Source organism: Symsagittifera roscoffensis, chromosome 4, assembly GCF_963678635.1.
Source record: "Symsagittifera roscoffensis chromosome 4, txSymRosc1.1, whole genome shotgun sequence".
Lineage (NCBI taxonomy): Eukaryota > Metazoa > Xenacoelomorpha > Acoela > Convolutidae > Symsagittifera > Symsagittifera roscoffensis.
Window position 1 is genome coordinate 54,690,970 of NC_087065.1, and position 262,132 is coordinate 54,953,101.

At 35.9% G+C, this 262,132-nt stretch overlaps 4 protein-coding genes across 7 annotated transcripts; all 4 read left to right on the forward strand.

Moving 5' to 3' along the window:
* The first annotated feature begins 7,365 nt into the window (after positions 1–7,365).
* LOC134844949 (DDB1- and CUL4-associated factor 8-like) lies at positions 7,366–30,426 on the forward strand. Its single transcript, XM_063861775.1, has 11 exons — positions 7,366–7,999; positions 8,436–8,638; positions 9,013–9,426; positions 11,990–12,263; positions 12,818–12,995; positions 13,337–13,474; positions 16,686–17,250; positions 17,783–17,913; positions 21,275–21,397; positions 24,363–24,467; positions 29,600–30,426. The coding sequence occupies exons 1-11, from the start codon at positions 7,467–7,469 to the stop codon at positions 29,717–29,719; spliced, it is 2,784 nt and encodes a 927-aa protein (XP_063717845.1). The 5' UTR covers positions 7,366–7,466; the 3' UTR covers positions 29,720–30,426.
* A 7,040-nt stretch (positions 30,427–37,466) lies between these two features.
* LOC134843551 (neo-calmodulin-like) lies at positions 37,467–66,150 on the forward strand. The gene is made up of 4 exons (XM_063859667.1): positions 37,467–37,671; positions 61,251–61,474; positions 65,055–65,190; positions 65,755–66,150. The coding sequence occupies exons 1-4, from the start codon at positions 37,622–37,624 to the stop codon at positions 65,942–65,944; spliced, it is 600 nt and encodes a 199-aa protein (XP_063715737.1). The 5' UTR covers positions 37,467–37,621; the 3' UTR covers positions 65,945–66,150.
* A 36,393-nt stretch (positions 66,151–102,543) lies between these two features.
* Positions 102,544–202,282, forward strand: LOC134845101 (syntaxin-binding protein 5-like). 4 transcript variants are annotated; one of them, XM_063861952.1, is made up of 23 exons: positions 102,544–102,758; positions 102,835–103,014; positions 103,087–103,187; positions 103,264–103,670; positions 103,743–103,815; positions 104,450–104,604; positions 104,816–105,042; positions 105,237–105,345; positions 131,171–131,430; positions 131,668–131,894; positions 132,543–132,674; positions 139,338–139,608; positions 139,980–140,388; positions 147,011–147,151; positions 150,655–150,948; positions 170,599–170,717; positions 171,024–171,114; positions 173,523–173,631; positions 178,889–179,110; positions 180,349–180,444; positions 183,828–183,949; positions 184,832–184,959; positions 201,669–202,282. In XM_063861952.1, exons 1-23 carry the CDS (start codon positions 102,627–102,629, stop codon positions 201,804–201,806), a joined length of 4,143 nt encoding a protein of 1,380 aa, XP_063718022.1. In that variant the 5' UTR covers positions 102,544–102,626; the 3' UTR covers positions 201,807–202,282. The 4 variants fall into 4 exon arrangements, with proteins under 4 accessions (XP_063718022.1, XP_063718025.1, XP_063718026.1 ...); XM_063861955.1 differs by lacking the exon at positions 139,980–140,388 and adding an exon at positions 141,491–141,515; XM_063861956.1 differs by lacking the exon at positions 139,980–140,388 and adding an exon at positions 141,494–141,515.
* Positions 202,283–203,159: 877 nt separating this feature from the next.
* Positions 203,160–228,728, forward strand: LOC134844333 (uncharacterized). Its single transcript, XM_063860968.1, has 3 exons — positions 203,160–203,833; positions 204,127–204,308; positions 228,226–228,728. Exons 1-3 carry the CDS (start codon positions 203,605–203,607, stop codon positions 228,505–228,507), a joined length of 693 nt encoding a protein of 230 aa, XP_063717038.1. The 5' UTR covers positions 203,160–203,604; the 3' UTR covers positions 228,508–228,728.
* The last annotated feature ends 33,404 nt before the right edge of the window (positions 228,729–262,132 follow it).

Below are 262,132 nucleotides of genomic sequence, written 5' to 3' on the forward strand. Positions count from 1 at the left end.
TGAGATATTTTCTTTGTTTTTGAGATTTTTTCTCTTTATAGTGGTCGGAACATCGTGACTTTATAGTGGTCGGAACCTCAACAACCGGTTTTCCTTGTTTTTACCCTTGCGATAAGCAAGTCTATTGCAACCAGTTACTAGACTTTTTACCCCGTAAAAAACTCTGTCCACAGAATTCTCACGTGAGCTGAATTCGCACGTGTTTTACTGCAGAGGTAAATGCAGTATTTTCATGGTAGGTATACGCCTTATGTGCCTGTCATGGGTTCATTTAAAGTTTCTTTTGTGCTCAAAAGTTTCGGTGCTTTTTCGGCTCATTTTCCGAATGATTTTGTTTTCAATTACTTTTATTTGGTTATTATAAGAATGGTTGAAATCTTACAAAATGTTTCAGGCAATTCTAAATCACTTTCCTAGACCCTTCGTAGTAACAGTGAAAATTTCAAAAATGAAAAAAAAAAGTTTTTTATTTCATTTTGCACAATAATTTTGGTTTTAACTTTTTATGCTTTTGTTTATTCAATCAGCTTTTTTTTGAATTTTTGCTGTAGGTAATTGAGTGTATGTTTTTTCACAATTTTTTTGTTTATTTTGAATGAAAATACAATTGAAAATATGTTCTCATTGCTTTTTAGTCCATATTGTTTTGAAAAGTGCTGTTCTGATCCTTTTTCTGTTCAGAATTTTCAGACTATTTTCAAACGTACTGTTCAGAATATTGTTCAGATCACATTTGTTGTGTTTCTAGTCTGAATTGTCAGGCTTCTGAAAAATTGAATAATATTGTTCGGTATTTCTGTCTTTCATTTACTTATTTTAAAAAAATATCAGAGTTAATGGTCTTTGGTTCTTTCATCGATGCAGTTTACCAATGTTTTGATAGCGTGTCTTCGGACGACTTGGATGAATAGCAGGCAGGTTTTAAAAGTAAGTTGGAGGTAGGCCGATTTTGTTTTTTTTATAATGTTTTTCCAACAATTTTGTAATCCCCTTTTTTTTGTTACTTGCAATTTTTGCTTCGCAAGTGGTTCGAAGCTTTGCTTCGCCTCTGTGTAGAGTTTGCTACCAGTAACTAAATAGATTGAAACTTGTGCTTATCGAAAACAAATTTAATTCATCTCTTTTTAGGAACCCAAAAAAAAAGTTTTGAAAGTACTGTATGGACCTGAAATAACGACAGATACTTAGCTTAACTTTGATTGTGGTTTGTCGATTGTCACTGAATTTTGTTTTAGTTATTTCATCATATATTCGTGTTTTTTTCCGAACTGATCTAGTTTTTTCACTAAATTGTCAGCGATAATAGTTTCTCGAAACTGAATGAAATTTACAATGATGTAATTTATTCCACGAAAAGTGAAGAATGAAGGATAATTCCAATGCATTCAGTCAATTTATTGGTTTTCTGGAGTCCTTTAACGCCTTTCCAACAGCTCTTGACGTTCCTTTTTTTTTTCATTTTCGGAGTCAATAAAATTGGGTTAAGTAGATAATCAATCTGAGGGAAATGGCCAATATACGAGCTATTCGGCTCCTTAAGGAGAACAGCTATTATGCTTCTGGTTGAGACTTATTGGCAATTTTTGTTTTTGCTTTGAGTTTGTCTTTTTAAAAGGCTGTTACTGCTAAGAATGTTTTGTGAATGATGGAAATTTCTCTCGGTATTTCATTCATATTCTAAAAATTGCCGTTGGTTTAGTTTTCGTAAGCAGATAGCTTGCGAACTTTATTTAGTCTAAATTTTTGCTTTTTAAGACAACTCAGGTTTTTTACTGAGTTTTTGAGTTAAACAGAAATCTGGCGACCAAAAGCTATGAAATTTGGAGTCCACGCATTCTAACGGATCTTTTTCTATGAGCTTTTAAACATATTTTGAAGGTTATTGCAATCGGGCACTAGACTTTTTTCCCGTAAAGAATTTTGTTCAGAGAATAGACGAAATGATAATAAATTCAATAACACGATGTTTAGTGTAATGTGTAGTAGTTGCATATTAGCTATGGGCTTTGGGTCCCTGTTGAGAGTTTATTAAGAGTATTTTTTCGGTGCCGAAAATTTTCTGTAGAAGTTCGGCGCCGGAATAGGTCGGCTTAATTTCGTCGGCTTATTTTCCGAATGTTTTTTTTCGATTTGTTTTTTTTGGTGTTATGTGGAGGCGATTGATTTCTAATATGAAATTTTTGAAAATTCAAATCAACTTTCTAGGCCCTTCTTAAAAAAATAAAAAATTAAACATAAAAAATTCTTTAAAAAAAAAGAAAAAATTAAACATAAAAAAGTTCTTTTCAATATTGATACGTTTCTGGGCTCATTCATTTATGAAAATGTTTCAATGATACGCCATTTTCGACCGGAGTATCTGTCCATTGTATTTTTGACCATTGTATTTGTCTGACCGGAGTATCTTTTTGTAGGAATGAAAATCGGCGTTTGTTTTCGGCTTTTGGATTCCAAAATCATTTGTTTATTCATGGCAGTGTCTATTTCTTGTTTCTACATCTTTGTTTGATTCGAGTTTTTTCGGCAATTTGTTCGTTAAGCAAGAAAAATTTCTAGATTTTGATTTTTTTAAAATTGTTGTTTAAAGTTTGTCATTTACAATACTTAGTTGTTTCAAGAAACCTTTTAAGTATTTTCAAGTGAGGTGTGTTCTTTGTTTAATCGTTTTTGTTTTAGTTTTTTGCAAAATGATATACAGTTGTTCGGTAATTTTATATTGTCTTATGAAAAAAAAATTTTGTGCTTTTTATAAATAGTTTCAAATGGTAGCTTGTTCAGTTTTCAAACATTTTTCTAATCTGATTTTTTAATTTTTTTCTAGACATACATTTTTCCATCGCAAGTGCTGCGAAGCTCTGCTTCGCCTCTGTTAACATTGCGCTTTACAGCTCGACTTTTTAAAATTGAATAATAATTTTATTACAGTTCGGTGAAACCTTGCTATTACTTTGTCAACTCGTTCCTAGCTCAGAAAAAAGGGTAAATCTTGATTTTAACGGCTTCACTTTTTCATTTTTTAAGTTTCTTTCAATTTTATAGCTTTTAAATCACAAAAGAGCAAACGTTGCAAAATTGTGATTGATTTTTAGTTTCAAAAAGGGAATTAAGTTTCTTAATTCTCACTGGAGTAAAAAACATATGATCCAGTTTCCTGAAATGTCCTATTATTCTATCAAAAGTTGAATGATAGAAATATTAGTCATGGTTCTGGCTTCCTTGGATTGATCAACATTTTAATTGTTTGTTGGCGCTGTTAAACTTCTGAAGTTCAAAAAGCAAGTGAAATACCAATGAAATAATGCTAACAAAGCCAAGCTTATTTACACCGGTGTAGAATGGTAGCTGGGGCGAAACAACTAACATTTCTGTAGATTTTTGTACAAATTTAGTGATTTTGATAAATAAGTGTCAATCAGAAAAGATTCTTGGAAGTAAAGGAGCTTCTTGGTGATATATTTTCTCTGTAAAACTCCACTTAAATGAAAAGTGTTGAACCAAAAGATATATATATATATATATATTTTTGGTTTAATTGTCTATCGAGTTTTTAAAAAATGTTTTTTTGGAGATCCATGTTTAGATGTACCATCGTTACAGAGTTAGCAGCAATCTATGAACGCTTGTGACTAAGAAAACAGAAATTTTGCACAAAGTTCTCCATATGTTCTTTTCACCTTAAATCTGATTGTTCATAGAGTCTCCATTTCTATTATCTATTGTATTTTTACTGCAGTTTTATTGGGTGTAAATTATAGCGGTACTGTGTAAAAATATTTTTTAAGAATTACTATTTTTGTTTTCAGTTTTATGGATTTCGTCACAATTTCTCTGGTTTTACTTGCCTGGTGTTTTAATTCAGTAAATTTTTAAAGTTTTGTATACTATTTTGTTCAATTTGAGCAGCGTAGATATAGCTCATACATTATTGCTTTTTATTTCTTTTCACAGTTTTTTTGTTGATAAATACCAAAATTTTGAATTACATCTTCAGTTTTCATCGGCAGCATGATTTCTGATTTTTTTATCTAGTGTTTTTTTTACATAGTTTCAAGCAGCTTCGTGTCAACTAGGTTTGAGCAGTTTCTTTGTAAATTGATTCAGTAAATCGATTCATTTGCTTTCTTTTTCAATTTTATTTTTTCCTTTTATTTCAATTTTGAATTGACTGATTTTTGTCTCGCAATCTGAGTGTCAAATGGGATTCTAAAGAGAAGTTGTTACTGGCTGAAAGTTTCCCAAAATTATGATTTTTTGTTTACCCTTGTGATAACAAGTGTATTGCAATCGGGTACCAGGCTTTTTTTCCGCAAACAACTTTGTCCACAGATTTTACCATACAATACATGCAGTATACGATATGCATGCAGGATGTGCGTCGTATATTTGCGATCATTGGTCTATTACACTCACTGTGCATCGTTATTAGTGTTAATCCAATAAATTCGCAGTTCAAGTTTTTTTACATGATATTTCTTTGGTATTTTTTGAGTTTTCGACTTCGTCGTTTTCGGTTTACTTTTTGTCAGCTAAGTTTTCGCTTTGTTTTTATCATCCGACTAAATTGCTTGTTTTAGTTTTAGCTCATTTGACAATGTAATTGCGTTTAGTGTTCTAATTTACCTCTGCTGTTTCTCTGTAACTTTTTAAACCTGGACATCGTATACATTTCTTTTGTTTTTTTATTTGAAACTTTATTCTGCCCAAATGATTTCGGCCTATAATTTATCGGCTTAGTGATCTAATTTGGAGTTGTTTCAATAGAAACATATTTTATGCTCATCTGTGGGTTGAACAAAATGCTAAACATCTTTATAGAAATTAAAGTTCAATTTTTTCATGACAATCATTTTTTCATCCATTTTTTTTCCGGCTTGATAAGTTTCGGTCTATATTATATCGGCTATCTATCGGCCTCATATTGTGCTTTGACGAGCGAAAAAAGTGCGTGTGTGTGCGCGTCTGTGTTTTGAGGGCGAGGGAGGCTAAATAGCTTCTTATTAGTCTTAACTTTTTTCAGTTTTTTATTACCGTTTTTTGGGATTCTTAGGTTTCGGGCTATATTATATCGGCTTAGTTGTCTCATATCGTTTCATTTGAAGAACAAATAATGTTTTTCAAATTTTTGAGGGCGACGGGGACTTTTTATAGGTCTTAAATCTTGTTGATTTTTTTCGGCTCAAAGGGTTTGCCAAGGTATTTGCTACCGCTTGGTATTTATCTTCCGATGCTAATCTCTAATTTAATTGTTTCGGTATGGTTTTGTTTCAAACCTAGCCCTATTCATTGTGATAGTTCTAGTTTTTTCGACATTTTTCAATTTTTTTGTTGTATCGCAAGTGGTGCTTCGCCTCGTGTTTCATTTTACATAAATGGGCATCGTTTCTTTATTTTCACTTAGCTTTTTTTACTGCTGTTTTTATACCTAATTTTAAGTAAAAATGGTATGAGTGGTTAGATTATGTATTTTTCTGAGATTTTGTTTCGCAAATTAGTTTTTTGCGGCAAGTGTTTGAAAAGCTGTGATTCAACTAATTGCGCTTTCAATCTTTCTTTTTTTTCGGGTTAACAACTAATTTCACAAAATCAACTGATGGCATGTCTGTTATTGGTGGCATGTCTGATGTCAAATTGCAGTTTTTTTTTATTGGATCCACTCTAATTTCCTTTTTTTGCCAATTACTTTTTCTTTGTTCTAAGGTTTGTGTTCTCTTGTTTCAGTGGCTTTGGTTGTATTTTTTTATCCAGTTGCCATGTTTTTTATATGTGGTATCGAATTTTATGTGAATCTCAGCTCGCATCAGTGTTTAAATTTCATTTTTTTAAATTCTTTCATAATAATCACACTTGCAAAAACAGGTGTCTTGTAAAGGGGAACTAGACTTTTCCCCGTAAACAACTTTTCTTACAAATTTTCAGCTTGCTTTATTATTGAATCTCAAGAACTTTCGGGTTTCTTCGCTCTTGGTTTTTCTGGCTGTATTACCGTTGCCTTTGCATCCTAAGGTCTGGGGTTCGAATTCCTGCTGGAACTTGTTTTTTTTTCATAAAGTATAAAATTGAAAAAAAAAAATTCCGGTAAAAATTGATTTGTCGGACTTTCATTTATCTGCTCAAGTGTCGTCGGAGTAGTTGCCTCATCACGGATTTCTTTTGCACTGTAAACAAGCATAATGGTATCGCCTTTATTGTAGCTTGAGGACGACTTGAATCTTTTAAAAGTTTTAAATAAAAATCATCTTAAATTTTGTCCCGTTGCTAATTTAAAATTCAAACGTCTTATTGACCTGTTTATCTAGAATTCCTGTTTGAAGGAACTGGTTGCGAGAATTTTTCCTACAGAAGCGGCGACTCCTTAGTTTTTGTAAAAGAAATGTTATACCCTAGCAAAAATTCCTAAAATTTCTTAAAAAATCCTAAAATCACTCTAATCACTTATTTTACTAGTCAAACAACTAAAGTTTTGGGCGAATTCAATTTTTTGAAATTAATTATTTTGTCCCGCATCAGGAAAACATTCAAAAATTATCAAATTCATACGTCCAGCTTTAGCTGGGGACTTCGTTGTCTTTTATCGGGTTATAACCGAAATTTAGCTTCGTCTCTGTATATTTTTTTTACAACAATTGAGTGGTAAAGTCGTCTAGTGAACCTTAATTCTCCTGATGGCTTTGCAGCTAGTATGCAGTTTGTCTGGATTAAAAGAGTCTAAATTAATACAGTTCTCCAATAATTGAAATGAAAAATCGATTTTTCTGATTAACATTCCTGAAGAAATTCAATAAACTGCTCAAGTTGTTGTCTGCGCAAGTTTTCAGCTTACAAACCGCTCGGTAATAAAAATCTTGATTAATCCTGGTGGTTCTGTTTTTAGACTGTTTTCTGAAATCAATTTTTCTAATTTTGAAAAATTGTATTCATTTTTTTCGACGTGATTTCCGTATCATTTTTGATTCCCTAGCTTGCTTTTGAAACTGCTGCTCTGCAACAAAATCATTTTTACTGCCCAGAGAGCAAGGTGGTCTTAAAGTTTGCGACCGCATCAGTTTGATCAAATTTGTCTGTTTGTAGTTAGACTTTTTCTGTCACGTGTGATACCAGATTGCGTTTCGCCTCTTCAAACTGTAAAGATCAGTATGTAGATCTTAAACAGGGGCACAACATAGGTTCGCCGTGAATGGCTGAACAGCTTGTACGTTGGTCCTTCCCTTGTAGATAAACTGTCTTATATTATCCTTGTCTGTAAATTTATATCAATTTTTCCCAAAAATGTTTCGGTAAGTTTTGAGACGTACAATCTTCGAGCAAATAACTATGATATTTTTCTTCGACTGTATGCAATTTCAATTTCGTTGTTTTTTCTAGATTTGATGGTCAAAAATATCAATCAGAAATTAAGCTAGGTTCAAATGAAAGCGAAAGCTGATTCTTCGAGGTTTTAACTGATAAGTGTTAAGTAAATTATTATCATGGATGAAAATGAAAGCGAAGACACGAGGGATCAAAAAACCGATTCTTCGCAAATTGTAAAGGGAGAACAAAAAGTAGTGGAACAATCGACAATGGTGGCTTCAAGCTCAAACATATCAGAGAATGCGTCCAATTTATCTCGAAATTCCCACTGCGACCGCGTTGATGAATTGAGTCGTCATAAGATACAGAGGCTGGACTCGGAAGCTCTAAACAGTGAGAGTTCAGCCGAAAAAAGTGTTTCAACATCTACAGAATTTCATTCAGCTACTGATTCGCAACCAGAACTTAAACCTGAGATCAATGCAGAAGTGCTTACAGTTCTAATACCTGATTCAGAAAATAGTTCAGCAGACACTAGTGTGGAACAAAATCATACTTCAGTTGAATTAAATATTGATACGGGTCAAGGTGACGATGCTGATGGACGAAGTGAAGAAAATGGAACCTCTGCTACCAATGGGGCTGCTGATATCGTCAGTGAGAGACCTCGCGAGAGCCCAGAAAGCCCGACTCCGAGTTTTGACGAAAGGTGCGAAGGAGTCAATATCTTTCCGAATCAAATCGAAAAGCGTAATTTTGATCGGAAGTAGTGTAAATTAAAAAGTGTAATATCTTTCCGAATCAAATCGAAATTTTGATAGGCTGTAAAGTTATAAACAATAAAATAAAATTTACATCACGAAATTGCCTAGAATAGTCAATGTCAATGGAAAATTTTGGACTAATTGTAAGATCCTTTTCATGTATCGCAGCTTATATGCTTGTTTGTTCTTTTTCCGACCGCAACCAAGCATTCATTTTTTCGCATTGATCAAAGAAATCAATCAAGCTTTAAATTCGAAAGTATTTTGTTAATTTTATAGTTAAAAAATTGAAAAGAATAGCAATTGTATTGCTCGAATTGATCATAGTAGAGTTGAGATTTGAATTGAAGTGAAGACGGATCAAACTTGATTGTCGTTTAGGTCTGTGACCCCTGGCCCTACGTTGCAGGAAGTGACAGTTTGTACCGAGAGATGGCACACAACCATGTGTCGAGCTCCCTCCCCCAGGTACTACACGGGAACAGACGTGGAACCTAATTTAGTGGAGGAAACTGAGGAGTCCACAGGCGATGTTGAGTTTAGTGACAAAGTGCCTGACTTGGCCAGGGATGAAACGGACAGCAGTTAGTATTCAGCCATATTTACTTAATACCATATTAGTAATATTGAACGACATTTACAGCTGAATGACAGGACAGGTCAGATAGTTTTCTGCGTGCACCAACTCCCCCGGTTTCATTTTCAGAGTGGGGTTATTAGAGCATGCTCGAATTTCGGACCCTTTATGTGAACTTTGATGCTATTTTGAGACATCAGTTATTGGCCGATCCGTCATACAAGTAGCTTGTGTTAGTAGAATAATGGGGATAAAATAGGGTGTTGGGAAAGCGCAGAAAATTAAATTGGTAGCTAGGTTGAAATGTAGAAAATCAAACTGAAAGCTTGAAGTTAAATATACGATAATGGACAATTTTATCTCTTGTTTCTTCCTTTGTTGTATGTGTGATGAGTGACTTTGGGATAAACGACAGCAGCAGTAGCAGCAGCGATGGGTCAGACGGGTCGTCATCCCCCACCTCTATCTTGACTGGGACTCGGCCTTATGTGGACAGACTACCTACTGGATCCCGACGTCTTGGGTATTGGTCTTCTTCTGAAGAAGGGGAGACTTATGACGTCAGACAGGCAACTATTGATGCTGGAGTGAATGAGGAAGCTCCCCGCAGGAGCACCACAGAAACTAATGGGAGACAGGAGTCGACCAGCGATGCTACTGCTGTCTCGGTTTCTGCGACTGAGGAGACGTTGCCAGCGGAATCTAGCTATAACACTGGGACAGTGCCTTTGACAACGAATGTGCCAAGTAATACTATTAATAGTGCAACATCTACAGAAGGAAGTGGAAATGATGGTAAGGATACAGCTCCTGTTTCTATCAAGTTTCTATCTATTCGCTGAATTTTGTGATTTTTATTCTTACTACTACTACTACTAATGCATTTTTTGTCCGTTTCCCATTGTGGAGGGGTTGGAAATCCGGAAAGCGCGTAAGCAATGGTTCAGATGAGGGCGTTCTGAGTAGCATTCAAGCAATTAAATGGAGGATAACACGTTTTTCCATGCCATTCGATCAAGGCAGTCTGTGGATTGGAGGCCTAAAGTATTTCGATTCAGGGTTTTTTAGACCTTCCTGCTGGTTTTATACATGGGGCTGAAACATGGTCTGTTGATTTTTATTCTTATAAGAGTGGATTATCACTGACAGACAAAGCTCAGCCCAGAAAGTAACCAAGAAGTTTATATCTTTTTTAAGCAGGGGAGCTATAGTAGTACTCCGTAAAAGTTTAGTAGCTTATGTGTGAGCCCTCTCTAATTCTTGATTCAATTGTGTTTGGGCTAATGGTCAATGAAGTTGCAGATCTTTACTCATCAAAATTTGATAAAATTCCCGGTAATACTCCAATTTTTTTAATTGTGATCCTAATGCTTTTCGAGTTTCCTAGAAATTTTGTGGTTTGACTCGATTTCTTCTTAAATTCCATTCATTTCCTTTGTTTACACATACAATGCTTGTTATAGTATGAACTATCTTTTTTCCAACCTAATTCGCAAATATTGTTGCGATAAAATGTGTTCATTTTGAAAGTGTTCATTTTGATCAATAACCAGCTATTAAGTACAGCCATTGCTAAGGATTTTAAAACAGACTATTATTGTTCCGACTTTCATAGCGAAAGTAACGGAATATTTGTGCTCGGGTGGTTTTTTTCTTCAGGCAAATTTCGACTTTTTAACTAGCCATTTTTGACGGGACTTTTTTAGCATTCAAAAAGTATTGTTGTACTGAGCTTAAATTTGGAAAGATATTTCACCTGTGATCATTTTTTGTAAAGTTTTTGGGGTTTAAAAATTGCCATTTTGGCCAATTTGGGACAAGAAACGCGCGAGATATTTCGCGCTATTAACGCGTAAGCGGAGATTTAGTCCGTCATAGAAATCGGTTCAAATTGGTTGAGGGAAGCTTATTTGCCATAATTGATTTGTTACTAAGAGCGAAATTTATCACTTTGTATTTAATATGGCGTGATTTTCCCAAAAAATCTCAAATTAAAAAAAAATTCATTTCATTTTTATTACATTTAGTTTTTTCATATTATTACTGCTCCATAGACTGCTCTATAAAGGCATGTTATTTGGTTTTTTTTTTCAAAGTGACTGGTACTGGTAATGCGTCATAATTGGCGTGCATCAATTAAGAAATTTTGTAGACTCAAAGTTTTAATCATTCAGTTTTTCACAGTAGCGTTATCGGTCATATTTTTGCTTGTGTGTGCGAAAAGCAACTCCGACTCTGTGTTAAAAGGAAGGCAAACTCCCAAACTTCTCTATTGAGCAGAAAAAAAACGTAAAAATCACGAAAAACGTAATCGACTTCTAGTTTCGAAAGTGGATTTTGATTTTTAGATTTCCAAGTGGAATGAAAAATTACCTGTTGATCTAGTTTTCTCTCGAATTCGCTTAGTTTCATGAAAAAAGGGTTGATCCTGAGCAAGGTTATTGCAGTCGGGTACTAGTCTTTTTCCCGTAAATAACTTTGTTCACATGACTCATATACCGTGTTTATTATGAATTCAAGTTTCTTAGTGTTCCCGGCACACTTAGCCTGTAGTTAACGAATATTCCTGGGACGGCAAAGGTCCTGAGAACAAATCTGACCAGGACCTTTTTTTTAAAACGGAAAATACTTTGTTTCAAATTAAATTTTTGGCCTCATGGTTGTCTTATGTTTGTGTCGGATTAGTTGCCACATCTTAGAACCGTTTTTTTATGCGAGTTTTTATTTATTATGCTTGTTGTGTTTTGATTTTCTCCTGGATTTTTAAATTGAACTTTACCTTTTTTTCGTATTTCTTTATTATCGCCGAAGTGTCTTATTTTTGGGTCGTATCAAGGGAAACAGGGGCGGATATAAGATTTTAAGATTTTCTCGAGGGGGAAAAATTTAGGATTTTTTTAGATCGACCAAATTGAGTTTCCAAGTGCCCCCAGAAAACACTAGCAGACCGTAATTTGACAAATGGTTTTTGGACACTTTTTGGAAAATTTGGGCGCAATGCGCCTTTTGGAAAATTTGGGCGCAAGGCGCCTTTAGAAAAATTTTAGTGTCGGTCAGCCAAAAATAGATTTCTTAAAAAGTTTCAAAGAGAGACCCTTTGGGTCGACGACAGGGGGTCGAACCCCTGGGGGGGGGGGGAGGGGGGAGGGAGTTGTGTGGGGTTTTATTGCCGGAGGGTCTGTGTGGTGAAAAGTTGCATTTTGTTGTTGTTATATTGAAAGTGGATGACATTGGATATTGCACTAAAGATTTTTCAAATATTAGCATGGGATCGCCAACTTATAAAAATCTAGAAACTGACCTGACATTGTCTTTTCAGTGGAATAATAAAATTAAAGATTTGTTAATAATTTTTCAGCCGATGAAACACAAAGCACTCAACCACAAACTACAGAACAAGTGGATGGAAACCAAGAATCGGGAGACGAGGATCTGAGGTTCATCCGGGGTCGGTTGACGGGACGTCGGAAGCGCAAAATGTCCACGGTCAAGGAGCCCAACCCGTACATCACACAGCCCATTCCGGTCCTAAACTGGCGCTCCTTTAGTCACATGGAGCGATTAAGACATGGTGAAATGTCGACAGAGAAGTACCAAAGAGAGGTGCAACGTAGCCAGCATTTCATTCAGAGGTTACTCATGCTTTAGTTTTTTTGAATTTTCTAATGTTTGTTGTTTTGAATTTTTTAATTCTCCTTTGTATCGTTCCTTTTCCATTTTTTTTTGCAGCGAACATCTTGGACGCGATTCACCGTGATCTTGTGTCGTTTTTTTTTCTGTTTCACGCGGGTGTCTACAGAAGCAAGAATATAGTGTTACAATGGGTTTAATTTGTTTGCAACACAATTCTAAAAGTAGGAATTCTGGTGGAAAGTTATTGATCACCATACTTTTGCTATATCCGCTTTGTGCGTGAAAGTAGAGAACGTCATGATTAAGAAACGTTTCTTTTGCACGAGAGATCCGAATTTGAATCCCAGGTCGTTATTATTTGCTGGCTGAAGTCACTAAGTTTCAATAAGTCTGATTTTTTTTCAAATGGTTGAATCTTTTTGTGCTCTTTTAGTTTTTCGTTTTCCGTTTTTTGCTATTTTATTAGTGAAGTGCAGCTTCGCCTCTGTGTCAGTTATTTGTTAACAACTATTTGTTGTTTAGATTTTGACTAATATCTGATGATTTTGTGCAGATGGGATAAAGAGTGCTCGCTGCATGGTCACAGGGGCTGCGTAAATGCTTTGAATTTCAATGAATCTGGCACTGTGTTGGTGAGTGCGGGCGATGACCTCAACGTGATCTTGTGGGACTGGCTGACAAAAAAGGAGAAGACAAAGTACGAAAGCGGACACCACAGCAACGTCTTCCAGGTCTCTCTTGGAGTTTTTAGTTCAAACGGTAGAATTTTTTGGTCGTATTCATGTAATTTTGTTCATTCAAACGCGATAGCTTTTCTTCGAAGAAAAAACCCGCAAAATAGGATCAAAGAAGTTGTTGGCGTGCTAATCAATATCTTCTTGACTATCAACCATTTATGCAAACTGAATGAATTCGTAACTTGGTTGAATATTCGCATATGCTTAATTGTTGATTAAGTGTCAATGAACGCAGTGAAGGTACTTATATAGGTCGTGTTGATTTTTTTCCAGGAGAAAGTATCTTAATTTTTTATTAAATTTCTGTGAGCTACACTTGTGGTTGTGTTATGTAGGCGAAGTTTCTACCTCACTGCAATGACACTAGTGTGGTGTCATGTGCAAGAGATGGCCAGATCAGACACTGCAGTCTATCATCCACTGGCACTGCCTACACCACCAAACTAGCACAGCACAAAATGTCCGCACATAAGGTCAGCCATAGCTGCTACAAACAATGAGTTTCGAAAACAGCATCTAAAAGGTAGTGGCTGTTGAGAAAATCAGAAGAATTGAAAACCAGGAGAAACTTTGTCTTCGGGTGTGTTTTAGTTTTTTTACCACAAATAATCATCGGAATGGGTCGAGCAAGTTGTTATCATAAAACCCTTTCAGTCGTGATTTCCGAAAAATTCTCTAACGTCGAGGAAAACCGGTTCGACAATTTTGAGTTTCAGTCTAATTTCAAGCGATGGAGTAGGTCTTATGACAGAAAGGTTTTCTTTTTAGCAAGGAAAATTTAGTTTTGCTCCAGGAAACTTAGTTTTGGAAGTTTCATCTAGCTCTCTCTTGACAATACAAAGTTTTTATATAATTAAATATAATTATTCTGCAAAAAAAATGATTTTTTTTTCATCTTTTGTTTATTTCTTGAAGAGAACTCTTGTCAATTATGCTTAATTCACTAGTCTCCACGCGTTTAATTTGTTCTCTCATCTCAACATAGACACCACAAAATGACTTTAAATTTAAAAAATCTTTACATTTTTTTAAGAATGCTAATTGCACAGAAGCTGGCTATCCTTGCTAACGATTTTTAAGCAAAATATAACATGATATTACATTATGCATCAATATACCAGTGGAGTGTAGTTTATTATAACGGAACAACTTTTTTCTAACCCAAATCGAAAATTAAAGTGCTTCTTTGGTGTATTTCCAGCATTAACAATTCAAAAGCATCTGTAGCTGCATTATAGTGGCTGCTGTTAGTTGTTTTCCTGGCGACTTCTGCGAGGACGTGAGACTTCTAAGCTCTAGGCCGGATGTTTATTTTTGGCACATTGAAATAAGATTCTCTCCTTATTGACTGTACTTTTGCTGCAAATAGTTGGCAATTTAATAGCCACTGTAGCTGTTTTATTGGTAGCTAGTGGTAGTTATTTCTTTGAGCTATCGTGGCTCAGATTAGAGAACTTAAGCCTAATCTCCATGTCAGAGGTTCGACTGAGGCACAGCAAAAGTTTTATTTTCCAAGGCTTATTTTATATTTTTCTTTCTTTCCTTATTTCACTGTTTTTGCCTTGAGAGATATTGTTTTGCCGTTTTCTCGATTTTGTTTACGGAGTGCTACTTCGTCTCTATGTAAACAACAAGGGTTCATGCGGGTTACAAAATGCTGCAACTAGTCTGAATGAAATAAATGGAAATATTCAGATTGATTTTATGCCATTAGAGCTAATTTTTTTGAGCTTTTTGTATGTCGACCAGTTCTACTTTTTTAAATTATATATAAATTTTAAATTATATATAATAAAGACTGTCGTACTTCTGGGAAAATTTCAGTGCAGCATAGTGATACCCGTTCAATTGACTTATTTCACCTGTGAGCTTTAGGGAGCAAGTGTAATATCTCTTTTTTTTCAACCTAAGTCGCAAATCTTGGTGCCAATTTTTTATAGCATGTGCCTTGAAGTTCGATTACTAACAATTTTACACAGTTGATGCATTTCTCATTCGTTGAATGAACCGAAAAAAGCTTATTTTTCAAAGACACGTACAATAATATAAACTTGATTTCAGAAATTCTCGTGGCGCAGATGCGAGTACAGGGGATTCTGAATCTCTTGGTCGTAGAATCGAATCCGCCACAGCAAAAGTTATCTTTATCTTGGCGTTTTGTTACCTTGTTTCTTATTTCATTCCATTGAGATGCTTTTTTGTCGTTTTCGAAGCGCAGCTTCGCCTCTGTGTAACGCCTTTAAAATCATTCAGACTAAATTTTCCTTGAAGAATCTTTGATTGCCTTTAAATATTTATACCATACAAAAGAAAATATTGCAAACGAGGTTGGATGTTTTCCATACTCCGCTTTAGCGGGGGGAAGGTAGGTTAATTTAAGTTATACAGGCGACATTTCTTTGTAAGGGGTAGGTTTTTGCTGAAAACTTTCCTGAAAAATCCAAATCCAGGTGAGTTTCCATCAATGATTAACTCGAAATATCGAAATTTTTCTTCAAGCTTTTGGAGAATCACATTGATCCAGTGGTTGTTTTGATAGAGTCTTGACGAATTGAATCAACTTTTTGTCTGAATGAGCAATTTACTTCACAAAATTGCGGTGGTTTCAATTTCTTGAACTTTTGTTGATTTTGTGTGGCCAGCTTTAAGACATTTTCACACCGTAGTTTTCGTCGATATTCGCAGCATGTTTGTTTATGCAAAAAAATTTCTAAATGCGCTTTTTTACACAAGCGAAGCCTACTGTCATATAGCAATATTCAATTTTTTCCGAACCCAAGTCGAAAATAAAAGTGCTCATTTCTTTGGTGGCAATTTTGCTGCAGCAATTTTTATCTAGCTTACTTTAGTTTAGGCTCTAAATTTGTTCGGGCTCAAAATTACTTTCTTGTGGTTTGAGTTTTGATTTCTCATTAACTTCGTTAATGTTCGTTTCCTTTGTTACAAGAAAGGCAGACTCCACTTGATCGACTTGTAATTTAGAAAATGGTTTTTAATAATCAGATTTCCCAGCGAAATTAAAGTTTTACCTATTCATCCAGTTTTCTCAAGTTTGGTGAATTTTATCGAAAAAATGGCAATCATAAATTGTTCTTGAAACTCAAAGAGCTCTAAGGCCACATTTGTTTTCTTTTAAATGCGACAGTTGAAGTTTTTTTTTTCAAAAAAGTCCTTTGCGTGTTCTGTTTTCTTGCGTTCATTGACTCGTTTCCAACTGTCTGTTGGTTATGTTTATTGAGCACAAAAGACCATGCATTGGTGCTTGTGAGGTCTGTTGGTGGCTAGTGTTTAAATATTGTTAGGAGAGCATGGCACAGATGATTGGATGTGTCATTCTCAATATCTAGGTCAGGAGTTTGAATCCGGCTCATAGCAGATTTTATTAGTTTTTATTTTTTTTATATATTTTTTGACAGTTTAAGAGCCACTTTTTGTTGTTTTTTGCTTGTATTTGCGAAGTTGCAGCTTCGCCGTTGTGTAGAGGTTACAAGAATTGCATTTTTACGGCACATCTGCTCCCCCAAAATAAGTATAAGACGAGTTTTCCCAAAAATTTAGTGTTGTTCGATCGCAAAATAGTACAATCAGATATAGTACTTTTCAAGCCAAGAGGCTCAATTCCTGAAAGATGGCACGCGTTCAGCCCTTCCCCTATATCCGCCATTGCTCTATTCCCTGTTTTAGTTGAGTGTAATGCGTCAGCACCCTTGCCAGCTTCTAACTTGTGGCGAAGACGGCTACGTGTTCAGCCTGGACGTCCGAGTCACCTACTCCAAAAAGCCCCTCCCCGTTCTTACAGTAAATGACGAAAAAGACAGACCTATAGAACTGTACGCAATAGACTGCTGTCCTGCAGACGAAAACAAATTCCTAGTTTGCGGCCGGAGCCCCAACGTGCTAATATACGACAGAAGAAATCTACATGGGGGACCCTTGTGCAAATACAGGCCGAAGCATATTTCAGACGACGATTTCCGAATGAGCGCGACGTGTGCGGTGTATAGTAACAGCGGCACAGAAATTGTAGCCTCGTATAGCGATGAGGATATTTATGTGTTTGATGCTGATAAACATCAGATTGTGTGCTGTGATGAAAGCTTAGATGAATTAACGCCCAGAAGTTCGCAACTGACACAGGAGAAAAGCGAGGAGGGGCAAGGGAATGAAGATGGCGACAGGAAAAAAGGCAGATTGGAAACTACTGTTGACGAACCAAAAAAATTCTTCGGACATAGAAATAGTCAAACAGGTTCGCAATTTGCAGTTTGATATTCTTCTGAACGTATTCTTATACGCTTATTTAATGGTTAAAGCAAGAGATAATCTACAAAACCAAATGACGCAAAAAGTTCTTTCTTCTGATCGATTAAGATGATATAGGCCGTTGATATTTCGACTGAGGTGGTATTCGCTATGGGAATACACAATAAATGCTCCACAGTAAAATGTTTCCCTCATGTGTCACGATCAACTGTTGTGAGTTTTTTTTTGCTGGCGCTCATTTTGTACAAAATATATTTAAACATTTTAAACTGGCCATGAGACAGCCCCTCTCCCCTTGTATTTTTCTTAGACTTTTGGGGTCTGATACTAAATCATGCAGGATTAAACTCTCTCTCCGAATGCGAGTAGCGTGTCGGTTAGTAGAGGTGGGAGGAGCGCCTTTTTCTATTTTTACAATCCCCAATTCTCTAACCCAGCTCGCATATATTATATGTTCTGAGTAGCTCTGTAAGCACACAGTGGTTAACCTGGTTGGAGTTTTGCTTTGTTTGTTTCAGTGAAGGGCGTGAACTTCTATGGGCCTGATAGTGAGTACGTAGTGAGTGGGAGTGACGACGGACACGTTTATGTATGGGACAAACACACCACCAACATTGTACAGTGGATACAAGCAGACCAAGCTGGCGTGGTAAGTGTAATACAGGCTGAGATTCTCAAATTTTTTCTCTTTTTTTGTGATGAGCTTTTTGTTCTCCGACTATTTTCGAAGAAAAGGACGGAATATTTGTATTTGTGCTCGGCAGTGACGTCCATTAAAAAAAAACAATTTTAATCAATTTAAATTTTCATTTAAATTTCAATTTGTTTAAATGTGAATTTATGAGCCTACTCAATTATAATGAAAGATCGAGCAATTTGAATTGAAAAAAAATTAAATTGCTCCAGCGGTATTCGATCCGACGCCAAAGTAAAGAGGTTACTCATGATAAATAATTTCAGTTCCGCGGAAAAAGCAAATCTAAGTTTTCTCGTCAAATTTGATGAATTTTTGTAGTAAATAGATATGCCCAAAAAATTGCTTTGCAATTCTTTTCACTAAAATGCGAAAAGTCCCCAAAATTGGCTAAAAAAACAGGCTGAAGATAATTTTATTTTCCAACGAAAAATTTCAATAGTTTTGGAAAAATTTAAATTGATGCCAACAGTTTTTATAATTTTCTTGAGCAATTTTAATTTAAATTATTGTTATTTTTAAATGGACATCACTGGTGCTCGGGGTGGTAATTCTCCAGACAAAATTCAACTTTTTAACTAACAAATTTTGACGGAATTTTTTCTATATCATTCGAAAGGTATTGTTGCCCCGAGCTCAAATTTAAAAAGATAACTTACCTGTGATCTTTCTTACAAAGTTATGGGGGTTTAAAGATTGCCAATTTGGGACAATAAAAGCGCGATATGTTTGGTGGTTTTTAGCGGAGGTTTAATCCGTCTTAGAAATCGTTCTTAATTGGAAGGAGGCATACTTTTTGGTCTATTTAATACTTTGCTAAATGCAAAAGTATCCTTGTCCTTTACATAGTGGGGGGCGGGGTGGTTGGGGGTCCGTGATTTACATAGCAAGGAGATGGTTGCTTTGGCGGTTAAAACAATAGACCCAATCATACTGCACAATCAAAAGTTTGTGCAGTATGATTGGGTCCCTAAAATTGGCTAAAAAACATACTGAAGAAAAAAAATTTCTAAAAGAAATTTAAATAGTTTCGGAAAAATTTCATTTGATGCCAACAGTTTTTTATTATCTTCGTATGAAATTTTAATTTAAATTCTTATTTTTTTAAATGGACATCACTGGTGCTCGGGGTGGTTTTTTCTCGAGACAAATTTCGAGAAAACAGGATTTGGCATATTGACTTACTGCTACGATCAGCCGTTTATTCGAAGGAGGTGATCGTTATTCGCTCAATTAAGTACGAAAACGTTTTTCTCCATAGTTCATAGTTTCGAGAAAACAGGATTTGGCATATTGACTTACTGCTACGATCAGCCGTTTATTCGAAGGAGGTGATCGTTATTCGCTCAATTAAGTACGAAAACGTTTTTCTTCATAGTTTTGATAATCAATTAGTTCAATTTTTTTAGCCTTATTTCAAAATCGTTTGGGTACTTTCGAAAAAGGTGTGTTGGCTCTAAACTTGCCAAGAAATTTAAGGCTGTTCCGAAACTTAAATGTTCCGAGTGAATATTTTCTTCTGATTTTTATTTAATCAGATTAGAAGAAATTTCGACCACTGAATTCAAGTTAAGATTCGGAACACACTTTGTTAAATACTAATCTAAGGATTCTTGTGAGTCGGGTGTAAAAATGTGCGAGTATTGTGTAAATTGTGGTCTCTTAAAGCCTCGTAGTTTTCGAGAATCGCGCTTAGAATGTTCTGTGCTACTTTTCAAAGAAACCATCTTTTCTAGTCAAGCTTGAGAATTGCTTCATTTATTCATTAACGTGGCCCATTTTTTAATTAACCACAGCTATAGCAGCGTAGAGGTGCTTTGTCTAGCATTTCAGATGTTTTGGTTGATTGTCAGATCACAATACCAAATGACATATTTTGGAAGAATTTGAATGACATAATTTGATTTGAACATTATATGCAAACAGCGGAGCTCAAGAGAATGTATATTGAAACGAAAAGTATGCTGCTCGCTACCCAACATTGCTTTAAGAATTATTTGATCAATAATTCATGCTAAATTAGAAAATTGGAACAGCCGTTCGTGATTTTTCTTAAGTCGAGTTATACAATTGGAGTAATCCCAGAGGTGTAGATTAGTTCATGGTATGTACGACTTATTTCATAAACTATACCAATGTTTTTGATGATTTATGATCTCCGAAGTTGATGTGTGCCAACTAAAAACTGGATTATCTTGATGTTGAGATGCGATAGTATTACTACTAAGTGTGTTGAGATCGTTAATCTACTAGGCAAATGACCAATATGCGATCTGCTTGGCTCTCCACACTGAACAGCTTTTGTGCCCTTGTTGTTCCGACTTTCGATACGAAAGTAACGGAATATTTGTGCTCGGGGTGGGTTTTTTTTCTTCAGACAAATTTCGACTTTTTAACTAGCCATTTTTGACGGAATTTTTTATATCATTCAAAAGGTATTGTTGTCCTGAGCTCAAATTTGAAAAGATATTTCACCTGTGATTATTTTTCGTAAAGTTACGCGGGTTTAAAGATTGCCATTTTGGCCAATTTGGGACAATTAACGCGCGATATATTTCGGGCTATTAACGCGTAAGCGGAGAGTTAATCCGTCTTAGAAATCGTTCCAATTTGGATACGCGAAGTTGATTTGCCATAATTGATTTGTTACAAGTAGCGAAATCTATCCTTATGTACTTTATATGGCGTGTGGGGGGATGATTTTGATAAAAAATTTTAAATTTTAGAAAAAAAAACTATCATTTTGTTTTATTACTTTTAATTTTTTAATGTTATTACTGCTCCATAAACCTTAATAGGCAGTCGGAACATTCAGGGCTTCGCACTGATACGAGCAGTCTTGTTTTATATCTGCATACAATTGTTTTTTTTTGCTAAGCTTAGCTGGAAAATACTGCGCCATAAAGAGCTTGTGAAGCTTAGTTTGTCAATAATTTGTGCAGTATGATTGGGTTTGTTACGCTACAGGATTTTTCAGGAAAAGTATTTTAATTTGTTCAGGCTCAAATTTACGTTTTCGCGGCTCTTTTAGTTCAGTTCTTTTCCTTTGTTAAAAGGAAGGCAAACTCTGCTATTGAACAGCAAATGTTTTAAAGTCACTAATAACGTGATCGACTTCTAGTTTCCAAAATGGAGTTTAATTTTCATATTTCCAAGCTAAAAAAATTATAGTAATTTATGATCCAGTTTTCTCAAATTGGGTTTTACCAAAAAGGTGTCAATCATAAAATCAAAGAGCTTCAATTCCATCTAATTTTTTTCTGCAGTTCGAAAATTGAGATGTTCGAAAATTGTTGGCTATGCTGTTTGCTTTTAGGTGAATGTGCTTGAGCCTCACCCGACTCTTCCCCTGATGGCCACTTCAGGACTGGACCACTGTGTGAAAATATGGGCACCTAACAGACATAGACAGCAGTCCAGTCTAGTCGGACTAGCTAGTGTAAGACCAACAGCAGCCAACTCAAGTTCAACTTCATACCTACTTTTCTCATTCACATCATATCTTAGATTCATTTTTGTTAACTTGATTTTTTATGCAGTTGAAATAGCTTAAATGTTTTCAGAATTCTTTTTTCAGAACCCTGTGAAATTTCATTTCATTCTGTAGGATCGGTGATCCTTATGCACTTTTGACAAAATAAGAACTGAACGTAGAATGTATTACCTTGGGACTTTCATGCTGTATGATAAGGCTAATAGTAACCTGAGCGTAAGATTGATTATTCATTAAGTTAAGTAGTACAGCAAACAAAGGTTTGAGCTCAAAATAGTTGAAGTTTGGAAGAATTCGTCACTCCTAAGCCAGAAAATAGAAAAACAACAAAATGGTAACCAAGGAAGCTAGTGTTATGAAACTCAGAGGAGTACTAGAGATGATTTGACTCGGGCATACAAAAAACGGGACCCCTCAGACCCATTAGGGGCAAGTGATAACGGTCCCCGGAAGTGGAAATGGCCCTATCAGAAATCGGCATTTAGTGACAGTATTCGGCTCAAATTTTAGTATGCTATAGGGATAGTTGAGGGAAGCTTAAGTTTAGAACCCCAGAACACCCACTTCCCGTTTTATGCCCTAAGTAAACAGACCCACCCCTAACTTCCGGAAATCGTTTCTCCGCCCCCAATGAACACAGGGAGCTGAAACTTGGAGGGATGATAAGTAGTGACAAGATACATCTTGTGTTGTAATTTGAACCAACGGTTGGATTGGAAGTTATTACACCTTGAAAAAACTCTCCCTTAGACCGGAAAAAAGCAATTTACGCAAAATAATGAGCGTAATAATGAGCTGATTTTTAGCGGCAATAGATACTAGTCCCCACAGCCAAAAAAAAACCTTCTGAGTCAAACCCGGCTCATTTCGGTGTTAATAGCATTTTCCAGGAAAAGTGATATTGGACCTTAGAAATGACATAACTTGAGATAAATGAGAAAAATTGATTGGATATGTATGAAACTTGGTAGTTAGGACCCCCATGAGACCTTGAACCTGTCTAAGGAAGTTTGAGCCCGGGTGACCGCTGAATGACTTTATGTTGACCTTTGGGCGTTTTGTTCCCAAAGTTGCATAGAAAATCCCAGGATTAACACCGGAAAGTGGCGTATTCCCCAGACCTAACCCTTTGGAAATGAGAATTGTTCACCTTACTAATAAGTAGGACGAAACTTGTACTTTGGGACCTGAATCAGAGAGTAGTGCAACCTTGGAGTAGTAGAGTTAATCCTCAGTGGACTTGGTAGACATTGGGTTCAGCTTAGCTTGGCAAATGATCTATTAATAGCAATTCAACTAAACTAAAGAAAAGTAGTCCCAGAGGAAATTGATAGCAATAGGACCGCAGCATGAGAATTAAGTCTTTTAAATAGTATGAACGGACTGTGAATTTACTTAACCCTAATAGACGAACCAAATTCCCCTGATAGCTAGAAGGTCGGAGTTCGAATCGAGTACTGATAGAAATTTCTGATGCCTGGAATGAATTAGCTACCCATAAAATGGCATATCTCGCAGCGTTAACGGTATACTTCAGCAAAGACCTTGGGAGGGTCACTGAGTAAACTTAGTATGGTTTAGAAGTTGGGTTGAACTCAACGGCCGAAGTTAACGGAGGTCAAGAAATAGTTGATTAGGATCGTATGACTTTTGTTTGCTTGGTCGAGTTATGACACCTACCGCATACCGGTTATGTACTAAGCGTAATGAGATTGATAAAGAAACGAATTTTGACAAGTGGCAGAGTTGACAGGGGGGTGGACGTAGTCATAAAACATGTGCAGACGGATGATTGAAGCGGATACCAGGACTGATAGCGAATGGCGTGGTAAATCAAAACTAAGTGTAATTAAAGGTAAGGAATTGGAGGGTACCGAAGAGCGTTTAAGAGTTAGAACAATTGATACTGAGATAGAGCATAGTTGGTTCTCAGTAAATTAGAGAGAACAATTGTTGCCAGTGAGTCGAATAGTTAGTTTTCGGAGTAAAAGAACAATTTTTGCTAGTGAGTCGAATAGTTGGTTCTCGGAGTCAGAGAAAAATTAAAGCAGAGACAGAAGATAGTTTTTTCTCATCAAAGTGAGGACTTTGATTCTTGAAGCTAACGAGATCAGTTAAAGTACCTCAAAGGAATAGTGATCCGTATAGACACTAATAATTTTAGCAGGACAAAGTGAGTATTTGTGTGGAATTACTGTGTGTTGATTAGAAAGGATTCTCTACAGAGAAAGAATCGTTTAGTGATGTCACTTGGAATTCAAATTGTAATTAGACAATTGTGCTGATAAATCGCGGACCCTTTCCTTTTGAATTGATTATTAGATTATATCCTGGCCAGTCAAAGCCTTCTGTAATTAGACATATATTTATCTGAATGAAATTATCATTAGAAATTGTTGCGATTGTATCGAGCAGACGCGACAGCAGAAGGGGGCAAGAAACATAATACAATACAGAATAGTTGCCACTAACTTAAACCTTTCGAGATTGTAGATAGTAGTGAATCTCGGTCGCCCCGCTGATTTCACTAGACAAGAGATCACTTTGCGGTGTCGTTAAGAGAGAGTGAACGAACCTAGAGAAACAATCCCCTAAATCTAGCCAAAAATGGAAATCTTAATGAAGTACCAAAGGGAGAAACTTTGGGCAGTCAGGGGGTCGAATCCCTGAGGGGGGCATCTGCCTCCGCTCACCTAAATCCGCTACTGCATTTCAGTTTAAAGTGGATTGTGTCTACTAAACTCCCCATAAATTAAAGATATCCTGAAGATAATTGATATAAGGAGCATACTCTTAGCTAATTACACGTGATATCAATTGATCCGACCAAGCATAGTGTCCAAAGCTATGTCCCGTCGAGGCGATGATTTTTGCAGTGTGTAGTGATGTTGTGATGCAAGCATATGTTTAGACGATGGCACAGAACAAGAAGATGAGAGAGAGTGACCCAAATAGGGAGGGAGTGTTCGACGCCAGAATGCTAATGCTTCTCATGCAGTCACTATCGAGCTCAGAGGTCGGTCCTACTTTTTTTTGTACTAAAAACCCTCCCTCCCCACCGCAAGTGCACCTAACAACCCTTCGTCAGGAGAATGTGGCGTTGTCTTTGTATTGCCTGTAATAGAACACCACGTTGATGAACCATATTGAAAAGTCCTTTATTGGATCAGTTGTTATCCATTATTGTATGTTCGTATAATGTCAAGCAAAAAAAAAACGGATTCAAAAAAGTGACTGTTCTCAAAATTGAATACTAAGGTTAGTGTTTTCATTGAACCGGACGGATCTGAAAAACACACAATTTATACACTTTGAAAAATTTACGAGCTGATAAAAATCCTGGTTAAAGTTTTGAACAAACACTTTCCATGTGATTTTATAAACAAGTCAATAACCGCAATTGAGGTGGAAAAATTTTTGGAAGGATAAAAAAAATAAGCTGTCTGAAACTTCGAATTCACTTCTTACATACAGGGGCGGATCCAGAATTTTCGGTAAAGTCGAATTTTCGGTAAGTTGAATTTACATGTTATTAGCTCATGTAAATTCAATTATAACTACCATCATTTGTAATTAGCTGAAGTTCGTTTCGGGTACCAATTATTTTTTCAAAATAATTTTCATTTCCGGATTCGTGGTTTTCGTCCTAGTTTGTGTCGGTTTTTCCGTTTTCTAAGATTCATATGTTTTTCTTTTAAGTTTTCAGGTCGAATTTTCAAAAAAATCGAAATTTCTTTTTTTTTAGATAGACTAAATTGATTTTCTGAACTCTCCCCAATCACTACGAAAGCCCCTTTTTGGTCATATTTTTTTTTTGCACCGCAGGCAAATTTTAAAAAAAAACAGGCCGCAACACGTGTTTTTAGGCAGTCTTTTGGATTTTTTTTTCGAACAAAAATTTGCGTTTTTTTCGGGGTGAGTTCCCCCTTTAAAATTATATATTGGCGCTAAAAGTGCCTCTAGAAGTTTTTAGTGTCAGTCAGCCAATTTTCTATGAGTTTCTTTCAGGAGAGAGGGGGTGCCGGGCTGAGGTTCTCGACTCATGATTCGACCGAAATGGTCGAACGGTGTCCGTTTTCAATTTTTCAGTCGAACGATATCCGGTTTCAACTTCTTGAGTCGAACGACGTCCGTTTTCTACTTTTTTCAACCTCATCGGACATTGTTCTACTTTGTTCGACTATACCGGACATTGTTCGACTTTACCGGACACTGTTGGGCTTTACCGGACACTGTTCGACTTTTTCGGAAATTTTTCCTTTTTTACCTGGAATTAACCGAACTACAACGAAAGGGAATTAACCGAACTTGCCTTACCCCACTTTCTACAGTCTTCGAAAAAGTCTTAGGGGGGAATATATGACCGATTTTTTCATTTTATCGAAAACTATCCTACCAAATCTAAGATTTTGAGTTAAATCAATAGAATGGGCTGAGTTAAATCAATAGAATGGGTTAAATCAATCGAAAGGGAAGCTTCTCTATATCAGCGATTCGCCTATTTTTTCTTTTAACAAAAGGTTATGGCCCTCAGAGAACTCAAATTTTTGATTTTTTTTTCTGTTTGTTGAAAGTTTTCTCATAAACAACCCTCCAAAACCGGAATTTACTGGTTCAATGGAACGGAAGGGTTTTAGGAAGCTCCCTTGCATAAGTGGTTATGCTCAATATTTTTAAAAGAAAACTGAAGGCCATCAAAATTGCCACCCTCCTGACTTTCTCTAGAACCACCCTCCTGAATCTGGGATTTAAGATTTAAAAATGCCACGCTCCTTAGTTTCTCAAAAACTACCCTCCTGAACATGAGATTTAAGATTCAATCGAGAAAAAGGTTATGAGAATTCTCTTCATGCAAACGGATACGTCCTAATTTTTCTAGAGTGAAAAATTTGGACTCAAAAAGAGGAGTTTCTGACATTTTGACAAACTTCACTTTTTTGACATTTCAAAAAATGTCATTTTTTGGAAATGTTTTCAATGTCAGAATTGTCATAAAACAATTTTTGACATGTATGACATTTTGTTGAAGCTACAATTTTCTTAAGAACTACCGTTTTAATCTCAGGTTGAAGGTTCAATTGTGAAAACAAGCTGTGGGTTTCTTCCGGACAAAAGCGAATACGGCCCTTAACTTATATAGAAAACCAATTTGTACTTCGACAAATTCGGATATCCTTGTTTGCATTTGTATTCCTACTACTGAAGTTAACGATGTAATTTCGAAAAAAAAGTGAAAGCCCCTTCCTGTGTTCTGGTGCTTTTGGCGAATTTTTCGCTTTTGCCTCTAAAATTGATAAACTTAGTCTTGGTTGCTATTTTGAACAGATTTTTACCTCTTAACAGATTTACTTCTTTTAAGAATCGATGAAAGTAGTTCAGACCTTGTTATAGGTCGCGATGATTTCTCTTTTTTTTTCAGGAAAAGTCCTAAAATTTGGTCAGGCTCCAATTTACTTTTTAGCGGTTTGAATTTTGGTTTTTTTTTATTCTAGTGATTTGGGAGAGCTCAAAAAATTAATTTTTTCGACATAAAAAAGGTCGACAAAATTTTCGAATTTTTTTGAAAATCCTCCCGCCCCTCGAGAAGTACCTAGATCCGCCCCTGAGTGTATCTATTATGGCAAATTACTCAAAATTTAGTTTGGATTTATTTTTGCGCGCATTGTGGTCACCTGCGCGTTTGAGAGGAATAAACACAATTGTTTCTTGAAGCTAGTTTAACAAAAAAATTCCAGATAACTTTATTCAGCTCAATATCGATCCACGAAGCTTTTATTAGCTCATGTAAATTCAATTATAAATACCATCATTTGTAATAAGGTGAAGTTCGTTTCGGGTACCAATTGTTTTTGCAAAATAATTTCTATTTCCGGATTCGTGGTTTTCGTCCTAGTTTGTATCGGTTTTTCCGTTTTCTAAGATTCATGTTTTTCTTTAACGGATTTTAATGAATTTTAGATTTTAATGAACTTTAATGGATTTTAGATTTTGTTTTAATTCAAAACATTTTTCTTCTATAATTGAAAGTTTGGTTAATTTGTAAATTTAATAAGTCTGATTTGGAATTTTTTCCGCTTTTTTTCGATTACACAGTTTCGGTTTATGTTATATCGATTTAGTCAATTTATATTGCATCATTTTCAGGGCAAATAATTTCCCATGCGATTATGTGATGCACTGCGCATGGGTCCTAAAATCTTGTAGAACTTAATATCTCTATGACACCAGTTTCTCGCCTTTTATCGAATGGTTCTTTTGCTTGTTTGAATTTTTATCTGCGTATTAGACAAATTGCGATCTTCCACATTATAGCATCACATCAAGTTATTGCTCAAAAAAGCCGCTAAGGTGTGGTGGAGCTATAATTTTTATTACTAGACTGGGTAGGCTATAATGGGAAAGAGATTGATGTGCTAAATAATTTTTCTATTTAAAAAAATTCGTTGTTTCAATTTTGGATGCTCGTTTTTCTGTCTCAAGATATCTAATTTTTTGTTGATTTAAAACTCTGATGCTTTCAACAGCAAAATTGACTCTAGCCGGTTGAAAGAATTTAAACTGAGCCACAGTTTTTCGTCTTTTTGGTTATCTTCCGGTCGGTTTTTCTTGACATTGAAAATTTTGTGTGATCTCTTAAATTATAGTACCAGACATTAATCGTTACTTTTTGTGTACCAGAGAAGCTTCTTTATTTGTATTCTTCATATTTCTCTTCCTCTTTTGAAAATGATGCTGGCTTCTTAAAAGTAATGAACGTAGTGAAGACTCTTATATAGGTCTTGGTGATTGTTTTTTTCTTTCAGGAAAGCCTTTAAATGCTCTATGTAACATTCGCCCAAATATCACACAGCGACGGAGCGTAGAAAAAGTACCTATTAACGACTGGCAGGCGTCAGTTACCTTAATTCTACTCGTTTTTCACCGTCTCGACCTTGCCAGTTGATTTTCTGGTCTGTCTAGGGCAAAGTAAAAAGTTACCATTTTTAGGCCATCAGTCAAACGACTTTTGATCAGCTTTCGTTTGCATGCGAACACAACCACATAGCTGAGTCTCGGATCCTCAGACTACGTGATTGTCATTAAAAACACGGCTCGAACCACCTATTTCTATATGTTTTTGTGTGACAGTTTTATATTAAATCCATTGGAGATGGATTGATCCTTTCCTTTTTCTATCTACTCATGTCCTGAAATATCAAATAATATCGGTGTTTAATTAAGATCTAGGACATTACAGCAGCTGTTATAGTTAGTTTACCCAGTCCCTTCACATATAACAGTCTCTGGGGGACCAAGCCTCCGCTCCCGTGATTTTCTTGAGATAACACTCTTATCTCCTATATTTCGTGTCCCGGGAGGGTTCCGTGGTATTTCTCTTCCCCCCACTGAAGCCTCCGTCTCCACAAATTGTCGCTAAGGTCCTTATCGTGTGTTCTTGCCACGATAAGAGGCTCCGTGTTTTTCTGTCTCTGATACAACTGTTCTTCACAATCTCTATCGTGGTTCTGATTTTCGTCTTTTTTTATTCAAAATGGCCGTCTTTTTTCTATTTCTCAGAAATGTTCTTCTTCCAATCGAAATTTTAAAAATAAAAATTCTAGAACATTCTGACCCTCCGTCGCAACACTTTTTTGTTCATAAGGCCTTTAGTCACTTTTTTTTTCTGTCGCGGGAAGGTTATGCTGTGTCATCTGGCAGAATGGCACACTAGTAACTACAGATGTGCTTGCATACGTATTAATGCATCTATGAATGCAGTTAGGTTTAAATGCATTTTTCGAACTCAATTCAAAATCATTTACTGAAACTTACGTAAATAGCACTCTCCAAATACGAACGTGGAAATGGCGTAAAAAATTGTGAATAATTTCTATTTTTGAAAGGGGAGTTTAATTTTTAGATTTCCAGCGGAATAAAAACTAGATTTCAAGCGGAATATTGGTCCAGTTTTTTCAAGTTGGGTTAATGGTAACAAAAAAGCTCCAATCATAAATGTTCTAGAAATTCAAAGAGCTTAGCATCTATTTTTTTCTTTGAAGTTCGAAAGTTGAGATTTTTTCAACAAAGTCAATGTTTTTTTACTGTTTACTTGCGGTCAGTTTTTTTCCAACTATCAGTTGGCTATGTTTTTATCAAGTGTTGTTTTAGCGTCGTAGAATGCGACTAGATGATTCAGAGGACGAGGATGAAGATGAGGAAGACGAAGAAGAAGATCAGGGAACCGGCCAACGGGAGGGATCTGCTGCTGTCGGATGTCGCACCTCGTGACGCCTTTTCCAAATTAAATGATTTCCGAGCCCAATTTCCAATCACAAAAAGAACTATATGTTCTGATGCAATATTTTGGCTCAGATTTCGACCGCACATAAACTGCTTTCTTGTGGTTCTGATAGCGAAACCTCTTCTGAAAAATCAAATAAGTGAACATGCTACATAGTCGTTCCGATGTTATTTGGCAACACTGGTGAAACCTTCCGACTTCGAATGCTCAGAAAAATGTGAACTGAATGTGACTCATTGTTGAAAACTAATAAAAGGAGAGAAGCTTAAAAGATTTGTTTTGTTATATAGAAGCCTATTATTGGTATTAGATTACTGAAAACAATTACGTAACTATGAGATTAGAAATGTTCCAGTCTAATTTTCAATATATCATTAAAATTTGCAGACAAATTCTTTTCCTTTATCAATTCCGCGGATAGATTTAAGCGTGGGACTGTTCAGCATGTGCATGGTTAATTAGTGATGGTTGTAAATTTTGAAGGCGGAAAACAAACCTCCAAACTTGTGTTTTCGATGTTTTGAATATTTAATCAAACAGCTGTTAAAGACAAAAAGCGACAAGAGGCCGGAACTAGTGAAACTACATGGTATAAATGGCCTTAGAAGAAGATGAAGAAACAGGTCTTCCAATAGTTGCAGAAAGGTGTGTGAAGAAAGAAGTGAAATTCGAGGACCCCGTGAGAGTTTTTGTCAGGTAAGATTTTTGAGGCAAAATGAAACAAATTTGTCAACATGTCATAAACAGATCTGAATGATGCATGCAAATAACTAAAAATTGTTTTAATGAGTTTTCTTGTTAAGAATGCTCGTAACAAACTTGTCCCGGGTATTTTTGTAGCAATTTGTGTTACAAGTTGAGTCTTTCACGGAAAAATTTGATGTTGAGGGTATTATTTTAGACTATTGTGTTATTGCGACGATTTTCGAAAAACCGGCGGAATATTTGTTATCATGTCTGATTTTTTTCTACAGCTAATTTGGCGTTTGAATATAAAACTTCGTCATACGAAATATATATAGGCTTTGAGCTTAAAGTTGAAATTATCTCACCTGCAACCAGTTTTGATAAACTCATGCTGGTCTTGAAATTATCGTTTTAGGCCAATTAGTGATAATTTTTGTCAGTTTTTAAATATCATTCGAAAGGTGTCGTTGTGCTGAGCTTAAATTTACAAAGATCTTAGTAAATTTAAGCTCAGGACAACGACACTTTTGAATGATATTAAAAAACACAAAAATTGCTGGTGAAGTAGTCGAAATTTGTCTGAAGAAAAAACGACCCCGAGCACAAATGTTCCATTACTTTCGTTATGGAGGTCGGAACAATAACTCGTGTCATTTTTCGTAAAGTTTTGGGTGCTTACAGATTGTCATTTTGGCCAATTCGGGACAAATAACGTGCGATATATATAACGCTATTAACGCGCAAGATCGTTCCAAATTGGTTGAAGGAAATTGGTTGTAATTTAACCAGCTCGATTTGTTAAAACTTTTTTTTCCATTTTTTAGTAGTTTTTATCGGCTTAATAAACTGATTTTCATAACATTCATATTTGTATCGCAAGTGGTGCGAAGCTCAGCTTCGTCTCTGTGTCGATTTTTAAGATTGTGTTATTTTCCCAAAAGTTTGAAATAAGCAACTCAAAAGTGGGATGCTGACAGGGACTCCTCGGGGGTTGTCAATTCGGCCTCCAAACGTCATATATTCATACAACTTAGATTTGAAAAAATCCCAAATAACCCGAAAATCTCAACTTGTAGTTAGGTGCTGTCATGGTACTCTCAGGGGTTGCTAAACTTGCCTCAACATATGGCTTCTCAAATCCTTTTTTTTTTTCAAAAATATGACGTTTTTCAAAATTTTTCAAATTTTTTAAAAGAACAAAGAGATCGTTCCAGATTGGTTAAAGGAAATTGGTTGTAATTTAACCAGCTCGATTTGTTAAAACTTTTTTTTCCATTTTTTAGTCGTTTTTATCGGCTTAGTAAACTGATTTTCATAACATGCTTATTTGTATTGCTAAATTTAAAACAGCTGATTAGTTGAAACTTGACAAAAACTGGAACTCTTAAGGGTACTTTCAGGCATTGGAAATCTTGCCTCCAGTTATGTCGGCTCAAATCTTGTTAGCTTCCGAGATATGACGTTGTTTCATGAATTCTTGAAAAAATTTTTAGATTTGAAAAACATCACAAATTTTTATATTAGCAAAACTATGGTGGTTTGCTGTCGGATACTCTTGGGAGTTAGAAAATTTACCTCAAAAAATGACTGCTAAAATCTTTTTAGTTTCCATAATATGACGTTTTTTAAACATTTTTCTCTAACTTTCAAATATTTTGGATATAAAAACTTGAAAACAGTTGAAACGCTTAACTCTGTAGTATGAGAGATGCTTTCAGGGTACTTTCGGGCATTGCAAATCTTGCGAGCAACTATGACTGTTCAAATCCATTTAGTTACCAAGATACCACGTTTTTAAAAAAAAAAATTCCAAAAATTTTCACAGAATCCAGATATTAAAACTTGTCATAAGTTGAAATTCTCAAACCAGTAACTGGGTGCTGTCATGGTACTCTCAGTGGACGCAAATCTTGCCTCAAGTTTTTAAAAGTTTCAAAATTAAAGACTTTTAACTGTATAGCCTGAGGTGCTGTCCAAACGCGAATTCTCAAATCTTTTTTCTTTGCGAGATATGACGTTTTTAAATTTTTTTCAAAATTTTCAGCAAAATTTTCTGAGCATTGAGTTTTTATCTCACTCTGAACTTGAAGATGTACAAAAATATTATAATCATTTGGTTTTGTAAAATCATTGAGGTTAAAGTCGTTAAAAAATGCAGATATTTGTATTCAAAATTCTCAAACCGTTAGTCAGGTGCTGTCGAGGTTTTTTCATAGGTTGCAAACCTTGACTTTGGTGTCCGAGATTTTTCTTTTTTTTTAAAAAGTTTCAGAAAAATTGGATTTAAAACATATTAAAATTGGAAATTCCCAGCTCTATTATGGCGCTATTTCAGTTCTCTCAAAGGTTGCAATCCTTTACTTCAAGTTCATACCTTCCTCTAAGCTCAAACTATCTTTGTTCCGAAATAGGCTGTTTTTATGATTTGTCAAAAATTTGAAGCAAGGGTGGTGCGTTACACGCTTGTTGATATTTATTTCCAATTTGCATTACTATGATACCATTTCTTTAAAAATAGCTGAAAAAAACTTTCGAACTTATTTTTGATAATTGAGTTTTTATCTCACTCTGAACTTGAAGATATACAAAAAGATTATAATCATTTGATTTTGTAAATCATAGAGGTTAAAGAAGTTTAAAAATGCAGATGTTTGTATTTGAATGATTTCCTTAGACTAAAAAGAGCATTTACAATCTTTCATTGAGCATTCGATTCTGAGTAAACATACAAAACAAACTGAACCCATCACACGGAATGTTATACGGGAAACAATATATTTACACAAGCAAGGCTTGTGTTATAATATGAACTATCTTTTTTTCCAACATATTTTGCAATATGTTGCGACGCAAATATTGTTGTAATAAAATATGTTCAGTTTGAAAGTGTTCATTTTGATCAAAAACCAGCTACTAAGTTCAGCCAATGCTAAGGATTTTAACACAGACTATTATTGCTCCGACTTTCGTATTGAAAGTAACTGATTATTTGTGCCCGGGGTGGTTTTTTCTTCAGACAAATTTTGACTTTTTAACTAGCTTTTTTTGACGGGATTTTTTGTATCATTAAAAAAGTAAAAAAAGTATTGTTGTCCTGAACTTATATTTGAATAGATATTTAACCTGTGATCATTTTTTGTAAAATTATGGGAGTTTAAAAAGTGTCATTTTGGCCAATTTGGGACAATTAACGCGCGATATATTTCGCGCTATTAACGCGTAAGCCGAGATTAAATTGTTTCAATTTGGTTGAAGGAAGCTTATTTGCCATAATTGATATGTTACTAGCACCAAAATGTATCACTTTGTACGTTATTTGGCGTGTGGGGGGGATGATTCTCACAAAAAAATTTCAAATAGAAAGAAAATCATTTTTTTTTCATAACATTTAATTTTTTCATGTTATTACTGCTCCATGGACTGCTCTATAACTTGAGGCATGTTAGTTGGCAATTTTTTGACAGGTACTGCTAATGCGTCATAATTGGCGTGCGTCGTTTAGGAAATTTTGAAGACTCAAAGTTTTATTCATTCAGTCTTTGCCCAGTAACGTTATTGGTCATGTTTTTGCCTGTGTATGCGAAGTGCAACTTCGCCTCAGTGTAAAAATTTGAAAATGTAACACCAAATTGCTTTCACCAAATATCCCCGTAATGCGCGAGTAATTAATGTAAGTAGACGGTAACAGTGATGTTGATGGTGTTGGTGATGTCATTTATTCGAATTACTTCAAGAAAAATCTACACTTTGATCTACAATAATCTCGAAGAAATTCGAGAAGTTCAAAACTAAAACTAAGACTCGTTTGTTTCTCCTTTTCACAACTTTGCTAACATTTGAGTTTCTCTAACTTGAACATCTCAAATGAAGTTTTTACGCTTTAAAAATTATCTTGCAAACAAGGCTGCTTGTATTAGGGCGATTCCCCTTTAAGTCCTATAGAGTGGTGTTCGCTCTGAAAAAAATTGACAAAAATCATCATTGTTTTAAATTGTTTTTTTTTTGCAAAAACTATCCCTCAAACTATTTTGTCAAGTCAAAAGTGGTGAAATTAGTATATAGCAAAGTATTAAATAGATCAAATAGGATGCAAATGAAAATTGAAACTATTCAACTTGAAAATTCAATTTGAAAATATTTCTAAGGCTGATTAGATCTCCGCTTACGTGATAATACCACAAAATAAATTGCGCGTTAATGATACCAAATTGGCAACCTTTATGAAAAAAATCACAGGTAGATTATCTATTGATTATTGAGCTGAAGACATTAATACCTGTTAGCTGATGTAAAAAAAATTTCAGCAAAAAAAATCCACTTGAAAAAACAAAAACAAAGAAAAAGTTATTATATTGCAAAGTTTTATATAGATCAAATAGGAAGTCGCAATTCAATTTGGATCAATTTCTAAGGCGGTTTGGAACAATTTCTAAATCTCTGCTTATGTGATAACAGCACAAAACAAATCGCGCGATAATTATACCAAACTAGCAATGTTTATTAAAAATAGTCACAGATAAATTTCCTTTTGAATATTGAGCTCAGGACATCAATACTTTTTAGCTGCGGCTGCAATTAGTTAGTGTTATCAAATCATTTTATAGAGTTTTTTTCAAGGTGTTTTTGCTTAAAGTTTTCATGTTCTCTGACACACGTGGTGTAACGGTAACAACTACGCATAGGAGGGCAAAGGTCTTGGGCTCCAATCTGCCATTTGTTTCAAATAAGATTCGATGAAATTTTATTCAGACTCAAAGTTTACTTTTTTGCGGTTTGACTTTCGATTTCTTCTTAAAACTTTTGTTAAAAGGAAAGAAAACTCCAATATTGATCAGCAAAAATAAAAAAGTTTTGAAAAATGGGACCAATTCTTATTTTCGAAGGTGGAACAAAATTTTCAGGTTTTCCAGTGATAGAAATTTCTATTGTTGATCCAGTTTTCTCAAATTGGTTTTTTAAATCCAAAAAGTGCGAATCATTATATGATCTAGCTAATCAAAAAGTTTTCAGGGCTTCTATTTTCTTTTCAGAAATTTGAAAGCTCAGACTTTTGCAAAGAACAAGTCAATATTTTTCTTTTATGCACATGCGTTTTTGTTGACTGTGTTTTCAAAAAGGAATTATTTGGCTCAAAAAAAGTTTCGACACAATTTTTATCCGAATATTTATTGTTTTTTTTCTCCTCAATTTGTAAAGTTACTAAATCTGTTTTTATTTGCAATTGTTTTTTTTTTATTTTTTAAAATAAGCTCTATGTGGTCCAAATAGTTTCAATATATAACTTATTGGCTTAGTGACTCAAATTTGCGTTGTTTAAAGGCAAAAAAATTATTTCGTGTATTTCCAGAGCGAGTGATGAAGAGTTAATTTTTGAAATGTCAAAAGTTGTTAACAACAACAGTCTTGCTTTGGCTCTGCATGAGTTGTCGGCCTCATTGCTACTCGTTCAATGTTTTTGAATAGTAATTCTACACCGGCGATTGTTTAGCTAGACGTTTTTTTCTCAAATTGGACATCCTCTGAGACAAAATTTAGAAACTTTTTCAATTGTGGTTTTTCGACATTGGTGGTGACTTTTGTTTGTTTTTTGTTTGCCAGTTCGAAAATCGTTGATTATTTATTATTGCAAGTGATGCAAAAATTTTGTTCACCTCCGTCTTTGAAAACATATATTAATGAAAAGTATAGATTAGTTTTAAAATTGGCTTTTTCAAATTTGTGTCTGTTTTTTGTCCGTTATCGTGTCTCTTTTTTTCATTTTTCCATTATAATAAAAGAGAACACATTATATTTTAAATTTGTCTTATTTTTTCAATTTTTTCTGTTTTTTTTGTTCTCTTCAATTTTTTATGATTGAAACTTTGTTTTTATGTTTTATGGTTGATACTTAGAATTTTATTCATTTTTATTTGGTTGTTATTTTGATTTTTTTCTCTGTACATTTTTTCAAAGGAATGCTCTGAGAATTGTTGATTATTGGTTTCTCCAACAGATTCTTTAATGCTTGGAAACCCAACTCGAATATACAGGTGCTCATTTGGTGGCTTCGTAATGCTTGGATACGCAACTCGAAAATATAGTGCACAGTTGGTGGCTTCTTAGCTACATAGCATTGGCAATTAAACATTATCTGTTGTATTTACTTTATTAGTGGCTAGTGTTTGAGATTAACAACCATTCAGATGCGGAGGACGTGTAACTCTCAACCTCGAGGTCCGGGGTTCATTTCCAAAACATGTGTTTACATGAAATGACCAATAACTCACGATTATTAATCAAATGCGCCCAAAAGTTATCAATTGGCGTTTATTCCTCAGGATTTATTCCTCAATCATTTTTCTTCAAAGTTCGGAGCAGAAAAATTAGTTTTTTGAGAGAGCTCGTAAAGTCAACTGGTCGACCGTAAAACAAATCAACAAGGATTTTTTTGCGAAAAGCTGCTTCTGTCCCTTCTTCCCTGGCAAAATTCCGCTCTAGATTCCAGTTGATTAACAAATTTTATGGCAGTAAATCAAGTCTAAGATGAAATAAATTTTTTGGATGCCAAACTAATGTTTTTTTTCTTGTTCATCGAGTGTCACATTTTATTATTCAAATACCGTTTCTTGGAATGTCTTTATTTAGATTGTGGTTTTCGTGCTATTGAAGACCTTGTATGCGTCAATGTAAATGGATAGTAGAAAAATTGATAAATCAGAAGTATTAATTGATTGAATTTTTCGTTCTAGATTTCGAGCGGGTCATTTCTATCACGCAGGTTTTAGGAGGGCCGAGTTATGTATGAACCGTATGGATCGGTCAATCGGAAGTCCGCTTTTCGACTCAAGTTATAAAGGTCAACAAAAATTAATATAGATCGAGTGCACATAGATCTAGATCGTGAAAAATCCTCTCAAGCAAAAGAAGACACCTTTAAAACTGATTGAGCCTGATGATGAATTACCAATAAGCCACATTAAAGTTAAACGATATAATCTAATTCAAGTGATTGCCGGCGCTTTTTTTCTTTGTCGCTGTATATGTATTTGCGTTTTAAATTCAGCACTACACAAACCAAATGCAGTTGTACAGCACGCGTACGCGTTACTTTTTGTGTTGGTTTCAACGCTGAATAATTTTGATAAACTGTGTTTACGGAGAAGACAATCAGATTAAACTTCAGGTATTTGAAACGAAGATCTCAAAAACATATTCAATTTGAGATGCCTGCTAAAACCAGTGTCAGCCACCAGACCTCAATGCGAAACAAAGTGTAAGTCTTTTCAGAACAATGAAACTTTTCAGAACAATGAAAGAAGTAAGTATCTTTGGAATTAAATTGTTCTTTTTTTCAGGCATGATTCGAAATTTTTTATAATAAGCAATGGATGAAAGGAAAAGCAAAAATCAAAATTAGCTTAACGCAAAAATGTTATTTTTGGAAAAAATGCGAACTATACAAAACCATACAGTTCCATACGTCGGTGCAAAATTTGTAACTCAAATTTTAAAAAAAATGTAATGACCGAAAACTGTTACCTGTTTTTTGATAGATTCAAGCTAGTTTTTGCCGAAAAACTGAATCTTCAAATCAAATACAAATAAGTAATAAGTAAGTTTTGAGAACCAGAGTGTTTTTGCTCGTTTCGTTTCAGTTAATTCCATCATCTTAAGGCGTGTAGAAAAACAAGTTGTTGATTAATTAATTAAGCATTTTTTATCTGTATTCTACTGGATTCAAAAAATTGAAACAGCGAGATACTAGATCTCAAACAAGTTACAGAGGTTCAAAGATGAGAGGTAGATTAACTAGAAAACAAACTTAACCCTCGAACTAAAAATAAAAAATTCTAATTCGTTATTTGTTTATTTCCCGGTATTTGATCGATCAAAAATAGGGAAAAAAAGATGGCTGGCAGATAAAACCTCAATCCGGGCCTAAATTAACCTTTGAGCACTTGTTTTGGGCACTGCTATTCACCGCTTTAATTACCTTTTCATCACTGGCTTAAGTAACATTAACTATGTTTTGTAGTTAACTACCTAAGTTTAACCAATTGAAACCATATTGAAAACTGCAAGACTAGTTTTGTTTTCAAAGATTAAAGCTCGAGTTTCGCTGCAATTTTTTGTGATGGGTCCAAACGAACAATAACCAAAGGTTTCTCGTATGAAAGAAAACAGTTAGGTCAAGTGGCAAAAACTGAACTGGTGAATTGGAAACGAAGAATTGATAAGTGTTTTGATGAATTGAATTTCACCCAATAAACGGCTACAAAGTTTTTTTTTTACAAAAAAGCAGTGGTTGGAAATTGTTACCAATTTTTCATTGAGTCATGTTAATTTTAAAAAAAGGAAAGTGCAAACCAAGTATAAATTGAGCAAAATTTCCTAACCAGGTTTTTTGCTTATTTTCTTTTAGGCCAGGGCAGCATTCGTAATTTACTTTGTCTTCATGCGTGTAAAAGTGATGATAGTTTTTTAATTCTCGAAGTAATGACAAAAAAACTTGATGAATCGGATTTAGTTTTAAAAACAGATTGGTTGAAAAACCTTAAATCAGCTCCTAAAATTACTTTTGATAAGTGAATGTGCGTACTGCGCGCAGGTCTTTTACGTTTTAAACATCTCTACAGCAATAGCTTAAGTACTAATACTTTTTGATGTGGTTCATGACAACTCGATAAGTACTGAAACTTGATAGAAAATCCAAAAAATTCCATTCCTTCATGTGCTCGTAATTCATTTGAAAAAATTATAATTGTTGAAATATTTTACCAGTTTTTTTATAGATTCGAGCTAACTTTTGCCGAAAAAAAAACGATTCTGCTAATCAAACATTAACAAGCTTAAGAAGTTTTGGAAACCAGAACTTTTTGCTTTCCTCGTTTTAGCTCGCGACTGCATTTGTAAGTTCCATTGCCCTAATGCGTCTAGAACAATTTTTAAATGATGTTTTTCTGAATTTAAATTATTGAAACAGCAAAAGTGGGACATCGGAACATCTCACACAGCTTGCAAACAAAAAAAAAGCAAAAGCATTAGGTTGCTGGTCAAGAAGTTTCTAGCTTTTTTAAATCGGAATTAGGAAAAAGAAAATATTTGCCTGATAAATGCTTAAACATGTACATAATTTAATTTTTGAGCACTAATTTTGCGCTTTGGGTTTTTCAACTTAAATTGCCTCTTGAGCAGTAGCTTGAATAAAATTATCAGTTCTTATAATAAACTATTTATGTTTAACCAAAAGTGTCTGCCATTGCGTAGATCAAAAAACGAATTGTAAATTTTTTTAAAAAAAAAATGCGCGAATTATACAGAAATACAAAAAATTATATGATATTCAATACAACTTTATATGTGCAGAAACTTGTAATTCAATTTAAAAAAATCTTGTATCTTGTAGTTAAAGTTAGTTTTTTCCAAAAAAGCTAGTTTTTGCCGAAAAAATTAATCTGCAAACCAGATATAAATACTCATGTTTTGAGAACCAGAGTTTTTTGATTGTTTTAATTATATCCTACTACGGGATTGTTAACTATCATCGTCTTTATGCGTGTAGAAATTTTATTTATTTACTTTGGGAACGTTTTATCTGTCTTTGACTGATTTAAATAACTGAAACTGCGACATACTGGAAGATTTCAACAATTAAAAACTAGAAGTTGAAAGTTGAGAAGTAAATAATCAAGAAAACAAAGTTTAAATCTCATACTAGAAACAAAAAAGCGTTTATTTGCTAGTTCATTATTTCCCAGTATTTGATGGATAGTGGACTGGTGAACATGCAGTTTTGAGTTAGGACTGGAGTGTAACTCATAGAGTAATTTCGGATAGGGTACACCGTCTGCTCGTCACGCTATCTTATTTTCGGCCGGATAGATTCGTGCAACTTCTTAGTCTAATACCGATCCTAATCTTACTCTTATACTATCTAGTCTCAGGTTGTTTAACTAGTCTCTGCTAGGCTCAATAGATCTAGGGTATACTGGTTTATTGCGGCTGCTGAAGTGCTCGGGAGAGTCCAACTAATTTCTAAGTTAAATTCAAATCTCTCTGGTGCTGAAATTACAAGTAACTTCAGCACTTACAAATAAGTGGGTTGTTAGTTAGATGGATCATGATTGGTTAATATTAAATACTTTACATTGGTAAAACATTTAATTTATCCAATCATAAAATATAGTTTAGATCAGGTTCCACCCATCCGGGTTTTACAGAGTTTTTTAGAACAGTTCTTCTGTAATTCAAGGGTGGATGATGGACGTTGGTATTTGGCGAACATCATAATTTTCTTCCGCTTCTTCTTGTGACAACGACTGAGTCTCTGCAACAAAATCAATTCTGATTTCAGAATGGTTGGCTATGTCAGGTTTTTCTGTTCTTCGGGGAGAACTTCTTTTGTGTCTGATCTAGCTTGGGAATGGCGTGGAGATTGTGCGTGGAGGGGATGCCTGGTTACTCGGATCTGTACGTATACTTGAACATCGAGGTGGTCATTGGTCTAGTTCAATGAAGTCCTTTTCTGCGAAGTCAAGTCGTACTCTAAATCCTTTGAGTTGTGATTGTGAGCGGCATATCGATTGTAGTTGGTCATTCTCTCTCGAGTGTAGTGAGGTCGTCTTGTCTTTTGATGTTCGTCCTTGGTGTTGTATTCTGATCTATATATTGCATCATGTGATTTTACATTTTATAAAACTTTTATTAGTTTAATATTTTTTAATCATGATTTTAGTTAGTTGTTTTCACAAAAGCTTTTTGTTTTAGTTCGGTTATTTTGAAGAGTTACTCACCCTTGAGTAGCTCTTATTAAAAATAAAGGTGTGGTCACAAAGCGTGGATGTAGCGCGGTGGGTTAGGCCGGCTATAGAGCATGCTCAGGACGTCCTTTCCTGGTGGGTTAGGCCAGGAGTGGGAGTATGATTTCATGCGGTGTTTGTGAGGGGTCCTGTTATGTGACAACGTTTTATGTTGGGTTTGTTGTGGTTTTACTTATGTCTTGTTGGTTATGTACTTTTTCCAAAAAGCAAATTGTTTGTGGTATGGGTTTGTCTTTCGACTTTTTTGTGTTTTATTATTTCTTTCTAAGACTTTATAATAGTCTTCAAAAGAATAAATTATCCAGTTTTAAACTGGGTTAATCCGGTTTGGGTACCGTTGGTTTCCTTTTCTTAGTCATGCTGTTATTCTATGATTTGTGGTATTTAGTAAGCTGCGTTGGTTAGTTTTGTTTAGTATATGATTCCTTTCCAACCGGGTTAAAGGAAAGTTTGAAACTTGTTATCGTGTGTTAGAGTTATTGAGTGTGAAAACTTGAAACTGAAATTCATTATTTTAAACAATTCTTCGTGGGCGAGCTGTGCGAGTGTGGATAGAATTTCTGTGCAAATGAATAAAAATATCAAAAGGTTAGTACTGCAATTGCATTTTATTTAATTTACTGCATAGAATTTGGAAATTTACTGCTAGTTATGGGGGAATTTTAAGATACAAATTTTCATCGTAATTAGATTTACTGCTGTTGTGGGAAAATTTATGAATTAATTTACTGCATTGGCATTATATTTATTTAATTGTTGGTGCAAAAGTTTAATAGGGTCTTAAACAGTTTTGAAGAAGTTTGCTATTTTTTATTTTTCTTTTGTGAATTTTTCAGATGGTCTAGGATGAAGGCTAAAAATCTAAAGAAAACATGAATAAAGAATGGTGAGTTTTTAATATTTTAATTAGTTAGTGATATCATTTAATTCATACTTACCTGTTAGTCGTCGGGGAAAAAACCGTGGGGGAAGATGTCGTGAATTAGTTCTGAAGTTGTTAGTAGTTTAGCTAAGATGCGGATGATATTTTTAGTTTGAAGCAGTGGCCAAAGCAATTGAAGTGCCTTAATAGTGGTTAGTTCTTCAGTGCCTACTGCAAACTCATAAGGTGTGTTTTGGATTAAGTTATATAATTTGTGGTTAAATTTAGTGTTGTGGATGAATTCTAAAATGGGGATTTCTATAGGCTGTACAAACTCGTGCGGGATAAGGAGGGGTCGGGATTCTTCGGCGTTGAAGGTCTTGGTGATGGGACAGAAAATGTACATTTGGGTTATGGGGTCATAATTACGAAGAATACCATGGAGGTTAGTGTCTTTAATACAATATGTGAAATTTAGGAAATATGGTGAAGTGTATTTGGAATTAATGAATTGAAAACGATGGTGTGGTTGTCTAGAGGGTGTGTGTAGGTCAAAGTGATTTTGGATGAAACGATAGTAACTGTATGTATGTGTTTGTTTAGTGCGCAACATAATATCATGTGAGCAGTGCAAATCTCTTTCGTGTGGTGCAAGGAAATGAAAGGTTAGTGAAAAGATTTGGAAGCGTTCTTTAAAACTTTCGTATGCTTGTGTGTTTGTTAGTGCTTCTGAAATAATGTGATCAAACTTTCGGTCGAAGATGTTTAGTGTAAATACATATGGTGTCTTGATGAAAAATTTCTCGGTGATTTGTGGATTAGCGAAGCGATCGTCGTCTAAGAATTGATCTTGGTTAGCTCTGATGATGTTGTGATCGTAGTATTCTAGTGTATATTCATTAGCTCTAGGTGCAGTGTGTATTTTTAGTGATTTTTTATATCCAACGTAAGTAAACTGTCTAGCGGTTAGTGGTGTAGTTAGTCGATATAGCATGTCTTTGTTTCGTTCTATATCGATGGAAGTGTTGGATAAAGGTAAGCAAAGAGGGTTAGTGAAATGATAGTATGAGGTCCAAGAGAGAGTGGGCATTAAAACGTATTCATCTACAAAGTTGCGTGTTTCGTTAGTGTCGTGAGGGGTGTTTAAGGTGTATTGTGGAAACGAGGGTAAAGTGATAGCTAAAAATTCTTTAGTGTTAGTATGCTGGGGGTGGTTGATGTATTCACGGGCTGTTCCTGGTTTTGCTGGGAAAGGATGGTTGGGGAATTTTCTTTTAAAAGTGCGGTAAGCTCTATTAGTGTTGAGTGAAGATATAGTGGATGTGGATGATGGTGTTAATGATTCAGTATAATTTGAAGAGGGTGTAGGGGGATTGGATGAATTTGTAGTGGAGGAGATTTGGTTTATGGTCGGGGTGTTAAGGTGGTAGGGTTGTTGTTGGAGGGTAATAAAATTATCTAATTCTGAGGAGATTCGGGGGGTGTCTGGAGAATGAGATGATCGGTCAGAATGGTATGAGGAATAGGTTGGGGTAACTTGGGAAGCATAAGAGGGTGTGGGGGTGATTGGGTCAGGGTTACTGGATAATATGGGTTGAAAAGGGGGTTGAGAAAAATTAGAAGGGTTATGAAAATTATTGGATGGGGATGGTTCTGAGTCGGCAAATTCATCGGGGGTTTCAATATTCGGGTTATTTAGCTGTGAGATGGAGTATAAAACTGAAATATGTGAGTTAGTGTCGGAATTCATGCCTGATGTTACATTACTAGATGGAAAATCGGGTGGCGGGAAAGCAAAAAGTGGTATTATTGGGAATGTAGAGGTAAAATTGGTTGGGTGGGAATTTGATCGGTGTAGTGATCCAAGTTGGCGGCTCATCGTGGGCTAAAAAAATGATTATTTTGAGACTGAAAAGCGGTGGTATGGGGCTGTTCAATAATTTGTTCATAAGTATTATCATCTTGTGATTGATGTGTCATTATATGTTGAATGGGACTTTGTGATGTGGTGAGTCGAAAATTTGGGTTATGTGTGATGGCTAAATTTCGAAAATTTCGTGGGACTAGGGATAGTGGATGGTTATTTGGTAGGGGTGGTAATTGTGGTGCCGTTGGCGTTATGTCTACATTGTTATGTTCTTCGTCGTATGTATTTTGTCGTGTTGTTATTTTTGTGTTATATTCTTTTATTTGTGCGTCTAAAAGAATTTTGTTTATAGATGTGGAAAAAATTCCAAAAAATCCTGCAAAGAGTATGCGTGCTACGCTTGCTTGTCTGTTTACTTGTGTGTGTATAGCACATGTGTTGTAGATTCCTTTTAAGAGTGAGAAAAGAAATCCAATAAAGTTAAACATTGCGTATAAAATAGTCAATTTTTCTAAGATGTAGTAGGGCCATCCTAGAAAATCAAGAATTTCATTCTTGAGTGTAACAAAGCTAAAAATATTGATAGGTGATATATCTTGGGGACGGTATTTTTCGCCGTTTAGATATATATAATCTTTAATGTCTTTAAAATATCCGCTATAGTCTTGTGTGTAGATATCGGCAAATCCTGCGGTTTCTGCAAGTTTGCGTAAATTTTGGTCTATTGATTGTCTTTGTATAGTGTCCATTTGTGTTAATAATTCTTGGAATTGTTGTGTTCTAATGTGATGTTGAATATCTGATTTTGAATAGATTCCTATTGATTGTAAGTCTATATTTGGGTTTCGAGTGATAGCGCGAATGCTTTCTGGTGAAAATTTTTTGAGTGATTGCATTAATGTGGGATATGGTGTGAGAAGATAATATTTATTTTCATCAGGGTTTAGTTGTACTACATTGTGGCTGTTTTCTGATCCACATGGGACTGCGGTATCCCAGAAATAGGTTCTTCGTGAAAGTGTATCCACGAAATGTACTTTATTCTTATAAAAGATAGGGATTCTTTTATAACATCGTTTATCTTCAAAAACGTATAGTGGTGATACTTTTTTAGTACAAGTATAAAACCATAAGATGTTTCCTTCGTAGTCTAAAAAATTTGATCTATTTCCTGATAATAAGTATCCTGCGTAGGGTATTTTTAATACTGCTAGTGCAAGTGATTGTAATATTTGTGTTCGTTCTAATTCGCATAGTTGGTGTAGTGTTTCTAATTCGGAGAGTGACATTTCTTGAAAAATTCGGCTAATTGTATAATCTAGTTTCATATCTAAATGAATATCATAGTGGATATTACCGAAATATGTAGTGTTCATTAGTGATAATTCTTGTAAGCGTGTGCTTCTGGTGTCCTGAGGTTTTAGATGTCCACCAGGTTGTCCGTTGCTTTTTTCAAAATTAACTGGTATATAGGATGTTCCTTCGTTTAGAGGATGACCTGTGGCATATGGGTCGATTTTTACTTTTCCAGTGGTCATGTCGAATCCTTTTTCGTATTCAACTAATATTTCAGAGTATTGTGTTCTGTGAAGTGGATTCCTGTATTTACATGCAAGTTCTGTTTCTTGATATATTTGAAATCGTGTCAATTTATTTTCTATATTGTCTATGTTTCTAAAATCGGAACTTAGTTTGCGTGATGGATGGACTTGTTCATAAGGAATTGATTGTATGAAATTTTTTTCGTGAAATTTTATCATACGAGCGTGTATTTTTGCTACTTGAAATGTTGTACATGTATCTTCGGGGAACCAAACAATTGTTGCTTGTGTTCTTGTTGTAGGGTCGCAATATCCTTGATCATTTTTACAAGGTAGTCGGATTCCTTGATAGATCATTGTATTATCAGATAAATCTCGTGTGAGTTGTATTTTTTCGAGTTGTATTTTCCTATCGAAAAACATTATTTCTTGATATCCTTTATTTTTCGTGTCTGCTTTGCAGTTTGATGGGTTATTTATACCAATGTGTGGTATCCAATGTTTATCATGTAGGTCATAGGTTAATCGTCCGTGTGCGCCGTTATACGGGTATTTTTCGTCTAATTTTATATGTCCTTGGTGTCTTTCAAGTTGTGATTGATGTACAGAGTCTGAAAAAACTTGAAAATTAACTAATTTTCTTTGGGAATTTTTATTTTGTGTGATGTTTAGTCTAAGTAATTCATTTTTACAATCGTCGGGATTGAGATGTAAAAGACGTTCTATATTACTTTGATAGAATGATTCATGGTCAAGTCGGTTTTTGTTTCCGTTCGAGACTTGTGAACAATGTACTTTCTTTTCGGAAAATGTCGCTGTGAATTTATAACCTGTAACTGTTGTTGCTCGGGCTTTTGAATAGAGTGTTGCTATTATATCTGTGGTTTCTATAGCTTGTGGTTCTGTTTCACATTGTGATACTTGATTTATTGCATATTTGTGTAATGTTTTTTGTTCATTTTCTTCGCAATCGTAATGTGTTACTAATAAATCTTGTGGTCCTGTACGAGGGGAAGGGTTTATGTTTTGATTTGAGGTTACTAGAAAAGGGAGTTGAAGAAAAATTAATAATTTTAGAATATACATGTGTATGATAATCCTGAGTATGGGTTATAAAATGTAATGTAACCAATTGTGTTTTTGGTGTATCTGTCGTATTTATATATTACTTCAGTAGTTATAAACGGTGGTGGTAGTGATTGAGCTGTTATGTTAGGTGGATTTAATGGGTAGGGATGTTGTGTAATATTGTTTAATTTGACTGTGATTTCAAATTTTAATTGTAAACTGTTTTGTTGGAGTATTTGAATATTGTGATCACGGATATCGTTGTGAATATCTTGGCGATATTGTAATCTACTAAGTGCCCAGTTATGAAGGCGGTTACTTTCTTGATGTTGTCCAAATAATGGTGGAGGTGCTGTGAATGTATTCCAATCTAATCTTAAAGGAATATTTATTGATGATTGTTCTCGATATCTGGCGTCGAGATTATTTGGAAAATTTAAGTTAAAGGGTAGTGGTGAAAATTGGCTTATTGATGGTGTTGATGGTAGTGATAATGTTTCTGGTAGTGATGAGGATGTTGTTGTATCCGTAGAAATATCTATGGGGTCATTGACTAAATTTGGTTCACCTTGTGTAAATGAATGTGTAGTCCAATATGGCAGTCGTGATGTTAGGTTTGGGGGGTTAAAAGGATTTTCACGTATTTGTTCAGATGTTGGTGTTGAACCTAAGTAATCTGATGGTAAGCTTGAGGTGCTACGTTGTGAAAAAAGTGTAGGAGTTTCTGGTGTGATACCAGTGGTGTTTTCTGGAGTGGTTTGTGATGGGGATTGAGGTATATCAAAATGAACTCGGGGAGTTTGAAAATTTCTGTTTCGTCGAGGATGTATAATTTGTCTATTTATTTCTGTTGTGTTTTGGTTTTGACTAAGGTTTCGTATTCTACTTAGTTCTTGTGGTAGTGTTGGGTAAAGATTATATGTTGGTTCACTTAGAGATGCTTGTCGTTGAACTGGTTCTAGTGGTTCAGATAAACGAGTGTGCCGTTCTTCAAAAGTGTATGGATTGTCTTGAAAAGAAATTCGTGTAGATGTTTGAGGATTTTGAGTAGTTGAAGGTGGTGTTGGATTATCTTGGGATGATGTCGGTGAAGACTGATTTTGTGACTGTTTGGTAGCAATTTTTGATGGATTTTTGAATTGTTACTTTAGTGAGAAATTTTGTGTTTTTTATAATATTCTTCCAAAAAAAGAATTAGAAGGACTGTTGCTAGGGCAAATGTGAGGATTGCTTTCTTTATACATTTACAGATGGTCAAAATGAGGGATGATAAGAATGCTATGAAAATTACAAATAATAAAAAAATATCGGTTCTACTGAAAATTGTTCGTATCATTTAGACAAGTTGTTAAAATCGTACCTGTGGATATATTCAAGGGTTTTGGAAAGTTGGAGGAATAGTTCGAGTATTGTGTAAAAAATTAAAAAAATGTTACAAAAAATGATTAAGATTATTAGAAAAGATTCAAGTATATCAAAAAGAAATATTATAAAAGCTTCAAGTATTGAAAAAAAATGTTTAAAATTTATAAGTATTTGAGCGACTGTTTGAGAGAAAAGCATTTAAGAAATGATCTCTTGGTCGAATATTTTTTGCTGTTTGAGGCGATTTTCTAGTGTGGTCGAATTATTTATTAGTTTTTTGACAAGTGGGTTGAGTTTTGTAAAAAATTGTTGGGGGCAGTTTTCATGGGAGGTCGTCTTTTTCTTTATTTTTGTTTGTCAAATGATCCGGGGTATGGTGAGATTTTTGTACTTTAGGCTAATTAAAATCTTCATTTTGTTACTTTAGGCTAAGTTATCAAATTTGTTTTGGGGGTATTCGTGGTCTGAGTTGAGGAAATATTGTTGATCTTTGGGTTATTAGATAAGGGAGGGATACGGTATTATGGTGATATTTATTTTAGCTGTCAAGTTGGGGTGGTTTGCTTATTTTTGACCTGGAGGTTGTAAAGTTATAGTTAGAGATCTGCCTGGAGTTCTAGATTATTCGTCTAATTGATCTTAGTTTGAGTTAGAGAAAGTGGCGGATTGGATGAATCCTATTGGTCTATTTTGAACTAGAATTATTGCGTACTTGTGAGCATGTTATTTTGAAAAATTGAAATGAAAAATGTTACGGAGGTTTCAGATTGTGAAGTATAAAATCTTAAAATTACTTTTTAAATTCTACTTTCTTTAATATTTTAGATTGGGGGATGAACATTTTGTAGTTTTTACGTGGTTGATTTCGGAGTCTTGTTGTTTTTCTATGTTCAGATTTGTCTATTTCTTCTTGGGGTATTATTTGTTCGGTCATTTTTCTATTTTTTCTTTGTTTTGGAGATTCTTTATGGTTTTGTGTATTGTTTTTGGTGGCGGTTGGTTTTGTGTTTTGATTTTCGGTGGGGTTATCATTTTGTTCTGTGTTTTTCAGATGTGGTTCATTTTGAATGATTTTTAATCCTGTGAAAGAATATAATTGAGTTAATTCGCGGAGTGCGTATTCTTTTGGGTAATAAGGTATTAGGTTGTTTCGATGTTGAACGATTTCTTTTTTGTTTGAGTCGGTAATTTTATATGTGACATCAGTGGGTTTTGCAATTATTTGGTAGGGTCCTTTTCGGAGGGGTTGTAATTTTTTAGAAATTCCTTTTTGAGTATTAAAATTAGGTATTAAAACAAATGTTCCAATTTTTAAATCGGAGGCTGGTGTAAAACGTGAATTGATTTGTTCATTTATGTTTTGTCTTTGTAATAACTTTTTCGTTATTTTTTGGTAAATTTCATTGTGTTTCTTATCTCTATTTAAAATCCATTCGGTGTGTGTACCGGAGGCTAGTTTAAGAATTTGTGGGTGATGAAAATGATCTTCATCGTGTGTATGTAAAGGTAGGTTATAACAAATTGAGTCTTTATTTGGTTGACAATAACCTTGTGCGTTTTTATGAGAATTTGCTGTAAACATTATTGGTTTGCGTGGCTTTTGGTTAAAAACCATTTCGTATGGTGACATTCCTAAAGTTGTCGTTATTTGTGAATTATACGCTAAGGGAAATAATTTTACATCTGCTGACCATTCGGTATATTTTGTATCATTTCCGTTGATGATACATCTAAGATATTCTTGTAGTGAACGGTTCATACCTTCGACTAAGCCGTTTGTCCAAGATGCATGAGATGTACGTGGTTTGTGTTTAATGTTGTATAAATGACATAGTGTTATTATTTCATTATTTATGAATTCTGTACCATTGTCTGTGACTAAAATTTCTGGTAGTCCAAATTTTGCTATCCAGTGTTCATAAAGTGTTGTATATGCGTAATAAGCATTACAATGTGGTACTGGGTTAAGTGCTACATAGTGTATGAATGCGTCAACAATTACCATAATGTAGGAGTTTCCTTCTGATGAGGGTGAAATTGGTCCCTTAGTATCAAATGAGATACGATGATTAAAGTACAAACTTTGTCCTTTAAAATCTTGTTTTTGTGCTATTTGTTTTTGATTTGGGTAAGGTTTATTTAGTTGACATACTATACAGTCATTGCATAGTACTTTTATCCAAATTGGTGCATTTGGGAAATAAAAGTTTTGTATAAAATTTGAATATGTTTTCTCTGATCCAGAGTGTCCTTTAATATTTTGTGTATGTGAAATATTAAAAGCTATAAGAATCATACTTAAAGGGAGACATGGAACTGTAGATTCATTTAATTTGTATTCTAGAAGGTCTGTGTTTTCGTTAATTGTTGTATTATTGAATTTTCGAAAATATCGGAGGAGTGTTTTATTTCCTAAAATGGTTGAATCTGCTTTGATAGGTTTAGTTTTATATTTGTGCCATGATTTTAGTTGTCTAATTATCGGGTCAAGGTTTTGATATTGTTTCAGTGTTGAAATTGTAATTGTTTCTGTTGGGGGGAGAAAAATGTTTTCGATTTCTAATGTAGATAAGGGTATTGTATCAAGTGGGTCGTGAAGGTCAAAAACTTGATTTATTGTGTATTTTGAATCATTTGTTTGTGGTCCTGATAAATTTATTTTATCAGTTAAATCTTCTTTTTCAATTAGTGGAAAATGGTCTTTTTAGGCAGGTGTTGTTTTGTTCGTTTTTGTTGAGTGTTATTTTTTATCCATTGAGAATATGGGATTGGTTTGAAAGTTGATGTTCCAAGTAAATCAACTTCATAATGATTATTTTGACAATCTAAATAAAGTGGGAAATGTTGTAAATTATTTATTTGTGATTGTTCAATATCAGTTTTAACTGCATATTTGCATTCTAATCGGGGTGATGTTTCGTTTTCTGCAAGGTAGAATTTTATGTTTTTGGGTATTTCAACTGTTGTTTTTCGTGTAAGTAATTCAGGTGGTGTATTTCGACTTAAGGTGTCTGGTAATGCAAGATTTTTTCCTGCAGTCCAAACTATATGTAAGTTTGGAAATTTCATTAGAATTAGTTGAAATCTGTAAACTCGGTGGTTTGGGTTAGATTTTTGTGTAAAGAGAAAGATGATTGGTTTATGGTCTGTGAATAGAACTGTTGGATGTTTTGATCCAAGGATCAGAAATTCATATTCTGTCAGTGTATATATTATGGCTGTACATTCTCTCATTAGAGTTGAGAGTCGTAGCTCTGCTTGAGTGAATAATCGAGAATTTGCTGATATGAGGTTCATTTTATTTGTACCATTATGTGATTGTAATAGTGCTGCGCCGATGCCAAAGTTCGAAGCATCGCACATTGCATAAAATGGTTGATTAGGGTCTGGAATTGTGTTTGAAATTTGTTCAGTTAAAAGTTTCTTTATTTCATCGAATCGTGTTTGATGTTCTGTATTCCATTCGAAATTATTTTGTTGTCTAAGGATGTTGTAAAATGGTCGTAGATATAATTGCATTTTATAAACATATTTACTTAAAAAGTTTAACATTCCAAGGAATTCTTGGATTTTCTTTTTATTTGTTGGTGGTTGAAGTTTTTGAATAGCGTCAATGCGTGATTTCAATGGAGTGATTGTTTTTCTTTCTATGTTATGTCCTAAGAATTTAACTCTTGTCAAAAAGAAGTGTGATTTATCGGGGGCGGCCTTCAGATTTTCGTTCTGAAGTATTTGGTGATATTTTTCTAAAACTTTGAACATTTCGTCTTTTGTTTGTGATTGCATAAAAACATCGTCTAAATAGGTGATTGCGTTTTTCTTGAGTATCAGTGGTCTAAAAATTTTGCTCATAAAAGCTGAAAATGCTGCTGGTCCTATGGATATTCCATAGAATAAGCGGTTGAATTCATATTGTTGGTTTCCGATAACAAATTGTGTTAAACGTCGTGATTGTTCATCTAGTGGCATTTGATTGTATGCACTATTCATATCGGCGGTTGTAAAGTATTTGCCGTTTATTTTTGTTAAAATAACTTGTATTGGTTCAATGGGCCAATTACATTTTGATTCATCTATGAGTGAATTGAGGTATCTAGCGTCGAGAACGATTTTTAATGATTCTCCTTTAGCTAGAATGATAACAGGGTTGATGAATGTGTTGCCTTTTGGTTGTTCTTCTTTATTAACTGGTGATATAATATTGTACTGTTCTAAAATATCGAGTAATCTGTTTACTTTATCATGTAAGTGAATTGGTACTTTACTTGCTCTCTGTTTTTTGAAAACTGCGTCTGGTTTTAATGGGAGATGTAGTGATGAACTGATTTTGCCAACATCGAATTTTGATGTTGCATAGACTGATGAATATTTTATTAGCTGTTTGGCTAATTTTTCAAATTCGTCTTGTGTTATTTGTGAATGTTGGAAATTAAACATTGTTAAAAATTTCTGTTGGTCCTCTGTGTAGTTACTTATATTGAATGTAGGTTTGAAATATGGAGTTTTTGTGAAATAATCCGTATTTCTGTTTTCGTTACTTATTATATTATTTATAGATAATTCTTCATTAAGAATTGTAGATTGGCAAATATCTAGTAATTGGAGTATATTATTTACGCGATAGGCTTTTTCGTGTATTGGTGATATTGTAGCGTTGGTTTCACAATATCCTAAAAGTCCTAAAGGTAATGTTACTTGGTAAGGTGTGTTGTTATAAACATGTAAGGAAATAATATCTGAATTCGAATTTTTCAAATATTTTATGGATGAGATTGTGATTTTAAAAAATTTATGAATAGGTTTGAATTCAAAATCTGACATATAAAATTTTTGTTTGTTTTGTTCTTTATCATATTGGTGAACTTGTTTGATTGAAAAATTATAGATGTTTCCTGATAGTGGTTTCAGGTGTTTTCTTTGTTGGTTAAATATCGGATAGAATTTTGAAAAGAATGGTGGTTGTTTATTTAATCTTTGAAAAAATGTTAGGGATGTTTCTTTTGTTTTTGTATATTTATCTTTGATTAATATTTTACTATTTAGGATGTTAATTGTTGGTATATACTTCGAAATAAATGGTATTCCAATGATATTATATTTAATATCAGTGATATGGAATATTTGTTTAAATGGCTTATTTAAAATTTTGCTTTGCTCCATTGTTCTGGTAGGGAGGAGAAATAATTGGATTTTTCCGTAGTTTATCAATGTTGATCCTTGTGCTGTTGCTAGCTTACTGGAGGTTTCAAGAGGTGTTAGCTTTGGATGTAAAGTTTTTATTTCATTCCATGTGGGAATGTTTATTATGTTTGATTCTGCTCCTGAATCAATTAAAAAATCTATTTCAAGGTCTGGTGGTTGAAATTCTTTATTTCTTGGGCTTTCTAAGAGAAATGGTATTGTCCAAATTTTTTCTTTGGGTTGTTCTTTTTGTATATTTTGGTAGATGTGGTTTGTATTCAAGCATTTTGTTTTGACATTTTGATTGGGTTGTTCTGTAGTATTTTTTGCATTTGTTTCTTGCGTTGTTGGTGTGGAATTTATGGGTGTAGTGTAATAATTTTGAAGAAATTCTGATTGATTTTCATATATGTGTGATGAAAAGGGTTGTTCATATATGACAGATTCATAGTCATTTTCGACTTTTATCATATTGATAGCAAGAGTGTTTTCAGTATCACTTTCTGAATCTGATGATGTACAATTTATTTGATTGAGTTGTAACGTATCAGTAACTGTGTCATCAATACCTGGGGGGTCTGATGTTGTTTCTGGGTTAGATTGTACTTGATTGATTTGCCTTTGATGTTTAGGTGTATTACTTCTATGACGATTATTAGAATTATTATAGTTATTATTATTCCTATGTGGTGATTGGGAATAATTTCTGTAACGATTATTATAACTTGGGTGTCGATTTTGTGAATTATTTCGCGATCTGTTTTGGTAGTTATTGTTTGGTCTGTTATAGTTCGATCTATTATATGAGTTATTCCTTGATCGATTGTTCGGATAATTCTGGTTTCGGTTGTTTGAATAACTTCTATTTCGATTATAGGAGTAGTTTCTATTCCTATTGTATGATGAATTTCGTGATTGGTTGTTTGGATAGTAGTTATTTCTTGATTGGGAATTAGATCTAGAAACAAATCGTTGTGTATTTGAATTTGATCTGGAGTAGTTATTTCTACTATTTGGTCTATTGTAGTGATTTTGTGATGAATTTTGTGTATTTCTTCGTTCTGGTGATCTTCCTCTATAACTTGAGTTATATGGAGATTGATTTCTTGTATAACTTGTATTGTTCGGAAGTGGCTTTCCTGAACTGTTGTTGCTGTATACATTTTTGTTTGGTAGATTTTGATCTTTTTTCATGTATTGATAGAATGATTTATTTGGTTCTTTGTATTTTTGAGGTTTATTTTGATTGTCTTGCTGTTTTTGTCTACATTCGGAAATACTATGTCCGTATCGTCGGCAATAATTACACCATTTTTTGAAAGATGGTTTGCCTTTGAAGTTTGGGTTCTTTTCATAAATATTGAGTATTTCAGTGATTTTTTCAACGAGGTCTGTCTCTGATTCCTGTATATTATTAATATTAGTGGGAGTCGTTTCAATTTTGTTAACGTATTGTAATTTCAGATTTTCCGTTTCTTCTAGTTTCATCGTGATTTCTGCTTGTTCTAATTTGTCTACTAGTTTTCGAAAATCTAAATCGGGTTCTCGAATTGAAGAAGGATGGGATGCTCTCTTTTTTATTGCTATTTTCCTTAATTGTGGTGTTAAGGTCATCATTAAGATTTCTGTCATCTTTGTGTTTTTATAGTCATGTGTATTTAATGAATATGCTTTTCGAACTAGTGTTTCGATTCGTACTGCTATTTGCTTGATGGTTTCGTTTGGTAATCTGCGAATTTCATTACATAAAACTCTTTGTTGTTGTTTGTTTCTTTCGGAGTCAAACATTTTTGAAAATTCTTGTGTAAATCTTTTCCAGTTTGATTTTATTTCTAGAGGTAGTACTGAAAACCATTTTTGGGCTGCGCCATCTAAGGTTGTTTGTATTAACGCTGTGCGTCGATGTATCCAGTTTTGATGTAGTGGCGTATTAATTGGTTCAGGTCCAATGTTTAAAATCAGGTTTGCTGTTACTGCATTTAAATAATCTTCTACAGAGTATTCAGGGTCTGTTCCTGTGAAAACCATTAAAGGTTTGTTTGATGTTATTGATGATCCACCCATAAGGTATGGATTCATTGTCATTTGTAATGATTCTGCTGCATTTGGCATTTGAGAAAAATTTGAAAGTTGGTTTCTTGTTATTTCATGTTGTTGAAGATAATATGGGAGTGGTATTTCATTTTGCATTTGTGATGGTTGATACGAGTGTGCAGTCATTGGATTTTGTTGTTGAATTGGTTGAAAAGATTGTGTATTAATTGGATTTTGTTGTTGAATTGGTTGTTGATATTGTGCATCTATCGGTTGTGGAGATAAATTCCTATGATTTGTACGTGTTTTCTGTATTCCTTGTCTACGATATTCTTGAGTATTTTGTGCAAATATATCTGGTTGTAAGAAATCATCATCTGAGGATAAATAATCCATTTGATAAGATGTCTGTTTTTTATTTTTATTTTGTTGAAAAAATGGGTAATTTTCACTATGATCCCGTGGAGGATTTGTTTGGAAATTTGTTGAATTAGGTTGGGTCATTGGGTTATCCCAATTTCGAGATCTTGTATATTGGTTAAAATTTCTTTGTGGTTGATTATATGTTTTTGATGGATGTGTATAATTATAATTATGGTCTGCAAAGTTGTTTCTAGTGAATGTTTTGCGTGTTTTTGATGGTATTGTCATGGGTCTGTATGTTTGGTAATTCATATGTGAATATTTAGGGGCAACCGAAGGTTTAACGGTTGATTGTAAGGTTACCTGTGTTTGTGAAGGATTTGTATTTCTTGGTGTTGTTAAATTTGGGCGTATTGGTGAAATACTTTGTTGTGTAGTTGTTGTGTGTACAATTTCTTCATTTATGAAGTGTGATGGTGTCTGGATATCTTGTTGAGTAAGATTCCTAGTTCCATTGAGGTTTTCGTTGTGTATGACTGTAGAGTTTAAACTATTATTTTGTGTATCGGGTAAAAATGTATTATAGTTTAATGGTGTTGCATCAATGGTTAATGGTATTACTTTTACATAATCTCTTATGTAAGATATCGTACTTATTGCTTGACTTGAGATTGATTGTGGGAAGCTTATAAATGCGGGATGAGACCATTCGGGGTCCCAAACATAATCTGATTGTTCTGTGATAGCGGTATCATCGTTCGAGTTTTGGGGTCTAAAATTTTTTCTTGCTTGTGCAATTAAATCAATATTATGTGTGAAATAATCTATTATGAACCATGCCAAGATTTTTTGTAAATCGTGTTTGGTATGTTGTGAAACGTCGTCTTTCGTGAAATTTTCTTTAATGATGTTTAAATAACTAGAGAGTAGTGTGATTTCATGTCGTACTCTTAAATGTTTAGATGTTTCTGTCGGTGAGACATTTGTTAATGGTAGTTCATTTTCTAATATCGAAATATAACTATATATTATTGCGAAAACTTCATTGGTGAAAATGGAGTTTGCTCTTTGTGAGTTATGGTATTGGATGCTTTTTATATATTCTGAAAAAACTTTTGAAAATTCTAAATCAAGATCGTCTGTTTGAATAGTATATGTTCTATTATTATGGTTTGGGGAAGTGAATTCTATAGAGTAGATTCCATACTGTTGTGTTATGTTGCATATATCTTTTAGATAGTGATCTATGATTTGTCTTTTGATTTTTACATCGGGGAACTCTGTTTTACATGGACTAATTCCGGGTTCAAATAAATTTACGAGTAAATTTTGACAAAATATGTGTTGTCCTCTATCGGTATCTGCATCTACTATAAAAGGAAAGATTTCATCATCATCTGGAGTTTCTTCACCTGGAGTGTGCGTTGAGCTCATTTTTTCTTTCGATGACTGTTAATATGTAATTATTAATGTGTCGAATTGGTTGATTCCAATTGTATAGATGTACTGGTTTGTGTTTGTACTGTTTTTTTATTCTTCTTTTTCCTCTTTGTGATGAATTTGAAGTTGTTTCTGAGTCAGAAAAATATAATTGATCGTGAAGTGGGTAATTTTTATCTATTGATTCTTTTAGTTTGTAAAGTTCGTCTAAACTGTTGGTTTCTGATTCTGAAAATGCGTTTCGATTTTTTGAAAATCTTTTTCGTGTTATTTGTCTTTGTTTTGTTATTATTTTCCTCTTTAGTGTTTGTCGTTTTGTTCGAATGTATCCAACTGTTTGTGTATGAGGTGTGATTACAAGGTCGTATTTTTTGTTATCTATTTCACAATTGTGTAAAATGATTGTTTGTTTATTTCCTAGGTTTTTAAATGACATAAGGTTTAGAATGACGGATGCAAAGGTTGTTAAATGATTTCTATTTTCCTAAACTGTTAGTTCTTACGATTTTTTGGTTAGCTTAGCCTGGGTCTATTTGTTCAGGGTTGGAGAGAAAAGTATATCGATTCCGAAGAATGATTTTTACTTTCTCGTGACTAGTATAAGCTAAGGTGTTAACTTACTTAATCTTACTTAGGGGTAGTGATTGTGTTCAAGGGTTGGAGAATAGTAAATCGATCCACAAGGTTCAGGTATAATTAGAACGCGAGTAGTTCGTTAGATACTATTTTAAACTTACTAAGTCTAAGATTTATCCTGGGTCTGGTAAGAGGGGGGGTCAAGTGAAGGATGAATAACCGAAGTTCTTCACTATTTATCCTAATTTGAATGATTAGTTTTGTTTAAAAATTTCTATTAGTCTTAGGTCTTTAGAAAGGGTTGGGTAGTGAATCGACGTTTGAGGTCGTTAGACACTAATTAAGTGGGTGGGGGAGAACAAAGTTGTTCTGTTTGATCCAAGGATAAGCCTTGATGATCAAATTTGAAATTTAATTAAGTAGAAAATGATTTAAGATCCAAGGATAAGCCTTGATGATCTGGTTTTAAAATTAAGTGACTTTAAGTTTTAATAAAGTTTTAAATTTGTGTAAAGGAAAGATTTAGTGTTTTATGATGTTAGTGAGTTGATGATTGCTGTTATGTTTTAGGTGATGAAGCTGGAACAACAGGATGATTTATGATTACTAACCATTTATTGTCATGCTACTAATTTTTATTTTTATTTTCCAATAAATATTTTTCAAACATGTTTTGTATATTACTGCAGAGTTTTAGGAAAACGATCTTAGATCTTTTTATCAATCGTTATTGTATAATATTAATTTTGTTTAGCGCCTGAAATGATTTTGAAGAGTAACTTCAAGGTTTTATGTTTGCAAATGGAAATCTAAATTCATTGCAAGTAGTATTCGAAATATAAAAGTTTGTTCTGGCTTTTGCCGAACTATCATATAACTATACGGCAAGTTTCTACTTTGTCGTATGTCGTCTTTGGTTCGAGGTCTTCTTCCAATTCCGGGTAGTTCTGTTATGGTTCGGAATATTGGCTCTGATCTATTGAGTCGGAGAGACATTTCAATTAAATTATTGTCGTATAACATTTTGTAAATGTTTTTGTCTAATTTCTAATCTATTTTTGGTTAATTCTAATCTAGTAAGGTCTTGTTCGAGACTTATGGTCGCACCAGATGAGTTAGGACTGGAGTGTAACTCATAGAGTAATTTCGGATAGGGTACACCGTCTGCTCGTCACGCTATCTTATTTTCGGCCGGATAGATTCGTGCAACTTCTTAGTCTAATACCGATCCTAATCTTACTCTTATACTATCTAGTCTCAGGTTGTTTAACTAGTCTCTGCTAGGCTCAATAGATCTAGGGTATACTGGTTTATTGCGGCTGCTGAAGTGCTCGGGAGAGTCCAACTAATTTCTAAGTTAAATTCAAATCTCTCTGGTGCTGAAATTACAAGTAACTTCAGCACTTACAAATAAGTGGGTTGTTAGTTAGATGGATCATGATTGGTTAATATTAAATACTTTACATTGGTAAAACATTTAATTTATCCAATCATAAAATATAGTTTAGATCAGGTTCCAGTTTTCAGAAATTGTTGACAATTTTTTGATTGAGTCAAGTGAGTTTGGAAAAACGCGAACAATCCATTTGCATATCATTCCATACTCACCGAAAGTTGTATGACAATTCTCCGAATAGCTTTTTCTGCTTATAAAAATTATATGATAAGAAGTTTTCTACATATGATACCTGTATAACCCTTTTCAGTAAAATAGAAAAAGGGGGCTCGCTTCAAAGTTTTATGTTGCGTCCAAAAATGCAACAACTTGGAGTTTTTGTATAAAAGAAAGCCGGCAAGAATCAAGTATTTGAAGTGCATTCGAAGAGTCGTCAAGTAACTTGATGATTTCAGTTTTATACTCAGTAAACAGCTACAGTAAACAGCTTAAGTTTGCAAAAATTACTGCACTTGAAAACTGTTACCTTTGTGCCACTGGGTTTTCAGGGCTTGGTTTTGCTATTTCCCACGAAACTATTCATAAAATCCATCATCCTAATACGTCTAGGAAACTCAATTTTTTGTGTGTTAGAACAAATTTTTTTTCTGTCCGGGCATTTTTCATCTTTCATCTGTAAGATACTGACCTGAACTGACATTTATTAGTTTCAATCTAAGGAGTAAATGCTTGTCATTAAATTCCATTAATGGAAAAATGCATGTCATACTATTCCATTAATGGAAAAAAGGCTGGTCGTCCTAACTTCAGACATTTTTGCTTCTATGGAAAAGTACGAATTTGTATACAAATCTTTTATTCCATTAATGAAAATTGTATGACCAGCATTTGGTCAACCCGGGTTGCGCTTCCCTGAATGTTTTTTTTTTCAATCTAAATAAAACCATCTCTGCTTCCGTGTTGAACCCCTTTATCTAAAAAGGTGTAGCTTACAAATACTTACATGAAATCCATTTAAGCAATGTTCCTATTACCTGTAATTTTTATTAAAAATGTGTATGACTAGCGATTTTTAGTTCTTTGAAACTGATAAATCTCATTATCAAGAACTTAAAAACCATAGAATAAAAAAATCATACTTTGTGAATAATGGATAATAGTTTTTAAAGAAACAGTTGTATTATTTTTGAATTTTTGTAAAGATAAAAATTGGTTGATAAGCATACGAATCAAATTGAAACTTCAAAATTAGAGGGGAAAATTTTTGTTCCGACCATTGAAAGTGAGTAGGAACTTTGTATTCGGCTGGGTTTCAGTTTTTTCTTTTTGTTTTCCTTGCAAAATCAGGTACCACAAATAATCTGCGGACTGGGTTGAGTGAGATATCATATAAAAACCTTTTCAGTCGCAATTCGAAATCGAACCACAGTAAGAACTTTCCGAAAAGATTTTCTAGTGTCGAGAAAGACCGGTTTGAAATTATTAATTTCTGGTCTTAATTTGAACGATTAAAGCAAGCGAGCAGGTTTTTTTTGTTTACCACGCCAATATCAACTACCAGAAATAATCATCGGACTAGGTTGAGTGATATATCAAATCAATTTTTTTTTCAGTCGTGATTCGAACGACATCGAAAAATTGAAAAATTTTTCCCGGTGTTGAGAAAAATCGGCTTGAAATTTTTAACTTTCCGTCTAATTTCGAGCGGGTGATCAGGCTTACATTAGCTTATTTATGCTTAAATTGAACCTTGAAAAATTAGTTTTTTCTAATGAATTTAGTTTCTGGAGTTTTAAACTTCATCTTAGGAATCGAAAATTTATAGCATTTGGGAAAAAAGTTTTGAAAAATTATTAAAACATGAATGTTTTTTTTTGTTTTTTTTTTAAATTTTTCTTGTTATTTGTCTTCAAAAACTGTTTTCCAATCTGCATAACTTGCACTGACTGACTAAAATGCACAAGTTTTACTTTTTTGATCAGATTCTTTTATCACACCAAGCCGAAAAATTAAGACTAATGATTGGACTAATTTTTATGACTGGTCGGAACATTCTGTGCTGTTTGCACAGTAACCGACTTTCCTTGTTTTTTTATTTATTTTTTGTAGTTCAAAAATGCATCTATGCCTAAGTAAACATTTTCCAGAAAAAACTTTTGCATCCACAGAAATGGCACAGAAAACTCTTCTGAGGATAAATATGAAAATATGGAGAGCATTGTGCGTAAGTCGAGGGATTTTCGACCGAATGTTTTTTGAGTCGAAGCGTTTTTCGCCATGCTTTTATGATGCCTGATGCATGTATATCTGCTGCGTCTAATCAAATCAAATTTCCACAGGGAAATAACTAACCAAAGAGATCAGGAGATGAAACAGAGAAAAAAGTCAAGGCCAGGTCCACAAGGCGGAGGGGATGACTACCTGATGGAGGTGTTTGAGATGTTCGACGTCAACAGAGACGGCAGCATCAGTTTGAAGGAGCTGAGGAAAGCCATGCAGATGCAGGGACTGAACCCGAAAATGAGTGAAATGAAGCAGATTTTTGAGCAGTACGACGGAAATAGTTAGTACAAACAAAAACTTTGAGCTAATAATAACTATGAATATGACAATTTTTTCAGGGTGAATTTTGTTTTTGGTATTCGAAATGTATAGCTCGCACAGATATTTCATGTCGCGTTCCAAACATCAAGGCCGCTCCATTTGTTTTGGCTTGCAAAAAGTAACCTCGGAAAACTTTACACTAAGGTTATTTGACATCCAGCTCACAATAAAATCATCACTAAAAAATAGAAGACCAATAACATTTTATACTAATAGAAAGTTTTAACAAGTTCTGTCAATTTGACAAAAAATTACTTGTAAAAGTTTTCAAAATTAATGAATCGAAATTAGCGGGTTATTTGCATTTACTAAGAGATCTTGATCTATGCAACGATGAAGAACTGATTAGTGTTTTTTGGCAAGGACGCTTGTATTTTTTTTTATCCGTGGCTTGAAAATAAAGTTAGTATGGTTAAAAACATAAATAGCTTTTCCTAAGCTTTCCAATATACAATAGTTTCCAAAAGTTTTGATAACTAATATGAGAATCAAATGAACAGATGAAACTTTTGTGGCCGAATAACTAAGCTTCAAAAGCATAGAAGAAAGCTTGATAAAAAAGATAACAGATTTTCAGGAAACTCTTATATTTTTGAAGTTAATCAATTAATTCAAATTTATGGCGCATATAAAAAACCTAGTATCTTAATTAGAATTTCAGCTCATCTAATTAAAACCTAATTTTATCTGAAACTAATTATTGTTCCGACTTTCGTAACGAAAGTAACTGAATATTTGTGCTCGGGGTGGGTTTTTTTCTTCAGATAAATTTCGACTTTTTAACTAGCCATTTTTGACGGAATTTCTTTATATCATTCAAAAGCTATTGTTGCACTGAGCTTAAGTTCTAAAAGATATTTTACCTGTGATCATTTTTTGTAAAGTTATGGGGGTTTAAAGATTGCCGTTTTGGCCAATTTTGGACAATTAACACGCGATATATTTCAAGCTATTAACGCGTAAGAGGAGATTTAATCCGCCTTAGAAATCGTTCCAAGTTGGTTCAAGGAAGCTTATTTTCCATGATTGATATGTTCCTAGGAACGAAATCAATCACTTTGTACTTTATATGGCGTGTTGGGGATGATTTTCAAAAAAAAAACTAATTTTTTTTTTAAATTTTTTTTCTATTTCATTTAATTTTTCCATGTTATATTTTGCTCCATAGACCTTAAAAGGCAGTCAAAACATTCAGGGCTTCGCCATGATACGAGCAGTCTTGTTCAATTTTATAACTAATTGTTTAAGTCAAGGAACGACGCCTTACAAGAACATTCATCTTCAATTTTTTTCTGAAACTGGTTGACATAAATTAGCAAAAACACGGAACAAGACTGCTCGTATATCAGAACAGATGCTTGAATTCAAAATACTTGGATTCAAGTCAAATTCACAATTTTGAGATGATAAAATCAAAAATTAACTTCTAAGGTTTGAGTCGTTTTCGGAGATATTACGACCAATTAGGTTGCCTCAATTCAATTTTGAACGATTTTGTAATGCGGTGTTTTTTACGCATAAACAATTCGCGTGACAATTTTAGCATCGAATAATTTATGTATACTACTTGTTGCAATGCGACTATAGTGTCAAGTAAGCAAAGCGGTCAAGACCCACCCCCTTTGGGACAATGAAAACCGTGAAAGCATTCCCCACAAACAAATGCTCTTTTGAAATTGGTATGAACCAAAACAAGCACATATACTCCTCAAACGTTTTGAAAGTCAGAACAACAAAATTGATCGTATATCAGAGCGAGGAGGTTCCGGTTGCCTCTTAAAACCAAAGAAAGGGTTTTTGCTTCCAAAAATCTCACAAAATCAAAAGGATGGAAAAAATGGACAAAACTGTTTAGAAAAATTGACATCCTGAAACTCCTCATTCTGTATAAAACACAAAGTGTTCGGTTTTAGCGTCTTATTTTATTTTTTAACACCAAGTTACTTCAAATTAACTTAGGTTTATTTAACTCGCCGCTTCTACGTGTTATAAAACGCAACATTTTGAGCATTACAACGTATAAATGCATTTCTTAATATAAATGCATTTCTTGGCTGCGTTCTGCCGGTGTTTTTACGGCACAGCCCACCCACTGTTCCAATTTTAACACCGGCAGATAGCACCTTCGGGCGAAAAGTGAGTCAGCGCCAACTTACATGACCAAAATTTTTGTGGGTTTCAAATAACAATAACGAGTTTTGTTTAACTCATTCGATTTCTTAATTATGTTTGTGCTCTGCCGACTTTGTAGCACATTGATAATTTTCCATAATTCATTTCATCGATTCTGATTTTTGCAAATGTTCTTTTACCGTTTGCTTATTTTGGTTTCAAACCCACTCTGGACAGCGTGAACATATATATAAATACAAAAATTCGCTTCAAAAATGGCTAGTTACAAAAATGAAATTGTCGTGGAGACAAAATAATGTCCAGTACCAATTGTGTCAAATGGTTTTTTGAAATCACTCATAGCTGCAAGAAAAGATAACTACAGAAACACAAACTATGAAAACGAGGAACAAACTAACCAATTGAATAAATTAACTTAGCTTCATTTCGAAAGATTAAGCAAGATTTCTTGTATCAGGGCGAAAAACTGAATGTTAAGACTACTTTTAACGTCTATGCAGTGGTGTTCAGTTTGAAAATTTTGATCAAATTTTTCTGAATTTATTTTTGAAACTATCCCCCCTCACGCTTAAGTAAAGTAAAGCCATAAGTGATATATGTAGCAAAGTAGTAAGTAGTAAATAGATCAAATAGCATGCGTCATTTCAATTTGGAAAGATTTGGAATAGCATGCCTCATTTCAAACTCCGCTTACGCGTCAATAGCAGAAGATATATATCACAAATTGGTCAAATTAGCAATCTTTAAACCCCCATAAATATGCAAAAGGACGACATTACCTGTCGGATGATATCAACAAGCTCGAAATGGTCCGGAGAAAAAAACACCACCCCCGCGAACAAATAATTCCGCCACTTTCTTCGAAAGTCGGAAAAAAGCAAGCCAACTCCATATCATGAATTGTCATCATCAGTATCCAGTGAACCTTTAATATTTTGAATGCGTTGATACTAGGGATTCAAAATGATAAAATGTGAAGTGCATGTGTTTTCCTAAAAAGTGACCAAATTGACAAAACTTGCACCAAGTACAAGAACTGGAATACGGGCAAGCGGGTTTACGGACAAGCGAAAGTAAGCTTACGTTTGATAAGATGCCACGAATAGCAAAAGAGTCCAGTCAGGAGAAGTCCAGGATATTCGATTCATTTCCTAAAATTGCGATCATTCATAAAATATTTTTGTGGTCTAAAGTAGTATCATGCAATATAATTGATTCCAATAACGCCCTCAAACAACAAAAACGTGCAAACGATTTTTTTTGCATTGTAGTATCCATGAAACTCCAATGCGGGGCACAACAAATAATGCAACTAAAAATTGAACATAACAGAGAATTCGGAGAAAATTACTTTCTACAAGCAGAGATATCAGTTATTAATTATATTATCAAAAGTACTGTTTCAGATGACCAGAAGCTTTCATTCGATGAGTTTTCAAGGCTGTGCAACCGCATCCCTCCTGACACTCCTGAATCCCTTGTTGCCGCCTTTAAGACCCTGGACAAAGAGGGCAAAAGTTACCTCAATTTATACGACCTCAAGTGAGTGTCACGAGTAATTGAGACGCTATTTTTCATAATAAAATAAGCGGCAGTTTTTTGTGAGTATCATTTACCGTTGTGAATAACACGCTGATTGTACTAGAGAAATAGACTTCCCGTTTCTAGCTGGTATCTCCTGTTACCCAAAAACTCCCGCGCTGAGCAACTTCTCATGTAAAACTTTATTTCTTCATTCGCGTCAGCAAATGTAGCAGTGTCACATGTGTTTCACATTCTTGTAGATTTCATATGTATACTTTGAGAAGTTAATAACGTTTGTGTAGTTGTTCGCTGAATACTGCGCTACCTTTGATTAGAAATTACTTGCGTTTTTTTAATTACTTTATAAGTAATGGGCGATTATTCATCACCAACTTCTTGAATGCGTTTTATGATGGCAGTAAGGCTGAATGAGCGAAAATATGTGAAGCAAATTAGATTGAAAATCAGTGAGTTCGAAAATGTTTAACAGTCATTGCGTGATTAGAAAATTTTCTAGCAATCGGAATTTCTGCCATGATAATAACCCCGTTGATTACGAGACGTGAAATGGTATCTTTTCAGGTCAATTTTGAAGACATTTGGGGAGAAAATGACAGACGAAGAGATTGAGTTCATGATGGACATGGCAGACGTCAACAGGGACGGCAAAGTGGACTTCGCAGAGTTCGCGGAACTTCTCCTCGGGCACAGTAGCAATGCGTCATCAAACACGGGAAGATTACAGACCACATTTGCCACCAACATCAAGTGAAAGAGAGGAAAATTAACATCAACAACATCACAAAATGATAAAAGAAATTAACATTATCAATTCGAAAACTAATAGGGTAAAAACCAAAAACTGATATAAAATAGAGTCAAAAACATTGAAGCAAGTTTCAGCAGTTTAAAAAGGATATTTGTTAGTTTTTTGTTTCAGTTGAGTCATTTGGAACTAGAATTAAATATAGTTTTTAATTGACAGTATTCAGGTTAAAAACTTTTGCAGTCATATAAAAATCAGCTACAGAAACTTACCTGGGAAGTCATATACTTGTTTATAGCTTATTCCTTCCGAAATCTACTCAGAAAAAAATAAAATAAGCTGTTTCTCAAATATTATTTTTCTAGAGCACAGGGATTTTGTCATGGCGTTTGAGCTATTTAATGTGGTGATAGTTTGAAGCGACTAGCATATGAATGGCAATTGCAAATGATTTAGGTTGGTTTGTGGCTTGAGTTCATTTTTCGAAACTTTTATAATTAAAAAAACCTAATAAGTCTTTTTATGAAGAGTTTCCGAATACAAAGTGTTAGAAACACGAAAAAAAAATTTAAAAAAAGTCTCGAAATAATCTTCAAGTTTTTTCAGTTTTTTTTGAATTTATGAAAACTTTGTTTCGCAAAAGGCGATAAAATACTGAAAGTAAGCAAACTCTACTCAAATAAAACTAAACTTTACAATTTAAATTCAGCTATTATAAGAGTTTAAGACTGCTCGCATGCCTTATTCGCTCGAATTGAGAAGAAAGCTCGAAAATTTCGAACCGGTTTTTCTCGACACTGGGAAAACTTTTTGAAATTTCTTGATGTGGCTCGAATCACGAATGTAAAGGCTTTAATCTCATATATATCACTCATTCCAGTCCACTTAATTATTTGTGGTACCTGACTTTGAGTGAAAAAAAAAGAATAAAAAACTAAAACAATGGTCGGAACAAAAAAGTTTCACGTTGATTGATTCAATTTTCTTGCTGAAAACGTTTCAAGTTGGAACGGACAACTTATTTTTTCTCCGTTTTTTCGAGAAAGAGTTGACTCCCACCCAGTTTTGGTGCAGAATAGAAAATTTAGCTTTGATCATTTGCTCTCCGTCTATATAAAAAGTTTGCTGAAATTCGACGTGAAACTTGAGCGAAATGGATATTGAAAACAAGCAGTTTACAGAGTAAAAACCTGAATTTTTGCAGAAATTTGTCCACTTGCGTATGATTGAAGATTCAACTTTCTCTTTTCAGTCTTTTGATATGTTAAAACAAAAAAAAAACAAATGTAAAGTGATTTTCAAAAGAATTAGTGAAAACTTTTTTACAAGCACCAATAAAAAATCTGTTACTCTTTACCGGCAACAGTTAAAAGATATCTGGTTGTTTTTCTGAAAAGCATTATAATGAAATATGATGAGTACCCATATCTTTTCATGTTTTTATGGTTAACGCTTGGTTTTATTCAGAACGAAGTAACCTGTTGCTAATCTGAGACGCTGGAGAGGTGCTCTCTGTTGATTTTTTAGCCTATAATTAGTATTGTGTTGAAGTCATGATAGCAGTTAGATGGCTGTTTTGCCACTAGGAAAAAACTTTAGAATTTGAATTGCCTTAAAGACCCTGATTTTTTGAAACCCTATGAATAAGTTTGGGCAGTTTGATTTAATTAGAAATAAGATATGAACAGGACGGGGCGAACCTGACAATCTGGAAGTTTTTAAGGTTGACATCATTTTCGGTAGTTGATCAGACTAACACGAATCTACGTAGATCTCAGCAGTTCTCACAGATAAAACTTTTAACTCGATTAACAACTTAACTCTTTGGAACAGTAAAATAGTTTCCATCAAAAAAGACTCGTAGGATAATAAATGGCGCAGCCAGCAGAATTCTCAGCTCAAGACAATCATACTGATTTGGTAATACCAGTGTTCTGGGCTTCAGTGAATCTAAACCCACCGTGGCAATTTAAAATTTGGTTAGTGCAAATTCTAATGGCAGTCAAGGAGAATGTCAATCCAGAAATAATGCTTGAAATACTGGAAGAATAACCTCAAGACAAAAAACACCAAGTGAGGGGGAAGACGCAACTGCAAGAGCAGCAAGAGATCTCAGAGTCAAATTAGCGAAAGACATAGTGACACTCGAGAACGAAGAGAGAAAAGCACGAGGACCAAGGGTTGATCAGAAGTTTTATGATAACGAATTGGGAAAGAAGCTCGTATCCAGACTATTCCTCTCTCTGGGAATGGAAGGGAAGAAGAGGCTTTTTTTGAAAAAAAAACGCGGAAATAACCAAAAAATTTTGCAATGAAATCAATGAACTGGCATCGGGTTCGATCCAAAAAGTGAATTGCGTAACTGAAAATTACAAACTCTTCACGAGAACGCAGATACAAGGAGAGAGCTTAAAGTTATTTCACGCGGCATTGACTGCACAAGCAGCAAGATCTGAATTGTGAACTCTTATATCGCAATTTTTTTATATCAAAGATGAAAAACATGATTCTACAAGATACTCTGATTTTCGAAACACTCGCACCAGAGAAAGTACTTAAAAGAGCTATAAAACTTGAACATAGAAAGCTGACTACAAATGGTGTTTCAAAAACGAATGCAGCAGCAGCTGCGGGTTCAAATACAATTTACAATTGGGGAATTAATGTCAAACAAGAGCCAGTGATGGCAGTACAAACTTCCAATGGAGTTACTAGGAAACTACTTTTCAAGCGGGAAAAGAACAAAAAAATAGCAGTAGATCCAAAACCTCTGATGAACAAACAAAACCCTGTAATAGAAGTGTACGCGCATTTGAGACGGGACACCTGAAACCTTGTCCGGTTATGGGGAAAACATGCAAGAACTACAGTAAACCCAATCACTTCGTAAAAGTTTGTAGATCTCAACAAGTTAGCGAAACTACGGATGATTCTGAAACGTCTGAAGAGGAATGCAATCTAATAATGTAAGATTCCGGGTCGTGTATTGAATTTGAGATCATTTGAGAAATATTGTCACCAGAGGGGGAAATAATTTCAAGATACGTCAAGGAGAGAAGAAAAGAAACAAACCAAAGAACGAAGTGGCAGAAAGTGAGAATAGAGAAAATCAATCTCCTCAGAGACCCAACATCAAACAAAGTAAGGACACTGAAGGCTATTGTACGAATAGAGAATCAGATAATAGAATTACCCATGGATACGGGAAGTCCAGTGTTTTTCCTAAATTAAAGAACAAACAGAAATCATAGAAAAATCAAAGAAAGCTTATACCGGCAAATGAATTAGATCTGGCGGCACAGTTTGTAGACTACAAGAAACACTCGATTAATTTTCTGGGAGCACTAAAGACAAATTTTCAGTCCGCAGGCCGGGAGGTGAAAGGGTCCACCTTCCTAGTAACGGAACGCAGAACTAGATGTAAAATGGGTCTGGACCTCCAAGGACATGTGGAAATATCAACCACATAGAAACCAGGTCCAAGGGAACTGTCAAGGTTTGACGTGCTACTGTGCGAGCAGTCCAAAGATTGAAAAAAAGGCAGGGATTTTCTAAAAACCATATTGTGAGTTCAAAATTCTGTTAAACCCTTTGCCTGATTCAAGAGAAAGGCAGGAGAATACCAATTCATATAAAAGAAAAAGTAGAAGCGGAAAATAAGAAAATATTGATGGAAGGCCATATCACAAAACTAGACAAGTGTAGTAGTCATTGTTTCATTGCCCCAATTTCAATAACATTTAAAAAGAGCTGTTCAATAAAACTGGCACTAGATGCAAAACTGATCATCAGGCAACTTTTCAAAAACAAGTATCAGATACCAAATGTTGATGAACTTATGATTGAAGTGAGCCAATTTTTTACTGAAAACAAAGAGGGCACACTCTACTTCATGAAGCTAGACCTAGAATATGCGTATAGTCAATTAAAACTGGCTGCAGATACAGCCCGCCAGTGCAATTTTATTATTGTCGGGGTAATGCAACGGGAACCTATAGGTTCCTAACAGGGTTTTTGGATTGACAAAAAATGCCCACGAGTTCCAAAAAGCCATGGACGGAACGATAAACCATGCAAAAAACACTTTTTGTTTTTTGGACGATATCCTCATTGTGCAGAAGGACGAAAAATCAGAACATGCAAAATTAATGGAAAAATTTCTAAAAAACCGGGACAATGAGTACTTGGCACTGAAAATTTGAAGTGTGAATGCTCAAAAAATGAGGTAGATTAATTAGACCATCACCTATCGGAATTGGGGTTAGCACCAAAACTTACCAGAACAGAAGCCATTCAAAATCTCACCCCACCTAAATCAATTAAAAAAGTCCTGCAGATAAGATTTGACCACTATTAAAAAAACCGAAAAAAAATAAAACTGCCAGTGAAAAATTCGAGTGGAGGGAAGGACATACAGCCGTGTTTGAAAGTATCCAAAACGCAGTTGCCAAAATCTCGAAGGTACATTAAAACGATGCTAATAGAAAAACAAGGGTTAAATGCGACGCCAGCCACAATGGACTGCGGGCCACCCTGGAGCAGCTAACAGATGAGCGGGAAAGGGGTCCAATCTCTTTCGCAACCAGATACCTAAATTTACAAGAAAAATACTCTACAAATGAATTAGAGTTACTCGCGGTTAATTTAGTAGTTGAGAGATACAAACCGTATCTGCTAGGGAAAAGATTCGTCAATGCCACTGACCAAAAAGCCTTGGGGAAAAGCCAAAATGGGAATAAATCAAATGAAACGAAACAATTCAGGTTGACCCGGTGGGTAGATTGCCTTATTGCCTTATCAATTCAAAAAAATTCATATTCCCGGGATGGTCATGGGGTTGTCGACTGTTTATATCGAGATCCGCATAATGATCCATTGCCTGAGTCTGAATTTGACAAAAAATTCGTAATAGTAACATTTAACTCCTCTCACAAAACTTTAGACTGCATGAACATTAGGCTAGGATGAACAATTGTAGCTCAACCGGAACGAAAAGATTCTTGAACATTCTCGAGGAGGAAGAAGTCAAAGAGATGTTACAGAGAACGCGAAAAATCATTAGAGGGAGCCAAAGAAATAGAGACCGCTCGGAGAGTGAGACGCGCCAAAAGTCACGAGTAATATGGCAATTGTCGGAGGAGCCATAAAAGGAAGCTGACATCATACATCTCTCCTTTGGGCAGCTACTTGGAGGAGAGTCAATTACAGCGCCGAGTAGCACACGTGAATTAGAAGCGGCAATGAAAACGAAATCCCCAGTTCCAATCATCATATCACCCGCACAGCCTAAAGAAACTTTGCAGAATGACGTAATGGTGATGGAAATCGACGTCACCACCACGACCACAGAAGATAACGAACATGAACAGAAAATTTGCACAATCGAACCACCTCGACGAAGTAGACACAGCCCAACAAAAGATGACGAGCTAACAAAGCAGTCAGGGGAGGATACACTGGAGAAACTTTCGAAACTATTGGACAAGATTCTCCTCGCAGAGCTAACATCGGAAGATACTGTTTGGATCGGCTCACAAGGGTTATTGCAAGAGGAGAAAAACAAGGTTTCGAACTGATCGAACCCGATACCACTTCTTTGTGGAACCAGATGGCGGCGCAAGACGTTTGCATGTTGGTGGATAATCGACAAGCCGTACCCGTACAATTGCACCAGGTAGTACTAAAACGAATCCACAGAGGACACCCAGGACAGGAAGCGATACTGGTTGTTTCAAAAAACTTGTGGTGGTCTCATATGCACAAAGGCATGGTGAATCTCGAGGAAGATTACCTTAGTTGTACCAGATATGGTAAGAATGCAAAATATCTAATTCCTAAAAACGCATCGAAGCCATTAGCACTGCTTACGCAGCCGGCTCAGGAATTACAATTAGATTACGCGTGTCCCATAGAATATCATAAATAAGAAAAATCTACAAGCTCGTAGCTATTGACAGGCTCTCAAAACTTCCCTAAGTAAGAGTAACAAACTCGATAAATGGAAAGACTACGATGGAATTTTTGCGAACTTACATTGATGTACATTGCATCCCAGAATCGATTTTTTCAGATCAATTTTCTGGATTCAGGGGGGAGACACTTAAGAAATTTTGTACCGAAAAAATAACGAGCAAAAATTGTGCCCGATAGGTGACCATCAGGGTTGCGGACTAGTAGAACGAAAAATACAAACAGAACAGCGGAGACTGAGTTTAATGTTGCTAGAAGGATATAAATGCTCGATCAAACTCTGCCTCAGCACAATAATGCGTGATTTGCGAGGAAATAAACAAAAAACCATGCAAGTGTCTCCGTTTCAGGCACACGTCGGAAGACTTCCGAAAAACGAATTTAAAATAAAACGCGATAATTTACAACGAATTCTGATTATATAGACAAACGAAATCTGGAAAAATCTGCGTTGACAGCGTCGCAACTCAAAGAACGGATCGATCAGTCCAGGGAAAACTTATAAATCGTGAATAAGTGGCCCGCAGCAGATACACAAATTCGATGTAATAACAAAAACTGATCAAACAAAAAAAGATCGACAACAAGCATAAGAACTTAAGGACTTTTTGAAAGCAAACGGCAGATGGAATGAAGAACGCAGAGACACGGCAAAGAACGACCTACGACGAATTTTGGATGCAGCCGGTCAGTCCAATCCTGAACTAAGGAAAGAACTTATCTATTCCTGGGAGAGAAAACTCATAGAAGGCAAGGAGGAGGAGAACCCGCCTTGACCAAAGAAAACAAATCTTTGGAAAGATGACCTGAGAAAAAGTGGCGAGGCAATCACGAAGCCGTAAAAAGGAAAAACAACGTCAAAAACAGGGTCGACAGTGAATTCATCCGGAGGTCCAATCTACCAAAAATCAGATATTGCAGAAGCGAATATCAGTCTGCAACCAGAACTTACACAAGGCTCGAATAAGAGCCCATCTGAGGAGCCACGGAAAAAACTCCGGAAGATTAGTTAGCCGGAGAGGTTGGAGGAGTGCGACTCAGATGAGGAACTGTAATGGCAGGCACAGCAGGCCGATTGGTCGTTCCCCATAAAAAGATTCCAACAGAGTCACACAAACGCCATCTCGAAAGTTACAGAAGCTGGGGGGACTAAACCTTTCAATCACGAGGGCTAAACCGAACAAAGGAGGACCGGGACTATCTTGCGAACCAAAAACCCAAGAAAAGGTCGTTTTGAAAAAAAACCGAGAACAAAAAGAAAACGATGAAAGACGCAGGAAAAGAAAAAACTTCGACGGCAGCCAGTCAACTCGACGTAGAAAAAGGGGAAACTAGCAAAAAAGCGCAATCCAATTCAACACGCCGGAAACAGCAGAAGGGAAAACTGAAGAAAATTGATATGTCTACTAAACCCAAAGGCATCTTGGACACTTTCCAAAATCGGAGTTTGGCGCCGGCTGAATGGGAAACCCTGGCGGACCAAGTACTAAGCAGGGTAGTACAAAAGTTGCCGACGAACTGAGAGGAAAAAACCAATCCATGGCCGAAAGAGATGAAATATATGATCAACCAACAAGCGCATCAGACGACTCCAGCATGAAAGACGCCGGGGTTAGGAAAAACTCATGAACAAACGAAGAGATACGAACGAGGGAGAAATCTCACCCACCTAAATCATTTAAAAAATTAAGATCCTTCCTTAATAGCATAATTTAACTCCTTTCACAAAGCCTTAGACTGCATGAACATTAGGCTAGGATGAACAATTGTGCGCTCAACCGGAACGAAAAGATTCTAAAACATTCTAGAGGAGGAAGAAGTCAAAGAGATGTTACAGAGAACCCGAAAAATTATTAGAGAGAGCCAAAGAAATAGAGAGCGCTCGGAGAGTGAGACGCGCCAGCAGTCACGAGTAAAATGGCAATTGTCGGAGGAGCCATAAAAGGAAGCTGACATCATACAACTCTCCTTTTGGCAGCTACTTAGGGGATAGTCAAGTACAGCGCCGAGTAGCACGTGAATTAGAAACGAAATCCCCAGTTCCAATCATCATATCACCCGCACAGTCTAAAGAAATTTTGCAAAATGACGTAATGGTGATGGAAATTGATCTCACCACCACGACCACAGAAGATAACGAACATGAACAGAAAGTTTGCACAATCGAACCACCTCGACGAAGTAGACACAGCCCAACAAAATATGACGAGCTAACAAAGCAGTCAGGTGAGTATACACTGGAGAAATTTTCGAAACTATTGGACTAGATTCTCCTCGCAGAGCTAGCATTGGAAGATACCTGTTTGATCAGCTCACAAGGGTTAATGCAAGAGGAGAAAAACTAGGTTTCGAACTAATCGAACCCGATACCACTCCTTTGGGGAACCAGATGGCGGTGCAAGACGTTTGCATGCTGGTGGATAATCGACAAGCCGTACCCGTAAAATTGCACCAGGTAGTACTAAAACGAATCCACAGAGGACACCCAGGACAGGAGGCCATGCTGGTCGTTTCAAAAAACTTGTGGTGGTCTCATATGCACAAAGGCATGGTGAATCTCGAGGAAGATTACCTTAGTTGTACCAGATATGGTAAGAATGCAAAATATCTAATTCCTAAAAACGCATCGAAGCCATTAGCACTGCTTACGCAGCCGGCTCAGGAATTACAATTAGATTACGCGTGTCCCATAGAATATCATAAATAAGAAAAATCTACAAGCTCGTAGCTATTGACAGGCTCGCAAAACTTCCCTAAGTAAGAGTAACAAACTCGATAAATGGAAAGACTACGATGGAATTTTTGCGAACTTACATTGATGTACATTGCATCCCAGAATCGATTTTTTCAGATCAATTTTCTGGATTCAGGGGGGAGACACTTAAGAAATTTTGTACCGAAAAAATAACGAGCAAAAATTGTGCCCGATAGGTGACCATCAGGGTTGCGGACTAGTAGAACGAAAAATACAAACAGAACAGCGGAGACTGAGTTTAATGTTGCTAGAAGGATATAAATGCTCGATCAAACTTTGCCTCAGAACAATAATGCGTGATTTGTGAGGAAATAAACAAAAAACCATGCAAGTGTCTCCGTTTCAGTCACACGTCGGAAGACTTCCAAAAAACGAATTGAAAATAAATAGGTGATAATTTATAACGAATTCTGATTATATAGACAAACGAAATCTGAACAAATCTGCGTTGACAGCGTCGCAACTCAAAAAACGGATGATCAGTCCAGGGAAAACTTATAAATCGTGAAAAAGTGGCCAGCAGCAGATACACAAGTTCGATGTACAAACAGAAAAGCGATCAAACAAAAAAAAGATCGTCAACAAGCATAAGAACTTACGGAATTTTTGAAAGCAAACGCCAGATGGAATGAAGAACGCAGAGACACGGCAAAAAACGACCTACGACGAATCGTGGATGCAGCCAATCAGTCCAATCCTGAACTAAGGAAAGAACTTACCTATTCCTGAGAGCGAAATTTCATTGAAGACAAGGAGGAGGAGAACCCGCCTTAACCAAAGAAAACAAATCTTTGGAAAGATGACCTCATAAAAAGTGGCGAGGCAATCACGAAACCGTTAGAAGGAAAAACAACGTCAAAAACAGGGTCGACAGTGAATTCATCCGGAGGTCCAACCTACCAGAAACAAGATATTGCAGAAGCGAAAATCATCCTACAACCAGAATTTACACAAGGCTCGAATAAGAGCCCATCTGCGGAGCCACGGAAAAAACTTCGGAAGATCAGTGGGCCGGAGAGGTTGGAGGAGAGCGACTCAGATGAGGAACTGCAATGGCAGGCACAGCAGGCCGATTGATTTGTCGTTCCCCATAGAAAGATTCCAACAAAGTCACACAAACGCCATCTCGAAGGTTTTAGAAGCTGGGGTGAATAAACCTTTCAATCACCTGGGCTAAACCGAACAAAGGAGGAACGGGATCGTCTTGCGGACCAAAAACCCAATAAAAGGTCGTTTTTGAAAAAAAACCGAGAACAAAAAGAAAACTATGAAAGACGCAAGAAAAGTAAAAACTGCGACGGCAGCCAGTCAACTCGACGTAGAAAAAGGGGAAACTAATAAAAAAGCGCAAACCAGTTCAACACTCCGGAAACAGCAGAAGGAAAAACTGAAGAAAATGGGTATGTCCACTAAACCCAAAGTCATCTTGGACACTTTTTGTAATCCGAATTTGGCGCCGGCTGAATGGGAAACCCTGACGGACCAATCACTAAGCAGGGTAGTACATAAAGTGGCCGACGAATCGAGAGGAAGAAACCAATCCATGGGCGAAAGAGATGAAATATTTGATCAACCAACAGGTGCATCAGACGACTCCAGCATGAAAGACACTGGGGTTAAGAGAAACTCACGAACAAACAAAGATACACAGACAAACGAAGAGTAAAGAACCACAATGTTTTGGCGACCCAGTCAAGCATTCCATCAAAGAAATCTCGGAGGAAGAAATTTCAGGGGTAGCGCTCTAAAAGGCGAACCTGCAAAACTTATAAATCGTGAATAAGTGGCCCACAGCAGAGACACAAGTTCGAAGTACAAACAAAAAATTAGCACAGCACGAGATCGTCAACAAGCATAAGGACTTAAGGACCTTTTGAAAGCAAACGCCAGATGGAATGAAGAACGCAGAGACACGGCAAAACACGACCTACGACGAAATGTGGATGCAGCCGGTCAGTCCAATCCTGAACTAAGGAAAGATCTTATCTATTCCTGGGACGAAAATCATTGAAGACAAGGAGGAGTAGAACCCGCCTTCAACAAAGAAAACAATTCTTTAAAAAGATGACCTCAGAAAAAGTGGCCAGGCAATCACGAAACCGTTAAAAGGAAAAACAACGTCAAAAACAGGGTCGACAGTGAATTAATCCGGAGGTTCAACCTACAAGAAATCAGATATTGCAGAAGCGAAAATCAGTCTGCAACCAGAATTTACACAAGGCTCGAATAAAAGCCCATCTCCGGAGCCACGGAAAAAAAATCCGGAAGATCAGTTCCCCGGAGAGGTTGGAAGAGAGCGACTCAGATGAGGAACTGCAATGGCAGGCACAGCAGGCCGATTTGTCGTTCCCCATAGATTGATTCCAAACAGAGTCACACAAACGCCATCTTGAAGGTTACAGAAGCTGGGGGGACTGAACCTTTCAATCACGAGGGCTAAAACGAACAAAGGAGGACCGGGATCGTCTTGCGGACCAAAAATCCAAAAAATATCGTTTTGAAAAAAAACAGAGAACAAAAAGAAAACGATGAAGGACGCAGGAAAAGAAAAAACTGCGATGGCAGCCAGTCAACTCGATGTAGAAAAAGGGGAAACTAGCAAAAAAGCGCAATCCAGTTCAGCACCCCGGAAACAGCAGAAGGGAAAACTGAAGAAATTGGGTATGTCCACTAAACCCAAAGACATCTTGGACACTTTTCAAAATTGGAACTTGGCGCCGGCTGAATGGGGAAACACTGGCGGACCAAGTACTAAGCAGGGTAGCACAAAAAGTGGCCGACAAACTGAGAGGAAAAAACCAATCCATGGGCGAAAGAGATTAAATATTTGATCAACCAACCGGCGCATCAGACTACTCCAGCATGAAAGACACCGGGGTTAGGAGAAACTCACGAACAAACGAAGAGACACAAGCAAATGAAGAGTAAAGAACCACAATGTTTTGGCGACCCAGTCAAGCCTTCCATCAAAGAAATCTCGGAAGAAGAACTTTCAGGTGCAGCGCTTCTAAAGGTGGCCCTGCAAAACTTATAAATCGTGAATGAGTGGGCCACAGCAAGAAATGCTTGCCATCCCTCAAAACTTCCTTTGCTTGTGAACTGAGATCTAAAGTGGTGTATAATCTCACATGTAGTGGAAGTAACTCCACCTATGTCGGCCAGACTGTCCGACATTTAGTCACGAGGGTCGATGAACACCGCAAAGGGGACTCCCCGTAGGGCAACACTTGTTAAATTGTTATAAAGAGGTAGGCGGTACTGCTTAGCTGAAGTCGGAAATTTACTGGAAAAGGTTATTAATGAAAACGCGCAAAATGTGCAAAAATGCTTGAATTAACGTTTTAAAATTCTTTTATCTATCATTTTTGATCTCAAATGTGACGTAACCTAACGACTGTTACACTCTTAAGGCCAAATACGAACTGGAATTGGACTCAAGACTGAGTCTTCAAACCTGTTACCCGCAATTGTTTAATCGGTTGTTCTGATTTTGATTTATGATTATGAGCTACTGTGGGAATGTTTTGCTTGACAGAGCCAATTTTAAATTTTGAAAAAAAAACATATCTAGATGAAAACATTCGTTTTTATAAGCGACTGGCACAATACAGTTAAAAGTGGAGAAAAGTCGTCTGAAGACTTCGGTGATATTGATTTATGCGTCAGTCCAATTTTAGAATTAAATCTGCTTGCTTTCAGTGTGGTACAATTTCGACAACTTTCACGGCCGATTCTAAAAATTTCTTAACAACAGCATGATTTGCTCTGCAAATTCTTTTGGAGTAAAAAATTATGAAACGCCGACAAAGAGGCAAAGGCGAACTTCAAAAGAAATCTTCGAATATGATTTTGCATGCAGGTCAGAGTTTTAAGACGTACAATAAATTTGCGTAAATCAGTATAATTCAGCTGGACCAACATAAGTCTCACCTTGTCGCGACCCGTATCGAGTTTAATCATTATCAGCTCAACTCTAATCATCTTCTTTTGGTCATCATCATATCCAAATCTAGAAAGTTTTGAGGTTTTGACTGGAAAATGCGATGAAGGGACTATTGCTTCTGACCTTGGTTACTATGATATTTTTGAACAAATAGTTATTGAAAAAAAGAAGAATAAAAAAATCATTATATGTAAATACTGATCTATAAAAAATTTTTTTGAATTGTGTAACATTCGCCCGGAAGTACATATCGACTGAAAACACAGCTAGGTTCTAAAACGACTGGCTATCGTTTAAACACATCTTTACATGCTTTGCACCATCTCTGCCAAAGCCAGTTCTTTTGGTGGTCTTTCTAACATCGGGTCGACAAAAAACGTTACTGTTTCCGGCTTCGATCAGAACGCTCTAATTAACTTAATTATATGCAAGAATAGTGAGCTCATGGCTGGGTCTCAGTAACCCCAGACCACGAGTTCACTCCTAGAAACAGGGCTACTACTTATTTATTTTTTTACTATTATTTTTATTCAGTAGATAAAAATCATCATCTCCATCGAAGATGAATCAACCCTTTCTCACAACTCCTAGCTTCTCATGATCTGAAAACGATTTTGGTATCAATTAAATTCAACTCAAGACATTCCGGGAAGCTAAAAGTTGTTAAAATAACGAGTTACAGTTCTCTCCCGAGACCCTTCCGGATTCTGGAATCTGGAGAAATAACGCTCTTATTTTCTACTCGGAAGGCTGGACACGTCGTCCCCACACCCTTCCTAGTTCTCCTGAACTGCTCAGTAACGATTGTACCGGCACAATCGTTACAACTCGGAGTGGTTTCTGACAATTTCTAATCACAATCTCAATCTTCTGTCGTTTCTCCGTTGTTGTTGTCACTGAGAATTCTCTCCTGATTCCGCAGTTTCAGTGTGTGCGAAATAATAAAAGGGTAAGTGTGTCGTTCACGTCCAAATCGAAATTTTAAAAAATAGCTTTTCAGTCAAAACTAACCCTTCCCGATTTGTCTGATTGTTCAATTAACGTCACTAATTCATAAAAACCATCAATCTTCTCGGTTAGATGTTCCAATAAAAATTTCGAATGCGAAATTGCATTTTGACCTTTCTCGTCGACTGTCACATTGTTAATTTCTTGAAGGACGAGTGGTGTAACCTCGGTCACCATGATACTTTTGATCTGATTACCCATTGAGAGTTCCTTTCTCAACTTGAATGCACTTTGCCTCTGTATTATCATGTGACTATTAAAATTGAATTTGGTAAATTTATAATTGTTGGTATGTAGAGGAAATATCGGGAAACTTTGTTGTGCTTTTTCACTCCATCTCTTTTTTCCTCTCTCTATGTTGTGCGTTTGTGCGTGCCTGTACTATTTTTTGCTGGTCATAGATGCTTAAAAGAAGTGTTTTCAAATTCTGTTGATATATTGAGTGTTTTTAGAGCGTTCTGACATCAAGGTTGAAAGCCTTCCACTTTTTTTCACTAATCTGCACTTTCGAGGATATAAATTAAAATAAAACATTTTTTCTGACTTCCAAGGTCTACGTCCCGATTTAAAATGTTTTCTCCTAGGTTCAAAAAGTGTTGGGACGCAGGACGGTCCTGCCAACCAACAAACTAAAGTTATCATGCTATGCCTCTTCCCTTCGGAAATATAGTTGTTATTGGTTCTGAATATTAAAATTAAGCAACTCGGTGGTTGGAAGGAACAATGAAATAATCTTCCTCGTCAAGAGATTACGCAAGCCTTTCATGTCACCACAAAGTGATCTGTCGTCTTGGTTGATTAAAAACAATCGTGCAGGCTGGAATCTTTTAAAATACTCTCCACTCAAGCCTTTCTAAATAAATACTAAGTGTATCTAAAGCCACTAACTAAAATCATAATGCAAATTTATAAATGCAACAAATTCTTTAATCTTCAAAACTCAACTAAACGTTTTCTCTTCAGTTTCAATTGCAAACTTAGTTGCTTTGTTTCTCATTTGAGTTTTTCTCACGCACAAAACAATTTGGAGTTTTAACATCTTCTCTTTCGTTGCCTCTTTGTTTCTTTTTTTTTGTTCTCGTCGTTTAAAAGTTCTAAAACTTCTAATTTTTTCTAATTTTCTTTCTTTTTGCATCTTGTTTTTCGGCCGTTTCTCAATGTTCCATCTCCTCCGCCTGCGAAATTGACTCCGCACTTTCAGTCTCTGTGTCTTGCAACACGTCGGTAGCTATTCTGACGCTGTTGAAGGCAGTCCTCTAACCCTTTTGCTCTTCTAATCTTTGTTTACAACAAGGCAGAGGATCAACGTTAGTTTCTCTGTTTCGGCAGAAGCTGTTGTGGAGGCACAATGTCGCGCTTCTCTCCAAGCCTTCCTTCAACATCTCTTCTTTTTCCCTTCCGTCACATTAATTTGTCCTAGACGTTCTCTTCACTGCGGTGGTTACTGCATTCCGATGAGTTATAAAAGCTCGCTTGAAAGCTCCTACTCCAATTTCCAGCTGAAACGGATTGTACACTCTGCTGTGCTTCGACATATGCTTATTGGCATACTCTCTCAACCATGCAGTCATGTTGGCGCTGAACCATGGCATCGGTCGCCTTCTGACCCATATCTTTTTCACTTCCATCGGAGTGTTCAAGATTTTGCACGTTGTCTCAAAAAGATCCAAATCTTTTAGAAAATCCAATTCCTGCAATTGTTTTTTCGTCGTTTTTTCTTGTCTATTGTTCTCTCTTACATGAGCTTCCAGCCATCGTATCGCCATCATAACTCCCAATATCACTTTCGTTATGGTCTGTGATGAATCTGGTAAACCCATGGAGAGAAGCTCTCCACAGTCCCCGATCAACGCTAGATTAGTACGCCCGGGGTACTACCATGTTTTTAGCAAGCAATGGCAGTTGAAATCATCATGAGTCGACATGATGCTCCACCAATTACGCTTTCCCGACGCGTCCAGTAGTGGCTCCACTTCCATAATCACGCGGTGGACTTCATCATTTTCGTCTGCTGCATTGTAATCCGTGAATGTTGACCCTTTCTGCTTTTGTCTTTCAATGTCACTGAAGTTCCCACTGGCGTATCCCATGAACTTCTATCCCAGTATCGATTCTAATTCCTCTTTGGTTCTCTCGGGAACTGCTGAGAACATTTTGCACAGTAAACTGTAAGCTTTGCTGACATTCTCGCTAGTCTTACGCATTTTGGCACTGAGAAGGCTTGATCCACGATCGTTCTCGTACTTTTCACATCAACCGCTAAAAAATGCACTGGGTATCTGCTCTTGCACATTGGATCCCACTAAATATCGCGCTCCCGTCGGTCTACGATAGGTTTCACTATGCCGGATGTTCATTTCTACCTCGATCGCTTCTCTCCACTTTCCAATATGTTTCTGCTCGGTTTGCAAAACTCCCGCAAACACTTCTACACTGATGGTCGTAACGATCTCATGCTTTTGTTCTAGATTCAATAGTGACTCTAAAGAACCAAACATGCTGTAGAATCCTAGTGCAGTCACTAGATTCGCCTCGGTTTCTCCATGGCAGTCTGCAATCAATTCCGTTTCCGTTTTTGCCTTCATCACAATGTTCCCAAACAATATCGTCAATTGCTTGTGTTGTTTCTCCAGGGTCTTTACGCAATCCAGACCTCCAAAGATGTGACCATCCAGTCCACAGACTTCTGTCAGACAGATACCAGGTTTGACCCAATCCTCTGGTCCCCAGCCATGCAACTCTACTTTGTCTGCTCCGTTGCTCTTAGAGGCTGTCGTCATCAAATTATAGATGATGTTCAGGTCACACAAGTTACAGTCTGAGTTCAGTTCCCTCTGCACGTCTTGTGTCGCACGCAATATCGAATCGGCGTTAGGACTCGAACACCATGATGGTTTCATCAGTACCCATACCACCATCAAACTCGTTCCTGGCAATTCGTCCGAGAATCCCAATTCAAACTCCACTCGGTTGTCAGATTTTGGCACTGAAAGTGCAGTTACTTTGTCTCCAAGACTAGTCCCAGCTTGGTCTGATAATTAGCAGCGGTTCCTATTGTTGCGATTGTTGACATCCAGAATCTTAGCAACAGTGCTTGCTCGTAGTCAAAGAAGCAATCGCGTATGTCTTCATTTACGAAAGGGGTTTTACGCCATCCCTAGGATTCCGGATGCGTAACTGTACGACTTCCTCCTGATCGGTCCACAGTACTCACTGGAGTTCGGCAGTGCTCCCATAGATTCTTATGTGAGCTTCATCTCCTTGTTAGAGAATCTCCTTATTTCGTCAATCTTTTTCATCGGTTCCAGCTCCACAGGCTTCTTCATGTTCACTCGCTTCGGCTTAGTTTGATGGATGTCCAAAAGCGTTAGTAAGAGCAAGGGTTTGGCTCGTTCATCACCTTCTCTTAGCCTCTTGACATTTTGCGCACGCTACTGCTGCTCCTTCTTGGGTTATCGGATCTCTCATAATCGTCATTAAGAATACCTTTTCTCCCTTCGATCTTTTTCTTTCTTCTGAATCATTTTCTCCGCGTGTTAGTCCAGTCATGCACCAAGCGAACCTCAGTTGTAACTCTGTTCTCACATAGGGTATTGCTATCAGAGCGTGTATCTTCGGCGTGGTTCTCATTTCTTCTTCGAAGTATCGTAACACTACTGCTCTCCATGGTAGGCTCACCAAATGCTCTATCGTTTCCTCGTGCATTTCAGACGATACCAGAATTTCGTATGCCTTCTGTTTCAGGGTGGTGCCTTGCATCATAGTCTCCAAATAACCTTCCATAGCACTTTCGTCTTCCAGAGCAATGAAGTGTCCTCTGGCTGAATTTCTGAATTCCAACATCTCCATGTATCCACCAGCGGGCTCATCGATTAATACAGTTTCCGACATTGTCAGTCGGTCATATTCCACTGGGAACAGCTGTCCTACGACGCTTCCATTTCCGTGATACATGAGAGACGGTTTGAAATCCTTAAGGGTACTCTCTCCACATTGGTTGAGTATCTCCATTTCTAACGTCGCTCCAGTCAGAGTGCTGTCACTCCTCTTGGTTTTGTAACTGGCTGGTTTTAATCCTGCCATGAGAATGGGTGACATCATCGCTACATCAGTCAACATCCTGTCTGTTTCAGGCAATCGATCATCGTCCCATGTCCATGGCTTCCTCAACGCGTTTTTTTTGGCTGAGTTGACAGCTTTTATCGAGATTTCGGCATCCACTTCTGTTTTTCCAGCTTTCTCCAATGTCACTTTGCTGCCAAGCTTCATCTTCATTTCATTAATCCTGTCAATCGCCATCTTTGATTGCATTGTTCCCTTTCGGTTTATTGACGGATATATACCTCTTCCTTATCTTCTTGCGGTGTCGTCTTTATAGGAGAGTTTGCCTCACTTTCGTCAGTGGCCGAGTCAATCAGTAACTGGCTCAATCTCCCTTCACACTCATCGAGTTTGTCAAGGACCTCCCGCATCAGTGCTCGGTTGAGACATAATTTCAAAATGGACTGGGTACCGTAGCTCTGAACTACCGTCCAGACTTCTTCCATGAAGGCCACTCTGTCCAATCTACATTCCGTCCTATTTTCATGGTCTCTATGATGAACTTTCAACTCTTCTTCAGGCAACGTTCCAAAGAAAGGTACTCTGGCAGTGCCTTCTATGCTACTTCTCCTTGGTGATTCCATCAAGAGTTTCTTTATCTCGGTGTTTTTAGAATCGCTCGGAGAGTTGCTCTCCGGCAAGTTCCGGTTCGTTTCCATGAAGGCCGACGGGGTTCCAGCGTGGAAGTTCCTTCGTCTGCCGGCTCAGTCGTCGCTTCCAACGTGTCCGTGCCGTTTTCAAAGTCGCTGAGGAAGTTGAAGTCCAGGCTGGTCATCCTTCCTGTCGAAGCCTTATCGTCCTCTTTCTCGGCCTGATCGGGATCCTGTTGCATAGGCTTTTCCGATTGGCGTCTTCTTTTCTGCTCATCGTCTCTTCTCGCCCACCGTATATCACTGTCACGAACTCCGTGGCTCCTCTGATCAATGCTAAGGGATTGGTCCTCATAGCTAAGATCAGGTCAGTTAGCAAGGGCATGCCCCCAGCATGACGTCGCACGTCTTCCTCCCTCTGAACCGTTTCATCCTCTCCTTTCCAAAGCGATTCTGCTGCAGGAGGTATTAGATAAGAGTATGTCGCAAATCTCGTTTCTTAGTCTAGGAATCCGTGGGTCGCTTCACGTCGAATCTCCTCACGTTCTCCCTCATCTGCTCCGGGTAGCGTGTCAGATTCATCAATCCTCCCAAGTTACCGTGGGTTATCGCAATTAATGTTAAAAGTCCATCTAATCGCAAATTCTGCACTCCTTCGGTGAGCAGTATCACTAGTCCTCTCACGATATTCTCTGCTCCAAATGCACGAACAGGGCTAGTAATCCATCGTATCGTTTTGGATCTTTTCCTGAACTTGAGGGCCCTTGCTCTTCATCCCTTGCTCCATCTGGAAATTTCGGTACAACTAGCCTGCCAGCTGACTGATCTTCCTCCTCTCCGTGAACAACCTTGACTTCTTCACAGCCGAAGTGTGCTAGCATGGTTCTAGTCTGTAGTGTTCCGCCCACGTTTACCCTGCTTTAACGCTCGTTAAGATTAGGGAGGCTTCTGGTAAGTCAGCCTTGCCTCTCATGAACATAGGCGCTAGATCCAGTTTCGCCCATTCCTCGTCAAATTGTCCAGGCTTCGGAGTCGCTATCTTGTTCATTCATCTCCTCGTTGTTTCATCCGAGTAGGCAAACTAGGTATACTGCAGCACTGCGGCGTTTCTGCCAACAAAGCACGGATCCGTCATCTCGGAGAATTTTGCTACCCTCCTTTCATTAGTTTCAAAGGCTCTCAACCTTGGGGTTCGTACTATGGAGTAAGCTCAGAGCAAAATAGGGAACTCAGGATCTCTTCTGACAATTTCTTGTAGTCACCCCAGCCTTTCGTTTCTTCTCTCAACTTATGATAGGCTGCAGTCAGTCGACGATTTCTTGTGACTTCACCGTTCGTCTTATTGTAGGGCCTTAGATTCCAGAGGTTCGGGAATACCTCGATGTGCCCTCTATCAACTTCTCCCATCCTATCTCGGAAGTGATCGTCAAAACTTATGACGTCATCTCCGGCTCTGATAACTTCGCGAATAGCAAGTCCTCACTCATCAATTCTCGTAGTACGTGTTGCTCACACCAGTTAAGTTCACTTCTTTCCACTGCTGATATGAGGTTCAGGTGCGACACGGACCTCCTGTAAGCCTCCACCATAACCTCAGGGAACGCAAACGTAACTGCTGGACCGTATATAACTGTCACGAATTCCGTGGATCCTCTGATCAATGCTAAGGGATCGGTCCTCATAGCTAAGCTCAGGTCAGTTAGCAAGGACATGCCCCCAGCATGACGTCGCACGTCTTCCTCCCTCTGAACCGTTTCATCCTCTCCTTTCCAAAGCGATTCTGCTGCAGGAGGTATTAGAAAAGAGTATGTCGCAAACCTCTTTTCTTAGTCCAGGAATCCGTGGGTCGCTTCACGTCGAATCTCCTCACGTTCTCCCTCATCTGCTCCGGGTAGCGCGTCAGATTCATCAATCCTCCCAAATTTCCGTGGGTTATCGCAATTAACGTTAGAAGTCCATCTAATCGCAAATTCTGGACTCCTTCGGTGAGCAGTATCGCTAGTCCTCTCACGAAATTCTCTGCTCCAAACGTCACGAACAGGGCTAGTAATTCTACGACTGCTTGGAGGAATTCTTCTATCAGGTATCGAGAAAGCGATGGGTAAACTTTCGCCGAGAAGGACGCGGTCCATCCAGCTCCTAACCCTTCCAGCATGCTGTCAGTCCGGTCAAAGCCTTCTTCTCCCTATACATTCTGTGTCCAGAAAGCTTCCAGGTAAACTCTGTTTCCGAACTCTCTTCTCTTCAGCATTTTCGGCCAGGCTTACCTCTTTCACCAGGTAGGCATGGATTATCCTGATCATCACTGGGCCTCGCTCGAAAGCGTCTGCGCCCATTGCGGCTATTCGAGGGGTCAAGTGCAGCCAGTTATTAGCATCTGGTTTTGTTCTCAGGACCATCGCTTCCAAGTGAGCTCTCGTCTCCTTGGAATTTTTCCTTCTTTCTCCTTCCATTCCTCGGAACCATAAGTCTTTTGACATCGCTACGATTACTCGATGGGCATCGTCAATTCCTGGCTTCAGTTTAAGTTGTCCGCTGAAGTTGGATAGTTCCTACCCCAGTACTTCGTCTAACACTAACATGTGTAGTGAATGATTCTTAAATCGTCGCGTCGCATTCGAGATGTCAGACCACACCGCAGGTAATTCCGCCCTAAGTGGTCTTAGATTCTCCATCTCTAATCCGCGATTTGGGGCAGATATGATCATATCAATTTCCCTTCCGAGAGCAACGCCAACATCGCGTATATAAACTTCAGTCCATCACGGCTCTCGGTGTTATTTTGGGGAAGGCACCATCTTTCAGGGTGTCCACTACTTCACCCATTGATTCGAGGATATCCTTTATAGCTGTGTAGATGGTCTTTCATGCCGGCAAATACGATTTTGATTGGGTTCATTTCTGTCTGTCGTTGTACCCCGATTGTTATTGACCCCGACTGCATTAGGTCCAGGTCGACCGCTGCCAACATTATAACGTCAGGCCAAAACAGAGACTTGGAGGTATATGCGAATATGCAAAGTCTGAGTTCGCGACTATCATAATGTTTGCTTTCCTCATTTCTGATTTGTCATACGCTGCAAAGATGGTCTCGTCTTTCCTAATCGTCTTCAATCCACCATATCTCTGAGCATCGCCTTCTTGAGTCACTTGTTTCGGGTACGCTCTATCTTTTACGTGACCTGGAGGTGCTCGTATCTGCTTGAATATTTTCACGTGTTTACTTTTTGGTGCCCTCGTTGTCAAGAATCTTCCGGGTCTTTCTTCTCGAATTCCTTCATCTTGATTCAGTTTTGCATCTTGCAAAGGTCTTGCATTTACTGGACCCATTGTATTGTTTGAGGGCAGTCCCTCTAAATCAGCAAATCTAAAGGCGGTCGTAGAGCTGAAGTTTAAGCCAGCTCCTATCAACCAGTCCACGCCTGCGATCGAGTACAGTCCGTTGATGGATAGTATCGCTCCATTTAACATCTTCATGGCATCTGCTGCAAACCTTACCGTCTGAAGGTTCAATTTCATCAGGTTCTAATTGTAGATATGCCAGGGAGAAAGTATGGGCCTCGACCACATCAAAGAGCTCCTGTCTGGTCGTCGCTCCTCTCGGCTGGTACTCTTTCTCTCTGATTTTGTCTCTGATCTCGAATTGCTTGTCGTCTCCGCGGTCGGATTGACAGGTCCTAATCTTCATCTTGGATGAATGGTTCTTCTTATTGGCGCTTCTTCCAATCAATCCTGTACATCTGTCTTTTGCCATGGCTCGCTAGAGCTTTGCGCCTATAGGTCACAGCTGGGACGGTTCCCAGACGTGTTTCTAGGTTAGGGGGCACAAAGGTTGAAATTGCCGGCTCGTTCGTTGTTTCTTTCTTATTTAGCACTCCCGTGTCAAAGAGCTCGACTTCCATTTCAACCAGTCGCTCCTTGAAGACTCGGTTCATCCAGGCTTGTCCTTCGATACTATCAAAGTGGATCCCATCGGTGGTTAGTCTTGCCTGATCCTTAGCTCTCAGCTCGTATTCAATGTCCATAAGGATCATCCGTCTAGCGTTCCGACTCGCTAGATTTCTCAGTATGTTGTTCCACCTGTTGACTTCTTCATTATGTCTTCTTCTGTCGGTGTCAACGTTTTCGTGCTCATTGGTACGGTGTAGACGGTCAGTACCGCGCACTTGAATTTCTGCCAGAGAGTAGTGAATAGGCACACCATCATCGACTCTCATTGTGCCTCTTCCTCATCTGACCCTCCAGATACATTGTTCGTTCCTATTAGGATCATTATGTTAGGGATCATCCATGGGCTATCGTTGCACCTTCAAAAGCCATCACCGTAGTGATCCAGGTTCTGGAGTTTTCTCACCAAGCTGTCACCCAGTATCAGAGGTGATGTCCCAAGTGGCGGTTGCTGCAGGTTTACTGCTGGGCTCCAAGTCGATCGATTGAAGCAGGCTCGCGGTTTTGTGTCCGGAACTCCTGTCAAGTTATTCTTCACCTGGTTGTTCTTCTGCACGTCAATCGCTCGGGACACTTTCGTCATCCTCATTTCTCGTAGCTTCCTGTCTGGGACCTTAGAGCACTTTGTTGGTAACGTTGTATCTCTAACTCCCGTCTCGCCATCGTCTCTTGGGAGAGTTGTACTCTGCCCGTATCATTTGTTGTTCCATAGGGCGCAGTCACCCCGAAACCTGGCGCATTCCTATTAGCGACCAATCGTCCAGCTGTTTGTCATCAATTTTCTCACTGTTTGCTCCACGACTGGGGTACTTAGGGTGTCACTCGTGTCGGGAATTGTTACTCTCCCTGTCGTAGTTGGGGATCGCATTTCCGTTGTCTGACTTAGTTCGCGAGGCGTCAGGAGCTCCATCGGGGACTGCCCACGAGGAACATTCCTTGCAGGTATCGCTCTTTCCACTGCCGTCGTCAACGCCAGCCGTTCCGATCGCTCTTTATACTCTCGCCTCAAGCGCTCTATTTCTTCACCATCTTTCTTGTTGCATTCTTCCACATAGCTCTATCTTCTTCCATTCTGAGCATCGTTTTGGTCATTTCATCCAACTCCCTTCTGATCTTCTCCAGTTCTTCTATCGTTCCGTTGAGTTCTTGCATGGTCTCGTTCGTCTGAACTTCTTCTTCTACTCTCGCCCTCTTTGGTGGTACAGCTGCTTTCAGTTGTGAACTAGACGAGGCAGTCTCGCTGTTCATCTCCTGATGCATTCTTCTCAGACCAGGCCTAGGCTTGGTTGGCAGAGGCATCTCACCTGGTTGTTAGGCCCTGGAACTTCCCAATCTAGGCTCGTTCGCCAAGTCACTTCCTGAGAGAGCCCCGTTTCTCCACCTCATTACCCTCATGTTTGGGCGGTCTAGTAATCCTCTTTCTCCGTATGCGGCCATCAATAAGACTTCAGTGGGGCGGTCCCCATGGTTATCATGCCCGAAAATGTTTATTAAGGCGGCCAGCAAAATGACTACCTCTGGGTCCTCAAGAGCGAAGTCTCGATCCATCACCCGACGATAGATCGCATCTATCATCAGTTCTACGTATGCCTCCGCTAGGTCCATTAATTCGTTCCAATCGAAGGTGTCCATTTCGTTAAAATCGGTTTGATTATCAGTTTGAGTCAATTGAAATCTGATGAACGATTAAATGATCAATCAGAATCTAGAAAAGAGGTTACGAATTTCATATTTATCAGCATTACTCTAATTTTGTATTAAAATTTATTTAAAGCAGTCAGATAAGAAGATTTTGATCTTAAAATATATTAAAGTCAGTTTGTTACTAAATTTTTGGAATTCGACCTAACAATGGACAGTACAAACTTTGGATCTATTCCTAAGATCGTCATTCGGTTATTCATGGTCACTAATCCCTCCTTACCCAGGGTCTTAATAATATAACACACAACACACTTAGTATGACTTAATAGCCTCAGCCTATACTCGAACAAAATTTCTTATGTAGGTATATTTGTAAATTAGCATCAGAAAAGATTACGTGTGTCAGTATATACAACTCTCGTGGATGCAGTCGTCCTCGGTCCGGGTCGTGTACTGGAAGCGAGAGTTCCTTCTTCTCCCTCTTCACAAGGAAGTCTCTCAGTCTCGTCAAGGACAAGACTAGATTTTGCGGGTCACCAAGCTGCTTCTCCGTCGGCCTCGTCACCAAGAAGCATAAGTACTTTCCCGGTATCTGTGACGCCGCCGGAGGCAAGGCTGCTACGCCTCCTATTCCTGGTCTTTGCTTCCAAAGGAATTCTAAGTTTTTATATTCTCTTTTCAAATCCGCTGCTAACGCTGTCCTGAAACTCATGTCCGCTGTGATCGCTATCGCACATGTTTTATTTGTGAGCATAAAATCGCTATCTGTCAATATTATGCTACTTGAGTACTCATTTGGCAAGTTAAAATATGACTCAACTACTCTCCCTATGTCCGGTTTCTCAGGGTCCTCGCTTATCTCTGCTTCTAGATCACCTGTTTCTCTGCCATTCCGCTATTCCTAATTTTTTTATTAATAATTTTTCAGTGTGGGTAAGTCCTACCCCACTCCCCGGACAAAAATGTCCATCGACGTCTCCGTCCATCGCATACCGGATATTAAATCGAGGTTTGATGCAGGAATGAGTAATTGCTTTTCCTGGGCAGCCCAGGAAGGATGATCACTTTCGGTTTTTACGTATTTCATGCTCTCACGGTCTACATCTTGAATCGTGACACTGGTCTCCTTTGAGTCCGACGTCATTTCTTTCAGCCGTTCCAAGACACGCAGATTCGTCATGTCTTGTTCATAGGATTGCTGTTGCTCGTCGTCGAATTCTACCTCGGGCTTGGACCGGTCATCGATCCACTCCTCGTCGCGGTCGTCGACCATGTCGATGTCTTGCGACTAGGTTAATTCTTCTAGACCCACCAATTCTTCCACTATCTTCTTCAGTTCCATTCTGTCTAATACGAAGTCATCTCCGTAAGGATTGTATTTCTCCGTGAGTTTTGTCTTGTGACTCTGTCAAGTCTGTATCGTAAACGGAAGATCTGGTTCCAAATTCTTGGGGACCTCCCTCTGTTCGGGTCTTGCCAGTCCTCTTCTGCGTAGGATAAGGTTTCTTCATCTGCTTCAATCACCTCATTGGGATCCAGGTCCAGTGGTGGACTTGATCCTTCCACTATGACCTCATTCCCATCATTCGTCCCCCTGGTGCCCTTCTCATTGGCCTCGCAGGCATGGTCCATCATCAGATAATCCCCCTCTTCCATGTCTGCAGGTATACAACAGTAATCGGTAGATGGGTTGTGTGGCTTAATATTTTTGTAGTGAGCGGCTCGGTCGGTACTCCGTCTGTAAAAACGTCCCTCCTGGTCATGAATGGTCCCCTCAACTTCTTTAGGAGCTTTTTCGTTCCTTTGGTGGTATAACGATTTGAAATACCCATACGTAGTCTCCTACCGACTAAGTTTTTGCACCAGCTACTTTTTTATCGAAACTTTTCCTCTGCCTTGCTTCTGCTTGCTGACTGTTCCGTCTACACAAGTCGTTTAGTTCTTGTTGACGTCTAATCGCATCCCTTACGTTGTCACTCATACATATTTTCTCGTGGTCAATCTGCACCACCTCGTTGATTTCAGATGAATCGATCGACTGCAAGGGAAATCGCAATTTCCTTGGATCCTTGACCTGTTGACCTGACAGACATGCTATTACCCTCTTATCTCATGCCTTTTTCATTCCAGGCCACTCAAAGCACTTCAGGATCCTCTGGTATACTTTGTCGCTTCCCTGATGCTCCATCTGATCATGCGACCTGAATAAAAGTTCTGTCTGATAGAGTTGCGGCAACACTATCGCGTCATATTTGTACAGGTCTTTGTCTTCTTCTCTTCTCTTACAAGCCACGATCCCGTCCATGTTCAGATATAACCTTCCCTCTTTCTGCATAAAGTAGAAGCTGTCTCAGAATACGGTAACTGTCTTCCTCCAGGTCACCTTTGTCTGGTGTTCCATTTTCGATCCAACTTTTCAAGTTGCTACTCATGCGGTCATTTCTCTGTGCTCTTAGTAGGTCTGAGACTCTGTATCTTGCCTTCAAGTACGTCTTCATTATCCTCAAATGACTATTCGTTTCATCTGGCTGATGCGTGTAATCTTCCATCTTCACGCACCAAATTTTCACCAATGGCTCTGTCTCTTGTCTTAAGGGTTGAAGATCAATCCTGACCACTTCTTTCTGAGGCAACAAACTCATCGATCGTTTCGATACCGCTATTGTTTCTAGATCTTCTGCTGCGCTTTCAAAGACTGTTTTTCGCTACGTAGCAGGTAACGATCACTATCAGGGTCTTGATGTAACTCTCTGTGCTCGAGTTCCTGTCTGAGTAAGTGCCAATTCCTGAATTCCTCGAGTTGTCCTCAACGGAAGAATCTGTCGCTGAGCATGTTTCTCCTTCGGGATCAGATTTATGCGCTCTGCTCATCCATCTGATTTCCCCGGACAAAATTTTATCCTCCATGTCTTGTTCCTCACCTTGAACATTTTCCTCTTCACCTGACTTCCCGGACAAACTTTCCTGTCCCGGATCTTGTTGATAAACTTGCATGTTCCGATCAACGACCTTCTCCCAGGACAAACTTTCTCTTTTTGACCAACCTCTTCGCCTTTCTGATCCTGATCCTGTAAAATGACGAGTTTCCTTTGTGTCCCTTCCACCTGTTCTTTTCGTTTGTATGATGTACTTGTCAAGACGTTCCGGGGTATCGAGGACACTAGTTGCTGAACTATTGTCCGACAATCCCTCTCGTTTTCTTTGTGTTGACGTCTTGATGACATAATCTTTATTTTCACACTGACTGTTAGAAACGGGGTCATCTCTAGTCACTTCTCTCTCCAACAATACACCCAGCATCCGCATCACTTGCGGAGTGACCTGCACCGTTTTATCCAGCAACGAGAGGCTGTTTATGTTCATACGAGAGAGTTCCTGTTGGATCAGGTTCAAATATTGCAACAGGTTCAAAGGCACCGGGTCCTTCTTTGATAAGATCTTCATTTCCGCTGCCTTCTCCACCGGTAACTCGGGGTGTCCCGTAATCGGATGTCCAGATTTGTCCAACCATCTCGTCAAGAGTAGCGCTTCATACGTCTCTTTATTCAGAAACGAGAACCCTTCCCTGATTTCCGCCTGATTGGCTTGCTTCTGTTCAAGTCTTTCATAAAACTCAGTCTTCTTGCTGAGGCTGTCAGCATTTTGGTGTTTGTCACGCATCCTGTGCTCGGTTTTCATATATAAGCCGTCTAATCTGACTATCCACCGACCAATATAGCTCTGGTCCATCGAGTACGTCTTCAATCAGGATAACGCTCTATTGTCCACGCGTAACTTAAAGTGAGCGCTCCCTAAGTATGCGCGGTACTTCTCCACGAATGTGACCACAGCAAAGATTTCTGCCTTAGGTGCACCATACTTCTTTTCAGTGTTACTCGGTACTTTCTTGCCATATGCAATGGGGCGGAGAACTGTTCTCCCATTCCATTCCTGCTCCTGCTGCAGTAATCCGGAGATGGCCACTACTGATGCATCTGTATCAAGAACATACATGCCCTTCTCTGTAGGCATGCCTAGCACTGGCGCTTCGCACAGTTCCCGATTTATGTTCTCGAGGGCAGCTTGAGCTTCTTCGTTCCATTCGAACTTCTTTCCTTTATTGCGCATCAGTTTCTGCATGGGATACACCTTGTCTGCATATCCTTTTATGAACTCACGGTAATAATTGGCAAACCCTAGGAAGCTCATGAGTTGTGTGTCCGTTTTGGGAGCCTTCCATGTCAACACAGCCTCCACTGCTTCCGTGTCCGGCCTCTTGCCATGCCTGTCCACCATTCTTTCTAGATACTTGATTGAATCCCTGAGGATTTCACATTTCGATGGTTTGCTTTTCAAGCCTGCTCTTTTCATGCAGCCAAACACCTCATCAAGCCAATCAATGAGCTCTTCCAAGGTGGGTGTTGCTATGGCCACGTCGTTCACGTAACACATCACAAGGTTCTCGTACTTCTTCGTCACTTTGGTCAAAGCAAAGCCTGAGCCATCAGACTTTGAAAAGTGGCCGTAGCGTTGCTTAAGCCGAAGGGCATTCTTTTCTACTGGTACAACCCCAATTCACACGTTAATCCGGTCTTTTCTCTGCCCCTCTTCCGCAGAGGGATCTGCCAGAAGGCAGAACCCAAGTCCAGTGTGGTGAAGAACTTGGCGTCACCAAGTTTCGAGAGGCTCTCGTCTATTCGCGGTATCGGGTACGCATCTTTTATTGTCACTGCGTTCAAGTAACGAAAGTCGAAACAGAATCTAAGCTGCTCCCTTCTTCCTGGTCATGACTACCCCGCAAGCGCAAGGCCATTTTGAGGGTTCTATCATGTCGTATTCGAGCAACATTTCTATTTCCGCTCGGCACGCTTCCAATTTATGAGGCGTCATTCGCCTTGCGCCTTCCTTATTAGGGATGGCGCCTTCCTCTAATTCTATTTCGACAAATTTGCAGCAACCGATGTCCGCCTTATGTTTTGAAAATACGTCCGCATTCCGATTTAAAACCCCCCTTATTGATTCAAAATATCCCTCACCTATTTTTCCTCTCAAGTTTTCTATCTCCGGCAAAACTGGTTTGTCGGATTCTAGTTCGTAGGACGAGGGGCGTTCCGGAAAGTTCGAGCAGCTCGACAAACCGTCATCCGTTTCGTATTTCATTGAAAACAGTTTTTTACAATATTTAAATTCATCAATTCTCTTTAAAATTTCATCTTTGTCAGCATGATTCGCGCAGTCTTTCGCACAATATCTCTTAAAGTTTTGTGTCTCCTCATAGTCGGTTTTCATTGGCAAAGCATAACCAAGTTTCTTTCCACGCTGGAGCGTAACTGTAGATTCCAGTGTGTTCAACAACACTTTGGCACACTGCCCGTTTCGTGTTATGGAAAAGCTACTGTCCCGGCTGTAGTTTTACCTCTCTATTTTAAAAAATTGGTACCTTGTTTTCATCTGTTATTATTCTTTTAGTTGGTTTCTTAACATACTTCCGCTCCGGGTTTTGTAATCCTTATTAGACCGTTGTTCGAGTCAATCATCACATCGAAGTTCCTGGCAAAATCGCTGCCCAGGATGAATTGGTCTGAGCAATCTAAATATTCAACCACCAGAATAATCATCCAAAGATCGCGTCCTCCCATGTGAAGGACCAATATTGGTGTCCATCCGGGCACGTAGATTGCTTCACGGTTGGTGGCCGCCAATCTGAGGTTCGTTGGAATTAGATCTTCCCTCGTGAAGGCTATTCTTTCCCATGTTTTTATTGGCATCACGCTAACCACTGCTCCTGTATCCAGTAGTCCTGTTACTCCAATTTTCTTCCCATTGGTATCTAGCAGATGGGCAGTCACACCTGCTTCATACCCTATGTGTACTGCATCTTGCTCCGTCATGGCGTCATGGCCAATTCTGCGGACCTTAAGTTCTTCCTGTCCCAAATAGATCTGCCCCATTTGGTCGCTATCTGTAGATACTTATCCCGTCAATGTTCAACATCACTTGATAAGCTCCATAGACTTCCACGTAGCGCCCGTTGAGTTTCTTCGATCGAGGGCCACCCGTTGTCAACAACGCTCGTACAGCCCTCGACTCAGTGCGTGGCTCTAACTGCCTCAGATAATCTGCATATGTGTCTAAGTGCATCATAGTGAATTCTGAGGGTTCACTTAGGTTCCTGATCACCTGATGTCCCGCCACTGGAATTATTGACTGTATTCTGCTTCCTTGTGGCACCATTCCGAACGTCTCCCCAGAAATCACATTTAGTTTCATGCTCAAACTACTTAGTGCTTTCGTTTCTTTGACTTCTGATGCCTCGAAGGCGCTCAACCTCTCCTGAATTTTCTCATTCTCTAGTTCGAGCATCACCATTTGTTCGATCTCCTTCGTCACCAACTCCTGGACTCTATTTAGAGCATCCCTCGCGGCTGCCCTGCAATCGATCTTGAAGTCATCTGCCGCAGTTAACTGTTTCGGTGCACGTATTTCTTCAGTTACTGCTTGCATCTTGTTTGTAGCCAGCTCTTGTGGTTTTTCCTTTCTGCGTGCCTCCGCTTCACTCAACAGTCAAGGCTTGCCGGTTTTCACACCCAGTAAAGCTTCTTCATGCCTTGGATGCTTGATGTCTGCCACAGCAACCCAAAATTGTGGACAATCCGGTTTAAAATGACCTTCCAAGTTAAAGATGAAACACCATGGGCCAAATTTTGCAATTATTCCTCTCATGAAATCTTCATGATCGACCTCTGACGCATCTTCATCCTCGAGGCTAAAGCCTATTGATTTCAAGCCCTGTTTATAGGTTGGGCGTGCTGACACATGATGGTCCGTCGAACTGCAATTTGCACAAGGGCGTCTCTTGTCCATATCGTCCCTTGGTTTGTATCAGTTGTTACCTTGGTTTGCTGGCCCGTTGTTAAAGTTGCCATAATTTTTTTGTTGAATCCAGATCTCGATGGAGGCCAGTAAAGATATTCTTTTGACTTGAGTCTCAACTCCTTTGGTGATGGCGCATTGGTTGAAAGCGGTGTGTAATGTGTCGCTAACATGGTTCGAAGCTCATCATTCTTCACACCATCGACAAATTTTGAGGCTACTGCCAGGCTCGTCCTTCTGTTTGACTCATCTGGTTGGCTACGTGTTCTCAGCACCTCCAAATTGTCTAGAAACTTGTCGATCGTCTCGTCTTTACGTTGCCTCCGTTTCTCGAAGCGCATCATTGCTTGGTGTCCTTGCACCCCTGAGCCAAAAACGATTTAACAAGATTTCAAAGATTTTCTCAGCAGTATCCCGCTGGTATTGCTTTTTGGCCACTACACAATTTGGGGATGTCCCTTCCAGGTTAGCGCACTGCATTCTTGTCTTTCTGACAAGTACTTATCTTCAAAATGCAGTTTCATTACCTCTATCCAGGTATCAATACAGCCATCATATTAATGTTTATAGCATCTTGGTTTCTTAAAAAACCCTTCTGGACCTTTCACTGCGCTCATTGGTTCTGGATAACCTCGTTAGGAATCTTTCCAGGTATCTGTTCAGAGGTTCAAAGGCTGTGGCCATCGATGTAGCGTCCCTCGAATGCCCCGCTTGAGCATCATTGCCCCCTGATAGAGGCTCTGGAATTTCCCTCTTGTCTGAATCGCTGGGATGACTTCTTCCTTGATTGGCATGACTCCAGTTCCTATAGTCACATCTCCCAGTCGCATGTGTATCTTGGGTCGGTCATTTGTTTGAGGGCAGTCTGTTGCCAGTTGAACTTCCTCTGATGATTGGGCCCCGTGGCCTATTGTCCACTGTGGCATAGCTGGATGAACTGCCTCTTCCTCTAGTGGATCCATGCGTCCTTCTCCTATTCGGTTGTTCATTGAAGTTCACTCTCGGCTCCCTAATGAGTTCTCCCGAATTCGGTCCCCCAATCTTCGATCCACTCCTGCTGCCTAGTAGCCCATCCAATCTATCCAAGATAGCCTGAGTTCGCCTCTCCATCATCGCGTCTATCTTCGTGCCAAGAGTCCCAAGAGTCTGCTGTTGTTAAATTCTCAACTTCTCCATGTCATCTCTCAATCGTAACTCTCTCTGCTCAGCTTCCCTCGTCATTCGCGACAAGTTTTCAGCTAAGTGTTCATCCGTTCTCTCCTTCAAGCGCTTTTCGCTTCTGCTAACTTGTTGTCTGTTGCGGTTGATCTCTTTCCGCAGGTTTTCTCCCTCGACGTGGACTGCCCATTCTAGTTCACTCATTCTTAAGGACATCTGTTCATTCTGTTCTCCTATGCTGCCCACTATGTTAATCAAGGCTTCTTCGATTTATGCTCCGTTATCCACTAATGGCGTCACAAGTGACGGCGTCAACCTGTCGGTTCCAGGTAGCCAGGTGTTGGTCGAGACTCGGATCTTAATTCTCTGCCTCAACGTCTCTTCATGATCCATTCCTGTATCCGCACGTGGGTTGCATAGCCCTGTGTTTTGATCTTCCCAGTTCGCATCTCCGAATTCGTCATGATCACAAAGTCTCCTGACTGGCCTGATCCTTTTGTGGTCTTGCTCATTGCCCTCACCACACCAAATTGGTCCATGAGGCCAGTCCCTCTATCGGCGTATGCGTATTTCTCCTGAGTCGAACTATTGAACATGACTTAAGATCCGAAGTCATCTTGCTCGTCATTGTCCTCCTCTTCTTCCTGGGTTTCTGTTTCATCGCCTGTACACGTTCCCATGGTAAATGGAAAGAAGTTTCCCAATGTGTTCTTCACTTTTTCGAGGAGGACGTTGCCGGATTCTCCGTCATGCCATGCATCATAGTGTTGTCTGTGGGTGATCTTGTAGTCGCCACATTTTCAGTAGAGATGTCGGACAGTTCCTACATCTCTTCTCGGTCTAGAGTCCCGATGGAAGTTGCGAAAACTTGGCCTATTTCTACCGGAGAAGATTTACCCGCCAATCTTCTGTTTCCTCTCCCTCCAGGTCCATGTCCGTCCCGATTCCCATCCATGCCAGGTTCCGGATGGACCTCTACTTCCAACATTGCCTTTTGTCCTTCTTAGGACTTTTGACTCTTGGCTTCTACCATTCTGCCTGAAACTTTCTTCCTTTGTCGGTCCGGGTTCGTGTGATCCTTTCCACAAAAGGGTCTTTCATTGCTGTTCTTTGTTTCTCTGGTATGAATTTCCTGGAGCTATCACTTAGTCTAGGTATCCTTGACTTGTCTAGACTCATTTTCAATTTATCACTTCTAACTGCCTTTACACTCAATTTGATTGCTAGTGTCCTTGTTGTTTGACTACTGATAATAATAATAACACAACACAATAAATTCTAACAGTTTCACTTAAATAGTGACCACAAATCCTTGTACGTTATCACAGTATACAATCTCTTCACAATGATCGATTATTTGTTGTAAGATATGAAGCTAGCGCGGTCTGATTATACCAATATATTTAAAAGACAGTGTACTCACTACCCAATCAAGAACAGATATTATTGCTTTAAAACCAAAAATGATGAAAAATAAAAATGTTTTCAATGAAAAACGTATTTGTTTTGCAAATAAGTCAGTCGCAATGTAAAAGTCGAACTTGTTTCTATAGAAAGAGCTTTTCCTTTTCGGTGCTGCACAAAACAGACAAAACTGAGGGCAGTAATTCTCTCAAGTGGGCGTCTTTTGCACCCACCGAGTCCTGTGTTACCTATCTGCCTTCGGATTGCCCGAGCTAGACCTACTGAAATCCTCAGGGCAATCACTTTTCCCAAAACGATTTTGATTTCAATCGACTCAAATCAGTTACAAACTATTGTTAAATTTAGACTTAGTGTCGCGAATATCCGGGCTTAGACATGTTTTGTTTTAGTCTGGTCTTTTATAAAAGGCAAGTTACCAGTGCAGTCACTGGTTCCTAGCCTGTCTCCTGATAACCGAATACCTTTTACTATTTACTTTCTTATGTCCACTTAATTTTTAACAAAATAGTACCCCTCCCTCCGGATTGCAAAAATAGGACCCCTCCGGATTGGCAAAAACAGGAACCCTCCGGATTGGCAAAAATAGCTTTTCCGGGACTTTACAAGTTTTCACCCCTTCCGGATACATTCTGCGATGCTATTATGCTGTAGGAACTAAGTAGGAAGGGTGTATTTTCTGTCCCAAGACCCTCCCGGATTGAAGCTAAGCCTCTTATTTGACAATTCACCTTCACTGAGAAGGGTCTTATAACTAGCCTAATTTTGATTCGATTATGGTTTTCTGGTTTCCTTAGCCTTCCCGTTTTGTCTAAAACAGCGTAAAATTGCCTTACTCGACCGTTAATACCCTTTGGTAGAGATATAAGGGCTTTCCAAAAAAAATTATAAAACGTGAAGGTTCTACCTTCCCGAATAGTGAGTTCGCTAAAAAAAATCTTAAAAAATTTTCACGCTTATTTTTTCAAATAATTGGGGTAAGCTCACCAAATTTCTAATCTAATGGTACCAAGATCAACTGGATCTGTCCAGTTGTTCCAAAATTGATAACCAAAACGTCTTTTTTCGAAAATCAAAACTTTTCTAGTTCAATGCAAAAGACCCGATCTAAAACGCTTAAGCTGAAAAAAAAATTTACCAAAAACAATGCTACTTGGACCCTTCGGGATTGATGAATCCACTTAATCAAACATGTTATGTTCGATTTCACTGTAACCCGGTAGGTTATCGGCAAACAGGTTTTGAAATCTGTCGATTCAATAGCTAACGTTGTCCGAACAACAATTTTTACTGTCCTAACTCAAAAATTGAAAAAATTTTTTCCTAATTCGTAGCGTTTCGTTTTTTCAAAAATCAAGCAAATTCGGTTTTTGGTACCCAATTAACTCCAACATTTTCTGATCTAAACTCAACCAGTTCTACCTGTTAAACTAGTCCAGCTACGATGTAACCCACTAATTTTGCACTTTTTCTTGTTCCAAAAAATATCGACATCTCAAAAATCGCGATTTGTGGGGGGATCAAAACATCGCTATTTTGACCCTAAAAACCGGTCTGTGCCCTGTTTTTCTCACTGATTTCCACTGATTTTATACTTTTTCACTGTTTTTGGTTTTTTTTCGGTTATTTATTTGTTTTTTGTTTTTTCATAGGTACTACGCTACTTTATGGTTGGTTTCCTGTATATCGTAAAGTGGTTTTGGTCACGTACCACTCAGGAATTGACGGGACCGCGAAACCTCCCACCCTTCCTAATTCTTGAGTTTTCGGTCTTAACTAGGTTAAAAAACTATTCACGGGAATCCGGAAGGCTTCCGCGTTCCAAACTACCCTTCGGCCCCGGCGGTTTAGGCCTATTAAGGGCGTTAATGTGAGCATCCGCTCGGCGCGGAGTGCTCATTAATGGTTCTGCCGGTCATGATATGAAAAGGAATAACACCCAGGAGCGCCATAAAAACATCTATGTTACATTCGCACGGAAGTACATTTCGACGGAAATTAAAGCTGCGTTCTAAAACTACTGGCTAGCGTCTAAAAACATCTCTACAAGTTTTTCACCGTCTCTGCCAAAGCCAGTTTTTTGGGTGGTCTTTCTAACATCGGGTCGACAAAAAACGTTACTGTTTCCGGTTTCGATCAGAACGCTCCAGTTAACTAATTTTTATGCAAAATAGTGAGCTCATGGCTGGGTCTCAGTATCCCTAGACCACGAGGTCACTACTAAAAACAGGGTTACCACTTATTTATTATATTACTATTGTATTACTTATTTATTATGTTTTGTTCAGTAGATAAAAATCATCTCCATCGAAGATGGGTCAACCCTTTCCCTTAACTCCTAGCTTCTCATGATCTGAAAACAAATTTGGTATTAATTAAATTCAACTCAAGACATTCCGGGAAGGTAAAAGTTGTTAAAATAACGAGTTACAGTTCTCTCCCGAGACCCTTCCGGATTCTGGAATCTGGAGAAATAACACTCTTATTTTCTACTCGGAAGGCTGGACACGTCGTCCCCACACCCTTCCTAGTTCTCCTGAACTGCTCAGTAACGATTGTACCGGCACAATCGTTACAACTCGGAGTGGTTTCTGACAATTTCTAACCACAATCTCAATCTTCTGTCGTTTCTCCGTTGTTGTTGTCACTGAGAATTCTCTCCTGATTCCGCAGTTTCAGTGTGTGCGAAATAATAAAAGGGTACGTGTGTCGTTCACGTCCAAATCGAAATTTTAAAAAATAGCTTTTCAGTCAAAACTAACCCTTCCCGATTTGTCTGATTGTTCAATTAACGTCACTAATTCATAAAAACCATCAATCTTCTCGGTTAGATGTTCCAATAAAAGTTCGAATGCGAAATTGCATTTTGACCTTTCTCGTCGAATGTCACATTGTTAATTTCTTGAAGGACGAGTGGTGTAACCTCGGTCACCATGATAACTTTTGATCTGATTACCCATTGAGAGTTCCTTTCTCAACTTGAATGCACTTTGCCTCTGTATTATCATGTGACTATTAAAATTGAGTTTGGTAAAGTTATAATTGTTGGTCTGTAGAGGCAATATCGGGAAACTTTGTTTTGCTTTTTCACTCTATCTCTTTTTTCCTCTCTCTATGTTGTGCGTTTGTGCGTGCCTGTACTATTTTTTGCTGGTCATAGATGCTTAAAAGAAGTGTTTTCAAATTTTGTTGATATATTGAGTGTTTTTAGAGCGTTCTGACATCAAGGTTGAAAGCCGATTTCCAGCAAAAAAAGATATAAAATGTTTAATTCTGAAAGATAGCATCGATCAAGTAATGAAGAAATTCAAGCAAAAGGTTTTTGACGGCTTCTCAACCTCCCAAGCATCCAGTGGTGGCTCTTCGGTTAATAAAAATGAAATTGAAATTCCCGAGGTTCTTGGATCAGCAAATTTTGAACTCAAAAAGGTAAAACACTTCAGATCAAACTTCAAGACAATGATCGAATTTGTGATATTGGATATAAATCCAAGCTTTAATTTAGACTGTTCGTCATGGTTTTCCGCACTTGCCTTCTTGTCTTGCCTTTGACCCTGTCCAAAGTATCTTGGCGATTGGGACTAAAACAGGAAGCATAAAGTTGTATGGAAAACCCGGAGTGGATGGATACGTTTCTCATGATTCAGAAGTGGCCGTGACCAAGTTGCAGTTTGTTGTTAACCAGGTTTGTGTTTGGTATAACAAACCGATGTCTTTTTATGCGCTCTCTAATTTAATTGTCTTTTGGCACGTCTAGGGAGGCCTTATCAGCGTCCTGGAAGATAGTAGTGTCCATTTGTGGAACCTGAAGTTGAAGTCACCGGCAATTATTCATTCCCTCAAATTCAACAGAGAAAGGTTATTACTTCCTCAATTTTCCTGTAAAAAAATCGTTGAACGACCGGTATGATTTAAAAAAAGATTTTAAATTTAGGATCACGTCCATCAAATTGCCTCTGCGAAGCAAGTATCTCTACGTTGGAACCGAACGTGCAAATATTTTGGTGGTTAATGTAGATTCTTTTACCATCTCTGGATATCAAATACAATGGAATCGTGCAATTGGAGCTCAAAGAAATACGCATCCAGGGCCAGTTATAGAAATGAACGAGTGTCCGGATGATGAAAACAAACTTCTAATAGGCTATGAAAGTGGTCTCGCAACTCTCTGGGATTTAAAAGCCAAAGAAGCCGATCAGCGATTTTTCTGTGAATCGAATCTGAAGTCATGTAGTTGGCACCCAGATGGTAAAAGTTTTACATGTGCGTTACAAGATGGGTCTTTGGCAACATGGAACATCAAAAATTCATCAAAGCCGTCACAAATTTTTGCTCCACACGGTGAGAAATTGTTGGTTAGAACGATTGTTTGAAATTTATTTTTTGGAAATTTTTATTTTCTATGATGTTTAGCTTTACCTTCGCAAGGATCTTCGAATATGTGTCTACCAATTTGCAAAGTCGACTGTCGATGCTCCAAATCTAGGTAAGATATATTTCAATTTTTTATTCTTCTCAAGATTAGAATAAAACCAAAGCCTGGGGTGGTTTCTTTTCCCACGAGATTTTAATAGTTATCTCTACGAAACTTCACAGGTGATCGAGTAATACTAGCAGGTTTTAAACTTCTATTTTTTCAATCATGATTTTCTGCTGGGGGAGTGGAATAAAATAGCCAAGTCTCCTTGTCTGGTTAAACATTGGTTGTAACCTAAATAAGTCTATCAATACTTGTCTTAAAACTTCATTTTTTAAAATTCCGCAAGAAAACTACCAAAAAACAACGGGAAATTTTTTGAACATATTTTTTATGGCTTTTAATTTTTTCGCAAAGTTTTTCTAAGTTGGAACCTTTTGTGTGGCTGGCACTTTGAGCGGCAAATCTTGCGTTTTCTGAAAAAATGTGTGTCTGCGTCTCATAGAAGTTCAATATTTAGATTTGGCAGACTTAAAAAGTAACGTTCGTTTCATGTGCAAATTGAAAAAAAAACGAGTTCTGAATAAAAGTCGAATGAGATCAGTTCATCATCGAGACTTGAGTTCATGTATCATAAAATTGCATTAACATGATGATTTTGTTTGAAATCGTGTGTGGGCTACATTTCGTTGTGTTTCTATAGCGAGGCGATGTTCCTGTTCACGGGCGGACTTCCATTCAACGCCTCCAAACACACACCCAGTCTCACAGTTATGAAGGGCAAGAGTGTCACAGTGCTTGAGATGGATCACTACATCCTAGACTTTGTCACGATATGTGACTCTCCATATCTTTCAGGTACTTTTTCAAAGAAACAAACGAACTTGAAGTTTTTAGCCCTTATTCTGTTTAATAATTCTAGGGTCTCCTTTCTAAGTTTCCACGCCTATTCTTGCCCATGATGAAATTCCAATTACTTAGGAAAATACGTTACTAGGGCCCATAGAGGGAGGGAACTGTTAGTTTCAGCCTTTGAATGATAAACCTTAAGTAATGATTTGTTATTCAGAATCCCAGGAACCACAAGCTGTCATGTGTCTACTAAAGAACGACCTGATCATCCTTGACTTGGTATCAGAGGGATACCCACCGTTCGAGAACCCCTACCCCATGGACATTCACGAGTCGCCCGTCACCTGTCTGAAATACTTGGCCGATTGTCCCTCTGATCTGGTACCCGCGCTATACCAAGTGTCCTTCAAACAGAAGCAGAGATCTGTCACATGCAGCAAACTAGTGAGTCTGAATATATTGTTGACCCGAATTGCTGAATCAATCCTAATAACATATTAATACTAATTACACAAGCAAATGGCTACGTTATAATGCGAGTTCATTTTTTCCAACCGAATTCATTTTATGACTTGTCAGCAGATAATACTGGAAGGGATAGTGCGTATATGTGTTAAGATAGTGTATATGTGTTGTAGCCATGGCCTGTTTCGGGCGGGGACTGGAAGCCTCTGCATAGTGCATACCCGGAAGTGGTCATCACCGGACACCTCGACGGATCAGTCAAGTTCTGGGATGCCACAGCAAGTACGTGATTTCGAAATACTTCGAAAGAAATTATGTATGATAAGATATGCAAAGAGTGTCAAATTTGTGCTAAATTAAGGTAATTTATATCCATCATTATACGTACAAATGACGAAGAAGGACCCAGCAGTTGGTTGCCATAAATAAGAGAATAACGTAATAGTTTGCCAAAAAGTGAAACAATTTTACATGTATTCTTAAAACTTTATATATTTTGACGTCCATTATTGTATCACCCCTGTCTGTCGGCTATGTTTTTTAAGTTCAGTTCATTTCCTTTTTAAACAGCCAAATTCGATAGGTCACGAACAGCCAAAGTGCAAAGGTCACGACAAAGGTGATCGACCTTTAGTTGCCAAAATGGATTTTGATTTTTAGATTTCCCAGTGGAATTGAAATTATTGACATTATTTTCTCAATTTGAGTTAATTTATGAAAAAAATGTCAACCATTAATTTTTCTTGAAAGTCAAATAGTTCCATTGCCATATATTTTTTTCTTCGAAATTCGGATACGGAATGATCAATGATCTATCGACCCTATTTTTGCCTTTGCGATCAGCAAGAATGTTGGTACTAGATTTTTTCCCGTAATGACTTTGTTCACAGAGTGATCAGTTCAGTAAGATTGTTGAATTTTAAGCTCAAAAGCGGATATGTTCACAATCTTGAAAATTTAAAAAATACTAGCTTTTAGGTAGAAAATAGGTGCAGGTAAATCAGGCAGCAATTTATTTTAAAAATAGATTTCTTGAAGCTTGTTGAATTGGTTTTGGGTAATTTTTGATCTAGTTTTTGGCGGTTCATTTTCCGTTGATGCCATTTTTAAGAGTGTACAAACGTATTTTTTTTTCGTTTCTTAGGAAAAGTCATCAAAATTCTGTAATAATTACAGATAGTGCATTCATACGTATTAATGCATTTATGAATGACCCTAGGTATATGTTCATTTTTTGAACTCCATTCAACTTCATAAAAGGCTGGCAAAGTTTTCTCTACTATTAAGAAAGATGAATAGCGCGAAAAAACGTGATCGATTTCTAGTTTCTCGAATTGAGTTATTTTCATCAAAAAGGGCCGATCATAAATTGTTCTTGAATATTAAAGAGCTTTAAGGTTATTTTTTTTGAAAAAAACTTGTCAGTATGTTATGGTTCATTGCGTTCATTGAAACTTTTCCAAGTTTCTGTTGGCAATAGTTCAATAGTTTTTCTTAAAACTTTTAAAAATAATTTCTGCACTGCAAAGAGAGTTTCTTCGAAATGTTTTTATGACCATCAAAAGTATCTGTTAGAAGCAACAAAGACTTTGAAATATATGACTGGTTTTTCCACTGCATGTTTTCTGGTAATTTTTTGTCTTAGTTTTTATGAATTATAGATAACAAAAATTGTGAAGAAGGATATTGCTCATGGTAGACCATTTATCTCTTGGTTGAATGCACTTAGGTAATATATGCTCTTATTGAGTTCAACTCAAGCTCTTCTGTTGAATTATAGGCAAAGTGCGCTCTCCAATTACGAAAGCGGTAAAGCCCCTAGAAACGTGATCGACTCATAATAATGTCGAAAATCGATTTTGATTTTCAGATTTTCCATCGGAGTAAAAAAAAACTATAGATCCATGTCTATCAAATTGGGTTAGTTTTTATCAAAAAAGATTCAATCATAAATTTTTCTTGAAATTGAAAGAGTTTCAGGCCGTACATTTTTTGCTATGAATTTCGGTAGTTGAAGTTTAATAAAACGTCTACTAGTCTGTGTGCTTGAATAGTTTCCTAGTCTCTTTATACCTTACTCCACCTTCTGCGACCTTCGAAACTTTTAATGGGGGAGGATTTGATTCATTTTAATGGATTTCCCCTAATTAACGTGCCACAACTGAGATAAAGGGCTCCTTTTTAGTAGAGTGAAATTTTCGAACTTTTTGAAATTTAAGCTTTCCAGCACAAGATATTCTGTAAAAACTCATGAAATTTTTTTATCAACGTTTTTTATGTCAACAGTTTTGTTTTCGGCTCAATAAGGTGTGGATCTATATATTTTTTTGCTTAAGTTGCCTCTCTATTCACTGTCTTGAAACGGTTAATGTTTGTTGTATCGCAATTGTTGTATCGCTACGCTTCTGTGTCTCAGATTGGTTTAAGGAGCTTTCTTCAAATGTTTGTTTTCTTTGCACATCGAAAATAATTTTTTTGGCGGTAATTTGTTCGACAAGCTCATTTTAAAAAAGCTTTAGTGCTGTTTTTTACAGCTACTCTGCATCTTTCAATTGAAAAAAGTTTAGTTTCTTACAGTACCGTGCAAAAAAAATACAATAAATGTATCCAGCGCGACCAATTTGTTTTTTTTTGCATAAAATCCTTTAATTGTCCGAATGGTTTTCACTCGAGTCTACTCTCTGACCTTCTTTTTTCTAGGTTTAGCCTTTTGCTTCTACAAATAACTCTGAAGTTTTGTAGTTTTCCCACAATTGTAGCCTCGTATTGTAATTCTACATATGGCGAGGCAATATATTATAACAAATTGTTTTCTGAGTTTAAATACGTTCAGTAAATTTGATGGCGTCAAATTGCTTTTATTAATATGAAAGTTAATGTGTAAGTTCGGATGTTTGATCTACCTAGCAGCGCTTGTTGCTTAGCAACAAAATATTTTTTCTTGGCATAAATTACTTAATTTGCTCTGCAGTTGATTTTCCTGGCCTTTTTACGATAATATTTCCAGTTGTTTTTGACTGAAATTAGTTTACGCTTGCAATTAGAAAGTGATATGATTCGAAACATAATTTTTTTTTACAAAAAAGAAGTGAACTTGTTTAACAAAATCACTGAATCATTTGTGTCAACAGTTGACATATCTAAGCAGCATTTTTATGTTTTTTTTGCATGGGCGCATCCTGTTCTATTCGAAATGTTTTTTTTTGGTTGTTAACCAAGTCTTGGTTTAATTTGTTATCTCTTTTTTCGATTAAAGTGTTCGATGTTACGGTTAAGTAGTGGAAAAGAGTCAAACTTTTGAAAGCATTGACAAAATATAAGGCTTACCATTTTTATGAATTCTTTTGTGCAGGTAGAGAATCTGCTATGAAAGGTGTGTTTTTTATGAATTAGAGCGGTGGTCGTTACTTCTAATTTTATGAAAATTCATTAAACACCTTAACACGCACAATTAAGTACCGGGTTACAAGTAGCTGTAAAATATACATGAACCTTCACATAATATTTTTTGGTACCGTGAGAACTTGCAACAAAAGACAGCTCGTAGCAAAGTTTGAAAATTAATTTATAACCCGAAAATTTTCGGTTTAAGGTCGCCGCTATGCGGCGATAACCAGCTCTAATTTTTGTATAAAATCCTACCCTCTGTTGGCAAGCTCGCAACACGTTGGAGCGAATGCAGCGGCGAGTATGCTGCGAGTTGTTATTAATGCTTATTGTGAGTTGTCTTTTATTGCGAGTTGTCTTTTGTTGCCAGTTGTCGCATTGCGACTTTTTTTGCCGGCTTACGTAAAGGTAAACTCATTAAATATTGTCTTTGATCTGGGCTTACCGCTTTTCCCTTGACTCTCCAAGTCATCTACACACTTAGATGAAGTTGTTTTTTTACACAGCTCAAAGCACGATCAGCTGAAAATTGGAAAACTCAATACTTCATACCCGACTTGAAGTATTTGAATAATTTTTTGATATCTTAATATTATATGAGATATTGAGAAAAAGGTCGCCCTTCAATTCTTCATTAAAAGATAAATTTAATTTGAATAAACTCGTGAAAATTTTTTTTTTTGTATTTGAGTAAATCCAACTTTACCTTCCCTTAACTATCTAATTAGCTTGAGATTTTTAGCATAGTCTGGTCTGTAATAATATCTGATTGATCGGGTTTGTTTGAAATTTGATTCGTTGATTCGACCTGGATCTCTCAATCAGCAAATGGGCCATGTTGTTATTGCTCTTTTTGTCATTTCCTTTTTCTAGTTTGCTTTCCGTGTGGTAATTACTGCGGCCATTTTGTTTAAATGTGCCCTTTGTGTGTGTGTGTGTGCGGGTAAGCAAGAAGGAATATGGCTACCCATCCAATGTGTTTTGCAAATTGAGGAAAGCCCGGTATTGAATTTGCCCTTATTTGTGTATAATATTATTGGCAGCATCATGCGGCCACTGTGAGTGGCAGAGCTGAAAGAGAGAAAGGGCTGATGCTCAATTGGTGCGTGAAGAGAAATTCGAGCTAACTTCCGCCTTTTCCCAGTAACCGCAATGGATGGATCAGAACTTAGTAGTACTAGCTAGTACAGAAGTACTATAACTATACGTATACCATGCTAAACAGCCACCAACACTAGTCATACTAGTGAGAGGTACTGAAGACTGCAAACTGCAATGCTTCTTCGCGTTTCAACCCAAATTCAGTGGAAAGAAGTAAAGAAGCTATTTAAATTTTCATGCCCCGAATCTCAACAATGGTTGATAAAGTAATCAATATAGGCAACCGGCATCCCAGTTTGGTTAAGCTCTTAATTGCCTCGATGGTTGAACTTAATTCGGCATAATGAATAAAAACGGAATTGAAATATTTGCCTTTCTTTTTATTGTGTTTTATCTTTCAAGCATTTGAAACTAGTTTATAATGAAAATGAACAGTTTTTCTACACTGAAGGCCACATTCTGAGTCATGGATTTTCAGTTATTTGAACTGCTAACATTTGAGCCAATGTTATCTTTGCGATCAGCTAGCGTTTTCAAACCGATAGCAGACTTTGAACTCTGTTTTGATGACTCATGAATCAAAGACTGGCCTTCAATGCTGAAAACTTGAGCAATATTAAGACATTATATTACACAAGTCAGCTTGCGAGCGTAGTGTCGAACCGAACGGTCAGTCAACTTTTTTCAGCCAAAATCTCAAACTTTTGTGCGAAGTTATCCGAAGTAATAGCTTTTGAAGGCCATTTTCTCAAAGGCTCTTATAAAGAAAGACTTTCAATCTGTGATCGTATTTAGTTAATTTTGGAGGTTTGAAAGTTTGGAAGTTTGAAAGCACATTATCCAATTTTCTTGACTAAGTTTCGCGCCATTTTGTGCGAATACTCTTATGATGCTCACTCAATGCACACTAAAATATTTCCGATTGATACAAAAGTAGCATGGACGACCTCACCCACAGAGGTACATAGTTCGATTCCCGGTCGTCCTATTTAAGAGTTAATGAACGTAGTAGTTATAACTTGATTTTAAGCTGATTTTAAAGTTGAGCTGAATGTTCTGATGAATATCTCCGCTTTTATGCGTATCAGTATTTGAGCTGTTCTAATGTATAAGAACGAAGTGATGTTGGCTATGTTTTTTGTCTATGTTTGTTGAATCGCTCAATATAAGCTGATGAATCTTTTGATTTTCTAAAGAACTACCCCCCCTCCCCCCAAATCTGAGTTTTTGGGCTTAACTGAAATTACAGGTTGCGTGAATTGAGCGCGGCGAAAACTCAAAATTTCAAATAATCATTCTAAATTGAACGGAGGTAAGCTTATGGTCCCAATATCTTTCAAAGAAAGGGTATCAATGGAAAACAGCCTACTACCCTGTAGGCTTGTGTACTTCCTTGTCTCTTTTTTACCCACCCTTCTGCCTACAGCTTTCAAAAAATATTTGACCATGTGATTTTTTCTTCGTTGTCTCAAAAACGACTCCCAAACCTGAGATTGTGGGTTCAATGGAGATAACCGATGATGAAAAACTCCCCTGCATTAGCTGAGGGCGTTTTTTGTGTTTTTAAGAACTGATTTGAGGTCATAAATAATTTTCAACACTTTTTATCAACATTTTTTGTTGCCAAAATTCAATTAGTTGTCAAAATTTTCAAGTTAACATTCTTATCAGCGGTACTCAAGCTTATCTCGTGATCTTCTTTTATAAACCTTCCTTTTCCTGTTTGACAGTGAAAGTCTTTAGAAAGGTCAATGAGATAAGGTTTATCTCATTAAAAAAAGTATTTGAAGCTCGTTGAAATTGATTAATGGGAAATTTTAATGCTCAAGAATGAATCAAGTTCCCTTACTGATGTTCTGACTGCGCTTTTTGCTGCAGAATTTTTTTCTGGATAAAAGCTTTAAAATGATTGAAAAATGATTTTTAGTCCGTTGCTGTCTATGGAATATTCCTTTTCTTTTTCCTGTAATTTTCGTCAATTTCAGCAATTTATCGTAACCGAGTTACCATTTTGAAATCCGAAGGGATTTGTGGTATCATGTGGAAACTTTTTGGGTGTACGGAAATTTTCGGGGACTCGGCGTTACAAGTTTTCTCGCGATTTTTTTATAAAAAATTTCCATGTTTTTTCTCAAGATTTTTTTGTTTGTTGACTTCTGTCTATTCATATCAAATTCATCGTAAGACTGCTTTGACATCGTTTCTTTGTCTCATTTAGTACCTACCTGTTGTCCCGTTTTTTTTTTACTTTGTCTATGATATTAACTGATTTTTTTTTAAATCAAGAGTTGTTTCCTGAAGTATATGTATGCGACTTGTCTCTTCGCCTCGTATGCGGCTTTTTTTCTTACTAGGCTGTTTTTTTGCGTAGGATGTTGGCAAAAAAGAACTAGCTTCAGTCTATTCATTTAACGGAACTAGTTCCGCGTCACCACACAATGGGTCGGAAAAACCTCTTTTTGCTTAAATAGCAGACAAGAGATCAAATTTTGACGTACAAAAATACTAGTTCACTGATTTTTTTGTTCAATATCTGTGTTCCGTTTTATATTTCCGACTTTCTAAGAAAGTAACAGAAATTTTATGCTCACTGCTTGGCGTTGTTTTTTCTACATTCAAACAAGTTTCGGCGATCAATGTATTTGTTCTAACGAAGCATTTATATGAAGATATTGACTGTGTTATGTAAAATTATAATATACCTGTCATCATTTTACTAAAGTTATGGGGGTGCTTTTGAGAGTTTATCTATGATCTGTGGCGTCTACGATTTTTTTACGGGTGCAATTTTAAAAAATTTTGTCGACCTTTTTAGGAAACCACTGAATGACCAGATGTACAGTTCGTATGTACTATTCAATGGTTCATCGTCTGTTTACTTTTGTTTAAAACTGTTTTTATCGAATAGATTCCAGTTTTTAAAATTAACTCAAAAAATGAAAAATTGTTTGGAAGAATTAATTCAAGCTAACAAGATGAATTATATCAATGTTCAAAGAACTGAACATCGATATAATTCATCTTATGTTAGCTTAAATTGATTCTTCCAAACATTTTTTCAGTTTTTTGAGTTAATTTTAGATGAATCAATTCAAGCTAACAAATGTTCAGTTCTTTGCGAACGATTCAAGCTATCAACTTAAATTAATTCTAAATTTTTACTGAATATTCATTTCAAGAATTTCTTTGAACCGGCGATTCTAGCTATCAAAACGACTCGCCTAATTCAATTAAGTATACTTTAATTTGTTGATTGGGAGCCGATTCAGGCGGCCATAACAACGTGAAGTCTTTAAAATTTTCTTGTTTAAAAACAGGCTTGTACATTCAAAATTAAAAACCAATTCAAACTATCGAAACGCTCTAACTAAGTCAATTTTTAAGCATTTTCCATGAAAACTTCCTTTTAAAAACTGGTATGAGTTATCAAAACAGCTTAAAATGTGAAGAATTTAATTGTTTAAAGCCGAGGTTGCTTAAGAACTTCACCTTTTTGCTCATCAATATCAAGTTTCAAAAAGCCTCTTTAATTTTTCAGTATTTTGACAGATGCCTGAAAACACCTTTCTGAGAATCAGTCGATGTTTTGAATTCCATATAAAAAGTTTGTTTTGATTAGCTTGCTGGAAAACTATCTAAAAACAAACTAGTCGTCGTATTTCGGTTTATCGTTGAATTCGAAATTCAACAAATTTTTTGTCTGTATTAGGAGCCCATTAAAAGTCACTCTTAGATTGCTTTCGTCACTTCGAAAAGAAGCAAAGCATTGGTCTGTCTTATTACGATAAGAAGACGCCAATTTTCGGCATTATTTCTACTCTTAAGTATCTCTTTCACCGGTATTTTGCGCTTTGCGCGTTTTAGAAAATAGTCAAATCTTAAATACTTCTTTCCTGTCTCTAACTGGGCCTAATTTTTGACTGGTATTGGATTAAACCCAGTATCGTACGATAATTTTTCAGTTTCCAAGGTTGAAAAGTGCAATGAAATCTTTGAGTGCAAGTATCTACTCTTGTTCTTCATCAAGAGGGTTTCATGTCTCGTATGTTCGGAATTACCAGAAAAACATCAAAACAAGTTTTCCTGCTTATTGATTGATCAGCTGCTTGTTGTTCAAGTAGCACATAATTGTTTATTATTGTTCCCACTTTCGAAGAAAACGGAATTTTATGCTCGGTGTGGTTTTTTTATTCAGTCAATTTTCGCCGATTGAAATAATAGTTTTCAACATAATTTTTCATACCGCATTAAAGATATCGGCTTCTTGAGTTCAAATATAAAAAGATATTTTACCTCCGATTATTTTTTTTGTAAAGTTCTGGAGGTTTGAAAATTGCCTAATTGGCCAGCCATGTTCTGGTCTAAATTAGGCGCGCTTTGAAGAATTTATAATGCTAAGAGCGTAACGTGATTTATTTATTCGTGGTAAATTATCCCGCACAACAAAATCGTTCAGAATTGAATTGAGGCTAGCTAATTGTTCGTATTAATTTCGTACGTTCAAAAATTCACACTTTGATATTGTCCAAAATTTTTAGGTTTTCATTGTTTTCTTTTCCCAAAAACTATTCGATATGATTTAGGGGGCAGTCGGAACATTCAAGCCTTTCCCCTGATACAAAAGCAGTCTTGTTAAGTATCAATAAACGAAGTGAAGACACGTATTTAGGTCGTGGTTTTAATTGTTTTTTTTTCGCGGAAAAAATCAAATTTGATTTTTCGCCATTTGTTTTTTTGATTTTTCAAATTCAATTTAATTTGACTTGCTTACAGGAAAGAAATTTAGGCTATATTATTATAAATACAATTGGAATTAAAACTTTCAACAAATTTCAGGTTCGGAAGTGGATTTTAATTTTTAATCTTTACCAACCGAATAAAAACTGACTTAGTTTTCTGTAATTGGTCATCTTTCTTTTTGGTTTCCTTGAGTTCACTGAGAATTTTAATGTTTTGTGCTCGAATTCCATAGTCTCCGTCGTCAAAAGTCGTGAATGTAGTGAATACGCTTATATAGGTATTGGTGATTTTTGATCGTGTTTTTTTCAGGAAAAAGTCTTAAAATACCTCTAAAACTACAGGTGTGCATTCATGCAAGTTTATGCATTTATGAATGCACATAGGTACATTATGAGTTCAATTCCGTTTCATCTGCTGAAAGTAAGGTAAATTGCGCTCTCCAAATACGTACGTGGAAATGACGCGAAGAAATGTGAATGACTTCAATTTCGAAATTGGATTCTAGTATTTAGATTCCAGCGGAAGCAAAACTTTTCTGATCCAATTTTCTCGAATTGAGTTAATTTTGTCAAAAAATGTCAATGATGAATTCGTCTTCAAATTCGAAAAGCATTAAGGCATTGAAATTCGAAAAGCATTGCTCAGATTCTTAAGGCAGGTTTTTAGGCACAATGTTCGTTTACCGAAGTTTTGTCGGTTTATTTACCGCGTTGTAAATTGTGTTCTTTTGTTCATTTAGATGGAAAATTGGTAGATCGTGATGATAAAATTTGGTAGATCTTTTCTTTCAAAATTATCATCGAGTTTGATTTGCTGCTTATTTTTGCCAGCTAGCTTGCCGTGTTAATTTATGATGTATTGCAAGTGGTTCAAAGCCTCGCTGGCCTCTGCGTCTAAATTTACAAAAAAATGGGTGTCTAATTTGATCCAGCATAGACAACGCGGTTAGATAATGCGCGCGTTTTGATTGTATTTTCCACTACATTTGGCTTTGTGATTTTTTATTTCCCCCAAAAATGACATGTTTTGCGCTTGGAACTTAATAATTTTAATTGGTTTTTCGAATAAGGTTTTGTTCCTCAAAGATGAACCCATTGCTGGTGGACTCTTTGATTGCACTGATTCTGTGTAGTGCCTCATTAGCATCTTCTGTCTCTGAAACTATTGAATAAGTTTATCACAACAATTAGCCTTATTGCTGCGAATCATGGAGAAATGAAACAATTTATTTCACTTTTTTTAGTTTCGAGATCTGCACACCTTGTTTTTGAGAAAGAGCGAACCAGTCAGATAATTGCAACAGTGAACCTGCCGTCCTATTTACGAGCACTAGGTGTTATGATAGTGCTCTAGGGTCGGTTAATACTTTGATTTTATTTGCATGATTGATGTAGTTTTTGATGGGCGGAGAAGTGTAATTTGGCTTAATAGTCCCATAAGACCATTACCAGGAGCTGTTCTGTTTTTCCCTTCCCGTCAGCACATGTAGGTGCAAAGGAATAAATGTAAGGGCTGTGATGTGGCGTGACTTGATGTGACGTAAAAGAAGTTAAATACATAACCGCTAGCGGTGGTGGCGGCGGTGGAGGTGTTTGAAATGGTACTTATTCTGTCAAGGATATAGAACAACTGCAGGCTATTGCATGCATGATCCGCTTGTGACTACTTCTCTGTTTAAGCGGCTGTTTGTTCTCTAATTTGAGAATAATATCACGATATTGGTTTTCTTACTAACCGTTCCTTTTCCCCGTATTCATGCTGCCTCTCCGCTCTCTACCTTTAACTGATGCTCTTTTCATTTTTCGCCGCCCCAAATCAACGTGAACAAAAACGCGCACCAATATTGAATTAATAAAAAAACGCATGAGCACTTTTCTACTACCGGTGCGCCAAGTATTTCCCCTAATATGCGCAATCATGCACAATTTTATAATGTCAGACGTATAAATTAGTCTATTAGATGCTATAAATTGTCCTAAACTGCAATAAAGTCTTTTTTTTTTCTGTAGTGTCAGGTTGTCATGAATGCGATATGATACTGATGAAATATTGTCTGATTTATTTTTAGCTGGTGGTTGAAGCAGTACCATTAACTAATACATAATGCAAAAATATGCAAATTTAACCGGCCGGTCTACTTTTTAAAAATATATGTTATATTTTTTGTAATTGAACGACTGGTTGTGAAGTTCTAAGGACATGATGTATATATAATACTCTTTTTTGTTGTTATTTAAACTAAGAGTACTTTGGAATATTGCCATACTCGGGGTGCCTTTGAGCAGCTCAGTAATGCAAATTAGCGCAGGTGCTGGGTGATTGCTCTTATCACAAACGGCCTGTGTTGATTTTGTTCAATCTAGTCTGGAATTTGTTTCCCAGGTCAACTAACCGCGTTTGTCTCCCAGTTGGAAAAGAACGTGTTCCATTCATCCATCATTGACAAATAAGAGTGTCGCTCGAGTAAAATTTTAAAATACTTCTTATCATGCTTGAATAAATTTATTGAGATTAGGTTTAGTTAGGCTCCCCTACTTTGTCGCCCTTTAGTAGTCACATGCTAATGTTATTTACGGTGAATGCGATGAACTTTGAATACAGTTAGATTTTATTGTTGCTGAACGGCGTTTTAATGCTTTTACAAGGAAATTGCAAAACGAACTTTTTTCTACTTAAGTCAGCGTCCTATAATCGGTCCTGGACTTTTTCCTGTTGAAAGTTTTGTTACCTTTTGAGTTTTTAACGGTGTGAAGATATCTCCTTTTGGTTTTGAATATGCCGTTTACCTCTATTATAGTGTATCTAGGCTTAATAAGTACCTGAGTTGTATTTTGCTACCAAACATTTTTGAGGAAAAGTTTCAAAATTATTAAGTTATTACTCCACCCCTCCCTCATCCGTCAACACGCAAAAGAATTAAAATCTTAGATTTTCATATATTTTTTTAATATCTCATGGGAGCATTTTTCAATGATTAAGAATTTTTGTTTCGATTTTTCAGTTTGAATTGGGTGTTTATTTCACCAAATTTGAAATTTGCAACCCAATAGTGCTATGCTGTCAGGTTTCTCCAAGGGTTACGAATTTGGCCTCCAATTATGAATGCCCAAATCATTTTAGTTGACGAGATACGACGACTTTACAGAACTTTGAAATTCCCAATCCTGTTGTTAGGCTCTGCGAGGGTACCCTCAGGGGCTGAGAACATTGCCTCCAAATATGACTGCTCAAAACCTTCTAGTTTCCAAGACATGATGTTTGTTATGAATTTTTCAAAAAATTTTCAGAAAATTTCATTTAAAATATTGAATATGTTTTGCAATTTTTTAAAATTTCTAAGTCTCTAGCTGGTGGCTGTGAGATTACTCTCAGGCGAAGTTGCCTACAATTACAACTGCTCAGATCTTTTTAGTTAGCGGGATATGACGTGTTTAATGATCTCTTATTAATTTTTCAGAAAATTAGATTTTAAATCATTTGAATTTCGTACCCTTTTAGTCGGGCGCTGTCAGTGGTACTCGCATAGGTTGCGAATTTTGCCTCCCGTTTTGACTGCTCAAATCATTGTAGTTTTCGAGATATGACGTTTTTCATTATTTTTATTTGTAGTAAATTAGGATTTAAAAGTATTCAGAAAGTTTGAAATTCCCAGCCTTGGAGATAGGTACTATGAGATTATTTTCTCAAGAGTTTCATTTGCTCATCTTGCTTCAAAATGCAACTTCTCAAATGTTCTTAGTTTCCGAGATGTGAGATTTGCTATGTTTTTTTTAAAATAAATTATTAAAAGAAATTAGATATAAAAAATGTCACAAAGCATAAAAGTATAATAATTTTGCATGTTTAACGAAAGAGTTTTTTCATGTTTAAGCTATATCATATATTGCAATGCTTAAGAAAAATTTTCAATTAGTTTTCCGCAAGGTCATTAATTTTCAGTAATTTTTTTGCGAGGTCTAATTAAGTCTGTCTGTATACCTGCTTTTTTAATTAATTTGATTGTCCCTCTACCCGTCTCCAAATTTTTTAACTTTCATCTGTCTATCTATTATGTATTTAAATACGGGCTTCACTATCTCGCCATGTTTAGGTTTTTTCAACATGTTATTTTGCATGTTGTACAAAAGAATTTTTTCACGTTAAAGCTATAGTGTATATTGCTAAATTTAAAGTTTTTTTTTCGTGTTTCTTTCATCAAGTTTGAAATTAGCAAACTAATAGTGGGTTGTTGTCAGAGTTTTACCAGGTTTTGCGACTCTGGCCTCCATATATGAATAACCAAATCCTTTTAGTTAACGAGATAGGCAATTTTCGAGGTTTTTCAAAAATTTCTAGAAAATCTGATTTTAAAAAACTTCTCAATTTTTTGAAATTCCCACCCTGTAGTTGGGTACTGTCACGGTACTCTCATGGGTTTCGAATCATGCCTCCAAATCTCACTTCTCAAATCCTTGTAGTTTTCGAGATATGACGTTTTTTTTATGACTTCTCAAAAAATTTTCAGAAACTTCACAAACGTTGAAGATCTCATTCCTGTTGTTGGTTATTTTGAGAGTACTCTCAGGAGTTGCGAATCTTACCTCTAATTGTGGCTGCTCAAATCCTTGTTATTTTCGAGATACGACGTTTTTTTTAGGATTTCTTTTTTTCAAAACTTTTCAGAAAAATTAGATATAAAAAATTTCACAAACTTTGATATCCACATCTCTGTGTTTAGGCTCTGTCAAAATACTCTCAGGGGTTGCTATTTCTGCTCCCAAATATGACTGCTCAAATCCTTGTATTTTTCGAGAAACGGCGTTTTTTATGATTTTCTCCGAAATTTTCAAAAAAACTTAGATGCTAAAAAGTTCCAAAACGTTGAAGATCTCAATCCTATCATTGGAATCTGTGAGGGTACTCTCGTGGGGTTGCGAATCTTGCCACTGAATATGGCTGGTCAAATATTTGTATTTTTCGAGATATGACGTTTTTTAGGATTTTCTCAAAATGTTTCAGAAAACTTAGATATAAAAAATTTCACAAAACTTGAAATTACGATCTATGTAGTGAGGCTTTGTCAGGGTAATCTCAGGAATTGCGAAATTTGCCTCCAAATATGACTGCTCAAAACCTTAAAGTTTTCCCGATTTTACGTTTTTGTGATTTTTTCAAAAAATTTTCATGAAATTCCTAACCTGTAGTTGGGGGCAGTCAGAGTAATCTCTAGGGTTGCAAATTCGGCCTCCAATTCTGAGAATAACCGAATCTCAAAATGCCCAAATCTTTTTTGTTTAGGAGATGAGACGATTTTTGTGTTCTTTTTTTGGACATTTTCAGAAAACTAAATTACTAAATAATTCACTAAAGTGAAGTTCCCAACCCTTTAGTTGTCTGCTGTCAGAGTACTTTCAAAGATTATGATTATTACCATCAATAAGACTGTTGAAGTCATGGCAGTTTTCGAAATTTTTTCTAGTTCTCAAAAAATACCTTTTTCAGAAAACTTAAGGTGAAGTTTCTCAAAATTTGAATTTCCCAACGTTGTAATTGGGTACTATAAGAGTACTCTCAAAAATTGCAAATCATGCGTACAAATGCGACTGCTCAATTGCTTTTAGTTTCCCTGATGTGACGTTTCTTAGTTCATTTTAAATTTTTCTAAAAATATTATGGTTCTTCAAAATTTGTATGAAAAACTTGAGTAAAAAACTTAGCAAATTTTGTAATTACGAACCTTGTAATTGAATGCCGTCAGAGTACACTCAAAGAATGCAGATCTAATTTCCAATATGTGCGGTTTATTATGAGTACCGGAGGTGCGTTACACGCTAGTTGAAATTAAAATTCACTTGTGAAATTGCTAACCCTGTATTTGAGCTCTCAGAATAGTAGTAGGGGTTGCGAATCTTGCCTCTAAATATGACTGCTTAAAGCTATGTTGTTTTCCAGATATGACATTTTTTATGTACTTTTTTCAAAAAAAAAAAATTAAGAAAAAATTAAAATTTGAAATCTCCAACGCTGTAATTGGGCGATGTCAGAGTCTTCACTGGGGTTGATAATCTTGCCTCCAAGTATGACTGCTCAATTTTTTTGTGAATTTCCGGATATAACGTTTTTTATATTTTTCTCAAAATTTTTTTTTAGAAAGTTGAAAATTGCCAGTTCTCAAAATTTGGAATTCCCAACGATGTAGTTGGGTACTATGGAGCTGCTAATCTTGCGTCCAAATGCGACTGCTCAATTGCTTCTAGTTTCCGAGATATGATGTTTTATATGTCTTCTTAAGTTTTTCAATGAACTTAGATATAAAAGCTTCACAAGACTTTATGGTTTTAAAAGAATTAAAAAAAATTGAAGGTAATAAATCACAAAATTTGAAATTACCAGCCCTGTAATTGGGTGCTGCAAGAGTACACTCAAAGGATGCAGTTTCACAAAAGTGCAAATGGAGCAAAAACGTGGTTGGCTTATAGTTTTTAAATTCACCGCGGATTTCTAAATTTACCACAGAAAAAAAATATTTTGACCAAGTTTTTGTTATTTGGGTTAAGTTTAGAAAAAGAGCCATTCATAAAATGTTAAAACTTTCAACTTGATGTGTTTTTCTTCCTTTAGAAACTTGAAAAATGTTCAAAAGATGAGAATTGTAGATGTATTGCTCCCACCAGGGAAAGTGGGAAATGATTTTTTTAGGTGTATTTTTCAGGGAAAATCAATTGAATCAATTATGTTACATGAGGTCGTTTGATTTATCAGGTTGAAGCCTATTGAGTTGCAATTCAAACAGCACTAAAAATTTGGAAGGAGTTTCTGAACTCCCTTACAAAAAATGCAATAAAAACAATTTAAAAATCACGCGTTTTTGAAAAAGTTAACTATTTGAGAAAAGTGGGTCGATAGGGGATCAAAAGTAAAACTTTTATTCCGCTGGGAAATGTGAAAACTTAAATCCTATTTCGAAAATAGAAATTTATCACTTTATCATGGCCTTAAAACTGTTTCTGTTCGATGAAGGACTTTTCCTTCAATTTAACAAAAAAAAATGAACTGAACTTGAAAAGAACTTTTCTTACGGTACAATGACAATTTCTTTCTTTGTAGCGAAGACTCTTTTATTAGGTTGCTATAATTTTTTTTGCTTTTTTTTTCCAGTAAAAGTCCTAAAATTTTTTGACGCTCAAACTTGATTTTTCTTCTGATTTTTTATTTAGTTTCAAGTTCAGTTTATTTCTTTTGTTAAATTGAAGGAAAAGTCCTTCATCGAACAGAAAAAGTTTTAAGGCCATGATAGAGTGATAAATTTCTATTTTCGAAATTGGATTTAAGTTTTCAAATTTCCCAGCGGAATTAAAGTTTTACTTTTGATCCCCTATCAACCTTTTTTTTCTCAAATAGCTCAAAGTTCAAAGAGATTTAAGGTCAAATAATGTTTACTTTGAAATTTCAAAATTGAATTTTTTCCCAAAAAGCTCATTTTTTTTCTGTTTGCTTATGATTTTTTACTCTTTTCCGACTGTTTTTTGACTATGTTAACGATAGAGTTGAATTTGGTACCATTGTTTGTTCCAGATGAATTTTAATTACGCTTGCGATAAGCAAGCGTTATCAAATCGGAATATACACTTTTTCCGGGTTAACAACTAGTGTAACAGAATCACTTGAATAATCTGTAGTTTGCTAGCGTCTTAGCCTGGAAATAATGAATACGCCTGAGACGTCAATGGTCCTGTGGTAGAAGCTGACCAGGGCGTGTTTTTTAAAGCTGGAAATACTCGGGTTCAAATCAAATAGTCGGCCTAATATTTGTGTGCTTATGTTTTGTCAGCTGAGTTGTCACATCATAGAATTGTTTTTTTTTGCTGTGCGCATTTTTCATTGCAGCTGCTTTTAGTGCTTTGATTTCCTCTTGCATTTTGTACTGTATTACTAGTCTTGACAAAATTTGTTCTAGCCTGACTTCGTAAATTTGGCCTAATTTTGGATAGTTTCAAGAAAATCGCAATTTCTATGCTCCCTTCCGGATCGGATAAAATGCTAAAAGGCTTAAAATACAATTTATAGTTTCGAAATTTTTTGCCTTCATCTTTCCTTTACTACCAGCTTGCAATCTTATTCTAATGTGGTATTGAAAGTGTGTGAAATTTTTGATCGGAATAGTTGAGTATAAACATGTAACTTGATGCTTTAATTTCATATATTTCTGTCGTTTTTAGCTAACAGGAAGTGGCGCTATCCCCTTTGCACTGATGTTCTGTTTTGAGTCTGAGTGCCCATAAATATAATTTTGAGTTCCTTCAAAATGGACATTCCAAAAGGTTATTTCCGTCGAATTCATCAAAGATGAAGTCAGCTGAAAAATATCTTTGTAGTGGCCATTCCACGGTAATAAACGTGGTACCTCAGCTTGCATGCAAAGTAGAGAAGTAGTGGCGTTTTTTGGTTCAGAGCTGTCAGGTTGGAGTGATTTTTGGAGAATTATGAGAGTTTTAATTAAGGGCACAACTTTTTTTTATTAATCTGCTTTTGAGATTATCATACTTGGAACTCTATTTCAGATCTGCAAAGTTCTTACTTTTTGTAAGGCGTCGAAATTAGTTTGAATAAATTGTCTGGTGTGAACAAAACTCCAGCCAGGGAAAAAATCAACAAATATTGTCATATAATTATGAACCTAAGTCAATGCAACGGTCTTCTGTTTAATTTTTCTCGAAATTAAAAAAAACTTAGGGTCGATCGGGCGAAAATGGATGTGAAACAAAGTGGAGGATCCTTTGGGTGGTCGTGGTTCGAATCCCTAAATCTGCTAATGCGTGAGCCTTTTTATATTGTCTACCAGTAGTCTGCCGGCGGGAGGACGACTGCTTTCAACCGTTCAATTTTTTTTAGCTTTTTGAGTAATTTCGAATAGCTTATTTAATGAAATATATATTCGGGTGTGTTTAGTTTTTCTCTTTTCCTGGCAAAATCAGATACCAGAAATGCTCATCGGAATGGGTCGAGTGCAATATCATATTAAAGCATTTTCAGTCGTGATTCGAACGACGTTGAAAAACATTGAAAAATCTGTCGAGAAAAACCCGTTTGAGAATACATAATGATGACAAATTTAAATAAAACTTAAAAAATCGAGACAAAAATGCAAAAAAAACTGACAAAAAAATGTTATAAACTTTTTTAAATACTTATGCTAGTTAATTACAATTAGCGAGCAATCAGCGTAGTGTATTACTGCGACCCTTTTTAAAAACCCAACTCCTTATTTGGTGGCACGTTTGCTATAATCACGATCTAGCATTGGAAATTTTATAGCATTCGTTCTCTGCTTTATTTGTGGCTAGTGTTTGCCATGTATTAAGCGTGCGTAGCTGATTGGTAAATGCGTGAGACTCAAATTCAAAGAGCTTTAAACGTTTTTTTTTTTGAATTTCCACCTTTCAGATTTTTTCATAAAACAGTTCGGTGTTTTTTTTTTCTGTTTAGTTACGTTCAATGACTGTTTTCCAGCTGTCTCTTGGCTATGTTGAACTGTTTTACTTTACTAATATTGTTGCTTGTTAAGAATTATTGCGCAGACCTTGTACATATCTAGATTTGGACTTCTTAGTGATGTAATGAATCATTACCTATTTTGTAGTGGTGTAATTAAATTCAATGAGACAACAATGAATAGTTTTCGAGTCCGCTTGGTTTCGATGTGATACATCGACTAACTGGTCAGCCGTTTGATAAGAGTAGGGTGGCATTGCTGCGAATAATTAGCTTAGTGCGGTAAAAATATTGGTTCCAGCGAAAAACTTTCTCTGAATGCTTCATTTCACGCCTTAGGTAGCTCTTATCTGCGTACACAATAGAAGCAGTCTCGATTCTGATCTAAAAAATACTATTCAGAAAATTCTCCGGAGACCTAAAAATGTCTGGCACCTCAAAGTAAAGTATGGTGTGTGCGCTCTGGCGCTTTACAGTGATCGCTAATTTAAGTCTTAATGCCGACCCGATTTGGCTTTCATGCATCTGATGAAACAATATAAGCTGCGCTACCATTCTGTATATTCTATGTACATTATAGCCATTTGAACGTCTGTAAATCTTAAATGCTTGTGATAGCAACTAGCTTCCATTAAATTTATTTTTGAGAAGAGATGATTGTTTGGTAATTTGGACTCAACTGTAAAATACTTTTAAATTAAGCAAATAAAAAAACTGGATTAAATCATGATAAATAATGGCGTGTTGAGCTAAAGTCTACTCACGAAGGATTGACCTGTTAATAGTATAATAATTATTATAATTTCGCTTACGAATCAGGCAGATTACAGAAATTTTCAATTATAAATGCACAATTTTGGTAGCGCCGATTCGAATGGTCACCGTAAGGCTGCAAGCCTGTTTCCAGGTGCCATTTGAGAGCAATTTAGAAAATCAGAATCCATATTTTTTGTTTTTACCCAATTGAAACCTAAAAGTTTGCATAAACCGTTTTTGTTGATGTAGATCTAAACCATAAAGACCAAGGAAATTTATTCATGATTTCTTAAAATGAAACAAACTAGTTAGTCATCAAAAAAAATTCAACCCAGTCTTACAAAAAAAACCTTTGAACAGAAATCAGTATCACACAGAAATAGGTCTCTGAGTTTATGAACAAAACTGTATAATTTAGTTGTTTGGCATTGCATTATTTTAAACAAAATCTTGTAGTCTAGTTTGACCATCTTATTGAAAAGAAGTCTTAACTCGCTCACTTATTTTCTTTTTATTAAATTTATTCATTACAGATCGCGTTTGTAATGTTCTAATCCGTGTGTCACTAAAGAGTTGCTTACTTTTTTCTTTTGATGTTATGAAACTATTCACATCTTTACTTGTATGTTCTTTTCTTATAATTTTTGTTAGTGTTTCTAATACTTCGTATGTATGTAACTCATAGATTAAGTAGAATATGTATTTTCGTCTCGTCGATCTTATTTCATCGAACTTTCTTTTCCTGGTGATTTTTCTCATAATTTTTTTTTTGTTCTGTAGTTTATCTAGAATTGTTTTTTAGGTGCAGCCATAAATCACTATTTCATTTTTATAAATCGGTTGTATGTAGCTTTTGTGACTCTCACGAGTTGTTCAACCGATAACATGTTTCTAGTTTAGTAGAGAAACTAAATGAATTTTGCGCATCTTTTTTTCATATTTTGGATATGTTCTGTGAAACTCAAGTTGCGATCAATTTGAACTCCTAAATATCTAACATCATTTTCTGTTGTATGACATTCGCTCGAAACTTAACCAATGATTTCAATTTATTTGAACTGAATACAATTGTTTTGTTTTTGTCTTGGTTAACTTTAAGTTTATTTGCTGCCATCAATCTTCCTATGTTATTCAAATTCAGATCATATTTTTTCCCCGAAATTTCGCAATATAGATTAGTATCATCTGCAAAAAGAACCACGTTGTTGTTTTCTGGAATCCCGGGGAGATGATTGATGTAAAGTAGAAACAGAAGTGGACCCAAAACTGATCCCAGAATTTTGTTTTGTTGATTACTTTTTGTTTGATTTAATTGAATAAATTGATAACGATTACCGAGATACGATTTCAAATGATAAATCAATGAGGGTGCAAAAACTATTTTTCTTATATGACAAAAGTTTTCAATTCATTCGAGAAATTCCACTATTGCATCAACTCTTGGTCATTTTGATAGAAAACCTTTCCGTTTACTCAAACACTTCATTCTTTGAAAGTAACTCAACAATCCTTCAGTATAATTATTTTTCAAATACTTTTCCAAAAACTGGTAGAAGTGATATTGGACTGTAATTTGTGTTCGAGTATTTTTTTTTCTCCTTTTTTGTGAATTGGAATAATTTTCAAACATTCCGGATAAGACTTCTTCAAGTATTCGATTAATAAAACTTTCAAAGTTGAACAGATTGCCGGATTAATTGTTCTTATGAAGAATTTTGAGAGTCCATAGCAATCATGGCTCTTTATGTTTTGCAAACTACTATTGGTTTCAAAAGTTTCTGTTCATTTTAGATTTTAAAAAAAAGCATTTATTCTTTACTGTTCTTACACTTAAAAAATTACGTATTCAGAGATTCAGCTAGCTTCGGCCCAATATCAACCAAAGTTTGGTTTAAAGCCCAGCTGATAAATTTTCTTTACGTTGCATTGTTAATTTGCGTCTGTTTTACTGTTGGCTTCCCACTTGACGAAATCGAAAATATTTGTTGTTTCTATTTGTGTCTCCTAATATTTATTAAGCGAGTCTCTTACCATTGATTTAACTTCGTTTTGTATCCTTTGATATAAGTGTTTTGCGGCTTCTCTGGGATTTTGTAGATAAAGTTTGTTCAATTTGCATTTTTTCGTACTTTCACATTTGATTTCGTTTGTAATCCATGTTTTGGTATCTTTTTTGCTTTTGATTTCATGAACTGGTAACAATTTATCTAGAGTATTTTGAATTTGATTAGTAAGTAGAAAAGCCTCGTTGAGGGGTATATATAGAAAATTTTGATGTAATGACTGTAAGGCTACATTTAATTTCCAATAAAAAAAGTTTTAAAGTTTTCTTGCATTCAGCGGAAATCGCTTCCTGCCTTTCAATGATCAATTTCGAAACACCTAGTGACGTATGCAGTACCATTTTGTCTAGCTAGTAATGAAATTATCATCTTAACAGAAATCGCTTCAAATGAATCATATTGGTTTTTTCATCATTGAATTCAGCGGGAATCGCTTCCTGCATCGCACACTTTTGTACTGTTTTTTGTTCATCGATTTTCGTTTTCAACCTAATTAGTTTATTTGAAAAAAAATTTTTTTTGTGAATTACTTTTTTAAATCTATTTCTAGAAAACGTATCGTACTTTGTTTTTTTGCCCCTTTTATAATTTCCATACAATCTTAATCAGCGGAAATTGCTTCATGTAAGATGTATATACCGTGATACTAGTTTCATTTAGACTCAATGAGTTTATTATTTTAAATTTTATCTATAAAAAAAGTTGATTTTAAATTTCTATCTTAGTTAAAAAAATTCGAAAAAGGGAGAAAATAAACTAAAAACTAACCTAAACCTGAGACAAAACAGGAAAAAAGCAAAAAAGAAGTCTAACTATAGGTTAATTTTTGTCTTAATTATTTCTTGCCATCCAGCTGACTGACTTTCTAAGACTTTATCCTGAACCACTTAAACCGCAATTTAGAAAATCAGAATCCATATTTTTTGTTTTTACCCAATTGAAACCTAAAAATTTGCATAAACCGTTTTTGTTGATGTAGATCTAAACCATAAAGACCAAGGAAATTTATTTGTGATTTCCTAAAATGAAACAAACTAGTTAGTCAACAAAAAAAAAATTCGGCCCAGTTTTACCAAAAAAAAACCTTTGAACAGAAATCAGTATCACATAGAAATAGGTCTCTGAGTTTATGAACAAAGCTGTCTAATTTAGTTGCTTGGCATTGCATTATCTTAAACAAAATCTTATAGTCTAGTAGGCCATCTTATTGAAACGAAGTCTTAATTCGCTCACTTATTTTCTTTTTATTAAATTTATTCATTACAGATCGCGTTTGTAATGTTCTAATCCGTGTGTCACTAAAGAGTTGCTTACTTTTTTCTTTTGATGTTATGAAACTATTCACATCTTTACTTGTATGTTCTTTTCTTATAATTTTTGTTAGTTTTTCTAATACTTCGTATGTATGTAACTCATAGATTAAGTAGAATATGTATTTTCGTCTCGTCGATCTTATTTCATCGAACTTTCTTTTCCTGGTGATTTTTCTCATAATTTTTTTTTGTTTCTGTAGTTTATCTAGATTTGTTTTTTAGGTGCAGCCATAAATCATTATTTCATATTTATAAATCGGTTGTATGTAGCTTTTGTAGACTCTCTCGAGTTGTTGAATCAATAATATGTTTCTAGTTTGCTAGAGAAACTAAATGAATTTTGCGCATCTGTTTTTCATATTTCGGATATGTTCTGTGAAACTCAAGTTGCGATCAGTTTGAACTCCTAAATATCTAACATCATTTTCTGTTTTATGACATTCGCGCGAAACTTTTCCAATGATTTCAATTTATTTGAACTGAATACAATTGTTTTGTTTTTGTCTTAACTGTAAATTTATTTGCTGCCATCAATCTTCCTATGTTATTCAAATTCAGATCAAAATTTTTTTCCGAAACTTCGCAATATAGATTAGTATCATCTGCAAAAAGAACGACGTTGTTGTTTTCTGGAATCCCGGGGAGATTGTTGATGTAAAGGAGAAACAGAAGTGGACCCAAAACTGATCCCTCAGGAACCCAGCATTTTGTTTTGTTGATTACTTTTTGTTTGATTTAATTGAACAAATTGATAACGATTCTCGAGATACGATTTCAAATTATAAATCAATGAGGGTGCAAAAACTATTTTTCATATTTGACAAAAGTTTTCAATTGATTCGAGAAATTCCACTATTGCATCAACTCTTGGTCATTTTGACAGAAAACCTTTCCGTTTGCTCGAAAACACTTCATTTTTTCAAAGTAACCCAACAATCCTCCAGTATAATTATTTTTCGAATACTTTTCTAAAAACTGGTAGAAGTGATATTGGCCGGTAATTTGTGTTCGAATCTTTTTTTTCCTTTTTTGTGAATTGGAATAATTTTCAAACATTCCGGATAAGACTCTTCTTCAAGTATTCGATTAATAAAACTTTCAAAGTTGAACAGATTGTCGGCTTAATTGTTCTTATGAAGAAAGTTTTGAGAATCCATAGCAATCATGGCTCTTTATGTTTTGCAAACTACCAATGGTTTCAAAAGTTTCTGTTGATTTTAGATTTACAAAAAAAAAACATTTATTCTTTACTGTTCTTACACTTAAAAAATTACGTATTCAGAGATTCAGCTAGCTTCGGCCCAATGTCAACAAAATTTTGATTTAAAGCTCAGCTGATATATTACTTACGTTGCATTGTTTATTTGCGTCTGTTTTTACTGTTGGCTTAACACTTGACGAAATCGAAAAAATTTGTTGTTTCTATTTGTGTCTCATAATATTTATTAAGCGAATCTCTTACCATTGATTTAACTTTGTTTTGTATCCTTTGCTATAAGTGTTTTGCGGCTGCTCTGGGATTTTATATATAAAGTTTGTTCAATTTGCATTTTTTCGTACTTTCACATTTGATTTGGTTTGTAATCCATGTTTTGGTATCTTTTTTGCTTTTTATTTCATGAACTGGTAAGAATTTATCTAGAGTATTTTGAATTTGATTTGTAAGTAAAAAAGCCTCGTTGAGGGGTATATATAGAAAATTTTGATGTAATGATTGTAATGCTACATTTGATTTCCAATAAAAAAAGTTTTTAAGTTTTCTTGCATTCAGCGGAAATCGCTTCCTGCCTTTCAATGATCAATTTCGAAACACCTAGTGACGTTATGCCGTACCATTTCGACTAACTAGTAATTAAATTATCATCTTAGCAAAAATCGCTTCCTGCATCGCACACTTTTGTACTATTTTTTGTTCATCGATTTTCGTTTTCAACCTAGTTAGTATATTTGAAAAAAAAAATTTCTGTGAATTAATTTTTTAAATCTATTTCTAGAAAACGTATCGTACTTTGTTTTTTTTGCCCCTTTTATAATTTCCATACAATCTTAATCAGCGGAAATTGCTTCATGTAAGATGTATATACCGTGATACTAGTTTTATTTAGACTTAATGAGTTTATTTTTTAAAATTTTATCCATAAAAAAAGTTGATTTTAAATTTCTATCTTAGTTAAAAAAAAGTTGAAAAAGGGAGAAAATTAAACTAAAAACTAGCCTAAACTTTAGGTTAAACTTTAGGTTAATTTTTGTCTGAATTATTTGTTGCCATCCAGCTGACTGACTTTCTAGGACTTTATCCTGAACTACTTAAACCGCTCTCGTTTTCTGTTCTCAGATTTGCAAAACCTTATACGACAAATATAGTATTACAAAGCACTTCAATTATTGTAATAATCTGGTAGAAAAACTTCTTTAATCCGTGAATAACATTGGTTGTTATCCGTGAATATCTTTGATTGTTTTTACTGGTAGAAAAACTTCCCTATCCCCAACGTAACAAAGTATGCTAGCATTGCAGTTTTTTGTTGCAGTGATGAGATTCAGCTCATCGGCGTACTGTTTTAGAAAAGCCTCGACTGAAAGCAATGGCTCATTCAGCCAAATGTTTTTCCGATTTAATGGATTCAGACAATTTTTTAACAACTTCCATTTATTGTAAAAGTCATCCTTTTTGTGAAAGTGCACAATTTTCAATCTGACTGGTTGAAACACATCATTAGGCAATAATTTGGTCCTAGGAAGTATATAAAATGATTCAAGTTTATCACCATTGAGATCAAATATCAAAGTATTTTTTAGCAAAGCCCACAATGTTTTTAGCAAGTGTCACTGTATTTTGTGGTCGAACGGGGGGTTTCTAATAATCACAGTCTTTGAGGTGTATTTTTCCTGTTCCCTAAGTCTTAGATTCCTTTCATCACAAAACAATGTGAGTCTATCCAACCTTTCTTCAAATTCCTTATCTTTTTTCCCTTGTCTTACTGCCATTTCCTGAACTGCGATCCTTGTTGGCTCATCTGGAATCTTCTCCAGTAAGTTCCACAGTGCATCATCCACACCACTTTGTCCTTGTTGAGATAACTGTTCTCCATTCGTTGCCATAATAATTTTTCGGAAAGTTCAAATAATTCGCTTTCATATAACCTCTTTCAGTTTTCACTGATAATTTTGCTCAAGATTTTGCTGCATACAGCGAGAGAAACAGGCGGCCTTCCAGCGCAAGCATTCATTTTCATATGTTTCTCATAGTTTTTTAAATGCTTCTTTTTGTTTTAGTGTCGTTCCAATTCCTATGCAAAGTGAAGACGGCGCGCGTGTTTGAAAGAAGTCGAGTGGTTGATTCATCAGGGACAGGGGTAGGAGGAGCAACGGGGGGAGGGGGAGGAGGAGTAGTGGGGGGCAGTACAGAGGAGGAGCCCTTCGCCATTCAGTTGTTGGACTTCGATGTTAAACAGAAGATGCTGGCAACGGCCGGCAACTGTGCACAAGTGTTGCTGTTCAACTTCGCCAAGGAGGATACTACCAAAGAAATTACGGTCAGTATATCATATCTATCATTCTTAGAACAAAATTTCCAGTCAGAATAAATAACACAATCTTTTTTTTTTAAAAAAAACTAATTTGCATGCAATTTTGAATTATGAGATAAATTTTTTCTTATGTGCTGAAACGTTGAATTGGTCTTTCAGACGGTGGAACAGTTTTTTTACCATAAATCTTGAGTAGAAACAGTTGATAACATCAATAATTATAATTTTATCTTGATTCTGCAGACCATTGATGTATCATTTGATTCGGGGCCGGCCTCTGGCAAGGATTACCAGCAGGCAACTTTCCACGCTTCTTCCACAGAAGAGGCGCCAGTCTCTCAGCCCACCTCACCGCACCCCAACTCAGCGCCAGTTTCCCATCAGAACTCAGTCGAGGCGTCGCCCACCGAGAAGCATCCACACAACCTCTCCAGGAGTATGAATAGGAACTGTTCCACCGGAAAACTCATGTTAGTATGGGGCTTGCTTTTTTCACATCGACGATAACTGCCTGCTCGGACAAAGATATTTTTTTAAAGTAAATTATTGAACTTTATCGTTGAATTACGTAAAAATCCCCCACAACTTGTTCTCAATTGTCCACAAAAAGGGAGCTAAATGTTCCATAATAAGGCGAGTGTATTTTAAGATTAAGTATGTACCATTTGCATCAGAGGCGGATGTAGGACTTTCTCGAGGGGGGCGGATTTTCAAAAAAAAATTCGACATTTTTGTCGACCTTTTTTTGTTTTAGGTCGTCCAAATTGATTTTCCGAGCTCTCCCAAAGCACTACAAAGACCCTGTTTTTGTCAAATTTTCTGTGCCGCAGGCAAAATTTTGAAAAACAGGTCGAAAAAGGCGTTTTCTGATATTTTTTGTTGAAAATGTTGACCAAAAAATTGCTTTTCGAGGCACCCGTTCACCCTTCGAAATTTGTGAATTGGGCGCCAAAGTCGCATTTCGAAAAATTTTAGGGTCTGTCACCAAAAATTGATATCTCAAAATAGTACAAAGGGGGGACCCTTTGGGTCGGCAGGGGGTCGAATCCCTGAGGAATAAGCGTAAGCCTCCCCCCCCCCCCCCCCTAAATCCGCCCCTGATTTGCATGATGTTTCAGTGTGAAGAGTGGAAGCGTGAAAGTGGCGGCTGGCTTCCAGATAGACATCTGCTGCCAAGTACTCACTCCTCTGGAAGACACAGCATCATCTCCCCCATTCACAGCATTGGCAGTTAATAGCTTCCTCAACCTGTAAGTCCCCTTAGCATACTATTAACTCAACAGTACTACAACATAGAACACACTGTTGTACGGTTTCTGTCGATATCTAAGTTTGTGCGATCTCTGTTGACAAAAAAATGCTTTTTTTTCAGCGCGAGCTCCCTGCTTAAAATTTTTATATATTGACGCCTTCAGAAAAGTAGGGTCGGTCAGCCAAATATGAATCTCTTAAAATAGTTCGAAAGCAGGCACCCTTTGGGTCGGCGGGGGTTCGAATTCCTAAATCCGCGTTCGCCCCGAACGCTTCATCCCTGCGTCAGCGCCCCTCTCCCTAAATCCGCTACTGAAACGAAATGAAGATACTTAGGTCGTGTTTTTTTCCAAGGAAAAAGGCTGAAAAATTGCTTACGCTCAATTTTGTATTTTCACAGCTTATTTTTTAATGTGTTTTTGATACCAATTTCATATGCCAAAAGAAAAGGGCGCAGAAAAAAAGTGATCGACTTTAGTTTCAAAATTATATGCTAATTTTTAAGGAGTAATGAACATAGTGAAGACTCTTATATAGGTCTTGCTATTTTTTTTTCTGGAAAAAATCTCTAATAACTACAGATGCGCATTCATACATATTGATGCATTTATGAATGCGCTTAAGTATATATGCACTTTTTGAGTTCAGTTGAAATTCATCTGCTGAAAGTAACATAAGTAGCACTCTCCAAATACGAACGTGGAAATCGCGCAAAAAACATGAACAATTTCTAGTTTCGAAAGTGGAATTTAAATTTTAGATTTCCAGCGGAATATAAACTTTACCTGGTGATCCAGTTTTCTCAAGTTGGGTTAATGTTATCAAAAAAGTGGCAGTCTGTTTACTTGCGTTGAATACTCTTTTCTAATCTTCGATTGGCTCTGTTTTGGTTTCCCAGCTTATTAGAATTATAACCCATCGATACTTAAAAATGAAAAGGGCCTGAGATTGATGTTTTTTTGAAATTCAAAGTGAATCAGTTTTTCTTGTTGTTTTTCAGTCCATTGCAGTTGGGGATGTAGGATTTTCTCGAAGGATGGGGCGGGTTTTCCAAAAATGTTGTCAATTTTCTGAGCTCTTCCAAATTAGAAAGACACCATGTTGACCAAATTTCTGCAGGCCAATAAAGGTGTTTTCAGGCACTTTTTTTTGAAAATGTTGACCAAAAAATCGCGTTTTCAGGCCAAAAAAGGTGTTTTCGGGCCTTTTTTGTTGAAAATGTTGACTAATAAATTGCTTTTCTCGGCGCGCGTTCACCCTTCGAAATTTGTGAATTTGGCGCCGAAGTCGCCTTTCAAAAAATTTTGGGGTCTTTCATCCAAAAATGAATGGCTTAAAATAGTAGTACCCAAGGGGAACACTTCTGGAAATGATTGAGGAAGTGGGTGTTCAGTTTTATACGTCCGTTGCGTCATTTCTCTCCAGGAAGTAGTTCTAAGTTTGTTCACGCTCATGTTTTTCGAATTTGACAGCTTGGTTTTTCATTTCCTTAAAAAATCGTTATCACGCAAGCTAAAATGTTTATTTCAGTGTGAGGAAAATTTTTCATTGATTAGCTTCTTTGTTAAATTTAATTGCGCTCTATTTGTGTCTTCGTGGTTAAGCAAGCAACCAATTACGATAGTGAGGAAGATCTGTTTGTACTTTAAGCATTAAAGCAAATGGAAGAACATGCAATATTGATCGCCATGTTCTCATCATCAGGCAGTTTAAGTTTAAACTCGATTAAGTTCAAAGTTAGAAAAAGATTTGAACTTGAAAGACTCCGGGTTTTTTACCATTTCGTCAATTCAATCAATCATATATTTCTATAGCTTTCATAACTCAAATTTCTTTTTACCCTTGCGATAAGCAAGGGTTTTGCAATCGGGTACTAGACTTTTTTCCGTCAAGGACTTTGTTCACAGAATGGACGAAATGCTAATCATTTCAAATCAATATCACCATGTTTGGTGTAGCATGTAGGGGTTTGATATTAGGTATGGGGCTTTGGTTGCTTGTTATGAGTTTTTTAGAATATTTTTATGCCTTAATTTTAGGTAGAATTTCGGCGCTGGAAGAGGTCGGCTTTAATTCCCTCGGCTTATTTTCGGAATGTTTTTTTTTCGATTTATTTTCGTTGGTATTTTATGGGAGTGATTGAATTCTTACATGAAATTTCGGAAAACTTCAGAGCCTCTAGACCTTCCTGGAAAGAGTGAATTTTTTTTTCTTCAAATTTTCTGTTTGTTTTTCTCAGTTTGTATAGCAATAATGATTCAAACGTTTTTTGTTTTTGGTAGTTTGATTGGCTGTATTTATCGCATTTTTTTGTTGCAGGTAAAGTAGCTCATCATTTTTTGTTTAATTTTTTCCTCTTTTTGTTTAATTTTTTGAGTTTTTTTTTACATCTGATATTCAATTTTTGCAGTAGTTTTGTTCCGATTGAGTTTAGGTTAAATTTTTTTCTTCCTCTAAATTTGTAGTTTTTTTCCGATCGGAGTTGTTTTTATGAACTAAAATTGGCGTTTGTTTTTGGCTCCAGAACTTTTCAAAATAATAAGATTGTTCTTAGCCAGTGTCTCTTTCTTGTTTTTTCAACCTCTTTTTGATCCGAGTTTTTTTGAGTAAGATGATTAAATATTAAGATTTTGAATTATTTTGTAATTGGTTTTTAGGAAATTTATTTTTTTTTTTGAAAAGTTTGGAGTTTGGTATTTTAAGAAACGTGGGTTGTTTGCTCAATCTAATTTGTTTTAGTTCTTAAGTAAAAAAAAATCAGAATTCGTTTTTTATCAGTTTAATGTGTAGAAATAGTTTCATCGTGTGTCTTCTGAAGACTTTGATGCATATCAACTGTAAATGTCTCCAAATGAAAATGTCAGTTGAAAGACAAACTAATTTTGCTTATTTAGTTTTCATAAATTTTTTGCAACAATTTTCCAATTTAATTTTTTTAAACGTTTTTCTTGAAGTACATTATTTCTCCATCGCAATTACTGCGAAGTTCGGCTTCGCCTCTTTTTAAAATACTTTTTTAAATACGTTTTTTATTTTCACTTAATGAGCACCGATGTTTTTTTATTCTGTAAATTTGAAAATTGAAGAACCTTAAGGCCCGTATCATTTGAAATTTGAAAACTTGGAAAAATCCAATATTTTTTTTAAGTTTCAGTGAGTTACTGTGCGCTTTTCAAACTTTGTTGGCTAATTAAGGGTTGTTTAATCGAGTGATATGATACGTTATAGGAAATCCTTGGCTCGATTCCCATTTTGTTTGGCTTTTAAGCTCTATTTGTCGTTTTAATATTTTTGGATGAGTTTGCGATCACGTTTCTAATTGTCAATGAACATAGTAATGAAACTTATATAAATTGTGTTGTTGTTGTTTTTTTTTTAAAAAGTAGGATAGATGATAACGCTCAAACTGAACTTTTTATGGTTTGGTTTTTGTGTTCAAAGTTTAAGTTTAATTACAGAAAAAGGCAATGTGCGTTCTCAAATACCAAATTTTCAATGGCACGAAAAGCGTAATTGATTTCCATTGTTCCGATTTTGCAGTGGAATACGAAAGTATCTATTGATACATCCATTATTCTCAAATTTTGCTATTTTTTATCAATCATGGGTTATACTGAAAATAAGAGCTTTATGGTTATATATACATTTTTAAAATTCGAAAGTTCACTTTTCGGGCAATTCGAATGTTTTTGAAAAAAATACTTCTTTGAGTTTAAAAATAGAAATTCATGGACTTCCTTGAGCTTATCATTGTGACCATTTGAAAATGTCGAGGAACTTTGTATTCAGGTATGTTTTAGTTTTCGTTCAGAACACTGAAAATGGGGAGGAATTTTGTATTCGGGTGTGTTTTTTTTTCTTTGTTTTCCCCGCAAAAACACCTCCACAAATAATCATCGGACTGGGTTGAATTATATTTTATATTAAAGCCCTTACAGTCGTGATTCGAACCAAAGTTTTTCCAGTGTCGAGAAAAACCGTTTTGAAATTTTTGATTTTTCATCGTTATTCGAGCGAATAAAGCGAGCGAGCAGTCTTTTTTTTAAATTGCTTCAAAGCCATTAAAAAGCTTGAAAGTATTCAAAATGCCTAGTGCACATTCAAAAATTCTAACTCCAAACAACTTTGCCCTCCAAGTAGACAACTGATATCAATTTCAAAGGATTTCAATTTGTTACAGCTTAGTCGCTTGGCCACTTAGCGTTTTGCGCCTCCTCATATTAGTTTTTGCTTCTTTTTTGTTTTTCACTTTCCTAATTCTTCATTCATCGTTTTCATTTGTGGCTTAGGCTCTTTCAACCCTCCATCATTGTTTTCTCCTGTAACATGAATTAGGCACTCCGTCTCGATATCCATGAGCAGTTTTGTGGAAATCCTGAGTGACTCTTTGTTCACGGATTCGAATCTTATTTCTGTGTTCCCGCAAAAGCTGTATTGCAAGCAAAACGCCAGATTCCTATCCCGGATTTTTCGGCAACAATTCCACATCAGTTCATAGTCCTCTTCACCTTCGTCACAACTGCGTTTTGATGAGTTACGAGCACTCTTATAAATTCCTTGGAACAGCGAAACTGAAATCAACCCTAGAAAAACTGTATACTCGACTACTATGTCTTCACATATAATTGTTGACATATTCGTAACTCTAGATTGTCAAGTTCGCCTCGTCCCGTCCATATCTTATTTCTCAATATATCGAACTGCCCAAATTTATCCATATGGTCTCAAAAAAAATCTAGGTCTTTCGAGCAATCCAAATTCTCAAGTTATTTCCTAGTGGCACTACAGCCATCTAACTGCTATCATGACTCCAACACAATAATTTTCATAGGCTGAAATACTTCTGGCAAATCAACGGAGAGCACCTCTACAGCGTCTCAGATCAGCAACAGGTTACTTCGTCCTGAATAAAACCTAGCTTGTAGCATAAAAAGATATGGATACTCATCATATGTCATTATGATGCTTCTTCAGAAAACTATCCAGACATATCAAATATGCTTTCCGTTTTCTTCTAAAAATGTTTCCTCTATAAAAGTGCATTATAATCTATTGCCGGGTAAACTCTTATCGCTTGCTTCTCAAAGTCACTGAAGCTTCAATTTTATGTTCAATGAAATGTTTGCTAACTTTTATCAATTTAAAATTTTGCAGGTAAAGAGAAGCTGTTTTTTTGGTAAATGAAAAACGTTTTCAAACATCTTTTTCCTAAAAAATACATCTGTTTTTGAATGTTTTAACATATCAAATGACTGAAACGAGAAGGTTGAACCTTTAATCATACGCTAGTGGACAAACTTAAGCGAAAATTCAGGTTTTTTCTGTAAATTGCCTATTTTCAATATCCATTTTGCACAAGTTTCACGTCGAATTTCAGCAAACCGAGAGCAAATGATCGAAGCTAAATTTTCTATTCTGCACCAAAACTGGGTGGGAGTCAACTCTTTCTCGAAAAAAGCGGAGAAAAAATAAGTTGTCCGTAACAACTTGAAACGTTTTCAGCGAGAAAATTGAATCAATCAACGTGAACATTTTTGTTCCGACTATTGGAAATGGGGAGGAACTTGTATTCGGGTGTGTTTTAGTTTTTTCATTTTTTTTTCACTCAAAGTCAGGTACCACAAATAATGATGGGACTGGAATGAATGATATATTATTTTGAAACCTCAGCAATCGTGATTCGAGCCATATTAAAAAATTTCAAAAAACTCCCAGTGTCGAGAAAAGTCGGTTCGAAGTTTTTGATTTTGTGTTTTATTTCGAGCGAATGAAGCAAGCGGGCAGTCTTAAACGCTTACAATAGCTCAATTTAAAATGTAAAGTTTAGTTTTATTTGAGTATTTTACCGCCTTTTTCGAAACAAAGTTTTGCAACTTCAGCAGGACTCTTATATAGGTCTTGCTGATTTTTTTTTCAGGAAAAGTATCTAATAACTACAGATGTGCATTCATACATATTGATGCATTTATGAATGCAATTAGGTATATATGCCTTTTTGGAGTTCAATTGAAATTCATCTGCTGAAATTTACATAAGTAGCGCTCTCCAAAAACGAACGTGGAAATCGGGCAAGAAAACATGAGCAATATCTAGTTTCGAAAGTGGAATTTAAATTTTAGATTTCCAGCGGAATATAAACTTTACCTGTTTTTTTTTTCATGTTGACTTGCGTTCATTACTCTTTTCCAATCTTCGATTGACTATGTTTTTCATTTATTTGTCAGGGAAGTTCCCTAAAGCTTTTCCCGCTCAATTTGATTTTTCGCGCTTGGGTTTTTTCAAGTTGAATTTAATTGCCTTTTCTGAAAGGAAGGCAAATGGTGCAAAAAAACCGTACAGGACTTCTAACTTAAAAAAAATTTAAGAGTTCCCAGGGGATTAGAAAAATTATCTCCCAAACCAATTTTCGCAAATTTGGTCAGTTTTATGAGAAAGAGTCAAACATTATAGATTCCAAGATTGTTAATGTACGAGATTTATTTAAGTTGAAAAGTTCTTTTTTTATTTACTTTTTTCTATTTTACTCGAGTTCTTTGATGCTTTTGCAATTTTCTGTTGGCACCGCTTCGATTTCAGCTGCGTTGTGTAAATCAGTTGAAATTTTCATGAATGAATTTTAGTTTTCAGATGTTCTCTAATGTATTAGTTCTTTTCTGTTTCAGGCTCTGTTTTGCGAATGGTTTCGGCTTCAGTGTAGTGGACACTCTGAACAAACTAGTATTGATGAGCTGCATGACATCTGATCTCTACGGTACAATCCAGGAGAGTCCCCCTCCCACAGGAGCCAACACCAGTGGGGGTGCTTCTTCCTTGAAGGGAGGTCTTGCAGGGAGAAAGTCGCCCAAATTCAGAAGTGGACCAAAGGCTCAGGACTCCTTTGCTGAATCTTGTGCGGGCTCAGACGACGGAATTGTCAATCCGGTTGGCATTGAGGTAATTCTTCTGCTATAGATCTTTATATTTTCCTTTTTGTACTCGACGTTAATAATTGATTTGTTTTGAATCAAAATGAAACAAAAAAAGATACAACTTAGGTCATAATTCATGCAGTCTTTGTATTGCGAATAAAGCAAACTAACCATTCTAAACATGAATATTAACATATGAGTTGTTGATTTCGGTATGGCCCGACAACAGGTTTGTTTTATGAAACTTACTATTTTAAGACTGAGTCAGCGAAGTGCTAGATAGAAAGTTTTTGCCTGATCAAACAACTTCTATAGCTTTCTCTGTCAACTTTAAGACATGGATGTTGAGCAAAATGGATGTCGAACTTATTAGCTGGTTTGGTTCGTTGCATTCAGTTGTCATCTTTGTCGAGTGGAAGCAGCGGTCACTCCCCTCTGACCCCGACATCCTCTAACAAACAGTCCTCTTCCTCTGCCCCCCACCATCACGGGGGCACTCTAATATCCGCGATATCCTCCCCCGCAACCCCTAGCACCGCCGGAACATCCTCATCATCTTACCACAGCAGCGGAGGGGGCGGCGGGGCCTCCTCTGTTTTCTTTTCCCACGGGGGGAGTGTAAGAGTGCACCCAAAGGCCCCCTCCATCAAACTGAAGAGGTCCCGATCGAGTGCGAGCAACAACCAGGGCTCGAAAAGCGGCGGATCCCACAGTGGTGGTAGTGCCACCGGAACATCTCCGGGAAGCGGCGGATCAATAGTGGGCGGCCACCTGACGTCTCCCCCGCCGACTTTTGTAGTACCGGGTCAGTTTCGCTGTCAGTGTATGGGAATCTTGATTAGTGCAAGATCTTCCTTCGTCAAAACAACTGAATTTGATTGATCGATATTAAATGTGTATATATCTGCATAGCAACTATCTTCCCCTTAAATCTATAGACGTCCTCATTGTGCATTTGAAGCGTCACTTCCATGTGCATTTTGGTGCTCGGTTTTTATTTCCTTCTCAAGAATAAGAAGAAACCACTCAATGACGTCATCCTAAATCTGCAAACCAGCGTGGCGTAATTTGCATCAGGTCATCTGAAATATTTTGCGCGGAATCTTGCAAGTCATGCAGTTTGGACTTGAAGCGATCAAATTTGCATCTTCTGACTGTTATTCGATGTTTTTACCCTTATAGAGACTATCGAATTTATTTTGTCGTTGACTGGAATGGTTAGGGTTGTATATTAATTACCCTGTAGTCTTTTTTTCCAATAGATGCATCATTATAAGGTTCACCCTTCACCTTTTCTTCTTTACACCCTAATTTATCGTTCAAATATCGGATGCTCTTATTAATATAAGCTTTTGTAGGTTTCTAATTTGGGTCTGTTATGGTAATTAAACACTCCGAAAGGCGAGTTAACAATGGCAAAGTATAAAACCGACCTTTTTTTTGGTTAATAATATTTGGTGATGATGTTCATACTGCTCAGAAATATGTTGTTTTTTGCTGCTTATAGCCCGCGCCAGCGTATAACGTCCACTCCTTACGAGCAAAATGGGTATGGTGTACTCGGTACATGAAACCCCACCATTAAGAGGGGAGATATTGGCTGATTTTTTGTCAGTTTTTGTTGGCCTGTACTTAAGGCGAAAAAGCCTTCTAGCCAAGTGTTGCGACAAAAACAAGAATTATAATAAATATCGTCGAATTTGGGGTCTTTCTCAGAATCTTTTCATAAAAGTCACAGCTGTGCGGACGTCAAAAATCTTAGATGCATTTAAGATGTCAAAAAAAAGCCCACTACTGAGAATTTTATTAAGTGAAAAATGGGGCGCATTGGCATTGAGTTTTGGTAGACCCTTCAATGATAAGTATAACCTGTGACTTTGACTTTTCATCAAGCCATTTGTTGCCAGCAGCGTACCAATCATTTCGTCTCAGGTAACTAACACTTCACTCTTCACTTCAGGTGTGAATTCAAATGTAGCATCATCGGCTCTTTTTCTTTTGACCCCCCCCCCCCCCCACGCCATCATTCACTTAAGAGTCAGTTTTATGGTGTAACGAGTGGGTTTACAGGCTATGTATGAAGACCAAATATATTTGGAGTAGATTAATTAGTGTATGTCATATTTTTCAAAATGATAATTAGACATGTGAACCATAGTCTTTGAAGTAAGTTTTGCCGGGGGAGCGAAAAAAAAAGAGCCGCATCATCTTTGACTGACTGAAAAAATGAAGACATAAATTTTTCCAGATGATGACAGTGGCGTGTTTAGATAGTTTTCCTCAACTATCATAGATGTGAGAGGATTGTTTATCCTAAAAAGTCTTTAAGCTTATTTTACTCCCGCGTAGTGCAGTTTTAAATTGCGCAGCCACCATTGCCGTGCGGCAAAATTGAGCTATGCGTGCTGTCTTGATGAGCATTTACCTTCTAAGATAATTGAAGAAAGTTAGCCTTCACTTATTTAGGCCGTTGTTTTTTTTTTTACAAAAAAGAGGAGTTTAGTGTGATTGTACGTTGCAACATTTCTTCCTGATCTGAGTCGCAGTTAAAAGTGTCCATTAAAAGTGTTCACTTATTTGGTGGCTCTTTTGCTATAATCACGATCTGTAGCTTTGGAAGTTTCATAGCATCTGTTCTCTGCTTTATTCGTTGCTAGTATTTGCCGTTAGGCAAGCGTCCGTGGTTCAGAGAGAAGAAAGTGAGATAATTAAGTTACTTGTTGGAGGTTGAACGCCGCACTTAGTACCAGTTTTAGTTTATATTTGGTGGCATTTTTTCTACACAACATAAGAATTTGATTGGCATATGCATCATTGATGGCTTGTTTTACGAAATTTTCAATGACCAGTGGTGCAGATGCGAGAACGTATGACTCCCAATCTCGAGGCCTGTGTTAATAATTTTGATTGAAATATAATCGCGCTCATTTTTTTTTTTTGCCGATTGACTTTGAAGCTCACTTTTTCAAATAATTTTACAAGCGTCGATCAAAATACGTTTTAACAAAAAAGGACCAAATTATTTGCGCCACAAATCCAGTTTCGCTAAAATATTTGATTTGTAGAGTTTTAAGTGGAATCTCGCTTCGTTCATGATTAGAGGAGTCCCAGTGGCATCCGCTTCCTCGAATTGAACCGGCCACAGCAAAATGGATGGCAAATTATCCCCACGGAATACAAACCTGAAGTAGAAAGATAGGGCAGGGGCTTATAATGAAGATTGCGGTGATTCACGAACTATTTAATTTGCTGGTCATTTTTTAATCAGACAAGTTTGGATGACTTTTTAACGAGCTTTTTTTAACAATCCGGTTACCCAAAATTAGAATTGTAATAAACCAGCTCAATTGGGCTGAGGGATTAGTCGCGCAGCTCAGGGATCAGTCGCGCAAAGTTTTTCTATTAAAGCACTCATGAGGAGAGTAATCTGGCTTAGAAATCAAAGTACGCTTGTTGCGAGCTGTTCGGGCTTAGCAATGCGTCACCAGATGAGATACATATCATTTTTGAAATATTTTACAGATATTTTGGCCAAAATTAAAAGTAGGTAGCGAAAGATCACAAAGACTTGGCTTCGATGAGCGTCATCTGATTTTTTCGCTCGTGAATGGGAAATATATTTTTGTTTATGGATAGGTTTTTGCTGCTCTCTGGGTTTGTTTTTAAAAGATTTTTTTTCGCTATGATTATTAGATTCTGTTAAGTAGGCTACATTTGTTTTGTTTTATGTACTTTTAGCTATCATGCTCTTCTCTCTTGAATTTCTCTTTTACTTGAGAAAAAGGGTTTGATCCCGGTTTCTCAAACTGTTTTCTTATAAACAGTTGAGACCGCCATAGAAGGAAGACTTATCAGGCCAGTCCAGATGGTTATAAATCAAACTCAATTATAAACAAGGATAGCCGGTTGCTCTGCAAGTAGCAAAGAATGTTCCGACTATAGTTTCAAATCATTTCTGTTTTTGTTTCTGAGTTGCGCGATAGAAGGATCTGAACGAATATATAGAGCCGAGGCATATTCCACAGTCATAGTAGAAAATTGACGAGAAAGTCAAAAAATAATCAAAAAGTGTTTTTTTTAATTTGCAGTTTTGAATTTTTGACTGTGTTGTTTCCAAAAAAGGGGTAAACTAATTTAAAAAAAACTTAAAACTAATTTAAGTCGATTAAAAGTAAGTTTAACCGCTTAAATTAGGCAATTTTAAGCTATTAAAATAAACTATTGTAAGCCTGCTCGCTTAGAAGAAAAAATCAAATTTCAAACAGGTGTTTCTCGACACTGGGAAATTTTTTTAAATGTTCGAATCACCAATAAAAAGGTTTTAAAAGTTTTGCAAAATTGATGCGTGAGCTAAAGAGCATGATGGATAGTATATACCCTTTTTTGAAGCGCTTTTTTGCTGTACTGCTTTGTCTTGTAGATTAACTTATGCATGAAAATACTCCAATTGCATCACTAAGCGAATGTGGCAAAGGACTCTCGGCGAAGAGGTCCGAATTCTAATCCCGTAGTCTCGGAGCTTTTTCAATTTTAAATTATTTTTTCTCTATCTCTTTTTTTGTTTTGTAGTTTTTGAGCTGTTTTTTACTACATTTTTGCCGGTGTTTTTGAAATGTAGTTTCGCCGTGTTCAAATTTAATTTCCAGGTGCATCGCAAATTTAGCTTTCCAAAATGAACGTTGGAATTGCACCAAATCTCGCGCTTCATTTTTGCTTACGGTAGCGATTAGCAAGCGTTATCAAATCGGAATACAGACTTTTTTCGGCTAGCAATTTAAAACAAAACCATTTAAATAATTGTGCTGATTCGCACTGTGGACATGCTCAATTTACTGAAATTCAAATTTAACACTCGCTACTATTGCTAGTAACTACCGGGTATTTCTAGAATTTTTTAAATTTTGATATTTTTTGCTGACAATTTTTTGGCTGCATGTATGTCGACTTGAGCTCTGTTGGTTTAAAATACAAATTGTGTATGCCACCTTGCCATTGCATGCAAAACGTATGTGGCACTCTTGGACGATATTTGGCAGTACATGCGATTTTCTCTAATAGAGTTTTTTTGCCTAAAAGTTTTGGTTGACTTTCAGCTTATTGGTTGTCAGCTTTAATTCTGTCTGCTTATTTTGCTTTTAATTTGTTTCTTGAAAACTTTGGATTTTTTTGAAATTGATAGGACTCTGACAGTGAAATTTTGAATGCTCAAATTCAGCCCTACATGTGGCTTCGTTTTTACAATAGTGTGGGGATTTGTTTTTATCTTGGGCTCAGCGTCGCCTCTGAGTAAAATTGTCTATGCTTTTTTTTCTGAAGTTAGGTTAATGTTAGCCCAACGAAGGAGTTTCTTCAAATTGAAGAAGCTGTACAATTCATGAAATTCATACATACTCCCTTTTCGAAGGCTTCAAAAAAAAGAAAGGTGTAATTGGTTCGGGTCTAATAATCAAAAAAATAAACAAAATGTTTATTATTGGGCGCCTCACTATTATAGAGGGTCCCCAAATACGCCACTGAAATCAGTCTGAGTTGAAAAAGAAAACAACTGCTTGAGCGTCCAAGCCTTATGTGATTTTGTTGCTACATTATCTTCTGCACTCTGAGTCTAATTTAGGTTTCATCTTTAGCTTCATAATTCTTTCTTTCTGTCGTTTTTAGATATGTGCCAAAAGTTTTAGTTTTTTTTTGCAAAAGCACTCTTGTTTTTGTGCTTTGAGCTACAACTCCTGTGTTTGTTGTCTTTATTATTGACAATCTCGACTGATAAAAATTGATGAATAAAAAAATAGGATATTTCACCAGTGGAAGATTAGCTATGAAGCGCAGATTAAAACTATGAAGTTCTTGTTTAAATCACCTTAAAATTATTCGTGTGATACTAAAGTTACGTTTCGGAAGTCAGACAATGCGAGCTTCTGGGTGATCACGGGCTGGCTTGCATGAATTGATCCCCTCCCAAGTTTCTTACTTGATTAACAGGTGCTAGGGTATGTCCCATGGTAGAAAGACTGAGACAGAAAATTATATTGACCAATAAGAATACAGTAATAAAAAATTGAAATTAAATGTGACTAGGTAAAAGATCATAGTTGGGTCCCTCAAGTATCTATTCGTCCCTGAAAAATAATTTCTGGTCCATGCAATATTCAAGAAGAGCTTTCACAATTGTTCATCTGGGTTTTCGCTTATTTGAACTAAAGAACGAGACCCATATTTTTACGTACTTTTTCTAGCGACCCAACTATCTAACATGTACCCATAACTATTGTACGCGTTTGAAATTAAATCATTGGTGGTTACTTTTCTGCTCTTCGGCCCATCTGCCATGAGAATAGCCCCCCGATTAAGTGCTCGCTTAGATAGAAGTGCATCGCCGATGCCAAGGCGTCTCACCTGCTCCCCTTCTATTGGATCCAAGCATAGACGCTCGCCTAAATCGAGCATTGCACGAGGCTCTTTTAAGCTGTCGCTTCCTAAATTGAAGGAGGAGCACCGCTGCGCTTCTAAATCTAAGAAGAAGACTGTTAGGGCGAAAAGAAAGAAGAAGCGTGGCAATAACATGTCTGCCAACGAATCCAGTACGATTGGAATTGTAGGCGAAATCTTTCCTTAAATTCTTATTCTTTGTCTATCAATCAAAAATTCTTCTTTATTAGGTCGAGGAAAGTGTAGTGACGTGGTTAAAGAATTGAATAGCGCTGATAAAGCCGATAGGAAGGCTTCGAGTAGATAAGAAACGAACGTTTTATGTACCATTCGTAATTTAATGTGATACTGTATAAAAATGATCATTTTCAAATAATAGAGCTGCTTGCTGGCAACGATATTTAAATTCTGTGAAAGGACGTAGAAAAGTAGAACCTATTTTGATGCTGAAAAATATATAATCAATTCCATGTTCTGACTGTTTGAACCAAAAACTGCCATTACTGCATTCATTGTGAAACACCTAGCATGTATTGCATTTTGCCGGCATGAAGTGTGAACTTTAAATCAATTTAGTTGTGCTTAAATGCACCAGTCCACGATGAAACATTCTGCAATACTGAAATGTTGTGGACTGTATATCGGACCATTTTAAAAAGTATTATTATTTCGGACCGTTTTCTGTGTGGCGTGAATTTGCATTCAAGTGTACCCTGTAGTCATAAATTATTTGAATTTTAGCCTGAACTTCCTCGCTCTTTTCCATACCCCGATTCCACAAAATGAAGTAAAACATACGAAGAATTTTTTCAATCTTCCTGATGAACAAACAAACCCTAGGAACATATTTGTTATTCAAAAAAATTCAATCCTTGCAAATGTAGATTCTGCTAAGGTAAGGAGCGGGTTATTGAGAGGGTGGATGGTATTGGAAGGAGCAGATTTATTACACCCTAGATCACGTGCATTTGTACATGAATATGACAGGGTTCTGTTTACAGACAAGACGGACGGTGGCTCTTCAGGGGGTCAGTCTGGCTTCAGTCGGTCCAGAAGTTCCAGCATGAGTAGCTTGGAGAGAGCCGACTGTTCGGACGCAGTGCAGTACATTGCCTTCATGCACTCATTCCCACTTAAAAACGGTAAATAATGAAGTTGAGACGCCAAGTTAAGTCGTTTTTAATGAAGTTGTTCACGCTTAAATGTGTTTTTTCCACAGTTAGACTATAATTTTTTAGTCAGCTTTTCTAAAATAATATACTTGCGAAAACTCGTTTAGTTGCTCAATCTTGGGAAACTGTATTATTGCACTTTATAGAGCTGCTTATTGTCGTGTTCTCGCAAGTGTTTGCGAAGCGCAGCTTCGCCTATGTATAAAATCTGTTTCTGATGTCGGAACGAAGCACTGTTTGTCCGTAAGTGCAGTGGAGACGGCAACTTCATAATTTTTTTTGCGGAATTGAGGTTAATTGTATGCAGCGGTCACCAACCGTTTCAAGTGATGGTTTGCAAATCATTATTGGTTTCTGACTGTGGCTCTCGAAAAAAAAATCTTCGATATGCACCGAATGCTTTGCGCACATCGATGGGCACTTGACAAAACTCTATTTTTTTTACCAGTGTTGTTTTGTACTCCTTAAATCAGTAGCCATTGCCTGAACGCGTTTAAGTAGAGTATCATTCAAAAGACCCGAAATGCAGGTCAGCAACTAAAAGACTATACAAATGTTGAAGGTGCGAATGACCAAAACGATTAACCTTTTTTAACAATAAATTTCAACATAAGTAAAAAGGTTATCATATATATCATAGTTCAGTTTGATAGCTTCAACAGAAAGAAAAACTCTTTCAATTACTTCTCAAACTGAGAATGGTTCACGCAGCTGTAGCGCCGACCAGCCTCATTGTCATCGCTATGGTCATCGTTAAGATCTGGGAACGTCCTCATCATGAGCACCATCCTCTGGGAACATCCTCGTCATACTGGGAACATCTTGAACATGAGCACCATCATCTTTGCCCTTGCGATAGCAAGGGTATTGCAATCGGGTACTAGACTTTTTTTCACGTAAAGAACTTTGTCCACAGGACTCACATTTGGACTCCTTCACATTTTCGTCCCCAATTTTCGTGCAAATCCTACTCCTCTCCGTTGCCAATATTAAGCACGGTTGAGTTTGTTATTTTATATATCCGTCCTTTTCAAAATTTGCTTCCTATGTTGGTTGTGATTTTTCCAACTCGATTTGTTAGTTTTTTTGTGTCCTTTTTTCGGTTTAGTAGGCTTCGGCCTATTTACACAAGCTAAGCTTGTGTGATAGTATGAACTCTTTTTTTCCAACCTTAGTCGGAAATATTGGTGTTCATTTTGAAAATGTTCATTTTGATCAAAAACCAGCTAATAATTACAGCCAATGCTAAGGATATTAACACAAGCTATTATATTACAATTAGCACTTTAGATTCAAGGCATCATGGAGCTGTAGCGTAGAGGTAGGAAAGGAGACCCGCAACAAAATAAGAGGGTTGGAACCTGGGCAGGGTAGGATGTTTTAAATGAACTTTTTCGTAAACTAGTTAAAATGCGTCCGCTGTATAAATTGAGGCATGTTAGTTTTAAATTTCTTTTTCTAATTGACTGGTACTGCTAATGCCTGACTTAGCAGTTATGTTGACTCAAAGTTGTATTCATCCAGTTTTTCCCAGTAGCTTCATCGGTCATATTTTTGCTTCTATGCGAAGTGCAACATCGTCTCTATGTTTATATTGGCTTAGTGGCCTAATTTTGAGTAATTTCTTGGGAAATATAGTTTTTATGCTCACCTCTGGATTGCACAAAATGCTAAAAATCTTGAATAGAGAATTATTGTTCAAGTTGTTCATGACAACAGTTTTTTTTTTTCAGCTTTTTCGTTCTTTTTTTTCGGCTTGATAAGTTTCGGCGTATATTATATCGGTTTAAAAGCAGCATGTTGTGCCTTTTCATAGGCGAAAAAAGTCTGTATGTGCGTGTCTGTGGTTTGAGGGTGAGGGAGACTTAATGACTTTTTATAAGTCTTAAAAATGTTTGACTTTTTTTGTGTTTTTTTTCGGCTTGATTGGTTTCGGCCTATATCGGCTTAGTCACATCGCATTGCGTCGTTTCACGAGCTGTGTATGTCTGTTGAGAGTGAGAGGGACTTAATAACGTTAACATGTGTTTTCGGTCAAAAGAGTTTCTGCTAAGGTATTTTCGGCTTTGTTACCGCGTGATAACTTTTCTTTCGATGCTAGTTTCACTTTCTATTGTTTTGACTCGTTTTTGTTTCAAAACTATCCTTGTAGTTTGATCCAGTTTTTCGAATTTTCCCATTATTTTTCGAATTAGCAGCTTTTTTGTTTTGTATTGCAAGTTGTGCGAAGCTCAGCTTCGCTTCTGTGTGATTAACGTGACTGAAGCCCGGACCAGCATGGATGTCTTCTTCATCAAGGTAATTTGAGGCCCTTTCTGGAGTCTCAATGAATGTTATCGGTTAAACTGGACTTAATGATCAAACTGTTCCATTAGTGGTTAATGGTCCAACAGTTTTCTTTCTTCTTCAAAACGGAAGTGAAGAGCAATTCATCCAGGCCTTCAGATAACTGAAAAAAAATCAATACGGGACTTGAGCCCTCACAGAGCTTGGTAGATTTTGAAAAAAGGTTCAATTAACGCTTTTGAGAAGGTGCTCAATGTAACTATAAAAATGTTGCTTTTTCAATTTCTCTCAGGCCACATGGCCCGAAAGTCAAGCGATCGGATTAGCATCAGTTTATGGAGAAGATAAAAAAACATGCAAGCTTCTAAAGTCATTTGTTGCCCTTGCACTAATACCTGGGCTCGACTTTGAAATCGGCATGGCTGCTTTGTGCTTGAAATTTCAGACAAAATTGACAATTACCCCCTTACTGGATTACGTCGATTATTTTGATCAACTTGGGTTGGAACCAACCTCTGAGGACGCATGGGGGGTTGTGCAATTCCCTATCTCACTCTGTATCAGTTCGAAAAACGCCAAAAATACAAAACAATTCGGTGGAGGAATGGCATAGGGCCTTCCAGATGGGGATTGGGTGTGCTCACCCTACTAGTCACAAGTTTCTTCAATTCACGAGAACAGAACAAAGTCTGTTTGAGAAGAAATTGGTTAGAATAACTGCCGTAGAAAGTGCCGCCAAGGTGACAAATTACGAAAAAAGCCAAGCAGATTATTTGAAATCCTTGAACATTAAAGCAACAATCATGTTCTCAAGCAACTTGAGGGCCTCTCGTTCAATTTTGATTTTAAGTTTCTTTGTTCTTTAATTTAATACTTCCATCTAATTTCTTTTGACCTGATCATAGCTTTTGCCGCTGCGAATGGTCGCTTGCGACGAATTGTTGCCATGCCGTTTTTAACGGGGAAAAAAAAACTTTTTTTAACGAACCCTGGTCGCAATTTTCAAGTGTTGCTTTGCTATCATGGATAAACATGTAGTAGCACTATCTTTATAATGTGCCACGATCTCTAAAATGTACAAAGAAAATGTATGTACGACGATTTCTTCTATTTAAATTGTGAAGTGAGTTTGTTCATTCGGCAATTGCTCTCCAAAGCTTATTAGAAAAAAGTGATGCCATGTTTAGACCCTAGCGCAGTACTTTCTATCTGGCTCGGCACTAGTATGAGCAGCGTTGCCTGTGTGGCTCTCAGACAGTACCAGTGTCAGTCACCCCCAGCAGTCGCAGGGGTCACTTCAGGTCAACCACCTCAAGGTCAAAGCCAACAGAGTCAGAGCAGTACGAGGAAGATGCTCTATTCACCATCTAATCTGGGTCTGGTCTGTTCCGTCAAAGGCGCTCTTATATCTATATGTTTTCTGGACTCGACTGGACAGATTTTGAAGCAGCCAGATGAGACAAACACAGACCGCAAGACAGGTGGGATCACATTGATTGTGTTTCATCATATTGTAGAATAGTTTTTAAAAAAGAAAAAGAAAATCAGAGCCAATTGTTCCGCAAGGAAAATCTGTTGCTCTTTAAGTAGCACAGAATAATCCGATCACAATAATTCAAACTAAAAACAAATTTTTTTAATGATGTTGAACAGTGAAATATTTTAAGCAAAAATAGCATAGTCATATTTGAAACCCAATATTCTGGTTGAAAAGCTCAATAGAACTTTTTGATTATCTCTGCTGGGTGGTTTTTCAAAGTAAAATAATCGATTTGAGGTTCTTCAAGTTAAAGTGGTGTATTTAATTAGATTTTTTCAACTTGAAGCATTGGTTTCGAAAAAATGATAAGAGTTTGGTAACATTATTCAGCGTCTAATTTTTACTTTTTGTTATTTTCGTAGTGAGTTAGGTCCGAAGTGTAACTCATAGAGTAATTTCGGATAGGGTACACCGTCTGCTCGTCACGCTATCTTATTTTCGGCCGGATAGATTCGTGCAACTTCTTAGTCTAATACCGATCCTAATCTTACTCTTATACTATCTAGTCTCAGGTTGTTTAACTAGTCTCTGCTAGGCTCAATAGATCTAGGGTATACTGGTTTTGCTGGGAAAGGATGGTTGGGGAACTTTCTTTTAAAAGTGCGGTAAGCTCTATTAGTGTTGAGTGAAGATTCAGTTGATGTGGATGATGGTGCTAGTGATTCAGTATAAGTTGAAGAGGGTGTAGGGGTAGGGGGGTTGGATGAATTTATTGTGGAGGATATTTGGTTTATGGTTGGGGTATTAAGGTGGTAGGGTTGTTGTTGAAGGGTAATAAAATTATCTAGCTCTGGGGAGATTCGGGGGGTGTCTGGAGAATGAGATGATTGGTCAGAATGGTATGAGGAATAGGTTGGGGTAACTTGGGAAGCATAAGAGGGTGTGGGAGTAATTGGGTCAGGGTTATTGGATAATATGGGTTGAAAAGGGGGTTGAGAAAAATTAGAAGAGTTATAAAAATTATTGGATGGGGATGGTTCTGAGTCGGCGAATTCATCGGGGGTTTCAATATTCGGGTTATTTAGCTGTGAGATGGAGTATAAAACTGAGATGTGTGAATTAGTGTCGGAATTCATGCCTGATGTTACATTACTAGATGGAAAATCGGGTGGCGGAAAAGCAAAAAGTGGTATTATTGGGATTGGAGAGGTAAGATTGGTTGGGTGGGAATTTGATCGGTGTAGTGATCCAAGTTGGCGGCTCATCGTGGGCTAAAAAAATGATTATTTTGAGACTGAAAAGCGGTGGTATGGGGTTGTTCAATAATTTGTTCATAAGTATTATCATCTTGTGACTGGTGTGTCATTATATGTTGAATGGGACTTTGTGATGTGGTGAGTCGAAAATTTGGATTATGTGTGATGGCTAAGTTTCGAAAATTTCGTGGGACTAGGGATAGTGGATGGTTATTTGGTAGGGCTGGTAATTGTGGTGCCGTTGGCGTTATGTCTACATTGTTATGTTCTTCGTCGTATGTATTTTGTCGTGTTGTTATTTTTGTGTTATATTCTTTTATTTGCGCGTCTAAAAGAATTTTGTTTATAGATGTAGAAAAGATTCCAAAAAATCCTGCAAATAGTATGCGTGCTACACTTGCTTGTCTGTTTACTTGTGTGTGTATAGCACATGTGTTGTAGATTCCTTTTAAAAGTGAGAAAAGAAATCCAATAAAGTTAAACATTGCGTATAAAATAGTCAATTTTTCTAAGATGTAGTAGGGCCATCCTAGAAAATCGAGGATCTCATTTTTGAGTGTAACAAAGCTAAAAATGTTAATTGGTGATATATCTTGGGGACGGTATTTTTCACCGTTTAGATATATGTAATCTTTAATGTCCTTAAAATATCCGCTATAGTCTTGCGTGTAGATATCGGCAAATCCTGCGGTTTCTGCAAGTTTGCGTAAATTTTGGTCTATTGATTGTCTTTGTATAGTGTCCATTTGTGTTAATAATTCTTGGAATTGTTGTGTTCTAATGTGATGTTGAATATCTGATTTTGAATAGATTCCTATTGATTGTAAGTCTATATTTGGGTTTCGAGCAATAGCGCGAATGCTTTCTGGTGAAAATTTTTTGAGTGATTGCAATTATGTGGGATATGGAGTGAGAAGATAATATTTATTTTCATCAGGGTTTAGTTGTACTACATTGTGGCTATTTTCTGATCCACATGGGACTGCGGTATCCCAGAAATAGGTTCTTCGTGAAAGTGTATCCACGAAATGTACTTTATTCTTATAAAAGATAGGGATTCTTTTATAACATCGTTTATCTTCAAAAACGTATAGTGGTGATACTTTTTTGGTACAAGTATAAAACCATAAGATGTTTCCTTCATAGTCTAAAAAATTTGATCTATTTCCAGATAATAAGTATCCTGCATAGGGTATTTTTAATACTGCTAGTGCAAGTGATTGTAATATTTGTGTTCGTTCTAATTCGCATAGTTGGTGTAGTGTTTCTAATTCGGAGAGTGACATTTCTTGAAAAATTCGGCTAATTGTATAATCTAGTTTCATATCTAAATGAATATCATAGTGGATATTACCGAAATATGTAGTGTTCATTAGTGATAATTCTTGTAAGCGTGTGCTTCTGGTGTCCTGAGGTTTTAGATGTCCACCAGGTTGTCCGTTGCTTTTTTGAAAATTAACTGGTATATAGGATGTTCCTTCGTTTAGAGGATGACCTGTGGCATATGGGTCGATTTTTACTTTTCCAGTGGTCATGTCGAATCCTTTTTCGTATTCAACTAATATTTCAGAATATTGTGTTCTGTGAAGTGGATTCCTGTATTTACATGCAAGTTCTGTTTCTTGATATATTTGGAAACGTGTCAATTTGTTTTCTATATTGTCTATGTTTCTAAAATTTGAACTTAGTTTTCGTGATGGATGGACTTGTTCATATGGAATTGATTGTATAAAATATTTTTCGTGAAATTTTATCATACGAGCGTGTATTTTTGCTACTTGAAATGTTGTACATGTATCTTCGGGGAACCAAACAATTGTTGCTTGTGTTCTCGTTGTAGGGTCGCAATAACCTTGATCATTTTTACAAGGTAATCGGATTCCTTGATAGATCATTGTATTATCTGATAAATCTCGTGTTAGTTGTATTTTTTCGAGTTGTATTTTCCAATCGAAAAACATTATTTCTTGGTATCCTTTATTTTTTGTGTCTGCTTTGCAGTTTGATGGGTTATTTATACCAATGTGTGGTATCCAATGTTTATCATGTAGGTCATAGGTTAATCGTCCGTGTGCGCCGTTATACGGGTATTTTTCGTCTAGTTTTATATGTCCTTGGTGTCTTTCAAGTTGTGATTGATGTACAGAGTCTGAAAAAACTTGAAAATTAACTAATTTTCTTTGGGAGTTTTTATTTTGTGTGATGTTTAGTCTAAGTAATTCATTTTTACAATCGTCGGGATTGAGATGTAAAAGACGTTCTATATTACTTTGATAGAATGATTCATGGTCAAGTCGGTTTTTGTTGCCGTTGGAGACTTGTGAACAATGTACTTTCTTTTCGGAAAATGTCGCTGTGAATTTATAACCTGTAACTGTTGTTGCTCGGGCTTTTGAATAGAGTGTTGCTATTATATCTGTGGTTTCTATAGCTTGTGGTTCTGTTTCACATTGTGATACTTGATTTATTGCATATTTATGTAGTGTTTTTTGTTCATTTTCTTCACAATCGTAATGTGTTACTAATAAATCTTGTGGTCCTGTACGAGGGGAAGGGTTTATGTTTTGATTTGAGATTACTAGAAAAAGGAGTTGGAGAAAAATTAATAGTTTTAGAATATACATGTGTATGATAATCCTGAGTATGGGTTATAAAATGTAATGTAACCAATTGTGTTTTTGGTATATCTGTCGTATTTATATATTACCTCAGTAGTTATAAACGGTGGTGGTAGTGATTGAGCTGTTATGTTAGGTGGATTTAATGGGTAGGGATGTTGGGTAATGTTATTTAACTTAACTGTGATTTCAAACTTTAATTGTAAACTGTTTTGTTGGAGTATTTGAATATTGTGATCACGGATATCGTTGTGAATATCTTGGCGATATTGTAATCTATTAAGTGCCCAGTTATGAAGGCGGTTACTTTCTTGATGTTGTCCAAATAATGGTGGGGGTGCTGTGAATGTATTCCAATCTAATCTTAAAGGGATATTTATTGATGATTGTTCTCGATATCTGGCGTCGAGATTATTTGGAAAATTCAAGTTAAAGGGTGGTGGTGAAAACTGGCTTATTGATGGTGTTGATGGTAGTGATAATGTTTCTGGAAGTGATGAGGATGTTGTTGTATCCGTAGAAATATCTATGGGGTCATTGACTAAATTTGGTTCACCTTGTGTAAATGAATGTGTAGTCCAATATGGTAGTCGTGATGCTTGGTTTGGGGGGTTAAAGGGATTTTCACGTATTTGTTCAGATGTTGGTGTTGAACCTAAGTAATCTGATGGTAGGCTTGAGGTGCTACGTTGTGAAAGAAGCGTAGGGGTTTCTGGTAATATACCAATGGGGTTTTCTGGAGTGTTTTGTGATGGGGATTGAGGTATATCAAAATGAACTCGGGGAGTTTGAAAATTTCTGTTTCGTCGAGGATGTATAATTTGTCTATTTATTTCGACTGTATTTTGGTTTTGACTAGAATTTTTTATTCTACTTAGTTCTTGTGGTAGTGTTGGATATAGGTTATATGTTGGTTCGCTTAAAGGTGCTTGTCGTTGAACTGGTTCTAGTGGTTCTGATAAACGAGCATGTCGTTCTTCAAAAGTGTATGGATTGTCTTGAAAAGAAATTCGTGTAGATGTTTGAGGGTTTTGAGTAATTGAAGGTGGTGTTTGGTTATCTTGGGATGATGTCGGTGAAGACTGATTCTGTGACTGTTGGGTAGCAATTTTTGATGGTTTTTTGAATTATTACTTTAGTGAGAAATTTTGTGTTTATTATAATATTCTTCCAAAAAAAGAATTAGAAGGACTGTTGCTAGGGCAAATGTGAGGATTGCTTTCTTTATACATTTACAGATGGTCAAAATGAGGGATGATAAGAATGCTATGAAAATTACAAACAATAAAAAAATATCGGTTCTACTGAAAATTGTTCGTATCATTTAGACAAATTGTATAAATCGTACCTGTGGATATAATCAAGGGTTTTGGAAAGTTGGAGGAATAGTTCGAGAATAGTGTAGAAAATTTAAAAAATGTTACAAAAAATGATTAGGATTATTAGAAAAGATTCAAGTATATCAAAAAGAAATATTATAAAGGCTTCAAGTATTGAAAAAAAATGTTTAAAATTTATAAGTATTTGAGCAACTGTTTGAGAGAAGAGCATTTAAGAAATGATCTCTTGGTCGAATATTTTTTGCTGTTTGAGGCGATTTTCTAGTGTGGTCGGATTATTTATTAGTTTTTTGACAAGTGGGTTGAGTTTTGTAAAAAATTGTTGGGGGCAATTTTCATGGTGACTGGGAGGTCGTCTTTTTCTTTATTTTTGTTTGTCAAATGATCCGGGGTATGGTGAGATTTTTATACTTTAGGCTAATTAAAATCTTCATTTTGTTACTTTAGGCTAAGTTATCAAATTTGTTTTGGGGGTATTCGTGGTCTGAGTTGGGGAAATATTGTTGATCTTTGGGTTATTAGATAAGGGAGGGGTACGGTATTATGGTGATATTTATTTTAGTTGTCAAGTTGGAGTGGTTTGCTTATTTTTGACCTGGAGGTCGTAAAGTTATAGTTAGAGATGTGCCTGGAGTTCTATATGATTCGTCTAATTGATTTTAGTTTGAGTTAGAGAAAGTGACGGATTGGATGAATCCTATTGGTCTATTTTGAACTAGAATTATTGCGTACTTGTGAGCATGTTATTTTGAAAAATTGAAATGAAAAATGTTACGGAGGTTTCAAGATTGTGAAGTATAAAATCTTAAAAATTACTTTTTAAATTCTACTTTCTTTAATATTTTAGATTGGGGGATGAACATTTTGTAGTTTTTTCGTGGTTGATTTCGGAGTCTTGTTGTTTTTCTATGTTCTGATTTGTCTATTTCTTCTTGGGGTATTATTTGTTCTGTCATTTTTGTATTTTTTCTTTGCTTTTGGGATTCTTTATGGTCTAGATTTTTTGTAGTGTTTTTGGTAGCGGTTGGTTTTGTGTTTTGATTTTCGGTGGGGTTATCATTTTGTTCTGTATTTTTCAGATGTGGTTCGTTTTGAACTATTTTTAATCCTGTGAAAGAATATAATTGAGTTAATTCGCGGAGTGCGTATTCTTTTGGGTAATAAGGTAATAGGTTGTTTCGGTGCTGAACGATTTCTTTTTTATTCGAGTAGGTAATTTTATATGTGACATCAGTGGGTCTTGCAATTATTTGGTAGGGTCCTTTTCGGAGGGGTTGTAATTTTTTAGAAATTCCTTTTTGAGTATTAAAATTAGGTATTAAAACAAATGTTCCAATTTTTAAATCGGAAGCTGGTGTAAAACGTGAATTGATTTGTTCATTTATGTTTTGTCTTTGTAATAACTTTTTTGTTATTTTTTGATAAATTTCATTGTGTTTTTTATCTCTATTTAGAATCCATTCGGTGTGTGTACCGGAGGCTAGTTTAAGAATTTGTGGGTGATGAAAATGATCTTCATCGTGTGTATGTAAAGGTAGGTTATAACAAATTGAATCTTTATTTGGTTTACAATAACCTTGTGCGTTTTTATGGGAATTTGCTGTAAACATTATTGGTTTGCGTGGCTTTTGGTTAAAAACCATTTCGTATGGTGACATTCCTAAAGTTGTCGTTATTTGTGAATTATATGCTAAGGGAAATAATTTTACATCTGCTGACCATTCGGTATATTTTGTATCATTTCCGTTGATGATACATCTAAGATATTCTTGTAGTGAACGGTTCATACCTTCGACTAAGCCGTTTGTCCAAGGTGCATGAGATGTACGTGGTTTGTGTTTAATGTTATATAAATGACATAGTGTTATTATTTCATTATTTATGAATTCTGTACCATTGTCTGTGACTAAAATTTCTGGTAGTCCAAATTTTGCTATCCAGTGTTCATAAAGTGTTGTATATGCGTAATAAGCATTACAATGTGGTACTGGGTTAAGTGCTACATAATGTGTAAATGCGTCAACAATTACCATAATGTAGGAGTTTCCTTCTGATGAGGGTGAAATTGGTCCTTTAGTATCAAATGAGATACGATGATTAAAGTACAAACTTTGTCCTTTAAAATCTTGTTTTTGTGCTATTTGTTTTTGATTTGGGTAAGGTTTATTTAGTTGACATACTATACAGTCATTGCATAGTACTTTTATCCAAATTGGTGCATTTGGGAAATAAAAGTTTTGTATAAAATTTGAATATGTTTTCTCTGATCCAGAGTGTCCTTTAATATTTTGTGTATGTGAAATATTAAAAGCTATAAGAATCATACTTAAAGGGAGACATGGAACTGTAGATTCATTTAGGTTATACTCTAAAAGGTCTGTATTTTCGTTAATTGTTGTGTTGTTAAATTTGCGAAAGTATCGGAGGAGTGTTTTGTTTCCTAGAATGGTTGAATCTGCTTTGATAGGTTTAGTTTTATATTTGTGCCATGATTTTAGTTGTCTAATTATCGGGTCAAGATTTTGATATTGTTTCAGTGTTGAAATTGTAATCGTTTCTGTTGGAGGGAGAAAAATGTTTTCAATTTCGAGTTTAGATAAGGGTATTGTATCAAGTGGGTCGTGAAGGTCAAAAACTTGATTTATTGTGTATTTTGAATCATTTGTTTGTGGTCCTGATAAATTTATTTTATCAGTTAAATCTTCTTTTTCAATTAGTGGAAAATGGTCTTTTTTTTTAGACGGGTGTTGTTTTGTTCGTTTTTGTTGGGTGTTATTTTTGATCCATTGAGAATATGGGATTGGTTTGAAAGTTGATGTTCCAAGTAGATCAACTTCATAATGATTATTTTGACAATCTAAATAAAGTGGGAAATGTTGTAAATTATTTATTTGTGATTGTTCAATATCAGTTTTAACTGCATATTTGCATTCTAATCGGGGTGATGTTTCGTTTTCTGCAAGGTAGAATTTTATGTTTTTGGGTATTTCAACTGTTGTTTTTCGTGTAAGTAATTCAGGTGGCGTATTTCGACTTAAGGTGTCTGGTAATGCAAGATTTTTTCCTGCGGTCCAAACTATATGTAAGTTTGGGAATTTCATTAAAATGAGTTGAAATCTATAAACTCGGTGGTTTGGATTAGACTTTTGTGTAAAAAGAAAGATGATTGGTTTATGGTCTGTGAATAGAACTGTGGGATGTTTTGATCCAAGTATCAGAAATTCATATTCTGTTAGTGTATATATTATGGCTGTGCATTCTCTCATTAGAGTTGAGAGTCGTAGCTCTGCTTGAGTAAATAATCGAGAATTTGCTGATATGAGGTTCATTTTATTTGTACCATTATGTGATTGTAATAGTGCTGCGCCGATGCCAAAGTTCGAAGCATCGCACATTGCATAAAATGGTTGATCAGGGTCTGGAATTGTGTTTGAAATTTGTTCAGTTAAAAGTTTCTTTATTTCTTCGAATCGTGCTTGATGTTCTGTATTCCATTCAAAATTATTTTGTTGTCTAAGGATGTTATAAAATGGTCGTAGATATAATTGCATTTTATAAACATATTTACTTAAAAAGTTTAACATTCCAAGGAATTCTTGGATTTTCTTTTTATTTGTTGGTGGTTGAAGTTTTTGAATAGCGTCAATGCGTGATTTCAGTGGAGTGATTGTTTTTCTTTCTATGTTATGTCCTAAGAATTTAACTCTTGTCAAAAAGAAGTGTGATTTATCGGGGGCGGCCTTCAGATTTTCGTTCTGAAGTATTTGGTGATATTTTTCTAAAACTTTGAACATTTCGTCTTTTGTTTGTGATTGCATAAAAACATCGTCTAAATAGGTGATTGCATTTTTCTTGAGTATTAGTGGTCTAAAAATTTTGCTCATAAAAGCTGAAAATGCTGCTGGTCCTATGGATATTCCATAGAATAAGCGGTTGAATTCATATTGTTGGTTTCCTATAACAAATTGTGTTAAACGTCGTGATTGTTCATCTAGTGGCATTTGATTGTATGCACTATTCTTATCGGCGGTTGTAAAGTATTTGCCGTTTATTTTTGTTAAAATAACTTGTATTGGTTCAATGGGCCAGTTACATTTTGATTCATCTATGAGTGAATTGAGGTATCTAGCGTCGAGAACGATTTTTAATGATTCTCCTTTAGCTAGAATGATAACAGGGTTGATGAATGTGTTGCCTTTTGGTTGTTCTTCTTTGTTTACTGGTGATATAATGTTATATTGTTCTAAAATATCGAGTAATCTGTTCACTTTATCATGTAAGTGAATTGGTACTTTACTTGCTCTCTGTTTTTTGAAAACTGCGTCTGGTTTTAACGGGAGATGTAGTGATGAACTGATTTTCCCAACATCGAATTTTGATGTTGCATAGACTGATGAATATTTAATTAGCTGTTTGGCTAATTTCTCGAATTCGTCTTGTGTTATTTGTGAATGTTGGAAATTAAACATTGTTAAAAATTTCTGTTGGTCCTCTGTGTAGTTACTTATGTTGAATGTAGGTTTGAAATATGGAGTTTTTGTGAAATAATCCGTATTTCTGTTTTCGTTACTTATTATATTATTTATAGATAATTCTTCATTAAGAATTGTAGACTGGCAAATATCTAGTAATTGGAGTATATTATTTACGCGATAGGCTTTTTCGTGTATTGGTGATATTGTAGCGTTGGTTTCACAATATCCTAAAAGTCCTAAAGGTAATGTTACTTGGTAAGGTGTGTTGTTATAGACATGTAAAGAAATGATATCGGAATTCGAATTTTTCAAATATTTTATGGATGAGATTGTGATTTTGAAGAATTTGTGAATAGGTTTGAATTCAAAATCTGACATATAAAATTTTTGTTTGTTTTGTTCTTTATCATATTGGTGAACTTGTTTGATTGAAAAATTATAGATATTTCCTGATAGTGGTTTCAGGTGTTTTCTTTGTTGGTTAAATATCGGATAGAATTTTGAAAAGAATGGTGGTTGTTTATTTAATCTTTGAAAAAATGTTAAGGATGTTTCTTTTGTTTTTGTATATTTATCTTTGATTAATATTTTACTATTTAGTATGTTAATTGTTGGTATATACTTCGAAATAAATGGTATTCCAATGATATTATATTTAATGTCAGTGATATGGAATATTTGTTTAAATGGCTTATTTAAAATTTTGCTTTGTTCCATTGTTCTGGTGGGGAGGAGAAATAATTGGATTTTTCCGTAGTTTATCAATGTTGATCCTTGTGCTGTTGCTAGTTTGCTGGAGGTTTCAAGAGGTGTTAGCTTTGGGTGTAAGGTTTTTATTTCATTCCATGTGGGGATGTTTATTATGTTTGATTCTGCTCCTGAATCAATTAAAAAATCTATTTCAAGGTCTGGTGGTTGAAATTCTTTATTTCTTGGGCTTTCTAAGAGAAATGGTATTGTCCAAATTTTTTCTTTGGGTTGTTCTTTTTGTATATTTTGATAAATGTGGTTTGTATTCAAGCATTTTGTTTTGGTATTTTTATTGGTTTGATCTGTAGTGTTAATCTCGTTTGTTTCTTGCGTCGTTGGTGTGGAATTTATGGGTGTAGTGTAATAATTTTGAAGAAATTCTGATTGATTTTCATATATGTGTGATGAAAAGGGTTGTTCATATATGACAGATTCATAGTCATTTTCGACTTTTATCATATTGATAGAAAGAGTGTTTTCAGTATCACTTTCTGAATCTGATGATGTACAGTTTATTTGATTGAGTTGTAACGTATCAGTTACTGTGTCATCAATACCTGGAGGGTCTGATGTTGTTTCTGGATTAGATTGTACTTGATTAATATGTCTTTGATGTTTAGGTGTACTACTTCTGTGGCGATTATTAGGATTATTATAGTTATTATTATTCCGGTGTGGTGATTGGGAATAATTTCTATAACGATTATTATAACTTGGGTGTCGATTTTGTGAATTATTTCGCGATCTGTTTTGGTCATTATTGTTTGGTCTGTTATAGTTCGATCTATTATATGAGTTATTCCTTGATCGATTATTCGGGTAATTCTGGTTTCGGTTGTTTGAATAACTTCTATTTCGATTATAGGAGTAGTTTCTATTCCTATTGTATGATGAATTTCGTGATTGGTTGTTTGGATAGTAGTTATTTCTTGATTGGGAATTAGATCTAGAAACAAATCGTTGTGTATTTGAATTTGATCTGGAGTAGTTATTTCGACTATTTGGTCTATTGTAGTGATTTTGTGATGAATTATACGTGTTTCTTCGTTCTGGTGATCTTCCTCTATAACTTGAGTTATATGGTGATTGATTTCTTGTATAGTTTGTATTGTTTGGGAGTGGTTTTCCTGAACTGTTGTTGCTGTGGACTGTTTTGTTCGGTAGATTTTGATCTTTTTTCATGTATTGATAGAATGATTTATTTGGTTCTTTATATTTTTGAGGTTTATTTTGATTATCTTGCTGTTTTTGTCTACATTCGGAAATACTATGTCCGTATCGTCGGCAATAATTACACCATTTTTTGAAAGATGGTTTGCCTTTAAAGTTTGGGTTCTTTTCATAAATATTGAGTATTTCAGTGATTTTTTCAACGAGGTCTGTCTCTGATTCCTGTATATTATTAATATTAGTGGGAGTCGTTTCAATTTTGTTAACGTATTGTAATTTCAGATTTTCCGTTTCTTCTAGTTTCATCGTGATTTCTGCTTGTTCTAATTTGTCTACTAGTTTTCGAAAATCTAAATCGGGTTCTCGAATTGAAGAAGGATGAGATGCTCTCTTTTTTATTGCTATTTTCCTTAATTGTGGTGTTAAGGTCATCATTAAGATTTCTGTCATCTTTGTGTTTTTATAGTCATGTGTATTTAATGAATATGCTTTTCGAACTAGTGTTTCGATTCGTACTGCTATTTGCTTGATGGTTTCGTTTGGTAATCTGCGAATTTCATTACATAAAACTCTTTGTTGTTGTTTGTTTCTTTCGGAGTCAAACATTTTTGAAAATTCCTGTGTAAACCTTTTCCAGTTTGATTTTATTTCTAGAGGTAGTACTGAAAACCATTTTTGGGCTGCGCCATCTAAGGTTGTTTGTATTAACGCTGTGCGTCGATGTATCCAGTTTTGATGTAGTGGCGTATTAATGGGTTCAGGTCCAATATTTAAAATCAGGTTTGCTGTTACTGCATTTAAATAATCTTCTACAGAGTATTCAGGGTCTGTTCCTGTGAAAACCATTAAAGGTTTGTTTGATGTTATTGATGATCCACCCATAAGGTATGGATTCATTGTCATTTGTAATGATTCTGCTGCATTTGGCATTTGAGAAAAATTTGAAAGTTGGTTTCTTGTTATCTCATGTTGTTGGAGATAATATGGGAGTGGTATTTCATTTTGCATTTGTGATGGTTGATACGAGTGTGCAGTCATTGGATTTTGTTGTTGAATTGGTTGAAAAGATTGTGTATTAATTGGATTTTGTTGTTGAATTGGTTGTTGATTTTGTGCATCTATTGGTTGTGGAGAAAAATTTCTATGATTTGTACGTGTTCTCTGTATTCCTTGTCTACGATATTCTTGAGTATTTGGTGCAAATATATCTGGTTGTAAGAAATCATCATCTGAGGATAAATAATCCATTTGATAAGATGTTTGTTTTTTATTTTTATTCTGTTGAAAAAATGGGTAATTTTCACTGTGATCCCGTGGAGGATTTGGTTGAAAATTTTTGGAATTATATTGGGCCGTTGGGTTATCCCAGTTTCGAGGTTTTGTATATTGATTAAAATTCCTTTGTGGTTGATAATTTGTTTTTGATGGATGTGTATAATTATAATTATGATCTGCAAAGTTGTTTCTAGTGAATGTTTTGCGTGTTTTTGATGGTATTGTCATGGGTCTGTATGTTTGGTAATCCATATGTGAATATTTAGGGGCAACCGAAGGTTTAACGGTTGATTGTAAGGTTACCTGTGTTTGTGAAGGATTTGTATTTCTTGGTGTTGTTAAATTTGGGCGTATTGGTGAAATACTTTGTTGTGTAGTTGTTGTGTGTACAATTTCTTCATTTATGAAGTGTGATGGTGTCTGGATATCTTGTTGAGTAAGATTCCTAGTTCCATTGAGGTTTTCGTTGTGTATGACTGTAGAGTTTAAACTATTATTTTGTGTATCGGGTAAAAATGTATTATAGTTTAATGGTGTTGCATCAATTGTTAATGGTATTACTCTTACATAATCTCTTATGTAAGATATTGTACCTATTGCTTGACTTGAGATTGATTGTGGAAAGCTTATAAATGCGGGATGAGACCATTCGGGGTCCCAAACATAATCTGATTGTTCTGTGATAGCGGTATCATCGTTCGAATTTTGGGGTCTAAAATTTTTTCTTGCTTGTGCAATTAAATCAATATTGTGTGTGAAATAATCTATTATGAACCATGCCAAAATTTTTTGTAAATCGTGTTTGGTATGTTGTGAAACGTCGTCTTTCGTGAAATTTTCTTTAATGATGTTTAAATAACTAGAGAGTAGTGTGATTTCATGTCGTACTCTTAAATGTTTAGATGTTTCTGTCGGTGAGACATTTGTTATTGGGATTTCGTTTTCTAATATCGAAATATAACTATATATTATTGCGAAAACTTCATTGGTGAATATGGAGTTTGCTCTTTGTGAGTTATGATATTGGATGCTTTTTATATATTCTGAAAAAACTTTTGAAAATTCTAAATCAAGGTCGTCTGTTTGAATTGTATATTTTCTATTATTATGGTTTGGTGAGGTGAATTCTATGGAGTAGATTCCATACTGTTGTGTTATGTTGCATATATCTTTTAAGTAGTGGTCTATGATTTGTCTTTTGATTTTTACATCTGGGAACTCTGTTTTACATGGACTAATTCCGGGTTCAAATAAATTTACGAGTAAATTTTGACAAAATATGTGTTGTCCTCTATCAGTATCTGCGTCTACTATAAAAGGAAAGATTTCATCATCATCTGGACTTTCTTCACCTGGAGTGTGCGTTGAGCTCATTTTTTCGTTCGATGACTGTTAATATATAATTATTAATGTGTCGAATTGGTTGATTCCAATTGTATAAATGTACTGGTTTGTGTTTGTACTGCTTTTTTATTCTTCTTTTTCCTCTTTGTGATGAATTTGAAGTTGTTTCTGAGTCAGAGAAATATAATTGATCGTGAATTGGGCAATTTTGATCTATTGATTCTTTTAGTTTGTAAAGTTCGTCTAAACTGTTGGTTTCTGATTCTGAAAATGCGTTTCGATTTTTTGAAAATCTTTTTCGTGTTATTTGTCTTTGTTTCGTTATTATTTTTCTTTTTAGTGTTTGTCGTTTTGTTCGAATGTATCCAACTGTTTGTGTATGAGGTGTGATTACAAGGTCGTATTTTTTGTTATCTATTTCACAATTGTGTAAAACGATTGTTTGTTTATTTCCTAGGTTTTTAAATGACATAAGGTTTAGAATGACGGATGCAAAGGGTTGTTAAATGATTTCTATTTTCCTAAACTGTTAGTTCTTACGATTTTTTGGTTAGCTTAACCTGGGTCTATTTGTTCAGGGTTGGAGAGAAAAGTATATCGATTCCGAAGAATGATTTTTACTTTCTCGTGACTAGTATAAGCTAAGGTGTTAACTTACTTAATCTTACTTAGGGGTAGTGATTGTGTTCAAGGGTTGGAGAATAGTAAATCGATCCACAAGGTTCAGGTATAATTAGAACGCGAGTAGTTCGTTAGATACTATTTTAAACTTACTAAGTCTAAGATTTATCCTGGGTCTGGTAAGAGGAGGGGTCAAGTGAAGGATGAATAACCGAAGTTCTTCACTGTTTATCCTAATTTGAATGATTAGTTTTGTTTAAAAATTTCTATTAGTCTGGGGTCTTTAGAAAGGGTTGGGTAGTGAATCGACGTTTGAGGTCGTTAGACACTAATTAAGTGGGTGGGGGAGAACAAAGTTGTTCTGTTTGATCCAAGGATAAGCCTTGATGATCAAGTTTGAAATTTAATTAAGTAGAAAATGATTTAAGATCCAAGGATAAGCCTTGATGATCTGATTTTAAATTAAGCGACTTTAAGTTTTAATAAAGTTTTAAATTTGTGTAAAGGAAGGATTTAGTGTTTTATGATGTTAGTGAGTTGATGATTGCTGTTATGTTTTAGGTGATGAAGCTGGAACAACAGGATGATTTATGATTACTAACCATTTATTGTCATGCTACTAATTTTTATTTTTATTTTCCAATAAATATTTTTCAAACATGTTTTGTATATTACTGCAGAGTTTTAGGAAAACGATCTTAGATCTTTTTATCAATCGTTATTGTATATTAATAAATTTGTTTAGCGCCTGAAATGATTTTGAAGCGTAACTTCAAGGTTTTATGTTTGCAAATGGAAATCTAAATTCATTGCAAGTAGTATTCGAAATATAAAAGTTTGTTCTGGCTTTTGCCGAACTATCATATAACTATACGGCAAGTTTCTACTTTGTCGTATGTCGTCTTTGGTTCGAGGTCTTCTTCCAATTCCGGGTAGTTCTGTTATGGTTCGGAATATTGGCTCTGATCTATTGAGTCGTAGAGACATTTCGATTAAATTATTGTCGTATAACATTTTTGTAAATGTTTTTGTCTAATTTCTAATCTATTTTGGTTAATTCTAATCTATTAAGGTCTTGTTCGAGACTTATGGTCGCACCAGATGAGTTAGGTCCGAAGTGTAACTCATAGAGTAATTTCGGATAGGGTACACCGTCTGCTCGTCACGCTATCTTATTTTCGGCCGGATAGATTCGTGCAACTTCTTAGTCTAATACCGATCCTAATCTTACTCTTATACTATCTAGTCTCAGGTTGTTTAACTAGTCTCTGCTAGGCTCAATAGATCTAGGGTATACTGGTTTATTGCGGCTGCTGAAGTGCTCGGGAGAGTCCAACTAATTTCTAAGTTAAATTCAAATCTCTCTGGTGCTGAAATTACAAGTAACTTCAGCACTTACAAATAAGTGGGTTGTTAGTTAGATGGATCATGATTGGTTAATATTAAATACTTTACATTGGTAAAACATTTAATTTATCCAATCATAAAATGTGGTTTAGATCAGGAACAGCCCGTGAATACATCAACCACCCCAAGCATACTAACACAAAAGAATTTTTAGCCATCACCTTACCCTCATTCCCACAATACACCTTAAACACCCCCCATGACACTAACGAAACACGCAACTTCGTAGATGAATACGTTTTAATGCCTACTCTCTCTTGGACCTCATATTATCATTTCACTAACCCTCTTTGCTTACCTTTATCTAACACTCACATCGATATAGAGCGAAATACGGACATGCTATATCGACTCACTACACCACTAACCGCTAGACAATTTACTTACGTTGGATATAAAAAATCACTAAAAACACACACTGCACCTAGAGCTAACGAATATACACTCGAATACTATGATCACAACATCATCAGAGCTAACCAAGATCAATTCTTAGACGACGATCGCTTCGCTAATCCACAAATTACCGAGAAATTTTTCATCAAGACACCATATACATTCACACTAAACATCTTCGACCGAAAGTTTGATCACATTATTTCAGAAGCACTAACAGACACACAAGCATACGAAAGTTTTAAAGAACGCTTCCAAATATTTTCACTAACCTTTCATTTCCTTGCACCACACGAAAGAGATTTACACTGCTCACACGATATTATGTTGCGCACTAAACAAACCCACACATATAGTTATTATCGTTTCATCCAAAATCACTTTGACCTACACACACCCTCTAGACAACCACACCATCGTTTTCAATTCATTAATTCCAAATACACTTCACCATTTTTCCTAAATTTCACATATTGTATTAAAGACACTAACCTCCATGGTATTCTTCGTAATTATGACCCCATAACCCAAATGTACATCTTCTGTCCCATTACCAAAACCTTCAACGCCGAAGAATCCCGACCCTTCCTTATCCCGCACGAGTTTGTACAACCCATAGAAATCCCAATTTTAGAATTCATCCACAACACTAAATTCAATCACAAATTATATAACTTAATCCAAAACACACCTTATGAGTTTGCAGTTGGCACTGAAGAACTAACCACTATTAAGGCACTTCAATTGCTTTGGCCACTGCTTCAGACTAAAAATATCATCCGCATCTTAGCTAAACTACTAACAACTTCAGAACTAATTCACGACATCTTCCCCCACGGTTTTTTCCCCGACGACTAACAGGTAAGTATGAATTAAATGAATATAACTAACTAATTAAAATATTAAAAAACTCACCATACTTTATTCATGTTTTCTTTAGATTTTTAGCCTTCATCCGACGATCAACTACAAAAACCACAAAAGACAAATAAAAATCACAAATTTCATCAAACAGATTTCAAAAATTCTATTAATCTCTTACACTTATAAATTTATAAATTTAATACCAATGCAGTAAATTCATTTCTAAAAATTTTCCCCACAAGCAGTAAATCTAATTATGATGAAAATTTGTATCTTAATATTCCCCCATGACTAGCAGTAAATTTCTAAATTCTATGTAGTAAATTAATAAAATGCAATTGCAGTACTAACCTTTTGATATTTTCATTCATTCGCACAGAAATTCTATCCACACTCGCACAGCTCGCCCACGAAGAATTGTTTAAAATAATGAATTTCAGTTTCAAGTTTTCACACTCAACAACTCTAACATATAATAACATGTTTCAAACTTTCCTTTAACCCGGTTGGAAAGGAATCATATACTAAACAAAACTAACCAACGCAGCTTACTAAAAACCACAAATCATAGAATAACAGCATGACTAAGAAAAGGAAACCAACGGTACCCAAACCGGATTAACCCAGTTTAAAACTGGATAATTTATTCTTTTGAAGACTATTATAAAGTCTAAGAAAGAAATAATAAAACACAAAAAAGTCAAAAGACAAACCCATACCACAAACAATTTGCTTTTTGGAAAAAGTACATAACCAACAAGACATAAGTAAGACCACAACAAACCCAACATAAAACGTTGTCACATAACAGGACCCCTCACAAAAACCGCATGAAATCATACTCCCACTCCTGGCCTAACCCACCAGGAAGGACGTCCTGAGCATGCTCTATAGCCGGCCTAACCCACCGCGCTACATCCACGCTTTGTGACCACACCACTATTTTTAATAAGAGCTATTCAAGTGTGAGTAACTCTTCAAAATAACCGAACTAAAACAAAAAGCTTTTGTGAAAACAACTAACTAAAATCATTATTAAAAAATATTAAACTAATAAAAGTTTTATAAAATGTAAAATCACATGATGCAATATATAGATCAGAATACAACACCAAGGACGAACATCAAAAGACAAGACGACCTCACTACACTCGAGAGAGAATGACCAACTACAATCGATATGCCGCTCACAATCACAACTCAAAGGATTTAGAGTACGACTTGACCTCGCAGAAAAGGACTTCATTGAACTAGACCAATGACCACCTCGATGTTCAAGTATACGTACAGATCCGAATAACCAGGCATCCCCTCCACGCACAATCTCCACGCCATTCCCAAACTAGATCATACACAAAAGAAGTTCTCCACGCAGAACAGAAAAACCTGACATAGCAAACCATTCTGAAATCAGATTTGAGTTTGTTGCAAAGACGTAGTCGTTGTCACTAGAAGACACAACGTCTTATGTCTCTAACTCCAGCTTCCTGGAACTTCCCTAACAAAAGAGGAAACGGAAGAAAATTATGATGTTCGCCAAAAACAAACGTCCATCATCCATCCTTCGAATTGCAGAAGAACTATTCTAAAAAACTCTGTAAAACCCGGATGGGTGGAACCTGATCTAAACTACATTTTATGATTGGATAAATTAAATGTTTTACCAATGTAAAGTATTTAATATTAACCAATCATGATCCATCTAACTAACAACCCACTTATTTGTAAGTGCTGAAGTTACTTGTAATTTCAGCACCAGAGAGATTTGAATTTAACTTAGAAATTAGTTGGACTCTCCCGAGCACTTCAGCAGCCGCAATAAACCAGTATACCCTAGATCTATTGAGCCTAGCAGAGACTAGTTAAACAACCTGAGACTAGATAGTATAAGAGTAAGATTAGGATCGGTATTAGACTAAGAAGTTGCACGAATCTATCCGGCCGAAAATAAGATAGCGTGACGAGCAGACGGTGTACCCTATCCGAAATTACTCTATGAGTTACACTTCGGACCTAACTCAGTAGTCAAAGAAAATATCTCAAGAATTTCTGAATTTCAAATATCAAACTATTTTACTCTTCATATCACTTGCCTGCGCGTATTGCTAGCTTACAATGTTATCAACCTTTCTTAGGTACTCTACTGGTGACCAGAAGTGGATCCTACTCGAATGGCGCTCAATCGCAAGGGGCCAATGAAGAGTCCACGAGTGACAGACAGTTTCTAGTGCTCACATCTGACAAAGAGGCGAAGGTCTCTTTTATTTTTAATTCCCTTCATATAAACTGTTTTTTTTTCAGATTCAAAGAATCTATGGGCTCATTTTCACCGTTCCTCCACATTGAAATTTTTCCGGGAGATATTTACCCTGCAGCTTTTCCCGTTTTTGTATCAATTTTATATGGTGATGCTATTAACTCTAAATGTGTGATAAAAAGATGTGAATATGCAGAGAAATGTTGTTGAGAGTTTTTAGATGGTTTATCTCACAAATTTCATCAAATTTGTCTTAGATCAAGCCTAAAGAAATTTGAGAAGTTCAGTGTGTTCCAATTTCAGGTGGTCTCTCTTCCGTCTCAAAACGTTGTTTTCAGACAGAAACTCACAGAAACTTCCTACATTGTCAGGGCAGATCCCATTATTCTATCTGGTATGCCTATATACGTTTTCTCTACATCAATTTTTGTTGGTTGATTAACATATGTTCAAAGAAAACTGAAGATGAAAATATGTGTTGTTTTTTTCCTCTCTTCTACCCGTGTTCAATTTTTTCAATTAATTGTTATTTTTTTGCAGTTTGAAACAAGACTTTTGCTAACAAAATCACATTCACGGTTCTTGTTGTTTTTTTTTCGGCAAAATTTAACAATTTATTGCTTTGAATAATTTTTCATCTTCTATTCAGGCAAATTGTTCCGATTTTGATTATAGCTTTCGAAATTTTTTTCTTGGTTGATTGAAGGCTATTAAACGCCATATTTTATTTTCGACTTAATGATCACAAGAAATGTTCATATTGTGTTGTTATTTTTGAAGTAAAATTTCTCAAAATTTATATATTTTGAGTTTTGGCGTTTATATAATAAAAATGATAAATTTGCAACCGGACTTAGATAAAGGAAGTTAGTTTTCTATTACCCTTTGCACGGTTGATGGCTCAGTTTTTCGGCAAATTATTTGATCAGTCATACGGTATAAGATATATCAGCTTATTCATCGTGCGGCGATGCCTGTATTTAATATGCATGTTTTTTTTTGAACGAAATCGATCTAGCTGTTTATTCGAGTGATATGTAATCCGGGGACTTGGAGTCAAATCTGTGTACCTAGTGGGTTTCAAGCTCTTTTTGGCCTCTTGTGTATGCCATGTGTAACGTTATAGTTGTTCGCATGATGGTTTTGAAAATTGCCCATTTGTCGGTTTGCTGGTATAAAATATGCGCGTTTTGCACCTATCTATGCTGCTCAACATGTAAACGCGAACTATCATGCCCTCTTATTAAAAAATTTGAATTGTGGCAAGCTTATTGGTTCAAATAATTGTTCCCTACATGACTCAAATCACTTTTTTTCAGTACGTTTTTTGTTATGGTTTCTTTTTTAGGGCATTGTTTTTTTGATTCCTTTTTTGAGAGTCAATAAACGATTTCAGACTCTTGTGTAGATCGCATTGATTTTTTTTTGTTTTTTAATTTTCAGATTTGCCAGAGAAATCAAAATTTTACTTATTGATTCAGTTTTCTCAAATTGGGTTAATGTTATCAAAAAAAAGCCAATGATAAATAGTTCTCAAAAATCAAAGAGCTTTAAGGGCATCTTTTTTTTCTTTGAAGTTCAAAAGTTGAGTTTTGCTTAAAAAAAACAAGTCATTGTTTTTTTATTACTTGCGTTCATTGACTCTTTTCCAAAAATTGTTTTTCAATTGGCCTTTTTTACTATGACTGTCGAATAAGCATAATTTCTATTTTTTCGTTCAGATATTTTTATCACACTACGCAGAAAAAAATTAACTTTAATTTGAAAAAAAAATTGTTTTTTTTTTCAAGACTGGTCGGAACCTGGGGCAGATTTAGAGATGAGGTACCTTTGTTATATTTTGAGATATCCCTTTTTGGCTGACTGACCCTAAAAGTTTTTCTGAAGGCGTCTTCGGCTCCAAAGTGTACTAATTTTGAGGGGGGAGCGCGCGCCAAAAACCGCGAGTTTTTTTGTCAAAATTTTGGTCGATACCTTCTGTGCTATTTGCACAGTAACCGGCTATCCTTGTTATCTTTCTGCAAAGTGTTAATGAAGGAAGCGCTATTTTTTTGTTTCACGCTCTTGTTTGATTTGCGGTTTGACTTTCGATTTTTATTTTCATTGCACAACGGAGAGCAAACTTTGCTCTCCAACAACAACAGTTCAAGTAGCCAGAAAAAACGTACAGGACTTTTATTTGCGAAAAGCGGGTTTTAAAGAGTAATAAAAAAAGCTACTTATTTGCCCACTTTTGAAAGTCGATGCACGCAATGAAGACTCTTATAAAATCTGATCAGGCTGAAATTTGATATTTTTTTGCGGTTTGATTTTTGAGTTCTGTCAAGTTCACTGCGTTTCCTTGGTTAAATGGAAGGCAAACTCGACTTTCGAACAGCAAATGTGTTAAGCTAAAAACAAAAAAACCAGAGTGACTTCTAGTATCGAAAAAGGATTTTTATTTTCAGGTATCCCAGCGAATAAAAAATTGATCCAGTTTTTTCAATTTGGATTTATTTTATCGAAAAAGTCTATCATAAATTGTTCTAGAAATTCGAACATCTTTAGACCCTCTTCTTGTTTTTTTTTTGAAATTCGAAAGTTTTTCAAAAACAAGTCTGTATTTTTATCTACTTGCCTTCATTGACTCTTTTCCAGCTGTTACTTGGCTAGGTTTTTTTAATTGGGTTAGTTTCATGGAAAATGGCAATCTTTTAAGTTTCTCGAAATTCAACTTTCATGTTACAAATGTTACGCAAAACTTTAGATTTTTTTTTCGTTGATTTACATTTTTCCAAATGTCTGTATGTTTTATTCTTTCAGGCGGGGCCTGCCTTGCGTGTTACGTAGCCAATGGCCACATCATAGTCTGGAGTCTACCTAGCTTAAGAGTTCTACTGGACGCCGAATACATTCCATTGACAGACATAAGGTGAGAAACGTAGTGAGAATGCCATGTATGTCATGCCATGTCTTTGTTTGTTCTCATAGTTTGACTGCAAATGTCGGTTGAATTTGTGTGGTGATATATCTTTTACCAGACTGTCCGCTTACCAGACAAAACAAGCTAATTTTTACAAAAGCAGCTAATTTTTTTTAACCACAAGCTACTTTTTACCAAACCAGTTTAATTTTTTTTACCAAACCAGCGAATGTTTACCAAACAAGCTAATTGTTACGCTAATTTGGACTCAGCGTTGGCAATTAGGGCACGTTAGTTCTGATTCGATGTGCTGCGAATTTTTCTTTTCCTGTTTTCTAAATCTACCTCTCGCGTATACCCTACCTCTAGCGTAACTGGTATACCCTGTGGAACCTTCTAATCCACTAAGAACTTTGACATTTTGTAAAAAAAAGTTTCATGCAATGGCTGGTTAAGCATATTTTTGGGTTTCACTCGTCTTTGGCACTCTTTTTGACACTCGTTTTTGGCTCTTTTGTACTAGATAAAATGTGTCTAGATCATCTCTTTTGGTCCGTTGAGGAAACGAATGAATTTTTTGTCTCAAACGGCCAGTGAGTCGTCTAAATTAGGACCAATATCAATCAAGCGTACCAAACCAATCATGGCGAGTTAACTGGTAAATGGCTGTTCTGGTGAAAGGTCGTCTCCCGAAGATAGTGTTTTGAAAATAATGCACAATAATTTGTTTGACTTGGTTAAATTAATTAGATTGGTTATTCTAATGAAAGAAGCACAAAATGTCAGAAATATTCATACCCCTAAAAAATTTTAACTATCAAATGCTGATGACTTTCGCGCTCATTTCATTCAAGTTATTTGGTTCTAAGTTCTGAATCTCATAAATTTCTGCCTCTAGTATCTTCTGCTAAGAGCGATTCCCCAAGTTAGATAGATTTAGCAATAATTTATTTGTTTGAAAAAGTAATTAGGGTTTTATTACCTTTTCAAGAGTTTTGGTTAATCATTTTTTTATTATCATCGCCGTATTTACCGTGTATAGCAATTAGAACTGTCCGTTCATCTTTAGGATCAGTGATTTAGATTTGATTTTGTTTCTCACTAGACTCTCAGTTAGGTCACTAGGTAGTTTTTTCCAAGGCTTTGAACTCACAACGTGGATAAAACTTCGATTATGACAATGCTTGAAAATTATAGAGGCTAGAGTACTAGAAGTATAAACGTCAATCAACGAAGTGAAGACACTTATAGTTCGTTTGATTGTAAAGGTCATTTTTTTTAGGTAGGGCGACAATTAGTAACAGGCGATAATTCGTAACAAGGCATTGAGAAGAAGAAAATGCTCCGCTGCACTTACAACGGGCACGAGAGGAACAGTGCGCATAAATTAGTGTGTGCCGCTTAAATTGTTTTACGAATTGTCGCGTTGTTTTTTTAAAGTTTTTATTAATAATCATTCGCTAAAAAGACGGCAAATTACGCTTTCTTATTGCGATGTGCAAACGGCGTTTTGTGAATGATTTAAGATTCAAAAACATATATTTGGCAGAAAACCAACGTATAAGCCACTCCAATGCGCTTAAATTTGCATAGTTTTTTTTAAGCTGATGTAAATTTTTAAGGTTTTCAATGCTCATTTTTCGTTTTCTCCCATTTGAAGTTTGATTTCTTTTGAAGTAAGCTTCATTTTTTTCGCATTTTTGGGGGCAAATTACGCTCTCCAATAAATACAATTGAACTGATGCAGAAAAATGAAGCTTGATGTTTCGTTTTATACGTGGATTTTAAGACAACAGACCTTATAGTAGTTTTTGTGGACAATTTCCATTACCGCTTTGATATATCTAGGTCTGAAAAAAGGTAATTAACCTGCAATTATTTTTTGATAAGCTTTGGAGGTTTGAAGTTCGTCATTTTGCTGGACTAAATTAAGCGCGCTTTTGGGTTTTCTCCCAAATTAAGCGCGCTTTTCTTTGATGCTGAAGGCATAAGGGTGGTTTATTTCAGCGCGGTTAATTATTAGAAATTGAGTCGCGAAAGTTTGAGTATTGGCTGGACCATTAGCATGATTCCATTGGTATTTTTTTGGGTAAAGTTCAATTGGTTTGTTTAAGATGGTTTTAAGTGTTTTGGTGGGTTTTGCTTTCGTTAACCTAACGGCGGAATTTGGAATTTTTGTTAATTTTGATTAATTTTTTGGCTTCGTTTTTTTTTGGTTTCTAATTCAGTGAGATCAGTTGCCGGGCTATTGTTTAAATTATAATCATGTAATATTTTATTTAATGAAATGTTTCAATCACATTTTTCCCATAGTTGCCTCTGTTTTTGAAGCTGAGGGTAATGCAAGTGGATATCAACAGTGTCTCAAATATGGATTTAATGTTAGATTTCAATGAAGGAAAAAATTATGCAGAATTCAAGAGTTTTCTCGAAATAGGCCATTAATTATAATAAGGTTTTGGGAAAGTTTGACTGGTAATTTTAGAAGTCGAGGACCGTCGTTCAGACTCTGATATTGGTGGCGATGATTTTGTTTCCGTTTTTTTAAGGAAAAATTTGTTCAAGCTCAATTTAATTTTTTCGTGGTTTGACTTTTGATTTCTGCTCAAGTTCAGTTTATTCATTTTGTTAAGAGGAAGGCAAACACCATTATTGACCAGGAAAAGTGTAAAAGTCGCAAAAATTGTGATTGACTTCTTATTTAGACAATGGATTTTTTTCAGATTATATAGGTCGATGAGGCGCCGGGTAGGGCAGCGTAAGACAAGGCAGGGCGAGGAGTGGCAACGACGGGTAGGGTAGGGTAGGGCGAGGAGGGGGCAATGCAGGGTAGGGTAGCGCAACGCAGGGCAGTGTTAAGCTAAGCACGTCAGGGCCAAGAGGACGGGCAAGGCAGGACAGGACGAGAAGGTACAAGGCAGGGTAGGGCAGCGCAGGACCGTGTGACGAAGTGCAAGGCCAGGGTAGGCTCAAATGGGAACGGTATGCCAGCTCAACTTAAGGCTTGGCAGAGCAAATCCAGGTAGTGCAGATTGAGACGAGGCAAGACAAGGCAGGTTGAGCAGATACAAAGCAGGGCAGTGCAGCGCAAGATGGCGCAATGCTGGGCACTGCGAGGAGCAAAACAGGGTAGGGCAAGAAAGCTCGAGGCTGGACAAGGCAATGGAAGGCAGAGAAAATAGGGGCAGAGCAGAAGGCAAGGCACGGTATCGCTTCACGAAATTGCGCTACGAGGGAAAGGCAAGAAGCGACAACCCAACGCCACGCTCCGAAAGGCAGGGTGGGGTTCAATCAGCGATATACGCATACATCCGGCTAACTATCCAATCAGTCATCCGTTCATCTATTAATCTAATCATCCATCGATCAAGCGACCCTACCGAACCATTGATCCTTCTTGCAATCAATCTAACCATCCATCCTGCAATCAATCTAACCATCCATCCATCCTGATGGAAATTGGGCAACTATTCAGGTACCCATTTTCCATCCCTCCATCTATCTTGCCATCCATCATCCGTTCATTCATCCAACCGGCAATATATTAAGCCATCCATCCAAACATCCATCCCTCGAACCAGTTTTTCATTTTTCCAAGCATTCAGCCAGCCATCCATCTTCAATGCAACTAATCCATTACGCCATTCGTCAACCACATGTCAACCTATCCACTCATCTAGCCATCGATCGTCCGTCAGTTGAACCAGCTTTTTTCAAGCCATGTATTCATCCCTCCGGCAATCTTTCCTTCCAGACATACAGCCAGTCAGCCATATATCCGACCAGATATCTTTAATTTACGCTATACACCCAATCAGGAAGCCATCCAGCCATGTATCCATCTAGCCACCCATCGCTTATCTCTCCATTATCTATCCAGCTATTCAGGTACCCAGACGCCCATCATCCAGCAATCTACTCTTCCATTCATCCATCCGGCCTTTTATCCAACCGTAAAACAATAAATCCGGCCATCCATCTAACCATCCATTCATCTGTTCTCCCAACAGGCAATTCATCCAGCCGTTCATCCATCCAACCAGCAATCTGTCTATCCATTCATCCAATCAGCAATCTATCTAGCCATCCATCGCCCTTCAATCCAACCTGCCTGCTTTCCAGCGATCCATCTATCCCCTAGCCATTCGTCTTTCCAGACGGCGATGAAACCCTTTATCAATTGTCCATCAATCCAATCATTCATACATCAAAGTATTATCTTTTCCATGTAACCAGCAATTCATCAAGCCATGTAACCATCTAGTCACCCATCTTAGCCTATCCATGCAACCAGCTATTCATCAAGCCATGTATCCACCTAGTCACCCATGTTCTATCCATGCAACCAGTCATCCATCCATCTCTCTATCTAGACATTCATCTTATCAGATATCCATTGGTCCAATCAGCCGCGTAGTTCTCGTCCCTCCAGCAATCCATCCCTCTACCCGTGCATCGATACAACAATCTATTTATTCAGCCGGCCCCCTCCAGCGATCCACCCATCAGATTTCAATCCAGCCATCCATTCAACCCTGTGATTTTGCTGCTGTTACAAACATCTGAGTCTGTTCTTTCCGTTTAAGATAACTGCTGCTCATTTTCGGGAGCAATTTAGCTGCAGTGGGCCGCTAGCTTCACATTAAGTCATATTTTCCTTTGCTAAAGTGAAGGCGAACTTGACCATTGAATAGCAAAAGTGTAACGGTCACGAAAAGCGTGATCAACTTTCGAAAGTGCAATTTAATTTTCAGATTTCCTAGCGAAATCAAATTTTTATTTCTTGATCCAGTTTTCCCAAATTGGTCTAATTTTATCAAAAAATGTCAAACAAAATTGTTCTAGAAATTCAAAGAGCTTTAAAGGCATCCATGTTTTTCTTTTAAATTCGAAAAATGAGATTCAAAATTTATGTCAATATTTGTTTTCTGTTTACTTGCGTTTATTGACTCTTTTCCAACTGTCTATGTTTGAAATATGAGATTTTTGAGGTCTTTTTCCGAGTTGATTCAAGGCTCTGGATATCAGCCTTGTGTTTCGTTGCAATATCGATCCAATTTTTGATCAAAACTTCCGATTTCATTTTTCATTCATTGGAGGGGGAGGGGGGAAGGGGAGGATTACTGAAAAGACCCTATGGCCGTTAACCTCATCTCACGTGCTTTAAATCATTAATGTTCTTGTAGAAGTGTGATCGTTTGTTTTACATGTTTTGTACAGTGAAGTGGTAGTTTTGTAGTCACTTTTGCCCTTTGCTGTCCTTTAGATCTATCCTCTCCCTCGGTAGTTCCCTCTTTCATTCGACCTCCAACTCGGCCGCCCCTCAGTCCTCAGGGGGCGGAGGCAATGGGGGTCTCCCGCTCAACCACACGCCCTCCGTTCTCGGCGGTGGCTGTGGTAGCCTGGCGGGCGGGCCAGCGGCGTCAGCAGCAGCGTCTGACTTTGAGTACCACCTGTGCGATATGACACCGGATGCCTGCACCACAAAGTTAGTTTGCATATTAACTCCCCGACCATATCTGTTAACTGACCCATGTGAATGCTATACATCACGTATCTTTGTTTGTTTGCACTCAATTAGTTGTACGCTCGGCAATTTTTTTCACATTTCACATCTTAAATTAATATCATTCGGATTATTTTATTGTTCTATGATACTACCTGTTAATTAATGAAGTTTTGTGAAAACAATGAAGTTCCCTATTTCAGATTGATATGACTCTCAGTAAACACTTACCGAAACCCTCTGTTTGAAATGAAGCTGCGTGAGAGAGTCTACTCGGATGCTGATAATTTTAAACACTTAATAGAAGATGATTTTTGTGTATTCTAGTTATGTCAGCTGCACACCATGACTTCGTTGAGCAAAAGTTTTTTGATAAAAAACTATTGATTCAAAAAATTCTCTGATCAAATACATTAATATGATAGATTTTTTAACAAATATATTACAGATTATTACAGAAGCGAGATTGCGTGATTATTACAGAAGCGAAGCCTGTGTTATTATACGAGCTCGCTTTTAATTGAACGACGTGATTTTTGCTCTTTTCCGTGTTTTTCTACTATTTCGATTTTGCTAGTAAGCATTCAGCTTTTTTTTTACTAGATGTTGAAGCTTTCTTTAGTATCAAAAGTGAATGTTCAACTTTAGATGTTCAAGAGTAACAAGAAGTTACCTTTTGAACACTTGATCCCAAATTGGGTTAGTTTTTCATAGTCTCGAGCTCGCTTATGAACTGTTATAATATCAGGGCTTTTTGGGAACAAAAATCGAACTTTTTGGTGCGACGTTAAGGGGTTATTTAACATCATGATCTGGCTAAATATGTATTTATTTAAGTTCATTGTTTGCTGTTTGATATATTCTAACGCATTGCTGAGTGGGCAAGGCAAGTTACATTTAGTTGGGAGGTCTGATAGAATTGCGTGCTGTCAGAGATGTTTGTATATTGAATTTGATTTTTACAATATATTTTAGTATGTTCTTGCGTTTTTCCTTTCTAGACGTTTTCAGAACTCTTTCGCGAATTTTTCGCTTGTGTTCGTGAAGTGCAGCTTCGCTTCTGTTTAAATAAAATCTATTTAAAAATAATTTTTGGGGTTTAAGGAGCTTCGAGATTATGTACTTTTTCTATAAAACTCGAAATTGTCAAAACGAAATGGCAAAATTGTGGAAACAAAGTGAATTGTGGAAACAAAATGAATTCTGAATTAATGTTTTAGGATTGCGAGGACCTTTTGCTTCTCCGATGGTGGTCAGGCTTTCTATCTCTGCTCCCCCTTCGAGCTGCAAAGACTCACCATCTCCTCGGAACTATGGTAACATTTCAAATATTATCTGATTTTTACTGATTATGAATTTATCTGAACTTATGGCATCTACCCGAGAGGGCGAAAAAATGCAGTGCCAAATGTTTTCAGCCGCATTTTTGAGATTATACTTCTTGGCGAAAAATTATAAAAATTTTATATCGTTTCGAATTAAAAGATTTGATTTGATGCACAGAACAAAAATGTCCTGCTAAAACAGGAAAAATTCGGTTCTCTGCTAATATGGCGTGATGTTAAGATCGCAACCATCTTTGCGTAGAACCTTAGGAAATAATAATAATTGCACGCGTTTTCTTTGCGTTTGGGGGATTTATCTTTTTGAAGCAATTAATAAAAGCAGAAATTTTGTGCATGTGTTAGTCGATGCATGTAATTTTAGCTCGAATCATGACGGTCCTAACTATGACAGCAAAACATGTTTCTCTGTAATACTTTATTTTTCGAGGGAAAAACTACTAAATAGAAGATTTCGTCTCACCTTGGGTGATCGGAGCAAATAGGTAGTGCGTGATCAAACGTGTCTTGTTTCCGTTTAAGAGTCATGAACGCTTATATAGATCTTTGTGATTTTTTTCGGGAAAAAATGATTTTTTTTCACGCTCATATTAGGTTTTCCGCAGTTTGACTTTCGATTTCTTTTTAAGTTCAGGCCATTTGCTTTGTTAAAATGGAGGCAAACTCCACTATCAAACATTAAATGTAAATGTCATAAAAATCGTGATAGACTTGTAGATTCGAAAAGGGAATTTAATGTACAGGTTTCCCAGCGGATTGAAAAATTTACCTGTTGATCCAGTTTTCTCAAATTGGGTAAATTTTGATAGAAAATGGTCAATTATAAATTGGTCTTGAATATACTTTTTCTTTGAAACTCTAAATTGAAGTTATTCTTTAAAAAGTAAGTCAGTTTTTTTTGTTTCTTTGCTTTCCTTGACTATTTTCCAACTGTTTGCTACGTTTTCAAAAAAACAAGTCCTAATTTTTTTCTGTTGTCTTGCGTTCATAGACTACTTTGACTCAGTTTTTGTCTTCTATTCGGGCAAGCTGAAAATGCTAAAGTGCAAGATGTTCTGATTTGATAATAAGCTTTCAAAAGATAAATTTTGATTGCATTAAGACTAAAAACACAGATATTATTTTCGACTAAATAATCGTGAGTTTTGAAGTGAAACTTCTCAAAATTACTATCGTTTCCATAAATTTCTTTTTTTTTCTTTGTGGATATATTTACAAGAACGTAGTGTACTATGATAGTACGATTCGACTTTTTTTCCATCCTAAGTCGCAAATAAACACAACAGTATGATAATTAATATCCTATTACAGAAAGTTTTCGGCTGGCGCAGTACAACAGTGCCGAAAAACTGAGTTCAAGGGTGCCGAAAATTTGAACATATCAAGTGCGGCAATCAAAAATCCGAAAATAAAACTTTACAAGCACCTCAAAACAGTTTTTTGTCTTCTGTAAAACGTTGTTTTTTCAAAAGTTTAGGCAAGTTTGGTCCATACTAAGCGTTATTCATGACAATGCACAACTTGTCATTGGCATCCGTTAATAACATCAGCCTGTTTCTGAAATGCATAATAAATTATAAACATGAAAAACGCCTTCAACCGTGTTTCATTTTTCAACTTCCCTAAACAGCTTTCGGAAGCTTAAACTTTAATAAAAAAACGCCATTAACTACTAAAGAAAGATCAAGAAATTCAGAATTTCTTCAAAAAAATGTTTTCAAAATAATCATATTTCACAACTTTATAAGAAAAATTTCGGCTTGAGTTCCCTTCGGCTTTATGTCCGGCACCCCTGTTGAACGCCCTCGATCTCAATTTAATGCGCGTAATTTATACGCAGTTTGCCTGATTTCATTCTAATTTATTACATACAAAGTATGGTTTTGTTGCGTTTCAAAGTGCTCTAAGGACATTTTTTTTCTTTCGAAACATAAGTTTTTTTCAAACAACATGTTTTTTTCTAGTTCCTTGCGTTCATGACTCTTTTCCAAGCGTCTGTTGGCTATGTTTTTAGATTGAAATATGTGAAAAAGATCATCTGTGAACTCAATTTTCACCTTCATCTGTTTCTGGCCGTTTGAATGCTTAGAATTAGAAGTTGTTTTTTAATGGCCGTGCTGTGTGTTTCCTGAATTTAATTTGTCTCTTAAATGTCAAATACTACGGTTTTTATTGTAGTCTACATCTATAATCTTTTTTAAATTATTGTCATTCGGCGCATTTCATACATATTGTCGGAATATTAAAATCATCTCAGGGCGTTTTATGACTTCGGGAAGTGGATCGAATCTTAAACCGAAAAAAAGTGAACCCATGTGCCCAACTAATTACCGTCCCTTCCTGATATTATTAGTTGTTCTTGATTGACTTGGAAAAAACTGTCAGTCTCCAAAAGGAAATGAAAAATTGTTTTCACCTTCATTTCATTTCTGCAGTCTTGTAAAATTAATTGTTATCGCCCTCAGTAAATCGCCAATTGTTATCGCGTCAACTTGATTTTTTGTAAAGTCCGATTCAACGTTTGTAAAGTAAAACCGATTCAACATACATTCAATCAACTCTCTGTGAAAGCGCTGTTTGAGACGAGTTTTAACGTCCTGGTTTTCAACTAAATGAGACTAAGTAGTTAAGTTGGCAGATTTGATAAGGCAGCGCCTGTTTTGAGTTCTTAACTTCCTTGAACTATTGCTCATTCTGCAGTTTTTGTCGTTATTATTTTCTCAATCTTGTCTTTTACCCATCTTAATTCAGAAATGAAAATATACACGCATTTTTTTTCTTACAGAAGCAAGAAGCAAACATTGAATAACGCGCGCTCAATTTGAAGTAATTCTTTTTGTAGAGTTACAGAACGTACATACAGAACGTTTATGAATAGCTGTGTCAGTTGTCAAAAACTGTAAAATTTGGTTGCAGCTCTGGCTTTCAAGCGATTCAATGAGTGGTTCCATGCTGCATTTCGTATCTTTTACGTTATTCGATTCGTGTAGAGCTTAAATTAAAAATTACATACCCTACTGATTCTGTCTGCATTTTTAATCTGAGCTAATTCAAGGAAGAGAAGCCTTTCATTTAAATTTTCTAATCCAAATCAAGTATGCTGAGAACTTATCCAGACTTGTCTTTTGTCGAAATGGTTTTATTTTTTTTCTGTCCCTGAACGTAAATGCTTAGCGTCAGTTAATTTAACACGGTTTATTTTTAGCCGAAACTGCTATTTATGGTCGGCTTTTGACAAAATAGTGCTGTCGTCACTTCTACAAATATTACTCCCTAATTTATCGTTGTAGGAATCGTCAATGGTATAGTTGAGTTATGGTGAGTGGAAAGAGTGTGAATAAGAGTAAATCTTTCAGTCGGAAGCTGCAGGAGTCGGTCGGTCTGTTCCACGTGCAACAGGAGATGCCCGAGCAACCAAGTAGAGGACTGTTCAAAAGTCTGTTCAGCTCAGCCGCCGCTGTAGACAGAGAAGAGCTATGTAAGTTCACATACAGAGACAATTATGGCTGCAATCATGCCCAGAGATGTATCAAGGATTTTTTATGGAGGATGATTAAAGAAAAATGAAGCTACTTTTCAAATTTAATTTGGGAAAATTTCGGGCAGAAAACGTGTAAATTCTTAAAAAGAGATATCAGTTCCTGATGGGACTCAGGAAAAAGTGGTTCTTCGACTGTCACCGTTACCAGAAACAAACATCAATTAATCGTCGAAACAATCAGTCTCACAAAGTTTTTTTTTAGAAATAGTTCTGTGTTTTGTTGAATTTTTGCTTTTCGCCGTATAACCGCCGTTTTAGTTTTAACCACCAGCTGAATTAGGGGGACCCCTGCCGACGCAAAGGGTCACTCCTTTGTACTAATTTGAGACTGAAGGCGCCCAAGTATGCTTATTTTTAGGGGGAGCGCTCGCCGAAAAAACGCGAATTTTTGGCCAAAATTTTCCATAAAGTGCCTAAAAATGCCTTTTTTGGCCGTTTTTTTAAAATAAACTGTCTGCGGTGCAGAAATTTCGGCTAAAACCAGGTCTTTGTAGTGCTTTGGGAGAGCTCAGAAAATCAATTTGGTGGACCTAAAAAAAGTTGACAACATTTTCGAATTGTTTTAGAAAATCCGCCCCCCCCCCCCCCCCCCTCGAGAAAATCCTAGATCCGCCCCTGGTTTTACCTGCTTTTTTGTCGTGCTTGAGTAGTAAAGCTTTGAGAAGTGCAGTGAATATAGCTAGCTCAAATTCTTTTTTTAAAAATTTTACATTGATTTCGTTCCTTTTGTCCTTGATCTTTCGTTCCTTTTGCAGTCGAGAAATCTTTAAAAGTTAGTCAATACAGTTATTTCTATAAAGATAAATTGGTGTGGTTTAGTCGGCGAGAGCAGTGGGAAGGCGTCCAAGGGTCTGGCCAAATTCCAACCAGGCAAGGCTTCCACAAATCTGGAAGGGCAGAAGAATGCCGCCGGAACTGCCGCTGGAGAAGCTGCAAGAGCCAGAATGGTGAGTACATTAAAAACACTTCATTCGAAAAATGTTAGTAGCACAGGAATCGGAAGGTGATCGTTTTCAATTACTTGCCACGAAAATGCAAAGTAAAGAGATGATTTTTCAGATGGTGATTGCATTCGGCATAGTTGAGAGATGGCAACTTCGAGATTTTTTTTTCTACTCGCAGGGTTTTTACACTAATTATTTTTCCTGAATGTTTAACAATTAATCGAGGCGTGTAAATGCTTGCTATGTTAACATTTCAATGTTATGAACCAAATGAGTTCTCGCCTATTTAAAAAGTAAAAAAAGTTTTTTCACAGTAAATTTGAGTCTCATTTTTTTCTTTTAGTGGTTTGATTCTCGATATATTTAAACTAGTTTCAAATTCCTTTGCTGTAGTAGATTTTCATTACATTTTCCACTGAAAGTAAAAGAAATTATTTTTTGATGCAGTTTTGCATTGGGTTAGTTTCATCCCACAGTATCAATCAAATCTGATTCTCGAAAATCCAATAATACAACCAGGCGTTCAAGTTGAAATGCAAAATGTTTTGAGTGAAATGAGGTTTTCTTTTGATAGACTTAAATTTTTTTTTGAGTTTATTTTCAAAAAATTTCAGCGAAGGATGGATGTTAACTACAGGGCTTGTAATTATCTCACTCGCCGACTTCAAATTTGTGAAAAAAAAATTTCAATTTCAAATTCGTAATCCCATAAGGACATATCGAGTAAGTTTTCTTAAGCACTTTTTTTCTTTGCCAATCTCACCGAAAAAAGTAGGTGTTAATGTCTAGCAACAGGTTCACCGTTTGTATATTTAGCTGCAAGTTGCTGGACAAAATGTGTGGAAAAATCGTTGAAAGTGACGGAATCGGTTAAGTATGAGTTTGCGTAAAATCTTTGCAAAACTGGCCAGAATCTTGAAAGAAATTTAGTCAGGCTCGAATTAATTTTTTCGCGCTTTGACTTCCGATTTTTTCTAAGTTTAGTTACTTTCCCGTATTAAAAGGAAGGCAAACTCCACTATCGAACAGCTAAAATATAAAGATCACGGAAAACGTGGTCGACTTCTATTTTAATCTCGACTTCTGTCACATAATGAAGCAGTTTTCTCAAATTGGGTTAACTTTATCAGAAAAGTGTCAATCATAATTTTTTCTTAAGTTTTAAAGGTATTTTTTAGAAACCCTTATTTTTTTTATTTTTGCGTTCATTGATTTTTTTAAAACTTATTTGGCTAGGTTATGGTTCGTATTGGTTTTTTTAAGAAAAAGTTTGTTCATGTTCGAGTTTGATGCATGATTTATGATTTTTCTTTCCGAACAAGTCAGTATTTTTTTTCGCTTCTTTGCGTCACTTGACTCTTTTTCACATGTCTGTTGGCAATGTTTTAAAAATTAAGTTCCTTACTTTGTTGAAAGCAAGGTGTAGTGCTGGATCGAACAGCAAAAGTGTTAAAGTCGCAAAAAACGTGATCGACTTCTATTTCGAAGGTGGATTTTACCTTTCAGATTTCTCAGCAGAATCTGAAACTTATCTTTGGATCCAGTTTTCTCACTTCGGGTTATTTTCTTCAAAAAATCGTCAATCCTTCTTTGTTTTTGGAATTCAAGAACTTTGAGGCCCCATACTTTTACTTGAAAATGGAAAATTGAAGGTTTTTTGAAAAGCAAGTCAGCAATCTTTTTCGTTCCTTGCCTTCATTGACGTTTGCCAACTGTCTGTCAGCCAGGTTTAAGTTTTTCACGCTTGCCATTAGCAAGCGTTATCGAATAGGAAAGGCAGAAGAATGCCGCCGGAACTGCCGCTGGAGAAGCTGCAAGAGCCAGAATGGTGAGTACATTAAAAACACTTCATTCGAAAAATGTTAGTAGCACAGGAATCGGAAGGTGATCGTTTTCAATTACTTGCCACGAAAATGCAAAGTAAAGAGATGATTTTTCAGATGGTGATTGCATTCGGCATAGTTGAGAGATGGCAACTTCGAGAATTTTTTTTCTACTCGCAGGGTTTTTACACTAATTATTTTTCCTGAATGTTTAACAATTAATCGAGGCGTGTAAATGCTTGCTATGTTAACATTTCAATGTTATGAACCAAATGAGTTCTCGCCTATTTAAAAAGTAAAAAAAGTTTTTTCACAGTAAATTTGAGTCTCATTTTTTTCTTTTAGTGGTTTGATTCTCGATATATTTAAACTAGTTTCAAATTCCTTTGCTGTAGTAGATTTCCATTACATTTTCCACTGAAAGTAAAAGAAATTATTTTTTGATGCAGTTTTGCATTGGGTTAGTTTCATCCCACAGTATCAATCAAATCTGATGCTCGAAAATCCAATAATACAACCAGGCGTTCAAGTTGAAATGCAAAATGTTTTGAGTGAAATGAGGTTTTCTTTTGATAGACTTAAATTTTTTTTTGAGTTTATTTTCAAAAAATTTCAGCGAAGGATGGATGTTAACTACAGGGCTTGTAATTATCTCACTCGCCGACTTCAAATTTGTGAAAAAAAAATTTCAATTTCAAATTCGTAATCCCATAATGACATATCGAGTAAGTTTTCTTAAGCACTTTTTTTCTTTGCCAATCTCACCGAAAAAAGTAGGTGTTAATGTCTAGCAACAGGTTCACCGTTTGTATATTTAGCTGCAAGTTGCTGGACAAAATGTGTGGAAAAATCGTTGAAAGTGACGGAATCGGTTAAGTATGAGTTTGCGTAAAATCTTTGCAAAACTGGCCAGAATCTTGAAAGAAATTTAGTCAGGCTCGAATTAATTTTTTCGCGCTTTGACTTCCGATTTTTTCTAAGTTTAGTTACTTTCCCGTATTAAAAGGAAGGCAAACTCCACTATCGAACAGCTAAAATATAAAGATCACGGAAAACGTGGTCGACTTCTATTTTAATCTCGACTTCTGTCACATAATGAAGCAGTTTTCTCAAATTGGGTTAACTTTATCAGAAAAGTGTCAATCATAATTTTTTCTTAAGTTTTAAAGGTATTTTTTAGACACCCTTATTTTTTTTATTTTTGCGTTCATTGATTTTTTTAAAACTTATTTGGCTAGGTTATGGTTCGTATTGGTTTTTTTAAGAAAAAGTTTGTTCATGTTCGAGTTTGATGCATGATTTATGATTTTTCTTTCCGAACAAGTCAGTATTTTTTTTCGCTTCTTTGCGTCACTTGACTCTTTTTCACATGTCTGTTGGCAATGTTTTAAAAATTAAGTTCCTTACTTTGTTGAAAGCAAGGTGTAGTGCTGGATCGAACAGCAAAAGTGTTAAAGTCGCAAAAAACGTGATCGACTTCTATTTCGAAGGTGGATTTTACCTTTCAGATTTCTCAGCAGAATCTGAAACTTATCTTTGGATCCAGTTTTCTCACTTCGGGTTATTTTCTTCAAAAAATCGTCAATCCTTCTTTGTTTTTGGAATTCAAGAACTTTGAGGCCCCATACTTTTACTTGAAAATGGAAAATTGAAGGTTTTTTGAAAAGCAAGTCAGCAATCTTTTTCGTTCCTTGCCTTCATTGACGTTTGCCAACTGTCTGTCAGCCAGGTTTAAGTTTTTCACGCTTGCCATTAGCAAGCGTTATCGAATAGGAAAAAAAGACTTTTTTTCGGGTTAGCAACTACTGAAACAAAATCAATTTCATGAAAGTTCAAATTTAACTACTGGTTGGATACTAGTTTTTACAGGGTAATTTCAGGGGAAATTGAAACTTTTACGGTTTTTTTTCAAAGTTGGTGTTTTACCAACACATTTAGTGTCGTCTACCCAAAGATTGTCGGCTTTGTTTCTGCTTCCTAAGTTTTGTTCAGTTGGTAGCAGTTGCTAAATTGAATTTCAAATGTCTGGCTTGGCATTTTTGCCTAGAATTCCTGTTTGATAAAAGAAATATTATGAAAATAAATGGATTTTTAAAGAGTAATGAAAATAAAGAAGACCCTTATATAGGTCTTGCTGATTTGTTAATTTTTTTTAGGGTGAAGTCTTTAAATATTGATGCACTCGGGTATAATGCACTTTTTGAGTTCAATTGAAGTTCATCTGCTGAAAGTGACATAAATAGCTTTTTGCAAATAGGAACGTGGAATATGGAGTTTGCTTTTAAGATTTCCTAGCAGAATAAAAACTTTACTTATTGATTCAGTTTTCTCAATTTGGGTTCATCTTATCAAAAAAGCGCCAATCATAAATTGTTCTAGAAATTCCAAGAGCTTAAAGGGCATCTATTTTTTTTCTTTGAAATTCAAAGGTTCAAACTTTTTCAAGAAAGCAGGGGGTTTTTTATGTTTTCTTGCGTTCATTACTTTTTTTGAATCTTCGATTGGCTATGTTATTTTTTGAGACGCTTTGGAAAACTTTACTAGTTTTTGCAAAAATTGTCTACTGATTTTCAAAAAAGAATATCCTTAAAAAGTCTGCTTACGTTCATGTGTGCCTGCATACTTTTCTGGTCTCTTGTTGGTTCACTCCTTGTCTACAGCCTTCGAAAAGGTCTGTGGGGGAATCTTTCACCGATATTTTTGATTTTTTTTTCGTTTTCCCAAAAACTAAACTACCAAATCTGAAATTTTGGTTTCATTGAATAGAAAGGATATGAAAAGCTCCCCTCCTTAAGTGGTTATGCGCAATCTTTTTTACACATATAGTTATGTCCCTCGGAATTGTCAAATGGATTCGATTTTTGCTTTTTGTGATCGTTTTTGAATGCTTTTTTTTGTAACTTTGCTCAAAAACGAACCCCCAATCCTGAGCTTGTAGGTTAAATGAAGATAACCGGTTGTGGGAAGCTTCGCTGCATTAGCGACCTGTCACAATGTTTTGTTCAAAAAATTATTGTCCTGGGAAAAGTCAAATTTTTGATAGTTTGAGCGTTTTTCATTCTAAAATTCATGAGTTTTCCGAAATACTCTCCCATATTTTGGTTTCAAACCAACGAACGGGTTGTTAGAAGCTCCCCTGCATACGGTACTGCGCACAGATTTTATACTGGGTTAATGTATTCAATCGAAGTTACGGTGAATATCTTCTGCATAAGTGGGAACGTTCAATTTCTAAAGAGTTTTGAACGTAGTGAAAACTCTTATATAGATATTGCTGAATTTTTTTCAGGAAAGTCTTAAAAGTCTCTAATAACTACAGATGGGCATTCATACATATTGATGCGTTTATGAATGCATTTTGGTGTTTATGCACTTTTTGAGTTCAAATGAAATTCATCTGCTGAAAGTGACGTTAATATCACTCTCTAAATACGATTAAAGGAACTAGGGCACGAAAACATGAATGATTTCTAGTTTCGAAAGTGCAATTTAATTTTCAGATTTCCGGCGGAAAAAAAAACTTTGCCTGTAGATCCAGTTTTCTCAAGTTGGGATAATGTTATCAAACAAGTGCCAATCATAAATCATTCTAAAAATTCAAAGAGCCTTCAGGGCACCTTTTTTCTTTGAAATTCATTTTGAAAGATTTTTTTAACTAAGTCCGTTTTTTGTTAACTTGCATTCGTTACTCTTTTCCAATCTTCGATTGGCATTTTTTAAACAAAAGGCTATAATTCTCTGAAATGTCATCTTTCTGATTTGTTGATCTTTTTATTCTCGATAATTATCGCGCCAATTTTGATATCATGGTTTAATCGACACAACAGGTTGTAGGTAGCTCGCCTTTATAATTTGCTACGCCCAGTTTCTTAAGTGTTTAATCGAGCTACCCGATCTTGGGATTTTTCTCTGCTGTACTGGCCAATACCTCCCTTTAGCAGAAAAACGTTACGCGGATTTCGGAAAGTCAAGTTTTCGAATTCTTTCTGTTTTTTGTAGAAACTTTTCGAATTTTTTTTAAAAACTTCACTATCAAATCTGAGATGAAATTTTCGATCGAAAAAAGCGGTTGTGGAAATTTTTCCGCGGAAGTGTTTGCTTCTAGACCTTCAAAGAGCTTTAAGTTCATCTAATTTTTTTGCTTGAAGTTTTTAAGTTGAACTGAACTTTTTTCTGTTTCCTTGCGTTCATTCATTCTTTTCCAACTGTCTGCAAACTCCGCGATCGAAGTCTAAAAACTCACAAAAATTGTGGTCGACTTCTTTTTAATCTCGACTTCTGTCACATAATGAAGCAGTTTTCTCGAATTGGGTTAACTTTATCAGAAAAGTGTCAATCATAATTTTTTCTTAAGTTTTAAAGGTATTTTTCAGAAACCGTTATTTTTTTTGTTTTTGCGTTCAATGATTTTTTTAAAACTTATTTGGCTATGTTATGGTTCGTATTGGTTTTTTTAAGAAAAAATCTGAAAGTTTGTTCATGTTCGAATTTGATGCATGATTTATGATTTTTCTTTCCGAACAAGTCAGTATTTTTTCGCTTCTTTGCGTCCCTTGACTCTTTTTCACATGTCTGTTGGCGATGTTTTAAAAATTAAGTTCCTTACTTTGTTAAAAGTGTAGTGCTGGATCGAACAGCCAAAGTGTTAAGGTCGCGAAAAACGTGATCGACTCTTAATTTCGAAGGTGGATTTTACCTTTCAGATTTCTCATCAGACTCTGAAACTTATCTTTGGATCTAGTTTTCTCACTTTGGGTTATTTTCTTCAAAAAATCGTCAATCCTTCTTTGTTTTTTGATTTCAAGAACTTTGAGGCCCCATACTTTTACTTGAAAATGGAAAATTGAAGGTTTTTTGAAAAACAAGTCAGCAATCTTTTTCTTTCCTTGCCTTCATTGACTTTTTTTTGGGTTAGCAACTACTGAAACAAAATCAATTTCATGAAAGTTCAAATTTAACTACTGGTTGGATACTAGTTTTTACAGGGTAATTTCAGGAGGAATTGAAACTTTTACGGTTTTTTTTCAAAGTTGGTTTTTTACCAACACATTTAGTGTCGTCTACCCAAAGATTGTCGGCTTTGTTTCTGCTTCCTAAGTTTTGTTCAGTTGGTAGCAGTTGCTAAATTGAATTTCAAATGTCTGGCTTGGCATTGTTGCCTAGAATTCCTGTTTGATAAAAGGTATTATGAAAATGTATGGACTTTTAAAAAAAATTTTTAGGGTAAAGACTTAAATTATTGATGCACTTAGGTATAATGCTTTTTTTGAGTTCAATTGAAATTCATCTGCTGAAAGTGACATTAATAGCTTTTTGCAAATAGGAACGTGGAACATGGAATTTGCTTTTAAGATTTCCCAGCAGAATAAAAACTTTACTTATCGATTCAGTTTTCTCAATTTGGGTTCATGTTATCAAAAAAGCGCCAGTCATAAATTGTTCTAGAAATTCAAAGAGCTTAATGGGCATCTATATTTTTTCTTTGAAATTCAAAGGTTGAGATTTTTTCAAGAAATTCAGGGTGTTTTTATCTTTTCTTGCGTTCATTACTCTTTTTGAATCTTCGATTGGCTATGTTATTTTTTAAGACGCTTTAGAAAACTTTATTAGTTTTTGCACAAATTCCTTCTACCAATTTTCAAAAAAGAATATCCATAAGAAGTCTGCTTACATTCATGTGTGCCTGCATACTTTTCTGGTCTCTTGTTGCTTCAATCCTTATCTGCAGCCTTCGAATAGGTCTGTGAGGGGAATCTTTGACCGATATTTTTGATTTTCGTTTTCTCAAAAACTAACCTATCAAATCTGAAATTTTGGTTTCATTGAATAGAAGGGATATGAAAAGCTCCTCTCCTTAAGTGGTTGTGCGCAATCTTTTTTACACAAATATTTATGTTACTCGTAATTGTCAAATGGATTCGATTTTTGATTTTTGTGATCGTTTTGGAATGTTTTTTTTCTAAACTTTCTCAAAAACGAACCCCCAAACCTGAGGTTGTAGGTTACATGAAGATAACCGGTTGTGGGAAGCTTCGCTGCATTAGCGACCTGTCACAATTTTTTGTTCAAAAAATAATTGTCCTGGGAAAAGTCAAATTTTTGATAGTTTGACCGTTTTTCATTCTAAAATTCATGAGTTTTTCGAAATACTCTCCCATATTTTGGTTTCAAACCAACGAACGGGTTGTTAGAAGCTCCCCTGCATACGGTACTGCGCACAGATATTATACTGGGTTAATGTATTCAATCGAAGTTACGGTGAATATCTTCTGCATAAGTGGGAACGTTCAATTTCTTAAGAGTTTTGAACGTAGTGAAAACTCTTATATAGATATTGCTGAATTTTTTTCAGGAAAGTCTTAAAAGTCTCTAATAACTACAGATGGGCATTCATACATATTGATGCGTTTATGAATGCATTTTGGTGTTTATGCACTTTTTGAGTTCAATTGAAATTCATCTGCTGAAAGTGACTTTAATATCACTCTCCAAATACGATTAAAGGAACTAGGGCAAGAAAACATGAATGATTTCTAGTTTCGAAAGTGCAATTTAATTTTCAGATTTCCGGCGGAAAAAAAAACTTTGCCTGTAGATCCAGTTTTCTCAAGTTGGGATAATGTTATCAAACAAGTGCCAATCATAAATCATTCTAGAAATTCAAAGAGCCTTCAGGGCACCTTTTTTCTTTGAAATTCATTTTGAAAGATTTTTTTTAACTAAGTCCGTTTTTTATGTTAACTTGTATTCATTACTCTTTTCCGATCTTCGATTGGCATTTTTTAAACAAAAGGCTATAATTCTCTGAAATGTCATCTTTCTGATTTGTTGATCTTTTTATTCTCGATAATTATCGCGCCAATTTTGATATCATGGTTTAATCGACACAACAGGTTGTTGGAAGCTCGCCTTTATAATTTGCTACGCCCAGTTTCTTAGGTGTTTAATCGAGCTACCCGATCTTGGGATTTTTCTCTGCTGTACTGGCCAATACCTCCCTTTAGCAGAAAAACGTTACGCGGATTTCGGAAAGTCAAGTTTTCGAATTCTTTCTGTTTTTTGTAGAAACTTTTCGAATTTTTTTAAAAACTTCACTATCAAATCTGAGATGAAATTTTCGATCGAAAAAAAGCGGTTGTGGAAATTTTTCCGCGGAAGTGTTTGCTTCTAGACCTTCAAAGAGCTTTAAGTTCATCTAATTTTTTTGCTTGAAGTTTTTAAGTTGAATTGAACTTTTTTCTGTTTCCTTGCGTTCATTCATTCTTTTCCAACTGTCTGCAAACTCCGCGATCGAAGTCTAAAAACTCACAAAAATTGTGGTCGACTTCTTTTTAATCTCGACTTCTGTCACATAATGAAGCAGTTTTCTCAAATTGGGTTAACTTTATCAGAAAAGTGTCAATCATATATTTTTCTTAAGTTTTAAAGGTATTTTTCAGAAACCCTTATTTTTTTTTGTTTTTGCGTTCATTGATTTTTTTAAAACTTATTTGGCTATGTTATGGTTCGTATTGGTTTTTTTAAGAAAAAATCTGAAAGTTTGTTCATGTTCGAATTTGATGCATGATTTATGATTTTTCTTTCCGAACAATTCAGTATTTTTTTTCGCTTCTTTGCGTCCCTTGACTCTTTTTCACATTTCTTTTGGCGATGTTTTAAAAATTAAGTTCCTTACTTAGTTAAAAGTGTAGTGCTGGATCGAACAGCCAAAGTGTTAAGGTCGCGAAAAACGTGATCGACTTCTAATTTCGAAGGTGGATTTTACCTTTCAGATTTCTCATCAGACTCTGAAACTTATCTTTGGATCCAGTTTTCTCACTTTGTGTTATTTTCATCAAAAAATTGTCAATCCTTCTTTGTTTTTGAAATTCAAGAACTTTGAGGCTTCATACTTTTACTTGAAAATCGAAAATTGAAGGTTTTTCGAAAAACAAGTCAGCAATCTTTTTCTTTCCTTGCCTTCATTGACTCTTTTCCAACTGTCTGTCAGTCATGTTTCAGTTTTTCACGCTTGCCATTAGCAAGCGTTATCGAATAGGAAAAAAAGACTTTTTTCGGGTTAGCAACTACTGAAACAAAATCAATTTCATGAAAGTTCAAATTTAATTACTGGTTGGATACTAGTTTTTACAGGGTAATTTCAGGGGTAATCGAAACTTTTACGGTTTTTTTCAAAGTTGGTTTTTTACCAACACATTTAGTGTCGTCTACCCAAAGATTGTCGGCTTTGTTTCTGCTTCCTAAGTTTTGTTCAGTTGGTAGCAGTTGCTAAATTGAATTTCAAATGTCTGGCTTGGCATTGTTGCCTAGAATTCCTGTTTGATAAATTTAGGTAATATGAAAATGTATGGTTTTTAAAGAGTAATGAAAGTAGTGAAGACCCTCATATAGGTCTTGCTGACTTTTAAAAAAAAAATTTAGGGTAAAGACTTAATTTATTGATGCACTTAGGTATAATGCTTTTTTTGAGTTCAATTGAAATTCATCTGCTGAAAGTGACATAAATAGCTTTTTGCAAATAGGAACGTGGAACATGGAATTTGCTTTTAAGATTTCCCAGCAGAATAAAAACTTTACTTATCGATTCAGTTTTCTCAATTTGGTTTCATGTTATCAAAAAAGCGCCAGTCATAAATTGTTCTAGAAATTCAAAGAGATTAAAGGGCATCTATATTTTTCTTTGAAATTCAACGGTTGAGATTTTTTCAAGAAAGTCAGGGTTTTTTTATGTTTTCTTGCGTTCATTACTCTTTTTGAATCTTCGATTGGCTATGTTATTTTTTGATACGCTTTAGAAAACTTTATTAGTTTTTGCACAAATTCCTTCTACCGATTTTCAAAAAAGAATATCCATAAGAAGTCTGCTTACATTCATGTGTGCCTGCATACTTTTCTGGTCTCTTGTTGCTTCAATTCTTGTCTACAGCCTTCGATTTCTCAAAAACTAACCTATCAAATCTTCTCAAAAACTAACCTATCAAATCTGAAATTTTGGTTTCATTGAATAGAAGGGATATGAAAAGCTCCTCTCCTTAAGTGGTTGTGCGCAATCTTTTTTACACAAATATTTATTTTACTCGTAATTGTCAAATGGATTCGATTTTTGATTTTTGTGATCGTTTTGGAATGTTTTTTTTCTAAACTTTCTCAAAAACGAACCCCCAAACCTGAGGTTGTAGGTTACATGAAGATAACCGGTTGTGGGAAGCTTCGCTGCATTAGCGACCTGTCACAATTTTTTGTTCAAAAAATTATTGTCCTGGGAAAAGTCAAATTTTTGATAGTTAGAGCGTTTTTCATTCGAAAATTCATGAGTTTTTCGAAATACTCTCCCATATTTTGGTTTCAAACCAACGAACGGGTTGTTAGAAGCTCCCCTGCATACGGTACTGCGCACAGATATTATACTGGGTTAATGTATTCAATCGAAGTTACGGTGAATATCTTCTGCATAAGTGGGAACGTTCAATTTCTTAAGAGTTTTGAACGTAGTGAAAACTCTTATATAGATATTGCTGAATTTTTTTCAGGAAAGTCTTAAAAGTCTCTAATAACTACAGATGGGCATTCATACATATTGATGCGTTTATGAATGCATTTTGGTGTTTATGCACTTTTTGAGTTCAATTGAAATTCATCTGCTGAAAGTGACTTTAATATCACTCTCCAAATACGATTAAAGGAACTAGGGCAAGAAAACATGAATGATTTCTAGTTTCGAAAGTGCAATTTAATTTTCAGACTTCCGGCGGAAAAAAAAACTTTGCCTGTAGATCCAGTTTTCTCAAGTTGGGATAATGTTATCAAACAAGTGCCAATCATAAATCATTCTAGAAATTCAAAGAGCCTTCAGGGCACCTTTTTTCTTTGAAATTCATTTTGAAAGATTTTTTTTAACTAAGTCCGTTTTTTATGTTAACTTGTATTCATTACTCTTTTCCGATCTTCGATTGGCATTTTTTAAACAAAAGGCTATAATTCTCTGAAATGTCATCTTTCTGATTTGTTGATCTTTTTATTCTCGATAATTATCGCGCCAATTTTGATATCATGGTTTAATCGACACAACAGGTTGTTGGAAGCTCGCCTTTATAATTTGCTACGCCCAGTTTCTTAGGTGTTTAATCGAGCTACCCGATCTTGGGATTTTTCTCTGCTGTACTGGCCAATACCTCCCTTTAGCAGAAAAACGTTACGCGGATTTCGGAAAGTCAAGTTTTCGAATTCTTTCTGTTTTTTGTAGAAACTTTTCGAATTTTTTTAAAAACTTCACTATCAAATCTGAGATGAAATTTTCGATCGAAAAAAAGCGGTTGTGGAAATTTTTCCGCGGAAGTGTTTGCTTCTAGACCTTCAAAGAGCTTTAAGTTCATCTAATTTTTTTGCTTGAAGTTTTTAAGTTGAATTGAACTTTTTTCTGTTTCCTTGCGTTCATTCATTCTTTTCCAACTGTCTGCAAACTCCGCGATCGAAGTCTAAAAACTCACAAAAATTGTGGTCGACTTCTTTTTAATCTCGACTTCTGTCACATAATGAAGCAGTTTTCTCAAATTGGGTTAACTTTATCAGAAAAGTGTCAATCATATATTTTTCTTAAGTTTTAAAGGTATTTTTCAGAAACCCTTATTTTTTTTTGTTTTTGCGTTCATTGATTTTTTTAAAACTTATTTGGCTATGTTATGGTTCGTATTGGTTTTTTTAAGAAAAAATCTGAAAGTTTGTTCATGTTCGAATTTGATGCATGATTTATGATTTTTCTTTCCGAACAAGATAGTATTTTTTTTCGCTTCTTTGCGTCCCTTGACTCTTTTTCACATTTCTTTTGGCGATGTTTTAAAAACTAAGTTCCTTACTTAGTTAAAAGTGTAGTGCTGGATCGAACAGCCAAAGTGTTAAGGTCGCGAAAAACGTGATCGACTTCTAATTTCGAAGGTGGATTTTACCTTTCAGATTTCTCATCAGACTCTGAAACTTATCTTTGGATCCAGTTTTCTCACTTTGTGTTATTTTCATCAAAAAATTGTCAATAGTTCTTTGTTTTTGAAATTCAAGAACTTTGAGGCTTCATACTTTTACTTGAAAATCGAAAATTGAAGGTTTTTCGAAAAACAAGTCAGCAATCTTTTTCTTTCCTTGCCTTCATTGACTCTTTTCCAACTGTCTGTCAGTCATGTTTCAGTTTTTCACGCTTGCCATTAGCAAGCGTTATCGAATAGGAAAAAAAGACTTTTTTCGGGTTAGCAACTACTGAAACAAAATCAATTTCATGAAAGTTCAAATTTAATTACTGGTTGGATACTAGTTTTTACAGGGTAATTTCAGGGGTAATCGAAACTTTTACGGTTTTTTTCAAAGTTGGTTTTTTACCAACACATTTAGTGTCGTCTACCCAAAGATTGTCGGCTTTGTTTCTGCTTCCTAAGTTTTGCTCAGTTGGTAGCAGTTGCTAAATTGAATTTCAAATGTCTGGCTTGGCATTGTTGCCTAGAATTCCTGTTTGATAAATTTAGGTAATATGAAAATGTATGGTTTTTAAAGAGTAATGAAAGTAGTGAAGACCCTCATATAGGTCTTGCTGACTTTTAAAAAAAAATTTTAGGGTAAAGACTTAATTTATTGATGCACTTAGGTATAATGCTTTTTTTGAGTTCAATTGAAATTCATCTGCTGAAAGTGACATAAATAGCTTTTTGCAAATAGGAACGTGGAACATGGAATTTGCTTTTAAGATTTCCCAGCAGAATAAAAACTTTACTTATCGATTCAGTTTTCTCAATTTGGTTTCATGTTATCAAAAAAGCGCCAGTCATAAATTGTTCTAGAAATTCAAAGAGATTAAAGGGCATCTATATTTTTCTTTGAAATTCAACGGTTGAGATTTTTTCAAGAAAGTCAGGGTTTTTTTATGTTTTCTTGCGTTCATTACTCTTTTTGAATCTTCGATTGGCTATGTTATTTTTTGAGACGCTTTAGAAAACTTTATTAGTTTTTGCACAAATTCCTTCTACCGATTTTCAAAAAAGAATATCCATAAGAAGTCTGCTTACATTCATGTGTGCCTGCATACTTTTCTGGTCTCTTGTTGCTTCAATTCTTGTCTGCAGCCTTCGAATAGGTCTGTGAGGGGAATCTTTGACCGATAATTTTGATTCTCGTTGTCTCAAAAACTAACCTATCAAATCTGAAATTTTGGTTTCATTGAATAGAAGGGATATGAAAAGCTCCTCTCCTTAAGTGGTTGTGCGCAATCTTTTTTACACAAATATTTATTTTACTCGTAATTGTCAAATGGATTCGATTTTTGATTTTTGTGATCGTTTTGGAATGTTTTTTTTCTAAACTTTCTCAAAAACGAACCCCCAAACCTGAGGTTGTAGGTTACATGAAGATAACCGGTTGTGGGAAGCTTCGCTGCATTAGCGACCTGTCACAATATTTTGTTCAAAAAATTATTGTCCTGGGAAAAGTCAAATTTTTGATAGTTAGAGCGTTTTTCATTCTAAAATTCATGAGTTTTTCGAAATACTCTCCCATATTTTGGTTTCAAACCAACGAACGGGTTGTTAGAAGCTCCCCTGCATGCGGTACTGCGCACAGATTTTATACTGGGTTAATGTATTCAATCGAAGTTACGGTGAATATCTTCTGCATAAGTGGGAACGTTCAATTTCTAAAGAGTTTTGAACGTAGTGAAAACTCTTATATAGATATTGCTGAATTTTTTTCAGGAAAGTCTTAAAAGTCTCTAATAACTACAGATGGGCATTCATACATATTGATGCGTATATGAATGCGTTTTGGTATTTATGCACTTTTTTGAGTTCAATTCAAATTCATCTGCTGAAAGTGACGTTAATATCACTCTCCAAATACGATTAAAGGAACTCGGGCCAGAAAACATGAACGATTTCTAGTTTCGAAAGTGGAATTTAATTTTTAGATTTCCAGCGGAAAAAAAACTTTACCTGTAGATCCAGTTTTCTCAAGTTGGGATAATGTTATCAAAAAAATGCCAATCATACATCATTCTAGAAATTCAAAGAGCCTTCAGGGCACCTTTTTTCTTTGAAATTCGTTTTTTAAGATCTTTTTAACAAAGTCCCTGTTTTTTATGTTAACTTGCGTTCATTACTCTTTTCCAATCTACGATTGGCATTTTTTAAACTAAAGGCTATAGTTCTCTGAAATGTCATCTTTCTGATTTGTTGATATTTTTATTCTCGATAATTATCGCGCCAATTTTGATATCATGGTTTAATCGACACAACAGGTTGTTGGAAGCTCGCCTTTATAATTTGCTACGCCCAGTTTCTTAAGTGTTTAATCGAGCTACCCGATCTTGGGATTTTTCTCTGCTGTACTGGCCAATACCTCCCTTTAGCAGAAAAACGTTACGCGGATTTCGGAAAGTCAAGTTTTTGAATTTTTTCTGTTTTTTGTAGAAACTTTTCGAATTTTATTAAAAACTTCACTATCAAATCTGAGATGAATTTTTCGATCAAAAAAGCGGTTGTGCAAATTTATCGGTTGTGCGGAAGTGGTTGCTCCTTAATTTTTCGTCCTGTATCACTATAATAAATTCAAAAATATCAAACATGTACCTCCAGCTTTGGCTGGGACCTAGGTATCCTTCATCGAGACATACGAAAATTTTGGTTCACCTGTTTTTTTCTTAACATTTTCCATTTTTCGACTTAGGCGTTTTAAGAATAATGAACGCAGTGAACACTCTGTATAGGTCTTGTTGACTTTTTTTAAGGAAAAATATCTAATAACTACAGATTTGCATTCATACATATTCATGCGTTTATGAATGCACCTATGTATAATGCACTTTTTGAGTTCAATTGAAATTCATCTGCTGAAAGTGACATATATAGCACTTTGCAGATAGGAACGTGGAAATGGGGCAAAAAACATGGAGCTTGCTTTTAAGATTTCCCAGCGGAATAAAAACTTTACTTATTGATCCAGTTTTCTCTAGTTGAGTTCATGTTATCAAAAAAAGCGCCAATTATAAGTTTTTCTAGAAATTCAAAATGCCAAAATGGTATCTATTTTTTCCTGGAATGCGAAAGTTGAGATTTTTTTAAAGAAAGTCAGTGTTTTTTATGTTTACTTGCGTCCATACTCTTTTCCAATCTTCGATTGGTTATGTTTTATGATTTTGTTGTAGCGCAAGTTGCGCGAAGCTGCGCTTCGTGTCTTTGTCTTAAATACTTTTTAACGAGAAAACTGAGGTTCCACAAATGATCATCAGATGAGCTGAGTAATATATCATATTAAAGTCCTTTCAGTCGTGATTTGGACATAAAAAATTTCAATGAAGTTTTCTCACGCCGAAAAAAAACGATTTGCGTTTTTTTGACATTTGGTCTAATTTCGAGCGAAAAAAGCAAGCGATCAGGCTTAATATATAAAAAGAGCCGTGACACTTATTCCAGCCCTGAAAATTTAGTTTTATTTCAGTAATGTAACTTTTCGAAGTTTTTTTCTGCGACATCGATTTTTTTATTGAATGTTTTTTTTTCTCATTTCTTGCAGAAAACACTTATTCTAAATGTCCATTTAACTATGAATATTGTATACACTCAAATTTCAGATCCTTTCATCACACCACGAACAAAAAACGACACTAATGTGAAAAAGATTTTTTTTTTGTATGTGTTTTAAGATAATGTGCGGAACATGCTATGCTACTCGCACAGCAACCGGCTATACTGTTTAAGTTATAAATTTTGATATTTAGGATGATTTTTGAAAGTTTGCTTATACCTTCGGAGAGTTGTAGAGCGGTGCTATTTGAGAAACAATCAAATGTGATTCTTTTTTGCTGGGCTCTCATAGTTTGGTTAATTGAATTTTTAATCTGTTATTGCTTTGTTCAAGGCGCTGGTCGAACGTGGAGAAAAACTTAATCAAGTAGAAGATGCAACTGCCCAAATGAGAGATAACGCCCAGCAATTCTCTCGCAACGCAGAAGGATTAGCAGACAAGTACAAGAACAAAAAGTGGTACCAAATATAGATGGATGAAGAAAATAGTCACACAGGTGTATGGCCCGCGATATGTCCATAACCTTTGGCCGTACAAGCAAAGCCAGGATGTAGAATATATCAACTCTGATGGTATAGAGAGATGGTTATGTAGCTTACAATGAGTTTGAAACTCGAAAACTAAATTTAAATTATTTTTAGCCATTTTGGATATAATATTTCTGTTGTTTTGACATGTTATTGCGTTTTACAGTTATGAAAGCTGCTGTTCTATTCTAGATAGACCTGATTATTCTTTCGACGCTCGAGTTTACCGGATTCGAGTTTGTGTTGTAGATGCTAAAGTAGTTAAAGTTGGATGTTTCGGCTTTCTATATGGTGCCAATTGTATATATAATGCTGCACCAGGACATTTTATCAGCCAGCAATCGTCGACTGTTAAAACAGGGGAAAAAATATCTTAAAAATTGGGAGAGGACTGATTTTAAAATATGACTTTGTTTTAAAATATGAGCTATATGACTTAAAATCAATGCTTGTCCGAAAATCATCTCTTGCATCAAGAGAACTTGATTGTTTTCATCGTCGAACTATTAACAGTTGAATGTTGTCTTGCTTGATAATTAACTTTTAATTATTCATTTGACAATTAAAGTTTTTGCTATTTTATTTTAAACTATTTCATAATTCTGAATTTAATTTGCACCCACCCAACAACATTCCGCAGCTATGCCGAAAAACCACGATAGTTGATGCCGGTCACAATTCCAATCTTCATAAATCTACTCTAATTGTGTGCTAAAATATGGATTGATCCTGATACATAATTCAATTGTATTTACTCTATCACTGGTTACACTTGCGAAATCAAGTGTCTTGCAATCGGGAGGTAGACTTTTTTCCCGCAAACACTTTTTTTTACATCTGAAGGTGAAATTGAAGTCTATTTCTTAGTGATACTTCGTGAGACTGCTTCATGCTTGGCTTAGAAGTTACGCGTTTGTCTCTGAAACCTTTGGTTTGAGCCGGATCTTTTTTTTTTTCAGTGTATGAGTTTATAAAAAAATTTTCATCGATGCAAGTTTTTTTGATGTATTCTTGTAATTTAATTTTTCACCCTGACTTCGTGTATTTTCGTTTTTTGTTTGGCTTAAAAGTTTCATTCGGCCCAAATGTTTTCGACTTATGTTTTATGGGCTTAGTTACCCTGATTTTAATTTCAGCTCACTGAGCGGCTTAGAGCGGCTGTTTTTTGGCTCAATGAATGCAATGTCGGCTTAGTGGACGCTCGTTAAAAAATAAATACTTATGTAATGCTGTTTATTTTGTTCCTTGACTATTTATTGGATTTTTTTTATTTCTCAAAAAAAAATTCGTTTTTTTTTTAAATTTGTCTCAATTTTTTTTTTCGCTAGCTTGCAGTGCTGTCCTTGCGTAGTATCGCAAGTGATGCGAAGCTCCGCTTCGTCTCTGTGTAAAAATATTAGTTTCATTTCCCAATTATGGATGTCAATAAATATAGATCATTTCTCCGTGTATACAATTTGAAAAATGTCATAGTCTTAGATTTTTATTTTTTCATTGTCTTGTGCATTGCCGATGTAATTGCTGTTTCCGTGATCGTAACAGAAGAGCTGCAACGTAAAAATTAATTTGGCACTTTTCAAAAGCTTAAATTGAATGTAATTCTAACTGCAGCTTGATGCTTTTTACACATGACGAAAAGGTGTTTAAAAATACGTGTGAGCTAAAAATTTAATATATGATTCTACCAGAAAATTTTAAAACTATTACATTGAAAGACTTGTATAGAGCTTCAGTATTTAACCATGCAAAAATTGAGTAGTATTGATGGAAGCCGAAAGAAATCTTTTTCAACTTATGTATCAACTGGCTACGAGAACACCTTTTATGTCTTCTCATACTCGTTCAATGTTCTGGAAGTTTTCTGCCAACAGTTTCACTGGAACATTTACGCCAACTATTTTCAAAATGTTTATTGGCGCATGATTCCCGCTGTCGACGATGACTCAACTATGCAATTCATCTGGAACCAGGGTTGGCTCAACAAAGTGTTTCGAAAAGCAAATAGGTATCAATCCAAGAAAATAAACTGGCAATATTAGTTTTGTCCGCGGCGATTTGGTTAATTTTCCTGTTTTTGGCTATACACTTTGAATTAAGCTGAATCTTAAAACAGAGATTCTATAGTAATCAAAGATTGCTGATTTTAGCCCCTGGTAGATAGTTTTACTGATATGCAGTGTTTCATGTGATGGCTACAGTTATCGAGTGGTTAATAATTTTCATATTTCTGTTTGAGTTGTTAAGCCAACCTTGACTCTTTCCAGATGACAAGCTAGTGATTATATTCAAAGTTTTGCCAGAGAATAAAATAGTGAAAGGGATCAGAAATGATTTAGCTCTCAGCGAAGAAAACAAAATGTACTACATTGAGTTGGCGGGAGATGAGTTGCCGAAACTATATAGAGATGTTTTGCAGAAAGAAGGATGCAGGACTAGTTACTTTGAGGTAAATCCGAGAAATTCTAAAACAGGCATTTTCAAATAAATTAGTTCGTGTTCAAATCGATTTTTAAGAGCAAATGCCGCTGCTTGCTATCAGATCTGCGGCTCGAGGCCAAGCGAAACCTCTACTTTTTTGCCAACATGACTTCCCTAATATGAAATTTTATTCCAGATTCATCTTTTACAGCCATTTTTGATCCAAGTTCTAATTTTTCTCACGGTGCAGCTAATTGAGCTTCACATTCGATTTCATTTTTAGATTTGGATCAATTGAGCAATCCCCCTCAATTCCTGCGTGAGGAGGGCGGTAGCTCGCTATGTACTTAGGCATGATTTTGAATTGGTATGGTTTGAAATCATAAGCAGGGTTTTTTTTCCAAATGAAGGTTGGATACCAAATTTCAGCATAGCAAAACTCGAAACACCTTTCAGAGTGAAAAACATCACTGAAACTGAAACATACAAAGCCTTTTTTCGTTTCAAATGAAAAAATGCTATTGCGTACTTCATTGAGGTGCTGCAGAGAACATTTTTTTTAGTATTCAGACACAAAGTTGGAGCACCACCCCTGGTAATTTGATTTTCTCGAGGCAATGGTCGCCTAAACAAAAATTCGCATGAAATTTAAAACGTTTGTTTTTTTTTTCTGGAAAATTTAATCGTCTTATTTTCTCGACAAGGAAAATTCGGCTTAATAAGTTTCGGTTTACGTGATTTTTTTTTCACACTGGGTTGCTATACTGAATTTTGGTGTTCCACATTCATTGGAAAACTTAACTTATGAAAAAACTTAAGTCGGTCAATTGGTTTTGCCTACGCTGAACACATCAACTATCTGCTTGTGTTTGATAAGGTCTTTTGTAGCGTTTTTTTTGTTTTTGCTTTGGCCCATAGCTCAATTGATCATTACGGGGGGAGATTGCAGAATTGATCTTTTGATTTTGTTATTTCATTTCCGAAACTTCTCATAATACTTTTGTCACTGTTTTTTTATCTCATTTAATTGTCGTTCTCTTAACTCTCAGTTGAGGCTGGTGCAAATTTGTAGTTAGTCTTCTATATCTGCAATCAAAATCATCAAGTTGGAGATAATTTTTTGTTAATTGTTTTGTCGGAGTGAGGTTTTACCTGAAATTTTGATGGTCTAAATTCTGGTCTGTTCTCTTGAGTTTTTCAGTATCAGCGTGATTAAAAAATGATTTATAGGCTGTAATCTCTGATAAAACATTTTTAAAATGCGTTATGAGACTCAGTGATTGTAGTGAAGACTCTTGAATAGATGGTGACTTTTTTGTGTTCAAGAAAATGTCTCGATATTTGTTTACACTGAAAATTGATGTTTCGCGGTTTGTTGTTTGATTTTTTTTTAAATTTAATCAACTTTTCTGATGAAAACAAAGATATTTCCACTATCCAACAGCAAAATGAAAAATGAAACAATTGAGCAAATGTGACTGACTTTTCCCAAAGGAATAAAAAATATATATGTTGATCCGGTTTTTTAAATGTGTGAATTTAATCAAAAAGTGTCACTCAAAATTAGTTCAAGAATATCAAAGTGCTTTCAGATCATATCTGTTTTTCTTGGAAGTTCGAAAGTTGAAATTCTTTCAAAAATCTGTGAGTTTTTTGTGTGCTTCCTTGCGTTCATTGACTCACTTTTGTTGGCTATTGGCTATACTAATGAAAAATAGATTTTGTTTCTTACTGTATATGAATAAAATTAAAACTTTTATTTAAATCGAGTGGCTTCTTGTTTTTTTTTCAATTTTTTTAATATTAGTTTTTGATTCATTCTGGTTTAATTTTTTCATTGTGCTTCAAAATCAATTTAAATTAATTTGCGCAATAAATCAAGTTATTTTATTGATTCAAAAACTGATCGAGATAATTCATCAGCAATTCTCGTATCAGCATTTGTAATTAATTGGAAAATCAACTCTTATTCGGCATTCAAACCGAAATTATTTTTTCTCCGTTTAGGCTGGCCTTTTCTCTGTTGATTTTTTTCAAGAGTGTATAAAATTCAGACTAGTTACCGTATTCTCCGAAAAATTATTTCAGATAAATGCTGGCACTTTTTCTCACTTTTCCGAATGCTCGGTGCCATCCGATATCATTCATAAAATTTTTTTTCTTTTTTTAAAGAAATTTTGTTTCTCTTTAGCAAGAACAGTCACAAATGCAACATTTTTACAAAAAAAACTAGAGTTCATAGCGAGAAAAACCAGGGTCATAACTAATCAGTTTTCTGGTGAACGGAAAACAGTGTGTGAGAAAAGTCAAAAAACTAAAAATTCGAAACAAATTTTTCGATCGTTGTTTTACAACTGATTTATTAATGTTTTCCTTTTGCGTATTTTATGACGGTTTCTACTTTTAAACGTTGAAATTTATGGCAGTTCTTTATTCTTTGTTATTTCAGACTTGTAATTTCCGATAATTACGGTTAATTTGCGTATGATATGAATTGCTGTCAATCAGCAGCCAGCTACCCAAAACCGATCTACCTCAGAACTGAGTTAGGACCGAGTTGGTTAACTCATAGAGTAATTTCGGATAGGGTACACCGTCTGCTCGTCACGCTATCTTATTTTCGGCCGGATAGATTCGTGCAACTTCTTAGTCTAATACCGATCCTAATCTTACTCTTATACTATCTAGTCTCAGGTTGTTTAACTAGTCTCTGCTAGGCTCAATAGATCTAGGGTATACTGGTTTATTGCGGCTGTTGAAGTGCTCGGGAGAGTCCAACTAATTTCTAAGTTAAATTCAAATCTCTCTGGTGCTGAAATTACAAGTAACTTCAGCACTTACAAATAAGTGGGTTGTTAGTTAGATGGATCATGATTGGTTAATATTAAATACTTTACATTGGTAAAATATCTAATTTATCCAATCATAAAATGTAGTTTAGATCAGGTTCCACCCATCCGGGTTTTACAGAGTTTTTTAGAATAGTTCTTCTGCAATTTGAAGGATGGATGATGGAAGTTGGTGTTTGGCGAACATCTTATTTCTTCTGTTTCCTTTTTGTTAAAGAAGTTCCAGGAAGCTGGAGTTAGAGACATAAGACGTTGTGTCTTCTAGTGACAACGACTAAGTCTTTGCCACAAACTCAAATCTGATTTCAGAATGGTTGGCTATGTCAGGTTTTTCTGTTCTGCGTGGAAAACTTCTTTTGTGTCTGATCTAGTTTGGGAATGGCGTGGAGATTGTGCGTGGAGGGGATGCCTGGTTACTCGGATCTGTACGTATACTTGAACATCGAGGTGGTCATTGGTCTAGTTCAATGAAGTCCTTTTCTGCGAAGTCAAGTCGTACTCTAAATCCTTTGAGTTGTGATTGTGAGTGGCATATCGATTGTGGTTGGTCATTCTCTCTCGAGTGTAGTGGGGTCGTTTTGTCTTTAGATGTTCGTCCTTGGTGTTGTATTCTGATCTATGTATTGCATAATGTAATTTACATTTTATAAAACATTTATTAGTTTAATATTTTTTAATTATGATTTTAGTTAGTTGTTTTCACAAAAGCTTTTTGTTTTAGTTCGGTTATTTTGAAGAGTTACTCACACTTGAGTAGCTCTTATTAAAAATAGAGGTGTGGTCACAAAGCGTGGATGTAGCGCGGTGGGTTAGGCCGGCTATAGAGCATGCTCAGGACGTCCTTCCTGGTGGGTTAGGCCAGGAATGGGAGTATGATTTCATGCGGTTTTTGTGAGGGGTCCTGTTATGTGACAACGTTTTATGTTGGGTTTGTTGTGGTTTTTCTTATGTCTTGTTGGTTATGTCCTTTTTCCAAAAAGTAAATTGTTCGTGGTATGGGTTTGTCTTTCGACTTTTTTGTGTTTTATTATTTCTTTCTTAGACTTTATAATAGTCTTCAAAAGAATAAATTATCCAGTTTTAAACTGGGTTAATCCGGTTTGGGTACCGTTGGTTTCCTTTTCTTAGTCATGCTGTTATTCTATGATTTGTGGTATTTAGTAAGCTGCGTTGGTTAGTTTTGTTTAGTATATGATTCCTTTCCAACCGGGTTAAAGGAAAGTTTGAAACATGTTATTATATGTTAGAGTTGTTGAGTGTGAAAACTTGAAACTGAAATTCATTATTTTTAAACAATTCTTCGTGGGCGAGCTGTGCGAGTGTGGATAGAATTTCTGTGCGAATGAATGAAAATATCAAAAGGTTAGTACTGCAATTGCATTTTATTAATTTACTGCATAGAATTTGGAAATTTACTGCTAGTTATGGGGGAATTTTAAGTTACAAATTTTCATTATAATTAGATTTACTGCTTGTGGGGAAAATTTTAGAAATGAATTTACTGCATTGGTATTAAATTTATAAATTTATAAGTGTAAGAGATTAATAGAATTGTTGAAGTCTGTTTGATGAAATTTGCGATCTTTATTTGTTTTTTTGTGGTTTTTGTAGGTGATCGTCGGATGAAGGCTAAAAATCTAAGGAAAACATGGATAAAGTATGGTGAGTTTTTTAATATTTCAATTAGTTAGTAATATTCATTTAATTCATACTTACCTGTTAGTCGTCGGGGAAAAACCGTGGGGGAAGATGTCGTGGATGAGATCGGAATTTGTTAGTAGTTTAGCTAAGATGCGGATGATATTTTTAGTCTGAAGCAGTGGCCAAAGCAATTGAAGTGCCTTAATAGTGGTTAGTTCTTCAGTGCCAACTGCAAACTCATAAGGTGTGTTTTGGATTAGATTATATAATTTGTGATTGAATTTAGTGTTGTGGATGAATTCTAAAATTGGGATTTCTATAGGTTGTACAAACTCGTGCGGGATAAGGAAGGGTCGGGATTCTTCGGCGTTGAAGGTCTTGGTGATGGGACAGAAGATGTACATTTGGGTTATGGGGTCATAATTACGAAGAATACCATGAAGGTTAGTATCTTTAATGCAATATGTGAAATTTAGGAAAAATGGTGAAGTGTATTTGGAATTAATGAATTGAAAACGATGGTGTGGTTGTCTAGAGGGTGTGTGTAGGTCAAAGTGATTTTGGATGAAGCGATAATAACTATATGTGTGGGTTTGTTTAGTGCGCAACATAATATCGTGTGAGCAGTGTAAATCTCTTTCGTGTGGTGCAAGGAAATGAAAGGTTAGTGAAAATATTTGGAAGCGTTCTTTAAAACTTTCGTATGCTTGTGTGTCTGTTAGTGCTTCTGAAATAATGTGATCAAACTTTCGGTCGAAGATGTTTAGTGTGAATATATATGGTGTCTTGATGAAAAATTTCTCGGTAATTTGTGGATTAGCGAAGCGATCGTCGTCTAAGAATTGATCTTGGTTAGCTCTGATGATGTTGTGATCATAGTATTCGAGTGTATATTCGTTAGCTCTAGGTGCAGTGTGTGTTTTTAGTGATTTTTTATATCCAACGTAAGTAAATTGTCTAGCGGTTAGTGGTGTAGTGAGTCGATATAGCATGTCCGTATTTCGCTCTATATCGATGTGAGTGTTAGATAAAGGTAAGCAAAGAGGGTTAGTAAAATGATAATATGAGGTCCAAGAGAGAGTGGGCATTAAAACGTATTCATCTACAAAGTTGCGTGTTTCGTTAGTGTCGTGGGGGGTGTTTAAGGTGTATTGTGGGAATGAGGGTAAGGTGATGGCTAAAAATTCTTTTGTGTTAGTATGCTTGGGGTGGTTGATGTATTCACGGGCTGTTCCTGGTTTTGCTGGGAAAGGATGGTTGGGGAACTTTCTTTTAAAAGTGCGGTAAGCTCTATTAGTGTTGAGTTGCGGTAAGCTCTATTAGAGGTCTATTAGTGAAGATTCAGTTGATGTGGATGATGGTGCTAATGATTCAGTATAATTTGAAGAGGGTGTAGGGGTAGGGGGGTTGGATGAATTTATTGTGGAGGAGATTTGGTTTATGGTTGGGGTATTAAGGTGGTAGGGTTGTTGTTGAAGGGTAATAAAATTATCTAGCTCTGGGGAGATTCGGGGGGTGTCTGGAGAATGAGATGATTGGTCAGAATGGTATGAGGAGTAGGTTGGGGTAACTTGGGAAGCATAAGAGGGTGTGGGAGTGATTGGGTCAGGGTTATTGGATAATATGGGTTGAAAAGGGGGTTGAGAAAAATTAGAAGAGTTATGAAAATTATTGGATGGGGATGGTTCTGAGTCGGCAAATTCATCGGGGGTTTCAATATTCGGGTTATTGAGTTGTGAGATGGAATATAAAACTGAGATGTGTGAATTAGTGTCGGAATTCATGCCTGATGTTACATTACTAGATGGAAAATCGGGTGGCGGAAAAGCAAAAAGTGGTATTATTGGGATTGGAGAGGTAAGATTGGTTGGGTGGGAATTTGATCGGTGTAGTGATCCAAGTTGGCGGCTCATCGTGGGCTAAAAAAATGATTATTTTGAGACTGAAAAGCGGTGGTATGGGGTTGTTCAATAATTTGTTCATAAGTATTATGATCTTGTGACTGGTGTGTCATTATATGTTGGATGGGACTTTGTGATGTGGTGAGTCGAAAATTTGGATTATGTGTGATGGCTAAATTTCGAAAATTTCGTGGGACTAGGGATAGTGGATGGTTATTTGGTAGGGCTGGTAATTGTGGTGCCGTTGGCGTTATGTCTACATTGTTATGTTCTTCGTCGTATGTATTTTGTCGTGTTGCTATTTTTGTGTTATATTCTTTTATTTGTGCGTCTAAAAGAATTTTGTTTATAGATGTAGAAAAGATTCCAAAAAATCCTGCAAAGAGTATGCGTGCTACGCTTGCTTGTCTGTTTACTTGTGTGTGTATAGCACATGTGTTGTAGATTCCTTTTAAAAGTGAGAAAAGAAATCCAATAAAGTTAAACATTGCGTATAAAATAGTCAATTTTTCTAAGATGTAGTAGGGCCATCCTAGAAAATCGAGGATCTCATTTTTGAGTGTAACAAAGCTAAAAATGTTAATTGGTGATATATCTTGGGGACGGTATTTTTCACCGTTTAGATATATATAATCTTTAATGTCTTTAAAATATCCGCTATAGTCTTGCGTGTAGATATCGGCAAATCCTGCGGTTTCTGCAAGTTTGCGTAAATTTTGGTCTATTGATTGTCTTTGTATAGTGTCCATTTGTGTTAATAATTCTTGGAATTGTTGTGTTCTAATGTGATGTTGAATATCTGATTTTGAATAGATTCCTATTGATTGTAAGTCTATATTTGGGTTTCGAGCAATAGCGCGAATGCTTTCTGGTGAAAATTTTTTGAGTGATTGCATTAATGTGGGATATGGAGTGAGAAGATAATATTTATTTTCATCAGGGTTTAGTTGTACTACATTGTGGCTGTTTTCCGATCCACATGGGACTGCGGTATCCCAGAAATAGGTTCTTCGTGAAAGTGTATCCACGAAATGTACTTTATTCTTATAAAAGATAGGGATTCTTTTATAACATCGTTTATCTTCAAAAACGTATAGTGGTGATACTTTTTTAGTACAAGTATAAAACCATAAGATGTTTCCTTCATAGTCTAAAAAATTTGATCTATTTCCAGATAATAAGTATCCTGCATAGGGTATTTTTAATACTGCTAGTGCAAGTGATTGTAATATTTGTGTTCGTTCTAATTCGCATAGTTGGTGTAGTGTTTCTAATTCGGAGAGTGACATTTCTTGAAAAATTCGGCTAATTGTATAATCTAGTTTCATATCTAAATGAATATCATAGTGGATATTACCGAAATATGTAGTATTCATTAGTGATAATTCTTGTAAGCGTGTGCTTCTGGTGTCATGGGGTTTTAGATGTCCACCAGGTTGTCCGTTGCTTTTTTCAAAATTAACTGGTATATAGGATGTTCCTTCGTTTGGAGGATGACCTGTGGCATATGGGTCGATTTTTACTTTTCCAGTGGTCATGTCGAATCCTTTTTCGTATTCAACTAATATTTCAGAGTATTGTGTTCTGTGAAGTGGATTCCTGTATTTACATGCAAGTTCTGTTTCTTGATATATTTGAAAACGTGTCAATTTATTTTCTATATTGTCTATGTTTCTAAAATTAGAACTTAGTTTTCGTGATGGATGGACTTGTTCATATGGAATTGATTGTATAAAATATTTTTCGTGAAATTTTATCATACGAGCGTGTATTTTTGCTACTTGAAATGTTGTACATGTATCTTCGGGGAACCAAACAATTGTTGCTTGTGTTCTCGTTGTAGGGTCGCAATAACCTTGATCATTTTTACAAGGTAATCGGATTCCTTGATAGATCATTGTATTATCTGATAAATCTCGTGTTAGTTGTATTTTTTCGAGTTGTATTTTCCAATCAAAAAACATTATTTCTTGGTATTCTTTATTTTTTGTGTCTGCTTTGCAGTTTGATGGGTCATTTATACCAATGTGTGGTATCCAATTTTTATCGTGTAGGTCATAGGTTAATCGTCCGTGTGCGCCGTTATACGGGTATTTTTCGTCTAGTTTTATATGTCCTTGGTGTCTTTCAAGTTGTGATTGATGTACAGAGTCTGGAAAAACTTGAAAATTAACTAACTTTCTTTGGGAGTTTTTATTTCGTGTGATGTTGAGTCTAAGTAATTCATTTTTACAATCGTCGGGGTTGAGATGTAAAAGACGTTCTATATTACTTTGATAGAATGATTCATGGTCAAGTCGGTTTTTGTTTCCGTTCGAGACTTGTGAACAATGTACTTTCTTTTCGGAAAATGTTGCTGTGAATTTATAACCTGTAACTGTTGTTGCTCGGGCTTTTGAATAGAGTGTTGCTATTACATCTGTGGTTTCTATAGCTTGTGGTTCTGTTTCACATTGTGATACTTGATTTATTGCATATTTATGTAGTGTTTTTTGTTCATTTTCTTCACAATCGTAATGTGTTACTAATAAATCTTGTGGTCCTGTACGAGGGGAAGGGTTTATGTTTTGATTTGAGATTACTAGAAAAAGGAGTTGGAGAAAAATTAATAATTTTAGAATATACATGTGTATGATAATCCTGAGTATGGATTATAAAATGTAATGTAGCCAATTGTGTTTTTGGTATATCTGTCGTATTTGTATATTACTTCAGTAGTTATAAACGGTGGTGGTAGTGATTGAGCTGTTATGTTAGGTGGATTTAATGGGTAGGGATGTTGGGTAATATTATTTAACTTAACTGTGATTTCAAACTTTAATTGTAAACTGTTTTGTTGGAGTATTTGAATATTGTGATCACGGATATCGTTGTGAATATCTTGGCGATATTGTAATCTATTAAGTGCCCAGTTATGAAGGCGGTTACTTTCTTGATGTTGTCCAAATAGTGGTGGAGGTGCTGTAAATGTATTCCAATCTAGTCTTAAAGGAATATTTATTGATGATTGTTCTCGATATCTGGCGTCGAGATTATTTGGAAAATTTAAGTTAAAAGGTGGTGGTGAAATCTGGCTTATTGATGGTGTTGATGGTAGTGATAATGTTTCTGGTAGTGATGAGGATGTTGTTGTATCCGTAGAAATATCTATTGGATTATTGACTAAATTTAATTCACCTTGTGGAAATGAATGTGTTGTCCAATATGGTAGTCGTGATGCCTGGTTTGGGGGGTTAAAGGGATTTTCACGTATTTGTTCAGATGTTGGTGTTGAACCTAAGTAATCTGATGGTAGGCTTGAGGTGCTACGTTGTGAAAGAAGCGTAGGGGTTTCTGGTAATATACCAATGGGGTTTTCTGGAGTGTTTTGTGATGGGGATTGAGGTATATCAAAATGAACTCGTGGAGTTTGAAAATTTCTGTTTCGTCGAGGATGTATAATTTGTCTATTTATTTCGACTGTATTTTGGTTTTGACTAGGATTTCTTATTCTACTTAGTTCTTGTGGTAGTGTTGGGTATAGGTTATATGTTGGTTCGCTTAGAGGTGCTTGTCGTTGAACTGGTTCTAGTGGTTCTGATAAACGAGCATGTCGTTCTTCAAAAGTGTATGGATTGTCTTGAAAAGAAGTTCGTGTAGATGTTTGAGGATTTTGAGTAGTTGAAGGTGGTGTTTGGTTATCTTGGGATGATGTCGGTGAAGACTGATTCTGTGACTGTTGGGTAGCAATTTTTGATGGATTTTTGAATTGTTACTTTAGTGGGAAGGTTTATGTTTATTATAGTATTCTTCCAAAAAAAGAATTAGAAGGATTGTTGCTAGGGCAAATGTGAAGATTGCTTTCTTTATACATTTACATATTGTCAAAATGAGGGATGATAAAAATGTTATGAAAATTACAAACAATAAAAAAATATCGGTTCTACTGAAAATTGTTCGTATCATTTAGACAAGTTATATGAATCGTACCTGTGGATATAATCAAGGGTTTTGGAAAGTTGGAGGAATAGTTCGAGTAGAGTGTAGAAAATTAAAAAAATGTTACAAAAAATGATTAGGATTATTAGAAAAGATTCAAGTATATCAAAAAGAAATATTATAAAGGTTTCAAGTATTGTAAAAAAATGTTTAAGATTTATGAGTATTTGAGTAACTGATTGAGAGAAGAGCATTTAAGAAATGATCTCTTGGTCGAATATTTTTTGCTGTTTGAGGCGATTTTCTAGTGTGGTCGGATTATTTATTAGTTTTTTGACAAGTGGGTCGAGTTTTGTAAAAAATTGTTGGGGGCAATTTTCATGGTGACTGGGAGGTCGTCTTTTTCTTTATTTTTGTTTGTCAAATGATCCGGGGTATGGTGAGATTTTTATACTTTAGGCTAATTAAAATGTTCATTTTGTTACTTTAGGCTAAGTTAACAAATTTGCTTTGGGGGTATTCGTGGTCTGAGTTGGGGAAATATTGTTGATCTTTGGGTTATTAGATAAGGGAGGGGTACGGTATTATGGTGATATTTATTTTAGTTGTCAAGTTGGAGTGGTTTGCTTATTTTTGACCTGGAGGTCGTAAAGTTATAGTTATAGATGTGCCTGGAGTTCTATATGATTCGTCTAATTGGTCTTAGTTTGAGTTAGAGAAAGTGACGGATTGGATGAATCCTATTGGTCTATTTTGAACTAGAATTATTACATACTTGTCAGCATGTTATTTTGAATAATGTAAATGAAAAATGTTTCGAAGGTTTCAAGATAGTGAAGTATAATGTTAAAATTACTTTTGAAATTCCACTTTCTTTAAAATTTTAGATTGGGGGATGAATATTTTATAGTTTTTACGTGGTTGATTTCGGAGTCTTGTTGTTTTTCTATTTTCTGATTTGTCGATTTGTTCTTGGGGTATTATTTGTTCGGTCATTTTTCTATTTTTTCTTTGTTTTGGGGATTCTTTATGGTTTTGTGTATTGTTTTTGGTGGCGATTGGTTTTGTGTTTTGATTTTCGGTGGGGTTATCATTTTGTTCTGTGTTTTTCAGATGTGGTTCATTTTGAATGATTTTTAATCCTGTGAAAGAATATAATTGAGTTAATTCGCGGAGTGCGTATTCTTTTGGGTAATAAGGTAATAGGTTGTTTCGATGTTGAACAATTTCTTTTTTGTTTGAGTCGGTAATTTTATATGTGACATCAGTGGGTTTTGCAATTATTTGGTATGGTCCTTTTCGAAGGGGTTGTAATTTTTTAGAAATTCCTTTTTGAGTATTAAAATTAGGTATTAAAACAAATGTTCCAATTTTTAATTCGGAGGCTGGTGTAAAACGTGAATTGATTTGTTCATTAATGTTTTGTCTTTGTAATAACTTTTTTGTTATTTTTTGATAAATTTCATTGTGTTTTTTATCTCTATTTAGAATCCATTCGGTGTGTGTACCGGAGGCTAGTTTAAGAATTTGTGGGTGATGAAAATGATCTTCATCGTGTGTATGTAAAGGTAGGTTATAACAAATTGAGTCTTTATTTGGTTGACAATAACCTTGTGCGTTTTTATGAGAATTTGCTGTAAACATTATTGGTTTGCGTGGTTTTTGGTTAAAAACCATTTCGTATGGTGACATTCCTAAAGTTGTCGTAATTTGTGAATTATACGCTAAGGGAAATAATTTTACATCTGCTGACCATTCGGTATATTTTGTATCATTTCCGTTGATGATACATCTAAGATATTCTTGTAATGAACGGTTCATACCTTCGACTAAGCCGTTTGTCCAAGGTGCATGAGATGTACGTGGTTTGTGTTTAATGTTATATAAATGACATAGTGTGATAATTTCATTATTTATGAATTCTGTACCGTTGTCTGTAACTAAAATTTCTGGTAGTCCGAATTTTGCTATCCAGTGTTCATAGAGTGTTGTGTAAGCGTAATAAGCGTTACAATGTGGTACTGGGTTAAGTGCTACATAATGTGTAAATGCGTCAAAAATTACCATAATGTAGGAGTTTCCTTCTGATGAGGGTGAAATTGGTCCTTTGGTATCAAATGAGATACGATGGTTAAAGTACAAGCTTTGTCCTTTAAAATCTTGTTTTTGTGCTATTTGTTTTTGATTTGGGTAAGGTTTATTTAGTTGACATACTATACAGTCATTGCATAGTACTTTTATCCAAATTGGTGCATTTGGGAAGTAAAAATTTTGTATAAAATTTGAATATGTTTTTTCTGATCCAGAGTGTCCTTTAATATTTTGTGTATGTGAAATATTAAAAGCTATAAGAATCATACTTGAAGGGAGACATGGAACTGTAGATTCATTCAGGTTATACTCTAAAAGGTCTGTATTTTCGTTAATTGTTGTGTTGTTAAATTTGCGAAAGTATCGGAGGAGTGTTTTGTTTCCTAGAATGGTTGAATCTGCTTTGATAGGTTTAGTTTTATATTTGTGCCATGATTTCAGTTGTCGAATTACTGGGTCAAGGTTTTGATATTGTTTCAGTGTTGAAATTGTAATTGTTTCTGTTGGGGGGAGAAAAATATTTTCAATTTCGAATTTAGATAAGGGTATTGTATCAAGTGGGTCGTGAAGGTCAAAAACTTGATTTATTGTGTATTTTGAATCATTTGTTTGTGGTCCTGATAAATTTATTTTATCAGTTAAATCTTCTTTTTCAATTAGTGGAAAATGGTCTTTCTTAGGCGGATGTTGTTTTGTTCGTTTTTGTTGGGTGTTATTTTTTATCCATTGAGAATATGGGATTGGTTTGAAAGTTGATGTTCCAAGTAGATCAACTTCATAATGATTATTTTGACAATCTAAATAAAGTGGGAAATGTTGTAAATTATTTATTTGTGATTATTCAATATCAGTTTTTACTGCATATTTGCATTCCAATCGGGGTGATGTTTCGTTTTCTGCAAGGTAGAATTTTATGTTTTTGGGTATTTCAACTGTTGTTTTTCGTGTAAGTAATTCAGGTGGTGTATTTCGACTTAAGGTGTCTGGTAATGCAAGATTTTTTCCTGCAGTCCAAACTATATGTAAGTTTGGAAATTTCATTAGAATTAGTTGAAATCTGTAAACTCGGTGGTTTGGGTTAGATTTTTGTGTAAAGAGAAAGATGATTGGTTTATGGTCTGTGAATAGAACTGTTGGATGTTTTGATCCAAGTATCAGAAATTCATATTCTGTCAGTGTATATATTATGGCTGTACATTCTCTCATTAGAGTTGAGAGTCGTAGCTCTGCTTGAGTGAATAATCGAGAATTTGCTGATATGAGGTTCATTTTATTTGTACCATTATGTGATTGTAATAGTGCTGCACCGATGCCAAAGTTCGAAGCATCGCACATTGCATAAAATGGTTGATTTGAATCTGGAATTGTGTTTGAAATTTGTTCAGTTAAAAGTTTCTTTACTTCTTCAAATCGTGTTTGATGTTCTGTGTTCCATTCAAAATTATTTTGTTGTCTAAGGATGTTATAAACTGGTCGTAGATATAATTGCATTTTATAAACATATTTACTTAAAAAGTTTAACATTCCAAGAAATTCTTGGATTTTCTTTTTATTTGTTGGTGGTTGAAGTTTTTGAATAGCGTCAATGCGTGATTTCAATGGAGTGATTGTTTTTCTTTCTATATGTCCTAAGAATTTAACTCTTGTCAAAAAGAAGTGTGATTTATCGGGGGCGGCCTTCAGATTTTCGTTCTGAAGTATTTGGTGATATTTTTCTAAAACATTGAACATCTCGTCTTTTGTTTGTGATTGCATAAAAACATCGTCTAAATAGGTGATTGCGTTTTTCTTGAGTATTAGTGGTCTAAAAATTTTGCTCATAAAAGCTGAAAATGCTGCTGGTCCTATGGATATTCCATAGAATAAGCGGTTGAATTCATATTGTTGGTTTCCGATAACAAATTGTGTTAAACGTCGTGATTGTTCATCTAGTGGCATTTGATTGTATGCACTATTCATATCGGCGGTTGTAAAGTATTTGCCGTTTATTTTTGTTAAAATAACTTGTATTGGTTCAATGGGCCAATTACATTTTGATTCATCTATGAGTGAATTGAGGTATCTAGCGTCGAGAACGATTTTTAATGATTCTCCTTTAGCTAGAATGATAACGGGGTTGATAAATGTGTTGCCTTTTGGTTGTTCTTCTTTATTAACTGGTGATATAATGTTGTATTGTTCTAAAATATCGAGTAATCTGTTCACTTTATCATGTAAGTGAATTGGTACTTTACTTGCTCTCTGTTTTTTGAAAACTGCGTCTGGTTTTAACGGGAGATGTAGTGATGAACTGATTTTGCCAACATCAAATTTTGATGTTGCATAGACTGATGAATATTTAATTAGCTGTTTGGCTAACTTTTCGAATTCGTCTTGTGTTATTTGTGAATGTTGGAAATTAAACATTGTTAAAAATTTCTGTTGGTCCTCTGTGTAGTTACTTATGTTGAATGTAGGTTTGAAGTATGGAGTTTTTGTGAAATAATCCGTATTTCTGTTTTCGTTACTTATTATATTATTTATAGATAATTCTTCATTAAGAATTGTAGATTGGCAAATATCTAGTAATTGGAGTATATTATTTACGCGATAGGCTTTTTCGTGTATTGGTGATATTGTAGCGTTGGTTTCACAATATCCTAAAAGTCCTAAAGGTAATGTTACTTGGTAAGGTGTGTTGTTATAGACATGTAAGGAAATGATATCGGAATTCGAATTTTTCAAAAATTTTATGGATGAGATTGTGATTTTGAAAAATTTGTGAATAGGTTTGAATTCAAATTCTGACATATAAAATTTTTGTTTGTTTTGTTCTTTATCATATTGGTGAACTTGTTTGATTGAAAAATTATAGATATTTCCTGATAGTGGTTTTAGGTGTTTTCTTTGTTGGTTAAATATCGGGTAGAATTTTGAAAAGAATGGTGGTTGTTTATTTAATCTTTGAAAAAATGTTAAGGATGTTTCTTTTGTTTTTGTATATTTATCTTTGATTAATATTTTACTATTTAGTATGTTAATTGTTGGTATATACTTCGAAATAAATGGCATTCCAATGATATTATATTTAATATCAGTGATATGGAATATTTGTTTAAATGGCTTATTTAAAATTTTGCTTTGTTCCATTGTTCTGGTGGGGAGGAGAAATAATTGGATTTTTCCGTAGTTTATCAATGTTGATCCTTGTGCTGTTGCTAACTTACTGGAGGTTTCAAGAGGTGTTAGCTTTGGGTGTAAAGTTTTTATTTCATTCCATGTGGGGATGTTTATTATGTTTGATTCTGCTCCTGAATCAATTAAAAAATCTATTTCAAGGTCTGGTGGTTGAAATTCTTTATTTCTTGGGCTTTCTAAGAGAAATGGTATTGTCCAAATTTTTTCTTTGGGTTGTTCTTTTTGTATATTTTGATAAATATGGTTTGTATTCAAGCATTTTGTTTCGGTATTTTTATTGGTTTGATCTGTAGTGTTAATCTCGTTTGTTTCTTGCGTCGTTGGTGTGGAATTTATGGGTGTAGTGTAATAATTTTGAAGTGTAAATTTATGGCAGTTCTTTATTCTTTGTTATTTCAGACTTGTAATTTCCGATAATTACGGTTAATTTGCGTATGATATGAATTGCTGTCAATCAGCAGCCAGCTACCCAAAACCGATCTACCTCAGAACCGAAACGAGGCAGAATAGGTGACAACTAATGACCATTAACCTTGAGTTTCGTTGACATACTTTTTCTAGAAATTTCACAAAACTTAAATCATATGTGAATATTTGGAGCTGTGAAAACTCTTGGAGTTTGACTTGGCCCCACATCATTTTAAACGTAAATATATTTTTTTAAAAGTGAAATTGATACACTATCTTTTAAAGTTTTTCGTTTTCAATGCTACGGTATTAGTGATCTTACCTTCCTCCGCTACTTGCTCAACAACGTGCTATTTTTAAAATTGTTATCCAGAGTTTTTCCGTTGACAGCGAGTTTATTTATTTGAATAACTTTTAAGCACTATTTAGAGAGCTCCAAATCTGATTTTTTTCTTAAAATTCTCTAGAAATTGCGTTCATTGGCTACCTTCCCTATTACTTTTGGTAAATGAGACAATATTGACCCTCGCTTACTGCTTTTGTTCAAAAAAAATCATAGAGCTTTAATCTTGTATATATATATTTTTTAGTAAAATAAGATGATTTGAAACAGCTTTTTTGCCTATGTGCTGAATGTGGTTCCAACAATTCAACCAATAAGCAAAACATACTTTCACATAACTTTTATTTACCTTTTTCCGTTCCATAATTTAATCTAATATGAAAAACAACTTTTTAGTTCAGTTTGAAATTTTTAGTGTCAGTAAAGTTTAGGCGCAATTGTTCATTTTTCCGAGGTACGGTTGCATCTGATAACTAACTCTTTTTTTCTAAAAAGGTCCAAGTTTGTTTTCGCGAACAATTTTATTTCGTTGGTTATGGGAAAGCTTGGCAAAACTGTTATGACAATGAATGACTATTTATCTTAAATGCTGGTTCAAATTAAATTTGGCGAAACTATTTCCTCTTTTTCAGCCCAAATTAGAGTCACGAGTTTAATTAACCATTTACGCAATATTTGATTGATAAAGATACTAAAAAACAGTTAGATTTCGGTAATTCAATTTTTTAGAGGTTTCCAAAAGGTTATCTGTTTTTTGAACATCTAGAATCGTCTAATTTGGCCCCACCTACCATAAAAACAAATTAATTTTCTTTTATGCTAAATTTTTTCGAATAAGTTTTTTTGTTTTATTTTTATTGCTAAGATTGCCGTGGTCGGAACCTTTTCTGTTACTTGCAGAGCAACATGCCATTCTTGTTTATATTATTCAATTGTTTTGGTTGGCCTGCGATTCTATTTGATTTTATATTTTGATGGCTCTTTTTAGAAAACTCCAGGCCATAACTCTCTAAATTTGCGTTTATTTGTTACCTCCGCAACGCATTGGGTAAATTATTAAATGCTGGCCCCGAAGGCGCACTGAAAAATATTTAGATAGTCAAAACGGTGCAACAACATGGTATCAAAGTAGGGACCTTTTGGCTAGTGAGGGTGTTGAATTGTTGAGGGTATCGACCTTTTGTCTGGAGAAGGTGCCGAAAGCATTCAGTCAGAAAACATGCATTAATTTTGTCAGGGGCTACAATATGTTCAGTTGTCAATCATCATCTTAGTGTCAATCATTCGAGTTGCTATTATTAGTTCCCAGACCTTAATCAAGTGTGAGACTGGTACCTGCCTGTCAATCAACTAAAGCTGTCTAGCTGTTAAGTGTTGACCTCTAAGTTCACTCTCTTATTTATGCGAACTAGAATTCAGTCAATTAACTATTTAACAGCCACCTTTTTACAAACCCTTGTTATGGCGCAGCCAGCGGATGGTGGGGGGAAAAACCCCCTTGGAATTGTGGCTTTCTGGCCTCCAAATCAGGCGGAACCACAACTGTTATGGGAACACTGGAAACAACGATTCCATTGGGCGATGGTGGCGAAACATGGAATAGTCTCGTCAGAATACTACTTTGCATCGACATTAACTGAAGCACAGATTACAGACCTGGGGGACATTGGGGGAAAACCACGGGCAGAAGGTGAACGTACACTAATATCAAATCTGTATTTATGCCTGGGACATGAGGGACAGAGAGCATTGCATAACCAGCATCCACATTTAGATATGAAAACAATACGATACCCACGGTTTTTGGATATATGTGTAGCTCTCTTTCAGAAAGAGCGGAACGAGACGTACGAGATGTACCAAATGTTGTCGAGGAAACAAAAGGAGGGTGAGAGTCTAGAATCGTTCTATGCAGAACTTAGCGGAATGGCGGCAAGATGCAACTTGGGCACCCAGGAGCGGAAAATGGTGAGAGACATTTTTATTTTCAACATGAGGAACAGGGACGCGCAGAACGAGCTGTGTAGGGAAACCAAAACCCCGGAAGAAGCATTGCGAATCGCAATGTCATACGAAAGAGGAGACAAATACGCAAGGAGCTACAAGGGGGCCGTATCCGGTTCCACGGGAATGGCGCATCCATCGCCAGGGGGTTCTCTACAGATTAAAACGGAACCAGTCAGCAATATTCGCGGATCCAGGGGACGAGGAATGCCAAGGGGACGGGGTCAGTATCCAAATCGTGGAGAAGGTCGAACACAAGATCGAGTGCAAGAGCGCAGATGTTACAACTGCGATCAACCGAATTTCACCCCAGAACACCGACAACGATGCCCAGCAAGAGCCGTCACATGCAACTTCTGCAAGAAGATTGGGCACTTTGAGAGGACTTGCCGAGGAAAACGACAATCCAGGGGGGGACAACCGGTTGGATTGATCCAAGGGGATGAGTTTGTCGACGAGGAAGATACACCCTCGGATGACGTGGAGCCCCAAGCTGCGGCAAGTTCAGTTGGTTTCGTCAAACGAGAACATCACAGCTGGTCGTCAGAAAGTTCGGACGATTACATGGTTATGGCAATTCGACGGAAGAAGGAAACGATGTTGAAAGTTGCCGGGCCTAAACTCAAAGTATTCATTAATGGGCACCCGATGAACATTTGGATCGACAGTGGATCGCCGATATCCATTCTAACACTAGAAGATTTGAGAAGAACAGTGGGAAGAGCGGGAATCAACTTGAAGCAGGATAACACTGACGATGACGAATTTCGAGATTACAGTAACAATCGGATCAAGATGTTGGGCAGAATGGAACTCGAGTTAGCATCAAACGGCTGGAAGACGACAGCAGAAGTCCGAGTCATTGGGGGGACCAGACCGTCCATCGTGGGACGTGATTTGATGGGTAAACTTGGACTACAGTTGATGCAAGCAGATCCAAGGGGGGAGGTCATGAACATCCAGGGGGCGGAGGACATTTCATGCAAGGAGGGACACGATGAACCAGAGGAGGAGCAGATGGATCAATGGTAGTCATACTTCAGTAAGCTATTCCCAAAACTTTTTACTAGAGTTGGAAAAATTAGGAACTACAAAGTTCAAGCGGAATTTTTCAAAAATCTTGTACCAGTGCAGCAGAAGGGACGGAGAGTGCCGGTAACGCTCCAAGAAAAAGTGGACAAAGAAATTGATAAGCTATTAACTCAGGGACACATAGAAAAATTGAAAGAGTGTTCGGATCGATATTTTGTTTCTCCGATCGTCATCACCGTGAAAAAAGACGGGTCCGTAAAATTAGCATTGGAATCACGAGAACTTAACAAACAAGTGCATAAAAACAAATATCAGATGCCAAATATAGAAGAACTACAATAGGACAACTTATATCCGAGAAAAAACAAGGGGAGGTGTACTTTACTACGATGGACCTAACGTACGCGTATGGGCAACTACCGCTTAGTGAAGAGACAAGCGTGCACTGTAATTTTTCTTTGGTGGGCGGACGGTCGACAGGAACTTACCGTTTCCGAACAGGGTTTTACGGGCTAACGTCAATGCCGGCAGAGTTCCAGCGAGTAATGGACTCAATCTTGAACGAATTCCCACAAGCGAACGCGTTCATTGATGACATTTTGGTTACAACCAAGGGAACGGAAGTAGAACATATCTCCTTGGTTGAAAAGATCCTCCGGAAACTAAACCACGAAAATATATCCTTGAAGTTACCTAAATGCGAGTTTGCGAAACGCGAATGCGAGTGGCTTGGCCATCGTATAACCGAAACGGGGGTCACGCCTCTTAAACGAAAAACATCGCCGATAGACGCACTAAAAGCTCCTAAAACAGTAACGCAACTAAAGTCATTTATGGGCTCAATCCACAGCTTGCATAAATATTTACCGGCGATAGCGGAGATGTCAGCTCCATTAAGGCCACTCCTCAGCAAGAAAAACGAGTATAACTGGACCGCGGAATGTGAAAATGCTTTCCAAAATATTAAAGTGGGGGTAGCGAACATCGTTGAATTAAAACACTTTGATATTCATAAGGACATTAGAGTTGTTTGCGATGCAAGTCACAACGGCCTTGGAGCGGTGTTAGAGCAATTGGGTACAGAAGGGTGGCGCCCTATATCTTTTGCATCACGATTCTTAAACGCAGCCGAGAAAAAATATTCCACCAACGAGCTGGAAATGCTGGCGGTGGTATGGGGGGCCGAGTATTTCAGAAATTACATCCTAGGAAGATCATTTACAGTCATTACCGATCATAAGGCTTTAATTTCATTACTTAACGGAAATAACAAGAAAAACAAAACACTTTTTTCAAGACTAACACGTTGGCTGGACAGACTGATTCCTTTTGACTTTGTAATAGAACACAAATCGGGCGCCAAGATAGGATTGGCAGATTATTTGTCAAGGCATCCTAGCGAACCCCCTAAACCGATAAGTCAATATGATAATTTGTTCACCGTGGCAAAAATCGCTTCGATCAGAAAATCCCTTGGTTTTTCAAAGGAATTAAAACCCCTTGGTAAACGAAATTATCAAAATACTGAAGAAACTGGTTCTAAACAGTCTAAACGATTTTCATCCAATCACAAGCGAGAACGAATAACATGCATTCAACCAGCGACGGTTGAGGGCGGAAAGTCATGCGTGAAGACAGCGTCCAATAGGAAACGATCAATTTGCATATTGCGTAAATCAAAGAAATCCAAGGGACATTCAGTGTGCTCTATATATTGTTCCCTTGGAAGACGGTTAAATTTGCCTAAATCAAAACACTCAAACAAAATGGATAGCGACTCTAATTGTTCTTTCCCAGTATTTGAAATTGAAAATGTTGAAAATGTTACAATCGATTCCCAAACTAACAATCCGAATATACTACAACCTCAGATCAACTCTCCACTTAGACTAGACGAAAACTTATTGAGTAGCGATGAAATAACTATCATTAACCCTGAAATTATTGCAATTACTAAAAACACACGGGATTCAAAAGTTAATACAGTACTTTCCATACCTTCGAAATTTCCAGGCGAGCTTTTTCCTACTGTTAATCCGAATCAGCAAATTATGTCCATCATTCCCCGTGATTGCAAGGTTATTAAGAAGTCTCAATCGTTACCAGAACTTTTTAATTTAGAATTTGTTGCCTCGAACATACCAGCGGATGTAAACTTGTTACGAGTGAAAGAAGCATTGGAGAAGAAGACTAACTTGAAGGAAGAACTCCTGAAGATTGGGAAATACTGGGCTCAATATGCTAACGATCTGTCGTTACGGGACGATTGTGTGTGGTTGGACGGACGATTGGTCATCCCTTTACCCTTACAAGTCCCAGTTGAATCACGGATACACTATTACCATCATGGTAAAAGAAACATGTTCGAAGCAGCTCGGGACGTCTGGTACCCTTATATGTACCGAAGTTTGGCAGCAAAGGCCACGTACTGTCAGCAATGCACGGAAGCGGGTAAGAACCTGAAACCGTTATTACCCAAGGGCGACATGGGAAAGGTTCCAGAACCAAGGGAACCCAATGAATGTTTACAGTTGGATTTCTGGGGGCCGATAAATTATTTGAATGAAACTAAGAAATATGTTTTGGTTGCTACGGACCGATTCTCAAGGTGGCCGTCAGCAATGGTTACTACTACTAATACGTCAGATAAGGTCTTAAAGTTCCTTGTTAAGTACATATCGCATCATGGAGTACCTCGGAAGATCCACGTTGATCAGGGATCATGTTTTACCTCTAATAAATTTAAAAGCTTCTGTAACGAGGAAGGCATCGAGCTAATGTACTCCCCAGTAAATGACCATCGAGGCACGGGGTCCGTTGAACGGACGATAGGAAGTTTGAAAAATTTTGTCTTAACATATGCGACAGAAAAAGAACATAAATCTCTAGAATCTATGGTCGATAAAGCACTAGGCGCTCTACGATTCTCCAAAAATGCAACTACTAAATTAACGCCTTTTGAAGCTCACCACGGCAGGGAGGCCAATACTGTTTTACGAAATCTAACGAAAAAACCAAGTTTGAAGAATTTGAATTGGAACAACGTCCTAAAACAAAAATGTTTGTGTTTAGACGAAAATGATCCTGAGTTGAGCAAAGTTGCATTCCCTCAGCATTCAAATTGGGAGGAGAGGTCGGATCTAACATACGCTCCAGCCTTGCGAAGGGCCCCTATCACGCTGGATAGTGACCAACAAATGGACGCATGTCCAAGGGGGGAATCGGAAGTTGCCCCACACACCCAAGGGAGTGGAGACACTGGACCTAACATCCAGGGGAGTGGAAAAGGACGAAATCTATACCAGCGTACTACCAGCAAGACCCTAAATCGGTATAAATTACTAAAGTCAAACGTAATCTCTGAATCCGAACATACTTTTAAACTTAAAAACGGATCCGTTCTTAGGAAAAGTGCAGTGGCATCAAAACCGAAACATGACCTTCCCAAGAAACGGAAGCCGGCCACGCTCAAGGATATGCTAGCGAGCGCAAAAAGAGGGGCAGTAGTGAGCCCGAAATCAAAACGAGCTAAGACCACGCAGACAGTCCAATTAGCCACCTTCGAGTCCGACAGTTCGGATACGGAAGACAATCTGCCATTAAACATTCCGGTACGACTACCGGTAGAATTGCTAGCGAGGCGCGAGGCAATTGCAGCGGGACAAGGCCCAAGCGGCAGTACGACAGGAGTGGGAGGAGGAACGGGAGCTAAAGCTAAATCCAGAGTGACAAGAGCTAAGCGAGGAAAAGGGGGCCAAAGTAAACAATTGAAGGAAAGCCAGGAACGTCCAGCGTTAGCGGCGCGGGAGTGTCTTGTAAATAGCAGTCAGGAGGAGGAAGTTGAATCAGGAAGCCAAAGTGAAAGCTCGGGAACCAGGAGGAGTACTAGAAGGAGAAAGCCAGTAGACAAAATGGGAGGAGTTATGATCGAAACCATCCAGGGGGCGGAACAACCAGGAACACATCCAGGGGGAGAAGGGAAATGAACTTATTTCACATTATTCGAAAACTCGTTAACCCAGGGAGAGGGATGGCCATAAAGCCTAAAACTCAAATTGTTAAAAACTGATAGTTGTTTGTTATATGATAGTTGAGGCGGCAGGTTGAAGATGTGGTTATTATACTTAAATTTAAATTACTATGTATTTAAATTTTACATCCATACGGAAATGTCAGGGGCTACAATATGTTCAGTTGTCAATCATCATCTTAGTGTCAATCATTCGAGTTGCTATTATTAGTTCCCAGACCTTAATCAAGTGTGAGACTGGTACCTGCCTGTCAATCAACTAAAGCTGTCTAGCTGTTAAGTGTTGACCTCTAAGTTCACTCTCTTATTTATGCGAACTAGAATTCAGTCAATTAACTATTTAACAGCCACCTTTTTACAAACCCTTGTTAATTTCCAGCTCAGCAATGAAGGGATAATTGGAATCTGCTTTTGACAAAGCAGACTTCAATGCAGTCGCTAATATTTAGATTCTAGGCATCAAAATGTTTTTTTTTTTTACAAAATTGAGGCCAGATCAAAATGCTTGCAAGTTGTGTATTTAAATATCTTTGTTGACTAGAAAGTTTCAGGTTATCTACAAGAGACTCATGATAGACTATCAAGAAGTGATGAAACTGGAACTGGACTCGGCATCAGAAGCGGGTGGAAATGGAGATGGAGGCTCCCAATTGGGATCAAATCGCAAGACATCAATCGGTCAGAGGTCAATCGGACAGAGGTCAATAGAACAGAGGTCACAATTGGGCACTAAAGGTGGCAGCAAACGGCAATCATTAGGAGGAATGTCAAGAATTCAGACGAGTAACAAACCAGGGTCAATTGGAGGTGCCAGTTCATTGCGCAGATTATGATCCTTGAAGCGATGTCTAATGACTACCTTCCAACACTCGCTTGGGGGCAGTACAACAGTGCTGAAGTACAACAGTGCCGAAAATGAAAACTTTGTTCAACAGTGCCGAATATTTGAATAAATTTCAACATATTAAGTGCGGCAATCAAAAATTAAACGGCGATCAATTACAATCTTAAATGAGACTTTAATGTTTCGAGCGAGAAAATTTGCATCTTAGACGTTTTGGTGCCAAATTAATTGTTTAATTTGCAGTTGCAGACATATTGGCGCCAAAATTGGAGTGATTTTCTTTGATAATTAGCGTCATTAATTTCTCGCTCTTTAGAAAATGCGTGTAAATTATTCTGAAATTTTTCCGCCTTTTTCGGCACTGTTGTACTTCGGCACTGTTAAACGGGGTGCCGGACATCAAGCCGACGGGATTTCAAGCCGAATCGTTAAATTAGGGACTTCAAGCCGAAAATTTTCTCATTAAGTCATGAAATCAGGTTATTTTGAAAACTTTTTTTTACAGAATTTCTCAATTTCATTATCTTCAACCGGTAATTAGTAGCGTTTTCACGAAATTTAAACCTCCAAGTGAAGTTTAGGAAAGTTGAAAAATAAAACACGGTTGGAGGTAATTTTCTTGTTTATAATTTATGCATTTCAAAAAACGGCTGATATTATTAACTAATGCCAATCCAAAGTAGTGCATTGTCATAAATAACGCTTATTACGGACTGAACTAGCCTAAGATTTTGAAAAGAAACGTTTTACAGATGAAAAAATAATTATTTGAGGTGCTTGTAAAGTTTAATTTTCGGCCTGTAGTCCCTTCGGCTTGAAGTCCCGTCGGCTTGTTGTCCTAGACCCTGTTAAACGCCCCCCTCGCTTGCAGTGCTATAGTTTACAAATATGATCCTGTTAACAATTCCCCATCCCACCTATTGCAATAGGGAAATAGTTAACAGGTACAAGTTCGTACATGCTTAACTGTTCAATTCTTCCGTTATAAGGGGGGATGGGTATTCGTATCAAGGTACCATAGGGGGGGGGGGGATAGTTAGCAAGACAAATGTTATTTGGTTGTTATTTATAGCAATACCTTCCTTCAAATATAACATCGTCTTTCTAGTAAATCTGTTTCAATCGTTCACCCCTGCTTCAGTTTACAGAATCAAATTAGGCCAGAACTCACCTTGAGAATTCGTATTAACCTATGAATCTTTATCCCAGGACACTTTTCACCTTAATTTTAAGTAATCTTAATCAAATTAAAATTTCGAATCAATGTCCGAAGTTTGTTCAAAAAAATTTTCACATTTTTTTCGTTTTCAGCAGGAAGGTTGAGAATAAGCTTCAAGAAATTTTTCTAAATAGCTAAATAATTGTTATAAAAGACTAAATTTAGCTTCATCGCTTGCTTAAAAAACATCGAGTTTTGTGACTATAGATTCTAATCTCCAATGAATCTGAAATATTAACCTAGTTGGAAACTCAAACTAAAGTAAAACTAAAATAGAAATTGATTCGAATTGGTTACGTATTGGTTGCGTTAATTCAAGATGAATAATAAACGTGTCCCGACCTTGAACATCTAACATTTAATTCATAAACTTTGACATCACACTTTGACATCTAACATTCATTCATAAACTAGCGGTTAGTCAAGCAAAACTAGGCGAGACAGCCGTCAGGTGGTCTGAAACCAAAATTATCATTTTGAAAACCTTTTTTGAACTACTTCAACATTCAATTTGAATCAAGAAATAAATGGCTTAAACACGACACATCTGGCGTTCAGTCGTTTTACGAAAATTACATTTTGCAACCTCAAAGTATATATTTTCTTGAAATTATTTTTTTTCTTCATATCTTGAGGGTGGTGGCGGCTTTTTGAGCGCACAATAGTTCAGTTGAGTACAATTTTTTTGACTATAAAATAGAAAAAATTTTGATATTAGATTATTAATTTGATTATTATTAAAACAGCAAAACTTCAAACTTGAAACCATTAATACTGGAAGCTGAAAAAAAAAATTGAGAGAAGCTTCGATTCCTGCGCTGAAAAGCACAAAGATAAGACGACTTATCTGGCCTATAGCCTCATTTTTTCTGCGGTGCTTGTTTTTACGACGATAAAAACTAACCAGAAATCAAAGTAACAGTTTTGAGGTTGTAACAAAAAGTATGAGAGATATTTAGTTTGGTAAAAGACCGGTATACTTATTGGCCTTATCTCAATTACTTGGTAGACTATTCCTTATCCAAACGAAACTTTGTTTGTTAGTTTTTGACGAATGTGACAACTAGTTCAATTGGAGCACATAAAAAATATTTCAAAAAGCAGTATGAATCAAGAAGTAAATGGCTTCAATATGACATATCTAGCGTTCAAATCGCGGCACCTGACTTTGAATAGTTTCAAAGTAATTTGGATTCGGTTGATCTTTTAAATTCGTTGCACAAATAACAATTTGTAACGGCTAAATATAAATTTTCATTCAATTTTTTCCTTATCTGGAGAGTGACTGTTTTGAGCATAAAAGAGATTATTGAGTACTAATTGATGATCGTAAAATAGTACAATTTTTTTTTTCTTTAACCTGATAATCAATAAAAAAAAGTCATGCTCTTTAAACTGAAACCATTAATATGCAACCTCAGAAAAATTGACAGGAGTTTTTCAGAATTTTGCTCAACAAAAAAGTGAAGATACCACGTATTACCGCCGAGCAGCAGACCTATCAATTTGGGTCATTTTTGCCAGCAAATACAATCGACTTATATTTATATTTTTGTTAGCCTGAGGCATTTATGACTGCGATCTCGATTTGAACAACAATATTTTTTATCTTTTTGGGGAAATACTGAAATTGCCAGATGATTATGGCGCAGACTTTTGAAATTTAGACTCTGTGACAACAGAATTGGGAAAAAAATCTGAACAGATCAAAAGACAGAAAAAAAACGAGAGAAAACTTGATACAAATAATAATCGATCAAGAGCTGCTAAGAAATCTGCAACTAACAAAATTACTAGCAAAGATTAGAAACAATGTTTTATTTAACTTATATTCAACTTAATTATATTATAATCTCTTATGTGTACTTCTCGAGTTGATGAAAGTTATACTATTTCACCGGGACTCAATTTTAAATAACCCTGATTGGAAATTCGCAATAGTGAAAATAAATTGTAATTCCGCATCGGAAAATATTCCTTAAAAAATTATCTCTAAGATAACAAAAACCAGGCTACATAATTTAGTGACAATAGTTCACACTGAATGCTGCGCCTCTAAACCAGGGGGTAATTTGCAAAAAGTTAATTGGAAAAATTCAAAATTTCGCTTCAAACACAATTGAAAATATTTATTTTGATTGAGTGTTTCCATTTGTTGGCCACACGGCAACAATATTTTTTAAAATAACCTTTTGACTACCTTCAATTGTTGCCTCTGACACTAATTTCACCTTGACACGATCAAAAGACACAATCAAAGAAGAACAGACAAAATGACGAGCGGATCGACGACGATAGAAAAACAACGACACGTTCAGGCCCAAGATGCTACGAAAATAAATTGATGGATCATGGCTGAAAGAAGAAAAATCGACAGTTGCGATCAAGAAATTATCCGCGCAAACGATAAAATAAATCAACTGATGGAGGAGAAAACAAAATCTTGTCGAGTGAAAGCACAATTCGAAAAGCTTTACAAATGCCTAGATAAAATGGAAGAGAAAGAACGACAGATTGTGTCAAAGTGGGAAACAAACTACAAACTGAAAAAGCCGACAACAAAAAATCCACAACGTTACACTAAGACGTCATCAGAGAAGTTGAAGAGTATATTGACGATACTAGCAAGGCCGAAGTGATTACCAGAGATAAATCTCAATTAAGCTCACAATTGAGTCAGCTACGCGATTCCAGAGAAACTAGAAAAGTTGTCGCATGTCAGCAACTAATCCAATGACGTAAAAAAAAACCAGCAACTGAGACAAAGAATAGCAGAATTAGAGTAGGAAAACTTTAAAACGAAACAAAAGTTTTCTGAAAAAATGTCAGAAATGAAGATCTCGAACGCAAAAGAAGCAGCAATTCTAACTGAAGAGATTTAAGAAAGGAAAGTTCCCTATGCCAACAAGCAATCGGAACTCGCAAGTGCCAGGAGCAAAAAATACTTGTCCCCAGATAGAAATGACAGAAACTTCTCTCCAGATAGAAAATCAGTCACATTAGACAAAGAAGATCCAGAAACGACCTACACAAACGGCTGGTGAAAATCATTAAATCAAACAGATGAACAAAAGCATGCGTCGAAAAAAAATTCACAAACAAATAAAAAAAATTAATTAAGTTTCTTAAAAGTTCTAAAACTTTATTTGGTCGCTGTCTTTTTCTTCTTCATGCGCTACATCATGTTTTCTTCTCCTCCTCAACAGAGATAATTTATTCTGTTGAATCAATAATTTTTTTTCTTCTACGTTCTATCACGAATGGTCTCAATTTTTCACCAAACTTACAGAGAAATTCTTAAGGGACCGAAACACTTCTTCGGATCTCTGTAGAAGATATCAAATTCAGCCATTTCTTTAAAAACAGTCTTTGTAGTTAATGTTCACTTGTAAGCAAACTAAAACTAATTTTGAATTCAGATCCACATTTTCATCAAAACTGTTTTCATTTGAATCATATATTTTATCTCGTATTTTTTCTCGAAGGTGACTTAGACAAAACTACTTTTTTCGAAAATCTCTGTTTTGTTCATTCTCTAGTTCTTGCCATTCTGGAAGATATATGATAATTTGCTAGATAGACAGGGAGGTTTTAATAAATTTAAGAATTTTGGTACATTGGATATCAATTTTAAACTGGATGCAGTAAATCGTCCGTTTTTTATGATTGGCTTCAAACTTTGGGATAGATGTCATAGGTTTTTTCTAAAAATTTTATTCTTGTTGGTGCTTGAATTGGATTGAAATGAAGCGGAGGAGTTTTTCAAATAAAATGCAATTTTTTTCAGCTGTACCTTATAATCAGCTAAATTCTCAGTAGGTTTTGCTCACAATCTCTAAAAACTTATTGAAATCTGAACTGATTCAAAAACTGTTCAACAAAACAAATCGCTCATTTTGATTTGAAAAAAGAACAGTTTGTATTATCAAATTGGTTTTGTAAAATAAAATTTTTTGCCTACCTGAAGCTATTTTGAAATTTTTCTGAAAAAAAGAATTTTCCATAAAATTTATTCCCCTTAATCACAACCTTAATTCAGCAACTTTGCTTAGATTAAAAAAAAATTAGCCAAACATGTAAAATCGAAAAAATTTTCCATCAATCTCATCCCTTGATTGAAAAAACTACGTTTTGTTCTGAAAATTTAATTAGTTGATTTTCTAATGGATATTTCTATGGAGAAGCTTCTAAAAATTAATGTATAAGGAGTTCTTATAAACTTGTAGGAGTTTATGAGTAGATTCTAACATTTAGAAGATGCCAGAATTAATTAGAAATGACGTCTTTTTCTATGGTGGAATTAGTCTACTACTTTCACCTGCATCAATCCAAATCCTCATATCAGCTTTTTTGGCTAAATTTTCTGTACATAATTGAGTAATTGCTTGGGAAAATGTTGTCAAAATTAACTTCACTCGAGCTTAATCAATTTTACCACAAATTTTAACCCACGTGCAAAATTCCTTCCAACCTTTTGCTTCCAAATTAAGAACTCGAGTTGACTTTGGGACAAGTACGAAAATTTTTAACTAATTTTTTTTCTAGGCAAGAAAGTTATTTTGAAATTTTTTAACGGAAAAGCAAAAAAATTTCCAAAAACAGTTGCAAAACATGAAAGTTTGGTTTTTTTTACAGGTGTGCGAGAGTTTTTATGATTTTTTTGGTAGAATGCCTTAATTTTTATCTGTTTTTCAAAAAATTATGCAAAAACCTAACTTTTTTTAAAGAAAACATGTTGACCTATTGCTTAGAAATTTTCGATATTGATGACTTCGACCGCTATTACCCAGTTTATTACATAGCTTTTCTGAGGTTTTTGATCAAAAGATATGAAAAAAAAGAGTTATTGTTGATTAATTTTCGAACACAAAGTTCCATAAAAATTAATTATTAACCTTGCAAAAAAATTATAAAGATTTGTTGACAAGATGCTAGAAAAAATTTACTTTTTTTTTACAAAAAGCGAAAAATGATTCACTTTTTTTAGAAAATGCTCAAAGTGCTTCAATTTTTTTCTACATGCAAAAAAAATGTTTCAATGTTTTGGACAAGACGCCAAAAATTTTTCAGTTTTTTGACAAGAAACGAAAAATGATATAGCATTTGTAATTTTGTGCAAAAATGTTTAGGGTTTTTATATATAAGTTTCTTAATATTTGTGCAAACGTTGTATGGCTAATTTAACTCATGTTTTAGATATTTTTTCAATCAATTAGTTTGTTTCACCCTGACTTAATCATTTCTTCTCATAGTTAAAAGGAAGTTGAAAAAAAAGATAATAATTACAAAGGATGAAATAATTGACAAGCGCGGCAGGGATCTCGTTGTAGTTTATTCCAAATTGCTCAGGCACTTCTTCCATCATTTGCATTGATCCAAGTTGGTTCTTTGTGATGGGTACTAGCATCAAATGATGTTCGTTGAAGTCCCTTCGCATCTATTCCACCATGTGTCAGACTTGAATTGGGATGTCCATTCATGCCGAAAAAACTCCAAAGACTGTTTTTCGCACTTGGGTTTGTACTAGATTACGCCAAAAATCTACCGAGAACTTAAGATTGCTGTTTTCCACTGACAAACTCATTTTGAGAATTAAGTTGAGTAAAAGCTGAGAGCGGAGGTAGTTGACGGTAGTTGAGTTGAAAATGAAATGATTTTTACTTAAGAGTGAAGGTTATTTTTAACTCAAATGTGTGGATTCAACCAATCAGAATAGATTTGTTCCTTATTTGATCTGTAGTCGTGTTCAATCAGATTTCAGCTTCCTTTTAGGAAAATTTTAATAAAAAGTCGTATCCAATCAGAAATGAACTTTTTTTAAGCGAGTTTTAAATTTTGTTTTTTCCATTCATCAAAAAATTATGTTCAAATTTTTTCCGGTTGTCGTATCCAATCAGAAAAAAATTTTCCTTTTAAGGTCTTAAATCTTCCAAATAATTAATCATATACGCAAAAGAAATTGCGTATAAAAAAATTACGTTAAATAAATTACCACAGGTTGTTTGCTTTCAAAAGCAAGAAATATTGTAGATATAAGTGACGCAAGAAAAAAATCATAATAAGTAGCATCTCTTCAAGTTTTTTCATCAAGCAAGTTGAATTTTTTGTATATAGTCTTTCTGAGATTGCTGATTTTTGAATAAATAGTCAAGTTTTTTGATTTTGACGTAAATTTGAGAAGATAGCTCAAAACTAATCTTTTTTTCAAAGCAAATCTCTGGAACTCTTATTACAAACCTGATCATGCAGGATTTTGAACTTTGAAGTTTTTTCAGAAAAAATAAGGAACAAAAAAAGCTGGGGAGTTTTGACAATTTTGGGACTCGGGTAGGGAATACAAAATTCTTGATTTATTATCATACGACATTTTGATCAATTTCAAAATTTCGAGAATGAATCAAAATTATTTCCTTGTCAGGTGTAATTCAGCCGTAAATTTAGAGCCTTGATGCTCATTTCTTGGTTCAAATGTTAACTGTTTGTTTGAGTAAGATAAGTTTCTCTAAAGGGACTTTTACTTAGTCAGAAAACTCGAATTCAGACGTTTCGTACCTTATAAAGGTCCGAAAATCATGAAAAAAAATCAACATCTATTTTATCAGAAAAAAAAACAGGATTTTTTTAATATTCAGTAACCGCGGAAACTCAATTGTTTTTTGTTACACATATTCTGAATAATGAAAACATTTGTTAAAAAAACACAGAAAAATCTTTACTCTGATTGGTTGATCTCGAACAAACAATGTTAGTAGGAGAGTTTCCGATTCTGATTGGTTGATTTCTCTCAACCTCAGCAAATAAGATTCTTTTCGTTCTGATTTTCTTTTATGTTACAAGCAACCGCGTTGTACTTGAAACTAATTTTCGTTGAAAACAATCGCGTATAAAAATCTTAAAAACAATTGCAAATAACTACTTGAAACTAGTCTCAACTCTTTTGAATAATTTAAAGTAAGTATAACTATTTTGTCAAATTTTTTCGGAGATTTTCCTTTTTTTGTAGGTACCGGAAAATTTAATTCAATTCTGAAACAAACTAAATATCCCACATTTTTTAGATGCCAGCATTCAACAGGAATGAAAAAAAGAAACACGACGACTGCAGTGAGACTTTTGTTCGGGCGCATGCTGCCCGACATCTCAAAATTTGTGTTCGTGGAGTTGTTTCTTGCCCAAAAAGTAGTTTTTGAATTTGCAATCATTAGGAAATGAATTTCCATACGAGCAAGATGACCATAAAATCAACCACAAAGTCAACAGAGTGTGTATCATGTGAGAAAAAATTTCAAAGCTAGTGTTCACTTCAACAATATAGCAAGAAAAACAACGGATTGAAAGCGAGGAATCGGAGTGATTCTGTTGCTGGTTTGAATAAAATCTTGGAAAACGAGGAGAAAATTGACCTGCCTCGAGATGATTTGAACTCCTTTGAACACTTCTTGACAGATATCGAGATAAAAAATGGACACCATAAGGTAATCAATTTTCAATTTTTTGAACTAGATCCTAATCTAGTTATGAAAAACTGGATCAAGTCTTTGAAAACCTGATTGGGCTGCAAAAATCAACATGGCTTTTGAATTTGTATTACGTTCTATAGAAACCGGTGAATATCGTTATTTGTACGCTCAAGAAGACAACACACTCTTTGATAAATCAATGATGCTTTGTACTAAAGCAGACTTGACGACTATACAGAAAAAGGTCAATAAGCAAGATATCTTTGAAATTTGTACACAAGAGAGACAAAACGCAACATTGCGATTCAATTTGACCTCTCATGTGACATTTTTTGCCGTCCTACTTAAAAACGTACCACAGCATGTACAGATTTAGTGATTCCTGAACCACTTCTTAGAAATCATCAAGTAACTTTTTTGATTTTGGACTCAAAATGTCAACTATACAATGATTATGTTATTGTCTCGAGCACTTGCAGTTCGTTTGCATGAAACAGCGATATTGAAAGATCCAACTTCAAGATCTTTAATTTTTTTTCCTGAAAATTCCGGATGTGATTCGAAACAGTTTCGTGGAGTTTCGATTCATACTTTACCGATAGCTGAAGATGTAGTCGATAAAAACATCTATAATTACGATATGGACATTGAAGACGGAGACTTCCTTTGAGATTTAGCTTTCGATGCCCAATGCTTTCGATGCCAAATTGCCATAGATTTTTCAAAATGACTTATCACTTATAGCGACTTCTTATTTGTTGCAAAGATCGAACCAAAAATGTTTAAAAAATTTACAATCACGAGAGCCATTATTTGAAACACTGGGTGGGTTTAAAATTGAGTCTACCAAAGAGCGAACCTTATTCAAAAATGTCGCAATTTTTGACTTTGAACAAATTGCCTTCATAGTGAAGAATTAAAACCAACATAAACAATCATTTGGATCGGGAAGCACGAACGCCTATTAGTGTCAATTTCATCTTATCCAATTTGCTTGACAAACTCATAATTTTATGTGACAAAGATCCACAACCCCTCCGTATTGAATTTGTGGTAAACATAGAGTTTTTTGTCAAAAAAAGCGGAAATGCTATCAAAGTTTCTTAAAACTAAAAAAATCATCAAAAAGGGGCTAGATAAGATTTTCAGCGTTCTCAACGAACGAGGTAGTTTCAACAAAAGTGAAGAAAGAAAGTAAGAATACGAATATATTGAGGACGAGGAAGAAACCGACGCATCCACTCATTTTCTCTGATTTGATGCAACATCTAGAGAGATACACCAATCTTCTACCAGTTTTTGGATTTAGGAGGGGTCGGTATAATATAAACCTCACTACCTCATATCTCATCCCCTACCTAATCAACGAAAATGAAATTGAACCTTCAGTTATCAAGAAAGTATAGAAATTATTTCCTGCAAACTTGGAGACGTTCAGCTTCTGGGCATTATGAAATGTTTGGTTGGATACTCTTTTCTGAAAATTTCGGACTCTTGACACTTTTTACTTCTTTGGACTTTTTTCTAAAAGCCTACAAGGCCAGTGTAAAAAAAATACTGTCCATATTTTTATACGAGTGATTCGATACTCCCAACAAGCTCGACGAACAACAACTACCGTCGTGTGATGATTTTTACAGCTAAAAGATAAACAGCAACCCATTCGATAAAGCTTTTGATGATTATATGAAACTTCCTAACTCTGGGTTAACTGAAGAGCAAGCCATGAAAAAATCGGGCTTAAAACTCAACCATCCGCGGGACTGGAAAACTACAATTACTCGAAATTTATCTGGGAACAGACAAACATGACATATTTTTGCGTTTTCTACAGTGGTATAGCAAAAAAGTTGCTGTTCCTACCCTTGAAGCTACGCGAAAAAAAGATTAACTTTTATCACGATAAAAATTTGGCTGCACACTACCGAATATAGCGAATTTTAGTCTTCACAGGTCAATCGACTATAATATTTACTTTTTTTTCGAGTGATAGTGATTTGCTTGAAAAAAAAACAACGGGAAAGAATGACCGGTGGTCGCTCAATTGTTTTCACAATGAAAGCAGTAGCAAACAAAACCTTTATTTGGAAATCAAACAACCTGTGTAAATCAAGCGTTGGGATTGATGCCAGTCAGTTCTACCCTTCTTCCATTGTCAGGATATGCACACAGGCTTGTAGACGAGATGGGACTGCAATGAAGAAACACAAAAATTGAAGGCAAGGCAAAGTCGAGTTTGTACGTTTGAGTGTGGTTTTGCAATGTTTTTGAGCAACCAGACCTGAATTTATAGTTGAGAGCTACTACACTGCAATAACACAGAAAAAAAAATGATTGCCTCAATGTTGATAGTTATTGAAACCCTTGTAAGACTGTTTTTGAAGCAGTGGAATGTTGTTTCCATTTGTATCCTTGTCAAGAAGCTACACCTAGCCTTACTGATGATGATATCAAACGAGGTACTATGAAACGAGAAATGAACAAGCTTCGAAAAGATTCCTCTAGAGAAAAAGGACACTCGATAGACGAAGTGTGGGAGTGTAGTTGGCGGGAGCTACTAAAAATAGCGTAGATGAGCAAACCCACGTTAGAACTCATTTTCCAATTAAAAAATTTCTTTTTTGGAATTCACTACTGCATAACATTAGAAAGGAAGCAATGTATGGCTACGAGCAATGCGATTGGAGTGCTCCAGATGAACTAAAAGCAAAATTCTCCAAACTCAATTTTTTTTTTTCAAAAACATTGGTTTTACCAGAAACAATATTGGTGAATATATGAAGTCATATGCAGAAGAAAACGATTTGTTAAAACAGCCGCAGCGAATGTTGATAATGAGCTTCAATTTAACCAATGAAACACTTATTGAACCGTTTTCCAATTTTTATTCGAATTTTGAACTACAGTGTACAGAATTTCATCGATTTGTACAATAAACTCCGCGAAAAATTTTCAACAGTATCGTTCAATCTGTTGTTGATGTCAGGCGAGCTGGCGATGATAATCTTTTTTCTGGTGTAGTAGCCCGAACCCGGCTCCTATGGCTAATTGGTTCCTATGGCTAATTGGTTCCTATGGCTATCGAATAAAGGACAGATCAAAACATAAAATTAAAAACTATCTTGGAGACAAAAAACGCATAAAGCTATCAAAAACCAGTTCCTTAAGAGACTCAATATAGTAGCTTAAGACTTGTATGAAGTGGAGTTTTTTAAATCTACTATAGTACATTGTGAACTAATTATGGTAGAATTTTTTATACTACAGTATGCCAAGTTGAGAATGTTGGAACTGTATTATAACTTCTCCGATAATTTTTGCGACTTCAACAAACTTGAAGAGCTTGAAATTCTTACTCATTCCCTCTAATTGGCTTTGGCAGATGAAAATTTAAATGAATGTATCTTTCCCAGCATGCAACCAGAATGGACAGAATAGCGAAGCAAAGGCTGTCGAGTTAATTTCAGAGCAGATGCGAAAAACAACTTTTCCCCTGTACTTGCTGCTCTAACATAAGAAGCAAGACAAGAGAGAACCAGGATTGTTCAAGGAGGAGTTCAGATGCACAAAAAAGTTGTGCCTTTATAGTAAATTTTTCTTGCTGTTACTATAGTAAAAGTCAAAAGTATTAGTTTAGCAATAAAGGACTGAAGAAATGCGCATAGGAAGACTCTGGAGATAGCCTGATGGCAAAGTATCGACAAGTACTGGATGATGCAGTGATTTTGAAGTCAACTAACAGAGGATTTAAAAGTATTAATCATGCAGTTTCAACTTACGAATAAAATAAAAAACAGAATGACCGTAACGGAAAGTTGAATTTGATGGAATATATATACCAAAACTCCAACTTTGTAAGAGATTATGTAGTAACGTTATATACGATGCAGTGAATTAATACATTTTCGCTGTAATTAATCTTTCTTTTTCAACAACTCTTTTTAAACGCTGCGTTGGCTTAAAATCTATTGTTTTTTGAGCAAGAAGACGTTGAGAATATTCAACATTGCTAAATCGGCAGAATCGGGCGCCAAAGTTTTTTTGAAAACACATCATCTTACAATATGATACTCTGAAACCTATAACCTATCTTAAAACATAGGGTGGTGACCTGATACTCTATAGCATGTCTTAACACATGGAGGTGACTACTTACTGCATGATTTCTTCCCGACCTATACTGCTCGGGACCGTGTATTCAGTGTCTAACGACCATTTGCGGACAGACGGGTACTCTGGACAAATAACAATTCTGTGTACTCTCTGCCGATGTCGAGGTCCTTTGTCTAGTTCGAGGCTGGGATACGCACAACTAAACTGATGTCGTGTCCCTTGTGGGGCGCCAGCAATAAGCTCGCTCCAACCTCAAACTCTTAAAAAACCTTGCAAAAGTCGAACTCAAACAGTTGAATTAGCAATATATGTTTCTCGGCAAATAACTCCGGTGAAATTTTTTTAGTCGATCCTAACTTCAACATTTATAGCTCAAAACTCTTATCAAAGCTCAAAGCAACTTATCAAAGCGTTGGTAGTTGTCCTTGAGACAAATTGCTCTTAACCGCTCTTTACCTAGGTCAGACTTAATCAAGTTTGAGCCGAGCTAGGGACAAAGTATATAACAGGACGGCACCCATTTTTTCAGTATGCTAAAACAAGGGTACGTGGAAGACTCGAATCAAAATCTTATGACCACAGGACGTCGACGCATACGTGGGTCTTTAGACCTATTAGTCCAATAATGATTTGCAAGTTTTTTTTCATAAGAAGTTATACTTTCACGCTGCTTGAGCTTCAACAAACAAAAAAAATTACCAGACTCATTTGTAGAGAAATTCAACCATGTTAAAAATCCCCGCATCTAAGGAAAGTGAAATGAGTTCAATTGTAGTGGTTTTTGTGGTCTAAAATGTTAACAATATAATCGATTCCCATAATGTCCTCAGACAGGAGAATGGAATGAAAAACCAATTAATAACCATTGTTTTACCAAAATTAGAACTAATTATAATCCATTTAAAATCAATTAAAAAAGATTTGTTTCCCTTTTATTTTAATTTTGCCTCGTTCAGAAGTTTACAAGAGCTTCTGCGGTTATCAAATAAATAATGCAGAAGTTTTCCATGCAGATCAATTGCTCACTGGACTGGGAGATTTGACTAAGTTTGAGAATCTTGATAAATTCGGTACTAATTTCAAACTGAATGCAGTAACTCGTTTGTTCTATTTTTTTTTGTGGCTTTAACTTTTGGGTAAGAACCTCGTATCTTTTAACAAAGTTTTTATGTTCATGGTTGAGTTGAAATGATCTGAGCTGTAGAAAACTTTCAAATTAACTAAAACATACTTTTCTCAGATGCATCTAATTACCAGCTAAAAGTAGGGTTTGCTTACATCCTCTAAAAACATACAAAAAATCTGAACAGATTCAAACATTAATCAACAAGTCCGTCATTTGATTTAAGAAAAGATACCAGTTGAGATCCATTATTTTAAAATAAACATGACAAAAGAGAACCAGGATTGTTCAGGGAGTAGCTCAGATGCCTCGAAATATTTTTCCTTTGTAGTAAAATTCATTGCTGTTACAGTAGTAAAGGTCAAAAGTATAATTTTAGCAGTAAAGGACTGAACAAACACGCAAAAGAAGACTCTGGAATTGGCCCGATGGCAAAGTATCGACAAGTACTGGATTAGGCAATGAATTTGAAGTTATTACACAAGCCTTTAAAAAATCTTGTGAAATAAAAATAATTAAATGAGAAATAAAACAGAAGTTATATCAAATAAATCTCAGAATCAACGCAAATCATCTTAAGATGATAAAGAATGAGCGTTTAAAATTGCACCAACTTCAGTGATAACCAGAATGCGATAGTTTTCAATAGATACTATGACGTAATGACATACATGGCAACATCATTATGTCACATTTCTTCCTCTATGAGATATTTTTGAAAGCAAAATAAGAAAGGTATGAATATAAGCACAAAGCTAAAAGCACTCGAAAAAAAATGACGAAGTAAAAATTGATGTGAAATGAAAAGAGAAAAAAACTGAAAACTCTAACAGTTTCCAATTAGTAGAACTAGTTTTGGATTATTGAGTTGAGGCTTGAACTATTTCTCATTTCGGCGTAACAGGTTTTCTGAAGGGGACTGAGGGAAGCGGCTGAATCTTTTGGAATAACCCTGTGAGCGGGATGGGGCGAATTGGCCTGAGAGAAGTCACGCGTCAACTGACCAGCCGGACTGGCTAGCACAAAACAGACTCTTTCATCTGGAGAGCCGACTTCTGGACTGGAGACTTGGGGCTGAGTCGGCGGAGAACTGATTGTGTTTATCGAGTATCGAGTGGCGAATCCGGCTACCATAAGAAAAGTGTTTGTTTCTTCCTGCGAGTAGTGCGCGAAGATATGGATTCCAAAGTGTGGGCTTGGGCCTCGATACCGTCAGATCCGCTTGTTTCTGATTTAGTTGTCGGAGAAAGTACTGAAAAAATTGTAGGCGCTTGCAATTTACATGATTGTGTTGCGTCTTCCGAAGAAATGGGGATAAAATCGCGACAACCCAAAAACTGGACTTTTGAAGGCGTCGGCACCTGAGTTCTAGGCGTGTCTGATGATTTCTAGAATTGGACAATGGAATTGTCAAGTCGACGACCGGGTCAAGGTTTCCTGTGCCGGGTCCGCGTTTGAGGCCCGGAGCGTCCAGAGGGACGTCCATCGATCCTTTAGCAAATTGTTTTGACCTGATTGGAGTAGAAGCGGTTTGAAGAGCCACTGGTTTTGCGCGGAGAGGCACCAAGACTTTTTTTAGCTGCTATGCGAGTGCGGGAACTGGATGATCGGAGAGGCCTGTAGTCATCGGGAGACGACGAGGAGGAGCTACTGGACCTAGTTGCCACTGCTGCGCGTTTCCCTCCCTTTTGGCCGGGGAGACCTGCTTGCCTGGAAAACCTGAATTAGATGGTTAAAGACGAGCCGCAAAATGGTTTCTCCTAATGACTTTCTTCCCATCACTTTTACTCTGGGTCGCCTGTCACATTGCTCTTGACGCTTTTCCGCTCTGAGAAGGTCACGCTCCAGCTGTTGATTCTCCAAATTAACACGTGAAGGAAGATATTCAGCGTCAGTACTTAATTCTGTATTTGGTTTCCGACCAAATTGTAACTCAAAATGGGAAAACTCCGTAAACAAATTATTTGTGACACGGATATCTTTTGTGATAATAACTTAGCTTCAACTTTTGTGACACGGATATCTTCAAGAACTTGGCGAAGAGTAACCTGAGAATTGGCAAAATCCGGGCTTAACTTAGCTGCCCCCAACTTTAGTCTGGTAGTCTGGCTAGAACGTTCCATCAAACGACAGCCTCGATGATCTCCAATAGGGCAAACTTGTTGGCGGATAAATTTTTCCTTACAGAAAGACTCACAGAAAGATCAACTTTTTTTAATTCTCGAAAATTAATCTGCTTTGATTGTTTCAGAAATGCTATGTTATTGTATGTACGACTCCAGGAACTTTTTTTAAAACCCAATTAAGCGTGTAAGCATAGCTGATGGATACTTAGAAAATCTGTCGATTGCGACCAGAATGTACAATTATTTAATCAAATGTTCCTGGAGGGGATCGGCATAGTCCAATTGGACTTTCTCATTCGGGCCAGTAGTCCCGGTAAAGGCTGGGAAGACTTAAGTTAAAGATTAGACTTTAGGTTTTTACCAAATTTGGTGCACTGAGGTTAATTCTGGCACATTTTAATGATATCTGGAAGCATCAGAGGCCACCAAATAAACTGCGCCGCGTCTACCATCGCAAGTTGTCCTAATTGGGATCTTTGAAGCCTTGCCAGGATCGCCTTCTGCAATACACTAGGGATAGCACTCCGATTGCCCACCACTATACAACAATGCACCACTGACAATTACTGCTAAAAAGGTTTGATATACGCATCGATCAGGCTGAATATTTCAATAGTCGTTGTTAAATAGTGCCCGTTGGGTCAGGCGAGGGCTACGATCTTAGTCTGTAAGCTTTGACAACACATCCACATCGAGGATCGCAACCAGACCAGACAGTTACTTCCGATACGGGGCGTTGATTGAAATTTTTAAAATGCCAACGTGAGCCCTTGTTCCCGTGGCATCCTGTTCGCTTCTATGCGGCTCCTTCAAGATCTTAATCGGAGACACCAAAGAATTGCCAAGATACGCACATACACGCCTTTTAACGCCGCTGCTCTCTCAGCGGAAGACTTCTTCCGTGGCCAAACTGCGTTCGACCTTGTTAACAGACGCGACTTGTTCACCGTGAGCCACGGTCTATCCAGGGGAACAAAATATTTCAATAGTCCTTCAAATCTAACGCCTCTGATGGTAAATTGAGTCAATTTTTTTTTGAAAAAAAAAACATGAGGATAGCGAGATACAGGGTTAGATCCGAGAAAAGACTGGACTAGATCGAGACGTCGACTTCTAGCGTATCGAATGGTTCAATGCTTATTCATTCATAGTCTGCGTATACTGTATCGATTGGACAGTCATGTTCATCTAGATTATTTGCCGAAATTACAGATTTAACGATAGTTGCCACTGTTCGTCGGTTTACAAACGAGACTTGACTGCCCGTATATACGTCGCTTTGAAAAACAAAATGTTTTGTTACAAAATAGAGTAATTTGGATACAACGGATTTTTCACGTTGCTGCGTATAACACTTCTAGTTTTTTAACTGTTGCAGCTTCTGGAGGATTAGTAAAAACGGGTCTTTGGAGTCTATCAAAAGCTAGTACAGCAAACTCGGATTTGTTGTCCGATGTACTAAAACTGCATTTTTTCCTCGGCCGTTTCGTCTGATTCTGCATCAACTTTTGCGCTACTTTTGAAATTACAATTTTTAGCGAAACGGCCCTTCTTACTGCAATTACGGAACGTCACACCATTTACTGGGCAGGTCTGCTCGTGATTTGATGTGAGCTTATTCCCGCAAAAAAATCATGGTATGCGTCTTTGAAAACACCGCCCTTTGAACGATTGGAGATAAACTGTGCCCGATTGACTTTATATGATAACTTTTTACTTTGAACTGGGGTACGTGGGTTCTTGTTCAAAATAAAAATTCTGCGGTGAACTTGACCGTTGTTGGGATGAACTGCAGGGATTTGCCGAATACCCGAACTGTTTTTGCAAACTGGACGCAGTTTGGGATCCTTTCTTCTTTAAGAAAGCAGACTTCAGAGTATCTTTGGGAGTAGCACTTGGATGGATACATAAACCACGCTGGATATTTTTAAAGCGCATTTTAGCTATCAATATATCCCTAGCTACTTCTTTCCCTTGGTCGATCGTTCAACCACACGGGACTGCCTGGCCAGTCAGACGCGGAAAGATGGACTCTAAACATTCGCGTTCAGAATGGACAGAGTTATAGACTAGTAATTGTTGTATGAATTAACTCTTCTCCATCGTGAATAAAAATACGCAGTTGACGAAAAAACCTTTAAGCGAAATTGCACTAAGATCTGTATGAGAATAGTTTTGAAGAAATCGTTTTCGACCCTCGGTACTAAGGGAGAAGAACTTTCTGGATTTTTTTTTTGATCTGCTTCATAAAAAATACACCAGAAGCTATCCTCGGGGCTTTTTGCCCTTCTTCCTCGTTGAATTCATCTTTTTTACTACGAACTGCTGTGGAGTCGCGTGTTAGACGATTCGCCTCGGCTGTCGCATTTTCGCTTGGGCCTGGGACCTCCAGCCCAGGAGCGGGGTTGTCATGCACTGTCCCCGGAGTTTTCAGCAGTTCACGTGGGTCGCATCTTTCCTGCAGAGTTATGGAGAGACTGAACTGGCTGATCCAAGCTTCCCAACTGCTGGGCGGATCTGAGGTAGGCTTGGGCCAAAAGACGGGTACTTCTAATAGATTGGTTGAATTGTACGTGATCGTAACTGCTGGCTACACCCTGTTGTACCTCAAGGAACTTTAGTTCATCTTGTGCAATAGATATAAGTAATAAAGAAATATAAAAAATGTCATGACAAATAAATCTCAGAATCAACTTGAATTTTTTGTATGGTGATAGTGAGCAAGTGTTTAGAATTGCACCAACTTCAGTGGCAGTATGGCAGGTCGTTAACGACCTTGATAACCAGAATGCGATAACTTTCAATGGATAGTATGACGTAATGACAAACATAGCAACATCACAATGCCACAGTCCCTTTATCCGCCCTACCATCACCCTTCCCAAGAGAACTAACCCTAGCGCAGCAGAACCAGCCCTCCGAATAGTGTTAATCTTGACCACCCCACCCTGCAACGTTTTTACAGATTTTTTATCAGTTTTTTAATACAGATCACAAATGCCATTTTTGGAAAATTTTAGACAATTTTTTTTTCGGTGCGCGATCCCTGTCAAAAATAGCATTTTAATCTATACTTACATAAATACATGATAACATACAATGGTATTCCGCTCCACAAATGTTATATTTTTGGGGCCTTTTTAGAAAGTTTTGACAAATAAACTGTATTTTTGCAGAGTGCGATCTTTCTCAAAATTAGTTTATACATACATCTCTTCAACTATGTCTCCCTTTTTACCTAGTGGGGAGGGATGTGCGTTACTAAAAAGTTCTGATATTCTTAACCGTTGATTTATTTTTTTCAAGAGGGATATTAGTTACTTGGCACCCGAGGTGGGCCTATAGTTACAGAGATCCTCCACCTCAAGTTTTCACTTCCTCTCCCCCAAGTTTTCAAAAAAAAATAAGAACATCAACCAACTCAATAAGGTGGATAAAATCTATTTTAAAGGGGTTTTATTGTCTCTACGTATAAATATACTAGTTTCGAGTATTTCTAGTTAAATATACTCAATCACAATTGATATGCAATGGATTTCAGTGCTTTTTAAATAACAGCAAAAAAATTTGTAGACACTGATTTCAGTGCTTTTTAAATAACAGCAAAAAAATTTGTAGACACTGACTATTTTGTAGATACTGACTATGAAACTCAAATTTGTTCGATTTTTATCCACAGAACTCCAGTACGGGTTCATCCGCTTTTTCAGAGTCCTTAAGCAAAGCGTGGTCTTTTCTGCCCCCCCCCCCCCCCCCGTGCCAAATTCAAAGATCCTTTTCGCATCGGCTAACAGATTATTTGCATAAGTTAGTTTACCTCAATGTAATTTGTGGAACCTGATCTAAACTACATTTTATGATTGGATAAATTAGATATTTTACCAATGTAAAGTATTTAATATTAACCAATCTTGATCCATCTAACTAACAACCCACTTATTTGTAAGTGCTGAAATTACTTGTAATTTCAGCACCAGAGAGATTTGAATTTAACTTAGAAATTAGTTGAACTCTCCCGAGCACTTCAGCAGCCGCAATAAACCAGTATACCCTAGATCTATTGAGCCTAGCAGAGACTAGTTAAACAACCTGAGACTAGATAGTATAAGAGTAAGATTAGGATCGGTATTAGACTAAGAAGTTGCACGAATCTATCCGGCCGAAAATAAGATAGCGTGACGAGCAGACGGTGTACCCTATCCGAAATTACTCTATGAGTTATACCCATCGGTCATAACTCATCTGGTGCGACCATAAGTCTCGAACAAGACCTTAATAGCTTAGAATTAACCAAAATAGATTAGAAATTAGACAAAAACATTTACAAAATGTTATACGACAATAATTTAATCGAAATGTCTCTACGACTCAATAGATCAGAGCCAATATTCCGAACCATAACAGAACTACCCGGAATTGGAAGAAGACCTCGAACCAGAGACGACATACGACAAAGTAGAAACTTGCCATATAGTTATATGATAGTTAGACAAAAACCAGAACAAACTTTTATATTTAGAATACTACTGGCAATGAATTTAGATTTTCATTTGCAAACATAAAACCTTGAAGTTAATCTTCAAAATCATTTCAGGCGCTAAACAAAATTATTAATATACAAAAACGATTGATAAAAAGATCTCAGATCGTTTTCCTAAACTCTGCAGTAATATACAAAACATGTTTGAAAAATATTTATTGTAAAACAAAAATAAAAATTAGTAGCATGACAATAAATGGTTAGTAATCATAAATCATTCTGTTGCCCCAGCTTCATCACCTAAAACATAACAGCATTCATAAGCTCACTAATATCATCAAAACACTAAATCTTTTCTTTACAATAAATTTCAATCTTTATTAAAACTTAAATTCACTTAATTTTAAAATCAGATCATCAAGGCTTATCCTTGGATCTTAAATCATTTTCTAGTTAATTAAATTTCGAACTTGATCATCAAGGCCTATCCTTGGATCAAAAAGAACAATTTTGTTCTCCCCCACCCACTTAACTAGTGTCTAACGACCTCAAACGTCGATTCACTATCCAACCCTTTCTAAAGACCCAAGACTAATAGAAATTTTTAAACAAAACTAATCATTCAAATTAGGATAAACAGTGAAGAACTTCGGTTATTCATCCTTCACTTAACTCCCCCCTCTTACCAGACCCAGGATAAATCTTAGACTTAGTAAGTTTAAAATAGTATCTAACGAACTACTCGCGTTCTAATTATACCTGAACCTTGTGGATCGATTTACTATTCTCCAACCCTTGAACACAATCACTACCCCTAAGTAAGATTAAGTAAGTTAACACCTTAGCTTATACTAGTCACGAGAAAGTAAAAATCATTCTCCGGAATAGATATACTTTTCTCTCCAACCCTGAACAAATAGACCCAGGTTAAGCTAACCAAAAAATCGTAAGGACTAACAGTTTAAGCAATTAGAATTCACTTAACAACCTTTTGCATCCGTCATCCTAAACCTTATGTCATTTAAAAACCTAGGAAATAAACAAACAATCGTTTTACACAATTGTGAAATAGATAACAAAAAATACGACCTTGTAATCACACCTCATACACAAACAGTTGGATACATTCGAACAAAACGACAAACACTAAAGAGAAAAATAATAACTAAACAAAGACAAATAACACGAAAAAGATTTTCAAAAAACCGAAACGCATTTTCAGAATCAGAAACCAACAGTTTAGACGAACTTTACAAACTAAAAGAATCAATAGATAAAAATTGCCCACTTCACGATCAATTATATTTCTCTGACTCAGAAACAACTTCAAATTCATCAAAAAGAGGAAAAAGAAGAATAAAAAAGCAGTATAAACACAAACCAGTACATTTATACAATTGGAATCAACCAATTCGACACATTAATAATTACATATTAACAGTCATCGAACGAAAAAATGAGCTCAACGCACACCCCAGGTGACGAAACCCCAGATGATGATGAAATCTTCCCTTTTATAGTAGATGCAACCACTGATAGAGGACAGCATATATTTTGCAAAAATTTACTCTTAAATTTATTTGAACCCGGAATCAGTCCATGTAAAACAGAGTTCCCAGATGTAAAAATCAAAAGACAAATCATAGATCACTATCTAAAGGATATATGTAACTTAACACAACAGTATGGAATCTACTCCATAGAATTCACCTCACCAAACCATAATCATAGTAAATATATAATTCAAACAGACGATCTTGATTTAGAATTTTCAAAAGTATTTTCAGAATATATAAAAAGCATCCAATATCTTAACTCACAAAGAGCAAACTCCATATTCACCAATGAAGTTTTCGCAATAATATATAGTTATATCTCGATATTAGAAAACGAAATCCCAATACCAAATGTCTCACCGACAGAAACATCTAAACATATAAGAGTACGACATGAGATCACACTACTCTCTAGTTATTTAAACATCATTAAAGAAAATTTCACCAAAGACGAAGTTTCACAACATACAAAACACGATCTACAAAAAATTTTGGCATGGTTCATAATAGATTATTTCACACACAATATTGATTTAATTGCACAAGCAAGAAAAAATTTTAGACCCCAAAACTCGAACGATGATACCGCTATCACAGAACAATCAGACTATGTTTGGGACCCCGAATGGTCTCATCCCGCATTTATAAGCTTCCCACAATCAATCTCAAGTCAAGCAATAAGTACGATATCTTACATAAGAGATTATGTAAGAGTAATACCATTAACCATTGATGCAACACCATTAAACTATAATACATTTTTGCCCGATACACAAAATAATAGTTTAAACTCTACAGTCATACACAATGAAAACCTCAATGGAACTAGGAATCTTACTCAACAAGATATCCAGACACCATCACACTTCATAAATGAAGAAATTGTACACACAACAACTACACAACAAAGTATTTCACCAATACGTCCAAACTTAACAACATCAAGAAATACAAATCCTTCACAAACACAGGTAACCTTACAATCAACCGTTAAACCTTCGGTTGCCCCTAAATATTCACATATGGATTACCAAACATACAGACCCATGACAATACCACCAAAAACACGCAAAACATTCACTAGAAACAACTTTGCAGACCATAATTATAATTATACACATCCATCAAAAACAAATTATCATCCACGAAGAAATTTTAACCAATATACAAGATCTCGAAATTGGGATAACCCAATGGCCCAATCTAATTCAGTAAATTTCCAAACAAATCCTCCACAGGATCGCAGTGAAAATTACCCATTTTTTCAACAAAATAAAAATAAAAAACAGACATCTTATCAAACGGATTATTTATCCTCAGATGATGATTTCTTACAACCAGATATATTTGCACCATATACTCAAGAATATCGTGGACAAGGAGCACAGAAACCACATACAAATCATAGAATTTTTTCTCCACAACCGATAGATACACAACATCAACAACCAATTCAGCAACAAAATCCAATTAATACACAATCTTTTCAACCAATTCAACAACAAAATCCAATGATTGCACACTCGTATCAACCAACACAAATGCAAAATGAAGTACCACTCCCATATTATCTTCAACAACATGAAATAACAAGAAACCAACTTTCAAATTTTTCTCAAATGCCAAATGCAGCAGAATAATTACAAATGACAATGAATCCATACCTTATGGGTGGATCATCAATAACATCAAACAAACCTTTAATGGTTTTCACAGGAACAGACCCTGAATACTCTGTAGAAGATTATTTAAATGCAGTAACAGCAAACTTGATTTTAAACATTGGACCTGAACCAATTAATACGCCACTACATCAAAACTGGATACATCGACGCACAGCGTTGATACAAACAACCTTAGATGGCGCAGCCCAAAAATGGTTTTCAGTATTACCTCCAGAAATAAAATCAAATTGGTAAAGGTTTACCCAGGAATTTTCAAAAATGTTTGACTCCGAAAGAAACAAACAACAACAAAGAGTTTTATGTAATGAAATTCGCAGATTACCAAACGAAACCATCAAGCAATTAGCAGTACGAATCGAAACACTAGTTCGAAAAGCATATTCACTAAATACACACGACTATAAAAATACAAAGATGACAGAAATCTTAATGATGACCTTAACACCACAATTAAGGAAAATAGCAATAAAAAAGAGAGCATCCCATCCTTCTTCAATTCGAGAACCCGATTTAGATTTTCGAAAACTAGTAGACAAATTAGAACAAGCAGAAATCACGATGAAACTAGAAGAAACGGAAAATCTGAAATTACAATACGTTAACAGAATTGAAACGACTCCCACTAATATTAATAATATACAGGAATCAGACACAGACCTCGTTGAAAAAATCACTGAAATACTCAATATTTACGAAAAGAACCCAAACTTTAAAGGCAAACCATCTTTCAAAAAATGGTGTAATTATTGCCGACGATACGGACATAGTATTTCTGAATGTAGACAAAAACAGCAAGATAGTCAAAATAAACCTCAAAAATACAAAGAACCAAATAAGTCATTCTATCAATATATGAAGAAAGATCAAAATCTACCAAACAAAAATGTATACAGCAACAATAGTTCCGGAAAACCACTTCCGAACAATACAAGTTATACAAGAAATCAATCCCCATATAACTCAAGTTATAGAGGAAGATCGCCAGAACGAAGAAACACACAAAATTCGTCACAATATTACTACAATAGACCAAATAGTAGAAATAACTACTCCAGATCAAATTCAAACACAACACAGTTTGCTTCTAGATCTAATTCCCAACCAAGAAACAGATACTATCCAAACAATCAATCACGAAACTCATCATATAATAGAAACAGAAATTATTCCAATAATCGAAATAGAAGTTATTCAAACAATCGAAATCAATATTATCAAAACAACCGATCAAGAAATAACTCATATAACAGACCAAACAGCAATTATCAAAATAGATCGCGAAATAATTCACAAAATCGACACTCAAGTTATAATAATCGTTATAGAAATTATTCCCAATCACCACACCGGAATAATAATCACTATAATAATTCTAATAATCGCCACAGAAGTAGTACACCTAAACATCAAAGACAAATCAATCAAGTACAGTCTAACCCAGAAACAACATCAGACCCTCCAGGTATTGATGACACAGTAACTGATACGTTACAACTCAATCAAATAAACTGTGCATCATCAGATTCAGAAAGCGACACTGAAAACACTCTCTCCATCAATATGATCAAAGTCGAAAATGACTATGAATCTGTAATATATGAACAACCTTTTTCATCACACATATATGAAAATCAATCAGGATTTCTTCAAAATTATTACACTAAACCTACACATTCCACTCCAACGACACAAGAAACAAATAGAATTAACATTACAAATCAACCCTCTGCAAATAATAACACAAAATGCTTGAACACAAACCACATCTATCAAAATATACAAAAAGAACAACCAAAAGAAAAAATTTGGACAAAACCATTTCTATTAGAAAGTCCAAGAAATAAAGAATTTCAACCACCAGATCTTGAAATTGATTTTTTAATTGATTCAGGAGCAGAATCAAACATAATAAACATCCCCACATGGAATGAAATAAAAACTTTACACCCAAAGCTAACACCTCTTGAAACCTCCAGTAAGTTAGCAACAGCACAAGGATCAACATTGATAAACTACGGAAAAATCCAATTATTTCTCCTCCCCACCAGAACAATGGAGCAAAGCAAAATTTTAAATAAGCCAATTAAACAAATATTCCATATCACTGATATTAAACATAATATCATTGGAATACCATTTATTTCAAAGTATATACCAACAATTAACATCTTAAATAGTAAAATATTAATCAAAGATAAAATACAAAAACAAAAGACACATCCTTAACATTTTTTCAAAGATTAAATAAACAACCACCATTCTTTTCAAAATTTTACCCGATATTTAACCAACAAAGAAAGCACTTGAAACCACTATCAGGAAACATCTATAATTTTTCAATCAAACAAGTTCACCAATATGATAAAGAACAAAACAAACAAAAATTTTATATGTCAGATTTTGAATTCAAACCTATTCATAAATTTTTCAAAATCACAATCTCTTCAATAAAATATTTGAAAAACTCGAATTCAGATATTATTTCCTTACATGTCTATAACAACACACCTTACCAGGTAACATTACCTTTAGGACTTTTAGGCTATTGCGAAACCAACGCTACAATATCACCAATACACGAAAAAGCCTATCGCGTAAATAATATACTTCAATTATTAGATATTTGTCAATCCACAATTCTTAATGAAGAATTATCTATAAATAACATAATAAGTAATGAAAACAGAAATACGGATTATTTCACAAAAACCCCATATTTCAAACCTACATTCAACATAGGTAACTACACAGAAGATCAACAGAAATTTTTAACAATGTTTAATTTCCAACATTCACAAATAACACAAGACGAATTCGAAAAGTTAGCCAAACAGCTAATTAAATATTCATCAGTCTATGCAACATCCAAATTTGATGTTGGCAAAATCAGTTCATCACTACATCTCCCGTTAAAACCAGACGCAGTTTTCAAAAAACAGAGAGCAAGTAAAGTACCAATTCACTTACATGATAAAGTGAACAGATTACTCGATATTTTAGAACAATACAACCTTATATCACCAGTTAATAAAGAAGAACAACCAAAAGGCAACACATTTATCAACCCCGTTATCATTCTAGCTAAAGGAGAATCATTAAAAATCGTTCTCGACGCTAGATACCTCAATTCACTCATAGATGAATCAAAATGTAATTGGCCTATTGAACCAATACAAGTTATTTTAACAAAAATAAACGGCAAATACTTTACAACCGCCGATATGAATAGTGCATACAATCAAATGCCACTAGATGAACAATCACGACGTTTAACACAATTTGTTATTGGAAACCAACAATATGAATTCAACCGCTTATTCTATGGAATATCCATAGGACCAGCAGCATTTTCAGCTTTTATGAGCAAAATTTTTAGACCACTAATACTCAAGAAAAACGCAATCACCTATTTAGACGATGTTTTTATGCAATCACAAACAAAAGAAGAAATGTTCAATGTTTTAGAAAAATATCACCAAATACTTCAGAACGAAAATCTGAAGGCCGCTCCCGATAAATCACACTTCTTTTTGACAAGAGTTAAATTCTTAGGACATAATATAGAAAGAAAAACAATCACTCCACTGAAATCACGCATTGACGCTATTCAAAAACTTCAACCACCAACAAATAAAAAGAAAATCCAAGAATTCCTTGGAATGTTAAATTTTTTAAGCAAATACGTTTATAAAATGCAATTATATCTACGACCATTTTATAACATCCTTAGACAACAAAATAATTTTGAATGGAATACAGAACATCAAGCACGATTTGAAGAAATAAAGAAACTTTTAACTGAACAAATTTCAAACACAATTCCAGACCCTAATCAACCATTTTATGCAATGTGCGATGCTTCGAACTTTGGCATCGGTGCAGCACTATTACAATCACATAATGGTACAAATAAAATGAACCTCATATCAGCAAATTCTCGATTATTCACTCAAGCAGAGCTACGACTCTCAACTCTAATGAGAGAATGTACAGCCATAATATATACACTGACAGAATATGAATTTCTGATACTTGGATCAAAACATCCCACAGTTCTTTTCACAGACCATAAACCAATCATCTTTCTTTTTACACAAAAATCTAATCCAAACCACCGAGTTTACAGATTTCAACTAATTCTAATGAAATTTCCAAACTTACATATAGTTTGGACTGCAGGAAAAAATCTTGCGTTACCAGACACCTTAAGTCGAAATACACCACCTGAATTACTTACACGAAAAACAACAGTTGAAATACCCAAAAACATAAAATTCTACCTTGCAGAAAACGAAACATCACCCCGATTGGAATGCAAATATGCAGTAAAAACTGACGTTGAACAATCACAAATAAATAGTTTACAACATTTCCCACTTTATTTAGATTGTCAAAATAATCACTATGAAGTTGATCTACTTGGAACATCAACTTTTAAACCAATCCCATATTCTCAATGGATAAAAAATAACACCCAACAAAAACAAACAAAACAACACCCACCTAAGAAAGACCATTTTCCACTAATTGAAAAAGAAAATTTAACTGATAAAATAAATTTATCAGGACCACAAACAAACGATTCAAAATACACAATAAATCAAGTTTTTGACCTCCACGACCCACTTGATACAATACCCTTATCTAAATTCGAAATTGAAAACATTTTTCTCCCTCCAACAGAAACAATTACAATTTCAACACTAAAACAATATCAAAATCTTGACCCAATAATTCGACAACTAAAATCATGGCACAAATATAAAACTAAACCTATCAAGGCAGATTCAACCATTCTAGGCAACAAAACACTCCTCCGATACTTTCGCAAATTTAATAACACAACAATTAATGAAACTACAGACCTTTTAGAGTATAACTTAAATGAATCTACAGTCCCCTGTCTCCCTTTAAGTATGATTCTCATAGCTTTTAATATTTCACATACACAAAATATTAAAGGACACTCTGGATCAGAAAAAACATATTCAAACTTTATACAAAACTTTTACTTCCCAAATGCACCAATTTGGATAAAAGTACTATGCAATGATTGTATAATATGTCAACTAAATAAACCTTACCCAAATCAAAAACAAATAGCACAAAAACAAGATTTTAAAGGACAAAGCTTGTACTTTAATCATCGTATCTCATTTGATACTAAAGGCCCAATTTCACCCTCATCAGAAGGAAATTCCTATATTATGGTAATTGTTGACGCATTCACACATTATGTAGCACTTAACCCAGTACCACATTGTAACGCTTATTATGCGTATACAACGCTTTATGAACACTGGATAGCAAAATTTGGACTACCAGAAATTTTAGTCACAGACAACGGTACAGAATTCATAAATAATGAAATTATCACACTATGTCATTTATATAACATTAAACACAAACCACGTACATCTCATGCACCTTGGACAAACGGCTTAGTCGAAGGTATGAACCGTTCATTACAAGAATATCTTAGATGTATCATCAACGGAAATGATACAAGATATACCGAATGGTCAGCAGATGTAAAATTATTTCCCTTAGCATATAATTCACAAATCACAACAACTCTAGGAATGTCACCATATGAAATGGTTTTTAACCAAAAGCCACGCAAACCAATAATGTTTACAGCAAATTCTCATAAAAACGCACAAGGTTATTGTCAACCAAATAAAGACTCAATTTGTTATAACCTACCTTTACATACACACGATGAAGATCATTTTCATCACCCAAAAATTCTTAAATTAGCCTCCGGTACACACACCGAATGGATTCTAAATAGAGATAAAAAACACAATGAAATTTATCAAAAAGTAACAAAAAAGTTATTACAAAGACAAATTATTAATGAACAAATAAATTCACGTTTTAAACCAGCCTCCGATTTAAAAATTGGAACATTTGTTTTAATACCTAATTTCACTACTCAAAAAGGAATTTCTAAAAAATTACAACCCCTTCGTAAAGGACCATACCAAATAATTGCAAGACCCACTGATGTCACATATAAAATTACCGACTCAGACAAAAAAGAAATCGTTCAGCACCGAAACAACCTATTACCTTATTACCCAAAAGAATACGCACTCCGCGAATTAACTCAATTATATTCTTTCACAGGTTTAAAAATTATTCAAAATGACCCACATCCGAAAAACACAGAACAAAATGATAATCCCACCGAAAATCAAAACACAAAATCAACCGCCACCAAAAACAATACAAAAAACTTAGACCATAAAACATCCCCAAAACAAAGAAAAAATAGAAAAATGACCGAACAAATAATAACCCAAGAACAAATCGACAAATCAGAACATAGAAAATCAACACGACTTCGAAATCAACCACGTAAAGATTACAAAATATTCATCCCCCAATCTAAAATATTAAAGAAAGTGGAATTTCAAAAGCAATTTTAACTTTATACTTCACAGTCTTGAAACATTTTCAATTTCCATTTTTCAAAATAACATGCTGACAAACACGCAATAATTCTAGTTCACATTAGACCAATAGGATTCATCCAATCCGTCACTTTCTCTAACTCAAACTAAGATCAATTGGACGAATCATATAAAACTCCAGGCATATCTATAACTAAAACTTTACGACCTCCAGGTCAAAAATAAGCAAACCACTCCAACTTGACAACTAAAATAAATATCACCATAATCCCATACCCCTCCCTTATCTAATAACCCAAAGATCAACAATATTTCCCCAACTCAGACCACAAATACCCCCCAAACAAATTTGTTAACTTAGCCTAAAGTACAAAAATGAACATTTAAATTAGCCTAAAGTACAAAAATCTCACCATACCCCGGATCATTTGACAAACAAAAATAAAGAAAAAGACGACCTCCCGATCACCATGAAAATTGCCCCCAACAATTTTTTACAAAACTCAACCCACTTGTCAAAAAACTAATAAATAATCCGACCACACTTGAAAATCGCCCCAAACAACAAAAAATATTCGACCAAGAAGTCATTTCTTAAATGCTCTTCTATCAAACAGTCACTAAAATTTTCATAAACCTCAAACAATTTTTTACGATATTTGCAACTTTTATAATATTTCTTTTTGATATACTTGAATCTTTTCTAATAATCTTAATCATTTTTTGTAACATTTTTTTAATTTTCCACACTATATTCGAACTATTTCTCCAACTTTCCAAAACCCTTGATTATATCCACAGGTACGATTCATATAACTTGTCTAAATGATACGAACAATTTTCAGTAGAACCGATATTTTTTTATTGTTTGTAATTTTCATAACATTTTTATCATCCCTCATTTTGACCATATGTAAATGTATAAAGAAAGCAATCCTCACATTTGCCCTAGCAACAATCCTTCTAATTCTTTTTTTGGAAGAATACTATAATAAACACAAACTTTCTCACTGAAGTAATAAATCAAAAACCTATCAAAAATTGCTACCCAACAGTCACAAAGTCAGTCTTCACCGACATCATCCCAAGATAACCCAACAACACTTTCAACCACTCAAAACCCTCAAACATCTACACGAATTTCTTTTCAAGATAATCCATACACTTTTGAAGAACGACACGCTCGTTTATCTGAACCACTAGAACCAATTCAACGACAAGCACCCCTAAGTGAACCAACATATAACCTATACCCAACACTACCACAAGAACTAAGTAGAATACGACACGTTAGTCAGAACCAAAACACAACAGAAATAAATAGACAAATTATACATCCTCGACGAAATCGAAATTTTCAAACTCCCCGAGTTCATTTTGAAATACCTCAATCACCATCACAAAGCACCCCAGAAAATCCCACTGGTATTACACCAGAAACCCCTACACTTTTTTCACAACGAAGCACTTCAAGCCTACCCTCAGATTACTTAGGTTCAACACCAACATCTGAACAAATACGTGAAAACCCTTTCAACCCCTCAAACCAAACATCACGACTACCATATTGGACAACAAATTCATTCACACAAGGTGAACCAAATTTAATCAATGACCCCATAGACCTTTCTACAGATACAACATCTTCATCACTACCCGAAACATTATCACTTCCATCAACACCATCGATTAGTCAAATTTCACCGACACCTTTTAACTTAAATTTTCCAAACAATCTCGACGCAAGATACCGAGAACAATCATCAACAAATATTCCTTTAAGATTAGATTGGAATACATTTACAGCACCTCCACCATTATTTGGACAACATCTAGAAAGTAACCGCCTTCATAACTGGGCACTTAATAGATTACAATATCGCCAAGATATTCACGACGATATCCGTGATCATAATATCCAAATACTCCAACAAAACAGTTTACAATTAAAGTTTGAAATCACAGTTAAGTTAAATAACATTACTCAACATCCCTACCCATTAAACCCACCAAACATAACAGCTCAATCACTACCACCACCGTTTATAACTACTGAAGTAATATATAAATACGACAGATATACCAAAAACACAATTGGTTACATTACATTTTATAACCCATACTCAGGATTATCATACACATGTATATTCTAAAAATATTAGTTTTTCTCCAACTCTTTTTTCTGGTAACCTCAAATCAAAATATCAACCCTTCTCCCCGCACAGGACCCCAAGATTTACTAGTAACACATTACGATTGTGAAGAAAACGAACAAAAAACACTACACAAGTATGCAATAAATCAAGTATCACAATGTGAAACAGAACCACAAGCTATAGAAACTACAAATGTAATAGCAACACTCTATTCAAAAGCCCGAGCAACAACAGTTACAGGTTATAAATTCACAGCAACATTTTCCGAAAAGAAAGTACATTGTTCACAAGTCTCGAACGGAAATAAAAACCGACTTGACCATGAATCATTCTATCAGAGTAATATAGAACGACTTTTACATCTCAATCCCGACGATTGTAAAAATGAATTACTTAGACTAAACATCACACAAAATAAAAACTCCGAAAGAAAGTTAGTATACTTTCAAGTTTTTTCAGACTCTGTACATCAATCACAACTTGAAAGACACCAAGGACATATAAAACTAGATGACAAATACCCATATAACGGCGCACACGGACGATTAACCTATGACATACACGATAAACATTGGATACCACACATTGGTATAAATGACCCATCAAACTGCAAAGCAGACACAAAAAATAAAGGATACCAAGAAATAATGTTTTTCGATTGGAAAATACAACTCGAAAAAATACAACTCACACGAGATTTATCAGATAACACAATGATCTATCAAGGAATCAGATTACCTTGTAAAAATGATCAAGGTTATTGTGACCCTACAACAAGAACACAAGCAACAATTGTTTGGTTCCCTGAAGACACATGTACAACATTTCAAATAGCAAGAATACACGCTCGTATGATCAAATTTCACGACAAATATTTCATACAATCAATACCATATGAACAAGTAAATCCATCACGAAAAATAAGTACTGATTTTCGAAACATTCACAAAATAGAAAATAAATTAACACGTTTTCAAATATATCAAGAAACAGAACTTGCATGTAAATATAGAAATCCACTTCATAAAACACAATACTCTGAAATACTAGTTGAATACGAAAATGGATTCGACATGACCACTGGAAAGATAAAAATCGACCCATACGCCACAAGTAAACGCCAAAATGAAGGAACATCATATATACCAGTTAAATTTCAAAAAAGCACAGGTCAACCTGGTGGACATCTAAAACCCCAAGACGCTCATAGCACACGTTTACAAGAATTATCACTAATGAATACTACATATTTCGGTAATATCCACTATGATATTCAC

What these genes read in the sequence shown, in the direction of transcription:
- LOC134844949 (XM_063861775.1), top strand. Translation starts at nt 7,467, where the DNA reads ATGGATGAAAATGAAAGCGAAGACACGAGGGATCAAAAAACCGATTCT. An exon ending in AGCCAGCATTTCATTCAGAG is followed by an intron (nt 12,264 to 12,817) that starts GTTACTCATGCT and finishes GATTTTGTGCAG; the next exon opens with ATGGGATAAAGAGTGCTCGC. An exon ending in AAGCAGACCAAGCTGGCGTG is followed by an intron (nt 17,914 to 21,274) that starts GTAAGTGTAATA and finishes GTTTGCTTTTAG; the next exon opens with GTGAATGTGCTTGAGCCTCA.
- LOC134845101 (XM_063861952.1), top strand. Translation starts at nt 102,627, where the DNA reads ATGAAGAAATTCAAGCAAAAGGTTTTTGACGGCTTCTCAACCTCCCAA. An exon ending in TGTTCCACCGGAAAACTCAT is followed by an intron (nt 131,895 to 132,542) that starts GTTAGTATGGGG and finishes ATGATGTTTCAG; the next exon opens with TGTGAAGAGTGGAAGCGTGA. An exon ending in ATTCCATTGACAGACATAAG is followed by an intron (nt 173,632 to 178,888) that starts GTGAGAAACGTA and finishes GCTGTCCTTTAG; the next exon opens with ATCTATCCTCTCCCTCGGTA.
- LOC134843551 (XM_063859667.1), top strand. Translation starts at nt 37,622, where the DNA reads ATGCCTGCTAAAACCAGTGTCAGCCACCAGACCTCAATGCGAAACAAA. An exon ending in ACCTCAATGCGAAACAAAGT is followed by an intron (nt 37,672 to 61,250) that starts GTAAGTCTTTTC and finishes AAATTTCCACAG; the next exon opens with GGAAATAACTAACCAAAGAG. An exon ending in CTCAATTTATACGACCTCAA is followed by an intron (nt 65,191 to 65,754) that starts GTGAGTGTCACG and finishes GTATCTTTTCAG; the next exon opens with GTCAATTTTGAAGACATTTG.
- LOC134844333 (XM_063860968.1), top strand. Translation starts at nt 203,605, where the DNA reads ATGCAAAAATTGAGTAGTATTGATGGAAGCCGAAAGAAATCTTTTTCA. An exon ending in GCAATTCATCTGGAACCAGG is followed by an intron (nt 203,834 to 204,126) that starts GTTGGCTCAACA and finishes GACTCTTTCCAG; the next exon opens with ATGACAAGCTAGTGATTATA. An exon ending in GCAGGACTAGTTACTTTGAG is followed by an intron (nt 204,309 to 228,225) that starts GTAAATCCGAGA and finishes AGAAAGTTTCAG; the next exon opens with GTTATCTACAAGAGACTCAT.